General features: G+C 40.8%; 1 protein-coding gene across 7 annotated transcripts; it reads left to right on the forward strand.

Annotated features, from left to right (window-relative positions):
- Positions 1–31,245: 31,245 nt before the first annotated feature.
- ABCC4 (ATP binding cassette subfamily C member 4) lies at positions 31,246–184,164 on the forward strand. Of its 7 annotated transcripts, none has more exons than XM_030476125.1 (31): positions 31,246–31,428; positions 44,691–44,801; positions 47,024–47,144; positions 47,804–48,028; positions 52,983–53,072; positions 53,504–53,667; positions 57,171–57,296; positions 59,856–60,105; positions 61,536–61,640; positions 65,984–66,073; positions 66,420–66,611; positions 68,234–68,328; positions 68,435–68,521; positions 78,831–78,927; positions 80,031–80,246; positions 82,149–82,289; positions 83,677–83,714; positions 84,064–84,164; positions 87,451–87,597; positions 116,435–116,514; positions 135,335–135,485; positions 136,123–136,242; positions 140,875–140,985; positions 142,475–142,575; positions 144,769–144,960; positions 149,277–149,432; positions 152,743–152,832; positions 153,300–153,472; positions 159,658–159,763; positions 174,939–175,073; positions 179,894–184,164. In XM_030476125.1, the coding sequence occupies exons 1-31, from the start codon at positions 31,355–31,357 to the stop codon at positions 179,999–180,001; spliced, it is 3,993 nt and encodes a 1,330-aa protein (XP_030331985.1). In that variant the 5' UTR covers positions 31,246–31,354; the 3' UTR covers positions 180,002–184,164. The 7 variants fall into 7 exon arrangements, with proteins under 7 accessions (XP_030331985.1, XP_030331986.1, XP_030331987.1 ...); XM_030476126.1 differs by having other exon boundaries at positions 80,103–80,246; XM_030476127.1 differs by lacking the exons at positions 174,939–175,073; positions 179,894–184,164 and having other exon boundaries at positions 159,663–159,722.
- The last annotated feature ends 104,194 nt before the right edge of the window (positions 184,165–288,358 follow it).

Below are 288,358 nucleotides of genomic sequence, written 5' to 3' on the forward strand. Positions count from 1 at the left end.
GTCAAGGTACAACTTTATTGGAGCTAATTACCAGTACTTACTTACTAATTTTTAATTGTAGAAATTAATTAAAATGTTTCAATTTTTTTTCAATTAAGGTATTCCAGTTAATGCTTAATTTTTAGTTAATTGGAAACTTACAACTATTGCATCTAGCAAAATAAGTTCAGAGTCCAAACTACAGTGCTATTTAACAGATTACCATAACATTTTTGAAGGATCACACAACACTTGAAGAATAAATTTTTAGAAGGCTGTGAAATTAATTCAGCCATAACCAGCCAACATTCAAGCAGCTCTAAAACAGTAGTATCTTGGAGGCAGTGTCTATGGATGTACTTGCAGAAGAGCAAATCTAGAGCAACAATAGAACAGCAAGTGGTCCCTGAGTAGTGATGCAGCTGCCGTAGTCAGCAGAATGAACCTTGCGTAGCCCCCACTGAGAATTCTCTGGTCAGTATAGAAAATTTACTGCTTCTTATGAAACGTCTCCTCTGCATGATGAACATAGTGCAGAAACATCTGACTGAGCTGATCCACTGCTGACTGAGCTCTTGCAACATCATGCCATGAAAAATCCTCAAAGAATATAACTGATTTAATAAAATGTCACCTTTAAAGTAGTAGGCACTGACAGCACCACAGTGAAACTGCTATTCTACTTCCAGTTCCTGAATATACTATTCTACTGCTATTGTACTTCCAGTTCCTGAATATACTGTCATTACTGGTGTGGGACCTACACACAGTTTTGCAGACATTTACTGCATATCGTTCTGGTGTCCCCAACATAAGAAGGCCATGGAACTGTTGGAGCGAGTCCATGAGGATGATAAGGGGGCTGGAGCACCTCCCATAGGAAGTCAGCTAAAAAAATGGGGGCTGTTGAGCTTGGAGAAGAGAAGGCTGCGTGGTGACCTCATAGCAGCCTTCCAGTATCTGAAGGGGGCCTACAAGGATGCTGGGGAGGGACTCTTCCTTAGGGACTGTAGTAGTAGGACAAGGGGTAATGGGTTCAAACTTACACAGGGGAAGTTTAGATTAGATATAAGGAAGAAGTTCTTTACTGTGAGTGTGGTGAGGCACTGGAACAGGTTGCCCAAAGAAGTTGTGGCTGCCCCATCCCTGGCAGTGTTCAAGGCCAGGCTGGACAGGGCTAGAGCAACCTGATCTAGTGGAAGACGTCCCTGCTTGTGGCAGGGGCATTGGAACTAGATGATTTTAAGGTTCTTTCCAACCCGAACCATTCTATGATTCTATTATTCTACATGTGTGGTCCTCACTCTTTTAAGTTACCAGCTTCCAGCTTTATTCATGCCCCTCCTCATTCCCTGGTCCTTTTGGCCTCTTCTCTGAAAGAGGAGCATGTGTCTCTTCTCTTTGGTGTTGCTGTATGCCATTTGTTGACATGAGATCACCCTGGATATTGTGCATACACCATCACTTTCGACAATGACCGTAGTCTATTTTTTTTTCCCTTTGGGTGCCTCTAGTGTTGCTTCTCCCTGTTACAGCTGTGATAAACACCACACTGACCTTTGGCATCAGAGTTTTTCTGTAGACTTTTCGGACCTCAAGGAGGCGTAATCAAGGATGCTGAAATATCATTGACATTCCATGTGAAGAGCAAGAGGAGTTTTATTGAGACTGTCCAGTTGAACCATCACCTGATACTTCTGCTTTAACCAGCCTTTGGCTCAGCGCTGAGAAGTAGGACCCAGAAATATGATTATACAGAACAGATAATGACACTACAAGAAAGAATTTCTTTTCAGAGTAATTAGTAGGCTCACTTCTGACATGGCAAGGGCAAATGGAAAGCTTTTTATTAACACAGCCAGCTTGAGACACACAGAAAGTTGTTTTACTATAGAGCAACACTATAATATAGCAAGTTGTTTTAATGATGAGGACAATATTACACAGACAGGGAAGCAATTTTTTGTGAGAAGAGATTTCATTAGGTACCTCTATTTTTTTAAACCATCCCAGTGACAGTGGTATTGGCTGAGTGCTCAGAGAAGTTCAAAGACATGTTTTACATCTAATGCTGAATTCAGGCCTTGTTCTGGGCTTTCTCTGAGTGTTCTTGCTGATCCAGATAAAAACTGTGGCTCATTTGGGCTGGAAAAGCAGAGATGACTGGATGCAAACACTGTCCCATCCCTTCCTGGTCTGCTTTTTGCTGTGCGTAGCAGCATGCCTCATCAACACAGCCTGCGAGGAGCTACCCAGGCTCAGCAGGAGAGGGCTATCTGGTTGCTTCTTAGTGACCTGGGCCAAAGGCAGTGGTGCTTCCTCATTAAGACCTCGTTCTTTTAAACCTATGATGCTAGGAAGGGGTTTCACATTTCTGGTTTTAGATAAACTGCAATACAAACTCCTAAGTCACTTCCCCTTCTCACTCTTAGAGGATCATATACAAGGTCCTATTCAGTAGACATTCACTCATGAGTGTCATGCTCCTGGGACACTGAAAGTCATTTAATTTAGTGGAAAGTGCCTGTAGGCAGCACTTGAACTGTAGACTACATTTTTACAGCTTAAGGAGGACTTAGTGGTTTCTTGGCCTTTACCCTGATTCACCGCTAGTGCATGACTTTGTGAAAATTCATGGTTACAAGCACTTCACCCTGCGTTGTTTCTAGGCAGTTAGTGTGTGAGTGATAACTAAATTAAACAGATACTTAAGTGATAAGAAAGAAGTAAGCAGTCCTGTTTACAACCCTCATTTCTTCTATAAACTGTCAGGAAGCAAGTTAATCAGTCATTTAAGAAGTTCAAGGGAAAGTTGAAAGTTAACCTGTTAATGATGTTTTCCATTATACCAAAACTTCTTTTCTCTGTTACTGAACAGACAAAAGTTGGAAAACAGCTGGGTGCTTAAGCAGTGTTTAAATACAGAGCTGGAAAGGGGAAAAAATTGCTACAGGCCTTTGTTGAACCATTTTCCCAAAACTCCACAAATACCCTAGCTGATTATGTGATGTATTGCAGAGTGTTTAATTCAACACTCTGCCAGTAACATGTCATATTCCTACTGATATTCCCTTTATAAATCAGTCCAATGCCAGTTCTTAAACACAGCGGCACCTTTGCAGCAGGGCAAGAATGCCTATACAGGTAAGCTGTGGCCTCCGGTTTGTGATTTCTACTTCAGCCTATGTTAATCGTTGTAACCTACTAGCTGGAGGAGTTCCCAAGGCTGCTATGTTTGCTGATAGAGATCTGACTGCTGACAATGAACGTGTCTCTCATGAAGATACAGGCACTTAGCTAAACTGAATTAGTTGTGGGAAAATTATGGTAAAATTACAAAAAGAACTAAGTGCAAATCAATCCTGATGTTATCTGCATATGAAACAGGAGAACTCTGTAAAGGAGGTACCTAAGGTAACAGGGAGACAATGTCCCAAATAAATAACTACCAATGCCAAAGATATCCCTCCGCAGAGTGGGTGGACAATGCAAATTGATCCTGAGCACTGTGGAGGAAGTTATGAGAGGCCTAAACAAACATGGAGAAGTTGGACAAGCTGTAAAACTGAAGTTAAAGAGACTGAATATGTGATTCATGACTTCTGGAGAAGTTGAAGAAGTAAAAGCATTGTGTAAAGTGGTGAAGAAATCAAAAAGCCTGGAGACATCACTACTGAAGACATGGCAAAGGTTAAGATGTGCGGCAATATGGCTGGTCAATAATACAAACACAAAAAGGGTTCCTGAGAACTGGCAGTGAAGTATGAAGTGGTATTGCAAGTAGAATTCCAGTTGAGTGCCAATTCCTGCCAACTCTTGCAGAAGCATGCACCACCTGGATAAACAGGAAAAGGCTGAAAAGGCATCTCCTAAAGAGGAATTTCAAGGATCAATGAAATTACTGGAAATGGGAAACTTGAGGGAAAAAGACAATTGCACATTTTGCTACAGCAAAAGGACAGTATCGGGTTATGATGGTATGAAGTAGTTGTGGTTTGAGATATTTGCTGCTCACCTTGCTACTTGTGAAGTGCTGGCTGATGTACATAGAGAAGGTAATCTCAGAGTCTTATGCTCATTCCAAATTTTTGTTCAGCCTGCAGTCACAATACAATATGATTAGTTTTACATACTATAGTATAATCCTATTATTAATAGTAGAGTTACATTGCTGTAGGACAGAAAGAGAAACTTCATGTACTCATCACTAGGAGAATTGCTTTGAGAATTTATGGATACAGCAGGTAACCCAGTTCAGGATTTACACTAAATTTATACAAGCTAGGTATATGTGTTTTTAAGAACATACATGAATATGTATATTCACCTATGTATATATTTAATATCTATATAGATACAAGCTCTGCTTTATTACATTTTAAAGCATTTTATGTTAGTTCTTTAATGGGAAAGCTACTTACTCGTGTTCATTATTTTCATGAGCACTTTTTGAATATTTGCATAAGAATGGGTGGGATTTTGGACAACTGGTTCAAGACAGTGTTTGGTGGGAGAATAAAATTACACAGGATTAACCTTGTTTTCTTCATCATGTGAAAAAGAGATGGATTTTAAAATGCTGGTTTTGGATGATCTAACATTAGACTACTTAGTTTATGCTGTTGACACTGGACACCAGCAAACATATTTGGATTAAAGACATTTACTACCATTAAGTTTATAGTTATTGTTGGCACACTCTGCCTAGGCTTGCAGTAAGTGGCAGAAAGCCAAAATAGTTTCATCTTCATAAAACTATAAAACGCGAAACACTAAAATGCAGTGAGATTTAAATGGTAGGACAAGTCATAAGTTTGATCAGTGTTCAAAGCCATGGTGAAATTCAAGGTCATTGTGCTTTGCTGTGAACTTCTGAACGGACATTAAAGTGATGGGCTCAATGAAGATGTGTTTTTTATAGAGTGAACTATTCAAACCCAGCCGCTATTGGAACTAGCCTGTGCTACAGGATACTTCCAGCATTACTGGAAGTGGTAGTATTAGACATGAACAAGCACCAGGGTGCTGTGGACAGAAGAGTTCAATGCTTTGAAAGATGACAGATATGAAGAGAAATGATTGCAACACAGATGAAGAAGGAAGGAAGCTGGGAAACAGGGAAAGAGGGTAATAACAGAAATATTGTGATGTGAGTGCTACAGACACACATTAACACTGAAGAAAAACATCACAATGCTGAAAAAAAAGCATGAGTCTGGCATCCAAGTGAACTCAACCTCGAGAAAACCCACATAAGGGCCCTGAGTGCCTCCTCCCCTCCCGGAGGTTTGGCTGCCAGGGCTTGCGGCCATCTTACAAACAGTGCAGCAGAGGGCAGCCCCTTCCTGCTGGAGATGTGGGGGGGCTCTCAGCCTGCCCTCACGGTGCTGCAGGGAAGCTGTGGCAAGTGTCTCTCTCTGCCCTGTGGGATCTGCTTTTAAGATGAGGCTCCAGAGCTTTGCCCTTGCTGGAAGCCATGGGCTGCTGATCCGGTGCTGGACCCTGTCCCTGGCCTGCCAAATTGACTTCTCAGCTTGACCTTGGACCTGTCATCATTGCCAGGGACCTTCCTGGCTATCATCGGGCTGTATCTGACCCCGGTCGCTGTCACTATGGACTGCTGCTCCCCCACCTGACCCGCTCCCTGGCTGGGGCAGTGGGACAGGTCCTGCCACCACCATGGGGACCCTCCTCTGCCCCACAGTGCCCACTCTCAACACAGCCTCGAGTCCTTTGTGGCCCCTGGCTTGGCCTCCAGTACTGACCATCTCAGTGGCACCTGAAGTACTCTGCCCAGTGCTGAAGCCCCTCGGGGGCAACCCCAACTCCCCCCATGCTCCTGAGCTCTTCAGGGATTGCCTGACCTGCCCTGGACCCTATAGTGACTCCCCAGAAACATCTGCCCAGACTCACCCCACCCCAAGCCAGGGAGCTGCATGGACCATGGAAATAGCTCCATGGGGACTCCTGGCCCAGCCTGGGACCAGATGCCCCCAGCTGCTCTGCTCCTGGCTGGGGGGCAGGATGAGAAGCCATTATCCAAGTGTCTGGGCGTTAAAGGCAGAAACCATGGTAGAACTGAGGAACTGGAAATCCTGTCTATGTCTGATTATCTGTCTGTCATTATCTGATTATATGTCTGTCATTGTCTGATTGTATTAGTAGTTCTGAATAAGTGTATTTAAAAGTACATGCAAATAACCCTTCCTGAGTACTGTACTGTGTTATTGAGTAGGGACACAGAGAGAAAAAACTTAACATGAAGAATATACCTGACATAACATTGTACATTTTGAAGATAAGGTCCAACTACATCAAAGTAACTAAAATTGCAGAAAACATTTTGACATACAGTAATGTTATGAAAATTAATAATGAAAATGAGCTATTGAATGACTTTCCTAATACTGTGTTTTGCAGATCAGAAAAGGGTTTTGTGCCTTCACAGTATTCCACCTGGTAATACAGATCTCTAACATTGCAATACATAATCAGATTGCAAAATTCTCTCTACCTATCTTTAGCCTATCTCATAACTAGTGTGGCAAACATATTTCTTTGCCTTTACTAGCCTGCCATGGTACCAGCCCACCAGGGTGCTATCGCTTCACATGGGATTTAGGCAAGAAGGTAAAAATGCAGTGTTGCCTACCTGTACCAATTCAACTCACCACCTCCTTCAAGAGAGTGCCTCCACCCAGCCCACTTCCCCTCCTGGTGTGGCAGGGAAGCAACCCCTCCTCTGAGTTGCTGGCCATCTGCCAGTGTGCAGCTCTAATGACTTTTGCTATGCTGCTAATCATTCTTTCACTAAAGTCAGTAGAAATGTATCTGCTCATAAGCACGCATATGTACTCCTGTTGTCTTAAATAACTGAGATACTGAACATGATATGCAAGTTCCTGAGAGCAATGACAACCTCTCCTGCCCACATAAGCCCTTAATACTGCCTTGACTACTGTACAAAACAGACAATTATGCCTACACATCCAGGCATCAATTCGTATGACCCTGCAAGCAGAATTTGGTAGAGTTTAGCACCTTTAAGTCACTGAGAAATCATCTTCAATAAGGCCATTAACACATTTGCTTGCCACCACTGACATCCCAAATCCATGACATGCCAGACACACCTCTTCATTATTTTAACCAAGGTCTAATACCAGGATTTGGATTTGTTCTTGCAAATCCTTTGAATTGCTTCTTGGAGCAGCCCAAAGAGCTCCATTCTCGCTCCAGCTGTGTTTGCCTCAGACCATTACCTTTAGAGCAGGAAAGGACTCTTGGGGTTATATATTCTACTTTTCCTTCTCGAATCTTAGCGGTACTGCTCACCCTGCCAGAAAGCCCAAACCTAGTGTTTCATACCACACACAAAGATTAGCTTTCAGGTCTGGCTGGTCTCCAGGCTTCCCTTTAGAGAGAAGCTTATTGCAATGTTCAAGAAACCCTCCACCTCTTCAGTTTTCAGGTAGCAATGCATTGGACAGAGCCATGATGAGAGCAGATGACATTGCCCAGAGCCCACATTTGTAAAGCTGAAGAAAGCCAGTATGGTTCTGATAACTTTTCTGAATGTCTCAGCTCACTGAGCCAGTGCCATCAAGCTTGCCAGGAGCAGTGAGGTGACTACATAGATCTGTCTCACTCCTCCAAATGAACCAGGTAGAGAGCACATATGAGGAGCTGAAGGTGTGGGACAGCTCTTTGTTTTCTAGTTCGTTCCTAGCTTACCACCCACCTAGACTTAGGCCCAGCAGCTACAGCCCTTTTCTTAAATCAAGACTTGCTGTTAATTAAAAACATAACCAGGCAGCCCATCACTCTCATGGGGTGTGTGAGGTGACTCAACACACCTGACTGAGAACTGCTAACCACATTCATGTCTTCTGAATTGTCAGGAGCTGGTAAAGCATGACCATAGCTTTCCATGGGCTGAGCCCAGCTTCACCTGTCTTGTAAAAACCAGCAGATGAATGCAGTACTGAGAGCAGCCAGGAAGCTGTTCAGTGGGATCTGAGCCCTTCCTAGCTCTCTGTCACAGCAGGGCAACCACTGAAAAGGAGGGAAATTGCAATGCTGCATCTTGCTCATCACTCAGTAGCTACCTCTCATATGGATTACTGGCGCTTGATATTGCAGCATCTTAAGGCAAGAAAGAACCTTTGAAATCTTTTAATCCTTCTGTATGTCACAATATGGATTAGATTTCAACAATTTCCCCTTTTCGCTGAGGCTAGTCTGACTAAAGTCTGTCTTTGGAGAAGGCATTAGTTTCTGATTTAATGGATGAAGATGTAGACAGGAACATAGAATCATAGAATCATAGAATAGTCAGGGTTGGAAAGGACCTTAAGATCATCTAGTTCCACCCCCCCGCCATCAGCAGGGACACCTCGCACTAAACCACGTGGTCCAAGGCTCTGTCCAACCTGGCCTTGAACACCACCAGGGATGGAGCATCCACAACCTCCCTGGGCAACCCATTCCAGTGCTTCACTACCCTCACTGTAAAGAACTTCTTCCTTATATCTAATCTAAACTTCCCCTGTTTAAGTTTGAACCCATTACCCCTTGTCCTACTACTACAGTCCCTAAGGAAGAGTCCCTCCCCAGCATCCTTGTAGGCCCCCTTCAGATACTGGAAGGCTGCTATGAGGTCTCCACACAGCCTTCTCTTCTCCAGGCTGAACAGCCCCAACTCTCTCAGCCTGTCTTCATATGGGAGGTGCTCCAGCCCTCTTGTCATCCTCGTGGCCCTCCTCTGGACTTGCTCCAACAGCTCCATGTCCTTTTTATGTTGAGGACACCAGAACTGTACGCAGTACTCCAAGTGAGGTCTCACAAGAGCAGAGTAGAGGGGCAGGATCACCTCCTTCGACCTGCTGGTCACGCTTCTTTTGATGCAGCCCAGGATACGGTTGGCTTTCCGGGCTGCAAGCGCACACTGCCGGCTCATGTTAAGCTTCTCGTCAACCGACACCCCCAAGTCCTTTTCTGCAGGGCTGCTCTGAATCTCTTCTCCACCCTACCTGTAGCAGTGCCTGGGATTGCCCCGACCCAGGTGTAGGACCTTGCACTTGGCTTGGTTAAACTTCATAAGGTTGGCATCGGCCCACCTCACAAGCGTGTCAAGGTCCCTCTGGATGGCATCCCTTCCCTCCAGCGTATCAACCGAACCACACAGCTTGGTGTCGTCGGCAAACTTGCTGAGGGCGCACTCAATCCCACTGTCCATGTCGCCGACAAAGATGTTGAACAGGACCGGTCCCAACACCGATCCCTGAGGGACACCACTCGTTACAGGTTTCCAACTGGACATCGAGCCATTTACCACAACTCTTTGCGTGCGGCCATTGATCCAGTTTTTGATCCCCCGAGTGGTCCATCTATCAAATTGATGTCTCTCCAATTTAGAGACAAGGATGTCATGCGGGAAGACAAGAATGTCATGCGGGGGCACGACATGTTACTGAGCAGTTTGCTCTGAGGGCAGTTTGTTCAATATCTTAAATTCATCTTCATCATCTGATGTCTCTTCTTTTGCTTCATTAAACAGCCTTTTAATATTGGCTACTCTGGAAATGAACAAGATTGGAAGAGAGAATCTTTTGAGGTCCCTTCTGACCTGGGGTGTTCTGTGAAATAATGTTATACTGGAGTCAGGCTATAACTGACCTTCAATAAGGTTTTCATAAACTAAACACATTAAGCTCTTTCAGTCTCTTGCATTATTTTCTCGAAATTCCAGATAGTTTCTGGACCTTTTTTCTGCATCTTTTCCAAATTTTCAACATACTTGTCAAATTATGGGCACCACAATGGAAAGTTATAGTCTGGTATTGCTTGTTCCAGTGCCAACTACTTTTTATCCAAAATAGTCTGATTCACTTTATTTTCCACAATAATGCATTGGAAACTCACATTCAGTTATGACTCCTAAACACTTTCTAAAAGCATTATTTTGCAGAACTGAAAACCAAGTAATGACCATGTGCTATTTTACAAATTACTCTGTTAAAAGAAAACACCACCTATGTCAAAGAAAGGCTTGCTCATTTACTGTCCTAAATGAAAGATGGTAACAAAATTTTTAAAATACAGGAAAAGTTTTGATAACAGTAACAGACCTTGGAAATGAAGAAACAAGGTCATCTTAGCCAAATAGCTCTTGCACATGAACAGCTGTTTTGGTAGACTAAAACCAGTCCAGTTGGAAATCAAGTAGTTCTATGACCTTTCAACGTTTAAATATATTCCTCCTAAAGATTTTAAACCCTGGAATCATGCTATAAGTACCTTTTCTAGATTTACTGACCATCCCTTCCCATTCTGTGCCCTGCTTAATTCTACATAAGTAGCCAAATGTGTTGCATGGTGTTGGAAAAGCAAACCATTGTCATGGTGTTACAGTTTATAATGGGAAATATGTGACTGACCTACTTCGATTTTGTGGTACTATCTACTTCAGCAGCCAGAGCAAAACAAGCGTTTTCTTGTAAACAATGTTTTTCACACCTCTGTATCTATACTTGATCATGTCCCAGCAATGTTTGCATATTTGCCTGGGAAGTTCTCAGACTGAAAAGCCAAGCTCCAGAATACTTCAGGACAAGAATTAATGCAATTACTCTTCCAATTTCATGACAGAAGTGGTGATGTCTGAGGAAAACTTTGCTATTTCTTACAGCAGTGAGGGGTCTGACGGCTAAGAGACTAAATGAATTTCAATAGCAGGATGACAGTATTTATATGTGATAATACATTGTGCTAATGTTCATAGTTTATTGTTATTATTTCATTTGGCTTGGGAAGAAAAGGAATGGGAAACAATATCACTGGGAGGTTTTTGCTGGAATAGCTGAGAACTGATATGATGTTCAGAGGCTGAGCTTTGGCAGGAATGAACACTGTGCTCCCACGTGAAGCTGGCTTCTCAAGGGTTCAGGAGCAGAGTGCAAATGAGAAAAGCTGTGCCTTCTCCCATCTGGTCCTTGGTCCTGGGCTTGGGCATTTTCCTTTCCCTCTTCCTCTCCCCACCTACTCTCTCTGAAACATAAGCTGATGGCAGGGCAAGAAACAGAGTGGAGAGGAGAGGGAAAATAAAAGGATGGGAGGAAAGGAGGATAGGGTAGAGCAGAGGAGCACTCTGCAGTCAGTCACAGTCACTGGCTAGTGTTGATTCATTCCTGAATACGGATGTGTATTGGAATGCTCAGGGGGACAATGTCTAGGGCTGAAGCCCATGCTTAACACATAGTGGGAAAAACAACTTCTCTGTGATGTTCTGAAAGCCTATTGCCTGCATTTATTATTCCTGGGCATTCTGAACCAAACCTTGATCCTCACCCTGGGTGACTGAGCTGATTGGGGCTACAGTTTTGAGTCTGATGGAGCAGAATCATGGGGAAGAGCTTTGAAAACACTCATATTATTTGATTCAACATCACCTCCTCATCTCAATCATCTTTGCTCTTGCATGCATAGTCTTTTTGTCTTTCTTTAATGTTGAGTTCTTTACTCACAGCCAAGAGATGTTCAATCTGAAAGCTTTTTCATTTTTGAGGGAGGACTCTAAAAGAGTATCCAAAAGAGACTGTGTGTAGATGTAAGGCAAAATAAGACTATTCATATGACTTTAGTGAACATAGAACAAAAAATATTTCTTCATTTGGGCTGGCCACTACAATCTTTCTGCAAGTTCTGTATCTACTTGGCATTGCCAAACTTGTTACTTATCATTTGCTTTTTGGAATTGGCCAAATTCCAAAAAGCAAATGGTTCTGAGAGATTTGGAAGGGACTGAGTGAAAACGCCTTCAGCACCAGGTATTTTACAGCTCTGTAAGCAATGCCATGCCAAAGCCTCTACACGTGTATTCCAAATGTTTCAGTGTTTCTCCCTATGCCTTTCAACAGATTTGTAGTTGCCTCAGAAAGCAGAGGACTTTGGTTTAGACAACTATAAGCAGATGTTAACACGGTCTCTTGTTTCCTTTCAATAGCATGTACAATTCAGTAGTGGTGAAAAACATGCTCTTTGCAAAAAAAAAAAAAAAAAAAATTGTTTGATTTACCATTCTCTCCTGGTATTCATCACTGTTCCAATACAACACAATTCATCATACTAATTCTTACCAAAAAATGCATTTCTTGACAGGTACATTCCCATTGTCTAACTCCTGATTCATGATTTATAATCTTCTTAAATCACTGGTCTATTTGGGATTCGATGGAAGCAAGAGTTGTATGTTTACTGAGAAGGGCAGTCATGAAAGAATAACTACTGAATTGCCACTTCTCAGTTCTGGAAACTTAGAACATCTCATTCGGAGAAGAGAAACAAAACACATTTTAAAGTGTAGAATTCTTTGTCTACCCACCACGCTCAGCTGCATTAAGCTGCATGACACTCATACTTCACAGATCTCCTCCAAAGTTCAGCTACAAGAGCAGAGCCTCATTTGGCTGTAGCTACACCGATGTCAGTGTAACTGCCCTTCGTGTTAACACCTTCCACAAAGCTGAAGTTACTCATCTGGTTTATTTTCTTTTCATACTTTCTACCCACTTCAGGTGGTTGAATACTAACACTGATTCTTGAACATATGTAGACAGGTAATGTTTTGAAAGTTGTGCTTACAAAATGCATCTTTTTCTTCTTGAAATGAAAGCATGGAATTTGCCACTGAGTACTTTCCTCTAAGAAAGCTAAGATAAGGATGTGACTACACATACAAACAATTAAACAGAAATTAAGAGTGAAATACTCATTTGAGGAGATATATACAGCTCTAGAAAAAGAAAATATGAGGGCAGTCCATATCACTAATGTAATATGCATACCACTAATGTGATAAGTTTGCAAAAAATAAGGAATGAAAATATGGCTAGGTAAGAAACTATGTAGGTCAAAGTGCCTTAAAAGATGACCTTGCTGGGTAATGCTGGCAAAGACCACCTAACTCAATTTTGCAGAGGAACACAAATCTTGGAAATTGTATCTAAAAAGTAAATAGCTCTGATAATTCGGAATGACTGTGGTGGAATGTAACTTTTGGGAATCCAAAAAGAATATGATGCTTTGGCAACAAATCCCTTTGTGGTTTCTGTCTGTTCTTGATTAGCCTCTTTTGCTCCCTACGTCTGTTCTTTGTTGTGCCAGTTTTCCCTGTTTCTTGACAAGTCTTTTACTACGTGTCCATTCTGTAATGTAAAACCTTGGCAGACATAGATGGATGTAATCTCAAAATGTTAGCTACCTGAGCTGCTTTACTCCTCCTTGTGCCCACAAACTTTCTGGACATATATTGCAAATGTGCTTTTCCTGTTTCCTTAGTAGAGTAGAGCATATTACTTCTGACTGTCAGAGATGACAAGTTCTTCTCCAAATAGTAATTTAAACATCAGGAACCGATGTAATTTTAAACTTGGTTTTGAAATGTGTGCTTTATGGAAGATCTGGTTCTGGGGTAAAACTTGAGTGGTCACAAGATGATTCAATTTAAGATAAGGTGGGAAATTCGGTAGTTTTGCAACTAAGCTCTGATTTTGAAATTGTCCCTAAGCAACTAAGCTCTGATTTTGAAAGCAGAAGTGGTGGTGAATTCATAGGACTTATCACTAAAATCAGCTGCATTAAGTTTAGGGACTTGAATGTAGAAGAAATCTGTAACCTGCAGTTATACAAAAAAGCAGCTTCAAACCTACTGGACGAATAGGAGAAGAGTGAGTACCAGAGACTATTTTAGCCTGCTAAACTACTTCTCTGTAGTACGGAATGCAGTGGGATAACATTACGAATGCCAAAAATCAAACTGACTCACAGTTCACAGAAAACTTCAATGTAAATGACAAAAGGTCTTGAGATGTACAAAGTATCAGAGGACAAAGAAAGGAAATGTGGATCAACTGTATGGAAATGTGATGCTGGTATGAACCCAAAATGAAAGGTTGAGTCCAGTAAGGGGTGTGGGTTGTGTGCTAGTCAGCACCCAGTCAGGAGTGCCCATGCAGTTATTTGTTATGCATTGACTGAGGAGAGGTAAGTACTGTGAATACAATTTGAAGCACCAGCAGGCTGTAGAGTTCAGGCATATGTGAGATGTAACAGAGAGCACCAAAGGGTGCTCTAAAATGGTGTTTGCCTTCCTGGATTTAAGCATCCTGTTAAGGGCTACAGGAAGTGCCCCAGTGAGGCCTGGATCAGTGCTTAGTACGTACATTATACATTGGGAAGCAGGTGGCTGGCTGATGGCTTCCTTAGCTAAGATGGGGAAGAGGAATAAATGGAAAAAAGCAACAGTCAGTTCTGCAGAATAATATATTAATTAAAACAGTCAGCAAAGAAGTGTGAGTCCCATTCTTTGACTTGTGTTAATCCAAACCTGCAGCTCCTAGGTAAATCCTGCAGACTCCATGACAAGTGAATTAGGGAGCAAGTGTGCTGGAGACACACTTCAGCCTCTGCCCTAGGCAGCCACACAGCTGTCAATGCAAGATTCATGATTTCAGAAAAGACATTAGACCTAACTTTGGAGTCTAACAAGTAAGTGATGTAGTCAGATAGGGAGACACCTAACATCATCTAATTTTTCAGTTCTTGTTATATGTTATATCCAGTGTAACAGGATAAAAGGCTGAAATTGTTTTGGTGTGAGGAACCATCTAAACACGGGCTGATGTAGAAAGTCTAGGCTTGTGTTATCTATATTGCTCAAAATCAGTAACGCAGAAAAGCTTCCATCTAGTTTGTTCACCCCTCATAATTGATACCAGCACTTAGTGGGACACAAAGTCCTTCTGCAGTGCGTAAAACTTTTCGAGATTCTTCAGCGTGATATTAAAGCAAAAAATGACACAACATCTTTATAATTTCCACATGAGTGAGGAAATCAATACCTCTTGCCATACAGTGCAGAAGCAATCTGTGCAGGGTTCGCTTTGTGGATGCAGATTTGGGCTCTTTCTCCCATGGCAACGCTTCAATGCCTTTGTATTCTTCAGTTTCCAAAAGGTGCCTGCAGTGCGACCATGCTTCTGGAACTGCTTCTTTCTTCTCAGGTCCCAAGGGAGTCATTGTCACTAGGCCAGTCTTACAAATTAAAAATTCCTGCATCTCTAATGACTGGATCATCTGCAAAATCTTTTAATCTAATTTCCAAATGTTTCAAAGTGACAGAAGTCCCATTCTCTGCTGGAGAAAAGGAACAGCAGGCCTACCAGTTCCCCTGTTTCTTGAACAGTTTGAATAGGACCAGAGCTTTTAACTTCCTCAGGAGACAGTCTTAAATCTTTTGATTACCTCAGGGTTCAGAGGGAGCAAAGCCAACAGATTTGCTAAGATGTTTGATCTGACCTGTATTTGGAAACTCAGGCAGCTTAGTGTTCATGTAGACGTTATCTACTTAAAAATCTCTATCTTATGTTTTCCATGCAGTTTCAAAAGGGTGGAGTGCTTTAAATTGCAAGGCAGTAGTGCTACTCCTTATTTAAAATGCAAACAAAAAAGTGCCTTTAAAACGCCCAGTTATTCTTTAAAATTCCTTTACAATGATTTTGCTGAAAAATCTCTAATGGATTCAATTCAGGAATGCTACGAATGTGCCACAGACTGGGCCTGTGGAAGATAACATAATAGTACTTCAGAAGTTTATTGCATCTCACAAAGTGTCCTGTAGTCACTCACGAGGTTATGTACTAACATCCTAATATCGCAAGAACAAATTGATTTTTTTTCCTTGCTATTGTTCTGCAGTGATATCAAGTGGATTGCCCCAATGGGCAAGTATCATCAATCATCATTGCTCATGTTTGAAAAGCCCACAAATCTAAATATCTTAGTCATGCAGATATTTAACATTACATCATTTAAATTAATGGAGGGTCCAGGCACCTACATACCCCTGCCAGTCTCAAATCCAGGGCCGATGTCTTATATTACAGCACTGCCGGGAATGTATTCAAGGTCAAGGTCCTGTATAACCAAATGCAACAAAGAGTTGTTAACTCTTTGAACATACTGATGTCACAAGCAATAGCAGATAAAACAGAAAACAAAATTATCCAGTTCATAAAGCAGAGCTAAGTGATGTCCTCATGCTCCTCACCAGCTAGTTGGTGTGTGTTAGCCGCTGCCATTAGGCTGATGGCACTTTTAACACAACAACTACATCACATTCTCAGGTCCTGTATTTGCATGGACATGGTCCTTCTTCCCTTATTTCTTCAGCCAGTAGCAAATGGCTTGGCATAGGAATCACAGTGGGCACCAGAACTGTCCAAAGCTGGTACACAGAAACACACGAAAAAGAGAAGTCAAACGTTCCCCATACTTCATGGTCTTTGCTGTCTCCTCCCATCCACCTCTAACCAGCCTTCATCTCAGAATCCTCAAAGCTTGGCTCTGCCCTCAGACTCTCCAAGAACTGCAGCAATAATGCACTTCAGAGAGACAAGATGGCACAAGATGACCCATTCAATAGCTGTCTTAGTCCTACCTAGTTTCTGGCTATACTGGATGCACAAGAGGGAAACACCATTCAGCATACTCTGTGTCACCTAGATAGCCTAAAATTGTGCCCCCAGCACTGCTTAGTTTACAAGTACAGAAGTGGTGTTAATCTGTCAAAGGCATACCCACCAGAACAGCATTAGCAAACAAGGCTTTTGGTGTTGGCTGGGTGTCCTGCAACTCTTCTGCAGAGATGGCCCCTGAAGTCTAGCCTGCTTGCTCTGGGGGAGGGAAAAATACTTTCCAGGACTCTTCGAGATGCATGCAGGCTGCCAGACCTGGCAATGTGGAAAGGCACCATCTCTGACAGAAAACTAACTTTGCTCTTGCATGTCTGAGAAAAGAAATCTTCATGGATTTGCCCTGGAAGAATATCAAAGCCTGGTTTTGTGCCTGCAACAAACTGTGAGCTCCTTCTGCAACGAGGGTGAAAAACAGGAACAGGCCTTGAGGTGCTGCAGGGAGCTTAGATATCTTGGTTTATCCTTGGGGCTTTCTCATTAGATAGTTGTGTGTTGATCTAACCACATTAGCTGGCTGAGTTGCCTGGGCTGAGTTGGCTGGAGCTAAAAGCTATAAGCAAAAAGCCCATATAATTCAGGAGTCTACTGTGAAAATTATAGCCAGGAAGGTTTCATCTGATATTGTGGAGTCTTTCAGATCCCTGGCAGGCAAGTTCCACTATCCAATGCCAAATTTCTGAGTTTTCTAGTGATCTGAGAGTGACAACCCCTATGTTACTCTGTCTTGGGAGACCCACAGGAAGCATGAGGTTGCCTTTTGTTGAGTGCAGGTTACAAGGGTCTACATTTGCCCATGACCTTTGTGAGGAGAATGAAAATGACCTATCAGCAATGGCATCTGACTTTGCCTATGTCCCTCCAGGGGACGTGCCCTCTGCCAGCCAGTAGTATGAGCATTACTGAATCTGGAGCACCCAAAAAGAGGTATACGTGCTTCTTGCCAAAAGCCAGGGATGGAGGGAAGCACATGGCCCTCTGTAGGATAGGGTGCAGAGGCAGAAAGGTCCTGCTCCACATGAGCATTTGGGCATGCTGGGCCTGCAGGAATGGGTTCAGGCCAGTGACTCTGGCAGAGCTGCCGGGTATACCTCAGGAAATCTTTCCGGACAGTATGGAAAGCTGTTAGCCTGGAGGACTGGTGCTTGGTTTTTACCTCCTGTTTTGCTATTAGGCTCTGATGGATAAAGGCACAAGGCAGTTGTATAACATGGTCAGCAGGCGCATATGGAGCACATATATGGAGTGTGTGGTACAGGCACCGTGTGGGAGAGGTCGGGAGCGTGGTACAAGTAGGATGCTACAGGTTTGGGCCTTGTCACTGTGATAGTTTTGCAGCATACACAGTGTTCTCCTAGGGAAAACTACCTAATTGAGTAGCTCTTCCTTTTTTAAAATGGTTGTTGCAGGTGTTACTGGTGCTGCTCATCTTTCATACTATGGTTAAAGCACTTGTGCAAGAAGTGTGCATAGCAGGGATACGTGGCTTCTTATTTCTTTGCAATTAAAAAAACCACACTAAACACAAAACCACTCACATTTAAATACTCAAGATTTTGGGGTTTTTTTTTGTCTGCTGTGATATTACATATCAGACCTGTTTCTGGGCAGAAGAGGAGACCAGCTGGAGGGAGACATTTGTGTGTAGCTGTTTAGGGAAGTGGCTGCATCTATGTCTGTGTAAGAGTAAATGCAGCGCATGCTTTCGATCTTGATTGAATCCTCTGACTAATATAGGAATATAATCATAAAAATCTGCTCATGACAAAAATGAAAATTATTCCAGTGCCTGTGCAGATGTTATTGATAATGCTTTTTATGTGAAAGAACATGAACAAAGCAGACCTTTGACTTTCAAAGAGACTAAAGAAAGGAAAAACCCCAATAGTGTGCCAAATTTTAAAAAGAGAAACCCTTAAGGGAAAGAAAATAGAAATTTTGAGAGTGCAGAGTGAAAAATCAAATATTAAAAACTATGAAAAAAATCTTGTCTACCACATTCATTAGAAAAATTCTATTCTGAGTACCCTTTGTAAAATATCAAAGCTTTATATCCCAGCAACAAATAAACATAAATGAAATCAGGAGGGCTGAATTACATTATATATTGCTGCAGTTAAGTCTTGAATTACTTGCATCCTCAGCCTATAAATGCACTGATTCTAGAAGATAAAAATGCTCTTTTATAGGAGCAGAAGAGTAGCAATCTTTGAAACAGATACTGCCTAAATCAAGTAATAAACATAACATCCTTGGTTTGGAAAGCCTACTTAGGGCAGCAACTCTCAGAAGGTTTCATCCAAGAAGAGGCATGAGCCTGGCAAGAGCTAGTGGCCCCTTGAGCTGAGGGGCAGGACTGCTGAGTTATAGACCCAGCAGGGAAAATCAGGGATATCTGGCGTGTGCCATTCAATTTTAATTCAGGAAAACTCCACATGCCACATGTACCACAAGGTTTAGGAACGCTGGTTTGGAGTCAGTTTAAAAAGAACGCATGAACCTGTAGCCCTAGAGGAGCCAAGAAATGATGCCTGCTAGTCACGGAAAGGGGATGTTGATAAAAAGCCAAATAGTGATAAATTTAAATGTGGGCCCAGAGAAATGAAATGCAGTGAGAGACTGCTTCAGGCCTAATAAAATCTGAATTAAAAGTTTTGGGACTAACAAATTTTAAACTTAACTTTTTAGAGGGGATAGGTAGAGGAGGACTATCTGTATTGTTGAGTCAGTATGAAAGGAAACACAGGGAACGGGACATGCAGGGATCAACATATGCGAAATAAAAAAATAAAATATAATAATAATAGTAAAATAAAATATTATAATAATACGAAAAAAAAATTTTTTAAAGGTTCCTCAGATCATAGTTTTCTTGAAATATGTTGCAAAATGTTCAATAGTCTTTTATGGAAGACACATAATTCTGTCAAGACAATTTGTTATGGATTTGTGGAACTGTGTCAATACAAATCCAAGTTGAGATTGCAAAAGCAAAGAAAAATATTTTTTTATGTTAAATAAAATGTTTTGATTATTCTATTTGAAATTACTTGTTCAGTCTGGAATTTCTTTTAAGATCAAAAATGTAAAGTGCTCAGATTCACAGGCTGAATAAAAAGCTTTCTTCAACTTGAAATTAACCTTCACTGTGAAATTGCCACCAAATAAGAATTAGAAAAGTATCATTCACATAGGTTCATCCATGCATCTAACCACCAAAAGAGCATCCTTTTTCCACTTCTCTTACTGCTTTCACTCTCTATCTTCTGTCATTTATTATCATTTAATCATGCCACCATTCATCCAAGCAAGGGCTGAACTGTGCTAGTTGCTGCATGATTAGGTAGCAAAACCTTTAAATTAACTGTTTCACTAAAGAAACCTATTAGATTAGAGGCATAAATATAAAAGGGTTTAATCGAATATTTATCCAGTGTAGTCAACCAGGAAAAAAATGGTTGCCATGGCAGCTAAAATTTCCCTGTACAAGTGTTGGGAGCTGTGATAGCTCACTGGTCAAGCCACAAACTTGGGAGCCCCTGCTACTACAGACTTCCTCTTTGGAAGGAATGTAGGAATAGGTAGGAATGTAGCATAGATCTCTCTGTGCTTTCTTCTCTGTTCGTTCAGCTGACACCAAATTGAAGTGCGTGGGGGTTCTAAGTTGCAATCTGCTAAAGAACATGTACTTTTCCTCTGTATTGGTCCCTTGACATTAGTACACATTAGGCTCACCCTAAACATGCTTTGCAAATGATGTTTTTGGTATCATGCCCCATTGGGGAGAGAAGGATGTGCCTAGCCTAAGCATTTTGTTTTATGACCTGTAATAGTTCTCAGCTTGAAGTAAAATTCTAAACTTATGTACTGGCTATTGTAAGGCAGCATTAGCAGAAACTGAAATGCAGGCTTATATAGGCATTGATGGAATTAGGCCATTATATCACCACTGCTTTGATGTGTGATTCTTTTCCTTGTGGTAAATGCAACAAGAACTCTGTTTCCATGTTTCTTTTGTAATGTTGCCACACCTTTACAGAAAAGTATATCATGTGAAATGTCACCTAGTCCACATAAAAGTGACAACATGTGTCGCTTTATATGTGATCTGGACTCCCAGCAGCATAAATCCTTCTGAATAAGTAAGAGTTGCAGGGATGCTTAGTAATATATTTCATATTTAGACTTACCTGAGGGGTTATACAAAGAATGGGAACAGGCTTTGGAGCCTACTGGGAGCTCAGTAGGATGCTAGTTTTGTTTTCATTTCCAAAAGTCCTATTTACACCTATTTACCTGTTTGAGAGCTTTCACTCAAATTTATGTTCAGATATGCCCAGCAAAACATCTGGGTGTACTGAGTCACTCCTGCTGAATAGAAACTCTGCAGGAGGAAGTGGAGAGCACTCACCCAGTTCACCTACTTACAAATGTTCCAATGCAGAAACTACTAATGCTATGCTTCCCTTATTCTGGGTGGGCCTTCTTCCTTCAAAGAATGACCTTCCTATAAGGAAATATAATTCTTACAAAATTACTAAAGGAAAATATTTTTTAAAATTTTGCAGGTTAAATGACTCATTCAAAGGGTCATTATTTAATGTGTAGAACAAAAGCTGGCAAGACTATTCTTATTCTTTTCCTGTGATAATGTAACTCCTGAGAATGCTGCTCCTGAAGTAGAAGCACTATGCCAGTACTGAACAATTAAAGAATGAAAAGGATAGTCAATGCTCACAGGAGCTCAGCATTAAACTATGAAGTATTTGTCCAATACTCTTGCAAACACTGCATTATAAAGATTATCTGGTAGGAAAATGACTGTTCACTAAGGTTTTTTACTCTCCATTTTCCTCTGTTGAGAAGGGCAGGAAGGAAGAGCCATCTGCATAGGTGCCACTGTGGACGGCGGATTCAAAAGATCTCATCTACATTGCTAGCAGCATGGCAGGTTTATGGAAAACTAATTCAATCAGAGGCTCCTGTTAGGAAAGGATAATCACGGTGTTGCCTGCACTTAGGAGGTGGGAAGCTTTGGTGTTTCCTTTTAGTTACTGTCAAAGAGAGAGGTGGTGCTCTGACGGCTGGTCATCTCCTTTGAAGATGATCTGGAGAAGAAAGGAGCACACATGGTAGCATCGACTACACACAAATCTATCCCACCTATTCCTGCCTGGTTGCAACTGAGGGAATTTGTAAAAGAGTTTCCTCTCTGTCAGTTTGGTCTTGAATTTCAGTTGTTGTCAGGAACCGATGCATATTGGTGGCAGCTATTTGACACTTCACCATCTGCTGGTCATTTTAGTACCTGACACAACCATCCTCTTTCCCTGTCCCCCTTTCGTGGTTAACCTCACTTCTTTTATTTTTATCATGCTCAGACTTCTACCCTTCTACCTCATTTTCCTTGCTTCTCACTCTGGCACTAGTTTGGACCCACATCCTCTGCAAGCCTTGGAGAATACTTGCCCCTAGCCTTTCTTCTGTTCTTATTCTCTGTGGTTCATCTAGCAGTCCTTACTACCACAACTGTTGTTCTTATGCTGATATTTCTAACTTCATGGTTACTTCTCCTTGTGCTGTGCCTGGAACTACTGCTCCTCTTCTGAAAACATCCACAGCCTTTTTATGTCTTTCTGGTCCAGGGTATAAAGGTTGAAAGGCCATCAGAATGAAGATACAGGCAGAGGACTTGATCAGAGAAGTAAGAATTGTCTGGTAAGGATGAAGACACTGATAAAGAAAAAGATTAAGATTTAATGAATGCAAACATGGCCACAGGATTCTCAGGAATGCTTTTCAGTTTAAAAGCAAAAGGAGAAGGTGCATATGTATAAGTTTACATCTGGCCAGTTCAACTCATAGCATGAGAGTGCTCCCAAATCTCTCACCAATGCTAACCTTTTGCATATTAGCAAACACAAGTACCTCTTTCTCTTATCTCCCACAGAATAGGACACTGTGAGTTAGCTTGGTGTGATGCATCTGAGACCATGGCATTCCCCTCTCTTTTTTACATTTACCCACCTGCCTGTTCTCTCTGGACTATACCCACTCTTGGAGATGAAGTCCTTGGCCCAAAGGAAGTACCATGAAGTGCAGCATACAAGGTGCACATCCCCAAGGTAACAGAGAGTACCTGTGGTCTGTTCTCTGCTTTGTCTTCCATAAACTATTGCTAAATTCAAGTTCTCAGTTCTTGCCTTCCAAGTGCACTCTTGCTTGTTCTCAGAGATCTAAATAGATGCCTAAATGACTCAGGCAAACATCTTCCCACCACAGAGAAAACAGAATGTCCCTTTGAAAGAGCAATCTTTCCTATGTGGACGACAATATTTTCCACCTTGGTTTGTCTGAGGCTGAGCAACAAATAGTCACAGTAAGGGAGCACTAAGGAAGACCTCACTGCCTTCTGCTATAACCACAATCTGTAATGCTTCAAGCTTTTTTCTGTAACCTAAACACAGCTGTAGGCATATTAGCTTGAAGTTGCACTAAATCAAAACAGATTGAGAGCAAGAATAAACAACACTTGACAAGTTAGTCATGGTACTTAACATGTTGCTAGAAGATACCCAGACGCAACAGTGATTAAGATGTTGTAAGAATATACACACAGAAAAACATCGGGTATGTAAATATCCTTGGTGCCTGTGAGGCAATATTTATAGGCATTTGAATCATAGGTTGGAAATTAGGTTGGGATTAGGTTGGAAAAGACCCTTAAAATCATTGAGTCCAACTGTTAACCCAACAGTGCCTAGTCTACCACTAAACTATGTCCCCAGGTGGCACATCTAAACATCTTTTAAATCCCTCCAGGTACAGTGACTCCACCACTTTCCTGGGCAGCCTGTTCCAGTTCTTGGCAACCCTTTCAGGAAAGACATTTTTCCTAATACCCAGTCTAAACCTCTCCTGGCGCAACTTCAGGCCATTCCCTCTTCTCCTGTCACTTGCTACCTAGGGAAAAAGAGACTGACACTGACCTCAGTACAACCTCCATTCAGGTAGTTGTAGAGAGCAATAAGGTCTCCCCTGAGTCTCCTTTTCTCCAGACAAAACAATTTGTGGCACTTGGCCTTTAATTTATCATTTTAATGTAAACCAAATAAAGAAATTAGTACAAATACAATACAATAATTACATTACAAATCTTATGAAATTCTGGCTCACAAAATGCATGTGATTCAGAAAAATCTTTCTACATTCTTCTTATGTAGTCCACCCTTGTTTGAAATACCCCAGACATGCGTTAGGCTGCCAAGAAAGAATTAAAAAGCGCCTTGCCCAGTGGTGTGTGGTTAGGTGAGGAGGATATGCAGGCCATGCAGGCCAAGGATACGTGGACCCCAAAAGTTGCCTTTTGGGAGCTCTGCACTGGCAGATAACTGGTGCTCTGCTCAGAGCTGTGCCCAGCAGTATCAGAAACTTCTGTTTCTTCTCAAACTGTGGGTGGCCCAGGAAAGCGGGAATTCTGTGTGACCCAGACAAAAAGTGAGGCCATGGACCTACATGTGCTAGACCCTGATGGGGCAACTGAGAGCTAAGGAAGGCCTTGTGATAATAGTGTTGACAGACTGCGCTGGCCGAAGCTGAGAGAAACTATGTTTGCAGTCATTTGACATTGTTTGTGTTCTGATTTGACTGCCCATACTTCACAGTAAGTGCCTCATATCCAGGTCACAAAATATGTGACATACTTTGAAGATGGCTTTGCTGGCCTTAGCATATTTCTAGAACAGAACTGCATTTCCCATTTTCATGGGTCTCTAGCTTTCCAGTAAAGTATTGAAAACCGGGTAAAGCATCCTCTTCTTTCTCAGCAGAAAAGTGAAGAATAATTATGATTTTTTAAAAATTATTATTTCTAATTATTATTATTTTCCTGCACTCAGCATTTTGCTAGAATGCCTGGTCTCCTTCTGTTCCTTCTGTTATCTAAAGCTAACAGTACATACACACACAGTAGTATTTGACTTTGCATTGTGAGGTTTTTATTAAAGGCAGAAATCAAGTTCTCAGAGTGCAGTGTGAGTGTTTTTCTTCTCCTATTAAAACTTCTGTGAGTGCTTAATTTTGAGACCTCTAAATATTACTGCATCTAGCAGTATTCTAGTTTTTCCATCTTCATCCAGGATGCCAGATGGCATTAGGCTTTTGCTTAGTCCATTGCTGGCAGCAAATACTATAAAGGCATCTCAGAAACAGTGAAAAAAACTATATATTTTTTAGGGTCATTGTTGTTTGAAGAAAGTGTGTAGACTGAAGATCTCTAGTGTATAGATCTGAAAGTGTATAGATCTGAAGCTACCATCTGCAATTACTATTTCGAGGTTGAAAGAACTGTCTTATAACAAAAGAAATAATTTTAATTATGTCCAACATCCCATCATAGTTGGTAACTCCCAGTAGGGCAAAAGCCACACCATGCCACTCAATTTAAGCAAGCTTTTCTGCAGCTTTGTGTTACAGAAGGAAAAAAAACTCAGATCTATGTAGTAACCTATGAATTTGTCTGTGTTGTCTTCTGTCCCCTTGCTGTTGCCAAAAATAACTTTCTTAAACATAAGTTTGGGAATGCCAAATGAAATACGATGAGGATCCAGATGACCTTGACAGTGACATTTCGTTCTGAAAAGTGACTTACATGCCTTTTCTTCTGGACCTTGTAGATTATTTGCGTTATTACTAGAGGGAAAGGAATTTTTCTGGGAAGAAAGGCAGTTTTGTTTGACCATCTGTACAATGCCTATTTTTCTGATTTTAGCATAGAAGCAGAGTGGCTTCAAGAGCAACCGGAAACATCTGGGACATAATGGTGGACCTGCTGACTGTTTTGCTGTGTGGCTTGTAAATGCATGAGTGCTCATGATCTGCTTTTTCCTTCCTTCTTTACTCCTCAGGCAACGGAAACCTTCCATGATTCCATTTCTGATGTCTCTCCTCTCCCTCTTGCCTATTTAGGTTGACACCAAATAAAAGAGATCATGCGATGGAAACCATGTCGTGTAAATGAATGTGGAAAATGCAAGAGAATGCTGTAATCAAGAAAAGCCTTGAAAGAACCACAGGTTTTACTAACTCAAGTGGAAGAATATTGTTTGTTCGTTCTTAGTCACTTTTGAAAACAGAGGTTTCTAACCAAAGCCACTTGAATTCTTCATTTTTCAGTGTTGTATGTCCTAAATGTTGCTTTAGAAAATTAAGACAAAACTTGTACTCAGATCAAAAGGATCTTTTGATCCTCCAATTTTTACAGCAAGGGCACAGTATCACTGGAATCAGACCAACATGAATGGAAGTGGAAATCTACCATTCACCTCCAGGCTCTGAGAAGAGGTTTTAAAAAATAATTTCCGCTTTGTTGTGTGGAAGTCATGACAATACCCTGGCAATCTTGCCTAGTCAAATGAGTCCATGGGCACTGGCATTCACAGAAAACACAGATGTCAGGAGGTCAGCTAATCCACTTTCTACCTTTGGACTAGGTTGCCTATGTTGAGCAAACGTCATGACAGAGATTATAGAAACATAGAATCACAGAACATCTCAAGTTGGAAGAGACCCAGGAGGATCGAGTCCAACTCCCTGCTCCTCGCAGAAACAATCTAATCTGTTTTTTAAATGTCAGGGATGAGAAGTCTTCATTTCCCTAGGCCATCAGTCAGAGTCTGCACAATACTTACACAAGTTTGTTTTCTGTTTGCTGACTCACCCTTCCCTGAAACTAGTTCAATTTAATTTTCCTGTTTCTGTAATTCACTGTTGCTTGGAGATTATCCTGGGCTGTGTAGGCTAGTATTAAGCTAAAAAAGCAAGAGATCAGGATAGAAAAAAGGCAAATGAAGGGCAAGATTTTCTGCAACATACCGTTTGAAAGAAAATCTAAAGAAAAGCTTTGCTCTTCAGAAGCTATATTATCAACATTAGAGATGTGGGTTAAAAAATGGAAGACTTGAAACTGTAATGAATAGAAGCAGGAAATTTAATGTCTATTACCTCGTGAGACTAGAACAGTGAAATAAGCTCTTAGCTGCTTAGGAATATAGAAGGGAGGGCTATGTAGCTCACGACAGCAATATTGTAAAAACACATAATCTGGTGTTTTAACTAATAGCACGGGAAGCTGCTGCTGAAGGCCTGCTGCAAGCTCATCCAAATAACCCAACAGAAATATCAGTCTCTAAGTATGTTCATGAAGTATGGAGATGAAATTGTTAGGGGCAGCTGAACAGGTGGTAGGTGTGTAAATTTTAACTTTTAGTACAACATTTTCTGATACTTTTCTGTTGCATCAAATATTTAATTTAATAAAAAGTAATTGGTTTTGAATCTTAGCAGATCATCAATACAAACTATTTGTTATGGATAAATGATGTTAACATAGTTTTGTGTAAAGCAAATAAGTGGACATCCAAACATCAAAAGAACTGAACTATGAAAGTTAACAGAAATATATATATTGTGTGTGTGTGTGTGTGTGTGTGTGTGTGTGTTGACATTTAGAAAGGCAAATGTGAATGGAAATTAAAGTTTTTTTGGGGAGAACCATATTGGCCAAAATAACCTTATTGTGGTAATCAAAGATGGAGAGGACTCTGGCTTAAAACCCAGACTGACTCAGTAGTGAAGGTGAAGGGTGAGATTCATTTGTTTAAACATAGATGCCCACTGTCAATTATAAAGCATCAGAGACATGAGCGTGGGGTGGGCAGATACAACACAAATAATGGAAGACTTGAAATCTTCTGGAATGATAACTTGTGGCTGAATGGAATATCCCACCTTGTCTGAGATGGAAGAAGGCACCTATGCTTAGACACCTGAACTGCACCTTAATTTAAGGAGAATGAATAAGTCAATTAGTATAATTAAGAAACTGTGGCATGTATAAAATCGACATGGGGATGTAGAAAAAGATATGAGGAAAATAGAGATGGCTAGTGGGGTAACAAGAAGAAACAGGAAGAGCATCCGAGGAAGACTGCTGGTATCACACACTGATCACTGACTCAAATAGTAAAATTACTCACAGCTTGGTTCTGCAGCATTGACATTTGTGTTCTGCAGCTGAACAAGAATAGGCTGCTGTGTCTGTATTGCAGAAGGATGAGAAACTACTCTCCGGTGGATACGTCAGCGAGATGATGAGTCAGGCCACCGGACAGTGACAAGCTGGGCTCACAGCCAGGGGGACAGCCTGCGTGCTTGCCCATGGCATGGCAGCAAACAAGGCTGCCTGTTTGGTTTGTCAGGCAGGCATATGGTCTGCCTTTCTGCCTGGCTTCAATCGAAAAAACATTAAACTGTTGTTTAATGTTAAAAACATTAAATGTACTGTTGTAAAGCCTTTGCATTCTGCTATCATAGCTTGTCTTTGGGAAACTACTCCCTCTGATGTCTTTCAGTTTTGAATCTGACTCTGCCCCTAGTACTGCCCCAGAGACACAATGTAGTGCTCAGCAAATCTTTTATACATTCTTTTCAGGCACACTTGTGCACATGTCTTGGTTCTCTAGGTGCCTCTTTCAAGGCCCTGGGGTATGACATGGAGAAATTGTTCAGCCCTGAAATCAATGGCTGCTTGTCTAAAAGGGAAAGGTTATAGTGCATCCGTAAGAGTAAGCTTTCCTATTGCATAATGGGAATTTCCTATTACATAAACCTAGTGAGGTTCCTATTGCATAATGGGGATCAGTGGCTATATTTCACCTTAAGATCCAAGCGCTTTTTCATTCACCATCTGGGATTCAGTTGAAACTGTCCAATTATCTCTTCAGGGTTCTGAGAAAAGCAGATGTTTGTGAACTTCTGGTACTCTAGTGATAAGTGCCATAGAAAATGCACATGAAGAAACTCATCAGCCTGACTGTATTCAGAATGAGAAGAGAGTAGAGCAAAGAAGGCTTCAAGCCACACATTATACAGATGCTTATTGAGTGATTATGGTCTTTCTTGTGCAATGAATAAACAGGGAATCTTGTGTGTTTTCATGTTTGTAACATCCTCTGTGATCATAGAATTGATTTCCCTTGTTACATGTTATATATATATGCATATATATAATATGTATGCATATGTTATATGCATAACAGGTTTAACTCAGATGCCACTGCCTTAATTTGGCCATTATCCTATGTGAATAGTTGGCTTTGCTAGAGTGTTACCCATGTTGCAGATTTTCTAGGCTGCGCTTTGATTAGTTTGTTTGTATCTTGCTTTTCTTTCTCTCTAAAACAGAAAGAAGATTATTAATTTCATTATTGTGCTATTTTCCCTTCCCCTTCCTGTCCATATGCAGTCTCAGATTTTCTTGAGCATCTCAGTTGCTAATTGCTTCACATTTCTTTATTACTGCATTAGTTTCTAATGGTTATTTGCACACTTGACAGTTAGAGTTACAGATTCATTTGGCTTTCAGGATATTCTGGGTTTTGTTGAATTTTATTTTCCCCTTCCTTTTTAGTTTTTCCTTCTCCAAGATTTTGCAGAGTGTTTTGTTTTGGACTTGTAAGTAAACACTAGTATCTATTTTAAAACTAATTACTGCCAACATTTGTCGCTGATCAGGCTGGCAAAGGAAAAATGTACTTCTTAAAGTCTGTTCTTTGTCCTTTTCCTACCATTACAATCACACTGGAAAAATTTACTTTAATATTTTACTTTAATACTTTTAACTACATTTTTTAAAATAAATTGCTTGTTAATGACCAGTATTCTATTTCCTTGCCCAAACTAAGAAATGTTTGGATAATCTTTCGTTGCATATCTACTTCACAAACGTAATGCTTCATGAAGAAAAGTCAGTTTTAGATTTACATCTTCCTTTCTCCCACTGCTTGACCCAAACTTTACTGGTGGTTTTGGACTTGCACTGGGCTGTCATACCTTTTAACTCTCTTATGAGTATCAAGTTAGACAAATTTGCTTCACAGAAATCTAAACCTGCCAGATTTTGCTGATGGGTAGAGGTTTTCTTCATATGTTTTGGGAGATGATTTAAATTAATTATTCAGGTTTTGGAATACATAAGCACTCTTTCCTTAAAGTGTGTCCTTTCAAACCACTGCACTATTTCTGTAAGTTTATTTCCTTGTTTTTAATCTGAAGGATCTACAGACAGTTGTTGACAGGTGTACAACTCAGTGCTTGCAACATTCTGTGGCATGTTGTCTACACTCAAGCAGCGCATGCTGCTGCCAACCCCATCAGTGTTCACTGACAGCAAGCTTAAGCTTAATTTGTCTGACTTATTGTTATCATAACATCCTTACAAGCGTGAACTGATGCTGTTCCTTCAATAATACAGTGTGGCCCAGACTCTACCCCTCTTCTATCTCAACAACGTGCCGAGTCCAATGCCTATAAGGTAAGCAGCACTGTAAACTGTTTCACTGGCAATGCATTTTAGTGGGAAGAGACAAGGCTGGCTGCTGCTGGGGGCATGAGATGAATACACAGAACATAAGAATGGTGCCTGTCTTGGGGCTGGCTCAGCTGGGCTGGGAAGGAGTCCAGGAGCTCAGGGTTGTGATTAGTTGTACAAAGTCTAGTTGGAGGATATAGCTGTTGGTATCAGGGGTCAACACTAGGTCCAAACCTGAAATACAGGAGGTCCCTTCTGAACATCGTGAGGGTGGTCAAGCACTGGCACAGGTTGCCCAGAGAAGTTGTGGAAACCTTGGAGATCTTTAAAATCTATCTGGGCATGGTCCTGACAACCACCTTTAGACTGTCCTGCTCAAGCAGCAGGGTTGGACCAGATGACTTCCAGAGGTCCCTTCCAACCACAGCCATCCTGTGATTCTGAGACCACAGAAAAATAGCAGTATGGCAGGGATCCAATGCTGCCAATTATATTGTCATGGAGACTAAGTTATTTGTTAAAGATACATATCCCGCAGCCTCTTGCAGTTTCCTCTACTCCCTTCGGTTGTACTCCCTGTGGCAGGCCACAGTGACAGTACTGGAGAGGAGTATGGTGATCACTTGCTGAACTTTTGAGAATGGCTTCAAGGGTTTCTGTGATGTACCATCTCCTGGAATTAAATAGCTACTCTTTCCTTTGTACCACCAAGCTGTCCTAAAGGTTGTTAAATGATGAGGAGTCTTTTGTTGTTGTTTTTATTTTTATTTTTATTAACAGAATCACAGAATCGCGTAATGATTTGGGTTAGAAGGGACCTTAAAGTTCATCTGGTTCCACCACCCGCGCCATGGGCAGGGACACCTTCCACTAGACCAGGTTGCTCAAAGCCCCGTCCAACCTGGCCTTGAACACTGCAAGGGATGGAGCAATAGAAGCATCTGCAACATCTGGGAAGGAGAGGTGACAGCAAGCATTGCTGGTGATGTTCGGTCCTATTAAGTGGACTCACCCCTGACCCGAAATGTGGTTTTCTGTCCAAAAAGGTGCTTGGCGCTGTACTCATCGAGAAGATGCTTTCCATCTAGAAGGGACACACACAGAGGCGAGAAACTAGGGGGAGAACAGCAAGGTACCCCCGGCCCGAGGCCGGCCCCGCGCTGAGGTGACCCACGGCCGCCCGGCGCCGGTGCCCCCTAGGAGAGGTGCGGCCTTCATCCCCCGCCGATGGAGGCGCGGCCGGCCTGACGGGCGGTTCCCGGTGCTGCCCGGCGCCCCAGCTCTGCGCTGTGGCGGGAGCCGCGGGCGAGCCGGGCCGGCAGGAGGCGTCCTGCGGCAGGAGGGAGGGACGAGATGGGGGTGCCAGCGCTGCCGGAAACAGCGCCGGCCGGCGGCACAGCGGCGGCGGCTGCCGCGGTGAGAAGTCGCATCTGGTCCTGCGCCCTCGCCAGGGCGGGTTGGCGCGGCGGGCGGCATGGAAGCGGTGCCCCGCGAGGAGAAGCCCAACCCGCTGCGGGATGCCAACCTCTGTTCCCGGCTCTTCTTCTGGTGAGCGCACGGGCTAGGACTAGGGGGGAGGGCGGCGGCGCCACGCCGGGACTTAGCGCCGCTCGCCTCGCCTCGCCTCGCCTCGCGTGGCCGCTCGGCTGCGGGGCCCAGCCGGCGGGGATGGGGTGTAGGTGCTGAGCTCCGGGTGAGGGTAGCCCGGGAGGGTCGGGGCGCCCCGGCGGCGGGCGGGGGGGATGGGAGGTGTCGGCCGGCGCTCCCCCGCCGGCTGCCGGTAGTAACTCTGCAGCCGCGGCTCGGCGCCGGCGTGTCAGCCTTGCCGGCCGGGCAGCCGCTGGCACGCAGGTGGCTGCGGGAGCGCGGCGAGGTCTCCTGAGGTGAAGCCGGCAGCCCGCGGCGGGCGGTAATCCCCGGCGGCGGTGCGGGGACAGCGCAGCCCGCGGCCTGCCCGCCTGGGGCTGCCCCGGCGCCCCGTTGGAGCACGTGTTCGGTTCCCTCGGGAGCTGCGGGAGCGTCCTCCGCCGCCCTGCGCCTCCTCGCCCGGGTCCCACCGGCCGGGCAGGGGATGCAGGGCTGCTCCCTGGCACTGCTCCGCTTCCCCGCTTGCATAACGGATCGCGGCCAGGTATTGCTCATCTCGGTAGGGTTTGCTAATCTCGCCTTCGGTGTGGGGCTTTCCTCGCTTGAACGAGGTGGTTTCTGAGCTGAATAGCGGCGTGGGAGTTTCCCGATGTAAGGAATGGCGGGGCAGCAGCCTGGCTGCTCTCATCCCCGTTTCAGCTGCAGTCGGTTTGCTGCCTTGGCTCTTGGGAGACTTCCGGTGTCGCAGAGCGAAGGCAGGGGCTGCAAAAGTGCTCCACAAACTTTCATGGGACCAGATGACTACTAGTCCAAAGTTAGCGCTTGTGTTCTTATTAGTGGGGACCTTGGCATGGGTATGTAAAATTTCTCAAAGCAGTGAGGAATTAACAGCTCAACAGTGTAGTTGCTTTGAAATATAACAGGAAAAGAGGTGCAAAGTGAAATGAGAGAGCTTCAAGCTTGTCTGTCTTAGCAGATCCTCTTTGGAAGAGCGCAGTTACAGAGGTAGTGCTGATTCTGCTTCACCTACTGCAGCCTGAGTCAGGGCGGGCATGCTGTGTTCTGTGGTGGAGAAGGGGGAAAAAAGGGGGGCATGGCAGGTGGGGCTCTTTTTTTGGAAGCCTCTGAAAAGCAAGTGAAAACCTCTTTGATCCTGTAAGCAACTCTGAGCAGGTGCAGAAATCCCTTTTGAAAGGTAGGGAGAAGCCCTGACAAATTTTAGCTAAACAAATTTTCAGTCAAGGAGATGTCCTTAGAGGTACTCTGTGCAAAAAGAGGGGAAAAAAGGAGGCTGTATGTTTGCGCAGGGCTCTCCGTGTTCAGCATTTTGACTTCTAGTTTCTTCTTTGATGGTGGGGTGTCAGTGTTGGAAATAGCTTTGCTTGGAAACCCAGGCAGAATGGGATGGGAAGAACCTCAGTTGGCCATGTAGCATTCCAGGGCTGCTTCTATTCAGTACCCTTTCCTTTGCTGGAATCTTGTGGTGTTACTGGTAGTTTTGCCAGAAACAACCCAGCTGAATGTGAAAAAGGAAGTGTGCAGTGCTCGTAGCTAGTTTCCTGACTAATCATATCATCCTTTTTTAAGCCTTCTATATCAGTCTCTAGGTATTGCAGTGAAGAGTTCAACAGCAACAGCAAAGTACCTTAAATTTCCCAGGTTTTAGGTGAGGACCTGAAAGGTTCTTTTTGCTCCAGACATGTTTGTAGGTTCTCATTGTGTGAAGGGAAGGGTAGGTGGAAGTCTGCTTATGGGATGACAGGCCTGCTGAAAGTCCAGAGATCAACTGGGACTTCATGCTTTGCAGTCAGATGGTAGTCTATAACTTTAGGGCTTGTGCTTTGAAAAAGGGTTTAGTGGGATATGAAAAGCTTTAAAAGTTGCCCAATGTACTGGTTTCAGGCTTTCACAGCTGTATAATTCACAAGAGTGGAAAAACCCTTTTAAAATCTCTTTTACCTGTGTTGCATGTCATAATGAAAAATACCTGTATGTCCTTGATATTTACTAGGCAGAAAGCATTAGTATTTTCTTAGTGAAAATTTCAGCTGAAATGTTGTCTGCAGTGGCTTAAATTGAGTAAGCAGGGGCTGTCACTTTTCTGCAGTTTAATACGGTTTTACATAAAATCGAGGAAGTATTGAACCACCCTTCATTAGCTATAAAGCTCACTTTAGGAGTAGCTTCAAGAATTGCTCTTCCTTTCTCCAAAGCATATAGCATCCGGCAGACAGCTATGTGAGTACTGCTTCGGTGCTGCTTCATTTTAACTGCCGTCTCAAACAGGATGTTCTGAGAAGTTTTCGGCTGGAGAACTAGAAAAACAGTGCTTGAGGAGGGCCGGCCTGGGAGAAGCCACAACCACCACCATGTGATTGCTGGAGTGTGCCTGCTCTGCTCTCCCAAATCCCAGGTGTTGGCTGCATGTTGTCAATGAGGGTAGAAAGTAGGGCAGGTAGCTGGGCAGGGGTCCTTCTTGTTTTTATCTTATTTATGTTTTGCTCCAAAAGTGCAATTTCGCCATCGTAAGGAAGCACCCTCTAATTTGTTGCCAGTGGTGAAGAAGAAAAGCCAAAATTATTGCCTAGCAGAAACAGGATCAAACTCACAGGAGAAAAGAAGTCATGTTTTCATTGAATTATAAAGCCAAGGTAATGAGTGTGTAGGCTGAAGACACATTCTTCTCCCATTGTTCAAAGCTCGCCTTCTTGCTTTTGGGTTGTGACTTTGACAAGTATGAGCTTGATGAACATTAAATGCTCTAGTAGTACATTCATGGGAAAGAGGAGCATCTGGATAGTGTGTGAATATTGTTATTTTTATAATGCATCCCTTGTGTAATATTAGTCTGGTTGTCACAAGAATAAAAAACTATTTCTGACAGAAGTATGAAGATCAGGGCAGTCACAAAATATTCTTGTTTTCCCTATATCTCACTGAATTATCTGCACTAACATAGGATTATCAAGCCCATATTGTTGTTCTGGATGTTCCAGATATGACTCTGAAGGTCAGTAGTTACAGTAATAAGTTCCCATACTCACCACATGTCTTTAAGCTCTGACTGGTAGTTCAGTTATAAAGTTAGCAAAGCTGAGGCATATTTCTGGTTTACTTAATCTGTGTTTTGTTGTGCGGTGTTGGGTTGTTTTTTTTTTTGTTTGTTTTGTTTTGTTTTTTAAATTTCATTTTTTATTGCTGGCTCAGCTTGCTGCTGAGAGTGAGGGCTTTGCAGGATGGATAGCAGGATTTTCTTTCTTTTTTAGGTATGTCCAAGAAAGAGAGAATTCAGTCCAGTGTTTTTCATGTTCAGACAGCTATTCTGTTGTAGAAAGTGTTTTGAGTTCAGAAAGCCTTATACTCCGTACTTTGAGTTGAGAAGAGCTTTTTCACATATTTTTTTCTGCTGGGGGTAGTGATGGGGAGTATTAAATTAATAACTGTATTAATAAATCAATAATAAAAGTATTTCTCTTTTCTAAATGTTAACACATCTTTGAGCTTGCATGTTCATTAAGTAGCAGGTGTATTTTTATTTGCTTATAGCTTTTGCTCCCTTGCATTATCAAATATATTCTAACTGTATGGCAGTTGAATTGTTATGCACTCTGTTGTTCAGGCTTCAAGTCCACTTCAGTGGAAGGTCACAAAACATGGGCTATGATTCAGTTTATAAGACTTTTGGACTGTTAATAACATGAGAAGGAGGGCAAGCTGGAACGCCCTGGAAAGGGTATCCAGTGGTTTTGCTCAGAAAAATAAGAGAAATTAAAATCCTACTAAATTTCATACACTCATAATTTATTTTTAGTAATAATTACTTATCCATCACAGACTCGCTGTGACTATGACAAGTTCTTGGCTACTTTGGAGCACTGAATTCTGTCACCATCCTGAAGCCGGGTGCCTTTTTACATCATCCCTTGACATGTGGCAACTGCCATTAAAATGGCTGCATTAACACGTGAACTGAAAACTTGCCTCAAGGCATCCGCGCAGTTATCATCCCAAGGAACAAACGATTGGTTTGTCATTACCTGTTGGTGTCTGACAGCATTGTTCTTGGCTTACTAAGCATGTGCTTTAGGGAAAATGACAAAACCACTAAGTTGTCTTCACATCTCTGAGTTGGAGTGTAGTGGGAGTGAAAAAAATCTTTACCTTTGTTGAAGTGTGAACTGAATGAGGTAAGCACAAGCATTTGAGTCCCAAGGTTTTCGGTGATGACAGCACAGTATGTAGCTGTCTGACCAAATGCAGTCATGTCACATACCTCTCTAGTAGCACCATAAATAACTACACACTTTCATTAATGTCTTCCTCCTCTCCCTCCTCTCTCGCTCTATAGCTTAGAACCAGAAGGGCCACTGGCTGATTTAGTTGGGCTTCTGAGTAAGCCAAAGTATTGCCTGCGTTTTAGTCCTGTAATGTTGCTCTCTTCAAAAGCATATCTTGCCTTGCACTGAATGGAAGTTAGGGAAAGAATTCATTGCCTTGCTTGGAAGTTCCAGCCTGAGTCCAGCAGTGCCACCGTTAAAACTGGTCCATGTTCCTTACTGTGTCAGTGAATAGATCTGCCTGTGAGGATTTTACATGTTCTTCAGGTAGCAAATGAATATATCATTAGCATCAGGCATTGCAATTTGCCATCCCACCAGTTCCCTGAAATTGGTGATGGTGGTGACTCCGAACATATGCCACTTTGTAAAGATCTCTGAGGAAGATAGGTTTTATTTCATTTATTCATTTATTGACTTACTAGTGCAGGACAATTGTGGTAATGTAAGAAACTCTGAAGAAAGATGTAAGCATTTTCAGTATAGCTAAACAGAAAACACATTTTCAGTACCCAGACAATGAAATGGCACTTTTTCTCCTGATTGAAAAAAGACTGAGGATCATACATACAACCTTGTTTAATGATAATGTCTTGTTTGTTCATTTGTCAGATATTTAGTACCCTATAGTCAAATTTGAATCATTCAGTCTCTTGAACTACTGCATTTATTTGTGAGTTGTACTTGTTTAGTTGCAAGGTAGCTGTATTATGCAGAAGAAAATACTGTTGAAAATCATTGTTTGTGAGCTAGTGAAGTTAAATATGTGGGTAAAGAGTGCTAGATCGATTGTATTGTCGTCGACAAGTGTGTATAAATCATCATAATGTGAGCACTTGCTTTCTACAGTAAATATCTGTGCTCAGATACGCTATCAGATGACTGTTTTGAGTACACCACCAAACCTGTTTGCCTTTGCAATGCCCTAAGTAAAGCATGCTGTAGCGTTTATGACAGAAAATGTCTCTCAATTCCTGCAAAACTTCAAAATTAGGAGTATGTTGTGCTGTGTTGGTTTTTTTTTTTCTTTTTTTCCAGAAATCTTTTTTTGTCCCCACTTCTAGAAAATTCTTCAAGGCTTTAAGTAGGGTGGAGATGGAGATAACACAGATTCTGGAAGTGGAAGGTGAAAAAGACCAATTATCTGGGTTTTGGGGGTGGTTTTTTGTATCCCTGGCACCAAACCACTTGTAATACCAGTGTGAACTCACAGGTGATTTTAAATCTTCCTAGTTCCATTACTTGTCAGAAAGGAAGTTAATACAGAAATTGTTACCATTAGGTTTCAGCAGTTGCATTTTCTTTTGGAAATTGAAATCAGAAACTATAATGCTGAACAAAACTTTCTGCATAACACTGGCTTCAGGGTCTGAGCCTTTTTCTTCTTGTTGGTTGATGCTTTTTTCTATTAAACGTGTATGGAAGCTATAAGTTTTTAGGTGCATTTTTCAGATGATGAAGCAGGTGCTTACTCCAGCTAAGTTGTTGCAGCAGTAACTGCTTTTTTTTTTTTTTTTTCTCTTTCCTGACCCTGTTTGTACTTTTTCTTGCCATCTGGAATATCGGGAAGTACATTAGAGTAATCAAGTATCTCGTACCTGGGTGACGCAGGGTAGCTGAACAGCATGAAAATAGCCTGCAATAAGTGCAATTAAATACCAATTGAGTTACTGGCAGCACCGGAAAGTGGATGTTCAGCAGCTTAGCTGCTTACGCTGTCCTGTGAAAAAGCACCAGCTCGGAAAATGAGATGAAGCTGAGTATCAAAGGTTAATACAGTCTGGCATTGCAACTGGAAGCCTGAAGGGTGTTTTTGAGTTAACATGGCTTTGAAGTAATTTCATTGTATTCCTGTTTTTTCGTACTGTAAGCAATGAGAAAATCTACTGTTTAAGCTGCAGTAAGCCAGGGAGGGAAGTTGCAACAAAAACACCGTTTGAAAAACATCTCAAGAAATACCAGAACTGACTCTGTTTACTTTATTAATTGTAGGTGACTGCCTTGGTAAGGGAAGTAGGAAAAGGCAGCTTACTGAAGAGCATGGGTGAGCATATGAAATACAGATAGGTTTTAAAAAAATAATGACATGATGACTACAAACTGTTCCAATATTTATGAATTCTTGCAAAATAATACTGGAGACTGTCAGTGTGTGTCCTTCTGTCTCTACATCCCATCCCAGCCATGCTCCTCTGGACTGAGAGCAAGCACACAGCAGTGTTGGATTTGCACTGGTGGTGTAGAACTTCAAGTCATGAAGGTGGGCAGTGAACAGTACAACGAAGCAGGTACACACCCGGGGTAAGCCATGGAGGATAATCAATGTGGATTTATAATCAAAAGGTCCCATGAGGAAACCCCATTTAGTTTACAAAAAAAACCAAAACCAAAACAACAAACCAGCTCCAAAGTAGGTGATGAAAGAGAAAGAAATACGTGTTACTCTGCAGCTTAGTAGTTGAAGTAGTGCTTCCAAGCTGCTTAGAGACATGAAATCCCAGTAGAGGAATTTGAGTAAAGAAAGACTCTCCTGTGCAACTGTTGAAAAATAACTGCACATTGAATGTAAACAGATGATGCTTGTAGTGTAATGCACAAATAGGCTTAAGAGGAATGGGGAAAATCGAGTTCTTAAGCCACATCCTTAAGGAATTAGTTGATGAGAGTATAAAGGATGTGGCTTCGTCTGGGTGCTGTAAAATTACCCAGAAGTTAAACTTCTGCCTACAATTACAAATAAAGAAGGACAAAAAGAAAAGATTTTTCTAATAAGAAAAGTAGCCCGTGTAGTCTGATTTTTCTGACTTGGCCTGTGATAAAGCAAAGGCTTTTGTGAAACTGGTGAGAACAACATTTTGCACTTGTGCAGAGGAAGGTACAGTAGCGTGTAAGTGACCAACTGTGGGATACTGTTGTGTGGCTGGTCAGGGCAATGGAAGCCGGTGGGTATATGTCTGCCCGACAGGCACATCCTTTGATCTTGGGGTGGTTTTTTATTTGTGTCAGCTTTGTAATGTCATTCCAAATTTGTCATGTAATTCCAAATGTGTCTTGGCTGATGTACTGTGACAAACTTTCTGAGTTCATGAAGAACTTGCAATATATGCCTGTGTTTCTGGCCAGCTCTGCAAGCCTGCTCTGCAGTGTGAGAATGGTATTTTTTTTTGAGCATTTGCAAGCAGGACATGATATAAATCCAGAGGTGCAGCAGGTCCTGTCCCTGGGTTAATGAACCAGTTCAGCTGGACATTGCTTTTAGTTTAATGAACTTATGTGTGATGTATTTTGGCTGAAAGGAAATTCTTTTGGGATGCTAGGAAACCTAATTTAAAAGTTTTCTCATTTAGGAAGTTGTATTTCATGTATGAAACAGAGTAGCGTGACTATCCTGATTGCATAATGACCCTGCCTTTGGATAGGGCCTGATTCTCTTGCATGCTATCTTCGTGAAGAAGGGGGTGACTTGAGACCTCCCCTTGATGTCGAATTTCTCTTACAAGGGTATGGAAACACTGAGCTTTTTCTGAAGATCTTTGAATTGTTCTGAAATTCTTTTGAAGCTGCTATAATTGCAGCTGGTAAAAAATTGCACTTTCCTGAACAACTACGTAAATTGTGGCTGGTTGACTGTGTTGTAATGTTACAGGGTGTGTAATCCAGGAGTAGGGAATTGCAGGAAGTGAATGTTTATATTGTGGTCTTTGTGTATCTGCTGGTTCAGAAATGAATCACTTTCCTTTTTTATCAGTGCCCAAGGTACTGCTGTAAAGGTGAAAAGCTTTTTGGGGTCAGAGCAGTGAGTTTTGCAGTTGGCTATCTCTTGGGTTTGCACCAGGTTACAGAGGGATTTTTTAAATTTATTTTTTAATCTTTATTCCTAGTGACATCAGTATTCTGGCAGTAACAGGGACTAATTCTGGTCTTCTTTCCAGACTGATGCCTTTGATCAGCTAATCATCTTGGTAGAACAGAGGCATTCCCAGTAGAACAGAAGGTACTCAGGATTCTTCCAGATACTCACATTTTTATGTTGTAGTTCATGCTAGCAAAAATTTGGGCTAAGCTCTTCGAAAAGCATCATGTGAACCCTGTGTTTTGAAAGAGTGTCTAAAATGAGGTGATGTGTAAGAACCAAATAATCATGCAAAATTCTTAGCAAACAGGAAAATACGTGGGAAAAGAGAACACAGTGGCTAAGGGGTCTTATTTTTATTTAAGTTGAACAGCTTCTTCAGAGGGACATACAGAAATGTGGGCCTGAGGTGTGAGTCTTTCCTCTCCACCATGTTGTTTTAATTCAGGCAACAGATTGGTAGTGAGTCTATTCTATGTTCATTCTTGGGATGAGTAGTTTGCATATATATTCCCTCAATTTCTCTAGGACATCTTTAATTTTGTTTATGGTTTTAGCTTTTTTATTAAAGAATAATGCAGCTTGCATGGTTTCTGTGTAGAATAACAAATTCTACTTTTTCTGTGGGCTTTTTTGTACTCCCCTTTTCAAGATATCAGTGTTAGCTTGATGTCTGTTTGGACAAAAGAGAGACCACTCTAACAAAAAGTCTTCCTTCATGGCTAAGTTCAGGTTTCAGGGATGTTCTTTATGTAGGCCATTACCTTACTTGCCAGCTTCCTTTAACAGTCTCTTACAGCACTCTTTAATTTAACTGAGCCTTCAGGCAAGAGAAGGGCTTGGTTCGTTTGCTTGTTAGGAGTGTGTGACTCGAGTAAGAGCAGGCTGTGTGAAATAGGTTGGTCTCAATTCTGCTCTAAGTGCAGAGAATTCCACTGGGTGTAATCTGCATGTCGCATCCTGGTGGAAATTTTTACTTTAATGACTGAATATGAGCATTTGCTAAGTCTTCTGTCTGAAAGCAGACCTACCAGCGTGAAGTTCAGGGCGCATCAGTGAGATGTGAAACTTGAACTGCTCTTGCCATACAAAGAATTTGCAACGGACAAATAGAAGACCTCATTCTTGGGCTAAAAGCTCTTCAAGGATTAAGTGTAATTTGAAAAGAAAATTTTTTAACCACCTTCTAAAGATCTTCAAGTATAATCTACAGTAACACAACATGCTGTTAAAAGCTTTTGTACTCTCAAGACCTCCACAAGTAGTAGTACTCTTGAAGATGGGTATTTTGGGGGAGAGTAGTCAGAAAGCTCAACAATGGGTGATTACTCTTGCTTCTTTTTATGATTTCCCCCCCCAAGCCTACAGAAACATGTGGACTTGTGCTGAGTCTTTGCCATGTTGTAATAAATGAGTCACAAAATGAATTACTATGGTTTTCTGCATACTCTACATTGATTTTCCTTGTCTTCTTTAATGTTAACGTAAGGGTTGTAGTGCCATGTATTACTGTTTTCAAAATTACGGATTAAACTAATGGAAAAATGTGAGAAGCCCCGAATTTGCACTAGGTCTCACTGGAATTAATAGTCTGAAAACCTTCAGATTCTTGGCAGTTTTTACCCTGCGCTATTATCTCCATCTACTACCTCATTTGGAAAATCAGTCTCATGGTATGTACAGTGCTTGATTGGTGTGGAGATGAAGGGACAGAAGGGATTTGCTACAAACCATAAGAACTCAGTGGAGGTGGGTATATAATCAGTAGAGATTTTTGGGAGTCAAGGCCAAAGGATATGTTAGATGATTCTAGGAATTCTGTAGACTTGAAACCATTCTGTTATGTTTCATGCGGTTGCTTTGCACATGGTCTACACTATCGCTGTGGTCAACACTTTCTGCTGCTATTGACTGCAGTGCTGTATAAAACTGATATTGGGAGCAGACACCCTCAACAGAAGCATTGTTCCTCCTGCGGCTCAGTTGTGGGGTTTTTTACAGTTTTGAAAAGTGAAAGTAGAGGAATGGTGTTCTACAGAGTAACATTAAGAGCGTTGTTTTGTTTTTTAAAAGTGTATGTTTAAATATATTTTTAAGTGTCTTTTATTTTCCTCTGTGCTTTCTGCTACATGCCAATAATGAACAGCACTGTTCAGCACTGGTGAGGCCACAGAGTTCTGGGCTCCCCAGTACAAGAGAGACATGGACATGCTGGAGAAAGTCAAAGGATGATGCAGGGACTACAGTATCTCTCTTAAGAGGAAAGGCTGGGAGAACTGGGACTGTTCAGCCTGGAGAAGAGGAGGGTCTGGGGGATCTCATCAATGTATATAAATATCTGAAGGGAGGGTGCAAGGTGGGCAGAGGCAAGGTCTTTTCAATAGTGCCCAGAGTCAGGTTAAGAGGCAGTGGGCACAATCTGAAACATAGGAGGTTCCCTCAACATCAGGAAACACTTTTTGACTGTGAGTGTGACTGAACACTGGCACAGGTTGCCACTGGAGGTTGTGGAGCTTCCATTCTTGGTCATACTCAAAAGCTGCCTGGACATGGTCCTGGGCAAACAGCTCTAGGTGGCCCTGCTTGAGCAGGGTGGGATTGGACCAGATGACTTAGAGGGGTCCCTTCTAACCAACCCCAGCCATTTTGTGATTCTGTAATAAATATCTTATTTATGTTCCTTGTTAAACATCAGAACGATTTTTGTTTTCACCACCTTGGCAACAGTAGCTGGTGGAATCTCGTAACCATTTCCATAGATGTGAGAAGGATTTATGCCTTTATTTTTCTGAAGGGGCTGCCTCATCCTGATTCTTATGGTAAAGGAGTTGGGAAGAGAACTTGTTCTCTTCTTCTCTGTCAGACAGACCTGCGACTTGTTTATGGAGTAACTCTTTAGACTAATACTGATGTCGCAAGAGGAGGAACACTTGGTATCAGCTACATGAGTCGACTGAAGTCTGCAGATCTTTCCCATAACTGTCTGTCCTGGAGCACATAAAGCCTGTCTTGCCCAGCAGGCAGAAATTGTTTGAATGGCCTTGAGGTTATTTGCCTCATGTCTAGTTTTACCTGTGATTGGCTTTGAGAACTGTGGCTGAAGAAATATTTCTGTGGAGCAGAGTCATCTCTTCTGCTGGCTGGAGCAATTGATCTTTGAGACACTTTGTCAGGACCTGTAGGGAAGTTGTGGCAGTGATGTGGGCCCTGATGCTATTTGACCATACAGTCCAAGCAACAGACTTGTCTGACAAGTACTTTCTGTTTCTAATTGTACCTTTAACATACATTTAGGATTTAACAGCTCACATATACAAATCTTTAGTACTCACTCCAAGAGTTTAAAAAGGGCTGTTAGGCATCAAAGATGTTACTTTAAGGATAGACACTTAATCTTTGAATGAGTCACACAAACACTGTGCTAACATGCTAAGCAGTGAAGGAAAAACACTATTAAGTCCGATTTGTTATATGCAGTTATGCCATGGAGACTGTGAGAAAGGTTTTTGCACGAGTTCTATCTTCAAAGAAACTCTCTGAGCCCCCTCTTATAGGGTTCAGCCTGCCCCTCCGCCCCAAAACTAATCAACAAATTTCTTGTAAGCCAGTGTATACAAAATGTAATTGGAACATGCCTGAGCAAGAAGTGCAAAGCTAGTTGATGAGTATTCATAACCGCTGTTGTGGTTGTGAATAAAGAAATGTCCTTATTGTAAACCATCCCAGTTTTGAATTCTCACATGTAGGCCTTCCAGAAGATAATACACTTCACCTAGTGCACCAGGTGCTCTTTTAAAAACTATGTTGATGAAGTCAGGGGATAATTAAGCATCAGATACTAAACAGCAGTTACGAACTTTCACAGGCAATTGAAATTGCACAAACACCTTGCAGTGAGTGCAAGAATATGTTTTCCAAAACAGGTCTGTTCCTGACCTATTGGTTCTGATCATGTTGACCAGCTGAGAAAGTACTTGTAGGCCTGAGACCCAAAATCTGCATTTCTCCTGGAAACCAGCTATCATGGATTCAGTAGAGAGACAAACTAAGTGACAAACTGCAAGTTCCCTCACAAGTTGATCCCACTTGATGGTGGTTTTGGAGGTGTCATTCTCCTTTGCTCCATCTCATGAACAGCTTGGGCACTTTTGTGCTTTCTGCCATGCATCAGTCTGCTCTGTGGAGTGCAGCTGAAACTGTTTGGAGCTTCTTGACTTGTGTTTCAAGATTGAAGAAGGATCTAGGTGCATAAAAGCTAGTCTTACTGTTCCCTGACAGTATTATTTGATCTAACAAAATACTGCATTTTCCAACAAATCTACAGTAGCACCATTACAATTTGTTTTCAAAGTGCTCTCATAAAATACTGAGCTTTTAAAAATCTGTCCACTAAGGAAACTGAGCTGTTAGGCAGCATTTTCCTTTTTTGAACCTGCACACTGTGACTGTGTGCTTTTTGTTCATATTTCCAAACATGGCTAAGATGACTTCTAGTAATAATCCATTATTTACCCATTTTTACATGTGAGTGGTTGTCTTTAAATTACTGACATTTAATGTTTGTCAAGATGGCAGTTGAACAGCACTTAGTTTTTTCCTCATGTAAATGAATAGTCATGCTGGTTACAAAAAATGTCTTTTAATATGTATGATGATTTTATTTACAACTCTGTCAATATTTTAATAGTTGGATTAGGTTCTGTTTTTTTTTCCTAAATATATAAAGGAATGCTAATTTTCCTTAAACATAAGGAAACACTGTAAGAAAGCAGTTGCCTTAAGGCCAAGAAGGGTTGTATTGGCTGTCGAGTAGGGTGCTTTGGGGCATAAATAGCTTTAGGAAATGGGAAATATTTCCCCATTTGTGAAAGGGAGGTGACTTAATTCTTAGGTAAGAGAAAAGTGCAGTAAAATGCATGGATGTTGAGTGGCGCAGGAGAAGAGAAGGCAGGAAAGGGATAGAAGAATTAATATGTAAAGAAATTACTCTTTTGGTTTGCTGATCAGTTTATTAATAATTTGTATTTAAATAGGTGGTTGAATCCCATATTTATTATTGGCCATAAACGGAAGCTCGAAGAAGATGATATGTATAAAGTGCTGCCAGAAGATTCCTCAGAGAAGCTTGGAGAAGAATTGCAGTGGTAAGGAGAAAAATGATTGTTCTCTTTCATTGAATTTCTGCTGGGGAAAGCAAGAGTTTTATTTCTGTGCTAAAATTAAAAGAGGTTGTTGTAAAGTTTAACAAGGTCTGCTGTTAAAAATGCTGAATAACTAAGGGCAGTATTTAGAACTTGTTTACCATGGAAGCATTTTAATGTTTTTTTTCAAGTTATACATCATGAAAATGCATTAGAGTCATTCCATTATGTCGTTTATAATTAACTTGACGCTTTGCAGAATGCTTGGAAAAGAAGACTTTTCATCCACTGTTACTGCGGTAATCCTCAATAGATTAATCTGAGCCTTTTGTCCATGGGTAGAATAGCTGTGGAAACTTTTAAAATTCCTCTGTATGAAAGTGGGGAAAAATTTTAGGGTTTTTTCTTTGTTGTTTTTGGTTTTGAGCACAAACTGAATTAAGTGACAGCTGCGTGCCCTTCATGTATGTGTGTATATAAATGTAGGTATGTTGAAAATATGCCACTCTTTGGTGAAGTGGATAAAATGCCTTGGACATCTAAAAGCTTGTGTCTAGGAGGTGGTTTTAGTTTGTTATAAATACTCTTTCATGGACTGTGTACCAAGTCATGTTGTTATGGACCCAGAAGGATCTGTCTCTTTTTTAATAGTGAAATATCTTCCAAGAATAACAGTTTGTCGATTGTCTTGAACCTTGCAATAGCTAATGTTTTCGTCCTCAAATAATCTTTTGTTAAATATAATTGGAGGAAGTGGTGTCTCCTGGTGAAAGGTGGCCTCTGTATTAAGAAATTGTGGCCTGGCTGTTGCTTGCCATTAGACTGAAGGTAGAGCAAATCAACTTTCCTGATAGTTTGGTTGGGACGAGAGACTTTTCAAGAAGTAAAAAGAATCTGGGAATGAAAGGTTATGGCAGGTCTTGCATCATCCTGCTCTGGATGAGTTAGCTGAAGAAAGAGGGTAGGTGATAACCTCACAGGAGTGCAGCTTTTAACATCTCTGTAGCTGGAGAGCTTTGCCAAGTTCCGTGGCTGTGTCTTGAAGCAGTTCAAGGAGTTAGCTGTGGAGGCAGATGGACTCTTTCCAATAATTCTTACAGTAAAAGCGCACACTTTCCATGAGTCAGGAAATGGTAGAAAATACAGCATGCCAGAAGGAAAAAAAAAAAAAGTGGTTTTTAGTTCTGTAGTGTACTTGGCCAAGAAGCACACAATATAATTCATAAATAGCCACCTAAGGAAGTAGCCTTTTCTCTTGGGCGGGCAAACACGACAGAATCTACACAGTTTCAATTTTGATTCCGAAGCATTTAGACGATAACACTGTAGCCCTTCAAGAGGGTTAAAAAAAAAAAGAAGTTTTCTTATTCATACTGTATGCTTCAAACTTGTGTGCTGTGTTGCAAAATAATTTGGCTTTCACACCTTAGACTCATTTCAGCGCTCAAACTAACAAGGTCGGAGGGTCTGGCAAGAAATATTTAGCCTCCAGAAGCAAGGGGGAGTATCCTGTCTGACAGCAGAATGCTTTAAGAAGTCTGCTTAAGTTCTGATACTTTCTTGTTAAAATTGTGCTGCTTGTTACTGTCTGTGATTTTAATGTGAACAGATTGTGTCCTCCTTGTGGGCAGATATGTGGTAATGCAAAGGTCTTTGCCGCTCTGCTGCTGTAATCCTTGCCTTCACAGAGACATGTGGAGTGTTAGGTGACAAAACTGCTGCAGACAGTTCCCTTTGCTCTTGTGCCATATCTGCTTATCGTCATCGAAGCATGTGGTAGAAAAAAGAAAGATCCAGGCATGAGAAGGGGTTGTGCATCACAGCCTCCCTGGGGAAGTGCAGTGCTTATAGCACAGTAAAGACGGTCTGTGCTAACTCAGTTTAGACCATAGTCAGGAGATCATATGGTAATAGGCTCTTAACTTATCTAAGTGGCTGTCTGAACTGGGAGGAGAAGAAAAAAAGAGTTCCTCATCAGCAAGTATGTCAAAGGCGATAGTAGCCAACAGTGGTGAATTGTTTGTGGTTGTACAAGGGTGAATAGGCCTATAATACTAAGTACTGCATGTTTATGTAAATGAGAAAACATGACTATCTGTTAATTTTGTGTTGTTGTATAAAAGTGATCATGGCAATTCGGCTGTAAACCTGAAAGTATTTTATTCCAGGTAATTGTCGTGTGGTTTTACTTCTGTCCTCCATCATGTTTGTGTTTTGTTTGTCAGGTACTGGGATAAAGAGGTGCAAAAAGCAAAAAAGAGAGGAAAAATGCCACATTTAACAAAAGCCATTATTCTTTGTTACTGGAAATCCTATTTAGTTTTTGGAATTTTCACAATGATTGAGGTAAGTGGGGTGAAATGTCATACAACACACTTCTTACCTAACAGCAATGTGAAACTTGGCCTCTTAGATTGCATGATACATCCTGGTGACTTCATGCTGGGCTGTTCAGAGAACCTGTAATGTTCACATACTCTCTCAGGAAAGTAAAACTCTCTTACTCTCAGAAAAGTAAAAAAGAGCCATAGCTCTTGTAGAGAATGAAAAATTGAGTCACAACTGCAGGATTATGGATGCGGAACAAAGAGCTGATTTCAGTGCAATATTTTTGAGACGTTACAAGCCCTTGACTTGCATTGTAAGGCTTAGCAGTGTTTTATGTATCTGAGCGGGGTGCCAAATAGAAAAGGGCTTTTCTTGCTATGTGTAAATGGCTGTAAAGGACACACTGTCATCAGTGTAGTACATACTTATTTTTATAACATCAAAGTTTTTGTGGGTAATTGAGAGTTCTTTTTAAAGAGTCAGCTAAATTTTAATGTGGAACATAGTTCTTTTGAATTATGTGTTGATAAAAATTGGCATTTTTGAGCACAATAAAGACAAAATAATACGGCATGTGACTTGTGGCAATACTTGGCTCTTGTTTGCCCGGTTATAAACTTGGGTAGCATAGTATGATATCAAATTGTTAATACTTTTTTCCCTTCTTTTTCTTTCAGGAAACCCTCAAAATAATTCAACCAATATTTTTGGGAAAAATTATTAATTATTTTGAAAACTATGATCCCTCAGATGAGGTAGCTTTGAATTTTGCATATTGCTACGCAGCTGCTCTATCTGTGTGCACGCTTATTCTAGCTATAATGCACCACTTATACTTCTATCATGTACAGCGGGCTGGCATGAAGCTGAGGGTAGCTATGTGTCATATGATTTATCGGAAGGTAAGCAAACCTGTTTACAGGTATATTTGGCATTTGACAGCTATTTCATTAGAGGAGTTTAAAAATACAGTTGTTTGTTATGTTCATGCTTGAATTCCATTGAAGCTACTCATTTGTAGAAATGTAATGCATGCCCATATGTATCAGACCTTAAGTGTATATATGTGCTTTTGCTCTCTTTTTGGTCATAACGGTGTTTGAATGACAGCTTCAGTCCTCCTAGAGAAGGTGGTGAATTAAATAGCCCTAAAGACTAGGAGGAGGTGCTGATATTTGCCTGCTGTTGCTGTCAGAGAGGAGCCCTGCCATTGCTGGTGTAAGGGTTGTGTGCTGGAGTGGTCAGAGGCAGTTAGGATACAGCAGAAGAGGGGCAGAGCTGTCCCAGGGAATGCTGGCAGTTACTCAGCCCTGCAGGTTCATCCTGCGGGAGGACCTTATGCTTGGCTGTCGCCACTTGCTTCAGTACTCTCAGTTGCCTGGGAATTGCTTCACTGTACGATTGCCCCCTCCCCGCCCCGGCCCTTTTGTGGTTAATGGTGGGATTTATTTATATTGGTTTTTCAGCGGTGCTGTAGAACTGGTGAGTTGCCTCCTTTGCGGGTCAGAGAGGCTGCCCACCCTCTCTAGGCATCCATCGGTTCAGTTCAGGGACAGGCACAGTACTGCAGTACTGCTGCTGCCCCCTCTGGGCTGGAGGAGATGATATACCAATTACACCGTTAGTATCCCTTCTGCTTTGTTGTGAAGAAAGAGGGGAGTGGGCACAGGAGACGCGGTTCAGAACCATGCTGAATCCTAAAGGTAGGGTAGAGCCATTTTTTAGTATCAGTTACTGGTTTTACTGTAGGAGCACTGGAGTCCTTCATTAAAGCCAGTGAAGTGCAAGAAGGCATGTACATTTAGTAAGCTGTGGTTTCTTTGCTGTCTCTGTGTCCTGATCAAGAAATAGTTGTCTTTCACTACAGATGGAGCTGAGGCTGCTGTCAGGTGGACAGTGGAACAAGAGAAGTTACGAGTATTACTTGCAGGAAGGAGTTGAGTGACATCCAGGATGAAATGTGGGCCTCTCTGTGCTCTGTGGAGCAAGCAACCCAATTGTATATGTGTGCTTTCCTCTTCTGAAGCTGTTTGCAGTATTTAAACCATTGAGCTGAACTCCACTTCCAAGTGGGAAGTCCCTGCTGGGGATGTTGGAAGGGAAAATGCTCTATTTTTTTTAGCTTTAGTACTGCTAAAATAGTGACCTGCCAGTTCTTACCTCAGCAAAGATGTTTAATTGAAGGATCAGGACTGTAAAGTTTCTTTAGAATGTGAAGAAATTCATGCTGATTTAACCATTTAACATAGGCAAACACTTAGACTACTGGTATGGGTCATGTGAAGGGTTTGGACAAAGCAGTAAAGTGAGGAGAGTAAAATTATCCCCATTGTAAGTGGTGATTGCTTTTCATGCATATATTTATTCTCCTCCCTCTTCTGATACCTTGGAAGTTATCCTCTGGGAACTGATCTCTAACATGGCACACTGCTTTCTTGTACATAAACATCTCTAAGGTATTAATTTGCTAAACTGATTATCATAACACAGTTTGAAGTTCATGAAATATGTATATAGTGATGTTGTTTGTTGCTGTGTTGATATTAGCTTAGAAGCTTGGAAAAGAAACGTTCATAATACGCATCTTTATTTCTAGAGATGTGATTATATAGAAAATTAATCTCCCCTCATCTCATAAATGTTTACTCCTGAGGGTGGAGGCTGAAGTCACATCAGAACATTGATAAACCTTTCTAATCATTTGTCCTCGCTATCCGAGGCTTATAGATAGGTCATACTTCCTCTTTATCCTCATATAGATAGACCTTTGAAAGAATCTGGATGCTGATTTACTTTTGCAGTGTTTGTTACTTGCTGTAGTAAATACAAAGTTGGATTTGCAAGGGCGAATGGGTTGGATGAGTGAGCAATCCTTAGTGGAGAACTTATGCTCTTAATTCTTGAGTTTTAAACCCTTTTTCATTTCCTGGAAAGTTAAAATCTCATTTGCAAAACCCCTGTATTCGAACACTAAGGTGTTTTGTGATCAGTAAGAAGTATTAGTGATGCACGCAGGAAGCTTGTAACAAAAATGAAAGTGGAATCTGTCTCATGACTCACAGTCTTGTGTGTTAAAACCAAAGGCTACTTATGGGAGGCTGGTTATTTATTTGTTTATTTTTTTCCGGAAGACTTAAGTTTTAGAAGTTCTTTGAGGTTCAGAATAAACACTAAAGCAGTTTAAAGTGTGGAGTAGTTGGTTGAGACCAAAAGCTGCCAAAAAAGTGTCAGCAGTTATTTGACCAAACAGTTATATTATTCGTGTCTATGGTCAGTTTTCCCTTTTTAATGTGCTTTTGATTCTTTGGGGCAGGGAAAAATTAAAACGCTAAGATGGGAGTATGGGAGGAAAAGAATAGTTAAAGAATTGAAATTGGGCCAGTGCAATTACATCTTGGGGGTAAAAAAAAGTTTAACCTAAGACATCAAGTGTACAAACCACTCTCATTAGTTCATATAACTAAAAACCTGTTTTTCTTGAGAGAGGGTGCTTGCTGGGAAATACATTTGTACAGAAAATTTATAGACAGAAAATGAAGCAGATCTTTGTGCTGAAAACAGGCAGATAACTGGCAAATGTAAAATAAAGTTAAATTCAAACTGCAGTTGCTTTTTAAAAAACTGCAGTGTGTGGCTCTAGATTAGTATTTCTTACCTTCAGAGTGAATTTATAAATGTTATGGTCAAAGCAGTACTTAAAGCCACAGTATACTGACTTTGGCGGGGATAGAGTTAATTTTCTTCATAGCAGCTCTTAGGGTACATGGTACATGTTTCAGATGTAGTCGAAAGGGAAAGTACCAAACCAGGACTTTGGGGTAGAAATTGGTTATATCAGTAAAACTGCTGCTTTGTGTCCGATGTTTCCATTTCCTTCTGCTTACTTCGCAGTCTAGGCAGGCCCATTCAGCCAGGAAAATGTAAGGCTCATTTCACTTTAAAAAAAAAATAAATAAAAATAAAAACTAGTGCTACTTCAAAAGTAGTTTTGAAGCAGGAAGGGAAGAGAAGACTAAAATTGCATTACCACCGATGATGGGAATGGCTGTCTCTTCCCTGAGCAGACAAATCAGTCACAGATGAGCTACCTCCTTTTGGCTCAGATGCTTGCTGTCTTGGTCAAAATGAACTGGGCTAATACATTTTGAAACTGTTTTCACTGTCTGTGTCTGAAAAAGCAAGGAAGAGGTCAGAAAGGTGACTCAGGTGGTGGGTCCCAGATAGACCCAGGCCGTGGACCAGTAGCAAGACACCAGTGCAGTGTTCTCCTGGGTGGCTGAGGTGGACTCAAAATAGTAGATACATCTGTGTTGTAAAAGAGTACGTAGCAATAGGTGCTGTAAACATGCCCTGGTGGGCAACTTCTTCTAATCTACACATCATTTGAACTCCTATTATTATGGTCTACGGATATCTTAACTGCTTTTCTAGGAGCTTATCAACCTTGATCTCTGGTGTGGAGTAAACATGATAGAAAAGTGGATGTGCTGTGACAGCATTACCTGCAGGCAGCTTCACGGGGGATTTCAGATGTATGAGAGACAAGCTTAAGACAGGGAATGAAGCAATGATTTTCTCAAATAATTAAATCTTGTCTTTCATATACCCAATATCCTAGATTTATTATTGGAATCTCAGAGGAATTATTTAGTGGAGTTTTAAATGTTTCTGCCTCTTGGTTTCAATGTTAGGGTTGGGATTCTCTCTGTGATTAATAGCTTTGTAAAACAACAGTGAGGTGCAAGAAATGTAAGGCACTTGAAATAATATTTTGAATAGTACTTTGATGTCTGATGTTCTTGCACCTGATTTAAAATATTGGAAGAGAATTTTTGAAACAACTAGTGCTTTTGAGGTTAGATCATTGATCAAAAAGGAATCCTAATACTAACTTTTTGGAGAGGGAGAAGTAGATGTGCACTGCCTAAAAACGTGGAGTGTTTTTGAGGAGTGAACTATTCTGTTACAGGAAAACATGTAACATGTTTTGTACATTTTTTTCACTTGTGCTGCAAAACTGCGTTTTCTTTCCAGCAGGTAGTAGAAGGAAGCAGGGTCTGTTATCTACATCCTTGAGCTATTTCAGTTTGGATCTTTGCAGTAATGTTCAGACTGCATATTTCCAGATGTTATTTTTGGGGAGGTATTTTAGGATCACATACTATTTTCTTCTGATTAACTTATTTATTAACCTATAGAAATATTTGTGTTTTTTTGCTTTTCATAACATGTGCTAAACTTAATGTAATTCAGAAATCTTACGATTTTACAAGAGTTATTAAGAAGGGAAATTTTTAAAGGGATATTAACTCTCATTTGCAAAGACAGAAAGCACAGTTTGCAGTGTTAGCAAGAACTGATAGTGTAAAATGAATAACCTGAGGTTTTTGTCTTCTGTCACGAATCTCATTCAAAACAAAATTCTTTCAATTGGCCAAGCATTATCCTGATTTTAATTTGGTCTTCAGGTGAAATATTCTGTTCCTGTTTCGAACAGATGCTCGTAGTGTGGGGGAGAGCAATGCAAATGAAAAGTTACGGGCTCTTCTGTTTAGTTTTGATAATTTGCTATGTTGGCATTTTCCCATTTTTAGTCTCTTCAGACATGAAAATAGTTACAGCACTTCTGTTCCCACAGTCCTTCCCTAGACTGTATTTTATACTCTCTTCTTCAGAATATTTAACCTAAGCCACATGTTATCTAAGGTTCTTGAACTGTGCCCAGGTATTCTCAGGCAAAAGCTGAGATATGCCTTCAGCTTTTGCCCCGGTATTGTATTTTTATATTGAGCCTTCTGTGTATAGGTGTACTGTGCTCTATGAGCTGTGGCAATTTGACTGTTTTGACTTTTTTAGGCACTTCGTCTCAGTAATGTAGCTATGGCAAAAACTACCACTGGTCAAATAGTAAATCTTCTGTCAAATGATGTGAACAAGTTTGATCAGGTAAGAAGTATTACAAGTCTTTCCAAGGGGCTGTAGAAATTGTGGTGTTCGAGTTAAGAAGTTTTTGTTTACAACTAGTGATTGTTTGCTATGAACATTTCCTCTAGGTGTTTCTTAAACATCTTAGAAAGAGAAATACTCTCTTAAAAGATGGGAGGAAAACATACTTTTTTTCCCCTCCTTAAATATTTTCCCAAGCTCAGAGAAGTATTGGTGCATGAAGATAAAACCAAATCAATGTGGTAATTTTCTACTTTTCTGAGGTTAGGCACCTCCATGTACATTTAGGTCTCTGAAGCTGGTGCAGAATTCTCACTGGATGCCAGAGTACCTGCTGCAGGCAAAGCTGCTTCCTCAGCTTTGTGTTATTAAAGTTTAATTTTTTTAGGTAAGACCAAAAGCTAATTTTTCTTCCTTAACTGTTTGCCTAGGTAACGATTTTCTTGCACTTCTTGTGGGCTGGACCAATTCAAGCTGTAGCAGTAACAGTACTTCTCTGGATGGAGATAGGCCCATCATGTCTTGCAGGAATGGCCGTTCTGATTATTCTTCTTCCTGTCCAGACCTGCATTGGGAGGCTTTTTTCTTCCCTAAGGTAAGGTTGTAGGTATTTTGTGTCCTGGGTTTTAAAATGTGCATACTGGATGGAGGCAGAGTACTGATTCTGTCTGTGAGGGGTGTTTTTTGGTGTTGTTTTTCATCTTTCCCCATGTTTTTCATAGTCGCTAAGGCGAGAATTCTGAATTCCTGTTTAGGAACTTGAAGTGGTTATTTTTCTAGACATGCTGAAAATGTCCACTACTCATTAGGTGTCCAGTATACTAGAAGAGCTGGGCTACTTCTGCAGCTTAATTGCTGTAGATGTAGGCATAAAATTGTGTAACTCCTTGAGCTTTGCCTTCCTGCATTGATGCTTAAGGAGTAGTTACTACAAACGCAGTATCGTCAGTACTACTGTAGGTTTGATTTAATGGGGCAATACAGGAGTTGCAACAGGAAGCTTTGAAGGTTGCATGTTCAAAGATCTTGCTTTCTCTCCCCTCCAAGACAAAGATGCAGAGAGGAGAAAAGGGAAGGAACTGAGAGAGAAAGGAAGAAAAAAATTATGATGGTGGTTTTGATGTCAGCTGTGAGGTTTCTAACTGTAAGGTTCTAGGCTGTGGAGATACAAAAGGAGTTTGCATTAATTATCCATTATCTGACAAATATAGTTTGTTTTCTCTGACTTCCTCCTAAAAGAAAGACTTGCCTCAAGTGAGAATATTGAATTATCTTCAATGTTCTCATTTTCGAACTTTCTTGTGTATTCAATCATGCTCTACTTACATCATGAGTTTGTAAATGGCTTTTACATGTAGATGGGAATATGTTTGTTTTTACTGTGTACACACATGCTTAAGTAGTGTTGTTCATCTTTGTTGTGTTTTTATTCAGGGTGAATCAGTTCCTTCTAGCGCTTTGAACCAGCGAAACTTTTTTTAGCGAGTTACTGTTTTCACATTGTATTTTAAGACAAGTTTTCCAGAGGTACTGAGACTGACATTGTCATTGCATGGCTAGGTATGAGGAGAGAGCTGAGAATTACAAAAGGAGACTAACTTGTAGATTTCCTTCTATTTGTAATCACTCTGATAGTCTTCAGTTATGTGCTGTTTCTCAGATAATGAGCCATTCAGTGTTCTCTGTCAAATTCTTTGGGTTTTTTTAATGACAAAACCTGTTTGTAGAACACTTCCAATATATTCTTACATGCGCATTTTCACTGCATGTGTAACATGCATGCATAAGTATCAAGCTACTTCAGTGTTGTATTTTTTGAGTTTCAAGTTTTTGAGGTTTTGAGCTTTGAGGCAATAGTTAAAACAGTACTTAACTAGTGCCTTATCCATGGTGATAAGCATTATTATCCCCATTTTACAGATGGGAAACTGAGGCACAAAGAGATTAAGAGACTTGTCCAGGGTCAGACAACAAGGTGACAAAAATCTCGTCTTGAAGGTATGTATTTTTACAGTTAAGCAGTGGCAGTGTAATGTTGTTTGGGTTTTTCCCCCATTCATTAACAGCCACTTGTTTGGATGTAGTGCAAGGGAAAGAATGTTAACTAGAAAAACTTTTGCTTGTCTACGTGTGCATAAAAATGTGCAGTGAACAGAAGGAGTTAGTGGAAAAGCTGAAGTGGATTCCAGCTCTGTAATGATGAGTGTGTTCACATGGCAATTGCTGGGAATCTGCATAGATTGTAAACACATATGTGCACACGAGGTTATGATGCAGGCAGGAACTTCAGTGCTGTAGGAATTTGCAGAAACAGACTCGGTATCCTATAGAATGGTATGCAGTGTATTATGCAGTGTTGTTTTTACCTTCACAGGTACTAGAAATTTTACAAAATACACATGACCTAGTATATTATTTGAGAAATAGTTCAATTACTGGACTGAAGACCATTATATATATATTTACTCACAAGAACTCAATCCTTCCACTGCTTAGCCATGCAACTGTAATATTCTCATTTAAAGCCCTTTTAATTTTTCGTAAGGTAAAATCTGTCACTTGTGACAGGCATGATTAAAACTGACCATATACGCCTCATGAAAGCAAAAAGGAATTCTGCAGCTTGCTAAATTTAGAATGGTCATAAGCGTCATAAAGGGAACTTCTCAGACACTTGCAGAAATATGAACAACATATGCTAAATTTTACCTTTTGCAGTGCTGGTGAGCGTATGGGGAGGAAAGGATGAGCTCTCTCAGTCTTTGAGCAGTTGTTTTTCTTATTAGTGTCCCTTTTTGAAAAAGGGAAAGAGGATTTAGCAAAGATAATCTCGTTCCATGTCAGTACAGTTGGTGCAGACAAAACTGTCTTCCTCAGACTTAATAAGAAATCTTTATTGTATTAGGGCCAAGTTTCTACATTTCTTTTGTCAGTTTTCTTGTATAAATATTTCTTCTTGCATAAATATCCTGCTTCAGCCATCCCAATGATTATGCAATGCTAGTGCTGAGAAGTTGTTTTTTGTAAATGACGAGCAGGCGCCTGAAATTCTTTCTGCTGAAGTGTTTTAAACATTGCTATTTCTTCCAGAGCGTCAGAGAAATTTTACAGGGGGCAGGTTAAGCTGACAAAACCCAGCTCACCCCTTCTAAAGGGCTTTTAAAAAGTTTGTTATTTTATTTTTATTTTAAATACGATCTCTGACTCTTACCTTCCATTGGTAAAAGAAAAAAAGTATAAAAATAAGAAATGCAGCAGGGAAAAGTGTGCTTTGTCAAAATAAGGCCTACCTTAGCTCACTATGTGCGAAGTATGTTTGTCTACATGAGCGAATTCAGAATTGTAATAGGCTTTATTAGCATGGTTTGTGCATTCATTATGTGGCTTCTAACTTTCAATGCTTTTTCCTAATTAAAACTGTGACTTTATTATTTAATTATATATTTTTCCCGTTTGTTCATCAGTGCAAACATAATGTGGAACTAAAATAGATTATTTACTTTAGTGTTAATTGCAATTAATGCTGAAATAATATTAATTTCTTAAAGCCATATCTAGATTAGCTCTCCTAAATTATAGCTCATGTACTGTTACTAAGTAATCTTTGCTTTTGAGTTAATCTCAAAAAGACACACACAGATGCCAAGTTTCTTTAACAACATCAAAAGAGCCTTATGAGAAGGATTGTTATTCTGGCTTTTCAAAACAATTTTTAAAAGTAATTTTCTGATTTTTTTTTTTTTTTTAAGTTCTAAATTTTATAATTGTAATTTTTTTTCTTCTGAGATTTTTCTATTTTAGTACACAAATATGTAGTTCAGTGAATACCGTGTGTTTGTGCAAGTTGACATATAATTCTGAACATTAAATCAACTTAGTTCCCTGAGAACAGGGGATACCAGGATTACAGATACACCAAGTCTGTCTGCTGTGTGTCAGCTTTAAGATGCTGTTTTAGGAAGACCCTTCAGTGCAATTACAATTCTATGAATCCTCTATATAAGTTAAAGCAGAAACTTCATTAATATGAGTATGTTATGCCATTGTAAATACTCTTCTTTTAAGAATCTGAGAATTTTTACTTTGTGCTATTTACAGAAGCAAGACAGCTGCCTTAACAGATGTCAGGATTAGGACCATGAATGAAGTCATAAGTGGTATAAAGATAATAAAGATGTATGCTTGGGAAAAATCATTTGCGGAACTTGTGAATGGTTTAAGAAGGTAATCCTGGAAAGATACAGCTTGGTATATGATCAATATCTGTTTCCATTTTTTTACATGTCAATAATTGTATTGTTTTGTGCTTTAAAGTGCAGTTTACTTGAACTTCTTTGGCTTTTTTTTTAATTTTAGAACTTTCTATAGTTTTAGAGTGAAGTAATGAAAATATGATCTAATGGGGCAGAAAAAGAAAAAAACCTCTGATATTTATAAATTGTGGGGGGGGTTTTATGCTTCCTTTTATGGCTGTGTTTAAAACCAGCAACTAATAAACTGTAGTAGTTGTAATCGAACAATTTCATCCCCAGTTCTGTAAACTAATGACAAGTAACCAATAAGCAAGACATTTCCCTCCTGAGAAATATATGAAATGTGTCTTTCTGTCCTAAATGATGGCATCTGCAGGAAGTACTCTGCTTCCCTTTTTGTGTTTTGAAGTATTGCTCAAGCCATCTGAGAGGGTGGAGGGGAGAAAGACAGCAGCCCAGAAATTCCCTAGTGGTTCAACTGGCAAGGCCAGCTGAGTTGGTATCCTAAGACATTTCATTTCAGGGGTCCTCAGTATCTGATGAAAACTTATTCATAAATTCTATTTTCAATCAATATTTGTGCTTTTACTTAACAGTATGAGAGCATTCAGTACTAAAGAATAACTAGGCCAGGTGCATATTTCTCATCATTTAATTTTCATATTAAGTACTTCTCCAGTGTAAGAAGGTTGTTATCCTGCTGTAGATTCTCTGATTATTTTTTTATTTTTATTTTTTATTTTATTTTATTTTTTTTTAATATGTTTTACTGGGAATTCCTCTTTTTTAAAGGAATTTTTTTCCTTTACATCCATGTCCAGGCTTGCAAACTTGCCAATGTTCCTTGAGACATTTCTTCCCATGCACATAATAATTTCCTCCTTCAGGTATTAGGATCATGTGCTAATTGAATGTTCTTGATTGATTAAAAGTTTTCCTGTCTTGTGTGGAGCCAGAGGGGATATTTCTTTATTGAAAGCTTCCTCAGTGGGCGTATTCACATCACTAAACTTTAGATTTCCAAGTTCAACATGTCATTAGGGTTAGAGGCTTCCTTTTTAATGATGGAGAGAAAGAAGCTCTTCCAAAACACATCTTGAGCCCTCTTTCTTTTCTTTATCTGTGCTATGGAAAACTGTAGTTAAAAGTCTTCAATTCAGCCAGGTGATTTATTGCCCAGTATTTCTACAGTGTCCCTTGGCAGTTGCTAAGGTGACATCTCAGCTCCTCTGTTGCTCTTTTTTTCCTGTGGCTGTCCATATTGGTTTCCTTTGCGCCCTAAGACAGTGTAGTGTATTATATACAGCCTGCGGGTAGGCTGTAATTTATCTGATTTTTATGGAGAGTAGCACAAAGAACTTGCTGATTATTCACAGATAGCAGAGAGGATTATTAAGGATTATTAGAGGGTGGGAAAAGTGTTTCATCCAGGATTGTAGAAGTAATTGAATTAGACCCAATTCAAATAGTTTACATACAAGTGTTCTTCCACTGTACTCTGGAGATCAGAGATTGTGAGCCCTTAAGCTGAAAAAATGTCTTTGAAACTCTGAAAGTCTGTCAATTCAGCCAATTTGGCAAGTATAGTGGGAAAGTTGCTTAACTAGTTTTCCAGTAGAGCATCTTGCATCCTTCTCTCCGTTAAATGAAAACTTAATTTACTTCAAATTGTATCATCATAACTTGAGTTTCTAATCTTACTATATAGTTCCAAGTGGAAGGCAGTCAAAATGATCAAGAATTTCCCTGAGAATTGCCAGAATGTTTGGGAAGAGAAATTAGTATTGTTTCAGAATTTTGTATTCTATACTATTTTGAGCAGGTAAAGTCAGAATACATGCAGAAGGAGTAAGTTATTATGGCTCTCTTGATAAAGGAAAACTATTATTTTAATAAGAAGTTAAGCCTGGTGGCATCCACATTGTAGATAATGCAGTAACTTTTTGAGGATTGGACTTGATGAGTCATTTAGAAGTGGAAACTGCAATTTAATTGAAGTGGAAATTGAGAACGTACACATCAGCAGCTTTTCAGTTGCTGGAGGGAGTCTTATGTGTCTGTGTAGTACTTCAGTCACTCTGTAGCTTGGGTAAAGGCTGGCAGAAGAATTGGCCTTACAGACCAGTATTTTCTGAATTATGAGCCCAAATTCCTGGAGAAAACAAAGCCAGAAAGATGCAGAGCAGATTAGAATCTGAATTACATACTTGTTTGACCAAAGCAAAAAAAAGAAAAAAAAAAAAAAAAAAAGAGTATTTTGGTTTTCTGTCTCCAAAAAATAACTGTTTTCTGTAACTACTAAGATATTAAATATAATAATTTTCCTCACTCGATTTCTAAGCCTTTTAATTTGTCTTTTATTATTTACCATGTAACATACATTACAGTTCTTTACATGTGAGTTGGGGGGAGGGTTCAAGGGGAGGAGAAAGGATATAAAAATAAAATCCTGAGAGTTGTTTTCCCTCATCTGATTGTTGAGGGCAACTGTAACAAGAGAGATTGATATGACTGTATTTTGCATTTTTAGGAAGGAGATTGCCATGATTATGAAAAGCTCCTACCTGCGAGGACTGAACTTAGCCTCCTTCTTTGTGGCAAGCAAAATCACAGTGTTCATGACTTTCATGGCATATGTGCTACTTGGCAATGTTATCTCTGCAAGTCGGGTGTTTGTTGCAGTATCCCTGTATGGCGCAGTAAGGCTGACAGTAACTCTCTTCTTCCCTGCGGCTGTTGAGAGAGTATCCGAGGCAGTGGTTAGCATACGACGAATCAAGGTATGGTTATTGATTTGGATGGTATACGGATTTCTTCTCTTACTCTAATGTTGTTTTAATATCACAGACAAAACCAGCCTTGTTTTAGTTTTGCAGTTGAATTTTTAATGAAACAACCTATTCTTAGAAAACTGAACTTGTTGCTGTGTATGTGTGTGCAAAAACGTGACATGCACTCTAGGGCTGTCTGAAATGTAGGAGAAAAGTGTACTTGGAAAAAGGTGGTGTAGACATTCTTGAAGTAACAGGAACATGTGTACAGATAGCTGAAAATGTCCCTGCTCATTGCAGCGGGTTGGACTAGATGACCTTTGAAGGTCCCTTCCAACCCAAACTATTCTATGATTCTGCTTCCTCTTACTCAATGTAGGACTTCAGCAGCTATCTCATGTCTGCAAACTGTTAGCTCATTTAACTTCTTAACAAGCTAAGTTAGTTAACTTTTTAACTAAGCTAAGTTAGTTAACTTGTTAAGTCTTGGCTGCTAACATCAAGATCTTCCATCTTTTCTGAAAATATTGTCTGCTAGAGCCTATTTAAGGTCTTTGTGCTTTGTGATTTAAAACATGATAGAATTTTTCTGGTTTTGTCTTATAATTGTGTTAACTCTTACCCTTGAAAGTTTTCTCTAGAATTTACCCCTTTCCTTTCTGAATGTGTTTGAGCTATTTATAAATGAGGCATCAGGAAAGGTGTGCTAGAACTGTGGCTGTGGGACAAAAGTGCATGTTCATGCAACTTTCAAGTTGCATGAACGGTTGCATGCAAGGTTCTCTAACAGGGCTATAATGCAGACGTACAGTAGTGAAAGTGCAGTGAACCAGTTATGCAGACATAAGCAATTTAATTTTTTTTTTTTGTTAATGCCCTGGACTTTAAAAGGAGAGGTTGGGTGCTCTGCAGCTTTCTTTGTCACTTGGAGAATGCTTAATAAGAGCAGTTAACAGCTTCTTACCATGTCCTCATAGTTCTTCTGTGTGAAACAACATAAGCCTTTACCATCAAAGCAGTGCAATGCTAAGGTGTTGCAGTGAAGTTTTCACTTCTTCTTGCATGGAGAAGGGAGTCAAACAATTTTAAGATTTTTCAGCTTTTCAAGGAGAGGACAGGGTGGATTCTTGCAGTCCAGTTGCTTCAGGAATTCTGTTTTATTGAGCGGCTGGTTCTTAGAGTCCTGTAGTACTTTAATGCTATTAAATCTGTACTTTTGGGTTTTTTGGAGGGGACAGTTAGATAGCTAGAGGTACACCATCGAAGGAGTTGTGCATTGTTTTGAAAGTGCAGTTCTTTGATCAGTTTGTGGTTGGTCCCCTCCTCCATTAATGTTCGTATGCTGCTTCCAAAAACATGTGCTTGGGTTCCCTTTCCATCCTCAGTCTCACAATAGACTTTTCTCTGTTCTTTTTTCCCCTGTTTTTCTTTTATTGCAGAACTTTCTGATACTTGATGAGGTCTCACACTTCAAGCCACAACTGCACAGTAATAATGAGAATGTCATTCTTCATGTTCAGGATTTGACTTGCTATTGGGATAAGGTAAATTTACTTCTAGTAAATGTAAAGTATATTGGCGCTGGAGTCATTCTAAGTCTAAAAAAGCATTATGTCTGTGTATATGTATAGCGTGCTGATGTTTTGTATTTAATCTTTTGTATATGAGAATCCGTTTAGTGTGTTAAGCTAACTCTGTAAAATAGTACTGAAAAGACTACCAAGTGCATTTTAAAATTAGCTATTCCTGAATATTATACTTAATGAAAATGTGTGCGTTTCTTTGTGAAAATATTTCTTAACAGGGCTGTATTGTAATGGAGATACTGAAGTTGGAATTAAGCACAGTAAGGTGGGCCTTAGCACGTGGGGTTCTTTTTTTTCTGTAAACTGAATGTTGATCAGTCCATCAGTCTTGAATCAGTACAATGTTATACTGCTTACAACAGAATCGAAAGCTTTAGATACTAGACTGCATGTGTTTGTTACTCTGTATTTTAGTTGAGACTGTTCGGCTACAAATTTTTCTCTGCGTAAAATTCACCAAACCCACCAAAATGGCTAGAAAAAGGGACAACACAGAGCTGATAAATCTATTATGTATCCTTTTCTGTAAGAAAGGCAAAGGTTGACTGTTGTTTCTGTTTTAAAACTGCGATTGCTATGGTAAGCAGCAATTTGTGATGAGTTATTTTACGTCTTATGAGCTGCCAATATCCTTGCACAGGAGAGGCTTGAGTCTCCAAAACAAATGCTGGGAGCTCTAAAAATGAATTTTGTATGTAAATGTAATGCAAACATGACATGTCATGTGTTGCCCTTTATATACCTTCTTCCAATACCTGTGCTATGTCCCAAGGAAGATAAAGTGTGAAAACATGTGAGAATCTACCTAATATTGCTACTTAGCTACAAAAAAAAAGAATTGCAGTATTATTGTGCTTTACTTTCTCAGAGTTGTCTCTGTGACATAAATCTTTGAGACATTTGAACAAGTTCTTAAAAAGTAATGGATATTAAAAACTTAATGGTGAATACATTCTAATGCAAAATGGAATGTATTTCTTAGTCTCTTGTTTTCTTCTCAAACCAACACGGGTAGCACCGTTAACAATTTATAGGAAATGGTTGCATAATATGCCCATAAAACACCTTCTTTTTTTCCAAGAGTTGTTTATATTGCGTAAGGCAGGGCAGCATGACTGGAATTACTGGTTTCCTTTAGATTTTAAAAACCACTAAACCAGCAAACCACCTGCAAAACTGCTACTGTGATTTTAATTTTGTATTTAATGCAGTGTGCATGGGAGAAGAACAATTCTCCCAGAACTAGTAAGAGCTGCTCAGAAAGTTTCGCTTAAATATTCTTAGAGTGATGCAAAGTAATTTTATAGAGTTTCTCACTGGAAAGATGATGAGTTCTGAGAGAGAGGAGTTAGGAAAGGAATAATAAAACTACTCTATCCTTTGTCAAGTAAGTGACTTAGCTTGATGCCCTGGCAAGGTTTCTCAAGACTCCTTATATCTCTGTACAGCGGCATGATAATTTTTTTACTTTTAAAGATTGTGTGCTAAAAGAGATACTAAAAATAACTTCCAAAACCACAACCCATGAAACCAAAATCACTGGAAGTAAAAAAGGGATTATTAGCTAGACTTTTAGGAAAACAAGCTAACATGGTGTATTGCAGTTTATCAAAAGATAAAGAAAACCAATTAATTAACGGTCACACTCTTGTTTTACTAAGACAAGCATTATCTTGAGTCCCGCAGGCTAGTCTGATACCAGCATGGAACTAGGGATTCTTCAGTAGGGGTTTTTGCTGCTGTGTCTTGAGTTTACAGAACAGTCTGTCTGCCCAACTGAGCCGCTTCAGATTTAAAATTCAGGCATTTGAAGAGAGGCCAAATTTATCCATGGTAATTTTAGTCACTTAAAGGAGGAGCCTCAGCAGTATAGGACTTCTGTGCACCGTATGATCTCTGTATCCCTTAGGTGGGATGAATTGTTCTTTCTCTTGCCTGTAGGATATGTAAGGTCTGCCCAGGCTCATCCAAGGAGTTGCTGCCCCTCAGGGGATGATTCTTGTGTTCTGTCCTCACACTCTGTGTATGTCTGTTCCCTCGCTTGTGCTGGTGTTAATGCTTGTATTTGCGGTCGTGTGGTGAACCAGTTCAGAGGGATAATTCAATAGAAAATGAATTGCTTTTAATGTGATTTATTTTCTGATAACTGAGTCCCGTGAACAACCTGTCTGCCAGATTAGGCAAGAACAAGAGGCAGAAGAAGGGAAGTGAAAGACGTGGATAGTTGACAGGGCACAGGGGAGCTGGGATGTTTGGGATAATGAGCTGTCAGATGAACTTACTTGTAATATTAGTCTGTGCTCTAATTTAAGTGCCTCAGTTTAGTCTCTAAAAATAGGTGTGATTAATTCAGGACAAATTGCCTTTAATTATAAGGAATGCTATTTTGCAAAAAATACCCTGCCCCTTAGGTGTTTGCTTTACTACTTCTGTATAGGGTGTCTGACATCTTACAATACTACTTTACTATCTGGGTAATAGTTTCAAAACTTTTTGAAAATTTCTATAATGCTTTTGGATATTTTTGGGGCTTTTTTGGGGGGTTTTTTTGGTTGGTTTGTTTGTTTTTTCAAAAAACCTGAGCATGAGAGAAAATATATTTGCACTTTGGTGAATACAAAAGCACAACCTCAAGAGGTCCGAAGAAGGACTTGTGTCTGAAAGTTTATTTACTTTTTCCATATAGACTAATTGATTTAGTAAGAGATATTTTTCTCTTCCTACAAGCATTGCATTGAAAAAAAAAACCCCAAACCAGAAAGAAAGAATCTCGACTGCCGTAAGTTGGTAGAGTTTCCCTGACCTTAGCACTAGCTGAGCACCTGAACTCACATTCAGGATGGAGAAATCGGATTCATGGTAAAATGCTGATTGGGAGGGGAATGGAGAAAAAGAAAATAGCCCCGTTGATGCCACCTTGTGGAAATTAGTAATAGCAGCACATGCACAAGTTTGGGTTCTCAGTGTGACTCTGATCTCCTGTGAACCCTGCGGTGCTTCTGCGAGGTGGGAGCTGTGGTAGGGGACGTGCAGCTTTCACGGTGCTGCTGAACTGAGTATTTCTCCTGGCACAGATGGACACGTGTGGTAGCCCAGCTCTCCCAGCCGTCATGGTGTGGGTGGATACTGTCCCTGTGTCTCTCCCACATAATTTGAAATGAGTTGCAAGCTTCCCCTTTTCGCAGTCCTAGAACTCGGCCATGTGGCATCTTTCATGCAGGGTTAGGTGGTGGCCTCTTCAGCCTCTTGACCTGTAAGGGTGGCTGGAGATTTTAAACAGTCTGCACAAGCTGTTAAGAAGTACACTAGATATTTTCACCTGCTCTTCTTTCTTGAAACTTAAGACTGGGGTTTTGTTTGGCCCTTTAATAGAAATACTACTTCATTTTTTTTTTAAATGCATATATTTTCCTGTTTGCATTTTAGCGTCACTCATGCTTAGTGTGGTCTAAGATGCATGTAAAGGCATATCCTGTTACAAGGGTGTTTTGCTTTAATGAGAGGGAGCTGCACCAGCCCCTTAGGAATTGTGGTTTAGCATAGCTCTTAAAGACATGAGCATCCTTTCTTTCCACAAGAAAAAGGCATTTTTACAACCTTGATAGGAGATGCGCAAAATATGTTGGGAAATAAGCTCTTATCAGTAGTGTAACATAAAGGATAAGCATGCTAAAAAAGGAATATTAAACGGAATATTAAACAAACAATCCTAAGGTAGTATGTTTTCACACAAGTAGCCCACTATGTTGTCTATGAAAAGTCCCTGAGAATCCATCATATACAAGATGAAGTTACGTAAAATCAAACAGCATTTTACTGTTTTCGCTTTGGGTAGAGCCTTGACTAGAGCAAACACAGACCTGGCTTTCCTAGGGCTCCACAAGCGCTTCTACCCTCCCTTTTTCCAGCATTTCTCTAGCTACTCAGTGTTGCCAGATGTGCCCTTCTGGAGCCGTGAATGCCTGTGCGGTGGCCAGCACAGAGCTCTTGTTTCTGAGGCTGCGGCCCCAGCCTTGTGCTGAGCTGCAGCAGGGATGTGTGGGCTTTGAGGAAGCACTGGTTCTGCTGCCTTGGGGTTCCTTATTCCTTGAACCCTGTTTTATCTGCGTTACTTGTTTGTGGTGAAGGATCAGGGTCTTATGAAAATATGAATTACTGAAGAGGCAAAATGTATGTCTGAAAATATGGTGGGCATATGGGTTGCTAATTTATAGTGATTTATGTGCATTATTTTATAAAAAGCTGTTCTGATGGTGTGTATTTCATTACTGAGGAAGCCTAACTTTTTCTCAAATCCATAGAATTTAGAAAGCCCAGCACTTCAACAAGTTTCTTTTACTGTCAGACGAGGGGAATTACTGGCTGTGATTGGTCCTGTAGGAGCTGGAAAAGTAAGTCTTAATGTTTACTCCATTCTGTAGGGGTTTTATGAGTGTTAAACATGACTAGAAACTTGAAAATGTATGGTTCTTTTCTTTGTATAATAACACACTTCATTCACTTCAAGACACTGGCATTCAAGAAAGGCAGATGTCCTTCTGGGAGTGGGGAGGAGATGGTTCAGAGTTAAACAGTGCTTTGCACGTTGCTTCTAGCCTGCGTGTAAAGGGTACAAGTGCTCTTCTACTATTAGCAGTAGTTTGAGTGACAAGGTGGAATAGGCCATCGTGCCAGTAAACACCGCTCAATCTCTGTCATGCCTTTAACGCAAACTTCTTTTTTTTTGATCTTTTCCAGTCTTCACTCTTAAGTGCTGTGCTTGGTGAGCTGCCTAAAGACAAAGGTTTCATAAACGTTACTGGAAGAATTGCCTATGTTTCTCAGCAGCCTTGGGTGTTTTCTGGTACAGTAAGAAGTAATATACTGTTTGACAAGGAATATGAGAAAGAAAAATATGAAAAAGTTTTAAAAGTCTGTGCTCTTAAAAAGGTATGATTTTCTCTTGGTATGTTTTATTTTCACAAGCTTTATTTTTATCTTGGTGTTCTTTCAGACTTGTGGTACATGCTGTAATGTAGAATATATACAATTGATTATTATGAGTAGCATGTGAAATAAATCCTGTCGCTTAACAGATATGTGTGTAATTATTTTTGACAACCGTGTGAAAGCGGGTTCTTGTAATTCCTAAAACTTCCACTAGGGGGAGATGTAGCTCATGGGAAGTACGGCTACATTTGGAAAAAGCTATTCCCAATTATTTAATTTCATAATCACGTGTAGCGCTTTTTGCTGGTATTAAGGTAGGTCTGTGTGTAAATGCAGTAAAAGGTGGAGAACAAATGATCAGATTAGCACTATTCATGACTTCCTTTCTGTAAATATCCTATATGTTGTTTGGAGTTTTTAAATAAATGTAATGCATATCATATATTATGCATTGCTAACAGCTATCAAAAGAACCTTAGTGCTATATGTTGGAGAACTTGCTGACCCCTAGTAGTTCTATGGAAAAATGTTTTTGAAAGGTCTGTGTGCAAAGGAGTTTGTGACATGAGATATAGAAGAGGATTAAGCCAGATTTGTCAAGAAACACACATTTTGCTTGGCAGCTAAAATGGTTTTATGCGGCATGTTACAACATTCCTGTCAGCAGTGACACAGGTGAAAAGCAGATGGTTACTGTGATGAAAATTCTTTTGCAAGGTTTTTACACATAGTAGATAGAGTTTTAATATCTCCTGCTGAAAGTCAGTCATATGCTGTTGTCTAAACTTAAGGTTTTAGTGAGTTTAAAAGACAGCAAACTGCATTAAAAAAAAAACCCCACTTCATATTTGATGGTAGATTTGCTTTCATAGTTTTCTTTCAAATTTATGTATCTTAGAAGCTGTGAAAAAACTTTCAGAATGTGTTTTATAGCTTAATATAAAAAAACTTCTGTATTTTCTGAATAAGAAATACAATAATACGACATGCCTGTGGCAGGGGGTTTGGAACTAGATGATCTTAAGGTCCTTTCCAACACTAACCGTTCTGATTCTGTGACATGGAACACTGTATAATTTTGTTCTGTTACTAATAGTTCTAAGCCCTGTAAATAAACCAGATCAGTGTGATGAATGTTGTGGTTATTTCTCTTGTATACATTGCAGTAAGAATAAATGATGCATTGCAGTTCTTAGGGACATTGGCAAAATAATATACTGATAGTAATTAGTTCAGTTTTATTTATCATGGCAGCTAATTTTGTTCTAGTAAAAATAGCTAATTTACATGTAATAATTTTTAGTTTTATTTTCTGAATCACCAGCAAATATTCCTTTTAACACTAAAAATTAAGTAGTGCACTTCTCTCTGGCAAAGCTGTAGAAAAAGTGAACTTTTTAGATCTCACCTATTTTTCCTGCTTTTTTAATTATCTATTGCTGAAGAAACAAAGTCATAAAGTAACTATAGATATTTAGTATAAATCCTTGTATTTTAATGTGAGATGGTAAGTTCATCCTATTCATATAGGAAAATGTCATGTTGAAGCAGCTTTTTCAGTCTTTGAAGTTAAAATTATTAAGAAAAAAATAATCTTGATATCTGTTCTTTCACATTCACAGGACTTGGAATTATTAGCAGATGGGGACCTAACAGTAATAGGAGACCGTGGAGCTACACTGAGCGGGGGGCAGAAGGCCCGTGTAAATCTGGCCAGGTTAGTGCTTTTTACTGTTTCTAAAATTTACAAATTGTCAGACTGTAGTGACTAAAGTAAACAAATGCAAGACTCCACAATACTGACTTTTCTTTAAACTTTTTAGAGCTGTGTATCAAGATGCAGACATCTATCTTTTGGATGATCCACTGAGTGCAGTAGATGCTGAAGTTGGAAGACATCTGTTTGAAAAGTATGTTACTGCTTCATTTTAATTTACAATGCAACTGTTACCTTCTAATTCCTTATAGAAAACCTTGAGAAATTCCTTATAGAAATTCCTTATAGAAAACCATTTTTGGGGAGATGGATCTCTTCACAAAACTTAATGCATTCACTTTCTGCATTTATTTTTCCTCTATTTTATGTATTTGGAAGATGTATAGGTTTTGTTCCTCTGTGTGTCTTTCATTTTCTCTTTATTTTTAAAAGCCCCGTAAAAGTCTATTTTGCAGATACAATTAGAATTATTCTTAAGGGAATATATGCCATATTCTTGAGGAAAATGTCAGATTTCATACATGAATATAGGAGTTTATGAATATTAGTACTGAATGAAGAATAATATGGGGTGGGATTTTAAATCACTTCTTAGTTTGCAGCTTTATTTGCATAGAAATAAGCACTTAATTCAAGTGGCTAAAGAAAAGGCCAGAACAATCTTAGGTTCTTGAGCAATTTTTTATTTTGGTTATTGAGTGGTTGGTACTTCTTTCGGGTAGGTGAAACAGGGAACTGTGACCTGCAAAGTAGACTGTGGGTAGCAAAAATAGGGGAAAAGAGAATGTATAAGCTTGCTATACATGAAAGACAGATACTGGACCTTCCTCCATTCCTGGAGAAACAGGATAGTGTTCATTAAAAGTCAGGTTCCCTTCTCAATAAATTTCCTCTTCTCTGTCTCTTCTTTCAAACTGCCTAATCTATGGCACATAGTGGGTATGAGAATAATCCAGTTATTCACAGCCAGTCCTTGCCCTTCATAGCCTGCGGCTCTTGGTATCAAAAGGTATAATCTGGAATTTATTACAAGTAGAAAGAAAAACTTGCATTGGCTGAATTCAGTGGAGTTTGGTTGAAGCCTTAAATGAGAGCATTTTCTTGAGCATACTTACCTCCTTTGATGCTCCAAATACATGAATTAATTTGGTTTTACTGTTGTTCCCTCCTCTCCACCCCTAGAGAATCATAAAAACTTGTCTTGCAGAAATGGTTGTAGAATTTGCACAGACTAGCATTGCATTCGCGTTCTTTTTCCCTATGCAGGGAAGCTTTTAGTATCTAAATTTGAGAATTGTACATCCTATTGATGTTTGCAGTTTCAAATCTGGAGATCCCTCTGAAACCCCATCCACATCTTATTTTATTTTACTGATTTCTTCAAATGGCTACTGTTTGTTTCCATTAGCCAGTATGGAGTAAGAATTCTGTGATGCATAGGCTTCGTGTTCTCTATTCTGTGCAGGATCATTTTCACCTGCCACAATTGATAGATGGAGTTCATTACTTCTGTAGTTCATATACTCTATCAAATTCCTTTAATGCCCATTGAAGCTATCTTAGGCTTTCGCTGCTGCTTGTCTGTTTCTGCACAAGATTGCTCTACAACTCCAGCATCTGACTGTATCAGTGCCTGAGTTCTGAAAGCGCACCCACCTGAGCTGTTAACCTGTCTCTCACTTAAGTCTTAAGGTCTTTTCACCTTAAAGAGGAAAACAGGAAAGTACAGTAGTGGCTTGCAAAGGAGGTCGGGTTGCCTCTTCAATATGTTTTGTGTGAGCTGTGACATTGGGAGGATCTACATCCTACTGCAAAACTGGAAGTCTGGATTTTTGTATGTGCAAAACCATTGCTCTGCAAACAGTGTATGCTTTGCTGATAAATGTGTGGAGATGAAGAGGAATAAGGAGATTATCTTGGAGAACTTGAAAATCAGAAAACTAGCTGGGTTGCTTCTTTCACTTTTGCTTACTTTTCCTCTCCAACTTTAGATCAGTTTGAGTGAAACAGATAAAAGCATTTTGTGGAGAAGATGGACTGGGTGGAGTAGTAGTGGCAAGGAAAACTGAGCAATCCCTCCCTGTTCAATATCTTAAGGGAGGGCTTTTTTACAAACAGATGTTGTCTTCTGAGACCTTCGTGGGAGCTTCAAAAGGTGCTGTGGGTGGTGGGGAGAGTGTTATGTAGCTGGCTTTGAAAAGCAGGGCAGGGCATGTTCTTTAATGCTTCCTGAATAGTGCTAGACATGTGGAGAAGAGAGAGAGAACTTGAGCAAGAATGATTTCTTAGAACATGGTGCTGAGGAATGTCCGAGACACCACTTCATGCAAGCTTCCCCCAGGAGTCCAAACCACGAGGCATAAAACAATGGACAAGATGGAAGAAACGGGGGATTGTTTAATGAGAATCTGAAGTGGATATTGTTCAGTTCACTCTTTATTTTTTTGGGTTTTTTTTCCCTTTTACTTTTATATTAATGTTTGATTTTTTTTAGAAGTGTCTAGTCTGTGTGTTTACATCAAAGATAGGTATGTTCCTAGTAGTTCCCCGAGGCTATGGTCTATGGATGGCTGGTTCATTGCATGTGCTGCTTCTCCCCGTTCTGTTCAGCTACTGTGGTAAACATTTTACAATATATGAATACTTTTCAAATGGGAAAGAATGCGAGAGCACAGCTCCAGTAGGAAAGCAGTCCGTGATACTTTTAAGGGATTGTGTCTCGTAAGAATTTGTTCATAATATAGACAAGTTGTTCCATGGATGATGAAGCAGATAAAGCCAGCTTTCCAATGAATTCCTCTCTCCTGGTCAGATTCCGTGGGGCCTAGTAAGATATAAACTGGAGATAACCTATTTTTGAGGTTTTTTTAGCCTCTTTTCTTGTGAGTTCTCTTGATAGTTAACAGTAGGCATGCTTCAGCCTTTGCCCAGTGGAGAGGCACCAGTATAGTTCTATGTTTTTGTATATATTTGTGTGTATATGAAAATATGCAAATATGTACCTGTAAATAAAAATAGCCTTTCATTAACTTTTAAGCAATGTGCTATTTTGAGATTTCTAATTTTGAAATGAGGGACAGTCATACAGATACAGAAGCACTTTACTTTGTATGACAAAGTTTGGCATAACCTGTGTTGTTCTAAGAAAATCATTCAGTTGTGCTTGGTTAGCAAGCATAGAAGTAGAAACAGCATAGTAGAAGTAGGTGTGGGTTTTTCTGCTTCTGGCAAACCAAGAAATTTCCTGCTCTCCCTGTGCATCTTTGTAAACATATTTATATTAATTATATGGTTTCACATAACTTTTGGATAGAAATTAAATTGTGACCCATTATCAGTGATACTGACTCAAAAATGGTGTTTTTAAGAGTGAGATTTGTATTCTATCACTCTGTGGAGTCCGATGCTCTTCTCTAGTTACTGTTCTTGTATCTTCTCCAGTGACAGGAGCTGTGTGGCAGTCTTAGCTGATGATCAGCCTGATTTCTTTCTGTTCCTCCTCTGTGCTTGTGAGTGTAGACAAAGTTGCAGGACAGTTTGGGAATCTTTTAAAATCACACCTACAGTTGTGATGATACTTCAGAGTGGTCAGAACTGGTGTGTCATTCCTACTCTCAAACAGGATTCTGCAAATTTATACTTCCTTTTAAGCAGGAGGCTGTTTTGAATGTATGGTCATTTTGCTTTTCTTTCTCAATCTTGGCTCTGGAACCAGATAAAAGCTGCAGAAGAAATCACTGCATTTATCAGAGCACAGTAATCAACATCTGTTCAGATGGAGCACCTTAGTACTAGGTGGTGGCTTCCCATAGGAACTCAAGGGACATGTAACTGGGGCATGGGTCATGGGGTAACCGTTGAGGCTGACTGGAGAGTCACCTGGCAAGTTGACCAGGTGCCCTGGAATATAAAGTCTCTCTCCATTGCCATCTGAGGTAACCGAGCATTTCTCTGCAGGAAAGGGAAGGGAGCAGGCATGGTTTTGTAGCAACAGTGTCCTTCATAATTGCAGTAAAAGGTGAGGAAGAGTTGAACTGACGGCACAGGAGAGTAGCAAGTGCTATCATGAGAAGTTCATGGCTTAAGAGATACTGAGGTTCCTCAGTGTGCTCTTTCCTAAGCCGCAGAAATGCTCGAGGGGAGGAGGAAAATTAAGTAGGGAAAATGAGTAAAAGAATTTTTTAAAATTTTTTTTCATTGGATAACACAGATCTCAATATTTACTTTGTCTGTTTAAAGTAATTTGATTTTTGGAACTCTTAGGAGTCCGTGAATGCTTCCAGTCTTGTATCTCAAAGAGGGGTATGCTTGTAGATCATAGAATCATGCAATATTTTGGGTTGGCAGGGACCTTAAAGATCATCTAGTTCCAACCCCCCTGCCATGGGCAAGGACACCTTCCACTAAACCAGGTTGCTCAAAGCCAACCTGTCCTTGAATACTTCCAGGGATGGGGCATCTAATGTAAAGCTGCATCTCTAATCATGTTGCTCTTTTTTAATGTTGGAACTTTGAAGAAAAAGTACTGTTACAGTGGTGTAGGTAATTGAAAGAAAGCAGAGCTTATCAGTCCTGTAAAACTAGCAGATAAAAGCTAGCATGTCTCGTTTCTGTAGAGGGATTACAGACACAATCAGTGTGTTAAAGGAACCAAGCAAAAGTAACCCTGGCATGTACTTGCTAGTGCTGTGTTTAAAGCTGTGTTTACACAGCTAGTGCTGTGTTAAAGAGCACACTTTGTCCTCTGATGACAAGTGTACAGGGGAGTTGGTGTGTAAAATTAAGGATTTTACTCTGTTCCCTTTCAGGTAGGATCTCTCTAAATCAAGGGTGTCTCTAAGGCTTCCCACTTTGTGTTTCCCACCTGGTCCATGCCCATTATGCCTGTTGATACCACTGCACTGGTTACAGCCCTAATGAGAAGTATTGGGCAAACTTGCATGCCCTGTACATCTCTTTTTTTGTATTACAGGTGTGTTGCTCTTAAATACATATTAGTCATACCTTTACATTTGTATGATACAATTGAAATTCCATGAGCTTTGTTGTGTATATTGTAGGGAATTAGTATGTTGTAGTAATGTTGCTTTTGGTTTGGGGGGGTTGGGCTTTTTGTTGTTGGCTTTTTTGGGTTTGGTTTTTGGTTGTGGTTTGTTTGGGGTTTTTTTGTTATGTTTTTTTTGTGGGGGTTTTTTGTTGTTAGTGGTTTTTGTTGGTTGTTCCCCCCCCCCCCCGAAAGTGAAAAGCATAATTGTGATCACTGCACATTGTGTTTAACAAAACCTAAAATTTTAGGTTTTATCTCACAGAAGTGTTTTGAGGTTGTGTGGTTTTCTTGTTTGGTTGTGTTTTTTTGTTTTGTTTTAAATCCCACAAAATAAAAAAAACCCCAAGCCCCACTTGTAGAACCCCAGTGTAGTTGTGCGCTTTAATGGTGTGTGGGTGCAGTTGCAAAACAGAATTATGAATACTAAACCAGAAATGGGCTCAAGAGGGAGATATGCACATTCCTGTAGGAAAAGTTCACAAAGAGCTACTTAAACACCAAGATCTCGGTTTCAAAAAGTCCCTAATACATGGACTCTGGAAGCTGGAAACGTATACCAAAGGAAGCATCACTGTATATTTACATATATACAGCCATCCACTGCTGCCTGGTCTCTGGGACAGGGTAATGGATTTTGTGGACCAGTTGTCCTATATGTTAGCCTGGGGGAGGCAGGGCCTTGTCATGAGATGGAGTTAAATGGTTAGCAAGCATAGAAATAGAAACAGCATACTAGAAGTAGGTTTTTTTGTCTCTAGCAAATGTATCACACTTTTTTTTTTTTTGGTAAGCTTTGAAAGGTACAAAACCAACTGAGAGATTCTTTTCCCTAAGCCTCTTAAATTTAAAGGGAGAGGAGAGGGAAGGAAATGTAGTAAGTAAATTAATATAACAAAGGCTTTATGCCTGTGAGCACTTCTGTGTGCTTTAATTTCATTTCAGTGGTTATTTCTATTGAAATAAAGTTAGCTAAAGTTAAACTGGTATGTGAACTTCCAAAAAGGAGAGCGAAAAAGAATGGCAAGGAAGAAAGTAGAATCATTAAAGAGGAGACAGTTTGCAGAGGTGAAAGAAAGCTGGTTCTTGGAGATAAAAACTTAAAAAAGATTAAAGAACAACTTGCCTCAAATAAGAGAAAACCTGATAGGGAAGGAAGAACAAATGAGGATTCGTATGCAGGAAAATGCCAAGACACTGCCTTTGCGTAGAGGAGTGCTGTGTTCTTGGAGGCCCCTTTCCGAGAAAGTGTCTTCTGCTGCATGCTCTGAAGTACCAAAGCTCAAGCTAATTTATATTTTTTCTAATTATATAGAAGTTTGCTGTCAAAGAGCAATGGGTTTTTTTAAATGGGTGATAGTGCAACATGCAGAAAACCCCATGCAACATCTGCCAGGAACACTTGTAAGTTTGAATTGTTTCCTGGGGAAGAGGATGCAACTTTCATCGTCCCTTCATCCCCCTTTTTCTTTTACTGAAGAGGCTGAAGAACCTTTGGGTCTTCTCTGTCTGGATCTCATCTGGCTGTGTGCACACGTGTGTGTGTGTGTTTGTGTATTTAATAAATGTGGCAATGGCGACTACAATTTGTGCAGTAATTTGTCCTGTTGTCATGCATTAAATGGGCTGACGGTCTAACAGTATGCCTCTCAAGAGTAACAGAGAAGCACAAAGAAGGTGAACTTTGTGGGGTTTTAGACAGCAAGTAAAAAGGTGGTGGCAGTCTGGGCATACTCCAGCAGATGTTGGAACCCTGGGACCAGGTATGTAGCCTGCCAAGGCGGGCTTTCCCTGGATTCTTTGTATCAGTGAGGGAGGGAGACACTGTCAGATGGTGTTTCACCTGCAACTGGGTGCTTCATCTAAAATTGATGGTTGGTTTTCTTCAGCTACACAGAGCAGTATTTCTAAAAGTAGATGTATGATGAAACTAAGCCTTAGTGAACCAGTTAAAAACAGAAATACTTACGGACTGTTCTGTTTTGTGGTTTTGTGTTTTTTTTTTTCTTTCTCAGTTCTAAGACAATACCAGGTTCTAGTAGAATTCATTGAATTCTCTGGGTTTTATGCCGGTACTTTTATCACGTTCAGTTTTGCCGAACCTTTCTTTGAAGTCTGACTTCGGTCATGTACGGCAGCCAAGGCACCGTACAAACTTAATGCTCACTGTAAATTGCAGAATGGATGTTGTCAAGTGGGAGGTAGGATATTTAGAAAAAGTAAATAATTAAAAAGGTTTCAAACATAAAATTCAAGTAATTCAATGTTTTGAAACAGACGTTAAGTATCTACTTACTATTTTACTAGTTTTGCAGCTTCTGTGCTTCACGATGATACGGTATTTTAAATGGCAAAATTTTCTAGTGAGCTGTCTGAGCAGTGAGTTGTTTAACTTGGTAATAGATCTACGTATACACTCTTTGTTGCGATTTTTCCTCCCTTTGCTCATGCCAGTGAATTGTGACAACAATTTTTCTACTCCCCTGTTATCAACACACTATTCAGCTAGCTTCTTTCTACCCAGATAGACATGAAATCGAGAGGTGTTGTGTTTTTTTTTTTAAAAGTCTCACTTGAGTGAACTGATGTATCAGTGGAAGTAGAAATTTCCACAGAGGTCATTTTTGCCTTCTCTCCCAAGATCAGGATCATGCAGGATGCTGTGCTGACAGCTCTCGCAGTTCTGAGTGGTTTGCTCTGATGCTGTGATAACCCACTCTTTTTCTTTTCTATCCCCCTCTCCAAATGCACACTTAAAGTGCAGTGTACTCACTGGGACTCAGGATCGAGATTTAAAGGTTTTCAGCCATCAGATTTTCTAGTGGCTAGCTTGTCCTATAAGCTGTTAGACATACATCTGGCACACAGAAAATTCAGTGATGAAAATGGTATATAGGCTTTGGGACTATGTAAGAGAAAGATCTCTTCACGGTGAATACCTGATATATTCTGCTTTGGCAGCCTTCCTGCTAGGCCTTTCCTGTAGCCCCTCTGATCTTTGACCAGTTCTCTGGATAGGTTTTGTTGAAGATTGTTTTGTTGCGTGTCTTTAGCTGGTGCTATAGTTGCCATGTGGCTTGTTTCAGTGACTGCGCAGAGGGTGGACAGTAAGCACACCAGAATAATACTCCCTCAAAGAGCTTGGTGTATAAATAGTTGCAACTGCTGAAATAGTTATGCTGCTGCATATACCTTGATTAATTGTTATATTGGCCACCTGAGAATGACATCATGGTTTTTATAATTTCTTCTTTAATGCTGCATAGCAAGTGTATAACTTTCTCACGAAGAGTGTTGCCTTTAACTTCGTTTTACCATGCAGTTTATTTGGAACATTATAATATACTTTCTGCATGTAATTATGCTGCCTAGTACTAGTATTAACCACTTTATAGTACTTTACTTCCTACAGTCTTTGTAGGAGTGATAAAATAGATGTTAAAAGCTGTGTGGGGAGTTAATTGGATGTACAAAATGAATGAATGAAACACAGTAAGCAATATGATATCACTGCTGTTAAGATCATGTTCTTTCTCTGCCTTGCTCCCCTTACTGCTTGTTTGCATTTCTGCATTGAATTTCTGCTATTGGATTGCTGTGGTTTTCCTTTTGGTGTTTTTAGAGAACACCAAAACGGAGAAGATTTGGGAGTGGGAGTTTGCTTTTCAGTTGTGGTGAGTGCCACCCTCCTGTGTTATGTTAGCAAATGGGAGTTAGCATGTTAGCAAAAATAAGCCGACAGGACACATCTGTTTTAAAAAACATGTGACTCAAAGGAGCCTGTGCAGTTTAGAAGGTTCTGCTTTGAGCAGGCTGCAGCCTGGCCCTTCAGGCTTCATTCCTGATTGGCTGAATACTGATCAAGGATGCTACTGAGGTGTGTGTTCCCACTTGGTTTTGTCTAGAAGTCTAGCTCATGGGCCCCAATACGTCTGAGCAGTATGAGCAACAGCAGATTGAGTTGAGACAACTGGGAGATGATCTTCAAAAAGGCACTCCTGATCCAAATGGAAAATGCTGAGGTGTAAGCTTTCACTGGACAGTTCAGTTCCACACAATATCACTTTTCCTTGTTTTCTGAAGAGAGCAAGTAGTTTAGAAAGGGAGACAAATCTCTCGAAGGGTTCTGTGGGGATGAAGGCAATGATGATAGGTGTGGATATCAATTGTATCTGTGCTGTCCTTGTTGTACATGAAGAGTGTGCTTGCAGACCTCTGCACTTGTAAACCATTGCTCCACTGCTATGTTTTTGGGTTGGGTTTGTTTTTTTTTGGCTCTGGGAACCTTTCAAAGCTCTGCTGAAAAGATACCAGGTATCTTTTCTGCTAAAACTGTATGGGATTGAACTACGCTTGCCAACTGGTTTTGGCGTGCCCAGTCCCTTCTTCGTTCCTCTTTCCAAATCCCATACTTCTGGAGAAGCCTCTAGGCTAAGCAGGTGAGGTACTTGAGAAGGGAGATAAGCCCTTATTCCATGGGAGAAGGTCAGAGATGGTTGAAGGATCTTGCTCCTCTTCCTCAATACATACCTGGGTATAGCTCGAATCAGTAGTACTGTATCACAGAATCATAGAATAGTTAGGGTTGGAAAGGACCTTAAGATCATCTAGTTCCAACCCCCCTGCCATGGGCAGGGACACCTCGCACTAAACCACGTGGTCCAAGGCTCTGTCCAGCCTGGCCTTGAACACCGCCAGGGATGGAGCATCCACAACCTCCCTGGGCAATCCATTCCAGTGCTTCACCACCCTCACTGTAAAGAACTTCTTCTTTATATCTAATCTAAACTTCCCCTGTTTAAGTTTGAACCCATTACCCCTTGTCCTACCACTACAGTCCCTAAGGAAGAGTCCCTCCCCAGCATCCTTACAGGCCCCCTTCAGATACTGGAAGGCTGCTATGAGGTCTCCACGCAGCCTTCTCTTCTCCAGGCTGAACAGCCCCAACTCTCTCAGCCTGTCTTCATACGGGAGGTGCTCCAGCCCCCTTATCATCCTCGCAGCCCTCCTCTGTGTACTCCAGAACTCTCAGTGGCTCGCTGTTAGAGCTGCTCTGAAAGCTCATCTCAAATAAGTTACTTTTATTTGCTGTATTTTTCCGTAACTGTCCACAGTGTGTTACCCTGCTTTCTCTTTCCATTAGTTTAATTTTTGTTAAATACCCTCTTTGCAATTCAGCTTATGACATGTACATTTATTAGGAGGATGTTTAAGACAATTTTAATGAAATTTCTGTAAGGTATTTCCTCCTCTTTCATCTAGACCATATGATTTTTTTTTCCTACCTTGAAAACTTACAAAGTTAAATAAGGAACATGTTTGTTAAGTGTAACTTTTACAAATCTCATATACATGGGCATATTTTTTTCTTATTTTAAACACTGTAAAATTGAAGTCAGATATAGTCAAAATGTTTTAGGAAACTTCATTTTTAATTAGTTTTTCCATTTCTTTGCAGATGTATTTGTCAGGCCTTACATCAGAAGATCTCTGTGTTAGTCACTCACCAGTTACAATACCTCCGTGCTGCAAATCAGATTCTAATTCTAAAAGATGTAAGTGGTTTCAGTGTCTATACTGTTATATCTCACATGCTTTCTAATTACCCTTTTTAATCTAAGAATGAAAAAAACCCCCAATGGTTAAAGATTTTTACTTTTAGTTTGTAAATACATTTCCCGTCTACTAATGATCATAAATGTTCTTAAATATTTGTAATTAAGTGGATTTTTCTTAGAATACCTTCCCTGAGAAATGTTTCTGAATTCTCATACAAATATGTAATCTTATATACTGATTTTTATCTTACATATGTATAATATATTGTGAGAGAATCGCTTATTTTGAGGGCATGTTAATGCTTTGCTTTATTCTTGTTTCTTTACACTTCTATGTGAAATAAGAACTATGTTGATTTTGCAACCAGTCCCTTTTTTAAATTAAGGCTGAGAAATGGTCATAGATACCTTTTGAGAATGAGCAGAGAACTGTTTCCTTCCGAACTTTGTTGTACCAGATGTTCGCAGGTAGAGGGGAAATGCAAGAGCTTTAGCTGGGGTTCTTTTCTTTTTTAAGTTTGGGTAGTGAAGTGTGTGAAATTACTTCTGATGGATCACAGTGTTGCAAAAAAGGACACTAGCAGTCTTTTTCCTCCCATTAAAATCTCTTTAAAAGTTACAGTAGCTTTCTGGAAATGAGTATGTGGTAGAGCTGTAGGAAGTGTGGAAATGGCCTGTGTTGCTCCTTGTAGATCTGTGAGGAGCAGAAAATTAAGCTGCTGTTTCCTCCTAGCCTGGATTAATATAAAAAGACTGATGGTTACGTATGTAGCTCAACAGGTTGTCCTAAAGCTGCATGGCTGTTTCCTGCAGCTTCTCCAAGGAGGTAATTCTGACCTGGCTGTAGCTGGGACTTCTGTCATCCTGTTTATATGCTCCTTGGCCTGGTTAGCTGCCAGAAAGGGACTGGTTTAGGGGATGAAGAGCTTGTTTCTGTGCTTCTAAATGAGAAACTGGTAGGTAGAGGCTTCAGCTCAGTTACTGCAGCAGGATGCGTGCTCAGCAACTGCAGAACCCCAAAGGTAGCAAGGCTAGATAGGAAAAATTGTCCTTTATGGAAAGTGTATAATGAAGATAATCAAAGCTTATATTAATTGTAGGGTAAAATGGTGGGGAAAGGTACCTATTCAGAGTTCCTGAGATCTGGCATCGACTTTGCTTCCCTTTTGAAAAAAGATGAAGAGGTAGAACAGCCATCGGTTCCAGGAACCCCCAACCTGAAGTCTGCCCGGAGCCGAACCTTCTCGGAGTCCTCTGTCTGGTCCCAGGATTCTTCTGTCCACTCACAGAAAGACGGAGCAGTGGAACAACAACCTGTGAGTGCTCAAAGGATAGGCATATCTCAATTCTTGTTTGGCTGGTTTTTAACTTAAACTTCAATAAGGGCTTTTCCTGCTGCATTTGAATTTCAGGAGTTGTTGGGTTGCATTAGCAAGTGAGAGCTTGCCATGGTGGATCTGCCCAGCACTGTGTGTGGCTGGCAGTCCTGTCACCTGGGCTGCAGAGGGCAGGCATCCCACAGCTCTGCGCTGTTCTGTTCAAACCCAGCAGAGTGACATCGTTCAGGTTCAGCATCAGCTCTGCTGGATGTCCAAAGACACCACGTTGTGCTTCCTTCATCCTGTCCTCTGGAAGCAGTGCTTTAAAATACCACTGTATTGGGTGGGTTCTGTGTGTTTGCACTGTGCAGAACTCAAATTAACACTTCCCATGAAATCCTGAGCTCTGGAAAGTGGTGGCTTTATACAAAGTCTACATTTGCACGGCTGGCATTAACATACCCACGTGATCTTGAGCTGGCCCTCAGGGGGTAGCCTTGGGACACCCCTGCATTGCTCTCCCAGCCTTTCTGGTGGTGAAAACAGAACGCTTTGTATGGTGCTAGCTTGAATTCCAGGTGCCTTGTTATCTCCCATGCTGCACAGTGCAACAGCAGCCATAATGTTTCTGTACCAGAGCTGGCCTTCTGCTGCTGTGTTTGCATTCACATAAAACAGCACAGGAGCTCTGTAACCCTGCTGGGCTTGTGCTAGCACTGCATCCATGGAACAAATGGAACAAGCAATCCCTGTGTCCCTGACACCTTTATGCTGTGGGTACATATTATTTCTTTTCTATAATGAAAAGCAGTGAGATTAGACAAAAACAACAACAGAAGGGGATGCTACAGACTTTGTGTTACCTTTTTTGAGGAATGTTTTTATGCCCAAAAGCAGTAAACTCACCTGGCATTATTAATGTCCCAGTAGTGACTCCACTATTAAATCCACAAAGTGTACCACACTTTTTAGCAGCATTGGAGCTGTTGGATGGGGATGGGGGCTGGAGAAACAAGTAACTGAGATAGGCATCTCTTCTTTTATGGGTGAGTAGGTGGGATTTCTCCTTTCGCATATGAATCAGGTGTGTAAATACCACTACTCTTGTAGAGCTAAGTCTGCTGACATCAAAATCAAGTGTTATGTGTCCACTGAACTGGCGCTAGTTTTTCTATCACATGTACTGTAAAAAAAAAAGAAAAAAAGAATTTTCTTAATTTGAATAATTCTTTTACCTTCTTTATGCCTGTCTCATTTTTTCCTTTTGTGTCTTTCAGTGTCCCCCATCTATTGTTTGCTTATTATGATTTGTCATTTTACTTGTTTTCCCTATTAACAGATGCTTTGTTGATACTTGCAAGGAGGTGATTAAAACTTTATGGGTAATTTGTTTACTCTGGGCATATGTTGATTGATTTTACTGCACACTTGAAGAAGAGTATTTAAATGATTTTCTGAAAAGGAAAGGTTACACACACTTGCATTCTGAAAACAGAATCTTTCCCAAATCAACGCCTTAGCGTCCAGTGCTGTTATGACTGAAGGTAGTAAAGAAATAGAAATACCATAAGAAAATAAATACCTGGTTTAGCAGTCAGTTGGTGTAAATATTTCTGGCTGTAAACGAAGCCACGTTATGTTCTGTGAGGCAATGCAAAATAAAATCCTCACAGTGTCTTTTGCAGAGTAGATTTTTCAGTATTACTGAGACTAATCTTTTTTGTCAAAGCTATAGTTCCGATATTTAAAGTTTTTGTATGCGTAATCACTTTATCTCCTTATTTAATTGTTTGCTAATTCTGAACCATGATGTTCCAAGTGGCTGAGTCTGAATCTCTAAGTGCAAGGTTGATGGTTTTTATTCTGAGGTGGTTTGGGTTGTTTTGTTTTGTTTTTCAGGCTGAAAATGCACTGGCTGGAGTGCCAGAGGAGAGTCGCTCTGAGGGAAAAATAACCTTTAAGATTTACAGAAAATATTTTACTGCGGGAGCAAACTACTTTGTGATCTTTATACTTATAGTATTCAATATTTTGGCACAGGTAAGTTGCCAGGAGCCACAAATAGTATTAAACGTATTTGGGGTTTGCTTTTTTCTCTCTCTTCCCTCCCCCCCCCCCCCCCCCCCCCGCCCTTTAACATAGTGTATTCTTGTTAGTGTGATCTTTCATCTAAGACATTTGGGAGCATGGTATTCTTCAATGATTTTGTAGCGTATTTGATCAAATTTTATGTATCAGCATGGAGTTTTGGTACAGCATTGAGAGGTCTTGCACTGATCATTATTTCAACTGTTCTAATACTTGAATAATTCTTTTAATGGCAGCATGCCACAGAAATTATAAGCCAGTCTAATTTTTGAGAACAAAATTACAAGATGTATAAAGTAGTGTTTAATAAACCTGAACATTCAGTGTGTTTCCAGTAAAGAGATTTACTGGATATGGGAGGACAGTCTGACGGAAGCGTTAGAAGAAAAGCTTGTCTGCTGATAGCTGCAGGTTATGAGAAGGGCTAGAATGAGGGTCACTGTTTACCAGAACAAGAAGGATGAGGAAGAGGATAAGCAAATCTTGTGTGTAATACAGACTGTAGCAGGTATGTAAAAGAATTTTTAAAAAAGGAAAATGATTTTGAAACTTACTGAAAGAAGCTGTGAGCTGAGGAAGCTGTGAGAAGATAGCTTATTGCCTTTTTCTCTGTGTCCTGCTGAGAAAGCTTAAAATAATTTCATGGAAATGATTGGTCTTGGCTGTAAAATATATTCTATATATTTAGATGTGTTACTTCCTTTTTGCTTGTCTGTGATTTGAGCCTGTTGGAAAGATAGCTGAGCAAGATCAAATCTCTGCAGTAGACCTCCCAGTACTTTAAATTCACGTGAACAGAGGTGTATTTTGAGATAAATAACCCTGTTACAAGTTTATAGTCACCTCTCGGCACAAAAGGAAGGTGGCAGTAGGAGTTTTTCCCTCCCTCTCTTCTCGCATCCTCCTTCAACCCTCTTTCTGGTAATTACCTCCTGTAAACACAAATTTCTGGACTGGTAACATCAGAAACTTTGTTAATCAAAAAGCATTTTGGAATATCTCTAGTGGTAAATTTAGGAACTGAAAAAAATTAGTTCTTTAATGTGCAATTAACATACATTAGGAAGAGCTACTATATTTTGTTTGCTTAAGTGTAATGCCTTCTCTTAGTTTGCTATCATGTAAGGTAATTTAAGGTAACTTGTTTCTTTGTAGAGGGATCTAATGCACCTTCTAATGTGCTTTGCAAATCGCTGCTGGTCTTGAAAGACTGGATGGCATGCTTTCCTGAATATGTGATGTTTTCCCAGAGAACATAAAAGAATAGCAAGGAAATTGAATTTTCTAATGTTTTTTTCATTTTGTAAAATGATTCTTGTATTTGCTTCTTTTACTCAAGGTGGCATATGTGCTCCAGGACTGGTGGCTTTCTTACTGGTAAGTTGATGAAAAGAACTGGTCAGTCAAATGCTGTTTGTCTAATAAAAATCAGTGTTGTATAGATGGTGTGTGTGTGTGTATGGAACCTGTTTAAGGCAACTTCAGAGTACGCTTGATCTTTTTATGATCCTCACTCATTTTGCGCGGGGGAAAAAAAATTAAACTTCATGCTGAAGTGTAGCGTGTGATTGCTTCTACTCATGGTGTGATGCATGACAGCATCTGCACATGGGAACTTTTGAACTCAAGATTTCAGCAGAGTTGAATCTAGAAACAGTTAAAGGTACTCATGAATATTTGCATCCTGTGATTTGATGATTGTTATCTTCTGTATGCATTTCCACAGGGCAAATCATCAAGAAAAGTTGAATGTCACAACAAATGGAAATAATGGAGTAAATGAGACTGAACATCTAGACCTTAACTTTTATTTGGGAATTTATGCAGGTAATCTTATATGCATGTTTGTGTGTCTGAAGAACTATTTATTATCTGACCTATCATAACAGTTTCGAGAGGTGCGAAGCAATGGCAGTGTGGGGAAGTGTGATTTCTAGCAGTAACTGAGTAATGCCTTAACAGATCAGGAGCCTGAGTCTTGCTTCCTGACTAAATTGGAATAAATAAAAGAAAAATAAAACAGAAGAAATAGGTTGAATGCAGACTCTTAATTTGCTTTGTCTGGATCGTGGGAAGTAAACTAAGAATTGAGCATTCAAAAAGTCAGTCACCGTAAGATTGTGGTTGTTGTCTATACTAATAGGTCATTCGAGCTAAATCTTCAGTCATTATATGGATGGGCAAGAGGGATTAGAAATGGATCTCCATTCTGTGCTGTTCTAAAACGTGGCATGGCTACATTTCTTCTGTCATGCCATGGCGAAAGAACCAGTTTTAAAAAAGCATTCTAGATGGGTATGCAAAGCAGGATGTTAAAAAACATTTCAATATATTCCATGAGGTAGCCATATGCTTCTGAATATCCAGACAAGGGCATTGATCCTTGCATGCAGGCATCCAAACATCTTGAAATACTACTCTGAAATGTAGTAAACATTGGCATAGAAAAAATTATGTGTAGGGAAATATGCTGTCAGACATTGCCGTTTAGCACTTCTGGTGATGTACAGTTTTGTATGGCATGGTAATTTCTTGATGGAGATGTAAATAATAGATCTAAAAAAACAGGTGGAATACCAGAAGAATATGCATTGAATGTATTCAGAAACATTTGTCATGGTAGAGAGATAGGGTAGGTGGAGGATATTTTTGTTTGGTTTTGAGTTTTTTGGGGGGAATCGATGTGATCTAAGTGCTTGACAGAAAACATTGTGCTTGACCTGGGAAGCAACAATTAAGGAGCCAGATAAACTTGGCTCTTATTTTCTCTGTGTAAAGTCTTATTTCATGAGCTGTTCCAGAGGACTGCACAGTATGAATAAGTGTGGCAGACTTGGCTTTCTCTGAACATATAACTTGAAACACATATGGAGAATTTTATCCTTTAAGGCGAGTGTTGTTCTAGATAGCAGAACAGCAAAAGTTACCTTTATATTGCAATGTTCAGATGGCTTAATGACATATTTGCAATAGTTGAACAGATAGCATTGACTTACCAACCCAAAGTTGTAAGTGAATTTGATAAAGTTATGAAAAGATAGTACATTTCCTATCAAGTACGTCATAATCTATCTTACTTTTTTCTATAACCTCTGGAGCTGTATAAAATAATTTAGTATTTTTATTTCTGATTATCAGTGTTTGGAAAAAGAAAAATGTCACAATGGTTAGATTAGCTATTAGGAAGAAATTCTTCACTGTGAGGGTGGTGAGACACTGGCACAGGCTGCCCAGAGATGCTGTGGCTGCCCCATCCCTGGCAGTGTTCAAGGCTAGTTTGGACGGGGCTTTGAGCATCCTGGTCTAGTGGAAGGTGTCCCGGCCTGTGGAAGGGGGGTTGGAACTAGATGGTCTTCAAGTTCCTTTCCAAATCATTCTATGATTCTATGGTTATGTAGTTCCTTAGTTCCTTATAGAACATTCTATAGTTCCTTCCAAGTCCTCGTTGTTTCTAAAAGACAAAGATTTAAAAGAATAAAGTCTCTGTTAATGGGAAGCCCTGTTGGTCAGAACTGAGGTACCAACTCCCCACCTTTTCTATAAAGTGAGCATGCAGAGTCCTTGTCTTTCTCATACTGAGGTGTTAAGCTTGTAAATGGAGAAAACAAAAACCTTCAGCATGAGACAGACTGGATTAAGGACTTGAAAATAGGTCTTATTCCTCCCCCTTTTCCCCAGCCGCTAGGTCTTTTCAAGTGATTTGTTTGGTGACAGTCATGCCAGCAGCTTCCAATGGCTTCCAGGCCTGAGTGAAGTTGTTACAGAAATGTGGGCTTCCCAGGACATGCTCCCTCTCCTCCCATTGCTTCCACAGACTGCCGTTAGGTAGGAGCTCTGCCACAGCCTCCTGCTTAGTACCTTTTCTGCTCCTTTTTTGGATGACTCAGCTTTTCTGTTGGGTACATGTAGTTACTCTTGGAAAAGTTGTTTTCTTCTACGTGGCTCAGAATGCAGCATTCAGGACAAGGCAAACAAGGTCTCGTCCAAGCCATGTGCTTTTTACTTAAAAACTGTGCTGTGCAGAACATGGACAATAAACTGCAAGCAGACAAATGAAATATTGATAACTTTTCTTGTATCCTGGGAGGATACAGCAGTAAGCAGAATGGAATAACGGATTGCCTTAACCACGTCATATAATTTAAAACCTCAGTCTTTCCCGCTGTTACTATAGCTGTACCTGAATTGCATCCAGTTTTAACCTGTCCTGAGAATAGGCAATGTTTTGTGTTGATAGTTAGGGTCTAACATCAGGGTGTCCTCAAGGCCTGAGCATCTGGGCTTGTGGTGGCTATGCTTAGTTTCTGGAGCAGATCACCTGAAGCCTGGAAGCACTGCCAAATGTAAGGTTAACACCTACACTGTTCGCCTTCATTGGCTGAGAATTTGGGCAGCCACATTGGAGATTACACACAGCAAACAGGGCAGCAGCGATCTCATCATTCTTTGTTTCCATCTCTTGCCCTGTAGCACCCCTGTCTTGTAAGTGGAGATGTGCGTAGAAGAAAGACAAACAGTCTGCAGACCAATTCCCTAGAAGGGCTCTATTTCACATGGTGTAAGGGATGCATCTTATACTGTGCTAAGGAAATACACATTATTTAAATGACTTGATGTGGTTTACAAGGGGAAGAATGGCATGAGTGGTTTGGGCTGATTGAGAATAACTCAATGTTGTCTCTGAATACCCATGTATATATTACTTGGTTAATACCTGCTGGAAAATGTTGAATCTTCACAGTGACCTCTGCAAGCCACAATTATACACGGCACTGTGAAAAGAATTTCTTAGCAGAGCTCTTATGCAGAAGGTTTTAAAACAGATTTATTTCATGGTCTAATAGACATTTCCTACATTTCTATAAAGTACCAATTCTTTCAAACTGAAAAAGAGAAATTGTTTCAATCAATGATGTGATAGTAACCGAAGCTAGGGACAAATATAAGATATATGTGTTCTCTGTTCGGTCTGAGTCCCTAGGCTTAAGTGTGGATTCTTGCTATATACAGAAGTTGTCAAAATTTGGTTTTACTTCAGGGTTTTTTTAAATTCTTTTCCTTGTGAAAGATCTACATCTTTATGCATGCTCTGTCCATGTTTTTTTAATTTCAGGTTTAACGATGGCTACAATACTGTTTGGCATAATAAGAAGTCTTCTGGTGTTTCAGGTTCTTGTTAATTCTGGTCAGACCTTGCACAACAAAATGTTTCAATCCATTTTGAGAGCTCCTGTCTTGTTCTTTGACAGAAATCCTATAGGTAAGTATAATAGTAAAAAATCCCTGAACATTTAATGTACCTCTTTGATACATTAACTATACTGTTTCTGGGCAATTATTTTCTTATACTATTTTTACACATTCGTGGATTGTTTTTTTTTTTTTACTTCTTTTACTTAAAATCTTTAAATTTAACAGTGTGGTCTTTTTAAAAGTCAGAATGTTGGCTGCTTGCTGGTGGTTGATCTTACCTCTTCAGATGCAGCCTACAGAAAAATGTATTACCTCTGGCTTTGGTGTTGTACATTGACCTGCTAGTTGCATTGCTGCTCTGATTGAGTTACACGGACGTGTCTTCCATATGCTGAATGTATATGCGTGTGTGGGGAGGCCTTTCTTGTTTTTTTCCTTCAAAGCCTGACCCCAACATTATTTCCCCTTTTAAAAAATAGTTGCAAGCATGTGTGCTAATTCAGTTTATAGAAACTGTGTAGCTTCCAGAATGCACAGAAACATGAAACATGCAAGTTAAAACTGTAATCCAGATCCTTATGTTCTTCAAAAGAAACAAGAGAGAAGCTGGAGCAGACTGAAGAGAGTGGGGAGGTGGGGTGGTACTGATTTACTAGCTAGTCGTACGTGAGAAACAGAAATCTGGTGGTTTACACTCCCTTGAAGAAAAGGAACATAGGCTTGTTCTCATAGTTCCAGAAGCCATTGAATGATCGTAAGATCATACAGTGTTTAATGATTGTAAGATGATATAGGGATGGCTTTATCGTTCAAAGAAATTAGTAGTATTTTCAGGGAAAAAGTACTCATGGAGAAAAGATTCATGTCTGTAATATGATGAATGAAACATGTACGATTTACCCTTAAAAAAACCTTGAAGAATCTACACCTGCAGAAGTTTAAAGCTGTGTTACATGGTCTACTTGTACTGTGCGTCTGATGCAATGTAAATTCAAGGCCACTGCAAAGCATTAGAAGTGAAGCCATAAGCTCAGGAGACAGGTTAGTGAAGAGCTAGTGAGAGCACATGCATCAGAAGAAATCGTGGTACTGATGGCATTTGTTGTCAGATAGGCAGGGATTTTCCTCTTCTCTCCTTTTTTTTGTGGGTGCATGTGCAGCATATGCCGTAACTGTATTTTTGAGGGAATACATCATCACCTTGTAAGAATGCCCATAAATCTGGCTCATCATAACAAACTAAGAATTGCAGAGTAAACATCAGGGGCAATGTGGAGTAATAAATAGTAGCTTGCTTTGTAACATACTGTGAAGCTCAAATTAGCAGTGCTTTCTGAAAGTAACATTCATAAAACCTGCCTGTCGCTGGTATTCATATGCTGTTGTCACTTACAGATGTGTGTTTCTGTTTATCAGCAGATATGTTATAATACAAGATTAACTTCAGTGTGCATATATTTGTTGCCCTTCATCTTTCTTTTGATCATGGTAGCATGCAAAGGTACTGCTGTTCTGATCTATACATCTTTTGAAAAAGGGAAAAAGAAAAGGGAAAAGATGACATGTGAGATCATGGTCTTGTTCAGCACTGCAGCATGTAGCAGTTTTGAAATTCTGGTTTTAATATCTGTGTTTCATTGCCTGAATTACACATGGTTTTACTGTGCATTTATCTTTTCGAACTTCAGATGCTATTTTCTTTTTCATTGGGGTGAGATTTTTTTAAGTAGAAGTATTTTTTTTTTTCCCTGTCTTTATTTGATATGCCTTAGTATGAACGACGTACGAAAAAGAAACTGAAATTATTAAAGACTCTTTTTTTCTTGGGTTGTGTTTGTAATAGCCAAGCCAAAATATTAGTTGTTATATCCCATGTTTAGCAAAGCTGGCATGGCAGTATCAGATCATTTAAGCATCCAGTGTGTTCTCAATATTTGCATGAGGTCTCTCAGACATTAGCAGAAGCAGTTGCTGAACTGACTTCTGCTGTTTTATTTACCCCAAAGTAATCAGCAATTAAAAAATGCCACGGCCAGTATTTTGAACACACAGTGTTCCATGTTCCAAAGTTGAGGAAGGAAACTTAAATAAATAGACATCCCAAGCTCTCAATAGTTCTTAATGGGGAAACAGACTAATGAGCAGCATCAGGGAGTCGACATTAGGAAATGGAAATACGTGGTGAATCATGACATGTCTGTCAGCTCCCCACAGTGCAGATCCAATCAGTCGTGGTGAATAAATGAGATGACTTATTTCTAAAAAAATTATGCTTTGTGAATCAGTTTAGGCATGAGCCCAAGATCTCTCTTAACAGATTACATTAGCAATATATAGGGAGGAGAGGGTTGTAAAAGGAATAGTAACGAGCATTTTGCCCACATTATAGAAGAATTTGAATGTATTTTTGGAACCTGGATTACAGAGAAGAGGACTGTGTGGACCCCTCTCATTTCTCCCTTCCCACCCTAAAATATTTGTATGTCCACAGATTTCAGCTTTCTATACTTTGGCACAGGTCTAGAAATAATTAGGTGTTACAACTCTGTTTTGCATTGGAAGAACCTTATTAATAAATGACTGTCTCTTAAGCACTTAACCCTATAGATCTGATAATCCTAAGTGACTAAAGCTTACTGTGTCATCCAGCATTCAAAAAGAATGATCAGATATTTATGACTGAAATTCAAATTTATCAGCAGACATCTACACTGTGTCACTTAAATGGCTGTAGTGAAAGCTAGATGGGAAATTACAGATGAAGTGGTTGTATTTTGGCTTTATCATATCTGACTTGTCTGCGTTTGTGACAGAACTTGTTTATTTTTTGGAGCGAAGAATCTGACTCTCTTAAAACTTCCTTTGCTCTTCTATCCATATCCCAGTAAGAGAATTGCATGCATATCAAGGTATCTGTAAGGAGGAAAACGTGGCCGTTTTCTACTTCATAGTGAATGCTTTATGTATTCCTTTTCATGTGTCACTTGCAGCAATAAAGGAGTTGATTCCTGTGCATGTCTAGCACAAGAGGGCAGCATGATCTGTTTTATCCCAGTCTAACATTACAACAGCTTGTTAGAAGGATAAAAAAATTTATCTGTTGTGTTTTTAGAGGTGATATTTGAGAAGTGAATTTTCAACCTCTCCATCGAGCAATAGTAATGTGGTTCTGTTCAGTTGTCCGCTATCTGCATGTATAATATTTTCTCTTGATCTTTTTACATAGTAAGCTTTTCAGCTTCATGATGTTGAGTTCGGGAACTTTGTTGGCTTTGCAATTAGGGTTACCTGATTTTTGGCCAGCATAGAGTCTGATGCTTTGGTCCTGTCAAGGAGACCTTCTCCCGTTATTATTGCTTTTAATTTCTTTTTCAAGATGTTGTAACATTTCAAAACAAATTTGATAGAAAGCTAGATAAAAGGGACCAGGACTGCAGCAGCAATGACTTGAATTGGGAGTTCCCTCTTTTGAAATTAGTTTCTTATTGATAGTTTAGGAGATCCTAGTTTTGACAAGCTTCAGGATTTGATTCAAGATTACTTGCTTAGCTTCTAAATGAATTGTTCTTTTCTGGGATTTGGAGACAGATTTCTTAGAGAAGGGATGCTAATGTGTAACTGCATCACTTTCAGTAATGGTAGTTTTAGTGGAGATTGTGTGTAATTTTGAATTGCATTGAGTTTAGGAAACTGATCCCTGCTGCTGCTGTGCTGCTAGGTGCTGTGAGAGTGAATGAATGAGATGCATTAATTTGTTCAGTTAAAATAGGAATCTCTTCCCCCTCCAGAGATCTGTCTAAAATTCAAATTGAACCAGAACCACTACAGAAATGCATATGAAAATCTAACTTCTCTTTTTTTGTATCTCTCCAAACTCTTGGTTCTGACAGTTCATAGAAGGAGGAGATATATTTTGGCAGACATGACAGCATTTCTGGCCTTCCTGGAAACAGAAAGCACTGAATTGTGTCATGGTTGTCCTCTATCTGTTAAAGTAGCAGATTTTTTTGTTTTTCCCCACAAATGCTTTGTGGAAGCATTAAATAAATATTGATCTCTTTGGGTGTTTACCTAGATTTTGAGATTTGACCAGGTCATAAGGAGAAATATTTTCCTGTTTTGGCAGCCAGTAATGACATGCTGAACTGATAGCTAATAGCAGCACATAAAAGCAAACTCCAAATACTAAAAGATAAAAATGTGAAAGAAAGCTGTTGTTATAATGAAGAGTTTGTTTTTCTTTAAGGCATAAGGATTTTAATTATGGTGTTCATAAATCAAGTGTTGAAATGCCTCTAATTTGACAGAGAAAGTTTCTTTATAGGATTAAAAGCATGTTCATCAATGCACAAGTGCCTATCTGCATTTCATCTGACAGAAGCATCAAATGGGCGATGTTGTTAAAGTGTTTAAAACGTATAATATTTGCAACAAATATGATATTTCAGCAGTCTGAAAATTACAATGCTGATAATGAGGTTGTTAAATTATACTCTATCAGTTGGATAGTGAAACTGCTCTAGTTAGTGTACATTAATGTATGCTTGTTCACACAAGTGATTCTGCTGAACAAGTAGCATGTTTAAACAAGAAATACTGGTCTTAAACCCTGTGATTTACAGTAGGTGGTGTTTTGGCATATCATGCAGTTAACAAGGCAAAGCTTCATGTTAAAATATTTCGTTTGTAGTCTCATTCATCACTGATATAAATATTCAGTAGCGATGCCAGAAAATGTATTGTATTCCTATTTGACTCAATGACTCAATTGCTTGCCTTTTTTTTTCTTTTTCTGAAACAAGATCTGTGCTCTGTTTCTGATGAAGTTTTCAGATATTTCCTTGTGGTCAAGATGAATTCTGCAGGACTGTGGAAAACTATACCAGCTCTTTTGACAGCTTTCATGTTCTCTTAAGCTAATACAAGAAAATATGTTGTCCTTAAAGCAGCAGAGGCTTTGTTTTTGGCTCTCTGTGCCAAGCTCTAAAGCACATTCACGTGTGTGCAGGTTTGTTAGTTTGTGTTGAAAAGAAGTCCCTATAGGACAGCCTTTTGTTATAAAATAAAAACACACATTCTCTCTTCCGTGTTGGTAATCACTTGCATTTGTTGTTATTAAGATGGCAACACAATAGATTCCATCAATCATCAAGATCCTTAACAACTGCACAACGTTGTAAATATTATGTTTGGGTGTTTGAGTGGAACAGCTCGTCACTGAAGTAGGTGTGGTAATTAAAACCTGTTAGGTTGCCACATGCGTTAAAAAAAAAAAACACCCCAAACAAAACCAGCTTTAATGTTTTTTCATGTAACAATGGCGATATGTACCTTAAACCTTATCAGGGTGTGATTATTAAATGATATTTTGTGGGAGTTGCTCATTTACTGTTCATATTATCATGGCTTTTGTTAAGAGTTTAAATAGTCTTATGCTTCCACGTGTTTTATCACCATTATAATTCTGTCAGGAACCTTATAAAGTTGATTGCTATAGGAGTAGTCTTTAAAGTTAGTAAATAGTACTCCAGAGTTATGTTTACGTTTATTAACTATTAGCATAACTCAATTCAACTCTATCCTATTTTTCTCTGCAATAACAATGGAATGAAACTTGGCCGTGAACTGATGAGACAAGCCTATTACATTTTCAGTTCACCGAGTCAGTGCTCACTCTATTTACGCTTAATACGTGAGATAAAATTAAAAGGTTTACGGAAAGGCTGTTTGTAGGAGGGGATAGGATATTATTTGATAGGGAAATAGCGCGAAGCTTGTACTGACAACCACTTCCAAGTGCAGCCTCCTGCTTTCCCCGCACAAGATTTCACATCCCTTGACAGAGATTTTCTATCTCCTTCACATTAAGATCCCCTGGTGGGGAAAACGGCCTGCTGTGAAACTCATTTCTGACCATATGCTGACCTGCCCAGATACTGCAAAGTCTAGTTTATTCATTTGCTAAAGCCGCTGCAGAGAGAGCTGCTCTCACCCCACCTCAGCCAAGCAAAAGGGAGGCACAGAGGAGTTGACCAAGACAGAGAAAACTGATTAAAAGTACGGGCTTTAGAAGATTGCACAGAGGCTGTTCAGAGAGGCATATCCTTCCTTCAAGTGTAGAGGGAAAGTAAAAATGGAGTTATGTTTTAGTCTCGCATAGGTGGCAGACTTATTTTGGTGAGATTTGTGGAGGAAGGAGGAAGGAAATGTTGGTTGGAGACATTGAAAACAGAGGGAGAGACTGCAATAATATAAATGGAAAAACTGCAAGGGGCTTAAAAGAGGGCCTAGCTGAGGTGATGCAGCTGCAAATAAGCTTTTGGAGATAATCCAAAATGGAAGAGTTTTTTGGTTTTGATAATAACTGTTTTAAATATATAGGGTTGGGGGGTCTTCTGCTGTTTTTAATCTGCTTAAAAATTACTGTATGCTTTAGTGACTGTTGTGCATAGTTGAGGGTTGGAGGCACCACATGGATAGGACCTCCTCTCTTCCTGTTCATGGATTCCTGTTCTGAGTGGAAAATGAGCATTTTTGAGAAATGCGGAAAAACTTAATCAAAATCCCACTTTTATTCCACCTTGGAACAAGGCAGAAGCATTTCTACAAGAAATATTTTGGGGAAGAGCAGGGCAGGGGCAATGAATAGCCAGGTGGTGAGAGCATGTATGTGGAACATGGGGAAGGCAGCCCACATCTTCTCCCTCTCTAATTTATATGGGCTTTGAACATGTGGCTCCCGCATCCCAGGTGAAAGCCTTACACATCAGGCTCTTGGCTCCTTTGGGCCCTTCCCTGTGCCATAACCTTTCATTGCTGTCTCTTCTGGACACACAGACACAGTTAGACCATTGGTGTTTGCAGAAAAAACTGCCCATTTTGGTGGTTTTGTGGGGTTTTTTTTAGTCTGAATGGCTGTAAATGAAAACAAAATGAATACTATCACAGTGCAAACTCATTTCATTAGCACTGTTCTGCTTTATACTGCACAGAAATCTTTCTCCCAGATGATCCTAGGTAATTTGTACTGCAGCATCTGGGTGAATTAATTAGTCTTTTTATTTTATTTATTTTTTTAATTTTCATTTTTTTTTTTAGATTGCCAGCATCTTGCAGATTATGCAACAACTGAAGATTAGTTTGGGGCTGTGGTGATCTTGGAGAATGTTTGGAAACAAAAGGCACTTCTCGATCCAAAATTAAAATTTTAGTGTAGAAAAGAATGGATGTTGTATGTGAGTCTGCCTGTTCTGGCAATCCAGAATGAAAACCAAAATAATAGAAATCAACAGTTAGGGAAGTGGAGGTATTGAATGGAGCTCGACTTCAGTGTTCCGCTCAGTTTAAAAAATACAAACTCTCTTGGGTTAATTACTAAGTTATTTGTGAATAGTACAACATTACTTGCTTGCTTCCACCCTGTTTTCCCCAGGTGTTCTGGTTTGGGTTTTTCTTGTCAGAATCAGTAGTTATTTTGGTAAATGCTTTCAGGTTTTGATTTCTGCTGTCATTTTATGCAAGACAGTGTTACATTTGGAGGAGGCAGCATTATGACAAACTGCATATGTTGACAGCTACCAGTTTTAAGAGAGCTTTACGAAGTGCTTTAAAATAGCATCAAGCATATAAAGAACGCTTTTCTTTACTAGTTACTGGACAATAGTCCTGTAATTTTAGTAGGAGTATGTAATAGACGTTAATTATTACTTGTGGCAATACCAGCCTTGAGGTAGGTAGCTTGAAACTGGAAACTGCAGGTTCGTGGAGGTTTGTTTTAATGATCATTTAAATGATATTGTTGAGAGCGTTTGCCACAGCTTTTGATTGCAGCTTGAACAGAGTGTTTAATTGTGGTGGTCCCCAGTGGCAGGTTGTGGAGTGAGGAGGTTTCTGAAATGTCTGGGGAAGCTGAGGCTGCTTTAGCTGTTAGTCACCTAATGCTGGATAGAAAATTGTATTACAGAGCCAGCATGCAAAGCAAGCTGACTGGTGTATGGGAGAAGGGTGTCAAAGTCTTCATTCGCCACTGTTTGGTTTGGAGTAGCAGTGTATTGTATACCAAGAAGGTGGTTTTGGTTTTGATGGACTTTTCACTGCTATAAAAAACTCATGAACAACTACTTGCCTGCTTGTTTTCTAGTTGTAGCATCCCCTCATCCTTCCTTATTTGCTAGTTAAAAACAGAACATAGGATTCACTAATACTCCTCAAATCTTGAGCTTTTATTACATGCTACTTTTGCAACATTTATGACATTCATAAGTTCAAAGGAAGTTTAAGCTCCTCATAAGTTCATGGGTTTTGTGTTCTCCGCCATGGTCCTTGTCAGTTTTCACTCACTGTGTACCTGAATTTATCTTCTGCTTTCTGGGTTTGGGAATGCTACTTTTCCATTTCTCCCAACCCCTTTACCCTGTCTTCTGCACACATCCTGCCCTTTTTCAAGCATAAATCTTCAATTGCCTGTGTTAATATTGGGGCACAGAGTGCAGAATAATCTGAAAGTTCATGGAAAACTGAGAAGGTGAAGATCTGGATCATAGAAATCACTGCTGGCAATTATAAGGTATAATAGATGGAGGATAGATGGCTTAACTCTTTTCTTCCTCAGTTGTGTTTTTATCAGATGTCATGAGATCTCTGTGTGTGTGTGTGTGTGGTAAACCTGTTTTTTCTCAATGAAGTTATTGTCTGTTTAATATGCAAATGATGCAATGCAGAATATTGCTAATTCGTGCGTAGGCAACAAAAGCCCTCTGCTTTGTGGTAAGCTTTCCTTCATTGGGAATACATGTTCCTTTGTCCCTGCATGTATTAATTTCACAGCATAATTTCATGTTCTTCAGCTTGCATGTTCACAACCCAAAATAGATACAGACCCAATTCAGTCTAAATTTTCAGATAGATTTCCTACATCTGTTTTTAAGATGTCATGAGTAATTTCTCATACAGGAATACTGTTCCTGCCCCATCCTTTCTAGGACATGCCCAGAGGACAGTAAGTGATTAGATGCTGAGGCATTTGCTCTGTGTTGTTTTTTTTTCCCCCTCTCTCCTTTTTAATGTGAACATTTAAAGCTGTAAATAAACTTTATACTATCTCATTCATCTCTTCTTCCACTGCACTTATTTTATGTTTATAATCTGTCATGCTAGTGTTTAGAGAGAAGGTGGTGAGTGTCTGTCTTCACTTAGCAAGATTTGGTTTAGAATGTGAAATGTTTTATATGCAGTGATCTTCTCATTACATTGGATAATGAGCAGTTTCAGAAGTACCATTGCTGTCTATCACTGATGTTTGCTTTCTCTTCCCTCTCACTGAAATAGGGGAATATATCCTTGATGCTAGGCAACTTAATGAAAAATCTTCTATTTTTGTTATGATCTGTAAACATGAGTAAATCTGTGCATTGCCTAATGAGATAGGAGCTGAACTTTCTTTCAGTTTACAGAAGGAGAAATTAAAAGCAAACTCAAGTGCTGGGGTTCCCAGGCCTGTTCAGATCAGATTTGCTGTATGGCACTTACTTGATTAAGTTATTGTAAAGTATGAAGTGCAAACGGCATCTTTGTTATAGTAAGATTATCCTTTCAGTAATAGAGTCTAAGGGTTCAGTGAGTAAAATAAACCATTTTCTGGCATAAAATAATAGAACTCCTTCAAATCCATTATTGTTTCTATTTTGTAGCCATTTAGAATTCCACTTTGAAGAGTATGTATATTAAGGAATGGCCAAGCAAAGAAGGGTATTCACAAAGGTTAACATTAGCCTGGGTTTACCAGGTACATGATAAGAGAGGAAGGCTCTTCCAGGGCATTACTGAGAGCACAATGTTAGGCTTTTGCTCTTAAGTTTCATTGGAGAAGACCTGTCTTTCCTACCAGCTACAGTGTGGAAGTTCAGGGTACCTAGCTGTTCATGTAATTAAGCATGGGTATCTTAAAATCTTTAGTATTCTGAATTTACCACTATATTAAAGAGGAATGAACCATGGTTTTAATACATATTTTTACATATACAAAAACACACACGCATATAGCAGAAGATCAGGTTTGAGACCATCAAAGGAACCTGAAGATGGACAAGTCCATGGGACCTGATGAGATGCATCCATGCTCCTGAGGGAAGTGGTGGATGAAGTGGCTAAGCCACTGTCCATCATATTTGAGAAGTGATGAAGTCCAGTGAAGAAACATAACCCTCATTTTTTAAAAAGGGAAAGAAGTAAGACCTGGGTAACTACAGGCCAGTCAGTGCCACCTTGTTGCCTGGCAAGATCATGGAGCAGATCCTCCTAGAAACTGTGCTAAGGCACATAGAAAATAAGGAGGTGATTGGTGACGGCCAACATGGCTTCACTAAACACAAATCATGCCTGACAAATTTGGTGGCCTTATATGTCAGGGTTACAGCTGTGGTAGACAAGGGAAGACTGACAGATGCCATCTACCAGGACTTGTGCAAGGCATTTGACACTGTCCTGCATGATATCCGTGTCTGGAGAGGCATGGATTTGATGGGTGGACCACTTGGTGGGTAAGGAATCTGTTGGATGGTTGCACTTAAAGAGTTGTGGTCAAAGGCTTGACATCCAAATGGAGACCAGTGACAAGTGGTGTTCCTCAGAGGTTGGTATTGGGACCAGTGCTGTCTTTGTCTGTGACATGGACAGTGAGATGGAGTGTGCCCTCAGCAAGTCTGCCAACAACAACAAGCTGAGCAGTACGGTCAACACGCTGGAGGGAACGGATGCGATCCACAGGGACCTTGGCAGGCTTGAGGAGTGGGCCTGTGTGAACCTCATGAACTTCAGCAAGGCTAAGTGCAAGGTCCTGAGTGTGGGTCACAGCAATCCCATGCACAGGTACAGGCTGGACAGAGAGTGGATTGAGAGCAGCCCTGAGCAGAGGGACTCGGGGATGTTGGTTGATGAGAAGCTCGTCATGACCAGGCAGCATGCACTTGCAGCCTAGAAAGACAACCGCATGCTGGGCTGCATCAAAGAAATTGTGACCAGCAGGTTGAGGGAGGGGATTCTCCACCGCTGCTCTGCTCTGGCGAGATCCCACCTGCAGTCCTGTGTCCAGCTCTGGAGCCCCAAACATAAGGATGTGGACCTGTTGGAGCAAGTGTAGAGGAGGGCCATGAAGATGATCAGAGGGCTAGAGCACCTCTCCGATGAAGACAAGCTGAGAGATCTGGTGGTGTTCAGCCTGGAGAAGAGCAGACTCCAGGGACACCTTACAGCAGCCTTCCAGTACCTGAAGGAGCCTACAAGAAATCTGGAGAGGGACTTTTTACAAGGACATATAGTGATAGGACAATGGGTAATGACTTTAAACTAAAGGAGGGTAGATTTAGATTAGATACTGGAAAGAAGTTCTTTACTGTGAGGGTGCTGAGACACTGGCATAGGGTGCCCAGAGCAGCTGTGGCTGCCCCATCCCTGGCAGTGTTCAAGGCCAGGTTGGACGGGGCTCTGAGCAACCTGGTCTAGTGGGAGGTGTTCCTGCCTGTGGCAGGGGCATTAGAAATAGATGATCTTTTAGGTCCCTTCCAACCCAAACCATCCTATGTATTATTCTTTTATTCTTTTATTCTTTTCTATTCTATGATATAAAAATATATACTAAAATACATATATATATTTGTAAACTCAATATGCTTTGCCAGCTGTTAGTATAATGCTGCTTTCTTTTTTCCGTTCCTTCATTCCCCAGTCTTCTCTTAGAAGAACAATTCTGCCGCCCCCCAGTCTCAACAACTGGCTAGAACTAAACAACTACTGTTAGCCTTCCAGAATATTTCTGGTATTTCCTGACTAAAAAATGGTAAAAGGGTTTAAGGAAGAGTTAGTAAGCAGTTACCTTTAGTGAGCTAATGTTCCTCTACCCTTGGAGAAAAAAGTACTTGATGCTTATTTAGGACAAAAAATATCTGCGGAAACCTCTGCAGGTTGAAAGCACCAGAACTGTGAAATATAGATGGTTTTAGCTTTAGAATCTTTTTTTCTATTGAACTGACAACATAGAGGGAACATTTTGTCCCCAGTATTTTCAACAGAAAACTAGTTTCAGTAGACTTATTCTAATATTAAGAAATCTTATCTAAGAAGTGCTTTGAAAATAAAACCAAATTGCAGACAAAAAAAGTGCCTTGAGCTTTTTTGTAAAGCTGACAAGTTTTAATATTCCAAATATCTAGTGACAATGATCTTTTTTCATAATCAAGCTTCAAGTATGGTTTAATATTGAATTCAAAGCCATTCACTAAATGGCACTTACATTTAAGCTCCTAAAAATCCCCAACAGAAAAATGGGAAAAACAGTCCAAACTTTTTTTTTTTTTTTAATGGAGATAAGAAAAAATAAACTCTGCTGCACCTCAGTTTAATAACCAGTGTTGCTCAGTCACTACCGAAGGCTTAAGAAGCAGTGTTTAGAAGTGATTGTTCAGAAATAAGTGTTTCTCAAAGATTATGAGGGCTTATACAGATGATTTTGTTCATCTGCTGAGTGTTTGAGTTTAGAAATGTCCTATCATCTGACACTTTCCAGAAATGTTTGCTTAAAAACCAGAAACATTCCTGTGAAAAAACAGAATTTCATTAATTGTTTTCCCATCTTAGCCATGCAATAAAGCATATTATTATGTACTTTCAATAGAGACATGAACAGTTTGTGAAATGCAAAATCCCAAGTTTCTGAAGTGATCTGTTTTCAGCTTAAAATATAGTGCTGTGAGCACTGCTTAATTTGCTAATACCTTTGCACTCTGCTTCTGTTGTTTGTGCTTCTCATGAGATACAAGTCGTTCAAATGCTTCCTGACTGCTTTTTATTAATTGTAAAGTAGGCATGGAGGAGATTTGTATAGAAATCTTAGGTATTTTTCAATTAAATGGGCAGAAGAAGAACAAGTTAGTATTACAGTTCCTGGAAAAACAGAAAAATATATTCTATCTTTGACTCCATGAAGAGGAAATACAAGAATATTACCACAGCCAGTGACCTCCAGCACTAGAATAGAGTAGAATTTGCCGACTTCTTTGGGTTGTATCTGAATTACTACAAAGTAAATGTGATTACTTTTAGCATGCAAGAAAAAGGCTTAAAAGGCCCTTTGCACCCCTTATGTTTGGTGTACAGCAGTGATTAATACTTGTCTTCCATGTCATCTTTAAAGGGATGGTGGTTCCTCATAATGGAGTTTTACCATCAGGATAGAGAAAGTATGCTGTTGGTGCAAGAGGAAGTGTGATGGATAACGTTTGCTTCTTAGACCAAGCTCGCTTCTTGCTATGTGCCTTTCTGCTGTAATACCAAAGCAATTCAGAGAGGAAGCAGAGGAAGGCAGGCAGTTATTTTAATTAGTGACTCTAGACTACCGTCAAAGGCTCAGATACTTCGATCTAATTCAGTCTTCTGATTTTCTGTTGATTCTTTCCAATGCTTCAGATTTACTCAGACAAAAGCCTCTTTCTTCACAATTGTCAAATTTCATTGAATCTCAAGTCTTAGTGATAGAGCTTAATTGTCAGCAAAATAAGTCTTGGTTTCTGTAAATTGTTTGATCCTCAGTTGGTTTAGAAGTGACAATATACTTTCTTTTACAGGGTTTAGATATTGTTTCCATGTGGCATATGGAGCAAAGCTGGACCTACTAAAGAAATTATTTCAGTTGTTTTCTGTCAGGAGGGCTTAGACAAAGAGCTTAGTCTCAGATCCTTTAAAGTTCAAGCATCTGCCACTAGGGGCAAAAATTATTTTCCTGTAGGCATTCATCTTTTATTGTAGATTTACTGTGCTGCTTCACTTGGTTGATAATCTAATTTAAACCTCAGAGATGAGTCATACCTCCTCAATGGGATTCACAGCTATCTTAAATTCTCTGATGTCAGAACTTTTCAGTTCTTCCAGGATCTCTTTTCTGAACTTAATGGTCCTTTGGGTGTCTGAATGCACTAAGGAGGAACAAATGTGACGCATGCAAGTAGTGACACTTCAGTGGTACGGTTTTACAGCATACCTCAGGGTTTTTTTCAATATTTATTTGGGTTTCTAGTTCAGGTAATTTGTGATGTCTTGACTTAGTTTAGGTTCTGATTGTACATGGATCATATGCTGTAGTAGAGACTTTTGTTTTGTAGGACCAGCATTTTCTATACCAACTGTGATATGACAGCTTTCCAGAAAAACACATTTCAGTCTCCTTTCTTTGGAAAAACCAACCAACCAACAACCAACCAACCCCCCAACTGTCCAGAGGGTTCTGCAAGACATTAGGGTGATCCAAACACTTAAGCTTGTTCGTGATGTCTTCCTGAAAGTATGACCGCTGTATGGCTGACCACTAAGAACTTCAGGGATTGAACGTTCGCAGTTGGAATGTGAATTGCTATTTAAGGACTTCCTCTTCAGAGTCAGTCAAGGACAAAACAGACATACAAAAAGTTAAGAGGCGTTGTAAATACCATTCAGCTGTGATGAAAAGTTTATTGGATGCTTTTCATATGCATTTGAAAGTTAAGCTAAATTTTGAATACCATCAGAGCCAACATTTGTTCTCTAAATATTATAATTAAATATCTACAATGCTAACTTGTTACTAATTAATACTCAGTAATATTAATAGTGGTTGGGCTATTGACACAATTTTGCCTTCTATGGGTTTTTTTTGATTGAAGTTATACTTTTGGTTTGTGTGTTTTAACAGGGTACCCACAAATTGATCCAGAATCAAGTTCTGTGCTCAGGTTGTTCTGCAAAGAGGGAAGGAAAACCACAATTTTCCCTCATTTGATTTCATTATTATATGTGTATTTTTCCATTTTAATCCTGAATCCTGTCTTATCAGAGATTTGGTTAATGCCTTTTTTCATGCACAATAATGGCAAAGCAGTTGTTTTGAAATAGCCTTTCCCAAAGCATCTGGGATCAGATTATGATCCATGATTATTTGCAAAATTTGGAGTGTTTATTCCAAAATATCAATTGTGCTTTAGAACCATGAGAGGATTTTATAGATGTCTATGTATTGGATACGGATACCTGAAAGATAGGTATTTTTGTCATGGGCTTGGCATTGCTCTTCTAGTTGTCCAGTTCCTTGCAGTCCTGGAACTTCTTTCATTCTAATGTGCCTGATGTAGTTTTAGCAGAGAAGCTGCTGGTTAGAAAAAAAAAACAAAACCAAACAAAACCAATCAAACAACACCCTCCCCCCCAAAAAAAACCAAAACCAACCAACCAAAAAAGTCAAAAAACCCCAATCCCCCCAAAAAACCCCCCAAAAACCTCAAAAACGACAAAACCAAAAAAACCCCAAAACCAAACCCAAAATTGTGTTGAAAAATGGATGTCAGAGAAAAAAATGAATGCACAAAATGGTGAACTAATGAGACTTAAAGATGGACGTGTTTATTTTGAAGGAAGAAAGGAAACTTACTGAGAATTCCTCTACCTGAAACTAACAGCTCTTGTGAAGTCTTGAGACCCTGTGTGAATGAAATTAAGCAAACTAATTAGAGTATATATACTTCTCTAAAGACTAACTGGAGACCCAACTGGCTGTTGCCCCTGCAGTTCTGTAGTTAGTGGAGTGAAATATGCTCCTATAAGAGCAGTTTAAAGCAAGGAGTAACTAAAATCCTCTGAATTGTTCTCTAAAGGCATGTCTCAATATATAGTAAGTCTTGCCTCATCTGTCTTAAGTATAATCTTGTGAACAACTTGTATCAAATACTTAAGGCTATGCAGTATGTCCTGGGTGCACTTTGCCATCTCCCATCAGGTGACAGTGGCCTTTTGGCTTGCACGGTTTTAATCTGGGAAATATTTCAGAATGTGATCTCTCATTTGCTGTAAGGCTTTCCCACGTTTTTCAGTATAAAACACCCTTCCTGTGGCCTTTATGGCTCATGTGTAGTTACTGTAATTCCCCTGTGTGGCTCTTCTTGTATCTCTGTGTTTCCAAAACATTAATTCAGACACTCTTCTAGTTTAAGTTTTGCAGCCACCTTTTATTCACCTTCTGTTCTCACTTGCTTTGTCCCAAACTCTTGAACGCTTCCCAGCCTATGCCTCGCAATGTAAGGCTTCATATCTTGATTGTGTGTGCAATGACATTCTCTCCTCTTTTTCAAGTGTGCTTATTTGTATCTAGAACTTGTGCGGTTCCATGGTGAAAGGGAATGAAAGAAGCAATGTCGAACGAAGAGGGAGGAGAGGAAACAGGGAACGGATATGCAGTGAATGAATCAGAGGGTGAAGGAGAGGGCACGTGCAAGCAGCCAGTTTGCACAGGGCAAAAATTCAAGTCAGTATGTACAAAGCTCTCTCGATATCCAAACATCCCAAGTTTGGCAACTTCTGTGACTGTTTCTGCAAGCTAGCCTTTTGGCAGTTCTTTTCTTGCAACTCCTCCCGTGGGCCAGGTGGAGAAGAGGCTTTTTCTTATCTTATGACCCTAGTATACTTTGAGGTAGTCTACCAGAAGGTGTTGAAAGGAGTGTGGCTTCATTTGAGCATTAGCCCTTTTCCTATGCAAAGCTTTTACTATTTCTGCACCTGGTAACCGGAGCTGTTGGCACATTCCTGTGTTTTTTCCTCCCTCCATCATCATTTTGCCGCTTTATCTTTCATGCTTACATCTTTGTAACTTCCTGCTCTCTGTTCAGCAAAATTCATCCACAAGCTGGCTCTTCCTCATCTTAAAATCATCTCTCAAGATACGCCAGTATCACTGTAACCACAGTATAACTATACACTGTCAGTAGTTAGACATATGGGTGGAGAAACTCATTAATTCTGTGACCTCTTTGTTTTCCTGTACTCAAAAAAAAAAAGGCAAAAAGGCACACATCTTGTCCTGCAACTTTCTGTTCCAACTTACTGCTATGTCTTCCTTTGGCTCATTGTTCCTTTTATAGTCAGTTGTGCTGGTTTCTCTTAACTGACACAACAAACACTTCAGGGCAGAGCATGCTGCTAGCTACGTGATGGTACAGCGTGCATCCTAGTGAGGCTCTGCCTCACACTTCAGATATATTAATCCTCTTTGGGGTGTTTCTGTCATGAAAATAACAAATAGCAGTGTTCTCAGGAGTACCTGGTTGTGGGCACCACTTTTCTATTTTTGCCTATTTATTTATTTAGGAGTTCATAGTGCTGGACAGCTGTAAATCAGAGCTTCACAGTGAAGTCTGTCTTTGAATTGAACAAAGACAAAATAGATTGTAAATTGTATTCACTTTTGCTTGAATCATTGTTCAGTGAAGTCGTTTTTCTCTACTGGCTCTGTGTGAAATTTTTTTTTCGTGGTTACAGAAAAGCGAAGAAATGTTGCTGTTAACATACTTATGTTTATCATTCTAAGCTTCTTTCTTATTATTTAAAAGCCATGAAAATTAGGAAGTTATAGGGCTATGAGAGATTTTTCTCTCATTTTAAGCAGTGTTTATGTAATCATATGTTTTTAAAATAATTTGACATCTAGCATTCAGCTGTCAAATGTAGGGGGATGAATTTAAGGTATATTTCTACATGAACATTAAAGGTTCTTTAGTTTCCATTTATACACTATGAGAGCTTTAGTATGGCCAGCAGCTACTTACTCCTCATTTGCAGCTACTTACTTCTAGTATGTTTTTCCTTTTTTGTTTTTGAGTTGAAGCTTTCTAATAATTGACCAGTAGAGGGGGTACAGTAAAGTCAGATGCAGTGCAATAATAACTTTAAAAAATGCTTAGCATTTAATCATTTAATTATTAAAATTTCTTTCTTTTAATGTACTGAATGTAATACACAGTAGAGAAGAGGTCATATTTTGGTTGTTTTTCTCATTTAAATGTATATTTTACTCCATGTTTCTACTTCAGTGTTGATAATTATAGTTTAAGCTGTAAAGAAGTTTACATTATAGTAGTATTTTTTCCCCAGAAGCTGATGGCCCAAAGAAATGCATTGTCAGACTATATCTAGATTCTTTTGGACAGCTTTCCTTGCTAGAAGATAATGCTTGGGATGTGGTTGCCTTCAGCTTTTCTGAGACAAAGGATTGTTAGTTGTTTCTGAAGTGAGATTTGCAAGTGGAATTTGGGCCAATCACAAAATCAAAGAGGAGGTGAAGTTATCTACCGTTATACCCTACAGCCTGCTCCACAGGAAAGGATCCATTCCGTGCCCTAGATCAGGCAAAAAAAAATCAAGAAAAAGGGGGGGATTTGAATCCAGCTGTAGTTACTCCCATGCTGGTTGCCGTAGCCTTCAGGCACACTCTCGTTTGCCTTCTTCTGGTGCCGTACTTACTCACTGATTCATCCAGAGGGCGAGCAGCAGAGACTGAATGAGGCCTACTGCAGAATTGCCTCTAGTAGAGCAATTGACACCCTCGCTGGAGAGGTGGGTGACCTGCGTTCAGTGCATGCTCAGTGACTGGTAAAAATAACACGTTGCCTTGCATCTCTGCCCAGCCTTCACCTCTGATGTAACTGTCCTGGCCCATGGGCTTGGCTGAACCTTTGTAAACAGGACAGCAGGTTTCCCAATATCTCCTTCCTTTGTGGTTTTGTGAATGGTACATAAGTTGTGAATCCAGTAGTTTCCAAATTTTCTGGGTCTTTGCTTTAACATGTGGTTTAAAATGTCCCAAATGGAAGCAAAATTTTTAATTTCACAGGGATGTGTCTTTTTTTTCACATACAGCAGATTTTCCAAGCAAATGCTTTGATTATTTGCACAGCAAACTAAGAGACGCAGTTCTAATTTTCTGATATTTATACTAGAATTTCTTTTGAGTTCAGTAGTAATGACATTTTGTATGGGACAGGAAAAATCCCCTCTAAAAATTTTTCAGTGTCATCCATTGGAAATTCTGGGTAGCTAAACCTGTGTTGATGCAGCAGCTTTTTATAGTATGAGTAGTTAAGAAGGAAAAGGTATTCCAGAAATCATTCTATGGGTACATAATGAATGAACTTTAGAGAGAATCTCTCCTTGCCAAACAATTCACATTTTCCAGAAGAGGAGAGAAAGAAAAAGAAACTGAAGTTAAAGAAAAACGAGTGATTGAACCAAAGGAGCATGCCAAGCAGAAGACAGGGGTTTTCAAAGTCAGATGAAGACATGAAATGCTTCTGCTGTTTGAGCTGCCCAGAGGCTTTATCCTCAGAATGGATGGGCTTAGGTAGAGGCCAGAAGTCTTGGCTTGGCTTTCACAGCAACAGTCTGTATAGAATTCCTTTCCATGGTTTCAGAAAAGAAAGAAAATGGATGGACTACGTCAGAATCATGCTCTTCAGCATGTGGGAGGGGATCTGAATATATATGATCAGTAAAATACAGAATAATAGTTGTTTTCTGAATAACTGTTTCAGCCAGATAGCAGTTTCAACTGAAGAGCTCAGGAGGCAAAGCTTCATATTCAGTAATGTTCTGTTTGGTTATTTTCGTCTTAGAGTGGAGTGATGATTGAGTCTTTCTAACTTCAAAATAAGGAAGGTTAGAAAAACGTTAGAAAGAAAATTAAGATTATTATTCAGTGGAATTACTTGGTGAATAATCTTTAGGAGATGGACTGATAAGAAAATCAACAAATATGAGTGGATTTGCAAGAGCTATGTGATATTTCCCACACACATAATATTTTCTGAAATACGGTGTTTAAAGGTTATTTTGAATCTAGTATTGATAGTATTAGTAGCACAGGAAAACTTTTGCTGTTGGAAAAACCTTATGAGAAAGGTGACATATATTTCTATTTTTGTTTTAATCCTTGTATTAATGTAAAATTATGTATACCCCCAAATCTGAAAGTAGCTCTAAAAGCTGCTTTTCTCCTCTCATGTAATTCCAGCAACAGAATACTCTTCAGGTATTTCAGCCCATCCTGATTTGTAGTGTTCAGTTTAATTCATTGTAAGCCCCCCCTCCAGCAAAACAACACTTGGGACATATTTCCAATCCAAATTGGATTTATAGCAGAAAGGAGAACTAGACTGCACAAATGCTCTTTCAGAAGTGGGTGTGTTTGTGGTTAAACAGTTTAGCAAAGAATGAAATTCATAATCTTGCTAGTAAAAAGCCAATATAAGACTATATTTCTCATATACTATTCCAGGTTTCTATTATAGTGATGCTTTGTATTGTGGTGAGGAGTTGAAGTAGGTAACTTTACATCTGGAATAGAAATAGAAGGTGGTGTAAGTCAACAGAAAATTCTGTACATAGGGTACAACTTTACAACTTTCTAAAGGCCAGTTGATAAGAAATTGCAAGTGGTTACTATTTTTTTATTTATTTCTTTCCCCTTCAGAAGAGGGAAGGGAGCCAGTGTGAACTCTTCATGTACCTCCTCCTCTGTATAAATACTTCTTTTTTTTGGTTCAGTTGGACTATGTGCCTTAAAATATCTTATTGCTTATGTTGTATATACAGTAGAAATTAAGCTGTGCTGTATTTCAGCAGTACATTAGAGTTGGTGGCTTGGATTTAGTTTTTTGTTTGTTTCAGTAGTGTAGATTGTATTCATTAAGCTCAGGATAATTTAAAATAGCTCCAGCGAATAAAAATGAATTTAAAAAGAAGCAGAAAGGATAAGCAGAGGTTAACTTCTGGAATTGTTAGAGCTTTGTTCTGGCATCTTTATCACAGAATTATGTATTAAAGGTTTAATACTACTAATGCAGAAGGTATTTCAAGATTTTTCATGAAAGCAGTTTGAGAAAGAAGGAAAGTTATACTTCTTTTTTTTTTTTTTTCCCCTCTCAATCAAGATGTTTTTCTTTGTGTGCTTCAGTTTGTAACAAAGACTTTATATATTCTTTCTACATTGTATCGTAAATGAGGAGATAAACTTTGGCTGGTGGTAAGTGATGTTAATACATACACCCTTTTGAGCACACCCAGGGAAAAAAAAGACCAATCAACTGTACCACGTAATTTAGCAAAGAGATAAGTCAGCTTGCATGGAGCATTGTCCTATTTTGATTTTCTACAAGCAGGGTAATTCTAATCATTAAAATAAGTGTCATTAAAATATGTGTGTTTCTAGTGGGCTGTAAAGTTCAAGAAACAACTGTACAGTTAGGATCAGTGTGTTTGTACTAGGTAATGTAGACATCTACATCAGCAGCAAAAATAGAAATTAATTTCCAAAGAAGCCTTTTCTCAATTCTTATCTTTGTCAGAGTTACCCTTCTTTCTTTAAATCCTACACTTAAAAATAAGATCAAACACAGTGTTCACATTTTCTTCTCATTCCCTAACTGTTTTCCTGTTTGACAGCATTCATGTAAAAAGTCCTTTTCAAGTAGTAAATTAATTTGGATAGAAGGCATCCCACGTGAATTCATTACGTGCTGGCAGTTTAGATAAATGGATATTATGATCTCAGCATATTTTTGACCAGCACCACTGTGCCCATTTGCAAATGTCTAAGAAAGTGATAATATTCCTGTCAGTTTCAGGCTGCTAAAGAAAAAAAACGGGGTAGATTTTCTTATTTATATTTATAGGATGCCTGTGGGGAAGACAGTAATGCTGTATATGGCAGTTTGTGTGGACATGTGGTGCTAAACATATATTAAAAAAAGATAACAGACCTATTGACGTTTCTTTGTAGAAATATGGAAGAAAAGCCAGAATAGATCAGTAATTGACAGCTATGCAGGAGATGCATTTCCAGATTTCTTTCTGAATAAATATTTCACAAACTTACAATTCCTTTCAAAGTCAGTAATCCATCTTTAATTATTTTGTTGATTTCATAGTTGTATTTTACAAAGTTGATGTAATGTCTGCTTCCTGCCAACATTTGATATGGACAATCCACTTTGTCGCTGCTTTGATGAAATAGAAGGCTGCTTGTAGTTGCAGCACTTTTTCCTTTTTTCTTTTTTTTTTTTCAGCATATGTGTGTGAACTGAGCACAGCTGAAGACTTATCAGTCACTGAATGCCATAGCTTAACAGCACGATATGTGGGGAGCTGTTGATTTATACCACTGGGAGAATGGGAAACATATTCAGTGTAATTAAATTGATGGGCATGTAAATGTTCCCTGTTCTGTGCAGCTATTTCTTTTATTCCTACCTTTTACTATCACATATACGCTTCTGAGCATTATTTTACTACCATGTGTGCATTTAAAATGTCTTCAGTTTAATAAGCTGTAATTCAGACTGTTAAAGTACACGCCCCATCCCTGGAAGTGTTCAAGCCCAGGTTGGATGGGGCTTTGGGCAACCATGGCAGGGGGTTATAACTGGGTCATCTTTAAGGTCCCTTCCAACCCAAACCATTCTATGATTCTATTTTATTCTGTGATTTATCTCTTTCGAGTAAGTTGATGCCTCTACATATGTGCAAAGTAAGGTGTGGTCTGATGGAGCACAGTGATGGCACCCTGCTGTGGTGGCCACCCTGGCGCTGGTGCTCTGCCTCCATCGTGCAGGTTGTGCCTCGGTGCATGGTGTCGGCAGAGTGTGGTGCCCTCGGAGCCTCTCCTCCTTGCCGAGTAAAGTAGGTGGCCGTGAAATGTATGCCTCCAACTAACATAGAGCCCTCTAAATTAGAAGAGCATCTCTGTGGCATGACTGCCTTCAAGCAAGTCTGCAATCCCAGTTGGGGTTGGTTACATGTATGACTAACTACCTTCTTGAATTGATTCCTAGGAGTACAAGTAGCTTTCAAACAGGTTTCTGTGAGTTTGCAGCAAGCGGTGGGAGATCACAGAATTGTTAGGGTTGGAAGGCACCCCTGAATATCATATAGTCCACCCTCTGTCAAGGCAGGGCCACCTAGAGCAGGTGACACAGAAACATGTCCAGGTGGATTTTGAATGTCTCCAGAGAGGGCGATTCCACAACCGTCCTGGGCAGCCAGTGCCAGAGCTCTGCAACCCTCAACATAAAGAAGTTCTTCCTCATGCTGAGGTGAAACTTCTTGTGTTTTAGTTTATGGCCACTGCTCTTTGTCCTGTCACTGGGCACCACTGAAAAGAGTCTGGCACCATCCTCCTGGCACCCACATTTGAGTGGTGCATTAATAAGATAATAGTATTTAATTTGTTACCTTTTCTTCATGAAGGCTGGGGAGTGTTCCTGGCTTCACTGTTGCAGAGTAGGTAGAGAGATTTGGAACATTTCCTCCCTAGTAAATGCAATGTACTTGTGAAAATTGATATTTAGGCTAATTGCCATGGAGGAGTTTAGGTTACTATGCAAAGCAGTATTTATTAATAACATTTGTGTATGGAACTAAAGTGCGGTGCAATTAGAATTCTCTGCGTTGAGGATTAGCCTTATCTCAGAGGTGAAAAAAACTCCAAGAGCATGTACTCATGCACACAGAAGTGGCAAAAGCTTTCTATCCCTAGAAGGTACTTCTATCAAACCATTTTTCTTTTCCAAAGAGGCGAATCGGAGAACTAGAGAAGTAGCAACGAAGTATTTCTGCAATGTGTGATGAAGCAAGTGGGTACAAAGGCTTTGTAAACTCTTTGCAAGGTATATAAAATCAATCTGCCCACTCTATTGTGTTACAGAGAAGTAGTTCGGTGAATGCACTGGCAGACAAAGTATACTAGAAATGCCAAATACATTTAGAAATAATGTACTGCTGCTCTTAGGGTCCTTGGAATTTAGGTTGCACAACACCGAATGCTATGGGTGGCATTCGGCTGTTCCAGTGGAGGATCTTAGTTTCTTGTTTAAAAAAAAAGAACAAACCCAAACCTTTTCTTTTCTGGTGTTTACATTCTAAGTGTTGGTTCAGTTTGGATTATATTTCTTTCATTGTGAAATGTGTATAAACATTTTAAATAGGTGTGGCACACTCTCAAGTGTTTTCATTATTTGGATGATAGGTTTGAACATCTATTCCAAAGTATCAGTAGGCACCTGCAGAAGCAAAGTGAGTATATAGCACCTGAACACATTCTGATTCATGCAATTAAAGCAGTTTACAAAGTGGGGCAGAAAAGAATATCACATACTGAAGTTTGATGTCTTTTTCATGGAGAACAAAAGAGGTTTGATTCTTTCACTTCAAGTTTAGCCTAACCATTGTGTAGTGGAGGAGGTTTAATGAATCATTGTTTAACTTTGATACTGCCAAGTATTTGACCATTAAATAGTCTGAAATGTGTACATAGCACTTTGGTGACAGGCCCTTATTTAACTGTGATTAATTGGCATTGAATAGTTATTTAATTACTTCGGAAGAAATCTAACAACAGTGTGTGTTCTGATTAAGTTATTTGATGTAAAAACAAACACAGAATTGTTGAAGAGAGCACGTTCCCTTTTGCAGCTTGCTACTGACGCTGCACACCACATGGAAGCCTGAGTGATTAAAAAGGCAGATACTATTCACGAGTTCGGATGCTGTTGTAACATTGGCATGCTTAGTTCTTGGTTTCTTAAAAGACTGTTTTGGTAGTGCTTTCTTGAAATATCCTTTGCCTTACAAGTTTTAGTATTTTCTTCTTGCTTTTGAAACCCAAAGTGAAACTTGCTGGGATAAGTAAAGGGTGCAAGTATTAAGTGAGCTTGAAGAGTTTTGTAAATTGAAAATACTGGACTAGATCTAAGAATTATTGTCTTTTGGTATGTATCCATATCACAGAAATGCTCACTTAAGGAATTTGGAGGGGTTTGAAGTATGAACTATTGTGGGAAGGTGATGTTGATAGTCTGTAAGTTTCGGAGAGAGGGATATTAGAAGTTCTGGAAAGGAAAATATTTTTTGTGATGGGGGGACGAGTTGTGCAGGTGTAGGTGTAATGGTTTCTTTAATCTGAAGAACCATTCCCAAAAGTTAGGTTTGCAAATCCTAGTAGAAACTGTAGTCATAACTGTGAGCATTTTGAGTCCTGACTCAAAATGGCTACTTGAACTTTCCTATCTGGAATGTTTCTCTTGCTTGCATATTTAATAATGCATAAGCAAGCCACTGATTTTACTGTGCTTCCAGTAAGTGGAAACAGTTGTTTCTTCATACCTTGCGAAATTTACTTGTAGACATCCTTACAAATGTAGCAATCACTCTGGGTGCAATGTCACAATGGCTTTGAACTGGACTGTTGCAGATATTTCCAAAGCATAGCACCTCTACTTGGAGCTGTGCTCTCTGGTATATGGTGAGGGAACTTGCTTGCTTTAGTAGGTTACCATAGCTTGCTTCTGCATAGGACAAATGCTGAATAAAATGCCAGTTCAGTTATACCTATATGAACAGGATCTGAAATACATCTCTGTCTACAGTTACTGGGGTAATATCATTGAAAACCAGCAACAGAAAAAGTAGGGCTGAGGCTTGTTGCTCTGTCACTTGCTTTAGCAATAGAAAAGCATTAATGGTCACCGGATTAATGTTACAATATGGAGATGTGAACCTCTTAGCAAGAAGCAAGGTATTTTTCTAGGATTCATGACTTCAGGTGTCATTTTCCAGAATTACTATGTGCAAACACTAAATAGATCATAAGTAACTTTTTTCAGTGACTTGAAAAGTAAAAAAAAAAAAAAGAAGTTCTGCTAGCAGAAATGCACCTGAATGTTTATTTGTGAAGCAGCACATCCCTACTGTTTAAATTGCTTTAGTTGTATCAGGTGGAGTGTAAAAGGCTCTAGTTTTCAAGGTTTGTCTTTTTCATATATTATTTCTTTTGCTCACTCATATTTTAGTCCATATCATTTTACAGAATTACTGTATTTACATTTTAAAGAGGATTAGCCAGACTAAAAGATGTTTTCATGTTTTATTGATAACGTCAGATTAATTTTCACTTTCCTAGTGGCAGCTCACAGCTCTGTCAAAACAGAGTCTATAGAAACACTGCTATACTGAATTTCATAAGGCGATTGCCAAAAATACAGTTTTGGCAATTAATTAGCAGCTTGATTACCAATCGGAATTGGAGTAGTTGGTGGCTAGTGGAAACACTAGACTAGAGGACTACTGAGGCCAGCTCAGGTGAGCTTTGTGACCGTGTTCCTCATGGAACTTCGCTGGAAGAGATGTTGCTGTGGAGGGAAATATTGCTGCAGTCACTCTTGGTGTGTAGCGTGAAAGCAAGTATTCTGCAGCTCTCATTTACATCTGTGCCAGCTTTTCACCCCTGAAAGTACAAGGGCAGATTTGTATCATGCTTGCAGCCTAAAGCTCTTGCTGCAACGCAAACTTTCTCAGGAAATGGTCGGAGGTTGTCACAGCCTTCTGCTAAGCTCTTCTCCTTGATACCCAGTCATAGGATGTGTGGGAATGGTTCAAAGCTGAACCAGGGGAGATTTAAACTGGACATTAGGAAGTATTTCTTTACTGAGAAGGTGATCAAACACTGGAACAGGCTTCCTAGAGAGGTGGTCGATGCCCCAAGCCTGTCAGTGTTTAAGAGGCGTTTGGATAAACTTTGGTCAGCCCTGAATTGGTCAGGCAGTTGGACTAGGTGATTGCGGTAGGTCCCGTCCAACTGAAATGTCCTGTCCTGTCCTGTCCACAGTTGCTGAAAAACCCGAACCAAAACCCAGACTCAAAATCTGCAGATTCCTCCTTGAGCAACTTTACCAGGTGATTCTTCAATAGAAATCTCAGAGGAAGGAAATGAGAGCTGAATTCCAAGATACTGCTGGAACCGAAACAACCCAAGAGTTAAATCTCTTTTGACAGCAAGCAGCATTACCTTGACTTTGTAATGGCTTCTCTAGCCCTTAAGGCCTTGTCTGTACTGTACAAAATGAGAGTAAGCACAGTGTGCTTTTCCAGGAACAAGTTTGGATGTGCTCTCCCACCTGTGGGATGAGGGTGGTTGTAAAGGCATTACTTGATCCCTGGAGGTGCTGACATTGACCTGGCTTGTGCTATGGCCATGGAATGTAGCCAGCCTGAGTGACATTGCTGCCTTCCCGCGGTGTTGCAGATAGTTTGCACAATAGCTTCTTGTATCAGTCTGAAAACACTGCAAATAAAACTTATTTGGGGTTAAGAGACGAAGGGAGATTCTAAGGCGGAAGTAAGGTGGGATTTGCTCACTATGGGAATAATCTTTTGCCCTTGCCTACAGCCTGTCATTGGTGGGTCTCAGAGCATTTCACACTGGGGCTCAGCACTGTTATCTTTCTTGCCTTGCTCTTGACTCTGTAAAACAAAGTGAAGTCACTCAGGCAAGTAACTATTCTATGATCCATGGTATAGATTACTAATACTTTGAGCCCAGTCCAATGTGCCATTTTGCTTCCCTCCTGGACAAGTTGCTCAGGAAAGTCCTGTCAGAAGGAAGCATTTAACCTCTTTGAATGATCTTCTTTTTTTCACAGTGAACTCTTGGTTCATTTGAAGATAACCTGGAATGGGATATTTAGGGATATTAAGAAGTCTTAGCTTACAGCATGCATGCCATATGTACTAGATCACTTGTCCACAGCCAGTCAAGGAAATCAGAGGAAAGGGAAACTTCAAAAAAAATTGCCTTGGAGTTCCTTCTGATGTATCTACCCCAACATGAAATAAGTGAAAGGGGACATCCACAGCTGCCATTCCCAGTAGAAACACATGAAAGAGATTTTGCTGTCTTGTGCTGCTATATACTCTTCCTCTTCCTTATGCAGAGCCTAAAAAATATGGATTAATTGCACTGTTGTCTGCCTTAAGTAACTGCCTTTGGTATTAAAGTACTGCAAAATAAGCTGTTAGTCATCAGTATCTCTCTTTGGAGCCATGTCCCAGGCCTGAGCAGAGCATGTTTTGCATATTGCTTGGTGTGGAACGGAAATTCCCTTAAAAGAAGAAATCAGTATTACGCAACAAAATCCATAATTCCGAGGCAGCTGTGAACAGAAAACTAGAACGATGGTTGCTACAGAAGTTACTTCAGTATCTCTTATCTCTGAATTACGTCTCCAACGCACTCCTTGGAAACTTCAAACTTAACTGCTTTCAGTTTAATGAGCTCCTTTGAAAAGAAAAAGAAAAGTCTTTTGTTGCCCATGCAGTGAATGTGTTTGTACCAGTTAGAAGTAATAACTGAATCAAGATATATGTAGATAAAAAAAGCAATGTGAATGCATGTACGGGCATTACACACCTTAGAAAGGCCAGATTCCCATCCTTAACTTAGTTTCTTTCCTGGTGAGTAGAGATATCGATTAATAGAGAAAGATACTAATCCACTTACAGGTGGCAGCATTGTGACTTTAATTATTACAGAACTCTCGCTGTAACTGAATTTTTCACTGAAGTAGAACTTGGGAAAATAAAGAAGCATAAATGCTTCACTGGCAGCAGATTAAAAATTGTTTTATTAGCTTTAATAAAGATCAGTATTGTCAAGGTTTTGAATAAGTATAAATGTAAGGCTGCATTAAATCTGTCTTAAATTTCATTTCAGAAATGCCTGCAATTTGAACCCACGTGTAATGGTGGAGGGGTGGGAACAGAAATACTAAAAAGGATCAGTTAGATCAACTACGATCTATCTGGGACATGCATGCACTAGTGAGTTTCAGGATAGGAGCAGATTCTGGGTGATGTTACTTGATGAAACTTGCATTAAGTTGTCTGAACTGTAAATCTTTATTTGCGCATGCTGAGCATATAAAACATTTGCTAAATTCTATTAAACTATTCTCTTCAAAGCCCATTTTAATTTTTTCCTAGCATTTTAAGCACAGAGTTTATATTTGGGTAAAAGGCATTTGTAAAAAAGTATTCGTCAAAATACATTGCAGTGGTTGTAAAAGAGTCCCTTCATGGTGGTTTCAGAAATTGTCTTTTTATCTTTAGATTCCAGCTGTTTCCTTTTAACTGTTACTAAAATGGTAAAACGTGGTGTGTTTGAGATATTTTGATCTTTTCAGGAATTATATTTACTTTCTTCTTTTTCTTCTCCAACCCTGTTTCTATAGGAAGAATCTTAAATCGTTTCTCCAAAGATATTGGCCACCTGGATGACTTGCTTCCATTGACATTTTTGGACTTCGTGCAGGTAATTCTGTTGCTACTGTCAAAGACTTCTGCACTGCATTCTGAATTTAGATTCGTGTATGCTTTGGTGAAGATCAGCTATTTGTCACAGATGTAGCTGAGTTGAAAGAAAGTACTTGTTTGTGAAAGAAAGGTGCGGTTGGAATTTAATGTGTCGGTAAAAAGCTAACATGAGTAATAACTGGCAGGTAGGAGTGGCTATACACAGCTTGCTATTATGTCAGGATTTCAGTTCATAGTAGCTACATGCTTGGTAAATTGCTCCTGATTTGCCTCCAAGCAACCTGGCAAGCTTATTGCTGTTATAAGAAATATGTCCATAGTAAAGAAACAATCAACTTGCATGAAAAGATAGCACAGATTAACCTAATTAAATGTCTGCTTCCACAAAGAATCAAATGCTTACCACACCATTTTGGATTAAAATAGGTGTGGCTATTTACAAAGGAAAGATTAGTAGTAATAGGGTGAATATAATAACCTTAATAGGAACAAGTGAAATAAGTTGCTGCAGACAAGAAAGATGGACAAAGCACTCAGATTTTGGTGATGATGAAAGGATAAAGGATTATATATGACATCAAGGTAATTTTTCTGTTGCAGTTGCTATTTAATCCTCCTTGTAAAAAAAATGTGGAAGGATAAAGCTGAAAAAAAAAAATTGAGCGTACTGTATGAAAATAACATGAATCACACACAATCATGGGGAGAAAGCAGTGACTTAGATCCACTTAGTGGATCAGACCTGTCATGCTCAAGTCAGAAAGGTTTCTTAAGGTGCTATTGCTAACTTCTCTTTGTCTGTTAGAGATAACTTACTCAGGATCTAAACCTTATTTTGACTTCTTTAAAAATAAACCAAAGACATTGTGGGTTAAGCAGTGTAATCATGTCAATGCTGAACTCTTGAAAATAGGAAAGAAAAAAAATATGTTCCAAGGAGTGAGTTAAAAACACTTCTAAAGATAAAGTCTTTTCCAAGTTTAGTTAAGTTGTTAAAGTTGTGCGTTTATTTTTCAAAGCGTTACAGTGCTGCATGTCATTTTTGGGGAAGAAAGGAAGGTGATGTGTTTTACCTTTCAATTAAAGTCATTGGGGTTTTTTATGAGTTAGAGAGTTGTTTATTGTGAATATCAAGATTTTGAGTTCATGGGCTTTTAGGGCCCTGACAAACTCTCTCCAAAAAGTACAATATAAACATCTTTCTATAATATACCACTTGTTTTCTACTGGTTATACAGATTGAACATTTTCTTCAGTCTCTGTCGTATTAGACAGAATATTTTACTTTATTTCAGGTCTCTTGGGACAATACTTATGTGCCTTTCTTTTTTGGCCAGAAGCTCAGGCTGTCCTGCAATCCTTATCCTCTTCTCTTAGCATAGGATTTACATCCACAAAGTCAAAACCATCTCTTTTGCATAGTATTCCTTGGCTGTTACACCAAGCAATGCGGAGGGGTTTGTCCCCTTTACGGCAGACTGCACTGTGTATGTTCATACTACTCATGGCCAGAGCATCCTTTGGCTGCTGTGGTTTTGAGATAAAATGATTAACCCTTTCCCTTAGTTGTGTGCATTTTCAGTAAAGTCAGAGTTGTGTTGCAGCCCACTTGCATGGTGTTTTCTTAGCAAGAAACTGAGTGGGTGTTCTGCATGCCCTGGCATGTGGTTTGAAGGCATGTGGGGTTGTCTGAGGATGCAGAATTTGCTGGGAAAATATTAGAGAAGTCTGCATAAGCAGAGGGAGACAAAGTTGGTGTGGTCTTGTCCATACTTCCTTTTGGGAGGAGACCCTGAAGCAAACTGTCTTGAGAATTACCCTCTTTTCTAAGAAAAGAAAACTAAGGGAGGAGCTGACATGTATGCACAGCACATACAAATCATCTACTAGCAGATTGGAAAACTGAGTTATTTGACCAGTGTATAGATGTTTTAGGCGGTATATGCTTACCAAAACTTAACTAGTTTGGGACAAAAGAATGAAGGCTGTTGCTCTCAATGTGACTGTTTTCTTCTTTCAGGCTCCTACTGTAATCTGCATTTTTGTAAACATTTTCCCTCATCTTGATTAGTTTTCGCATTTCTTTTAAATCAGCTTTTGAATTATTTCTCAATTCCAAACTTTGAATTCTGAGCAAGAAGTTTTCCTTTTTAAAAAAATGAAGTAGATGTCACATGTCCAGTACACTATTAAAAAGATACTGTGCTTCAAAGCTTACCTGTTTGGCATCAGAAAAGAAAATGTAGGAACTTACTGTTGACTAATAATGCGCTGCTATCCATAAGACAAAAGCACTTCCTTTTTGGCAGGTTTCCTCAAACTTACTGTTCTTGATCAGCAGGCTTGTTGGTTAGTGGATGTCTTTTGAAATTCAATAGCAAAGATATATTTATTTCTGAAGAAGCATAGATTTTTACGAAGGATAACTGTTATCAATTACGATAGAGATCTTTTGTCACTTGTTTTGTTTGCAGGTGTCTTTTATAAGACTTTATAATCCCTTCATGAAGAAATATTTTCTCTTTTCTAAAAACAGTATTAGCTAAATATAAAAGCTCTGATCCCAGCCATTGTTGCTGATTCTTTGAGAGACATTTCCCAACATTCATTGTTTAAATGGTTGTCAGGAGAAATCAAGTGAAACTTAATAAACAATGAAGTAACTGGTTCATCTTACTTTGTGTGTAGAAGCTTTTCTTGAGCGGATTTGCATTGAAGAAGTGGTCGTTTTTCTGAGTTACTGCTAAGATCATTGTGAAGCATTCCACCCTTTTACCATATTGGCAAGTGAGTGTATAATTTCTGCACAGATAAATGCAGTGTGGTTGGACACCCAAAACCTACAAGATGAGCCCATTTAAATACCTACAAATAAATAAATAAAATCTACTAGTTTTGAAATTTTGTAATTGCACTGAACAGAGATTTTAAGGCAATGCTAAAAATTGATAATGTTCTTTTTAGAGTGCCTAATAAGATTTATACACTGCACTGCAGTCATAATGAGCATGATGAGTCTAGACAGCTATACTGCATGAAAATTAATTCCTTGAACTAAAAGAGTTGAATTTTTTGCATCTTCCATTGAGTCAATGAAGAAGAAACAGTTAGTTTTCTTCAAGACAGGAGATAGTTATTGTACACTTACTTGTTACAGCAAAAATAAAAGGTATGTGGCAAGCACAAAAATCGGTGATAGAACTTGTGTATTCTGTAAACCTGTCTAGAGTTTGCAAAACTGTTGCTTCGCAATAACTCCTGAAGTAGCAACTCTCACTGCCTTTAAAGTTGAATGCCATCCTTTCTTTCTTGGCTCTTAAATGCACCAAAATATAGCACACCTACTTTGAAGAGACTGGGGGCAGGAGGGGCAGTCCTCACTAGAAGAAGGCAGTCATTTTTTTCTTCTTAACTTACGAATTTCAACAGTATATATAACATGTCATGTTAGTGCAGTTGACTGTCTTTTCGTAGAAATTACTGCTGCAGCCACAAGATTTATAAATAAAAAATAAGTCTCTTTTATGACAACACATTTATGGCTATGTTCGACTACATGGCTGTTGAACAGAACTCTGTGGGTAGATGTGAAGTATAGAAACTGAAAAGAAACCAAAGCTGGGCATTTCAGCTGGGATTATCATCTGTAGTTGTACGCTTACAGTACAGTTCAAAGTCATTGAAATAAAAAATGGGCTTTACAGTCTGCAGCCTAAGCCTGAGCCTCATCTACTGTAATGGAGTGTGGCTAGCTGTAAAGTTCTATACCAGATCTCCTAAAAAACAGAACAAAAAGCAATGCTATGTTCACTTAGTTTACTAAATACAGCATTCAATATGTTTGTAAATCAGGTAGTAATTAATGTTTGTGGGTTGATTCAGATAGTCAGAAAGCTGAATGAACTTGTTTGGTGAAGATGGTGTTTGGGTTTCTTTGTGAACTAACATATTTTTAGTTACTTGTCATAGTACTGTTAGCCTCAGTTCTGCATCTTCCTTGCTTTTTTCTGAGTTAAAGATTTTTGGCAGGTGTTTTCCAACTAAGTTACCATCTCCTCAGGTGAAGGGTCACTTGTGTGAAGGCCATCACAGTGCTTTAAAACTTTCTAAGAGGACTTAAAAATCAGCTTCATGTAGATATGTGTGCTTTATTTGTGTATTTGTTAGTTTAAAAAGAGGGCAGGCCTGACAGCAGCCTCAAAGAGCTACCCAAATAATTGCAGAAATGCTCTCTTTACTTGTTACAAACTTGATCATCCTATGAGTAAGTCCAAAGGGAGTTAAGAAAGTCAGGGGCCATTTAAGACAACTGGGATTTTGTTACTCAATTTTCTTAGGCTTCTCTGAGAATACCAGCTGATTTACTCAGTGTTATAACCAACTGTTATAACCAACAGTGTTATAACCAACTGTCCTGCCTTAAGCTCTGTGGGAGTACAAGGTTCTGTTGATGTGGACTTCACTGGTAGGTGTGGGGCTTGTAGTTTAAAATATCCTGGTTAAAATGCATAGCAATGTCTAGCTCAAAGCAGCACTAATAAAACACACTATATAAATTTAGGAAAAGGTCAGCTGAAGAATAGAATAAAAGAATTTAACAGGGAAGTATTAGGAATTAGGAATCCAATATCCTTAATAGTATTTTACGTACATTAGCCTGGGTGTTCCTAAGTGGCCAGTATTTTGGATGCCCTATTTTTGAGAACTCATCACAATGAGGTTTGTTTTCAGTCCCTGAATCTCACTTTGACTTGAGATAGATCTGCAGAGGCTTAACATCTTTAAATAGTGGTCTTGGGTGATGCAGGATGAGTACCCAAATTGATAAAACTGCTGGTTGAAAATTATATGTGTAAACTGATTGAATATATAGGACACTGAAATATATTTCAGACTTTCTTTTGGTTTTGTTAATTATGATAAATTTTAAAGGGATGGTTTTCTCTCTAGTTTCTTGTCCTTTTAGTTCTTCAGTGATATTATTACTTGTTAACAGAGTTGATTTTCTGCTTTTGTTTCCAGTGAATTTGAGTAACTTAATGTGATGGCCCCTTCATTTTGATTTCTTACCCTATGCTGGATTGAGGGGGGGAAAAATCATGATCTGTTTTGTTTCTGGAGAACACTGTGAACATGTGAACTATCTTGAAAAAGGGCAATGATTTATTGAGGAAAACTGAATTGCAAAACCTTTTTCCTCCCCAAAATCAACAGCTTGACTGAGCTTAAATAACTGACTTTTCATATCCTTTCATCACACACAAAGGCCTAATCCTGAGACTACTTGAGCCACCAATGTAGGCTGCGGCTGAGACCACCACTGAATGTGCCATTCCCTTCTCACTACACACAAAACACATTGACTCCAGCTTTATGAAGTGAAAATGCTGAAGAAAAGGAAAATGTGAAGGAGGTGTCCACAGTCGTTTCTTTTTTCAAGGGAAAAAAAAAAAAAAAGAAAGCTAAAAAAATAAAGCTGCTGCATCTGGATATTAGGAACAAAAAGTGCCTCAGACTGGAATAATAGCTTGGGTCACTTGCTTTCGTATGTGCACAAGAGTGGAACTGCCGTCCCTTGTTTCAGTACCACTGACCCCTGCATTTTATTGTGTGAAGATGTCAGGGAAAGTGTGTAGAAGGAATTCCAGGATCTTTTAGTTTAACAATGACATTGTTATTTTGTGATTTCTGTGAGAGGTGGGATTCTGGGGGGTTTGTTGTGTTGTTTTTTCCACTTTAGCCTGGTTTTGTATGTATGCATGCATGTGTGAGTTTTAAGAGAGATTTTTATTCATTTAATAGTAGCTTGTTCTGTGTGTTTGCATGAGTGCATCTAAAACATGATCATAAATATGCTGTCAAAAAATAACAGCTGTAAGATCTGTGTGGGATCTGTGTTAAATGTCAGCATATTCTCTTTAGCCTGCTACATAGAACAGACCTGTATCTTGGAGACACCTTTTGGCTTCCCTTCTGCTGAATCCTGGTAGTTTTGTTTGATGGTTAGATCACAAGATTATGCAGCTGTGCTGAGGTTTAAATAATAATAATTAAAAAAAAAAAAAAAAAAAAAAGAAAGATTAAAAAAAACCCCTAACAGTTGCCTGGTGGCGTTTGACTACTGAAAACTCATGGAACTTTTTGTAGAACTGATGTCCTAACTGCACATTCCTGAGATGCATGCGACAGTGCATTTTGCTAGTGCATAATGAGAGACCAGTTAAAACGTAAAGACAATGCAGTATATATTTTTCATCGGTTACTTTTGAACTCTAATTTCAAAAAAGGTTAAAATTGTGATAAAAACTAATTTTTAGTATAGTCATTTGATATTCTATATGTGCTTTCAGCTTAGCAATTTTCTTTGACATAAAAAGGGGTTATACATGTTGTTGTTAAAAACAAATGAACAAAGAAAAAACTGTCCATCCTGCCTTCCTGATCGTCATCATCATCCTTCTCCCCCTTCCCTCTCTTTCCCCTCTCCCCCCCAAAAAAGGGGGGTGAGAGTTTGAGGAGGAAAAGGAGGCTTGGTTTGCACTTGTGTCTCCCAGACCAATGTTAATGCCAACTGTCTCTGAATGCCTTGATTGTTAAATCCCAGTAGCCAATTAGTCTGTTGATGGTGACCAGCGGTGGAGATAATCTATGGCAAAGCTATTGCTGGTCTTTATGCTGTACCTGTCATGAATTCCTTTGAATGTAAGCATCAGTGTCTCGCATCATATGGACTGCGTATTTACTCAGATTGATGGTATGTGCATGGGATAAAACATGTAATGTCTAGAGTCGCTGCTGATAGTTGGATTCCTGTTTATACACAGACCTTCGTTTTCTAGGGAAGGCTAAAGGTCTGTTCTTACTATAGCAGTCATATATAATCAAGCTCAATCCTTTCCCTCAGCCCATTTTTTTCCCCTATTTATGTTTGTGTGTAGAATTTTTATAAGGACAGGTATGCATGTCATTCTCCACATATTAATGTCAAGGCAATGAATATCATTGCAGTAACAAAAATTAAATGTGTGGGAACATGATGTAACTCTCTTCAGTTTTGTATTTTCTTAATATTAATAAGATTTTAAGATGTAACCCCTTATCTAATGTGGGAAAGCAGATAAAGTAATACTGGAAAACAATGATTTTATTACCTTTTGTCATCTTGCTTCCTTATGTTTCCTTTACCACTTTTCTGCTTTTCATGTTTTTCTTGACTATTTTCCTTTTAGTTTTCATACTTCTCCATTTATATGGTAAATGCAGATAATACTTTTGCTATTGGGCTATTCCTTCTGTTTTCTCAATGACATGTGGAATACTGGTGTTTTGAATATAGTACTTGGGGAAAAATAAAGCTAGCTTTCACCTAGTGGAATTCTATCTTTTCTATTTATTTTTCTAGAGCACATGAGCATTGTAAGGTGCAACCTTCCTTGTCATTTCTCTAACATTTTAAGCAGATTGTGGCTTAGTGGTAGGAAGACAAAAACGTAGTTGTTCTTGCGGTAGTTTGGTATGTTGGATTGAAACCTGTAAATACAAAATTTCTGTCAGGTTTCAGTAGTCTCTTCTTCAAATTGGCTTCTCTGTTTTCTTTTTCAGATTACTCTCAAGACATTTTCAGCTACTAGAAAGCAGGATAGTTGTGTGGAGGTCCAGTGATGTGCCTCCATTCTGTGTGGTTTGGATATTTCTTCCCTTTGGTTAAGGTGGAGAGGTTCCAGAGAGAGACTCCATTTGCCTGGGGCTCTTTGTATCTGTTGGAAGATATTTTCTTGTTGCCTTTCCTATTCTGAAAGAGGGCAAAGAAATACTCTGATGTCAGTGAACTTAGGTTCTGCAGTTTTCTCCTTTTCTTTTTGGTCCATGTCTCTATATTATATCACTTCTGCTTTTGGTGCCAAAGTGGGAATTTTCTTTACTATTATTATTGTATTTATAGGTATTTACCTGACTTTTTAAGCATTATTGCAGCCTTTCACATCTGTAGCTCACACTGATGATTATTTTTAAGACTTCTGAAGATCATTAACATTTCTAACACTTCACAGTAACTAGAAATCTTTTAATTCTGCTGTCAGTCATAAGAGTGTAACAATCCTGTTCCAAATGGTGATAAGTACAAATCTAGATTGCCTTAAACTACTGATATATTATAGATAGGGCAGTGTATGCTTACAAATTAGGATTTCACTGTTCGGCAAAAGGACTTTTGGAGATTTCACTTTTGATTCAAGAAGGAAGGAAAAACTTCGAAGTTATTTGAATTACTAAGCCATATAGCTGGGGTGGGGGGTGTGTGCGTGTGTGTGTGTGTGTTAAATCATTATGCATATTTATGCCCAAAACAAACATGTGGAACAAGGAATTATTGTTAGCAAAAAAAAAGACTGCATCTCATAGGAATGTGCTGCCAGGATTATGTGTGCATCTCATGCAGAACGTAAGAACTTTTTTCTTGCTGAAGCCGATACCATGGCTGTCTGGTGAACTCTGCAGCTCATTTGAAAACTCGAGATGAGGCACTGGAACAGGCTGCCCAAGGAAGTTGTGAATGCCCCATCCCTGGCAGTGTTCAAGGCCAGGTTGGACGGGGCTCTGAGCAGCCTGGTCTAGTGGAAGGTGTCCCCCACATTGTAGGGGGGTTGGAACTACATGATCCTTAAGGTCCTTTCCAACCCAAAACATCCTGTGATTCTATGACTTTTTTCTTCAAAAGTCAGAGGCTGCAGTATGGGCAATTTTATACAGCAAAAGATGAGAGTTCAGCTGGGAACCGAATGTCACATGTCTTTGGGAAGCTTATACCTGCATTACAGGATGGTTTTGTATAATTTTAAAAAAATGATTCACTTTGGTTGCATTCTTGAAATAGTAAAAATTTGTGTGTTAAGAAAGGAAGGATCTTTCACAAGCTCGATAATAACTGTTCCTGCAGTGTGGAAGAACAGGATGCTGAGTGATTGCATTTTCTTCCACAATTATATCCCTAAATCTTTTTTTCTTTCTGCTTTTCTTAATTGGGTTTTGAAATCAGTCTAATGTTTAAATAAGCAGAGCTCTCTTACTATGAAAGTAACTCATATGCTAAAATAATGGGTTTAGATTTTCCCTTCTAAATGTGCTTGCTTTGGTACCTGAGGCAGTTGTCCGTCCTCCTCTTAAACATAACATAATACTGGGAAAATATCATAATACGAGAAAAATAATTTTTCATTTTTCTCACTGGTAGAAAGTCTGGATTTCGGGGTCAGACCTGGTATCAGTTACTTACTTTGGTAAGTGTGTCTTTGATGGTTCGTGTAAAGAAACTTGTGGAAAGTCTTCCTGATGGTACATGGAGCAAATTTGTAACAAATTACCAATGACCATGCACTTGCCATGGTAAATAATGTTTGTTCTCCACCAAGGGAAGTTTCTTTTTACTTCTCGAGGTGCCACTGGGCTCGGTACCTGCAGAGAATGACTGAACAGGGTGAAACCTGACGGTGGTGGTGAGAGGCTGGTGCTGGTTAGTTAAAATACAACTGCTGAAAGCATCAGGCCACTGTTAAGCTTTCTGGAGCCCAATGATCACTGAGCAGAATGTAGTACTGAAGAATTATGAGTCAAGAGTTTATTTTGACTAGGAAAGTAGTATTTTATAGCCGTATCAGAGTGGCAAACCTCTGGGGAGGTTAGGAAAAAAACCCCAGAGACAGACTAAAAAGCATTTTTTGCATATCTGCTATGAAAGAGTATGATCAGAAAAGAACAGAAGGTAGTTTTATTTTTCAGGGTAGCTGGTGCTATTCTTTTATTTTTCATAGTTTTTATTTAACTGGGGCAGAAGGACCGCTGTGGAACTTACAGAAATATAAGCAGTACTTCATTCCACCTAAAAATAAATATATGAATAGTGTATTTTAAATAGCAAGAACAAACACTAAAATCCTTAAAAGCTTGTAATTGCTGTAAGACTGAAGAGCTGCATTATTGAAGAGCTGATACTGTTTTTAACAGAAGAGCTCACAGTTCAAATGTAGAACAAAGCTTTTTTTTAAGACTCAGAATTGACTTCTGGCAAAGCAATTAGACTTGACTGAGCAGAAAAGGTTATGCAGTTGAAAATGAGGTATTCTTGAGGAGGATACAGGGCTGCTCTGGTATTATGGCCATGGAGGACTAGAGGCCTGGGGAAAGTACATATAGCTCAAAGACAGAGTTTGCAAAGCTGCGACATATGGGGCAGCAGAACCTGTGGTAAGCAAAATTTTGCCAAACATTTGGAAAAACTGGGAAAAAATGTACACAGCATGAATGAAAAGGTAAAGATACCATCATTAGCTACGGGGAATCTGTCACAGGAACAGTGGGTAGTATTTTAGCAAAGAAGTGAATAGACTGGACCGTAAGAACACTAAATAATGCCATACAGGGAATTAGTCTAGGCCAGTGGTATTTCTCCAGCAGTAGCAATAGAACATGCTGTTTGGGGAGAGCATGAGAACCTAGCTGCTTTCTATGGTCCATTACCTGTTTAGTACTCCAGCCTTCAGTTTTGTACTGGGGGTGTCAAAAGACCTATCCCTTTCCAGTCCTTTTACTATCCATTTTTAGCATCATTATTTATCAGCTTGTAAATTCTACCTCCTGCAATCTAATAGCCTGAAACCAGAGAGATATTTGTTGATTTTTGTTTATTTTGTTCAATGGCTATGTGCCCCCCTTCCATGGGGGGGAGGGGGGGGGGGGCCAAGACGAAATAAGAATTACCACTGAGAGAAAAACTGCTTTTAGAAGGATTGTAAGTGGGATAAGACTAAGGACAATATTGGTGAATTGGCATCTGCTGATAAAGTGCTAAGCATATGAGCAAAGAACAGAGAAGAAAGTAAACCATTTGTAGTAGTACTAAAGAGAAAAGTACCCATCATCGAATCCAGTGTTTTGATTTCATCAGAGTCTGTGCTCAGTGGGGATGTCTTAGGCTTATGTAGCTGGGGAAAAGACTTCTAAGAGGTAGGAGGGGAGCAGAAATTGCCAAGCCATTCTTTATTTTCCTTTAAAACTATCAGTTATTTGGCAGCAGGGATTGATAGAGGAGGAAAAAAAATGCATTGCTCTGGGAATCTTGAAGCAAGTGGAACAGCCAACAAAGTGGCCACACTTTGCAATGGTGGGGGGTATTGGAGTCACAAACCTGCTAAATTACTATAATGGAAAGGGATGCTTTCTGCTACCTGAGAAGAAGTAAATTCTGGGAGGGCTGGGTGGTGCCAGATGTTTTTCTATACTGTTTCAGGCAGGGTCTGGCAAAAGTTGCTCAGAAAGCAAAGCATGTGTGTGTGCATGTTCTACACTCTCTGATTGATGCTGTTTCCTCAAGCTACCATGTAAAATTGTGCTTGGCATCTGACGTGTTCCACAGGAAGATATAGCATCTTTGTCATGGTACAAAGAGCACTATGTTTTATGTGAATAGTTTGCATGTGTGTGCCTTTTTCCCTTGGGTAAAGAACAGTGTAAGAATATAGCTATAAGAATATAGGGACTGCAGACATTCACAGGAAATGACAACAAACTTAGCAGTGCTGAACAACAAAATTATTAACTTTTTACATAATTTATATAGGGAGATCAGAATAAAGGTATAACTAACTTCCTACAACTTTAAGAAGAGGAACTCTCACTTTTATATAGATCTGCATTGCAAAGTTGGGCCTTGCTGCCCAAATCACTGAGAACACTTTTGTGCAGAAGTGACTAGTGGGCACAAGGTGCAACAGAAGAAAAGCATTTGAGAAAATCAAATTAAAGGTCCTCTTCAAGTTTTTACTGCTCATAAATAGAAAAATACATTGTCCACAGACATCCATGAGACAGTTGGCACTGTCCTTTTTTGTGTGACAGTATTGGTTTCCATGTACAGTGGGTATATGAACAGGAGCGGCAAGTAGAGATGCATAAGTAGAGGCCATAGCTTTGGTTCTGTTAAAAGCTTGGTTTTTCATGGAAAATCTATATTAGCTGCAAGTAACTTACTACTGTGGCCAAAGGGCCTTGGCAACTAATTTCTTACATGAGTGAAGATAATTCATTATAAAAAGGAAAATAACCTCTATATGATGTAGGAATGTAATGCAGAGTTTTAAAGAGCAAGTATTTTGAGTGTCAGGCAGAATAATGAAGTCCTGGGCTTGATTTCTAAAGCATCAATATCTGGAAGTCTCAGACAACATACAGGCTGTGAGTTTTGAGAACTGCTATTGGGATTGAGACCTGCATAAGCTAGTTAAGCTTCTTGGCCCAGGGTGCCCAGGAGGCCTATTTCTAGCCCATGTTGTAGACTTAAGAGATTATTGATGATAGGATGCTGTTTAAATACAACAGAATAGTGGCGGCGCCAATGTATTAAAGAAAACACCCTTTTTATTATAAGGTCACTTGTTAAAGAACAATTGGACACAGTTCGCCACAAACTCAAACAAGTATTAAGGCTTCTCACTTAATGCCAGAACGCATGCCAAGTCAATGAATGAGCATGTTGGTGGCACTGAAAACATTTGCCCTGAGGAACTAAGTATATGCTTGTTCGCTTGGAAAAACAATGATCCAGAAAGACTATCTTAAAGAGACAAGATCAAATAGAAGGTACTGGCATTAAGGATGTGATTGGGAATTTCAAATGCATTTCTGTGATACATCTGAGAGATGCATTCAGGCCATTTGCAGTGACATATAGATTTAGTTAGGTAACCTCTTGTCGACTAATTGCAAATAGCAGGATGCAGAGGAGAGGGTGTCTCACAGAAGATAAGACAAGCTTGCTGGTTTTGAAGCTTTTAGAGCTGGCAGCATTTAGTTCTTCCTTTTTTTCTTTCACTCAGTTTATCTGAAATTACAGTTTTCATTTCTTTCACAGCTGTGCCTTTTTTTCCTCTTTCAGTGCATTGGTTGTCTTGTCTTTGCACTCCCAATTTTCTTGTGGATGCACATTTTCATAAAGCTGAATTAACACTGACTGAGAGCTGCCATTCCTGTCAAAGATTGCTGTCACTGGCTGCTTCAGAAAAGGACGACATCTGAGATGTCTTTTAAATATTGGAGTTATGCGCAACATTTTTTCTCTAGTACTCCTAAGTCTTCATTGCTTTTTCTCTCAAGCCAAATCTGTTCCTGACAGTTTGAGGCAAGCAATAGTATAAACAGCCATATGTCCTTTTTTTTAACCAGTTCCAAAAGAAAACCCATAAATTTCATTAAAAAGGTAGTTTAAAGACAAGACTACACGTCTCAGCCACTTTAAGTGAGTAAAATGAAGTAGAGCTGTTCATGTCCGAGGATTGCGGTACAAAGGTAAATGGTTTCTATTTGGATGTTTGCTGGCTTTTTTGTAATCAAGGACAAAAACATCAAAAAATGTCTTGTGTGGTTCAGTATGCTGCTCTGGATGCAGCTGGCCTGACTGAAATGTTTATCACTCTGATCTGCTCACTGCAATTAAGCTCCTCCCCAGGGAAGCTTGTCCTCTGGTGTGCCAGTGTAACCAGCAGCCTGTGCAGTTGTGCTTTAACAGAGCTGCAAGACTGTCAGTCCAAACAGTCCGGTTTGCAGAAGCATGTTAGAAAATACAATAAAGTGTTCAAGGAAAAAGAGAATGTCAGAACTGGATTAGGGATTGATTGTGCATGCAGTTATTTGGCACAGCCAACGAGGAAATAGTTTTAGTCAGGGGGAGGGGAGGAGGAGAAAGGGTGATGCCAAGCAAGTATGAACAGAGTGGGGTTTTGTAGTTTCTTGACCTGGCTTTGCTTCAGACAGCACAGCCTGAATGAGAGTGCCCTAAGTTAATGCAGTTAAGGTTGCAAACTGGAAATCCAGGGTGTGTGCTGTTGCTATTATTAAATCCATATGGCTTCATGGCAGTGTCCATGGGCTAATGTAATACGTGGGAGTGCATGTTGGGGTTCAAGGAGTAGGAGCTGGGAGTGGGGCAGGATTGGTGTATTTGGCTTCTGATTAAATATTGGTAAAACCAGTCATGGAACACTGCAGTTCTTGGGTGGGATTTGACTGCAGATTCAGTCATCAAAATTCAGGTATCTCCTTGTTGGGCTTTAGATCCTTACTTTGCTGTAGTCAGAGGACATCTGCTCAATATAGTTAGTGGACTCTAGGAAATAGTCAGCCATAAGGTCACCAGGTATCCACTTAAAGTATAGATGAATCACTTTCTAAACTAAACTAGGACAGGAGTTTCACTATGTAGGTCACATATAGACTCCCATATTCAGGTTTCTGAGTCTCAAATCCCATCCCTTGGGCTCCACTTGTTCGTTAGAGATACTACCAGGTCACTGGCTGCAAGTCCAGAATGGCGTGGTTCCTATGGTAGTAGGTCCTATATCATAGCTGTCAAACCCATGTGGATGACAAAGCACACCAGGAACTTACACAGACACACAACTGTGTCATACCCTTTATGTGTATATTGTATAAGAGATGCTGAAATACACTGAAAGGTCTATTTAAAAAACAAACAGACAAAAAAACCCACAAAACTTCTTTTTTAGTTATGGAAGAAGATGGAAGACCTCAAGGATCTGACACCATGAAGCTCATTAGAGAAAAGACAGAGGGCTGTTTCCTGGGTACTTTCATGAGGACATAAAGGACTCTCAAGTACCCACTGGAACAAAGTGTCAGCAGACCTGAGGGGTTTGAAGTGGGGTTGTACATGAAGGCCAGGTGCCTTTTTCAAAGACTTACTTAAGCCAAACTTGAAATATTGAGTTCAGGGTATAACTGATGCGGAGGGGCGGTGATCTATGGGATGGAAGAGTAGAAACTCTTAGGAGACATCTTGAACTCTAAATCTTGCTTTTGCATTTTTCTGCTGTCAACTTTATTAAATGACTTCAAATGTCTTACAATTTGTCCTAAGATTTTTAACGTTATATAAATGTTAGTTTCTGCAAACAAAGGGAAGGGCTTATAGCTTGTGATACATGTAAGATTGTCATAAATGTATAGCTTACAGCTTTTACTTTCCATGTTTTTCCAGGTTTTTGGTTTTGGTTGGTTTTTTGTTTTTTTTTTCCTTGCTGTTTCTTTAATTTGCATTAAATGGTTTTCAGTTGTGTGGTTGTGGTACAGGAATACCTTGTTCTTCCTAGATCAAGACCTGTTTGAGATAGAAACTCCAGGATATCACTAAGTGCTTATAAGAATGAGGAATATGTAGGTCATCAGAAGATAAAGGCAAAACACATGTTTCGCAACTGAATGTGCTGATCAGAGCATTCACTTCCCCAGAGGGTTATAGGAGGGTATACTTGCTCCAGTAAGACAGGAGATTTCTTGAGGAAAATTAAGCCACTGTGAATAGAGTCACTGACCAAAGCATGAGGGAAATCTCTTGGCATTTTTTCCAGCAAGAGGATGACTCCAACAGAAACAGCACGTGTTTTTTTGTACTCTAGGGTATGTGCAGTCTGTGAGTGGGAGATGATAGTTTCTCCAGGGAAACGAAACCAAATTTGAAGGTGGACAATCTGGCTCCATTGGGAAGCAAATCAAGTTTCTCCATCCAGGTCTTTTCAGTCTCGGTAGTGTGTGCATCTGTTGTCTTTTGTGTAAGGTGGCCTTGGTTCCAATACTGTGCAGATAGCTATCAAATGTAATTAATTGGCTCCTTTTTAAAAAAACTTTGGCTGTTATTTTCTGCACAGTCATTACAGAAGACTTGTAAATGTGGAAATTAAGAAATACAGTAAAAGGTGCTGGTTTTGTTGGCCATATTTCTGTTATGTAGGGAATTTTTGCCTGCTTAGCCTTTGGATGCAATTTTTAATTGTAAGCTGATTCTGCTAAGCAAGGTCTAGATGCCCAGTCCTGAGTATTTCTTGCTGTGCAAACTGAATACCTAGCTCACTGCTTGTCTCCAGAGAGAAGAGCAGTCAGACTACTCATGTTATCATTATCATCAGCCTGCTGATTACCTCGGGTCCTCCAGCTTGCACACAGGGAATCTGCTGGCAGCCAGGGCAGTCTCCAGCTGAAGAGGTTAGCTGTCTCTTGTGAAACTCGGGAGCTAGAACCTTTGCCTTACCTCACGCAGTAACTACATGATTACAGTCTGCAAATGGTTGTGTCTGGCTTTCAGACTACTTCATTAAGAGTTAATTTGTATGCACGTTTGGTTTTCCAAAAAAACAACACACATGACTGATCCACCCTATCATAAATTTTTATAATGATAAGGTGGTGCGGGCTCATCTAAAATTCCTTCCAAAGGCGGTGTCAGATTTTTACTTTAGTCATCCTAACCATCTTTTCCTTCCCTGCATTTTCACTGTAGCGAGGCTTTGTTTACATGAGCTGGATCCTAATAGTTCTACTCCCACTCCCACCCCCACCAGCTCTTTGCAACATATTGTAGATTATCATCACTAAAAGTTCAGTTTGGCTTCTTTATTTTTTATTAAGAAACATTTATTCTCCTTGGAAGTCTTTTCCTTATAGCAGCTTTCCTCAAGGCTGCTTCAGGTTTGCGGCTGATGGTATGAGGAGTCAGAAGTACTTCAGAAACCACTTTTTTGTGACTGTCTAGGATGTAATGGAGGGAGAAGGGGAAGGCAGCAGGCATATAAATCTGACTGGGGAGTAAGTCGTCAGAAGGAAGGAGTGGACTTTGATCGCCATTTGCCAATGAGGATGGAAGTGAGGGAGCCTTTAGAAATTAGCTAGTGTGTGGATGGCTGACAGGCTTGACAGAGACAATGAGCAGTTAGGGAAAACTGCGATCTAGACAGGAGAAAATTTGGAGGAGGTCAGGAATCATTATTTCCTTTCTCCTCATCCCACAATAAAAATTAAATGTTTACAGGGTTTTAAGGAACGCGGGAGAAGTAGAAGGTAGAGAAGGGCTGATGGCAGCACTGGTGAGGAGTCAGGGTGCTTTGTTTTGCTTTGTGCTGACATAAGCATGTGCATAATTGATCCAAGTGAAATACCGTGCGCTCTTGCTGCTACTTTACCTCCTCATTATGAAATCTAGGTAAAATGTTCACAATCTACTGCACGTATCTAGAAGGTCAGACAACATAATGCCATCAACACCTTAACCCAGATGAGCAGTGTAGTGGTAATGCAGCTTCCTTAGGAGCTCCTACCCCATACCTACTCTATAGCTGCTTTCCATAATAGATTTATGAGACTCTATAATGTGCGTTCAGGATCTATGAGATGCAAGGCTTTACACTGATAAATCCTCTGTCATGAGCTAAGATCTTGCCTAGAGCTGAAGACTAAATTGTGCCAACTCATGCAGTCGTAATGTGTAAGGTGTGTGGGTTTACTGTTTGGTCAGGTGAAATTAGGGTAAAGTCAAAGCAGCCTCAAGAAGAAAAAAAGGAAACAGATGTAGGGGAAAGAGTTGTGCTCTGTTTTGGCTTTAGAACAGGTGTTGGGGAGTGGCTACCAGAAGCGCAACAGGAAATGCAGTGTTTCATAGGCTCTTCCATTGAAAGTGTGTGGAAGTTCCGGTAGCTCTCTGGTATCTGACCTTAGCTGACATATAGCTTCACTTTTCCAACTCAATGCACAGAAAAAGGAATGGAAGCCTTTTTGCTGTAAGACATGCATTCTCAGGACCCAGTGGCCACTAATGAATTTTTGGGATCTAAACAACAGACGACCACAAAATTCAGCTGGAAGTTACTTGTACCTCATATAGGATGATGAAGGTGGCGGCTCCTCTACAGTCCATAAAATTAAGACCCTTTAGAAAATATTGTCATTTCTAAGGAATTTGTTAATGAAAATCATTGAGGATCTTAGTGTTGAGCTAACATTTCAGTTGTCTGGTTTTTGTATGGGATGGGGTTTTTTTGTGTATGGTGGGTTTTTCCCCTCCCCTCTATTTTTAAGGGGCAAAAGGGCGCACCCTGATTTCAGTGTGCCATACATACATACATACACAGCTGGTGTTCTGAAAGAAATTTGTGTGCAGATGATGCTTTTCGTAGTGTATTTAAACTGGGATGTGAGGGATGTGAAGTGGTCTATGAGGAATGGGAGATTTAATTCAGGAAGCTGGGCCAGGATCCACTGTCCTAAGCCACAAAGATTCATTCCACATTGTATCTAGTTTTCTAAAAGTAAATTCAGGTTTACCCCAGCCTGAATCTCATACTCTGAAGGACACCTGGCAAAACTAGCCTCTTGTGACACTCCTTGCAGTGTTTAACATTGTCTTCTTACTTGTAACATTTCCCAATGCAGGCATTTGGGGTGAAAAAGTTCTCTTTCTCTGATACTGGGTTTTCTTTCTAAATGGGACATAGGTGTTTGTAGGAAAAAGTTACAAGTCTGTGTTGAAAGCTTTTCCAACTGCCAAGTCTTTCAACTGAAAGTCAGTCTTTCAACAGTTTCTTTTTACCTGGAGTGAAAAGCATATCCCTGATTCACCAGATAGCTTGGGTCCATTAAAGATTAGTTGCCCATTAATCCTCTATTACTTTCTTACAGCAGTAACAGAATAGTCCACAAAGACACACACTAATGTTCAGTCAACCAGTTTTGTAAAGACATTTCTTTAAGAATAATATAGAAGAAAACCATGAACTGCACAATTAGTCAAATTTGGTATTACTGTAAATTCTTCAAGTTGCTTAAAATAGATGTCGCTTATATGTTATATAATTTATCTGCTCTTAAATTTGGTAGTTATGTTTAAATATTTAAGTGTTTCAATAGTGTTAAATAGTTTTATACTTGTTCTAAATTAAGTTCGTCTGGCAAGAGTTTTTTATTTTGTTTCTATTGTGCTGCAGACTCTTCTACAGATTTTTGGTGTGGTGGCTGTGGCTGTGGCAGTGATTCCTTGGATACTCATCCCCTTAATTCCACTATTTATTCTTTTCATTTTTCTTCGACGATATTTCTTAGACACTTCAAGAGATATTAAACGTCTAGAATCCACAAGTATGTAGTTTGGCGGGACATAATGTTAGCTTGAAGCCTGCTTATTATTATGTGAAATGCTAGTATTTTATAGACAATCCATCAAAGTTTTTTTTTCTTTTGCTGTGCAAATAACTGCCTTATTGCTTTGGTTCTCAACTAGTGAATTACATGCTTGGCTCCTGTTTTGCATAATGATAAACCTTGGGTATGTCAGTTTTACTATCTGTAAGTAAAGCTAGTTCAGAACATGCTAAGTTGCTGGTCTTGGGACCTTGCATGCACATACTAATGGTGTTTCTGACCTAATCTGGCTCTTGTGCCTGACTGTAGCTTGACTATGATATGGAATATTAAGCATTATGAATAACAAACATGGGTGCCTCATATCATTAATAAAGCTCAAAGAATTTCTTCAGTGACAGCTATTGTTAAAAACGTAAGACATTTTTGTATAAATGAATCTGCCTGGCTGTGACTGATTCTAATGGAGTAAGAGGACTTTGGTTAAAGGTACTACGTATTTATTCCAAGAGGATGCAGTACAGTAACTTGTATGGTTAAATATAAAGTAGTAGGATTAAAGATTAGTGTGGTACAAAAAGAATTAAATGTTGTCCTTCAGCTATTGCTAAGTTATTCTCATTTCCCTTTGTAGCTAGAAGTCCAGTGTTCTCCCACTTGTCATCATCCCTCCAGGGACTTTGGACTATTCGGGCTTTGAAAGCAGAGGAAAGATTTCAAAAATTATTTGATGCACACCAAGACCTCCACTCAGGTTTGTGATGAATTGACATGAAAAATCAAATACTTTGCTCTCTAGGAGGGAAATATCTTATGCCCTCAGCGACATGTATATAATGTGCGTTAAACTCAGTAGGAGCTGTGCGTTTGTCTCTCTAGGGTAAAATTTCTCTATTAGAACAAAAACATTGCTATCTGTCTAGATTTTGAGAGTTTACTTTGGGCTGTAATATGATTTGAGATAGCCACGCATATGTTTTAACAATGTCTAAGATAAACATTTTAAAGTATGCCTGATAAGAATATTTAAAGAATAATTTTTGACGTTTTCTTGGATTCCATCTTGGGGGTGGGGTGAGGAACAAGCTCTATTGTGAAGCATTTAACGTTAAGTAGTGTGCTAGGAGTAGGCAGAGATGAGTAGTATAAATCATCTTGGAAAAGTTTCATAAATCTCACTTCTTTTTTACTTTGAGCAGGTTTCAGGGCTCAAATCTAATATATGGTATTAACATGACCAGAAGGTGTAAAATATTAGTATTCTGCAAGCATAAGTACTACAATTCAGGTTTGCATTGTGATTCTTTGCCTTCTGTGAATCAAATGTTCTCTATTACAGTGTTTTTCAAGATGCAGCAGAATACAAGTTTGCAATTGTATGCTTGTTAAGTAAGATCTTAACATAAGACATACAAATATGTTCTGTGGCTTTTTTTAAATTTAGAGACTTCTGAGGTTTCAGGCCAGACCAGTTGATCTTTTCTGAAGCACAGCGTATCACAGGCTGTAGAATCGTGCACACTAACCTCTGTGTAGAGCCCAGTAACTTGTGACTGGCGAAATGTATCTTCCAGGGAGGCACCTCTAGCTTTGCATTTCCCATTTCTTATTATCTTCAAGTCACTAGTTATCTGACCAAATCAATGTTACAGCAGCTGATAGCAAGGGAACACAAAGCTGTTTCTTAAGCTTTTTAGTAAAAGACATCTTTAGTTGATAAACTGCATACAAAAGCTTCACTACAGAAAGAGGACTGTAACCTTTAAAAGAAATATTTTCTTGTATTTTAGGGTCAGATCTAAGGAACACAAACACACTATTTTCTAGTCGATTTTATGCATTTCTCTAATAAAACTGTCAGTATTGCTCCTCCTGGGCCGTTCAGGAACCTGCTTTTGAGATCAAGCTTCAGTGCTTACAGTTGCACTCTTTTGTCTACCTACTCGCTTCATCTTGGTGTCTTTTCCACCAGAGTATTTGGGGTATAGCAGCTTGCTTAGCATGCATGTAGTTTTTCATCCTTGGAGGGAATATGAGCCATCAGTGTGCCTGGATAGAAAAGGCAGCCAGCAACATCTGGGCTGTATTAACAGGACCACAGCCAGTGGAAGGAGGAAAGTGATTATCCCCTTCAGCACTTGTTAGCCCACATCTGGAATACTGCATCCAGTTTTGGACCCCCAGATGCATGAGACACTCTAACAAACTGGAATGAGTTCAGTGGAGGGACCACTAAGATGGTCATGGACTAACAGGAGACATCTCCCTGTGAGGAGAGGCTGAGGAAACTGGGTTTGTTCAACACGCAGAAGACAAGGCTTACAGAGGATTTAATAGCTGCCATCCAGTACCTACAAGGAGAAGATAATCAGGCTCTTCATAGTGGTACATGGTGGGAGGAGCAAGAAGATGTAACGAGAGATTTAATCTGGATAAAAGGGAAAACTTTTCACTCTGAGGGTTCCGCAAGCAGGGGAACAGGTTGCCCAGAGACATTGTGCAGGCTCCATCCATTTGGATTTTCAAGACTCAAACTGCATAAAGAATGAAGCAACATGGTCTGAGAGCTGACCGTGCTTTTGAGCAGCAGGTTCAACTGGAGACCTTCTGAGATTGCTTCCACCCTGAATGATTCTTTGATACTAAATGTGTGCGAGCAGTAGCCAGTAGAAGAGGATACCTTTCATACTAGCTCACAAAGTTGGAGCCCCGGGTTCTTATATCTCCTAAAGAGTTTTCTGCATCGCAGAAGTCTCTCCCAGCAGCAGTGTTTTGTTTAGTGCTTTTGGCTGGAGTGGTATCCTCCTCTCCATTTAGGGTTGAGCCTGGGAAACAGGACACTTGCTTTGAATGCTTTTTCAGGGATGCCTGTGAATTTGATATTAAATAACTTTAGATAAAAAACGTCTAAAAGGTATACTGAGGTTTGATAAAACTAAGTTTCCTTCCCATCAGTGCAATATCTCTATAAGCAAGCTCACGAGTTGTCAGAAGTTACACCGTGAGTTTTTGTTAGTCCCCATGATTGCCATATTCCTTCCTGCATGCCCAACGACCCCAGTTACATGGGGAGGTTGAAGAATAACCCATCTCAAGCTGGCAGTTTGGTACACCTTCCTGGCCAGAGGGATCAGTGGAGCAAAACCTTGGAGCTGAAAAACCTACAACCCAAGTGTCCTATTTCTTGGTCTTACAAGTACATTGTTGCACCAAAAATGACCTTTCATGTCACCAGGAAGCTGCCATAGACTGTTTCCAGGGACACTCGGCTCCTGGGTTTCAGAGAGGTGCCTAAATTATCATGGTAAATGCGATTTGTGGAACTAGGTTTGTGAATTAGTGTGTTGCTCTCTTCTGCATATGTCATTCTGTGTGCTCGGGTGTATGACTGTCCATTAGGCCATATAAAATGTCTTGTTTAATGAAACATCCTAAATGTGTGGTTAGGCATATGCCATCAGAGTTGGTGTAAATTTGACTAAGAGGTTACCAACTCTGGACCTTACCTGTCTCTTGTCATGCTCTCTTTCCCTGAGCTGCCTTCCAGAACTTACATTAAGTTCTATTGGCTGATTTGATCAGTCCACTATCTGTTTATCCAAAACAATCTGTCTTAAAACCAGACTTACCTCCTCCGTTTCTGTGTAAAAGGAAGATTATTTTACTTTGAATCTTTCCCAGCACTGGGCTAAGAAACATTGGGAGAGTTGAAATAGCACTGATCCTTAGCATGGCCTGTGACAAGCAATCGTAGAATCATAGAGTGGCTTGGGTTTGAAGGGACCTTAAAGACCATCTAGTTCCAACCCCCTGCCATGGGCAAGGACACCTCCCCACTAGACCAGGTTGCTCCAAGCCCCATCCAGCCTGGCCTTGAAGACTGCCAGGGATGGGGCAGGCACAACTTCTCTGGACAACCTGTGCCAGTGCCTCACCACCCTCATAGTGAAGAACTTCCTCCTAATATCTGATCTAAATCTCCCCTCTGCTAGTTTAAAGCCATTACCCCTTGTCTTATCACTACATGCCCTTGTAAAAAGTCATCTCCAGATTCTTACAGGCCCCCTTTAGGTACTGGAAGGCTGCTAGAAGGTGTCCCTGGAGCCTCCTCTTCTCCAGGCTGAACAACTGCAACTCTCTTAGTCTGTCTCTATAGGAGAGGTGCTCCAGCCTGCTGATCATCTTCATGGCCTTCCTCTGGACTTGCTCCAATGGGTCCACATCCTTCTTGTGGTGTTGGCCCCAGAGCTGAACACCGTACTGCAGGCGGACTGGATGCAGCCTGGTCATTTTGCCATTTGGCTTTTTGTCGACCAACACCCGAAGTCCTTCTCCTCAGGGCTGCTCTTAATCCATTCTCGCCCAGCCTGTATTTGGGATTGCCCTGACCTGGGTGCAGGACCTTTCACTTGGCCTTGTTGAACCTCATGAGGTTCACACTGGCCTTTCTCTCAAGCATGTCAACGTCCCTTCACTCCAGTGTGCCAACCACACCATACAGCTTGTATCATTGGGAAACTTGCTGAGGGTGGTCTCAGTCCTACTGTCCATGTCACTGACATGGACAATGAAGAAAGGGTTGGAATGGTGGGTTGGAATGGTAACCTTCTGCTCTGTCTTAATAGCAGCTGGAACAATTCATCTGACTGCAGCCTAAGCAATAAATAATGCCATGTTTTGTTATGGCTACTTGACTTCTGGTTTTGGCCCTGAATTCAAACATTTTGTCTTCTGTATTGCAATGTCTTTTCTTGCTGTCTCCTGTATCTTGTACTGTAGCATATCTGAGATGGAATTTAGCACCAAATTTGGACACCTGGATGTGAGTGCCCAGTGGAGATGTCCACCTGTGAGCTTCCCTGAGAGTGGATACATGCATTTAGTCACTTGCCTAGCTCTGTAGCTCCTCTGGCTATATAGAGTAGCTCTTACAGGAGCTTAACCAGCTGCAGCTGCCTTCTAAACACTTGGTTCTGACAGTTGTGATATGTTTTACCTAAAAGCCTGTAGACTGTAGTCCAGCTACAGCAAATGTAGTTGTACTTCTGCTTTTGTATAAGGTTCCTGAGTCCATGAGAGTTTAAAAAAAGGCTTCCATTTTAAATAAACGGACCATACTTCAGGCCATTAGGTTTTTTTCCCTCTTACTGTATGTTCTACTAGCTGTGGTAGCTATTGTGGTTGCTAATAGTGTGAAAACTAGATTGGACCATTTCAGGAAAACCGGACAATATTCCGATCACCATCAGTCCATATAGACATGGACTTGAAGATGGCGATGTTGGGGGCTTTTTAACAGCTTGTATTAACATTAATTTAATGATAATTGTACAGCTTAGTTTTCTAATAATCCACTGTTTTTATGTCTGTGTAAAATACACTTTAGAGGCCTGGTTTCTATTTTTGACGACCTCGAGGTGGTTTGCTGTACGTCTGGATGCCATCTGTGCCATTTTTGTTATAGTGGTTGCTTTTGGTTCCCTGGTTCTCGCCAAAAGTAAGTACAGATGGTAGAAAAAGTTCACCCCAGTAATTACCATGTATAGTAATGTCTAATTCTTTTTCATAAATTGCTGTTTCTAATTGTTTAAGGACCGTAATTAAGTTAAATGTTTCTTTCTAGATCATGATCTCTTCCTCAGTCTAGGGCATTGGGGCTGTATCTCCTTTCCTGCAAATACTGGAGGCAGTTCAGACATATTCCTGGCTTAGGCATGCATCTACCATCATCCCCAAATGTGCAAACAAACTTGCAGATCTGTAGTCTTCACTTCTGAGGTTCTGGTTTTCAGAGCAATAACAACAAATAGATCTTTTTCTTTTTCCCCACCTTTGCTTTTTTTGGGAGGGCCTACACAGCTTTGCTTTACGTACTGAAACACCCACAGAGTTGCTTCTTAACAACTTTCTTCCTTTCTACACATGGCACAGTAGGCCAAAAGGCAAGCTAAAATTCCTAGGGATACTCTTATAATATCTTGGATCAGCAGGATAGGCCAGTTCCAGAAAGAAAATCGCCTCGTAATAATACATTTTATGTTCACTGTCACTCGTGAACTGTCATTAGTGTATGCATCATCCAGAATGTAATTGGGCTAGATGTACTAGAATGAGATAGTCATCTAAAATATGAAGGAAGAAGTAATTATCTTGGACATGAAAATTAGTGCTAATTTGCTGGTTTTGTTTCTTTTCTTCTTCCTTTGGATAAGTTCTGTAAATGCATGTGTGTTTTAAAATTTGAACACTCTGTGCTGCTCAACACTGAACATTTTAAACTAGGTTTGATGTTATTAGAATGCAAAAAGACAAGTCAGAACAATGGTCCCGAATCTTTCTCTGCCTCTGAATAAGAAGTAGCTCTCTTGAAGTCAATAGGGCTATGCCAGGATAAAGTTCAAGTAAGTCAGAGGACAATTCTGATTAATATTGGGCCAGGCAGAATTCATTTATTTTGTGAGAGTAGACCCGCTGAACACAATGAATGCTTATATAATCAAGAGAAGAAATATTCTATCCTCTTATTTTATCTGATCACTTACAAGAGTGCAAAGTGATGTAAAAATGTTCATAACTTTGAAATCATTTTACACTAATTTTTTGCTTAAGTTTAGGGGCTGATCTAATTCTCTTAGAAAAAAAAAGTGAAAAGTTACTAATGCTCAGCCAGACAGGGAGGACTGTAACAAGCTGTGTAAATATGGTCTTGAGACTGAACCTCAGTTTTTAAATAAAATGGCAAGCCAAGGAGAATTGTGACAATCTTTTCAAATACAGACAATTTCCAAAACATACCTAAAAAAATGCAGGAAGTAGCTGTTCTGCCTGGAGCTACTCATTGCGCAGATGGCAAGTATGGTGTAACCAAACAGAATTCTGGCTGTGATATTTCCACCATGTAAGTAACCTCATGAAAGTGAAGTTAACTAGGATTTTGTATAATTACCGGTGTACTTATTTGATTCTCTTCTTTCTTTGTTGTGCAGCTTTGAATGCAGGGCAGGTTGGTTTGGCGCTATCCTATGCAATCACCCTCATGGGAACATTCCAGTGGGGTGTTAGACAAAGTGCTGAAGTTGAAAACCTGGTAACGTTTATTTCTTCCTTTTCACCTCTTGGTTCCTTTTCATGGTTGTGACATGAGGCCTTAAGGATGGGATTCTTCTAAATTGTCTTAGGACATTAATACCTTAGCAAGCAATTGAAGCACCACTTACAGTCCATAAAGAAAAATATCCTCTGCGAGGATATAATTTGTCTGGCTGACTTTGAATGTCTGTTGAGATGAACTGTGCCCAGTGAGTGTCCCTCTCTATTCATAGTAAGGGAGGCTTTATAATCTCCCTTTACAACAGAAGAAAGGAGACTGTTTAGATAGTGTAGACAATTGCATTACAACTTGCTAAAATTACAAGAAATAAATCCCTCTCTGTGAATAAGATTTTAAATTTAATTTTCTTTTAGATTTGGGGGTTTAAATTTATTAAAAATTTATTTATATCCCTCATGGCATTTTAGGCTCCTGTTAATTCATTGTAAAGGCTTGTATCTTCTTAATTTGTTGTGAGTTAACAAATACTTGAAAGTGTTTATATTCTGCTGAGCAGGTTGTGCTTTCCAAACTTTTATCAAGTAAAATGCCTTCCACCAATTTACACTATTTACTAGCATGTTTTAGCTGCCTATTTACTTTTTTAAATTAATATATAAAAAGACTAAAAAGAGAACATACTAAGCATAAACCAGGGGGGTTTTGTGTTGCTTTGACAATTTAAGGTTACTTGTAATTATTATTTGCTGACCATAGTCTAGGAAATACATGTAGTCCTTTTGTAGAAGTTAAGAAGCCATGTTTAATAACAGATAAAATTAATAATAATGATAGATTAGTATTTTTTGTCATCTAGCACATTGCCTCATCAGAACATTTTTCAGATATGAATAAACTAGTGGTGACAGACTTTGTTGAGAAATGGGAAGAAAGCTTTCGGGTTTTTTCTTACCAGATTTGAAGTTTTGGAAGTGTAAATCTCTGGGACTCTCTTATGTGGTGAGTTACTCTCTTGGAAGCTGTGATTCAGAAACACTTTGAAGGAGAAAGGCTTGCCATTCACTAAGCAGACTTTGATGTGGAATGCTAATCATTATATGGAGCTGTGATTAGCATCAACTTCTTTCGCAGGTGGACATACACCAAAAACCCCTTGTTATTAAAGTCTGGTTACATTTGGGGGAGGCAGGAACACTTCCTCCCTCTTCTACTCTGTCATTCCTTCCTTATGTGCTTTTCCTTGGAGCTTATTTTGTAATATGGAAAGGGTAGATGGCAACAAGGTCAGGGAACTTGCTGCCTGGTGACCTCTGCCCTTAAAGCCACTCCAGGCAAGATACGCCTACTGGATATCTTTTCTTTTTTTTTTCAGTATCCATCTGTGGGTGGATACCATTAAAGACAATTAGTTGTATTGAGAAGATGCATGGATGAGGATGCACGTCAGAGCCTAAACAGAACTTTTACTATTTGCCCAAGGGGAAAAAAAAGTCTAGATAGCTCAACTTCTGTTTCACTTCCTTTCTGTAAGATTAGAGGCATCAGCAAATATTGTAGTTTCTTTCGTATCTGGCATAAAATACATAGGAGAACAAGTTTTATTGCATATAAGTCACAATATGGTGAGAGCCGTCTTCGATTGTGGAGTTGCTTGTGTGACAAATATTTAAAAGATTTTCTAGGGGTGAGCACAGTGGTAATGATGAAGACAAAAATGGGATGATGAAGCCAGTAACTTGATGCTAGTAGCTATTGTGCATCTGCCTGTAGCTCATATGGCAGTTACATTTCTAGCCTTTGTTTTCCCAACACACAATAAAATAGTGTCATCTGTCAAGACTGACAGATAACTCTCATAGCTTGAATTTCTTAATACTTATGCATGTACTTAGATTTGTAATTAGTCCCACTGGTTAGAAATGAATGCTTATGTATGGATTTATGTATCAGGATAGATCTGGGTCTGTAGGAGGCTATAAGATGCATTCTTTCCACTTTTTTTAGTTGTATAAAGTAAGCATTGGATGGTACCAAATACTCTTATCTGTGATCAAAAGAAAAACTCTGTAATAATTTGCATTGAATCTTTATAGTAAAAAATACACACAAACATATTTATATGCATGTAATATTTGCAATATGTGCAATGAGCTGAAACTTGTGTAATATATGAATATATGAAATATATTACATAATTTATGAAAAATATGTCTTCTTTCCTCCCCTTAGATGGTATCAGCAGAAAGAGTAATGGAATACACAGAACTTGAAAAAGAAGCTCCTTGGGAAACCAACAAGCATCCACCACCTGAATGGCCAAGCCAAGGAATGATAGCATTTGAAAATGTTAACTTCACTTACAGTCTGGATGGACCTTTGGTGTTAAGACATTTGTCTGTTTTAATTAAACCAAAAGAAAAGGTATGTATATGGCTGGCTGTAGGCATTCACAGAAATTAAGCAAAAATGATAAGCTGACGCGAGGCTGTGTGATAAAAATTCATTGTAAAATACGTGGATGTTAGGAAATTATTAAGTGTTCTTTTAAAGAATAAGCCTTAATCATATTTAAAAACAAAAGTTGGAGCCTATTTATTTCCTGTAAATGTAGCATGCATGCATCTGGGAACATGACATTTCTGTCTGTAAAAAAAAAAGGTTAAGCATATTTGATAATATTCTAAAAAATTTGGGTTTCATGGGGAAGTGGCAAACATTCGAAACACTGACTAAGCCCGAAATGTTTCTTCAAATCCAAAGTAAACGGAGCTGCATTAGGAAATTGTGGATTCAGTAGAGGGAACATAAATGGAACGAAGGATGTCAGCAGACAAAGGTGAGCAGAGACAATTGAAAATAAGGAATGTACATGCTCTTGCACAGAGCCCCAGATGGAAGAGAGAAGAAAGAAACATAAATCAGTTGTATAACTTTAAAATTGAGGGCTTTATTTCAGTTCCTTTTGGCTACCAATCCAATTAACTGTTGCCATTAATTAGATTGGTAGCCAAAAGAAACATAGAAATAAAACTCTTCTTCCTCTGCAAATTTGACTCTTCCTCCCCAATTTTGACACTATCCCAATTCAAAGAGCGCTACAGGGAAGGTCTCCCCCACAGATAAAATTAAATTAGAGCCTTGCAGTGTTAATTCGTGCTTTGCTACATTTCAAACGCACATGTACTTTTTTGATTAGGATATCTTCCCTAGGAGGCTGGTTCAGCTCTCTACAATCATTGCCCTGGCCTCATTTGTAACATGCTTTTCCATTCAGTCCCAAACCTGTTTCATTCTTCAAGTGGACCTTTTTAATAACATGCATGTTACAAGAGTTCAACCCAACTTTGCTGCATGGAGATGATCTCATGGAATTAGGTATGGGTGAGTTAAAAGTGGTGTTTAAGAAGAAGAGCAAAAAGAATGTTTATCTGCTCTCTGCTTTTATTGCCTATAGGCCATCTCTAGCTGATACGTATCACTCCAATGTAATGGCAGACAATAAAATTTAAATTTTTTAGTGAGAGACAGAAATGAAGTAAAATAAAAAACGAAAGCAAGAAATATTAGCAATGTATGACTCAGTCCTTAGTGAGGGCAGAAGGGGGAGGGATGATGGGGGCTGTTTATTTTTGCTGAGTGGTTATACTGTGGTTTTGTCACCCTGAACTGAATTATCCAGCTTGAAACTATTGCTAAGAACTTCATGTTTGTTTTCTGTGATGTTCTGCACAATACTGCAGTAGACTGCCACTGTGTAAAATAAGTCTCCCAACCATCTGTGCTCTTTATATTGGTTTTAATTATGGAGAAGCATCTCTTCAGAACCAGGTTTCCAGATGCTGTAGGGATTCTGCTCATGTGCCTGTCAGTGAGAGCTCTTATGCATGTTCAGACCCCTGGCTCATACAGACTTCTGGTGGCTGCAGTGCCACTGGCAGGATGAATGAGTTTAAGCTTCTGTGGTGCTTGTACTTGTACCCATCCAGTGCCTAGTTTGGGAAGCCGTAGGTACAGTAAGAATGGAGGAAATGATTACTGGCAGATCACTTGTGGGTTAGGATCTCTTTTGTCTCAGTGTTCAGTATTTCCCTACAGTCAAAGCAGGCTAGGAATGATCCTCTGTTTTACCTGTCTTTGCTGGTGTAGCATAGTCTGCCAGAGACAGACTGGGGAGCGCTCACATAAGGAGCACTGCCAGCAGCTGGCTGTGATTAACCTCTTCAGCTACTATTGCTGCAGCAGGAAGAGGTTAGCCCTTAGGTTTTAAACACGACTATCTTAGTTTCAGGGTGCTTATGAGTGCTTATGGACTAATACGTTGTTAAATGCACCTTGTCCTGACAGATCCTAAATCTGAGGGTCTGCCTCCATGAAAAATTTAGGAGGGTGAGGGTCCAGATTTACGTCATGGCAGCTGTTCGTGTAAATACTCTCAATAGCATAGCACGAAAGGGAGGTTGCCTGAGGGATAACAAAGACACGGGCAGTTTCAGCAGAGTAGCTGACGTGCTGTAAATCTCACTCCCTTTTTTTGTGCAGCTCTACTTTGAAGTACAAGTGACGCTTGAGTAATGATAAGCCCAGCATAGCAGGTGTACTCCTGGGCCTGCACATGGTTTACAGCGGCCAACAAAATCCTGGCCATGTGATTCCTGTTAAGTGGCTGGGACTTCCATTTCCAGACCATTGCTGTATTTGCACTGGCTATGAACACAGGCCTCTGAAGAATACAATGTATTGAAAAATAAATAAATGTGTCTAGTGAGAGCTGTTTGACATTCATGTCAATTATCAGCAGCCTGTAGTCAATTGGACCAAAAATACATGGATTCCTCTAAATACTGAAGAGCATAGTCCTTTCATTTGATGCCAAACTGAAAGTGGGATTTTGACAATATGCAGAGCAGCTGCATTTTTATTTTAAGTATCAAATGTATTTTTTATGTTTTTTTCTTCATATCCTTAATACAATACTTTATATTACTGACATTTATAGAGGAACAATTGAACTTTTGTTTTCACAACTGTGGGTGTCTGTGTTCTCCATTCAGCATTTTCTTTGTGAGCTGTAGTGTATCTGTTCAGAACTATTTTTCCTTTGTTTCACTGATAGAATTTAGAATGCTAGACATTTTATCATTTATTGTAGCAGATTTGCTTAAATTAGGCTGTATCTTTAATAATAAGCACTGTATAAATGTTAATTAGTTTATATACAATAGTAAAATAATGAATTGTTGGATGAAATTGTCGAATTGGAAAATGGAAGTATAAAATGCCTTTTGGATTATGCAGTATAAGTTCCTCCTTGCAGTATACTTTTTATAGCGTTTTGTGAATTTTTGATGAAATGTAGGCACTGCTGCTTTGTCTGAGCTACGTGTCTCTGACTGTTAGAAAGTTTCTCCTCACTGTTCTGTGTAGTTTCCTGTGCTTAATTTCATTCCAGCAGTCATACATCTGAGTCTCAAGGCAGTGGGTAATTGCCCTCTGGTGTCTGTATGTATACTCATGAAGGTCTTCACGTTTTTTCCTCCCTTCTGCACCCCAGTCACTTCACCAGGCTATATTGTACATGTTTAATCCTCATAAATCCTTCCTCATCAAATCAGTATCTTCAACCCATATTCATTTTATGTTGCACTTCTCTGAACTCTTTCCAGTGTGTTGATTTCTTTCCGGAAATGTAGTGATTAGAAGTGAGTGCAGGAAGTAACAAATCCTGCCAGATCAGGTCTGTGTAAAGAGTTACACTCATCACCTTCTCTGGTACAATTGATTGTTATACATTGTTTTCTCTAAGAATCCTTTACCTGAAGACAACATTTAAAAAGAAAAGTTTGCTGTTCAAGTAGTATTTAATCACCACTAATTATATGTCTCCTTTCATTTATTAATGGGCCTTCTTTTTCCCAAGGGTTGGTTTCATATGAAATATTTGTAGGTCTCAATCCTTTGTTCATTAAAGTTAGCAATCCCATATTTTGCATTGTCTAAACCTCTTTTTTCTGAAAACCATTATTTTTTCAGATTGCATACAGCTTCTGATTTTAATTTAGGAACATACAGAAGCCTGAATCACTGTGAATTTATTATTCACTGTTCCTTCTGTTTGGAAAGGAATTGCAGCTTGCTCAGATGGCCTTGTAGCTTCAATACTTGCGTCTTCTCTGTTGAAGCTGTCTGAAGCATGAATACAGTTTACAGTCATGCTAGTTTTGGCTTTAGAGTTTGGCTGCTTTAAAGTAATTCACCTTAATCATGCTAACCAAAATCAGTCTTAGTTATTTAAATTGGAGTTACTGCTCATACGTTGTTCCCAAAGTGCTTTATGGGAGTCAGTCCTTTTTTGGGTTGAAAAGTAGATGTATGCCTGGCATTATTTGCCTAACATCACCCAGAAAACCAGGTTTAGTATAAAAACTAGCAGCCTTGAATAACATTGCTGTATATACCGAGTCACTTTATCTTGTTTACACAATAAAACACCACACATTAAGGGAAGACCTTTCACCTTTTACTGTGATCCAAGAAATTGTTGGGTATCCAAATGTCACCTGAATCCAGACTGATTTTGTGGGGAGGTTTTTAACTCTTGAAAACAAATGTTAATTATAAAGAAGTTTTATTTGGTGCTTGTTCTACTATAAATCCTGTGATGTAAGACTGTTTCTTGACATATCAATTTATCCTGAAAAGCTCATGGTTTAATTGCACAAGCTTGGCTTGCTCTGTAGGTTGGAATAGTGGGAAGAACTGGAGCTGGGAAAAGCTCCCTGATAGCAGCCCTCTTTCGCTTGGCGGAACCCGAAGGAAGGATTTGGATTGATAAGTACTTGACATCAGAGCTAGGACTCCATGACTTGCGGAAGAAAATTTCAATTATACCTCAGGTAAGAGAGTGACTTGGTCTATCATAAGCATTTCCACCGCAGTATTTAAAATGCTTCGCTGGGATATGTTCCTGTATGCAGTAGACATAGAAACTTCAGTGAGGCATTATTCTTACTTGAGTAAGGTTTTGATTATTTTAAGAGAAACAGAATCAGTTTGGGGGATTCTGTTCTGCGGCATTTTCTTCCTAGTTTTGGCCCCTGTCTGTTCCTCTGAGATACTTGTGCATAGGTCTTAGCAGCATGCTGTCCTGTAGTCTGGGGAAAAGCAGAAAAAGTCTGACAAGAATATACCAATCTTCAGCAGTCCTCTAAAGTCACTTGATCCTTTGGCAGCAGTTCCTGCTTGATGTGTTGCTTGAAGCTTCCTTACTAAGGGACTCTGAGGGACATCTGATAAAAATGGTAATGGACTGTGGTTCTAAGCTTCTCTTACCTGCTGCTTTTTTTAATTTTCCTTTCCCAAGAATAGGAGTCAGAGAACAGAAACAGGTATGCTATTATCAAAACAGAGGTACTCCCTCAGCAATTGGATTGTTGCCTAATGCAGGATGTCTTTTGTTTCTGCGTGCTGAAGGCTTTGTTATTACATAGTGGAGGTACTCACTGGAACTAGTCATCTTTTGTATATAAAGAGGACTTTATGTGGATTTAAGTTCTATTTTTTTGTTTGTGTGCAGTGTTCTTTTCTCCTGAAAGCAGATGGTCATCAGTTCATTCAAGGTCTACAGCTTTTTTAAAACCTTGCCCATAACTATTGCAGGTGATTTCTACATTCAGAAGAATTCAACCCAGTTGAACAAAATAGAGTACTGAGACAGGAAAACTGCTGGTTTCTACATGTTGAGTGATACAGATGCTCAAAGTTCACTGCATTTAATTATACATGTTGGGGTTGGGTTGTTTTGTTTGGTTTTTTTTATATATTGGTCTGTTGCTGTGGCTGTAAACCTATTTTAATCCAGTTGAATTCTGTGACTTTATCAAGTTTATATACATGGTAGGGTTTTCATTATGGTCCCAAAGGGTTTTAAGTGTCTGAAGGCTAGCAGGTAGCATTTCTTTTCCACGAAAGGAAAGACTTGTTTCCACTAAAAATACGCAAATCTATGAAGTGGTGGTAATAATAAGAAGAGGAGGGTTTGAAATAAGGTTTATGCTGTAAATTTATACTGTAAATAAGGTTTATACTGTAGTAAACTGAGTGATAGGTATTGTCCTGTACTGCATTAATAGTAGTGTCAATGGTAGAAATAGTAATGTAACATCAGGTAGTTATTTTGCACCACATGCCTTCATAATTATGTAGGAAGCTAAGAAACCAGAGGGAGAGATGCTTATTAAAATTATAACATCAAACAAGCTAAACAGAACCATTCCTAGAGAGTGATGAGGCAAGACTGAAGTTTTCTTATATGTTAAGTTTAAATACCTACCTGGAGAAATAAAAATGTGCTTAGGCTTCTAATTGCTTGCTTGGATGGAGCTCTGTGAAGGCTGTGTTTGTAAATCTTTCCTATGCAAATGTTGTCTGCCTCCCTGACTGCAAGCGTTTTTACAACAATTATTTACAGGTTTGTCTTATTACTTTCCTCTCATAAATGAGTCTATTTTAAATAATAATCTGTGTCAGAAATGATAATTAAAAAATATCCTTATCTTCTATTGCACTGTGTCTGTTGTTAGGACTTTTATAATAGTTATGAACTATTTATAAATTCAGCCTCTTACTTTGCCAACCTATAAAAATGGATTGAAAAGGAAAATAAATGTAATAATACCTTCAGAACACACCAAGTGGTGTATTACAATATGTATTGTTAAACAAATTACTTCCTAGGTGTTTTTGAAGAAAAAAATCCTTTAACCTGTTAATGTTTTTTTAAATCCTTTCTTCATTCAATAGGCTTTTAGTGACATGTTGCTAATGCAACAGATACCATTAAATAATTGGCATGCTACGTCAAGAAGTGCACATGTTCTTTTACATTGCTTGTGGCATGTTCTGTCTTTGTTAATCCTTTTACACCACTCAGAATGGTTTAGAAATGAAGACACAATGAAAGGGTTAAGGTCTAAATTCTGTTCCGATTTGCTGCAGCCCTTTGGAGCTGGGCATCACTAGGGTTAGATGGGGCGTAAGTCACAACAGAGGTTAATCTCAGAGTAAGCTGCAGTTATCCAATGTAAGTTAGACTTTATTTCCTTGAGGAGGTGAAAAAGAAAACATTTTGCATAAGATCTCTCCAGTTTAAAGAAGACTGACAACATGATGTATGGTCTCCATTTATGATCAGCACTATTACAGCATTTGACTTACTGTCTTTATGTGTAGTATCAAGAGGAGTTTAGCTCTAAAGTAGTGTCAGTGCATGACTCTCAGGTCTGGCAACTCACATTTGTGAATATTGATCTGTTGCTTAAGGAGTTCTGCACCAAAAGTTGTCTTCCTGCTTCTCAAACACTACATTTTCCAGTGTGAATTAATTTCTGCCAGTTTGATTAATGATCTGTTATTGGTCTGATTGGGAACTGAAGTAGAACAAAACTTGCTTCAACCACAGGTAAACCCACGTTGGTACCTGAATAGGAGAAGGTACTCATTTGACTCCCTGGTGTATTTTGAGTGAGAGTTTTGCCCAGCAGTGCTGCAGTTCTAAGTAAGTTTGCTTTGATGCTGTGGCAGTATAGATTAACTTCTATGTGTATAGGTTTAAAAGTTGTATTGAAATGGTGAAAGCTCAATTCGTCTTAGGCTCTGGTGGTAAAATTGAAGGCCGTTTATGGTATGAAATGAAAAAACCACCCACAACCAACTAGGGAAGGAAAACCAGAAAGGCATTGTGAGCTCTTTGATTCCTCTCTGGTTTATGTACTTCAAAAACAAATTTTCAAAACTGCCCAAATGTAATTTAGGAATGTGAGCTCATTGACAGTGGTAGTTGCTAGTTTTCATTAACAATACCAGGAGGGATAGCAGTGATTTCATGTAATATATATATAGCTTGTGGCATCAAAACAGTGGCATGTAAATGCCCATTCGAGTGCCGACGTAACTGTGTACAGCAATTTGCAAACAGACCTGTCCTGTTTGGTAAATTATCTTCATACAGACTGGTTGAACACTTGCCTCCCCCTCCTCCTTTAAGCAGGCTATTGTGAAATACTCCTTTGCATTTCATAAAAGATAGTTGCTTGCTGGATATTTCTGTGCTATTGTTGATATAGGTTAGTTCTGATTATTATTAAATTACCTATTGCAATATAAAACCTGGGTTTGTAATGGAATGCTAATTTTACTGGGTTTTAGGAGCCTGTTTTATTCACTGGAACTATGAGGAAAAACTTAGATCCTTTCAACGAATACACCGATGAAGAGCTGTGGAGTGCCTTGGAAGAGGTGACTTACTAAATCTAATAATGTACATCTGATTTTACAAGCCATATAACACTGCAGTGCTAGTCTGCATTTGTTTTTAGATGTTTTCATCAGGTTTGATAAGGGCATAGCTGATGGGAAAAGGTAGACCGTTGTGTGTGCGCTTGCGTGTGTGTGTTTGTGCATGTTTGTGTAGACGTGTGTATTGTTATGTAAGCCTTTTATGAAAAAATTATCCTTTGGGATGATGCTTTGGTTACATTTTGATTCATATCTTACTTTTAATGAACATTAATAGATTCTTAACAATGTGCTTTAATGTTTTTAGAATTCTAATAGCTGACACACTGTGTAATCCAAGTTGGCACTTACTCATTTTGTGTCTGAATATAAAAGGTAAACCCTGCATACTTATTGTTGTGTCATCAGACACAATGGCTGATTTAAAAGAGAGTTACTCATCCTACAGTATGTTGACATGTCAACAGGTACAACTGAAAGAGGCTGTGGAAGATCTACCTAATAAAATGGAGACACAGCTGGCAGAATCTGGGTCTAATTTTAGTGTTGGTCAGAGACAGCTGGTGTGTCTTGCCAGAGCGGTTCTAAAAAAAAATCGGATCCTTATCATCGATGAAGCAACAGCAAATGTGGACCCAAGGTAAAAACAAAATCTGTCATGTTAAGATGGGCTGTTTTTCTTCTTCTAATATGATCATCTGTACTGTAGAGGTGAACTTAAATGCTTTGTATTTCTTGTAGTTTGTATTGCTATTTTATGTTTTTAATGATAGCATCATAATTGTCTATTCAAAATGAGGCAGTTTAGCTTTGCCTACAGAGCAGATGATATAAACTAAGTCCTCAAAATATGCCTAATTTCAGTGCATTCTACAGAGTATGGAAATTAATATTCAAGGTTTATTTGTCCTGCAGCTATAGACAAGAACACAAGAACCTCCTTGGAAATGCACATCAGTAACATCAGAATAGCCATAAAACAAGTTGAGTTCTGTTGATTTCTCAAAGAAATGTCTCTTGGAAATAAAGAAGTAAAAATTAATTAATTAATTAATTACTCTCACCACCACCACCTCACCCCCCCAAAAAAAAACCCCAACAAAAACACAACAAAAAATAGGTGAAAAATGTCTGTAAGCAAAACCAGGTACTTCTGGTTGTGAGATGCTATCCCTTCGGATGGCTCATATGCTGGTTTAATAAGTTACAGATAAAATAGGGGCGAGGAGGGGAAGGTAAGCTGTCCTAAACACCAGAGGAATTGCAAAGCAGATTTGGAGATGTTTAAAGCTACAGGAGGGACTCATTCATCATTCATTATTTTGTCTTGTATAACTCAGGCCAGCAGAACTTTCCTGAATTCATTCTTGTTTGAACTAGAGTTGTACTTCTAGAAGAACATCCGACCTCAATAGAAAAAAAAATCAATGACAACCCTTGTTAAATTGTTCCAATAGCTAAGTACCCCCACTGTTAATTTTTGAAACATTTGAAACACTGGTGGAAATATTTTGGAAACAATGCTGCAAACGTACTGCATCAATTAGTCTGAGCTGAATATATAGTTCCAACAAACTATGGCTTGAGGGAGAACTCAAAGTCCAAAGAGGACAATAACACAGCAAGTCCCTCAAACAGATGCATTAAGGATTTTGTATGTCATCTGGGCGTGACTCATTTTTCTAACATCTTCTTGAGGGAGAAGTGGTGCCACTAGGGTAGCTTTGCAGTTCAGCTGACAGTGTATTTCTAAAACCTTTAGAGAAGTGCATTCCCTTCCCAGAGGTTCTCTATTCCTTTTGATTTTTTCTTTTTTTTTTTTTCTTTCCTTCTCTTTGGACTATAAGTTTATTTTTGACTGAGCTCTGATAGATTAACTGTGATTAATCATAGCTGTGGAAATTTAATACCATCTTACTCATCCTCCCTATTTTGGCATCTCGTGTGTGTTCTCAACTTGCACTATCCATTTAATTGATCTTGATTAATGTGTGCTGCAATATATATTATAATAAGGTAAATGTTTGTTTGTATCAACTCTAGGCATAACAATACAAATAATAACTTGGAACTTCTTCTTTGAATTCAGTTTGCATTACAGTCATTATTACCTTTTCCTTAATGTGTTGCTGTAACTAGAGCCAAGTATTTTTCAGCTGTGCAATCTGATAGGACGCTCATGAGGAAATGCTGATGTGGGTTGCTTAACTGAGCAGTCAGGGAGGCATTTTTGGCATGTAAGGAAAACTTGCTTCTCTTCTGATGCACAACCCCCATTCCTGGCACCCTTGTCTCTGGCCTGGCGGTAAGCGCACATTGTATCAAGCACCTGGGATAGGAAACCATGGGGAGCTGCCGCCGGCTCTGGAGATATAATTTCTTTTTTTGTTGTTTTTCTGGCTCTTGATCTCTTTGCCTCAAGTGCTGATGCAACTGTGTCCCTTCTCCAGTTCAGCCTAGAAGCACATGTGAGAAAGGCAGGGTTTGGGGTGGGAGGAGGAGAAGGAAGGGTGAGGTGACATGAGGCGAGGTGACATGAGGCAGTGGATATGACAGCAGGGTGAGAGTTCATCCTTCTCCCTCCTTCTTACATCTTCCAGCTCCCATACGTACCCTTATTTTCCCTCTTGCTCCTCATAGCTACCAGCTGCTCTGCAGCAGGGGTGTCAGCGCTGTCGTGAGGGAAGGGAGGAGCTTGCCATAAAGAAGGTTGCCCTAAGTCAGACTACTTGCATGTTTTACGTGATGACTGACAGACGTTTAATTTGATCTTATCTTCCTGGTCCTGAAGCTGTCATTCTCACCCTGAAGAATGGAGTAATTTTAAAGCAGTTGAACCATTCTGAAAAGCTGTATGAAATATGGAGCAGAAGAGCTGAAAATCTTTCGGTAGTCGCTTTAGGGATGCATTGAAACAAAATCCTTAGTAACTGAGACTTTTTTAAATACTGAGTAAGTTGAACTTGCAAAGCTTTCTGCACACTGGTTCAATATGATGCGTTAGCTCATATTTTTACTGCTTATAAAAGACAAAACTGCTTGGGAGCACTCCACTGCCACATTTTTACATTGGTTGTTCATTAAGTCTGGTAAAAACAGCCACTGCACGTAGTTCTGTTCATTAATCGCCTTAAATCAGCTTAACCTTTCGTTACATCTAACTGCTGTCTGTAGCTGTTTCTCTTTTGGAGAAATTATCTAAAGCCACTCAGGAATTGTGTAGCGTGAGATACGCTTCCAGGACAATCCCAAGCGGACATTAGACTGAAGATAATGACTTATCCAGTGTACCTTTCAGCAGCTTGGTTGCTTCTCATTCAGGTTGTATTTATTCTTGCTCTTTAGATAGTTTTCTTTTTACACAGTCAACTAATTCAGGTTAAACCAGATCTTGGATTGCTGTGAAACTTGGTGTTAGGATCCTCAACCCATGATGCCAGTGGGACAGCCATACCACCATTTTGTGTTTTCTTATTGGACTGCTCCTTGCGATGGGGAGCGTTGTGGTTCCCATTTTCATGTAATCAGATTAGGGTTGAGCTTTTGTCGTCCAGCAGCCCTGGTTTTGGTATTCAGGTTGCATCTTTGGTTTCTAATGTGCCTGAAAGATGATGGGGTTTGATCCACTGAGGTGGGTCATGGAATCACTTGGCACTTGCCTGGCCACTTTCTCAGTGTGGTAGATTCCACAAAGAGTCTATTTATGCCCTGAAAAAAGGACAGCAATGCTGCTTCCTTTAGCAATTTTCTAGAGGGTACATGGCTCTAGATATAGTCTCTGCATTCTGTCAGCATGTAATTCTGTACACAGGTCCTTTAGTCTTAGATTTTCTTGCCTCTCCTACCTTCTTCCCAAGATTCTCCTGGAGGTTACTGATGATGCTTCTGCCTGCCACCCCAAAAAAAACTGTACTACAAGATCTACCACAAACTGTAGAGAGGATCTGATCGAGTCCCTGTCAGTGGACATGCCTACATGAGATTTCATACTATGGTATTTAAAGATAGGTCTGTTTCTGATTACTTTGTAGTCTCATTTTTGCAACATTTGTCACACCCACAATATGGCCAGCAGTTTCTTGTTACGGAAAAGCTTATATTCAAGAAATACCTGTTTAAAATAATAGTTTGATAGTATCTATCTGAGAATGAGAAATAGGTTTTATTGTAAATGTAGGAAGAGGTGGTGCTCTAAGGAATGCATTTAATAAAGGGAGATACAATAAATGAATGCAGAGGATGGGGATGTTCAAGGATGAGGCATTCTTCTCAGATAACAATAGGAATAACCTGAGAGTTACAAACCATTTTGAGCCCTATAAAAAGTTGTTTTCAAAATCCCTGAGCAAGCTGTGATTCTCTGTGCTCCATAGTAGCTCTGCATGAAACCTCACCTTGAGCTTGACTATAAGGAAAGAAAAAGGCTTTCTTCACATAGTTCTAAGGAGCATTGAGACTTTTGTTTCTGTTTTGCCATTCTAACCATTACAGAGAACACATCCTGCTATCTATATAAGCCTCTCCCCTACTGAGTGTTTTCATGTATGGCCATGATTTTTTTCTTTTGAAAGGGAGAGTAGTCAAGTCATTGAGACATTGCTGAGAAGATAGCAAAACCAGATACATGCATTAACACTGAAAGCGGTGGTATTCCTGTGATGTGGGACATTAATGATGAAGGACTTCTTCTCTCAAGGAAACTGTTAAAACAGAAGGCTAAAGAGCATGGCTCTGTCCTGACTTCTCTTGTCTCCTTCCTTGACTGCATGCTGTCCTTTGTTCAAGAAGAGATGTTGAGGAACACCTGCTTCCCTCCATGTTCTTCATCTGCTTTTAGGAAGTAGGAGCAGAAGGACTAAGCCTTCTCAGACTGTGACCCAGGACCTAGTTCTCTTAAGCTCATGACAGAGCTTAAATGTTTCTGGCCCCAGATGAAGATGACAGTCAACATGCGTGGGAACTGTTACTTAACTGTTTATGTCTTCCTTCTCTATGATCATTCTGTCATCTGCAGGCATCTGTCTGTTCCTTTGTCATGCTGATTGCTTAAACTTTGTTTGTAACGGAAGTTATGTTCAGTCCTTCAGAGCATGAGCTTGTGCTTTCTACTGTGGAAACTTAGAGGTTAATCCATTCTTCTAAGTCATCCTGTTCTTCTGAAGTTGCTTTATCCGCCTTGTATTGTTAGTGCCTCCTGACATGGTGACATCAGAACAATTATTTTTGCTTAATTTATGAAGTAATACTAAATACTTATCATGTGCAGACAGATTCAGTGTAGCAAATATTGTACTTCTGTCTAAATAATTTGTCAGAGGACAACATGTATTGCATGAATCTTTGTTGTATTTTATTTTATTTTTCCAGTTACTTTTAACAATTTGAAGAAGTGAGGCTTTGTAAGCAACTGGTTGAAGCGAATATGGCTGCCTAAATATACCAGCTTATGCAGATATCTTCTTTGTCTTTTTTTAACCCTATCTACGGCATTTATTATTCTCCAGTCATTATATATAAAAGTACCATTTAATGTTTTAATAGAAATCCTGGAAATCAGAACCTCCAAGACTTCTAGGCTGGAGCATCCTTGGTCCAGCTAACCCCAGTATATTTTGAGTTCTTTGTGTCTCCCTTCTATCGGACACGAATTTTAATTTCTTTACCTTTTTCTCCATTGCTGTCACTCACTGTTTTTTTGAATGCTAGTGGGCAATATGTGGGTATTCACATGGCCTGGCTTTGTGCCTGGTTTGGAAGCCAAGGCTTCCTGTGCAATGTGGGCTGCCTCTAGAGGGCATTCATTACCTGATGGCTCCCTAATTCAAGTACTCCTTCCAGCCATGCCTTTCCCCTTTTATTGACTAAAGAGAGGACTATATAGATTTCCACATTTAACCCTGACTGGTATGCTGACTGGTATGCTCTATGTTAGGTGGTGTCAATGCTTCTTTTGTACTCAAGTTAGTTACTTGAATACTCTCCACTTTTCTGAGTATTGCACCTCTTTTAACTTAACGCTTATTTATACAGCTAAAGAACCTTAGTGTTTTGTGTATCTTCGTGTTCTCGGCTTTATTTGTGACAATTAGCACTTTAACCTTATGCTTCAGTGTCTGTGCTCTAGCTTAGTTTTCATTCTTTACAAGTCTTATGTTTCCTTCTGATATTCTTTTCTTAGGTGGTTAATTCATATAGTAGGTTGAGGCTCTTAACTTGAAAGCTTTTATTGCTTTCCTTGTATTGTGCATTCCAGTTAACACTTTTGATTAATGGAGTATACCAGGTTTTCTTTCTTCTGTATTCAGGTTCTTGAGCTACTCCCATCCTACTTTAGTTTACCAACCACCTTTTTTACATAACCCCCTTTTGCAGTTGAAATCAAGAACCTTCATTATAGGCTGTCTTGTGTTCGTTCTTCAGTTGATTTATTGCAATGAAGGATATTTACTTTCACCAACTTTTCTTCACTGCTTATGCAAACTAATGCTTGAAGGATCGTGTAGAAATCTCTAGGAATATCTGACAGCAGAATTTTTCTCTTTCTGTAATCAAAGCCTGAGAAATTAGTCTCCTGAAATGAAATCTATTACTCTACTTGAAAGAAGAAACTTTTTTCTCTCAGGTATTTAGAGGATAAATTTTTGGAGTATGTTTCATGATATACCCCCATGTTATCTAACATAATGAGAGGAGGAAGTACTATAACGACCTCCTAAGCATATTTCCTGCTATAGTCATGTTCGATGAAGTCATAAAACCTGCCTGCCATTCAGTTGTCCATGCAAACATCTTATTTTTGTCTGCATTGCTCTTGCTGTGTTTCAGAACAGATGAGTTCATTCAGAAGACGATCCGTGGAAAGTTTGCTCACTGCACAGTGCTGACCATTGCACACCGCTTGAACACCATTATTGACAGTGATAGGATTATGGTAAGACAGTTAACTGCTTAGATTTTTTCTTTTTTTCCTTTTTCTTTTCCCTGAAGAATAGTGTTATTGACTCTTTCTTCTTAATTTTTGTCCAAAAGTGGGCAAAATTGTTCTTTAGACTTATCCTAGTTAACGTAGTTACCCTAGTTACTGTGATTGGCAACTCATAAAACCATAGAAGTAATGACCTGAAAAGACTTCTTACATTGCCTGGCCCTGTGGTTTCCTACCTGTGAGGCATGAACCCATTGCAGGTGAGGCGCAGCAGCAGACGTGAGCCAGCCATAAACTTTGCCAGCACTAGGAGGCTGTGAAGACACACCCAAGAGGCTCTGGACAGAGTCAGCTGGATTCTGTCAGGTTTATTAATTCAGTCTCAGTGGGCTGAGGGAGGCAGTGACAATAGTTAATGGTGTGGGATGTATGAGGAGGAAGTGGTAGAGGTTCTGAGGCAGGAGACATGGAGGTAAGGAGGCAGCAGCTGCCCTCGGGCAAGGGTGGTGGTGGGAGAAGTGGAACTAGACTGGTGAGGTAACGAACAGGGCCAGCTTTCTAAAGCAAGGTTCAAACAGAAAAGATGAAGCACCACCAATGCAACAGCCTCTGCCATCTTTGTTTCCAACAGAACAGCAATAGACTTTGCCACTATGAAATACCTTCTCTGCCATTTTGTCTGCCCCACAGTGCATTGCACACGCATAGAAATTAGGAAATACTTGCAGATTATTTTAATAAAGGCAGTGGTCTTCCCTAGGCTCTCAGGAGACCAGGCTGGTCTGTGTCCTTGAAATGATGTGCAGCCTGCAGTTTTGCAATTTTCTGCAGTAGGAACAGGAGCCCTTTGCAAGCATTTTCTTCACACCCAGTTAATGAAGTAGGTGACAGTGGGCAAACCGTGTTCATGACTGGAACTCAAATTTAACTGGGCTTCAAACAGAAATTACCCTTCACCTCTCAGTGGTAACTTTAAAAAATTACTTTCTTCAACTTTTGCTTTGTGAAAATGAAGCATGTTAATTCTTTCAATTTTTTTACTGGATGCTCAAAACATTTTAAAATCTGTGATTGAGTTACAATGGTTGCCTGAAGTCCACAAAATGAAACAATTTGACCTATTGAGGTGAGTGGTGTTCTGAGCAGCAGAATAGATTGTGAACCGAGTGATTACAGTTTACTTACAAAGAGAGAAACCAGCAGAACTGCCATAAGTAGTCATATAACTGCAAGCATTTAGCTTATAATAAATAAATATTTTCTTCACTGGTGAATACCTCCCCACAGGTCTAATGGATATGTTGGTGTTTTCTACAACTAAGTGAACAAAAGATTTGTGAGGAAACAACTGTGACCTAATTAATAGCTCTGTGTGTTTGTTAGCTGTCCAAAGGGATTTCTGTGGGTTTTGGTTCATTAACTACCATTAACATGTTATGCACAGAATGCTTTTTCCATGAAGATGTTTTCATGGGTTTACCTTTAATACACAGTTGTAATGAAAACTAAATGTTTTGTTTACTTTTTTGCCAAAAATCATTGGAACAAAGCGTAGAAATTGCCCTTCTCCCCAAATTGCTCAGTATTATTAGCAAATATATAGCTACGCTACTGCATTTTTAAAGTCTGTACATTATTCTTAACATAATGTGGTTTCAGTTTAGCTACTCTTCAGTTTTCTAGTTTCCTAAAAGTGCATTTATGTTCATACATTGTCTAATACAGTCTTTTTTGAATGCCTTTGACTTCTTTAGAGCATTAAAGAAAAGATTTGTAAGATTATGTGCCTTTTAGTCCGCAGTCATTAGTAACTCTTAAATATTTTTCACCTTTTCACATTGCTCCACTTTGATCTTACAGATATCTGTAATTTTGGAGGGAAAAAGGAGGGTGATAAGGGAGAAAGGAGTGAAAAGAGCTAGTGATACTGTGTCTGGACAAATCAGAAATATGATCACATATTTAGAGTGATCAGTTATGGCACGTGTGCTTTTGTTACACTTTTAATTACTTGAGTTTACTCAGGCGTGTAACTCCTAGTGGGAATATAGCAGAATTTTGGAAGAATAAGAAAAATACATGTTAAAAATTGCAAGGAAAAAGAATAGAAGACTTAACTATTAAGGAGTGCCTTAACAATAAAAAGAGCATTCATGGAAAAAGTAATCATTTACTTAAGTATCACAAAAATTGAGAAGACTCAGCTGAAGAAAGCTTTCAGTGTATTTTAAAATTTGGTTAGTCAATAATGTGTTTTAGTAATTCACAAATTTAACTTGATGCAGGTTCTTTTTTAAAAGTGCACAAACCGAAGTGTGTTGTTCTTCCATTACTCGGTATTATTAAAAACCCTGGGTTTGTTTCTTCTTCAGCTGAGACCTTTAGTGCAATAATGCCTTCATTATATATTATTATTCATTATAAGCCATCCCAAATCTCTGTTGTTTGCTATCATGGTAAGTTTGTTAGGAAGCTAGGGAAGAAGAACAAAGATGGAGCCTGGCAGTTGGAATATTAACAATTGTCTTTTGACAAATAATGAGTAAAGTTATTTTTCAAATACATTTTGAATGGACTTGTTTGACTCTCTTAGCCCAATCTCAGAAGTCCAAGCCCATTCCTGAATAAGCATACATAAGCTGAACATAAACTAGGGTTTCCTTCCCTTCCCTTCCCATAAAATGAGATTGAAAGGAACCTCAGGAGGTCGCTAGTCTAACCTTCTGCTCAAAGCAAGGTCAGCACTAATTTCAGATCAGGTTGTTCGGGGCTTTTTCCAGTTGGGTCTTGAAGGCATTGAAAGTTGGAGATTCCACAGTGTCTTTGGGCAGTCTGCCCCAGTGCTTAATTTTTTGCCATGAAATCTGGGGTTTTTTCCTTCTATCCAGTTGAAGCCTCCCTTCAGTTTATGGCAGTTGCTTCTCATTTTCCACTGTGTATTTCACTAAAGACCCTGCTTTTGTCGTGTCAGTAACTTCCTTGTAGGCATGGGAAGATTGCTGTTTAAGTCCCCTGAAGCCATCTGTTCTCCAGGGTGAAAAAGCCCTGCTCTGTCAGCCTCTCCTCATAGGTCAAGTGCTCCAGTCCACTGTCCACACTGGTGACACTATTTCAAACTTGCTTCAGTTTACCCTCATCTTTCTTGTATTGAGGCGTCAAAACTGGTCACCATATTCCAGCTCTGATCTGGTGAGCACTAAATAAAGCAATTTCCTTGATCTGACCTCCTGTTTGCATGTGGCAGACTGCTTCACTCTTGTTAACATAGCCAACACCAGGACCCCACCTCCTTTTCAGCACAGCGGATGCCCAGGCAGTTAATCCCCAACTAGTGCTGATGCAGGGGGTCAGTCAATTCCAGATTCAGGACTTTGCCTCTGTCTGCCGTTGTCGAGTGTCATGAAGTTCATGCTGACTTATTCTTTTAGCCTGTCTAGGTAAGAATAGCTTTGAATGTCGTGGAATCATAGAATGGTTACGGTTGGAAAGGACCTTTAAGATCATATAGTTCCAACCCTTTGCCATGGGCAGGGATGCCTCACACTAGACGATGTGACATGTCAACCCTATCTTAAGCGTCTTGACTGTAATCTCAGGTTTGGTGTTGTCCAGAAGTTTTTGATTTAATTCAATTTAATTGCTGGTTAAAACAGAACTTTCCAAAAAGAAATTATTCACCTTTATGTTTAATCCAAACATTAAAAAAAAAAAAAAAAAAAAAAAAAAACCCAAAAAACTAAACAGAACAGAAAATAATTTTGAGAAAGTCATGAGAAAATGTCAAGTTGGATGAGTATGGAAATAGGAACTGAACATGAACTGTTGCATGTCTGCTCACACCCATCGTAATAACTGGTTCTATTTTAAAAGAGAAGAAAAGCCTACTGGAAGAGGAAAAAAAGAACAGAATACATTTTATACAACTGTAGACAAATCTGGCCTCAGGAGTTGTTTTAATTCTCGTTTGTTCCATTCCCAAAACCATACCTCTGGTTTCATAATCCAGGTCACGCCTTAAGAGTATTTCCATTATATCTATCTTAGTGATAAACACATTTTATCAGAACTTCAAAAGCTTAAAATCATTGAGGGAAGAGCTGTATTGTGTAACGTGATACTCTCTAACCCAATCACCTCAATGAGTAATACTACATTGCACTTGCATAGGACCTTTCATCTGGAAATTGTAACGCTCTTTATAAACATTAATTAATTAAACTTCAAACACCTGGATGAGATAGGGAAGCATCCATACAATCTTTGGAACCAAAGTTGGAAAGACTTGTTAAGTCAGACCATCAAATAATACTACCATAAAATTATAATCCAGCGGTTTTCAAACTCCTTCCCTCCTCCCCCATCTTCCCTCTGTGCTGCTCCAGCGTCTCATAGGACATCTTCTCATTCCTTTTTCATTAGTTTGAGAACTCAGGTTGTAACTCCTCCCATAAGGTGCTAGCAGGACCCGTTTTTAGCTCTTTGGCACAAGCAGCCACCCTGCTCCCTAGCAGAAGGGGAGGATGGTATAAATGCTGAAGATGCCTCTTTTGTGATGGCAAATCCTGGCAGAACCTCATCTCAGGCTTGCATTGCTGGCACCTCATTCCGTGTAGGTTCCCCACCACCACAACAGCTGCTTCTCTGTCCTGTCCTCACCTTAGAGGGCAAGGGCCTTTTACATAAATTGCATTTGCAGCCAGGAGGCACCACTCCCAAGAGTTCTAGTGGTATCATAAAATCCCCATCACCCACTCTTCCCCCTCCTATCTGCTTCCTTCTCCAGCTTGAGAAATACTTCTTAGAAACTGCAAGGGGAAACAGGGAGAAACAGAAGCATACAGAAGTTGAGGCTCATCCAGGGACATAGTGGATCAGTAGCAAATTAAGTATATGCATCTGGCAAGAGCCTGATGGCAGTTGTTTGCTCCATATGCTATGCCATGGTATTTCTATAGGAAAGCCACAGAGCAGTCAAAACTTGTGCGTTTTCCAATGACAAGGATGTTTCTCCACAGAGACTTTTCATATCAGTGCAGTACTTCTTTGAAATGGAAACTCTTTATGCAAGCAGAACTTGATCTAGTAATTAAAAACTGACTTTCAAATAGGAAGTTTTTGATGAAGAGAATCACGGGAAGAGATTTGATTTATTTATGGGAAAACCTGTTGTGGTTACATTCTAAAATGAGTAGTATTCAGGGTAACAACACAAAGTACTTCACAGCCAGACTTGAGTTGTTTTTTTGGTCAATAGAAAATGACTTCCCACATCTTTCCGGTAAGCCTCCCTCGTTCAGTTGTTCTCATGTTTCTGACATAATGTTTACCGTGGTGGAACATCTAAGCCTCATAAATCAGGCACCGTGTTTCATGCGCTGTAGACATCTAACTTCAGCAGGGCAATCAGTCCACCAAGAGTACGTGTAAACATCTTGAAAGCAAATCGAAAAGTCTGGGGAGAGATCCAGGCAGTTTGCATGGTGAAAGGGGAGTCACCTACAGCTAGACAGAAAATGCTATGCAGTACACAGGGTCTGAGTGCTTGCTTGTCTCTACGTGGAGTTCTGGTATCTGACCCAGTATTTCACCTTACTATCCATCCATCCATTTGGAGATGGGGCAATGGTGTTATCAGATCCCTAAGCAAACACGATAGTGATGACAATGCTGCCCTTGCGTAGCACGGGGATGACAGCATTCTTCCAGGGATTGCGGAAATATGTGTTCTACATCGTCTTCTGCCTGAGGAGGCCTGGATGCAATGCTCCCTGTTCCCTGGAAGGTGCCGTACCCACCAGTGTACACACAGCAGTCAGGTTAAGGCCAGTCTCCACCCTTCCTTTTGAAGCCTTGTGCTGCCAGAAATGCAAGAGTCATGGAGCTAGAGGGAGAATAAGTGTGAGGAAGTCCGAATGCAGCCCAGTGAGAAGCAGAGCTCTTGAAGGAGTGGGAAGCCCCAGGTGACCTACTGAAACATTCATGTGAGCTTTTGCTGCTGTGGCCCAGCTTCAGATGGAGTTGTGGAGAATGTAGGAAGGTGGTGGTAGTGCACTTAAATTAGTAATACAGACTTAAAGCTGTAAGTGCTGTGGTCTACTGGCTCTTCCTGTGGTAGCTTTTTTTTTTTTGCCACTTACTTAAATATTGCTGCTGAAAAGTAAATGTATTTTACAGTAAATCTTACACATTCTGTTTAGAGGGGATTATGTAAGTCGCAACATACAGTTGTTGACCAGTTCTTTGTGAAAACTGTGTGTGTTGCTTTTAGTGTTGACTCTCTCAAGTATGTATGTGTAGGACTGTTTTCTTGATGGAGAGCTACCTGTTGACAGATACAGGCCGTCAGGTGCATAAGATAGCTAAGAGAGGTCAGTTGACAAGACCATAAATTTTTCTGGAACCTGAAACGTTGTGAAGAGTAGAAGTAATTAGGTCTACATTCAGAACTGTTGTTCAGACCTTCAAAACTCTGAAGCAGAAGAACTGCAAGGGTATAAAATGGGTTGGTTTTTTTTTTGTTCTGTAACACAGAGCTGAAAGGGTTTTTGACCTTGTATTAGCCCAGTGTTCAGGGTGTAGTAAAATATTACTGTATATTATACTTGCGCTATTGAAGTCTGTTCTGTTAAAAGAATTTAAAGGAACTTAATGGATTGTAGTAGCTTGAATCATAGAATCGTAAAATGGTTAGGATTGGAAAGGACCTTAAGATCATCTAGTTCCAACCCCCCTGCCATGGGCAGGGACACCTCACACTAGACCGTGTCACCCAAGGCTCTGTCCAACCTGGCCTTGAACACTGCCAGGGATGGAGCATTCCCAGCTTCCTTGGGCAACCTGTTCCCATACCTCACCACCCCACAGTAAAGAACTTTATCCCTATATCCAACCTGAACGTCCCTTGTTTAAGTTTGAACTCATCACCCCTTGTCCTATCGCTGCAGTCCCTGATGACTAGTCCCTCTCTGGCATCCAAATGAAAGCCAAATTTCTGAAACTAGGTACCTAATTCTTCACCTAATTCTTCCTTCTTCCTAAAGTACCTGTTGATCTGAAACCAGTAATCCATGGTAAAGTAGATAGATACATTCATATTTGTACACCTGCTGTCATTATTCAGAAGGAACAAACACCAATAAAATTCCTTTTTTGACTAAGCTTCTGTCTTGAAAATATGGTCTAGGGAATATTAGAACTAAATTTATTTCTTTTTATTCAACCTGAATATCACACCTGCCCAGGTATCTCTACAATGAGTCAAAATCACAATGAGCTTGAAAAGACGCTAGGATTGTTGATTCTCTTTGCCAGTTTTAAGCCACATCTCTCCAAAACATTGGCACCTTTGAGTTCTTAAAAGCTGCTCCCATCTGAAGAGGGCTGCCCAACAAGATTCTTCTTTTGCCTAAATAAAACAACTGATTATTGCAGTAGTACTTCAGCTGGGAGCATTCAAATGAAGAGCTGGATTTGAATTACTGCAGGAAGTGAAGCCAATGTTTGATGAACCTTTATCTCTCATTCTGTCAGGCATTAGTGTGTGAATGTGTTTCCATCAGTATAAGGACAGGACAGTAAGACATGGACCTGCTTGAGTGAGTCCGGAGGAGAGCCGCAGAGTTGCTCAGAGGGCTGGAGCACCTCTGCTATGAAGACAGGCTGAGAGAGTTGGGCTTGTTCAGCCTGGAGAAGAGAAGGCTCCGGGGAGGCCCTAGAGCAGCTTCCAGCACGCAAAGGGGGCCTACAGGAAGTCTGCAGAGGGACTTTCTGCAAGGGCCTGTGGGGATAGGACAAGAGGGAATGGCTTTAAACTGACAGAGGGTAGATTTAGATTAGATATTAGGAAGAAATCCTTCCCTGTGAGGGTGCTGAGGTGCTGGCACAGGTTGCCCAGAGAAGCTGTGGCTGCCCCATCCCTGGCAGTGTTCAAGGCCAGGTTGGACACAGGGGCTTGGAGCAACCTGGTCTAGTGGGAGGTGTCCCTGCCCATGGCAGGGGGGTTGGAACTAGATGATCTTTAAGGTCCCTTCCAGCCCAAACCATTGTACTAACACATCTGTGAAGAATGATTTTTTTTCTCTCTCAGAAATACTATATTATTGTTTAAAAACAAATTAGCACAGGACTTGCTGGTGGTTGATGCTTTGAACAGAGAGCTTCTGATAAGGTGAAACCATGTGCATGGCAGCTGAGCCACAAGTTCACTGACATCCAAAGCTGATAAAACAAGAGACATGCCCAGTCATCTGCAACAATATTCCTTAACCTCTTGAAAAGTATAATATCCTTGTAGCTTATCTAACTTTGTAAGACCCTCAAAAGCCTTATTAGAGAGTAGGATTTCTGAAACCAAAGTGTATCTTTTATCACATCGGAGCCACATTTGAGCCATTCTGCAATCCCAATTGAGAAATGTGGCTTTACTCTGATGGAAACAGTCATTACTGATTGACCAAGGGAGAGTTTTGTCAGCATTTACTGCTGTTGGTAAGAGCTGGCACAAGGTCCTTTTATACTCTCTAAGGCAAAGGTTGAACTTGCACTGGTATATCAGATGTTTTGAGGTGAGGAAACTGAACAACACAAGAGATATCTGCATTGGCTGGCTAACAGGCTTCTTCCCTCCAACAAGATACAGGAGGACTTACTATCAAATGATTATCAATCAGTGGAGTAAGACTCATTACTACATATATAATTGATACTTTTCCCCACAACATTCCAGCCAGCTTACAGTGGCATGCTGTCAGATGGAGAAAAAGAAGGTAGAATTTCAAGCCCCTGGAAGAAAAGTAAAGATAACTCATATGTGAAACAATTTTTCAGGCAGTGTTGCATCCTCGATTTTCCCTGAGTTACATCTCAAGAATAATTTCAGTTTAAAGAAATTCTCTATTTCTGGTTACAGAACAAAATGACTGAGGTTCCCCCTATGAAGCAGGCGAAGGTGAGCAGGGGGTACATGGCAAATCCCAGGGACCAGTGACAGATTTGGCATTGTTACAACAAAGTTAAGCTCTGCTGAGATGAGATGTTTGGAAAGACTGAAAATAATCATTCAGATTATAAGAAGGTAAATGCCCAAGTGTGCTCTGCTTTGTTTGTACATGTGATGTATGAAAAGTGCATTATTTGGCATCAAATTTGTCTGGAATCACTGGTAGAGTAATTTGTATAGGAACCCTGAAGAAGCTTGGGCAATGCTTAGATTAAACCTGAGGAATAAAAAGAAACAAAACAAAAAAACAGAAGACAGCCAAACAAAGCCCCACCACTGAAAAAGAAAAAAAAAAAGGGGGGGGGGAGGGACACCTTTAAAATGATTCTTGAGTTATGTTTGCAGCCTTTTCAGTGTTCTTCAATGTTCACACACCTGTTTAGATAGGTGAATATTTATAAATGATTCTTCAGAGAAGTATGTACGTGTTTCTGATCTGTTTTGACAAACCATGATGAGATGGAAGACACAGAAGAGACATGCTTGTATCTGAGCTCAATGCCAACTGGAGCACAGGCTGTCGACTCTTTCCCACAAATATGTATTGTCTTGGGTAAATATATTATAATATGATGTAACCAGAAGCATCTCCCAAATATTCTCCTCTTCCCAGGACTTTATTGGAGATCATCTTGATGTATGCTCTCTGAGGAAAACGTTGTTCAAAGTTGTATCCTAGCAGAGTTTTGAACTTTAATAATAATTTTGCTGTTTGGTGACGTCTTCTCCAAGTCTAAATTAAATCAGATGTATTCCCTAGGAGATAATTTGCTTGGATTATTTTCCTTTTGAATAGGAAATAAAAACATTTATGATCAACTCTTAAATGTCCTGTTTTTCCTCTGGCTTTATGGTGAAGATGAACGTGAATAGGAATACTAGTCATTCCTCAGTAATAATTGAAATAAATTCCCATGCCCCCCTCCTCTCTTGCTGGACACTTCCAACCTTGGACTGCTTTTTTTTTTTTCTCAGAATGTTTTATAACTATTGTTCTCTTGGTTTGTCTGCTTTTGTTGCTGAAAGTTAGAAAATGCAGGATTTAGAACTTCCTTTTTTGTGTCTATGGATAGCCATAAATACATGGTATTTGTAACAGAATTTTTAAGGGTACATGTTCTTTCTGTGGCTAATGACATCTATTTAGCTTATATTAATCCACAAGACTTTAAATTCACTTACAAAATGAATGTGTGCTTTGCCAAAGTCCTGTGCAACAGAACCATATAGATTAGTTGCAGGAATCATCAGGGAGAAAGGGTGCTGCTTCTGAAGTCTCTACTGGAAACTGGACTATCTTGATGTAGTATCCTCGTCATTCATTGTCTCGTTTCTCTCTTTGTGAAATGGATCTCTGATTTCTTTTTCACCATTTTATGTTTTCCTTTTTGTCTTCCCTCCCTTGCTTTTTTGTCATGGTTGATACATTAAACTATGAGGCTGTGGAATGAAATACTGCAAGGTTTGGGGTGGTGAAGGAGGAAGCCTAGGCAGTGTGGAGGTAGACCCTGGTAAAGTAGGCATGAGGCAAAATGGACAACTATTTTATAGTTGCCAAATCTTACGCAAATTTAGTTCAGCAACAGTTTTCTGGCATAGGCAAATAGTCTTTCTGTGCTAGCTAGAGTTAACATAAACACATTTAAATGGCTAATACTCCATTTTCACGTTTGCCTTTGCAGGTTAGACAAATTCAAATGCTGCTTTTCTGTTTCTCTGTCCTTCCCTGCCATGTTTTTAATCTCGGTCCTTCTATGGCATTTTGTGCCTCCATGTCAAACAGAGTGCTGTTCAAAACTCTGTTGCCTTCTACCCAGCGTGGTGCTTATCCTTCTGAAAAGATCACAGCTGGGGTAAGCAGGCACTGCCCCAGCCTATTCAACCAGGGTGAAACATTAGGTGGAGTGGAATTAGGTGACAGGAGAGGATTTTGCTCAAGAACATAGTATCTGAGCCCTTTTTGAGCTTAAGATGTAAGAATAGTTCTGCTTGAGTAAGGATAATGTGGATAGCTGTAAGTAAAGAGCAGTTTCACCTCACGCAAGGACGTGAGCAATTTCCATTGAATAAGAATTTTTCTGCGTGCCTTCTCCCCCCCCCCCGCCCTAGTTTTGCCAGTTTTGTAAATTTTGTACTGTTGGAGTTACACTTCGACTTGAGAAAATCCTGTTGAAGTCATAAGGATGTGGCTACAAAGGCAACAACAGTTCAGGCGAGGTAAAAGAAGCTGCCACTGCAAGACAGTGGCAGATCTGGCCCTGGTTTATGTATGACTGACTACTTTGGCTTTATATAGCTTTTTTTGTGTTTGTTTTTATTTTAGTCTGGGCTGTCTAAGTATTTCACAGGCAGTTAACTCCCACAGAATGATTACGAGTCTTTATTTAGTGTGTTTTATAAAGAGCCAGACCGAGGAGCTGGAAAGTTGAGTGATTTGTCCAAAATCCCCCTGTCAGTATGTGTGTTAAAGCCTATAACGAAATCCCAGTCTGATTCAGAGTCACGTGCTCCTGCGTGTGTCCTCCATAATCACCCTGCCGATCTGATTTCACCAGCTACAAGCTTCTCTGGCTTTTCTGTATCAAGTTCCACTGGTACAACTGCCTTGGAACGCATCTGGGTTCAATTCGGTCATATTGTGCAGTGATAAGGATTGCATGCGGGTTGATCGGAAAATATGTGGCTGGTAAACAGCAGATTCCACCTTTCCTGAATGATTAGCTGTCTTTTTGAAGTCCTAATGATTTTAATTTGGCTTGGAGTCAGTGAGTAAGAGTATGCAAAGCCTTAGCCAAAGTACCCATTTATTTATTTAAATTTTATCAGCACATACTTCTTCAAAGAAGAGTACCTATCTCTTTGTCTAAGCGCTTTTTAATAAATGTATAAGTATATAAACGTATAACTATCAAGTAAATCAGCTTGCATTTTTCCATTGTCTCATAGATGACAGCAGTTAATAGAAACAGTGTTTTTCCTTGGTGAGTAGGGTTTATGGATTATTCCTGACTTGTTGGAATGATGTTGTCTGTTCAGTTTCATTCTTTATTTTTTCATTTCAGATTTAAAAAAAAAAAAAAAGGAACACAGTTTGTTTTCCCCGTGTTTTGGTTTGTCTATTTTCGTAACACAAGTTTGGTTTTATTCACCAAGAAAGGATGTTATAGATTCACGATTTGTTTAAAATGTGAATGGAATTTTTCTAGCCCAAAATCACTTGTTCTATCTGTTCATCTTCTGGACTTGCCTGTTTAAAACTTCTCAAGGAAAAATAAATTTTCCTTTTTTTCCCTAGGTTCTCTGGAGCAGAAAGATTGTCCCTGTTTGTGGTTGTTTCAGATATTTGCAAAATGGATGTTAAAATTCTAATACCACAGTAATATAAATTTTAAAAAACCCTTTGCTTTTGCTATTGTAGTTCCTTATTTGTGAGAGACACATTTAATGCAGATGCTTTTTTGTTTTCTTTCTTAAGGAGTGGTTACATAATCTAATGCTACACTGAAAAATACTTATTCAGGGCACCAGAAACATCCTGTTCTTATGTTGAACTGTATATGGTAAATTAATTTATTGCATTTTTGAGGAAGCTGTCCTTAACTGTGACATACTGGAGTGTTTAAAAGATTGCGATTAAAGTTGCCATTAATCCTTGAATGTTCAGATTAAATAGGATAGGAGTAAGTACACTGAAAAATGAACATGTGTGCAAGTATACCTTTGCAGGTGAAATACTGCATCTATTGTGTATTGTGAGACACTGGCACAGGTTGCCCAGAGAAGCTGTGGCTGCCCCATCCCTGGCAGTGTTCAAGGCCAGGTTGGACGGGGCTTTGAGCAACCTGGTCAAGTGGAAGGTGTCCCTGCCCATGGCAGGGAGTTGGAACTAGATGAGCTTTAAAGTCCCTGCCAACACAAACCATTCTGTGATTCTATGATGATATTTTCAAATTTTTCCGTGAGCACTTTCTTCAGCTATATACCAAACAGTCCTGGAAATGGTTTGCAAAGAAAATCATAGTATAAGTTGGGTGCTCTAAGATAGGAGCTTTTAAAAATAGAAAATAACTCCTCATAGGTTTCTGTGCATACAATTTATAAAATGAGATGTAATTATGCTGCTGTTGTTGGTTGAGTTATTTTCCATTCAAATGCTATGTACTGAAGTGAACTGGAAGAGAAGGAGTGGGGGCCTTTCCCCCGGTGCTGGGTCCCGGGTGTCAAATTTGAGTCGAATGCGATCGTGCGTGTGATTTTTCACACCAGTGCAAGCAAAGAGATAGGTTCAGCTGTCCTGCTTCACTGCAGGTTTTGTCGTTAATGGGGGTCCAGGCCACCTGGAGATCCCCTTGGCCATGGGGATGTTTTGCTTCAAGGACTTGCACAGGCAAAGTGCAAGATTGATAGTTTCCTCACAAGGCTTTGAATTTGTCTCCAAGCTTATTGGAGTTCTTCTTTCAAACAGACGTTTGAAGATGATTTTTGTTATTTTAGAAGTTGTCTTCATAATACCTTTTATTCGCTTCTTTCCTGAAATCAACAGCTCCAGTTTTTTAGATCTTTTTTTTTCTTACAAGTATGTACACCACGATTATGGCTGGGGTTATGAGTCCTTGAAGTCCCTCTCTTGTGGCAGTATCTTTTTCAATAGCGTGCCATGTGTATTCAGTTTTTTATTTCTAGAAGAAAAAAAAATACATTCTGAATTATATTGTTTTCTCACATAAATCTTTTTTTTTTTTTTTTCTATTTTTTACACGGCTGCACCAGCACGTGGACTAAAGTACTGAACTTGTAGACTGATACCCAAATCTCTTTCTTGAGTCAATACCATTAATTTATAAGCCAGTTAAGTATCTGAGTGCATTGCATTTGTCAATATTGACTTTTTCCTGCTATTATGTTTCTTATTCTCTTAGGTTAGTTAAGTGTATCTGAATCTCCTCTGGTCTAGACTTACCTGCACATTTTTGTGTCATTTGCAGGTTTGTCGCTTTTCTGATAACTCCTTTTTCTGATGACTAACACATACGTAGCTACCACGTATGCCAGAACAATGTGGTTTCCACCAGTTCCTGCCTGTTCAGCTTTCCACAAAGAAAAATGCAGTTTATTTCTAATCTCCGTTTTCTGTCCAGATTCTTGAGAAATTTTTATCCCTTGTAACACAGCTGTTTAGTTACACCAGATACCTTTCTGAAAATCCGTATAAACCATTTCTCCTTTAGTTTTCTTGTGGTGCATTAAGAATTACATCAGATTTCTGAGATACAATTTACGTTTCCTAAAACTGCGGAGAATAAATTCTACCTGTGATCTGTGTGTCGTCTTGTGTTTTAATGATTATTTAAACTAAATTGCTCTCTTACCTCAAAATATATATGCTAGTCTAAAAGTTCCCTGAATGAATCCTGTAAGGCTTTTCAACATGTAAGTGCAATATTCACTACCATGCAGTCCTTAAATAGAGTCACTATTGTAAGAATATTTTCTTAGCGGTTCAGTCAGTTTATTCTTAATTTTTTCTAATATTTTTGACTGTATATATTCCCTGTGGCTTACTGACTTAATGCCTTTTTAGTTTCTCTGTTGGTTTTTCCCTTCTCCCTTCCTCTCTTTTGGGTACCTATGTCCTTGGTGGCATCTCATCTTTTTTTATGTAGAAAGAATAGGTTCAGGGTAAGTTTCTTTCTAATATGTAGTTGGCAAAAACTGATGCAATAAATTGTTTATCTTTTCAGCAACACCCTCATTTTCTTTAATTACATCTTCACCTCCTCTAATCCAAAAGACCTATTTATTCTTCCTTAACCGTCTTGGTGGTTATTGCGTGGTTTTTACCCACAGGTGTTTACTTCAGAGCCGATTTTGGGCCTTTGTTTCTTTCTTACACAATGAATCTTATAATCTGCTTTGTTGGCTTCACAAACATTGTATTTCCATATTCTGCATAACTTTGCATTGGATTCCTATAGGTGGAATGGCTGTAGGGCACTCTAAAATTGTACAACAGGTCTATAAACTGAGAAAGTGCTGTGCTAGTTTGAAGAGGACATATTTCATTTTCAGGATGCAAAATTCACCTTAGCACTTAAAGTGCATACATTCCCCCCTTGCTTGTAGTCTCTAACATTTGGTTTTGAATTTCTTATGTTAATACATTGGTTTCTTCTGATTTAATAGGTTTTAGATGCAGGAAGACTGAAAGAATATGGTGAACCTTACATTTTGCTCCAAGAACAAGATGGCTTGTTTTACAAAATGGTGCAACAAGTGGGCAAGACTGAAGCGGCTTCTCTGATTGAAACAGCAAAACGGGTAATTTTAGAAGAAGGGATAATTAAGTTTGTCTCTGCAGATTGTTTATCTCAAGTTAGTATGTTCGGTGTTATGATAAGCTTTGCACCAAAGAATGTCAGCTTTGAAAGGCAAAGCCATCATTTTCCATGCTTTTTTTCGTGGGATGTACACAGACTTCCAAATGATAAGTGTATTTATATACCCTGAGTTTACAGTCTGTTTGCATTTCTTGCATCCTTCTGTATGTACACAAAACAGTAAGTGTAAATAATATATGACATACTCACCTGTGCTGGGCATTGACCTTAGAAAAACTTGCCCTAAAAACATGTTAGGACTGCAGAGTCCAGTGTTTATCTGTTATTTCCATATTGTTTGAAAGGGCCCATCAAATTTTAATTTGAGGTTCAGTATGTGCATTATATTGTGGCCTCTGGAGGTGGGAACACGTTCTTACTTCTCTGCTTTCTCTGACATTGGTCTTGTACCCTTGCTCTTTGTGCACATAGGATGAGCAGAGCTCAATTAAGAAACAGCTGTGAATGTTTTGTTGCCTCCTTGTTCCCTACAAGGCTCTGTGCCTGATTTACTGCTTACTATTCAAATCCTACTCTTGAGTACAGAATTATTAATGTAATTGTGAGCATTCCTCTGGCAATCAAAGTGTTTAAGAAACATCAATGGATTAACTTTCATAATATGCCTTTGAGGTCTCGTATCATCTCCACTTTTCAGATGGAAAGCTGAAGCAGAGATAAGATGATAAAAAAATGACCCGTGATTGATTGATTGATGACTAGCTCTTGGCTTGATTTCTTTTTTTCTTGCTAATTTGCCACACAGGATGTCCAGAGCAAGGTTTTACTTTTCAGTGTCAATGAAATTTCAGAACTGCTTTAGTCGAGACTGGCAGTGCTCAGTTTGGCAGTGACTGGCTCCATAGTCTTGTAACTTTACTTTCAGCATGCAAGTGAGGCATGTAGCAACCTAAGAGAGCCTTTTCAAGAGAAGAGGCAAAGGCTTACCTCTAGTCCTTATGCTTTCCTCTCCTCAAGTCGCTGGATGTGTGGAGCAGAGCTAGTGGAACACAAACTCAAAACTGTTTGAGGAGACCAATGGACGGAAAGCAACACATAAAGACAGGAAATAAAATACCAGGTGTCTGGCTGTTTCCTAGTAAAAATAGTTACACTTCCAGTAAGCTGGAGGAAAATGAAAAATGGTGCTGTCAGGAAGGCTGTGTGCTTGTGTCTGGATTCTATTTTACTGGACTTTTTGAAGATTAGGGAAGAGATTTCTGTGCCTGTTCATATTCTTGGAAATTTTTTAGAGCTGCTGAAACCTTTTTTTTTTTTTTTTGAGAGTTTTTCAAGTGAAGCTTTGTGGCTAAGAGCGTACACTACAAATTAATGTGCGACACTAATTGCAGAACTGAGGAAACAGCTTTGTCCTTAACTAGGCTGTCTAATGAGTCCTGCTGTCCTCCTCCATTGCTGCAGTGTAGCTTCTTAGATTTTATTCTTAGAAAAGAATGAGTTAGTCATGTTTTTTATGGTATGTGTATGGCAATTTAGACCTTATATAAATGGTGTTTAAAAGGATAACTTCGAATTCATTGACCAGTGTTTGTCTGTGAAGGGCAGCTTCCTAAGACTTGATCCACAGACTGGCAAGAGGTGAGGCTGTCCAGCTGTCATCTGCAGAGATTTAGCCATGTCATGCTGTCTCTTCTTCCTTCCCTGCAGCCTTTCTCAATTGCACAATTGCATTCAAAGATAATTCAAAATATATAAAAATAATTGCCTGATGTTACTCGCCCATGTAGTCATCTGCAGTTCCCACATCAATGTTATGTGATTTTGTACAGGAAGGGAAGAGATCCAGGAACCAGTCTCTGCTGAAATGTGGTTTGATGAAAAGGTTTGCTAACTCCCAGGCTAGAAGGCAGATACAAGCTTTAGCATCTGCCAAGAATGCAAAGCATGGTTCTTATCCACACTCAGCCCAAAAATATGGGAATCAAGAGACTATATCTCCAGTCAGCAGCTACCCAGAAGCACAGACAGTTCTTTCTGTTTGAAGGACTTGGACATTATTTTGAGGTTTTTGTTATTGCTGTCCCTTGTGCTTCATGCATACTTTCAGAGAAGTTGCTTAGTCAGAAGAGCTAATTCCAATGGCTTTTCTTTTTACACTAGTAAGTCTGTTACATGTATTGCTTTTGGTCTCATACATTCCTCCTGTGGTTACTAAGAACTGTTTTTATGAAGAACAGCTTTTTTCTGTTGTTGAAAAACAGCATGTTGCACATAAAAAGAAATGGTAATATGACATATATACATATTTTTCAAAAGGCATTGCAGTGGGTTGCTAAGTATAATGGTTTGGAATGTGGCCATGCTTTGGCAATGATTATTTGATTTATTGCATTTTGAGCCTGGATCTTGCGCAGAATGAACTTGTACCAAGAGCTTCTTTCAGTAAGGTGAGACTTTAAATGCATTTTCCGGAACAGTATGGATTCTGCGTTTATCCTTGAAGTACAAATGAAGGGGGGCTGCACATCTTAAACTGGAAGACTGACTTAGACATGTTCGAAGAAACCTAATTTTCAAAAAAAATCTTGCGGGCATCTTAGCCAAGCATTGCAAGATCGAGCTGTTGCTGGAACCTCAGCTCAGGCTTCTGAGTTGATCCAACGCTGCTATTTGTATGTCTTTCTTGGTCACTCAGTATCCCCATTTTTTGTGCAACTGTCAAAGAAAGCAACGCAGGCACAATTCAAATTGGAGACTGCCAAGTTACGTATTAACTAGCCTGTGAGCCTGACTGCAGTGGAGTTGCGCTTGGCATAATGAGACCATGTTTCTATCTGATGAGTTTACAAGAAGCTGTTAACAAAAAATCCCATGGGAAAGTGAGAAACAGCCATCAAACAGTTAAAAAGGAAAAGAACCGTGCTCAATTATTCAGGTAAACAAAAGTTGGTGTGTTCTCTGTGCTCTTGGCAGCATTGAGAGAGGCTTTTCCGCAAGCTTCAGTGGCATCAGGATAGGGCTGGTTTTCTGTCAATCAGTTTTTTGAGTACTTTGAGGGAAAAATAAGGGTTATTTTATTTTATTTTAAAGCTATGACAGATGTGTAAATATTAAAATACTAGGTGTTATCTCACCTCAGTGATTACTTTTAAAAAGGTTGCAGCTCTGTTGGTGGTGGAAGAGACTTGTATAAAGGCTTGGGCATTTAATATCTTGAGGGATTGGGCTCAGGGGAGGAATTGCAATGAGACAGTTGAAAAGCAGCTGCCGTTTCATTACATCTCTAGTAATATGTGCCAAGGTTTTCTATTAACTTTCCATTAAAAAAAAAAAAAATCCCATTCAAAAGCTGCACTAAAAGTATGCCAAAGTTTTATGTTTTAAACCAGGAACAGGATGGGAATACACAACTGAGGCTGCCGTCTCTGCAGTGTGTGTGCGGGCAGGCGCCTGATTAACTTTCTTCAGTTGCATCCGATCGTGGCTGGTTACTGAGGAATGAATGCCTTTTAACAGGACTTCCAGTTCCTTTGTTGATTCAAATCAGACCTTAATATTCTTTGAGAGTTGTAATGATGCATATATCCTGCACTAGCGCGTGTGCACAAAAGGCGACAGTGGTATTTACAAGAATGTGTTTATAGAATGACTTTTTTTTATCCCACGTGTCTTAGACATGTATTCATACATATGAAAAGGACATTATTATCAAACTAACTGAACTTTGTTGACAACACTCTCAACTATAAATTGGAGAAATGTTTCATAAGCCATAGTCAAAGCAGTCTGACTGTGAGACCTAACTCGTGACATGTGTCAGCTTCAGAAAGATAGTGTATTTTCTGTTTTTAAAGACTCAAACAAAACTTTTCACATTCCTCTTTGAAAAAATTGCATTTGAAGTCCTTTTTCACCCAAACATATTTTTAGATAAGAGCACAGAAGTCTTGACATTATTTCATTTTGTTATGCGCATCTGTCAAGGAACAGAGATATGATACAGCTACTAAAAACTGATGATTGTGGAACAGTGAAACTTGACAGCATTTCATTTCCTTTATGTTCTGATTATACATTTATCAGGAAACCTCTATCTCTTCTAGTTGAGCTAGAAATTGGTAGAATTCAGGAACTCAAAGGCTTGGCAAAGAACTGTCCTATTATTTGGTATCATCTTACATTTTAGAGAAGTTGCTTGGTTGAGTCATTGTTAAAGCTTTTGCTTCTTCTTTCATTATTGTGGTTCACTATCCAGAGATCACATTTCTATAGGCCCTATAACTGCTCTGCAGCACAAATTAAACGCTGGGATATTTCATACATATAGCTTGAAGTTTCAATGGTTGTCAATCATAGTTTGTAAAATATAGGGATTACAACCTGATATTAACATCCAAATCCATTGTGTTCATTTTATGTGTGAAAATGAGAAACCCTTGTGCAGACGCAAGATTTCACAGCTTCTTTGTCATCCTGTTTTTAATTTATCTCCATGTTTTGAGCTAGTAAAATGATTTTACTTATCAGTTTAATGTAAAGTGATAAAACGTATCTATTCATCTGAATTACCAGAATTGGAGCAGATCTACAGGTTGTGTGGGATTTTTCTCACGCTTTGTTATAATGGAAGATCATATAACAATTTTACTAATTTTCCAGTGACGCAGAGTTACTGAATGCCACTAACCTGAAGTTCCTGATGGGATTCCTTAAGGACATGCATTTATCTTCAGAAATTTTATTTGAAATTAAAAATGTGTTTGATGCATAGTTACTCACAGGATCTGATATTCTTCCTAGGTGTACTTCAGCAAGAATTACCCTGAAGTTGTTCAGAACGGTCAGCTTACCACGGACTCCTCCTTGGATCCTTCCTCAGGATTATGCATAACCGAAACTGCACTGTGATTCCTGATACCCAAAACTGTTTTCCATAGAATGTAAACCTTAGATCATCTAAACTCAGTGACAGTGTTTGCAAGTGTCAGCGGGAGAGGAAAGGGAGGGGGGGCGATTCTTTGCACTGGACATCCTTCCTATTTAATACTGAGAAGAACATTTTTACTTTCCCTCTTTAATTTCAGTGCAATATGTTTTCCTTTCCAACTAATTCTGTTTGTATTGCTAAGGAAATTAGGCAGACTCAGTTTTTATTTGAAAGTTACGTGGCAGAGATCTCTTTTATTTAAACAGGTGCAGGACACCTGACAAGTCTAGGGTGTGTATTTGGAGCTTACTAAAAAATTGGAATGTGTCCTTTTTCTCTTTCAGAAATATTTTGAGAGCAAACAAAACTAAATATTTTCAGTGTCATTTTAGCATGACAGCTATGTCTAAACAGCAGATTCGGTAGTGTACAACTCAGTTGTCTAGTGCAGCTGTCCTTCTACCTGTCATAAGTAGCTATGCAGGTTGGTAGAAAAAGGATTGAAAAAGCCAAAAATACTTTTTCCTTTTGATAGCAAAAATTACTTTATACTTATTTTTTGATAAATGATTCAAATAATGCTGTTCAAGATGAATGTAAATACTAAGTTTTATTTTGCTAAAATCCAAATGCTGAAAAATCAAATCTCAATCTTCCATACTTTAGAAGAAAATCACCACATTTGCACTGAAACGATATTTAAATAATTTAACATACATTCCTCTTTTTATCCGGGTTATCAAAGAAAAAAAGGTATTAAAATAACTTGAGGAAATGTTTGAATGACATGTCATTATACCTAAATACCGTGTAGTACAAAGTTATCTTCAACACAACACATTGAAATGTATACATTATTTGCATTTATTGTGCCTTAATATTTGTGCCTTCAAGCCAAAGCTGTAACTGCAGGGTACACAACAAATTCATTAACTGTATGTTAAAAATATGTAACCTTAGTATATTTAAAGTTTTGCATCAGGGGTTCTGTTGAACTCGAGCTGTTTGAAGTTACCATCCTACCAGAAGAGGTAGGAAAGTACAACCTGTAGTTTTGAATGGCTGTTGCTGATAGCGAGAGGAATGCAGTGGGAGAGGGAGGTTCGGTATTCATAAGTTACATCCTGATTCAGCAAACAAAGGCACTCTTCCCATGTTTAAAAAGAAGAAAGAAAAAAAACAGCAAGTGTTGTGCTGCTTCAGATTTTTTCATGTTTAGTGAGATACCTACTCTTTGAGGCCCAGTAGAAAATAAATCTGTTCATCTTAACTGTGTAAAGGGCACAGAAGAGACTGAAAGGCAGCAGTTCTCTTTGGGACATGGAAAATACTGTGCTTTTTAAAACATACTGGAGATGCTTGCTATTATGTTTGTAAGACAAATGTTATTTACTCGGTGTTCTCCCAGTGGTCTGAAAGTAAGGCAAACACGAATGTTTCTCATTTCAAGCAGTTCTACCAGCAAGTAACTGATTCAAATACAAAATTACTCTCTTTGTTGAGAAGTAAATTGAGGCCAAAGCCTCTGTGCCTCAGCACAAGGGCTCATTTAGAAGGATGTCCTGCTCAGGAGTCAGCCCAGTGGCAAAAGGCAGAATCCTCGTTCCCCTGTGGTGAGGCTTGCTGTCCCACTGTGAAATCCAGGGAGAGAGGGGAAGACCACTTACTACCTGCAGTGCCACCAGTCAGCTTCCACTCATGGGTGGGGGAAACAAACATCTGGCATCTGGTTTGGCTGTTAACATCCTCTTCTGTTAGCAGGAAGTTACAAAATGAAAGGCTCTTGTCCCTAGTCTTGGCAAGTTCTAACACTTCTTCTGCGTTGTGTAGTGCCTTATCCTACAGTAAATCCCACTGAGATCAGTGGAACTGAACTTCATGCAGTGATGTGCACCATGAGGCTTGTACTACATCTGGTGCTAAAGAGCAGATGGTCAGGGACAGCTACATGTCCCCAGAGCCATATAGCACAGATTGTCTCATGTAAGCAGTGCTTATGGCTTATCCTTCTCAGAGCACACCAGCCACATCCGCTTTTTTTGTATAACTTGGCCCTTGGTCTTCTCCAGGTTCATGCTGTCCACTTAATAGGCTTATCTAGTGTGTTTCGTCGTCGTTTCCTTTTAGATTCAAGTAGTCTGACATAGGGATAGAGCTATTCTGCAGCTCAGTAGAGTGATGTTTGTATTGCAGAGGTATGTGAAGATGTAGAGAAGTGTTTTGAATGCATAAAGTCACATAGGATAATGCTGGGAGACTGTGTAGCATGAAGAAAGTTTAACCTTGCATGGTCTTGTCTGTAACTGCCCTTTTGGAAGGATCCATGGTGTGAACCCTGTCCAAACTGTGCTCGAGCTTTGCCGAGGAGAGACCTGGCTGGAGTGGTCCGAAAGAGAGCTAGGGTGGGCTGACCACTAAGGTAGTGTAGATGCTTAATAGAGTCTGGTGCTTGAGCTCATTTGTTTACCTTTTTTATTGAGCAGTGTGGACATATCCAGAGTCTAATTGCGTTTTGCAGTAATGAATTATTTTTATTCTAAGTAGTTACTTCTAACAAGAGAGTAAGTATGATGTATAATACGTTGAGACTTTTAAATATTCTAAGAGAACAGTACGTTCTCCTGACTATATACCTTGAGTTTATATTTTTTTATCAGAACCAAGGAGATATGCATGCGTAAACCAAGGGTATAATTACAGTTTTAGTTCATTTCAGCTCTGAAATGAATCTATGGTAAGTTATATTTCAGGGCAGAGCTCCAAAACGCTGGCTGCTGCAGACTCACTGGTATGAGACCCTGACAGATCTAGCTATCAGTCTCTAAGCTAGAATTAATTTCATCCTGTAGCTTTTTGAATGTGCACAAAAATGTTAGGTATCTCTGAAAATTCTGATTCTGCTCCTTCACATGTCTTGGCAGGACATTACTAGCTGTAGGTATCAAATATCAATATAAGAGAAAACAAAATCACACTTGAAACCCATAAATTGCTGGGTAGAACAACCGATGGTGAGTCATTCGTGTCTGTCATTGGCATGATACCATCTTTTTAGTTTAACAAAAATATTTTAATCAGGAAATTGTTTTGTAGGTTCTTTGTTGGGTTTGTTGTTGATAGTTGCTTTGTTCAGGTGACCCTTGGGTCACCTTTTAAAGAAAAGTTCAAATAGTTCTGAATTTCTACTTTGACAATTTTCATGTTTTATTTGAAAATGGCAAAGCTGATTACTATAAACTACATTCCTTCCTGGGAATCTTGGAAAAAGAACTCAGTCTTCTGAGTTATTCAAGCCTTTAAAATACTTTTTCACCATGAGGTGCCTTAAAGTATTCCAGAGTCTTATTTCTAATAAATATCATTTTATACAGTAATACTGAGAATCATCAGTTACAAAACTTGTTTATTTGGTGTCAAAGACTAGGAACAGCCTCTACTTGTGATCTCAAGAATTACTCTTCAGACATTCATTTTGGTGCATCTTTTCTCCACCTGTCCTCAAAAGACCACTGGGAGAGTCAAAACCAACACAGTTCTCAAGGATAGGTTATCTTATGTTTTGTGTATTTTAAGGGCAAAATTCTCTTTAGTGAACTGAACCAGCACTCATTTGCCAGAGAGGCTGGTCTTCTGCAATGCTGTTTATACTGCCCTTTGGAAGAGGGAGGACCTTCTTCTGACCAATATCAGTAATGCTGGCTGCTTAAGTGATGTTGACTGTTTCTTTTAACCTTCCCAATACACATTTAAAATAGGATTGCAGAAAGAATCAGAAGGGGACAAGAGATCCAAATATCACAGAAACTCCTGAAAATGCTGCTCTTTGTGTTGTCTTGACACTTTGAAATATCTCACTTTAAAGTTTGCCTCTTTGGAAGGGGTGGGGGGAGAAAAAGTTGAAATCACTTATTTCCTGTGGTGGTGATGAGCATCTGACACTTTAGCAGAAGAATGTGGCTTTCCATTGTATATGTTTTACATTGTGTAACAGCACACTGCTTTTTCATCATTTTAACTCGGGTTTTGTGTTGGTTTGGTTTTTGCATTTGTGTAATAATTTGATTTTGGTATTGCTATGGAATGATTTCTTTTGTTGACGTCCACATGACAACTCCTGTCCTACAATAAAAGGCATTTCTCAGAAGCGTGCAGAGTCTGTCATCATTGCGAATGTGTGGCTGGAGGCAGAAACACCGGGCTGAGCTCAGTCAGATCATGACTGAAATCTCCAAGCACTTCTTGGTGGTGTCACCAACCCCAAGAGCTGACAATCCTCCATTTGGAGGTAAAACACAGAGTAACATGTTCCAGCTTGGTTTACCAGGCATTTGCAGTCTGAAATCTCTTGGATCACAATAGCAAGCTTTTTGCTTCAATGACAAGGGCTGAAAACTAATCCAAATAGAGTTTTAAAAATTGCAGTGGAAGAACCGCTGCAGTTGCACAAGTGCAGATCGGGTACAGCCTCTGCCTCAAGCAGCTGGCAAGTGCAATGGGCTGGACAAACAAAAGGTGGAAGGTTAATGGACACAGCAGTGAAGTGGGTTATTAGCACAACTCCAAAAACTGATGCCATCTCTCAGTCCTGTACTTCTGTGTGGTGAGTTTGTTGCTTAATTTAACAAGGCACTCTTAAAATTGCTCATTTCTGCATGAAGTTTCCCCCTCTGTCTACCAACTCGCAGGCTTTTCCATCTACTACTCTGATGCAGGTTTTTAGTACACCTCAACGTGAGAAAGAACTTCTTTACGTTGAGGGTTGCAGAGCTCTGGCACAGGCTGCCCAGGAGGGTTGTGGAGTCTCCCTCTCTGGAGACATTCAAAACCCACCTGGACATGTTCCTGTGTAACCTGCTCTAGGTGACCCTGCCTTGGCAGAGGGTTGCACTATATGATCTCCAGGGGTCACTTCCAACCCTAATGATTCTGTGATTCTGTGAATCGTGCGTTTGTCAATAATCTCCCAGTGCAGCAAATTCAAGGACTTGATGCAACGTGAACTTTCACCTGCCCTTTTATAACGTGATGCTGGAATGTGTTAAAAATGTCTCATGTTTCTACCAAAAGTCTGCCTCACGACCACCATGCAGCTGTCTTAATTGCCTGTAAGTGAATTTGGCTTAGGTTGTCACAGCATGAGTCACTTGCAGTAAGCGTGATATCCTCCTAGAGCATGCACTTGCCGAAGTCGTGTGCCCCTGTGTTCATACAAGTAGCTCTTAGAAATGGGTGAGGTAGAGTTCTCTGTTTGCCAGTCGGAGAGCTGCTGATAAACAGCAAAGCCAACAGTACATTTTATGAATTTACCCACAAAACAAGCATGAATTTCATAAACTCAGTGTATAAGGCTGGTTTGTGGATTTGGAGCAATATTGATGTAGAAAAAACTAGGACCATACTCTGACCTCTGAAATCAGGTTTCCACTATCTGCACCTTGGCACCACTTATCTCCCAGAATTGCCTGGAATCAATAGCCTCATCCATTTTGAGATGCAAAATTCCCTGTGGATCTCAGCCACAGGTCCAGCACGTGCTCAAAAGTACAATAACCTTGAGAAGAAACTGGAGATAGTCCCAGTGCTGTTCAGGAGCCAGGGCACATCCTACTCTTAAGCTAGCAGAGGGGCTCAGTTCAGGCTCCTTGGATCATACCTGCTTTCTTCAAACAGATGAACTAAAAGCTGCACCAGAGCCCTTGTCCCTCTTCTTCGTGGGATACCATGGTATTTTAGAGCATGCATTCAGGAAGCAGAGATAGGGGTTGCAGGCTTTCCTTAGCCTGAGCCACTTGGGTCTTTGTCTTCTGCATCACCAAAACATAATATTCGGGATGGTTTTGATAGGCGCATTCACCATGAGCAAAAGATGTGTGGGGTTGTTTCCTTCAGGACAAAGGAAACCTCAGGTGCAGGTCCCATTTCCGGGGAGTATTTATGCATTTTATTCAACGATTATCAGCAGAAACCCTAAGAGAAGCTGGGGATTCTACTCCAGGGCCTTGCGTCAGCATAGCTTGGGTCTCACTGGGCAGCAGGGTCCATGTGCTTGTGTTCACCCCTGCTGTCCCATCCCAGCTGGGTAGCGGTGGCTGAGATCATCACTCCTGCAGTACACAGGCCTGCTGTTTTCTGTCAGTGCTTTACCTGCTGGGCAGCCCTACAAAAGCAAATGCACTTCTCCTGCCTCCCCAAGGATGCTGTTGTCCACAGCGCTCTCACTGCTGTGTCGACTTCTGCTCTGGATGGGATGCTCTCTGTACCTGGCTATTCCTACTGCATCTGCTCCTCGTGCAATATATGGGCAGTGAGTCTCCCTATAGACTAAGGTTTTCCTTGGAATCAATAAAGCTTCTAACAGGATTGCTCTGAAATACTAGCTGAAGCTTCTGCATTGACTGTACCTGCAGAATAAACTCCCAGTTTATGCCATTTAAATCACTGTGTTGCAGCCAAGGGGATGTGTATCACCAGGTCACCAACATCCAAATTTGATGCCTGAAGTATGGCTGTGTCAGGCACATGAGGCTTACAAAGGAGCTAAGACCTTTTTCTTCCTTCGCCCCCTCCCATTTTTTTTCTTTTTTTACCCTTTTTTCTTCTTCTGGTTTTTTTTTTTCCTTTTTTGCCTTTTGTTTTAGTTTTGGAGACTTGCTGTGGGGAATTAAAGTGGGGTGGGACTGTGAAAAATAGTTCCTTTTATTTAATTCCAGTAAGCTTTGTACCTCACAATGGAAGCACAGATAGCAAATAAAGGAAGGAGTTATTTATCCTGAGAGTAGCCTGAAGAAAATCATGCCAGTTGATATTCTTCATGGAGCTCTGGCTTTTGCAGGAAAGGCCCATAATTACCTTGTAGTATTAAATGGAGTTGGGTGGGAAACGCAGCCTCAGATTTATTAGTCAAAGTTTCATTGTCAACAAGAGCTTGCTCTTGAATATTGCAGGCCTGGATTTTCTTTTTAACATAAATGCCAGGCATGAATAGGGCCAGCGAGTGCTGTCAAACTGTTTCTTGAAAACATTGCCGGGATACCAAAAAAGAGGATTTCTCCCCTCTCCCTGCCCAGCTGAGAGGAATGTTCTTCATTCTGTACCGGCAAGAAGACGGCATTGTACCAAGAATATGGACCGCTCTGTGTTTTGGTTGATTTAACATGTATGCACTTTTGCAGAGTAGTGATTTCCGCGAGTGGAGTTATGCAAGTAATTCACTGTGAGTCATTCATGCAGTGAATTAAGTGCCTCTTCCCACAACCAGGTCGTCTCCTGACAATCATGCTTTTTTTTTTTTTTTCCTTTTTGTGTGTGTGCGAGGAATTACTCAACAAATCCTTTTGCAACTACTTTCAAGCATTCTGTGTAGGTCACACATTTGTGTGTGTGGTTAATGTTTATTGATCTTTTTGAGTCGTTTTCATAATAGAGCAGAGGAACTACATACTATTTATTGTCTCTCTATTGGTTGGTGCAAATGTTCATACCTACAAATGTAAAGTTTGGTTTGGGGCACTCGTTTGTTCATTTCTGTGAGTATCCACATCACTAAAGCTAGATTTACCTGAATGGCATGTCACATCATGCATACGCATCAACACAGAAGGGAAGAGAATCTGCATTTTTCAAATAGTTTCATGGAAAAGTCTCTGCTACCACTTCCAGCAGTGACTGACAGAGACCACCACAGCCTGGGGAGAACAGGAAGGTGCCTCTGCACACACCAAGACAACATAGAGAGCAATGAGTTGCCTGCAGTCTGCTGGGACGGAACAGTGCTGGAAGGAGTCTCCCTGCACTGGTTTTACTTGCTTAGGTTCGTTGTGCATTTCTGTGCTTGTAAGAAGTTGCAACAGATGCTGTGCAGAACCAGTTCTCGTTGCTGAAAGCAGAAAGTGAAAGGCCAAGTGTTGCCGGTAAGCAGGAGCAGATGTTTATACTGTGCCAGGCATGGCTGAAGCCTGTTTCCCTCAGGTGTTGTCCCTATGAGTGCACTGTATGACTCTGCCTTTGCCTGTTTTGAGTAATCAGGCTTAGTTTGGAAGAGGAGGAGCCCTCCAAAAAGGAGAAACTTCTAGGGAGAGCTTCCTAGAGTGTGAAGGAAGCAACAGCGAGGCTCTCCTTGGAGGTCTCTGCCTCGCAGACAAGAATCATAGACTCATAGAATAGTTTGGGTCAGAAGGCACTTTCAAAGGTCATCTAGTCCAACTCCCCTGCAATGAGCAGGGACATCTTCAACTGGATCAGGTTGCCTGGAACCACATCCAGCCTGGCCTTGAATGTCTCCAGGAATGGTGCATCCACCACCTCTCTGGGCAACCTGTGCCAGTGTTTTACCACCCTCATTGTAAAAACCTTCTTCCTCACATCCAGCCCGAATCTCCCCTCTGTTAGTTTTAAACCAGTACCTCTCATCCTACCAAGTTGCTCTTTTCTCTTCCAAGGTGCGTGCTGGAGTGATGGCCAGGAAGCTCCTGGGTGCTCTGCAAGGAAGGTGTGACAGCTCACAGTGCTTAGGAGGACCTCCTAATGGCTTTGTGAACTGGCTAATGGGAATGTCTTTGCTGCAGCCTAACGAATGCGAGTGCAATGATTACTTAACAGAGAGACGTGTAGATCTCTGGGAGATGATTTTGCTGGGCTGCAAAGGAATGGGCAATAAACCAGTCGGAGCTGCTGATGCTGTTGTCACAGATTTACCAGAAAGGCTGCTTTTCCTTCCAGCTTTTTTTTTTTTTCTTTTTTTTTGTTTCATTTTGTTCTCAAGAAGCAATTATTGGTTCATCCTTTCGCTGGAACTGATACTGGGGCAAGCTTCTAGCAGATATTGCTGTGTGTAATGTGCCTTTTTGTGACTTCTCCTTGGTGGATGAGAGCTGCCAAGCTCACATGATATTTAAGCCCTGTTACTGTAACTGTGGCTACTGTTCTTGGGAGCTGTTCAGGGCTTTCATTTGTCCATCCTGAGGGGACTGTAATAAAGACTGGCCCCTGCTGTTAAATTGTGTGCATAATTCCTTTTTTCTTTTTTTTTTTTTTTTTATTTTTCCTTGACTGGGAAAGTTGACCTTACACTGGGAGAAATATCAGCTGTGCTAAAGTTTTGACACCTAATAATACCATAACTGAGTAAATCAAGCTGAGTGCATCCCTCTTCTCTGATCCATTGCCTTGAAGTTGAGGAAAGCGCTTGATTTCCCACTTTGATTTATCTGGATGGCCCTTAATCCCGAATTTTAGCGAGGAGCTGATTTATTGTCTAACATCAGGGAGGGGACGTTAATTCCCTGTCTGCCATCCAGTATGCCCGTTTGGAAAGAAAGAAACCTCCTCTGCTGTAGGTAGGATCAAAACCAAAAGGTATAAACTGAACTGAAATCTGTGTGTTCAGGCAACTTTACTGGAAAACCCAACTCTGCTGCCACTTAACTCTGTATTTGCCTGGAAACACTAGAAACACCTGACTCCGTACCTTGGAGCTTACCCAGATACCACACTCCATGGGTCTCCGGAGCTGCCAAGACCAGGCAGCAGGGTGCCTCCTGCCCACCTGGCATGAAGAAAATGGATACTTTACTTATTTAGGGGCTTAGAGGGCTCTGGCAGCCACAGCCGGCACCTCCTCACGCAATGCCGTGGCAGCTCCAGCTCCAAAGGGTGGCACATGTGTGGGCATCTGCAGAGCAAGTGGGAGCGGGGCAAAGGAGGACCCTGCCTGCGGCCACCTGGGGAGGTGTCCTTAGGGGCAAGGGTGCTCAGGGGGCCTGCAGGCGAAGACCCTTGCTAGTACCACCTTGCTAGAAGCCTTTCCTGGAGTCATGGTGCCAATGAGAGAGGAGGAGGTTGGGTGCCGTAACCCGCCGTCAGCGTGCAAGCCCCCTTGGGCAGCAAACATCAGGGGAGCGAGCAGGGAGCCCAGGGCTCACTGCTCCCTGGTGACAGCCTCAGGGAGCTGTCAGGGTTTCGGCACCAGGCACACGCTCCCTCCTCGCTCGCTCCCTCCCCGCCCTCCTCCCTCCTCTGAGTCCGGAATTCCTCGCTGCAGAGCGTGGCAGTTTCAAAGCAGGGGTGGAGAAGGATCCTCCGCCCAAGGTAGCCTCCAGCCTGGTTGTTGGGCCGCTCTCATGGGGCGTGGGAGATGTGGGTTTGGGCCCCTCGGGCTGAGGCGGGAAAGGAACCCAGGCCTCCTACTTCCTCAGCATATACTTTGAATACCAAGGCATTATATAATAAAAGCTATCACCACCTTTTCTTCTTCCTGCTTTGTTTTTGAAAGACTGATCTGTGTAGAGTCTTTTGAAAGAAAGGGCGTAGGTACCAATCTCCAGGAGAAGATTTCAGACAATGCATCCCAAGCAGACAGGATTGCCTCACTCCAGCCTCAAGAGGCTTTTAGTGCAAGAGAGGACTGCAGATACACCCTTGTCCTCCACTTCTTTTCCTATTGCTTGAATGTAAGCAGCTTTGTGCTCCCTTCAAGAAGGTCCCACTGTGTCCTGCCAGCTCTCAAGTTCAACTCTGAAGCACCCAGCTTTCGCCATCAACCACATAGGGAGTGCAGCTCACAAGATGCTGGAGGCCAGATCACCTAAAAGTCAGGGATTTCAGCACCCAAACTTCTCCTGAATTTAACCTTAATTTCTCTAGTTAAATCAGCTTGTCAAATGCAGATGGAATGACTTGCCTCTTTCTTTGAAAAAATACTGGGGGTTGAAGCTAGGTAAAGTAGGATGTGCTTATATAAGTGCATAAGCAGGTAAGGCAATTTTTGTTGCTTTGAAAACTTTAGAAGACTTTAGACTAGAAATAAACCTCCACAAGTAGTCTTAATCATTACACTCTGTGAAGACTCATTTGAAATCGTCTGGGCAATCAATTCTGATGTAGCTCTTTGGCTGGAAAAGCCCAAACAGACCCAGATGTCTCTTTGATGCAGAATCATACAAAAATTCAAGTTTCAATTGCTGTGATCAAGCAAAATGTCCCCTGCCCTAACTGAGGGGGAAGAAGTCTCTGCTTCCCAAAGCATAAATGTGTTGCACATGGTGCCTATTAATCACTGGAGTCAAGGCTGGATCACCATCAACTTTTATAACTTGCACTCAGTGGTGAGATTATATAAATCCATATATATGTCTCCATATATCCATATATCTCTCATGATATTTGAAAAGTCATGGCTGTCAGGTAAAGTCCCTGGTGACTGGAAAAATGGAAACATTGCACCCATTTTTAAAAGGGTAGAAAGGAGGACCCTGGGAGACTCAACAAGGTGCAGGGTCCTGCACCTGGGTCAGGGCAGCCCCTGGTATGAGTACAGGCTGGGCAGAGAAGGGATTCAGAGCAGCCCTGTGGAGAGGGACTTGGGGGTACTGCTGAAAGAGAAGCTCAACATGAGCCAGCAGTGTGCACTCACAGCTCAGAAAGCCAACCGTATCCTGGGCTGCATCAAAAGAAGCGTGACCAGCAGGTCAAAGGAGGTGATCCTGCCCCTCTACTCTGCTCTTGTGAGACCCCACCTGCAGTGCTGTGTTCAGCTCTGAGGCCCCCAATGCAAGAGGAACATGGACCTGCTGGAGCAAGCCCAGAGGAGGCCACAAAGATGATCAAAGGGCTGGAGCACCTCTCCTGTGAAGACAGGCTGAGAGAGTTGGGGTTGTTCAGCCTGGAGAAGGCTCCAGGGACACCTTAGAGCAACTGCAGGTACCTAAAGGGGACTTATAATAAAGCTGGGGACAAACTTTTTACGGGGGCCTGTTGTGATAGGATAATACGTAATGGTTTTAAACTAAAAGATTAAAGATTTAGACTAGGTATAGGGAAGAAATTTTTTACAATGGGGGTGGTGAGACACTGGCACAGGTTGCCCAGAGAAGCTGTGGCTGCCCCGTCCCTGGCAGTGTTCAAGGCCAGGTTGGATGGGGCTTGGAGCAACCTGGTCTAGTGGAAAGTGTCCCTGCCCATGGCAGGGGGGTTGGAACTAGATGAGCTTTAAAAGTCCCTTCCAGCACAAATCATTCTGTGATTCTATGAAATAAAGCTTGTGAAAACGCAGTTTTGCAACCTTGAAAATTTCACGTCTAACCTGTTTTTAAAGCATTCCATCTATGAAAATCTATTCTTTCCCCCTTATTTTCTAGGCAGAAACCTCACTCCAGAGGGGAGGAGGCCAGCTCAACAGTAGGGTCTTCATGGAAGATTAAAGTTTTTGTCTTACTGCAGCAGATATTGCAGATGAAAGGAGATCAGGCAACAATATGAAGAAAGGATGTCACTCTCCCTGCCATACTTCTGTCAAAAGAAGTCCCCAGAGAAGTGCAAAGACCCCCCCAGACCCCCTTAATCTGATCAAGTTCATTTTCAGCCACGCTGGTTCCCATCTCTCTTCTCTGCAGGCATTTTTCAGTGTTGATCACTACTACATGATAGACGCCAGCTCTGGCAGAGAGGATTGAGGCTTTCTTCACCCTTGGAGACAGACACTATTCCAGCTTTCAAGAATGCTGAAAGTCATTAGACAGAAACCTTTCCCAGGATGTCCTGAAAGGCTAATGTACATTTGAGAAAATCCAACCACAGTAGAAATGGCCAGTTACACTGAGCCTGGACTGACAGCCCAAATATGATGCTTCACAGACCCTCAGGTAGTTTTTGCCAGGTGCTGTGATGAGAGGCTGCTCTGATACCATCAGGAGATGCTCATCGCAGTGAAATAAAAGAAAGAAGGTATTATAGAGGATCATTTCAATACCTGACACTCTTACACTTGGCTAATTGTATTTGTTCATTAAGATAAGGATCAGCATTCAGCTTCTCCTACATTTAGGTCAGCCTTCCAGTACATTTGCACTTGCAAGGGAGAGCTGCTTTAATGAGGGATAATGAAACTTGCTACACATTGCATCATGACTTCTGTGTTAATATCATTTACACATGATAAAATGCAAATAGTATTGACCGTCAATGCACAATCATGCTTAATCCTCTAAGCCCACACATACACATGTGCTAAAACTAATCTCCCTAACAGTAAACAAAATATACATCTGTGCCTCTCCATCCTCCTGAGAACGTTCATTTTGCCTAAACTACAAGGTGCACCTGCTCTACCCACGCAGCCAAGCAAATAGGTTGCCAGTGGCTCAAAAGGGCTCTGACTCCTGTCCTCATTCCCTGCTTGCAGTTCACAGAGACATGACAGTGCCATGAGACCTTACTGTAAACAACCCTATGTTAGACAGACCCAGAATGCTCTGTTTTACAGGGGTTTGGAGGGCATTTCTAATGCATAACTCCAGTTCTCTCTCCCAATGCACTTTGGGTGTTCAAGGCGTGCTTGTCCATCTTCTGTAGGCACTCTGTGTTTTGAAATGGGCAGCTCAGCCAAATGGTAGCCAGTAGACATGCATAAACTCTTCTTCATTCTTTAAGCTTCTTTAAGTTGCAAGAGGGTAGATTTAGATTCAATATTAGGAAGAAATTCTTCACTGTGAGGGTGGCGAGACACTGGAACAGGTTGTCCAGAGAAGTTGTTGCCCCACCTCTGGCAGTGTTCAAGGCCAGGCTGGACGGGGCTTGGAGCAAACTGCTCTAGCGGAAGGTGTCCCTGCCCAGACAAGATATTAAGCTGAAGCTGGATCAGTTAGCGACTAGCCATCTTCAGTGAATAAATGTTCCCTGGAGGTTAAATGGGCCCACATGTATTTTAAGAAATGCAGATTAAGCACATAGCGAAAGTTAAATGTATATAATTGTAATTCTGTTGTGGGAAGCTCAGTTCACATCAGAATAACTGAACCCCTTTCACGTATCTTAATACCATGCGGATGTTCATCTTTCTGAGAGTAAATAATCTCCAGGTTGCACTGCTTTTTGAGAGTGCTGTCTCTGAACTGTATGATTTTAGAGACTTTCTGCATCTCTGATTCCCTGAGAGGTGCAATCATTTTTTAATCAACTTTTCTTACTCTTTGAATGTAAAGAAACTCGTATTAGTTTAGCACTGCTGACGAATTGTCTTTGGAAATTTCCCCCCAGCCTTTTGAAATGCAGGGTTGCAGCAACTATTTGCTATTTCTCAGTGCTATCGGCAAAACCCTGCCCTGGGTTTTAATGATCCAGAAAAATGCAATAGGCAGCAGTTGTCTGGAGAAACCATGGAGCTGTGTAGAACATGATCTCTGGGGAGGCGTCCCACTGGTGAGGAAACCCTGAGGAGCAGCTGAACAAGCTCAGTGTCTTTGGAAGGTGCTTTTCCCCTTTGATTACATATGCTCTTATTTCAAGACGGCTGCTTCATGAAGCTAGTAAGATTTATCTTCACGATGCCTACCAGCTTATTCTCACCATGGACAAGCAAAGACCTAGCAGATGGGGTTTGCTCTCTGGAGAAGTGTCCCAGCCTTTGGCACTAGCTAAGCCTGGTGCGCACAAAGTTGACCAGAGAGTGCTCAGTGCTGAACGTGAATGTGTCCTTTAGACACTTCTTAGCCCATTCAAGGAATATATTCCTGTGCCTACTTGTAATCATATTATATTCCCACAACAGCCATAAAGTGAAAACTGTTTTTATTTAATATCTGTGAAAACAGATATTATTCATCATTTATTGCATTTTCAGTACCTTAGGAGCTGGAAAGAGGAGTGCGTGCCAACAGTGTGCATTAGAAAGCAGAGGCTGTATGTACACCCAAGGTAAAGAAGTGCACAAGTGCAGGGGAAGCATTTCCTCTGAACAGATCGAGGTGCCCTCTGCCTGTTTGAGTCAAGGACCTGAAGGGACATGGCCTCCTCATAGCAGCCAAATGCAGTTCTTCCCAGCTGGACAGCGTACTCAATTTGAGGATTATGCATGTTAGATCCTTGCTGTGATACCTTCACTTAGAGAAAGCCTTGGCTCCATTCACTCCTGTGAATTGAAACTTGGGTGAATCAGCCTCCCTCAGACCATGCAGGTGATTCACGTGCTAGGAATCCAGCCTCTTCTTACTGCAGAACAACCAACGTAAGCTCCAGAAGTGGAGTTGCCTTTAGTATCAGCTCTGCAAGCGTTTTCTTACGTGAGCTGCATGGGTGAAATCATGGCCCTTTTGAACCCTGGCTGGTGGGAGTGTGTCCTGGATTACTCCGGCCAACAGGATTTGTAAGAATGAAGCTGTGGACATAGCGGGTGAGCCTGTGCTCCTAAAAACAGGATGTGGAGGTTTTGTCTATACCAGTAAGTTAGAGGATTTGAGCTCTGTGCTGCAACCGAGCATGCTTTGAAGTGGGTGTACCCCTTGGCATGGCTCTGGCCCGTGGTGGCTAACACCCTCCTAGGCAGCACAGGGTATAGCACTGATCAGGCTCTGCTCTTCAGGGCCCGTACGGATAAGACCAGGCGTTTTGGAGGGAACAGTGTTTACCCATACATCTGCAAGTCCTGCGTGACACAGAAAGGCTTTGCCATGCTGGTGCTAGAAACTTCTTTCACAGCCAGTAGTGTGTGCGTGAACATACACTGGACTGGGAGGTACTGATATGTGATACATACATGCACGCATGTACCTACATACACACATGCATGCGTGCACTGCAATTTATGCAATACGCAATTTTTGTGCTATAGTCACCTATATTATAGACTAAGAACCGTGGCATGTTTTTCTCTTTCTTTTTTTGGAGAAGGTAGGCCAACCCACCCTAATTTTAATGGGTCTCCCTTTCTGAGCATCAACACAACACTGTCGTGAGCTGGTTTTTCTCCCCCAAGGATGATGGCACTGGGGTGAATAATCATAGTGCTACAGTCCCTCTACATTTTATTTCTGACCAGAGAAGGGTTGCTAAAGCCTAGCTTCAACTTCTCTCCCATCATCGTACCATCATCTCCCAGGCACCCAGTTTTGTTACCTCCCTTTTGTGTAATTCTCTGTACTCCTCTCCAGCAAAGACTCACTTACAGACAAAGAATGCTAACGTGCTATTTGCCGAAATTCTCATGGATGAGAAAATTAACACCACCCCCCGCCTTTTTTGTTGTTGCCATGGTCACAGGAAAGGAATTAAAGCATCAAAGCCTTCCATTTCCTGATGATGGATTAAGGAAATTATTAATTTGTCTTATAAAAAGGCAGGTTCTGTCTCTGCAATTAATGTTAGAGGGCCCTCCATGAGGGGAATTTCAGCCTCCTGGGCGGAGAAGGCTAAAGCATCTGCTTATGCACCAGCTTAGATAGATGGGGCTGCTATGGGGGTCTGTGTTGTACCTCCTGCCTTCATTAAGTCACTGCAGATAGGATTTGGCTGCCTAGGCAGTGGTTTCTTTGGGGCACAGGATTAAAAATTCAAGCTCCCCTATAAATTAAGCTCTCTCATTTACCCATTTTTTTATGTTCCATCCATGAACTCTCAGGATTTTTCATTGCAGGATGAGGAAGAGAAAACTTAAGGAAAAAAATGTACTTACACGTAACTGTCTTTGATGTGTCCCTACTCTTCCCTTGCCCTGCTTTTCTGGCTCCCTGGTGCCCAGTGTCTACCTACTGATGAGGCAGCTGTTTATATGGGAGCTCTTTACAAAGGTTGGCTCTACAGTGGGATGCCTTCCCCCAGGGCTGCCTTTGCTTGCAGGACACAATGGGGAGGAAAATATATTGCTCTGTCTGCTTCTGTTATAGAAAACTCTTTTCCTTCACCTTTTTTCTACCATTTCCTTTCTTTTTCCTCCTAAAAAATTGCAGAAAGTATGGGTTTGATTCTCAGTGTTTGCCTTTGAAATTAGGAGAGGAGAAAAAGGCAGCACCAAAACACAGAGACTTTGATCTTGAGACTCATCAAAGCCCACTTGGCTCCACAGAGAGTCTCGTTGTCCCAGGCTTCATTTCAGCAGACTCCCTGGGCAGAAAGGTGCTTCTCCAACCTTCCACTGCTGGCAGTGGTGTTGTCTGATGACAGAATGCAGCACGCAATGCAGACTCTTTTAAATTCATCCTTTCATATTTCTTCTTGGTGCGTTCAGGTAATTTGGCCCGTTTATTTACCTGAGCCCTTTTTCTTTTCCTGAAAGGGGATGTCTTAATGCTTCCCATTGAAACCTATGGAAGTAAATTGTTACAAGGGAATACCTGGTGAGCTACTGCCAGCTGGGGTAAAGGGAGGCCGAGCAGTGCTTGTGATATGGAGCTAACCTCGTGGCTCATCCTTTTGATATGGTGTCTCTCAGGTGCTGTGCTTTGCCTACCTTGCCGCAGGAAATGCAGGAACTTGTTTGTCACTTTTCCCTATGCTGAAAGGGCACAAAGGAGGAATGGATCTTTTCTCTGAATGGTAAGCTCCCCTTTGCCTTTGATCTGCTTTCCTCTCTGAATGAAAAAAAAACCAAACAAAGCCAGGACTACTTCTTGGAAAAGCTGAATGCAATTTGGAAACTCAACAGGAGTTTGCATACTCGCCATATTTCTATGAATAATGCAGTGCTGTGCTCCTAGTGGCCACATTCAGACCACACTCAACCCTGATATCTTTCTTGAAGACACTGCCGCAGTCAGGAAGGCTCCTTCAGTTGATTGAAAGATATGAAACGCTTGTTTCTGGGCTTGATGGGTCTGTAATTAAGATCTTTAAAATCAATGTTGTAACTCCACTAAGGACGTTTCTCTGGCACTAAACATGCCAAATGACCTACCGTTCTCAGACACTGAGCTATAGTCTTTAAGGTCTTGGTTGCTGGAGACAAAACCCATATTTAGCTCTATATTTGTGCAATGATCCTGATCATATTGGTGTTATAATAACACTTTGGCATGCAAATAGGCTGATTTGTAAACAACAGAAACCTACGAAGTCTAAAAAAGTTGAATGTTCCATCATGTGTACCCTGGTTGTATTTATACATTAGTTAAGCCCACCTGGAAGTGTTCCATAGTGTATCAATGCCATTTATTTTTCTTTTGGTCAACAATGGGTACGCAATATGCAAGGTTTAAAATGGTCCTCAAAAGAATTTATGTTCTCCACAGATGGCCTTTGAGGACTCGGAAACACTGATGCCATCTTCTGTGCCATGCCTTTTCTCTCCAGCTCTGTTGAGTAGTTGACTTGGTAGCCCAGGTGGCACCTCAACACCTCCACGGCCCTTGATACTGAGCTCTTTTTGGCCAGCCTACAGCAAGTATGAATCGTGCTATCCATCCTGTCAATCTTTAATTTCTCCATATTCCTTACCAGAAGGTCATAATGCTCACCATAATCTCTCCTTAAGCTGTTGTGAGTGACCAGACGCTGGTGGCCATGAGCAGATAATATTTCATGTTCAACATCAAGAGCATGGGGAGAGAAAGGTTTATCTACCAAAGGAGAGGAAAGAAGGACAAGGAGAAGTCATGCAAAATCCCTTTACCTAGACCACAGCTTACCTTCTATCAAGAGGAGAAATTAAATTTACATGTAAATCCATTTAAATTGAAATGATCACTTTCTAATTCAGAGAAAGCTGAAAGAAAAAAACTCACAAATCTCATCTGTCTTATTATTTCTTTCCTCCCAGACTCTAGAGAGACTCAAGATAGGGGGAAGTTTGCAAATGTCTTCTGACCCATGACTGTCCTGCTGTGAGCATACTAGAAATTGTTTGGTTACACAAAAAGGAAGGCAGGTTACATGGGAAAACACAGCTGGTATATTGAGAAAGGATGATTTTTTTATTTTGTAGAGACAACCAATGGAAAATTTGTTCTAAAGCCCACAGAAAACACCAAAAAAAAAAAAAAAAAGAGTTGTAGCCTGATAAAATGGATTAAATATATTGGAGGGGGAAAATGCAATTTCATGCTCAATTTACTACCAAGAAGTCAGCTGGCAAAATAATGGCAAAACCTATAAAACTCTGCAGAAAGACCTGCTGTGGCACATGGGATGCCACTACTGAGAAATACAGGGCTTTTAGCAGCAAAGCCAACAGGAGAGTGAACCTGGTGCCTCTCCTGTGCCATGGCAGCATGAAGGACATTATCAGAAGCTGCTGGAGGTACCTGAGCAGGGACGATGATGGAGGCAGAGCGTTTTGTTGTGGCAATGATACTGCTGTGCCTGTGGAAACTCAATGGGGCTGGTGGGAGGGTTCTGGCCCCATGCTAAGACAGAAGGTGTGTGGCATAAAACAGAATAATAGAGTCATAGACTCATAGGATAATTTGGATTGGAAGGGACCTACAAAGGTCATCTAGTCCAACTCCCCTGCAATGAACAGGGACATCTTCAACTAGATCAGGTTGTCCAGAAACACATCCAGCCTGGCCTTGAATGTCTCCAGGAATGGTGCATTCACCACCTCTGGGTAACCTGTGCCAGTGTTTTACCACCCTCATTGTAAAACATTTCTTCCTCACATCCAGCCTGAATCTCCTCTCTTTTAGTTAAAACCAGTACCCCTCACCCAGCAGCAACAGGTGCTGCTAAAAAGTCTCTCCCGATCTTTCTTATAGGCCCCTTTTAAGAACTGAAAGGACACAATAAGGTCTCCCTGGAGCCTTCTCTCCTCCAGGCTGAACTTCCCCAACTCTCTCAGCCTTTCCTCACAGGAGAGGTGCTCTAGCCCTCTGATCATTTTTGTGGCCCTTCTCTGGACCCTCTCCAACAGGTCCATGTCTTTCCCGTACTGAGGACTCCAGAGCTGGACACAGTACTCCAGGTGGGGTCTCACCAGAGCAGAGTAGAGGGGCAAAATAATTGCTGTGCTGAGCAGTAGACAGAGGAGTCCAAAGCAGGCAGAAACTTGTCACTGTGCAAGGAGACCTCCCCTCACCCACCTGCACACAGATTTAAAGGTGAGTGTTTGAGAAGGTGTAATAGGAAAGGGCACCTCTGGAGAGACTGCTGCTTAGGGAAGGGTAAAGAAAAATCACTCCTGAAGGATGGGAGACTAAATAAAAATATGCATGCTGCGGACACAGATAGTGCTGCAGACTGTGCGACTGGGATAGCCAGTTTAGAAATATTCACCTTGCGCAAGATGGATAGAAATATAATCTGATTAACACCCTGGGTAGTGGGGAGAGACTGAAGATGAAGCTGGATATAGGATCATCATCACACAGTGGCTGTCATCCTGCTTTGGCAGTATTAAAAAATCCCACAGTGGCATTGCACTAATGCAGACGCTGGTGTCACTGAAGATTTAGAACTTCAGAAAGATGGAAAAAGCCAGGACTGGGGCTGGGTGTCTGTGTACTACCAGGAAGGGGATGTCCAGCACTGCAAGAGCAGAAAAAGCCAGTGAAATTTAGCTAGTCTGAAGCTGGAGTATCATAGAATCATAGAATCGACTAGGTTGGAAAAGACCTTTAAGATCACTGAGTCCAAACATCACCCCAGGAGTACTGCTGCCCTGCCTCTGCCCAGTACCTAAATATATGGCCCAGGTCAGGCCAGGTGCATTCCTATACTGAGATGTCTCTTGGAGGAGTTTTGCCACCCCAGGCACCTTTGGTGGGGCAACGGCTTGCGCCTGCGCCTCTCCACAGATCTCAGCCAGACGCCTCAAGTTAGGCGGGATGACTAGGGATCCAGCTATGTGAAACATTCAAGGAGAGGATAGCTGGATCCTGGGGAATGTGAGTCACCATTTCATATTTGGCACCCTGAGTCCCACCACAAGAGCGTGCTTCAGCACATAGCAGAGAAGCTTTCATGTCTCGGGTTGTGGCAGAGGGTTGCAAAAGACTGTCACGGATATTATCTCAATAGCAATTCCTGGCCACACCAAAGTGGTTGGGTTTTTTAAAATGGTTATGGTAATAGTTTACCAGGTTACTAATTAGTCTATTAATTTTGAAATGGTTCAGAACAAGGTTGAAAAATGATGATTCATATGTATTGTTTGTCAAGAAAGATTTCAGAGAGGACAACTACTTATTACAAGAATATCATGTTATGAAATCAACAGAAGAAGAAAAAATAAAAACCCACAGAAAAGAATAAAAAACCTGAGGAACACTATTCATTTACCAGGAAAGGAAAAAACAGACCACATTATACGTTTAGTAAATTAATATGAATGATATGAAAATAAAATGTATCTGTCACATTCTCTAAGTGTTGTAAGAAGAAATAAACTTACGTCTCTCATCTTCTGTTCTTACCATCAATTACATTTCTTTTGTTTCCTGGTGCATGATTATACACAACTGCCTTTAAAAAAAGGGTCATCTCCCTTGTTCATTAGTCTCTAATCCTAGTCGTACGCTCAGGTGTAATGCCATTTCTCAGTCAGATTTCTCAGTTATTAGAATCCTCCCTCAGAGGCAAATTCACTGACAGACTCCAGGAATTAGAACAATGGGAACAATTCCACTTGGTCTCAATAAAGTGTAGCCTGTTGATGCTGCAAAGCTGAACATGAGGCTCTTTTAACACCTCCTGTTGTACTTTTATGATATTAAGAGCTCCTTTTTGTGATCACTGGAAAACATACTATTATTTAGTATAAATATTAGTGTTTATTATTGTGTAATACTAAATGTACTATATACAAACATATATAATAAAATATAATAATAATACTTTTGTGAGCAGACTTTCTAATACAGAGGAAAGGCATACAAACATGGCTTCTCAGGCCTTGCAAATGCAGCTTTTTTATAGCTTCAGAAAATTTTCAGAACAAGGGGGGACAGTTTGTTCCTGATTTCCAAAGGGCCTCCATCCTGGCAGCAAGACAATGTAAAGAGAGAAAAGTACCTGCCTGAAGTTTTGTGGGTTGGCCAGTCACTGACCACCATTGCAACCTCTCTGAGAAGAGCCGAGCAGCACTTTCCCAGTCTGCGACAGGCTTGCGTGCAGTCTGGCCCTTCTCCTTCTGCTGGAAAAGGAGCTCAGCAGCCGCTAACCCCATGGCATTTACCCAGGTCCTTCCTCGAGGTACCCATACGGCTGCCCTTTAACCACCACCAGGCTCTGTATTCACTATGCTAAGTGCTACTGACTGCATCTCCCGTTCGTATTGCTCCTGTTGCTAAAAGATGCCTGCTGTGCCTCCGTGCAGAGCTGCTGGGGCAGGCACCCTCCCCAGCTGGAAAACCTGACTCCCAGCCCAGGTTTCCCTGCCTGGTAAGTGCACTCTAATTTACATTCCTCCCGAGTTAGTAAGCTCGAGCTTAGCCCTGAATCTTTCTTGAGAGTTCTGGACTGATTCATTTTCCCCCTGAAGAAGCTCCTCATAAACTCTGGCTCACCCCACATACATACATTTCATTTTAATTAAAAAATACCTTGCTGGCATGACAAGCTATGCAAGTTTTGCTAAAATATTAAATAATAATAAAAAAAAGACCTCAGAACCCTCAGGTCTCTGTCACAGAGAGATACAATACATCAAACATCTGTCCAGAACAGAACTGAGGATAGTCATAGCATTTGGAGGTTTAACTTCTTTCCATTTATCATCGTGACGCGTTTCGGATTTGGAGGCAAGTTGCTTTGCAGCACGATCATAGGCCACCTTTTTCTTTTTCTTTTCTCCCACAGCTGTGCAAAGGTTTTCCTCAAGATTTTTATAATGGAAAGTCTTTTACCACTTTTAATTTTTAATTTTTTTTTCCTTTAAGAGTATCTCCTCCTCACATTTCCACCTCTTTTGGGCACAGAAATAGGATGCGTTTCTCCATTTCAATTCCTCCCCTATCACATTAGTTGCTCGGTGATTTCTTTTCAGTTCTGCACTGTGCTTTGCCTCTTCCAATTTCCACTCCTAGTTTACAGTCATTGATTCTTTATATGCTGAGGATCTGCTCCAGGCTGGCACATTTCACCCTGTGAAGCTATCCATTAGTCTCAAAGAGCTATTTAAAACTCATCAGCAAGTCCATCTTTGGGGCTTTAATATATCTGTGACAGTGAGCTATATAGTATTGCTGTAGGGTTAGGCCTGGGGATGGAAACATGCGTTTGCTCTGCATACTCCAGAGTCCCAGGCTCCCTATCCCAGTGCTGGGGGAGGATGTATAATTAGCAGAAACTTGTGTGAAGTATTGAGAGCTGTGTAAGCAAGCCCATAGAAATGCAGAGCAATGAGGTGGAGAGTAGGTACCACCTCTGGTATGTGGTCAGGCAACTCCAGCTGCCGGGGTTCTTCACCAGCATCTTTTTGTGGTGTTGAGAGAGAGCAAGTGAGAGCAAGCAGTCAGGGAAAGCCCATTCTGGCAGTGTTCAAGGCCAGGCTGGATGGGGCTTTGAGCAACCTGGTCTAGTGGAAGGTGTCCCTGCCCATGGGAACTCCAACCCAAATCATTCTGTGCTTCTATGAAAGGCATACTGTAATGTAAACCAGCACAGGGACACTGCTGAACGGCTGCTACAGAGGTGTATTAAGAGGGTGCTCCATCTCTATGATTAGCCCTGATGTTGTAACCCCTATCTGAAGATATTACCAGGACAATCTTGGTGTTGTGCTGTGCAAGCACATCAGCTGCAGCCCACAATCCACAGTCTGAGCATTTGGGCACCCAGCAGAGGAACAAGGGATCTGGGTGAGAATTCCTAGTTATCTACTTCTGCTGCCAAGAGAGTACCTTAATCACAAAGTGCTGGGTGCACCTTGGAGTATCTTCCCACCTTCTTGGTTAAGGCAAGTTACCATCCAGAAAAGCTGTCAAACTATGAGAGACCAGGGAGATGGTGGACAAATGCTAGAAGGAGTGTATGCAATGCCACTGTGCAAGTCATTGGTTTGTTCAGGTGTTGGAGTCCTAGTTTTGTTATCCAGCCGATGGTGGATCATCAGCTGTGGTGAACCAGAGCTCAGCTTGGCTGGCCATGTATTGCAGCTGCTGGTGTGGTGGAAATTCAGGGCTGAAACCAGGAGCAGCACAGTCAGGTCAGCGCAACATTGTGCTGGAGCAACTCAGTTGCCCCTCTCAGTCTGGCTCAATCACTGTGCCTTGCTGACAGAGCTATACCACTTTCAACTCCACCACTACCTTATCTGCTGCTCACATAAGGATCTCCCCACTGTGCTTCAGCTCAAAGCTTAGACATTCATGGAGGTGTCCCCGGGGAATTTATTTTGGTACCAGGGTACATGTTAATATAACTTCCTATCATCCAAATGAATGTTTTAATCTGGTTTGGAAGGTCTCTTGCAGTGACAGTCTTCTGGAGTGCATTTGTTGGCCACATATATTCCTTTGCTCTTCATCCATGCACTTGATTTCAAGAGCAAGCCACCTGCATGGCAGAGGCATGCCACCTGCATGGCAGAGGCATTCCACCTCCAAGCCATGTTGCTGAGGTTTCCAAAAGTGTGGTCTAGTAGATTTAATATTTATTGTTATTTGTATAGCATTTAATACTTATTTCTTGCCTGTGTAGCAATAAACATGTTGAAGCATTCAGTAGCTGAACTAAACAAAGTCCAGATAGACAGCATTAACTGCATACAAAGAAGGGGAAAGGCAGCAAGGCAATGTCACCAAGCCATGACATTTGTCACATCTTTGTAGTGAAAAGACAGAAACCACATATGCTGGTGGTCTTAGGCGCTGCTGTCTGAGATTGAGGCCAGCACTGTAAATGGTGAAGAAGGTAAGAAACTGTATTGTGGAGAATTACAGTGTTAATTATTCTTTAGGGAAGTTTTCCTCTTAACTCTCATTAATGAGTTACTGGGCTGTATGGGACTGATTATTGGTGCGGCCATGACCTTCTTGCCTTCCCTCTTCTGTCATCTTAGAATCATAGAATGGTTTGGGTTAGAAGGGACCTTAAAGGTTATCCAGTTCCAACCCCCCTGCCACAGGCAGAGACACCTTCCACTAGACCAGGTTGCTCAAAGCCCTGTCTAACCTGGCCTTGAACACTGCCAGGGATGGGGCAGCCACATTGTTCCAATGTCTTAGCACTCTCATAGTAAAAGGTCTTGGGACCTGAGTTTAGCATCCTGTAGACCCTCAGCCCCCTCCAATGCCCTCAGCCGTAAGTACTCATCCAGAGTCTTTTGGGTGCCTATAGAGGAGGTGGGAGGTCCCTGTGAGGTCAATACCGTACAGCAGAGCAAGTAGCCACCAATGAGCCGGCCACAGGCGTAAGCCTTTATGGATGCGTTCAGCCCGTGCTGCTGAAGAAAGCCTCCATACCAGCCTGCCCAGTATTTCTGTTCAAGGCAGTGTCCGCCTTGACTCCTCCTCAGAGGCCTCTGTAACCACAAGACATGGACATAATGCAAACCACTTTTTTAGGCAGTTTCCTCTACCACTAGCCTCCTGGTGTTGGAACGTATCCTGGTTTTTATTCTAACTAATGTACCATGACTCTCAATATTTATGCCATCCATATAAATACTAGCCCATTTTAAATCCTCTTTTTCCAGCCTCAGTGGTATCTGTGGCTTAAGGTCCCACACATTAATTATGCTCTGTGTAATGAAGTATTTCCTTTAGCAGCTCCCTAATTCATACAGCATAAAATGTCTACTAGGTAGCATTTCATTTACCTTGCCCGCATTTCCTATTATTCATTTCTTCTCAAAACTTGCATCCCAGTTTTGCAGGCAAGCATTCATCCTCTCCCTTCTTGCCTATTTTGAAGCCAAGGGTCAGCCCTGAACACATACATTTCAGTATGTGCTTCTAGGTTACAGTTTCAACATTATTTCCTAAATAGTTCTGAAACCATCTAAGCACAACTTGCTTCCAAGTTCCCTGGGCTCCTGTTCCACTCCCCTCTGCCACAGGCCTTTTCCTCCACCTCCCTCAGGGGTTTCCCGTGCTCAGCCCAGGCAGAAAGGCGCCATTTTTTGTCTTCTGAGATGGCCCAATTCCTTCACAACCAACAATGCTTTTGAGACACAAAGTTTCTGGAGAAACTGCAAGTAAAACCAGGGGTCTCTCAGGAAGCAGGGGTGAAGCAAGGGCACCCTTGTCAAGGATTTGGGGGGTTGCTGAGTGGTGGCTTCCCCTCTCTTTACAATCTTTGGGGTTTAGGCTATGACAGAGTTTCACAGCTTGTTTCATTGCATGATTAGGCAAAGCTTTTTAAGAAAACAGTTGGAAACACATGCTCCTCACTTTCTCTAAGGCAAGCACAAGGAATTTGCCCCATTTTCCACTTTACGCTCCTGTTCTAAGAAGGAAAAGTTTACACTATTATCAGTGAAGTGGCAAGTAATGAGAAGTACTGATGAATTTTTTAGACCCAGAAGAGTTTTGGTGCTGTACTCATGGTAAGATTCTCCATTGCGTTGCATGGGCTTGGCTGGCAGAAAGACAGTGTGACAGATGCGGGAGTTCAGCTGGCTGTATAAACCCTCACAAAAACATAGGCTGGCGCTGTTTTCTTCTATGGTGTGATTTTCATTCTTTTACCTTTAAATGTCTGTAGGTGTTTCCAATTAAATAAATTTTGCAGAGACTTAGGATAGCCGTAAAATGTGCTAGCTCTGCAGATATTTAAGCTGTGAGGTTCCCATCCAGATGGGATTTTTAAAAATGAAACTTTGTGCAACTGTCAGTGCAGAATAGTTGTTTTTTTTTCCTGGGTTTTCTTAATGCCGAGAAGTTTGAGTGTGCGACTCTGTGTGTGTACATGTGCATCTGTGGTCTCCGCTGATTCAAAACTAGACTACTGAGAATGCCTTATAGATTAAAGTTCATGGAGAGGGTTTCTTGGAACAGAAAATTAGGAATTCTTTATCTTCAGAATTTCATTTTATGTATAAGCACAGTTTTAACAGCTTCACCCCCACCTGTAAATAAATAAATACATAAACAAGCAAATGCTGGGGTTTAGTGTGCTGGGAGGCATGTACTGAAGCTGGATTTGTGTGGCTGAGGCTCCACACACCAAGCTGAACATAATTGCCTCTAGTTCCTGTGCACAACATCTAATTTGTGGATTTAAAAGTCCGTAAGTGCTCATTGCCATGATGGATCATAACAGCTTTTGAGGCAGTTTGCAGCCTCAATGAATAAAAGATATTCATTTAAAACTACTCTGCATACATGCATTTTTCTCCAATTGTGACAGACCATCAGTACTGACCACTGTAATGAAAGGGATCCATTACAGACACTCTCATGTTCCCAGAAGAGAAATCTTGTAAGACAAATAAAGGGAGCTAGGTGCGCGCACACACACATTTTTCCTATTACACTGATAGTCTTCAGCTGAAACAAGACAAGAACAAGGTAGCCTGGTGCCTCTTTTAGGCTGAGAGGTTACAGTGTGGGAGCCTTAACCTAAACCAGTACTGCCCGTCATCTTCATCAAACCTGTTTTACGCTGTGTGAGGCAGACACACTGAGGGCTTTCATAAGCCTGCTCTTAATCACTACCTATGTGTCTAGGTATTGCAGATGGTAGAAACTTCCATCAGGGGTCCCTGGCTAGCAGATCATCTTTATACATCATGCGAGTGATACATGGGAATTCCGAGAAGCCTGAGGAAGGAGTTTGAGCTTTTTCATTCTATATATGGCAAATCTGGGGCCACATGGGGACATGGGCCTTTGTCCACAGTGCACATATGTCTGTCCAGGGAGCCCCTGCATGGATATCCCGACCGCACCATAGAGCCGAGACTCCTTGGCGTGATCCCACCTGTGCATCCAGAGCATAAAAGCACCACCTAGAAACACAAAGAAGCACAAACCGGTGGCTAGGTCTAGACTTTGGCCAAGTTGCTAAAATCATGGCTGCTGGATGCTATAAAAATCACAGGACTGGGTCTGGAAGCGGCACATGGGAGGTGTCAGGGAGTTGCTTTCCCCGTGTTTCATTTTAAGGCTGCTGCTGGTGAGCACTCCCTGTGTGCAAGGGGCTTTGCTCAGAGGATCTTGGCTGCGTCTTGCTAGACAAGCTTTGGTAAGTCAGATGAAGAACAGATACACCTGGAAAGCACAAATCTAATCACTTCATGTTTGAAGACTCTGAAGCACAGCAGCTGGTAAGGTGAGGAAAGGGCTCCTGAGGAGGCACAAAATCCAAGTGACAAAAAGCCAAGCCCTGCTCCGAGGAGGATCTGCCTTCTACTGCGCATGGGCACAAAACACCCTGGAGAGATGGAGTAACTTGAGGGGACAGTTTAGCAATGTTCTGCTTTCTGCCAGAAAAACAGGTCTTCTTCTAGGCTGGCGAAAGCTGCTCACAGCCCTCTGCTTGTCTGCGTGGGGATCCTTTCTGCATAACGTGTTACAAGGGGAAGGGAGAACGCCAATTTCCATTCACAATGATTACTTCAGCTTTTAATAAACACCCAGGGTATGTGTACAAAGTAGATTCAATTTATGTAGCACGTGTTCAATGTATGATAGGTTACTGTGACACCTGTAACAGAAAGAAGGCACGTACAGCATATTTGTAGTACGTGTTGCACAGCTCAACATTTGTCTCCCGTAGATACATATGGTATTATCTATACACTTATCACGTGTATGTGTGCTTACATACTTACAGATCTATATTTTTCTATAGAAAAAAGATCATTTTTTAAGTTTCTCTATCATAGATATATAGTACATACAGATCAGAGGATTGTTTTGATAATTTTACAGGGGTTTTTTGATTAAATGAGAAAAATGTAAATTTCCTGGGGCCTGAGACGCCTAAATACGATTTTCAGAGTGATTTAGGAAGAGATCTCCCCTCATGCAAATGAATTTTGTACTGACTTTTCTGACCTGAACCTGATTCTTTTTTTGTATATATATATATGTGTAAGATTTAAGTATTTGAGTGTTGCAAAATGCTTGTTTATGGTCTCTTTCTGTCTGAATGCAATGATTTGAATTTTTGTGGCACACAGACACCAGCTCTAGTGGGAGCCTAGATGCCAGCCCCACTTCTAGAAGAATGAAAAAAAGACACACTTGGCAACCATGGTATAAAACTTCTCAAAATTCCCACAAACCTTAAGTGTCGGGTGCCTGTGATTCTGCGAAAGTGTTTGTGATGGGAGAACAAGGCTGTGTAAGAGCCGTGTACTGTTAGACAGGCTTGCAGTGCATGCAGGCTTCCAGTGTGTCTGCGTTTCCACAAAATACTTTCTGTGTGGTATAGTTTTTTTCAATCATGCTTTGGGTCATAAGACATCGGTTAATGCATCCTTTCCCAAACAAGTGCCAGCAAAACCTTTATACTCTGCCCCAACAGAGGCTATTCTGTATATGGTACCTTTTATTAAAGAAATATTTTGGAACACTCGCAGAGAGTTTTTAATAATGTTATTGGCACTCCAGCCTTCTGCCTCTAAAGCCAGATGACTTGGGGCTCTGTAAACATCAGCAACACTTTCTTCAAGTTGGTAGCCTTATTGACTTCAACTCTGCACAGTACCTGTAGCAAAACCAAGAGTGCAACTCAACCACATGAATAGGGTTTGGATTTTTTCCACTTTAAAACCTTTCACCATACATCATACTGTCATTTTATGTTACAAGAAAGCTCAGGAATTTCCAGGATGACAAGCGAGCATCCTGCAGGAAAGCTAAAATTCCCCCCTCACTTGGTGGAAACCTCTCCACTCTCCATTTACCACACAGAAAATCTTCAAGCTGGTCCCAAGCAAAACTCGTGTTGAGCCTTGGCTATTGCACTGCTGGAGTAGTCAGAAGGCCTAACACAAGGATTTGGCCCAATAGCCTTGGGCAAGTTTCAGTAGCTTTCTGTATAGGATTCCCAGTCTAATGCCTGCTGCAGCCAGGAGCTGCATGCCAGCTGGTGGCAGAAGACAGAGGTAGTGGTTACTTCTTCGGCTAGCTGAGGACATAAAGTACTGTAGACCTTTAACCACTTGCAGAATCAGGGAGTTGGTAGGAAAGGAGGGAATTTTTACCTGGTGAGTCAAATTCAAAAAGAAAAAGAAAAAAAAAAAATAAACAGCAGCTGCTGTGAGCTTGGGAATAGGAAGAGCAGAGGAGTGTATAAGGACAGAAAATGCAGGTGACTATGTCTGGAAGGCATAAAAACATAATTGAATATGCAGCTTTGCAATTTATCACATACCGATCATCTTTGCCTGTGTTGTGCACAAGTGTGTGCAAACAGACAGGAGGATGCTGAGGGCATGTGGATACACGCGGACCCATGAGCACACAGCAGGGCCACAGGGAAGCTGCTGTGGTACCTTGAGTACCACCACCGCCACCACCGCCTCTCTGGAGCTGGAGGCACTCCTGGGTGGTTTTACACCAGCACAGTGACAGAGCAGTGCGCTTTCCTGAGGCAGCGAGGGAGCTGGCCCCCAAGCAAGGGAGGTTTCCCCTCCCAAGCAAGGGAGCTTTTTCCTCCTAAGGGAGAGACCACAGTGGGTGCTGGCTTTTTCTTATTGTGGGGTGCAGGCAGTGCCATCCCCTATTGCCTCCAGGCTCCTTCCATGCAGCACCCAAGAGGCAGAGCTCATCCTTTCCCTTACTCAACATGCTGCTGCTGTGGAGAAAATAGATGTTTCCAACCCCTCCAACCTGGCAGGGCTCCTGGCAGCTGCACAACTCCAATCAAAAGCAGTGGGGCTGTGCAGATTTGGGGGTGTCTGTGGAAGGAGGGCAGGGCAACCAGCAACTTCAGGCAGGTGCCATGGAAAAAGCCCCCAGTCCCCACATGCTTTTGCCTGATCTGTTTTGCAGGGGAAGGGCTAAGACCAGGACTGGGAATGGGGGCCACCTCCAGGCTTCTTGTTGTGGCTGTCCATGATGCTGTGAGTTAGCAAGAGACATGTTTTGGGGTGCACTCCTTCACCCCTTCTGCATGCTGCACTGTGAAGGAGAGAGCATTCTGCTTCTCGTGTTCTACACCCCACACCCCTCCTCCTGCATCCTGCATCCTGCGTGGGACCCAGTGGAGGGAGGAGGGAGATCCATGCCCAGTGGCAAGGGGTGCACTGCCTTGGTGCTGGGAAAACTAGAAGGGTCCTGAGCCCCTTTAACAACAGGCTGCCCTGCGTACTCAGCTCAGTCACAACAAAAGGCACGGTCACCAGTGTTGAGGGAAGGATGTCGTGGCAGCGCTGGCTCCCAGCTTCATGCCAGCTCTGAGGAAAACAACTTTGAGCATGCGGATGGGGCAGCATCCCAGGGCGAAGCCTGCCTGGCCCAGCGAGCCCGGGAGAGGGACATACTGTCTTTGGAGGCCAGGCTGTAAACAAGCACCTGACCATGCATCTGGCCTGAGTCAGCCCCTGCCTTCCCTCCCTGCTGCCAAGGAAATTTGGGAGGCAAAGTCCCTCCCCAGGCTGCCAGTCCCTTTGTTGGGAGCTGGGAAGAAAATCCATCAAAGTTGAGGAGGAGGAAAGGTGTGCCGAAAACTGAATTGCAAAGTAGGAAGGCAATTTCGGCTGAACCAAAGTGTCCTGAATTCCTTACTTGGGAAAATAAAAATCACAGTGTGAATCTGCAGCCTAAGAGCTTTCCTAAAAGTGTCAATAATTTCCATATACAAAGAATTTCTTTTAGCCTGGGATTTCAATGTGAAGTGATTCGACTACGGTAAGTAGGACCACTTTATTGCTGTTCACAAATTCACATGCATTTACTCTGCTGAAAATTTGATATAGGGCATTTTTTGTATTCCCATTTATCGCTTGCCAAGAAATAATTAAGAATAGGAGCTAGAAGATTAATTTTAAATAAAAAATCTTCCCAAATGAAAATGTCAGGTCATAAAAATTCCTTTTAAATCGTAACAGCATATAAATCTTTGAAATTAACCATGTAATTACAATGTCTATCAACTTTTACCTTGAGCTTTGAGCCTCTCTTTTTAATCTCCCATTCTTTTTTAACGAATAGCTATTTTGAAATTAAAAAGTACTGTTCATTACACATGCCCCACTATAATAGGGTTTTTATCATATTTGCTCTATTTAAAAATACTTGCTACTTTGTAATTATTCACACGCCGATCCCTTCCTATATTGAGTAGAAAATAAAAAATGAAATAGAAGTCAAAGGTGCTTTAGAGCTGAATGATTTACACAATTCATTAAGGACGGTGATTTTTCAGTTAGCATCAGATTAAATGGTTACTTACTCTCAAATAGCCCTTGGGGAGTTGAATTGCTGGGTAGCAAACAGATTAAAGTTTGCATTGAAAGAAAAATTGAATTCAGAGGTAATCAATAGCATAATAGGGGCAGTGAGTGGTGCCTGCTGCCTGAAATGAAATTACCATATTTTTAATCTTAATTTTCCACTCTGTTTATCTGACAGTGTGGATGTGCAATCCAAACAGATAATGAGAGAGTGGGATATTGACACTGCTGTCCTCTGGAGTGCTTGTTTTCAGTGATTAAATGCTGTGATCTGTGATTACTTTGTGCAGGGATGTCAGAGCTGCTGGCCAGGACTATGGGAGGGACACTAGCTCAGCAGCTGTAGCTCTCTGGTCTCTCAGGTCCTAATGTCTGAAATTCATTTTCTGCCAGCTATATGGTGGGGGGGGGTGGAAATTGCCTGTTTATGTATATACTTCTGCTGCACAAATTACAATAATTAATCCCATTACTATTGTTGTCCTGATTCAGAAACATTTAATTAGATCAATATGTAGTGCTGACAGAGTTACCCTCGCTGTAAGTGCTATATTAACGAGCCACCGAACTTGCGAGGGATAGTAAGACATGAGTTATTATACAAAGCATGACTAGCAAAGTTGGGACGTAAAGTGAATTATCTTTGTTGCTGAAGAAGACGGATAATGGAAAGCGTGATTGTATCAGAGATCCAGCAAAGCCAGTTGGTGCAGATATATGGAAATCTGAAATGTAAATAATACCCATTGTAAGTATAACATCCGCAGTCTTTTAAAATGCAAATGTAATGATAGAGATGTTTTTGTAAAAAACATAGAAGGATTTGAGAACAAAGCATGATTTTAAAATTGTAATACATTAACATAGCTAAGACAACCAGAACACATTGAAATATAATGATGCAACCTCCTCTTGATAAACATTCTCAAAGATTTCATAATTCCATGGAATATGAAATCTCAAAATATTCCTGGTGTTTGTGGCTTAACCCAAACACAGCGTCAACCATTTGCATTTTGATTAGAACCAGCAAGATGGTATGTGCAGTATCAGGGCCTGATCCTGCCTGAGAATTGGATTACTAGCATGTAGCAACGTTATTTGTGTCCCTCAGCCTTGCAGGGATCAGGCCCTGAAAACAGAATTTAGGAAGCTTTTAAGCGTGTGCACATGTGCCTGTGTGATGGATGGGTGGGTTACTTGAACCAGAGTATGTGAGGCCTTGGTGGTGTATTTATCGGTGACAACTATCATGTTCTCTGGAGAATAAGCATCTCTCTATAATACAATTTCCACATTTGATTACAGTCTGAATTGGACTTTGTGCTTTTCTAACATCACCACTGGGAGACTTTTCTTGTGCATCTCTCCAAACCTTTGTATCAAGGATTACTTTGGCCTCATAGGAGAGATTAGCATTTTAACCAGTCATTAGCTATTTAAAATAGCTGTTTCGCTATTTTTAGGTATTTTCAGGTTTTGGTCTGGGGACTTGTTTTTGTTTGGTCGGTTTCTGATTGGGTTTTTGTTTGCTTCTTTTTAGTTTTATCTTTTACTACAATACACATAGAAGGCAAGGCTTTATTTTACAAGCACTGGGTTCTCGCAGCTACTGTTGTTACTGTCTGCAAGATTTTGCTCCTCCTGAGAATTAGGTGCAATATAAAGAGCTTAAGGACTCCTGAGCAATAAGACCCTCCCTCTCTGTGAGTATCTGCATCTTCATGGGGGTCATGTTTCTTGATCTCTAGCTTGGCAGAGGGCAAGGAGGGTACACCTCACAGCACAGTTCAAAAACACCCCAAAGTCAGATCCTTCTTTCCTTGCATGTACGCATGCATGCATGCACCAGATGAATAGCAGATTGATTTACAGGGATGAAAGCTGTGGTCCACAAGCATCCTCAAACTTTTCCCCTCCATAGTAATTTCTACAAGTTGGAGCAGGGATATAATGCATAGCTGTTGCCTGATCAGGTGTTCTTCACTAGACATGGCTCTCTTTGCCCTTCCTCTTAAAACTAAATCAAACAGATCTAATAACATGCTGATTCACTCTTCATTTTAACTTCCCCTCTTTGAACACAGTTTGGATGCTCAGACGGAAACAACACAAAAGAGCTTCTTCACCTAGAGAAACCAAATCTTGGGAGCTCTGTAAGATCAAATCCCTGAAGGTTCAGAGAAAGCCCTGTGATACTTACACGGAGCAAAAATAGTAAAACTGCTACTACAAGAATTAATAAAGAAAGTGGAAATTGCCACAGAAACACCACCCCCCCCACACTTAAAAATTTAAACATGGCAAACAAAAGGAATACCTGTAGAGATAAAATACATTTCTAACTGAAATTGGTGTAATGAGATTTCCTCCATTGCCTTCCTTAAAGAAGCACTCTTGTGCAAGAGTACATTTTAGGGAACTTGTTCTTACTCCAGAGAAGCTGTAGTAAAAAAGGACTTCCAGTATCTGAAGGGAGTCTAAAAGGATGCTGGGGAGGGACTCTTCGTTAGGGACTGTAGTGGTAGGACAAGGGGTAATGGGTTCAAACTTAAACAGGGGAAGTTTAGATTAGATATAAGGAAGAAGTTCTTTACAGTGAGGGTGGTGAAGCACTGGAATGGGTTGCCCAGGGAGGTTGTGGATGCTCCATCCCTGGTGGTGTTCTAGGCCAGGTTGGACAGAGCCTTGGGTGACATGGTTTAGGGCGAGGTGTCCCTGCCCATGGCAGGGGGGTTGGAACTAGATGATCTTAAGGTCCTTTCCAACCCTAACTATTCTATGATTCTATGATTCTATGACTTCAGAGGGAAATGAAAAATGATGATAAGTAAAAAAATACTTCAGACATGGCTATCGTCCTGTATCCTCACCCCCCCCAGATATGGGGGCTAGATTACACACTGTGTAATGCCCAAAGGTACAGATCTGGAATATCCCAATTTAGTTCCTACACATGGTAAGAGTTTAGAATTTGATACAAAGAAATATAATACAGCAGAATGTAGTTCAATGCATGCTAACAGAGAAATCTGCAATTATTTGTTAATGCCTGTTAGTATTTTTCTTCTAAGAAGTAAGTCATGATTGGTCATGTATCTTGCATGGTGCTATTCTTCTTCTCTTACTTAATGTTTACACGGATGAAGGCTCTGATGCAGTACTACTGAAATTGATGGAAATTTTACCACTGACTTCTGTGGGAGCAAGACCAGGATCAAAATGCATGTGGAGATTTCTCCAGTCTTAATTCCCTGTTAATGACTGACCCAAAAAGAGGATGGGTGAGACTATGACAGTACCATGAAAGCAATTGCTTTTTTAAGGAAGGGCACTCTTTTATTCTTTCCCCCCCCTTTTTCTGATTTCAAACCTTGCTGATGGCTCAAATGAGGTAATTATACAAGTATTTCTAGTATGAATAGTCATGCATGCTGAATTATAATGCCTTTTCCAATGAATAGTTAAATATATGATCTTGAAATTCGCTTTTTTTGCGAATACTTATGTCAGTAAAATTAAAATACACTGCAGTGCTTGGAGAGTGAGAGTAAAAGAGGTGTGAGTATGGCAGAAGCAATTCCAGTCTGATCAAACATTCATGACAGTATGCACCCACCTTTAGTAAGAAAACAGTATCCAAAATATTCACATAATTATAACCCGTGCTTTCAGCAGACATTGAAGATGACATTATTCTCATATTAATCTTTGAACAGTGCTTTGAGGTGATGCTTTGTCACCTCCATATGGTCAATGACATGAGTTCCCCTCAGAATTGCCAATATCTCACTGAGTCACTTGCTTTACCATATTTCTTTGAAACTGTTTTCTCCTGAAATCACCATATCTGCTGTGTTTGTCACATCCATTAATATAAAATGCAATGAATTGATATTAGCAATATTTTTTAAAATTGCTAAGAAGTCTTGACATGAGAAACTCCTTTGATTCATGATGTGAGTTTCAGATTTGCTCTCCTTATTCTGCAAACTATTTTAGATAAAGATGACATAGGAAGATAGGTGTTTTCCACAGTTATGGAGAGTTTACAAACCCGCTGAAGTTGAGGAGCTTTTTTGGGGCTAGTGAAGTAAGAGACTATCTAGAAGAGATGTCAGTGGAAGAAGCAATATGGTTGCATTTGTTTCCCCTGTATTAACACCCAGCTACCATTTGAGGAAAATTATAAACTCAGATGTGAGTAACACTTAGTCCTTTAGCTTTCTTTAATAAAGGGAGGTCTATAGTTGTAACTGCTCTTTGCATTGTGCTATCTGTGCGTTCATCAAACTCCTTATCACTACTTTAAAGTGTCGGTCTCTGAGACTTGGCAATATTGCTAATAAACACCCATTGAAATGGAAAGTGGCTAAAAAACTGTTTGAACTTCTTTCCTGTCTTCTGACTACAGAGGTATAGTCCAAGCGAACGCTGGGGTTTATAAGAGCACAAAAGCTTTCTTCTGCCCATGTACCTGCAGTCACCACTTTAAGTATATTGAGCTTCAGAGCACACAAAGGAGAGGCAGAAAATCCAAACCAATCTCTTCCCTTTCACTTCTTAAATCCTGACATGCTCCATCACCTCTTCAAAATAGTAAGCTGCCCTTCCCCAAAATGGAGAAAAGAAACAAACTCAAATGCAAAACAATGAAGAAGGGATAATCTGATCTTTAAATAAGGAGACATGTTGCTTGGGGCTTAAGCAGGGTAAAGTTTCACAATGATGTCACCTTCTTCTGAGAACATGACCCCCATGAGAGGTGAAGGGTGAAATATAAATACCACTAATCCATTGTGTTTGTATATCTCTTAAATATGTGCCAAGTTTGGCATGGCTGAGTCCACCAACTGTCTGGCAAACTAGGAAGTCTTCACTACAGGTTTTGAATGGACAGTATTCACAGAAATCAAATGGCTGCTCTTCTTCTGACTGAAGAACAGCTGATTGATGCATTTTCTTTAAAAAAAGACCTTTTTTGGTCTCATTTCTGGCAAAACTTAAGTTTGATTTTCACATACAAAACCAGAGAAGACATTGCTTTTCGCACAGACAGCAACATCCTCCACGTGTAGTGGTTTCCATAGTCCTAAGTTAAAAATCATGTGTATGAAGTTCATTGTTTGTTGGTTTGTTTGTTTTAAGTATCTGCTCCAATCCAAACAGGAATACATTCAGGGAAGTCCTGTGCAATAGAGGGTCTTGGAGTGGATGACACAATGGTCTCTCCTTGCCTGGTTGTCTGTGTGTTGGTAAGGTGAAAGAGAGCTACAACAGTACAGATTTGTATTCTTAGGAGACATTCATTAAATATACTGAGACTAGAAAAGCTTTAAGCTTTTTAAGGATATCTGTGGATAACCTTTGTTGTTGGAATATCCTTGGAGAGACCCCTATGTTAGTGTAGTGGGAACAGAAGTGGAAACTGATTGAGAAACCACTGTCCAAGCTCTTTCTATTGTCCGTGTGAAGCCTGTTTGCTTTTAAGACCAGCCACATATGAAGAACAAACATAGGTTGCATTTTAAGAATATTTCTATTTAAAAGTACAAGTGCTTCTGGGTTTAAAATCTGGTAAGAGGACCAGAAGCTGCTGCCCCATCTCACAGAACTGGAGAGAGATAAGTGCTTTTCCACTTGGACCAGGGAATTCATTTAATCCAGCATTCCTCTGCGGACAAGTTTACTGAGGAGGACACAGAGAGAAAGAGGATGAAGGAAAAACAACCTTCGGCAAAGATGCGATACCCCAGGAGGCACGGCTTTTCCATGCAAGGGTAGATTCTGCAAAATCCTTTTCTGTTAACTTGAGAAATGCTTTTTTGCCCCACTCCCACCTGGCCAGGTCTGCAGGCATTTTTGTTTCTCTCCCACTTGTTCTCTCTTTTTTACCTCATGAAAAAAAGTTTCTTGTTTTCGTTGGTAAGGGCTTTCACAACCTGATGTCATCCATCCTTTCATGTCTATTTTAAGTAGGTCCCCACTAATTTTGACTGGGCAAAATATTCCCCTTTTCAATGTCAAAGTTGTGCACAGGTACTCTTGGACTTTTTCTAGTGCCTGGGAAGAGTTTCCTGTGATGATCTCAAGATTATCAATCAACGCTGATTCCTTTTACTGCTCCAGGTTCTGCATTTTCCTTGGAGCAAAGACACTTCCAGTTTCTGTAGAGTGCAGTACTCATTATGAGCAAATCCTAACCCAAGGCTGAGGCTCCTGGTTGGTCAGATAGATAGCACCAATTCATTAATACATAAGGAAGGAAAGGATAAGTATTTGCACATCATATTGATCTGGTTCCCACATTTGGCATGAAGATTGAAGATTGAAGCTTCTGAAGAGCAGGAGCTCTGGGTAATGTCACGTAGCAACTCACTCAGGTGCCTGAACATGCGCCTAGCATCATTTTAGATGTCTAAAAACGTCAAAGACATCCATGTGGGCTGGGAGGTATGACACAAGACCGACAGGACCTGCTGTGGAGAGGCCATGGAGGCCAGGTAAGATACGCCAAAGCAGCTGATGTGACCCTCTCATTAGGCTGTGAACCCCACCAGAGCAACCCTCCATGAGCAATGTTAGAGGTCCATGTCAGGCTGGAGTGTGTCAGTGCATGGGTGCTCCTCCGCAGAGGCCGGAAAGTCTGCCAGCAAACAACAAAAGTACTTGAGGAACTTTAAAGTTTCAGCCTAACTTTTATTCAACTGTTAATTAAGCCACTGGCTGCGTCTAGACTGTGGGACCTGGGAGTGTTGCCAAATGCCTGTACACAGCGTGTACCCACCCTGCTGCACCCTGGCTCCAGCCTGGGGTGTGATGCCCATGTTTGACACCCGTGACGCCCAGCACCAGCAGGAGCCCCAGCACACGCTCATCAGTGCTGAATCAGACCACTGCTCTGGGGATCCTCACAGTGCACAGCCAAAGGTTAGTTAGGACACGGCCTCTGTCATCAAAGTAGAAGATGACTTAATTTTCCAAATAGTTTTATAGACCCCTCAAATGATAGGTTGAAAATGTTCAAAACCAGTCTTCTAGCCATGCTAATGAAATGCTAACCAAGCAACACAGCCAAGTCCCACTAGCTTTGAGAAATTAAGCAGGCAGCTAAACTCAGCCTCATGGTAAAGTTAAGTGGTGTTTAGTGACTCTGGACAGACACCAAGTTTCTGCATTAGCAGAAGGTAAAGCCAAATTTTGTTGCTCTGTGTGCTGAACAAAAGATATGGATCAAGCCATCAAACACAAGAGCTTCTCATTAGACAAAATGCAGAAGTTGGGTCACTACTTCAAAGTCAACAATTTTCATTGTTGACTCAAGCTGCAGATCTAACTTGATACAAAAATTGTATTTTCAGTCTTGTTTTGGATTAATACACATTTAACGATATTTCCTGGAATGGCCTCAGTACCTGAGGTACAATCTAGATAACTTCATGGTGTGGGGTTCACTCTGTACATGTACTAATACTGTGAGGAGGAGAAAGAAAATATCTCCCAGGAAGCAGTGGGAAATACAAGAACTGGAAGCAGGATTCAACAGCAGTCTGAGGACAAGGACAGAGTAAGCAGCACAAGTGAAGAAACTTGTATTGCTTGAGTAAATCAACTCCTGCTTACTTCACATCACAGCACTTCTGCAAGGTTCGTGGGTAGTTCTCAATTTAGAAATGGGTGGCAAAAAAAGTGCAGGTTCATGTCATCAGAGTCACTTTCCCCCTGAAATGTATGTGCCAGCTAGAGGTGGCATTTACCCAGATATCGGTGAGAAACAGGAGAAGCAGTTTGAGAAGAGATTCATCTCATCATAAGCGATACACCTAAATGGACTTTTCCCTAAAAAGCTTGCATTTTTCTCCCTTGACTGAGGTGAAACCTCAGAGCAGTCGTGTCATGCACAGCCATCTAAAGTTTGGGAAAGAGAAAGGCAGTGCAGATGTTCCCTGCCAGGCATAAGGAAGCTGTCCATAAGCCTCTGCAGTTTCTCCTTATGGTCAGGTCTACCAAGTGAGGACAAGCCATGTACTACACCAAGATGTCTGCTTCCTGAGGACATAGAAACAGACACACTCCAGCTGAGACCTTTGTTTTAGCAGCAGGTCCAGACCCTCTGTTTGTTTTGAGGAACAGAGACTGCCATGTGGTCAGAAAGCCACTGAGATAGCAGGGACAAGAGCACATCCAGTCATGTTTGTGGTTATTGGTGTGATAACATCAGCCTGGGGCTGTGCAGGGCAGCATCCAAAGGAGACCAAATCAGCAACATAACCAGAAGTCACTCCAAGTGCAAGCCATCTGCCCCTGTTCTGGGGTAGGCAAGAAAGTGGCGGTCTCTAAGAATTGTCACCTAATTTAAACAGAGGAGATATAGGTTAGATGTAAGGAAGAAATTCTTTACAAGGGTGGTGAGGCACTGGCACAGGTTGCCCAGAGAAGCTGTGGCTGCCCCATCCCTGGCAGAGTTCAAGGCCAGGTTGGATGGGGCTTGGAGCACCCTGGTCTAGTGGAAGGTGTCCCTGCCCATACTGTGGCAGGCAGGTTGGAACTAGATGATCTGTAAGTCATAGAATCATAGAATCATAGAATCGTAAGGGTTGGAAAGGACCTTAAGATCATCTAGTTCCAACCCCCCTGCCATGGGCAGGGACACCTTGCCCTAAACCACGTGATCCAAGGCTCTGTCCAACCTGGCCTAGAACACCACCAGGGATGGAGCATCCACAACCTCCCTGGGCAACCCATTCCAGTGCTTCACCACCCTCACTGTAAAGAACTTCTTCCTTATATCTAGTCTAAACTTCCCCTGTTTAAGTTTGAACCCATTACCCCTTGTCCTACCACTACAGTCCCTAAGGAAGAGTCCCTCCCCAGCATCCTTGTAGACCCCCTTCAGATACTGGAAGGCTGCTATGAGGTCTCCACTCAGCCTTCTCTTCTCCAGGCTGAACAGCCCCAACTCTCTCAGCCTGTCTTCATACAGGAGGTGCTCCAGCCCTCTTGTCATCCTCGTGGCCCTCCTCTGGACTCGCTCCAACAGCTCCATGTCCTTTTTATGTTGAGGACACCAGAACTGTATGCAGTACTCCAAGTGAGATCTCACAAGAGCAGAGTAGAGGGGCAGGATCACCTCCTTTGACCTGCTGGTCATGCTTCTTTTGATGCAGCCCAGGATACAGTTGGCTTTCTGGGCTGCAAGCGCACACTGCCGGCTCATGTTAAGCTTCTCGTCAACCAACACCCCCAAGTCCTTCTCTGCAGGGCTGCTCTGAATCTCTTCTCCACCCAACCTGTAGCAGTGCCTGGGATTGCCCCGACCCAGGTGTAGGACCTTACACTTGGCTTGGTTAAATTTCATAAGGTTATCATCGGCCCACCTCACAAGCATGTCAAGGTCCCTCTGGATGGCATCCCTTCCCTCCAGTGTTATCAACCGAACCACAGAGCTTGGTGTCATTGGCAAACTTGCTGAGGGTGCACTCAATCCCACTGTCCATGTCACCAACAAAGATGTTGAACAGGACCGGTCCCAACACCAATCCCTGAGGGACACCACTCGTTACAGGTTTCCAACTGGACATCGAGCCATTTATCACAACTCTTTGCGTGCGGCCATCCAGCCAGTTTTTTATCCACCGAGTGGTCCATCTATCAAATTGATGTCTCTCCAATTTAGAGACAAGGATGTCATGCAGGACAGTGTCAAATGCTTTGCACAAGTCCAGGTAGATGACGTCAACTGCTCTGCCCCTGTCCATCAGTTCCGTGGCTCCATCATAGAAGGCCACCAAATTGGTCAGGCAGGATTTGCCCTTAGTGAAGCCATGTTGGCTGTCACCAACCACCTCCTTGTTTTTCATGTGCCTTAGCATGTTTTCCAGGAGAAACTGTTCCAAGATTTTGCCAGGCACAGAGGTGAGACTGACTGGTCTGGAGTTCCCTGGGTCTTCCACCTTCCCCTTCTTGAAAATGGGGGTTATATTACCCTTCCTCCAGTCATCGGGAACTTCACCTGACTGCCACGATTTTTCGAATATGATGGACAGATTTTTCGAATATGACGGACAGTCCTTTCAAACCCAAACCATTCTATGATTCTGTGATTCTATTTCTAGTACTGAAGAGTAGCGGTACTTCAGAGATGGACCCGTTTTAGACATCAAAGCAGAAAGCAAATTCCCTCACTGCTCGTACAGCTGTTTTACAAAAAACCTTGTACAATAAAGAATTACTGGCAAGACAGACTTTTTTGCCAGGAGTAAAAACTTGCTATCAATCTAAGAAAAACAATTTGGAACTGAGACACCTGCCATAATATTATTTTTATTTGATGCTGTATTTCATTTGAGCTGGACTTGAAAAGGACATATGTGCTTGTGTGTGTTAGAAAAACGGTAGATTTAACTGTGGAAAGTGGAGTCAGTGGTCATGAAAACTTTTACCATGTGGCAAGTATATAATCTCCCTGTAACACCAGACCATAACATATAATGTATAGCTGGGAACTGAGTAGAAAGGAGAAAATCAGTCATTTGCAAGTAGTCCCTTGTGCCTTACCTTTATTACAGAAAGGCTTTGCATACAGTCTGTCTTGCCAGGTTTTAGTGTGCCACTCTGCAAATGAAAGGGAGAAGAATTGCATAGGCAGAGGCTTCCTGGACAGAGTTTATAATTTCTCTCCCTGTTAATGATGAGTCCTGTGAAAAAGAAAATAATTCACACACTGTGGGGCACATAACCTACTGTGTATATAGGTTAGCAGTGATATAAAGCCCTGACAATGCTGGTAGATGAGTTATAACAACGAACTGGGATGGCTGCAGGTCTTACAGGTATCACTCACATTTGGATCAATACATAACAGCAATTCACATGCATTTGCCAGACCAGGATCTTTAAAATTTTACTGACTATGGTTGTATAGCTATTCAGGATAATTCTTCCTAGGTGCTAGCAGTGGTTGTAAATATTTATATTTATATTATGGTGGTGTCCAAAGGAACCATAGGAGAGCATTATGCATAGAACTGTATAAAAAAGAAAAGATATAATCTCTTCCCTGTGGAGTTAACCATCTAGAGGGCACAAATAAAGGGTAGAAGAATGGGAATAAAATGTACATGCAAATGAGTATAGCAATGAATTGGGGCAGCTTTGTGAGTTGTAAGATTTTTTTTTTATTATTCTTTTAAGGAAGCGATAAAGATACACAATGGTTGCTATCAAGTCACTCGGAAACGCCAGGGCACTGGAATTCATTTCTGTTTCAGAAAAGTGGGTTTATTAAAACTTTCTACTTATTTCTGATTTTTTTTGAAGAGAAAGGGGAAAAAATCGTAAAACAAGAAATCTGGAAAGGGACTTTTTACAAGGGCATGTAGTGAGAGGACAAGAGGGAATGGCTTTAAGCTGACAGTGGAGAGATTTAGATTAGACATTAGGAAAAAATTCTTCACTATGAGGGTGGTGAGACACTGGAACAGGTTGCCCAGAGAAGCTGTGGCTGCCCCATCCCTGGCAGTGTCCAAGGTCAGGTTGAATGGGGCTTTGAGTGACCTGGTCTAGTGGGAGGTGTCCCTGCCTATGGCAGGAGATTGGAACTGGATGATCTTTAAGGTCTCTTCCAACCCAAACCATTCTATGATTCTATGATAAATCACAGCAATTTCTGCTTCTTCAGATGTGTAAACATTGGACTATCTATAATATGCCAAGGAATGAGCCATAATTTTCAAGTCATGTGCATATACGTTCAAGCCATATGAGATAGAGATCCAGATGCTGGTCACTGTCACACCAGGTTTTAGTACAGGGCCTACATGGAGAGCGCATCAGCTGCATCCTCTGGGAGGGACATCCCTCCCTCTCCTCTCCTCTCCTCTCCTCTCCTCTCCTCTCCTCTCCTCTCCTCTCCTCTCCTCTCCTCTCCTCTCCTCTCCTCTCCTCTCCTCTCCTCTCCTCTCCTCTCCTCTCCTCTCCTCTCCTCTCCTCTCCTCTCCTCTCCTCTCCTCTCCTCTCCTCTCCTCTCCTCTCCTCTCCTCTCCTCTCCTCTCCTCTCTCCTTTCCTCTCCTCTCCTCTCCTCTCCTCTCCTCTCTCCTTTCCTCTCCTCTTCCCTCCCCTCCCTTCCCCTCCCCTCCCCTCCCCTCCTCTCCTCTCCTCTCCTCTCCTCTCCTCTCCTCTCCTCTCCTCTCCTCTCCTCTCCTCTCCTCTCCTCTCCTCTCCTGTCCTCCCCTTCCCTCCCCTCCTCTCCTCACAGGGCTGCCTGGAAAGCAAACCTCTCACAAGTGTGCATACACACCTGATGATCCATTCCTGCCCCTTAAAGAAAAAGAAGTTAAAAAATCAGGGTGAAGTTATGCCTCTCCCCTTTCCAAGCCCTGGTGGAAGAGGGGGAGAAGGAGGGTCACCCTGCCTTTGGGGAGGTTGTAGAGCTGATGGCCATCGCTCCTGGCCTGCCACCACTGTGGTGTTACTGTGCAGCTGAGGGGGATGAGCAGGGATGGGGGCTGCCCCTGCTCCAAAGCCATCCCTACTGCCCACGGGAGCAGCTCTGGTGATGGGCAAGCCCCAGCAGGAAAGAAGAGCATTCATATTTGGTATTTAGCTCCTGAGTTTAGCTTCCTGAATTGTTGATTGTTTACCAGTTAAAGTGGAGTTCTTGGGGTGCATATTAGCAAAGAAGGAATTAATTAGGCAACTTCTGTAATCCTGTCAACACTTCTCTGGCTTGCTAGCACAAGCTGAGGCATTTTCACATTTTATTCTTCTTTATTCTAAGCATTTTCCAGGTAACAGGAAAAGTAAAGGAGATGACAACCTTTTAAAACTGCCTCCCCATAACTTATCTTGACAGTGAAATAAAACTGTTTTTTCTCACATTTTCCTGGCACAACCCCTTCACGCTTTTTTTTCTTCATTTCAGGGCATCCTGTAATCCTGGAGCTGATCTAAAGAGGCTTTGCTTTGCACATATCTGTGTCTTATAAAACATATTCTCCATTAGTCTCCAGGAAATAAGATGTCCTAAGACACTGGAGCAAAGCAGGGCTTCAAGCAAAGCAGTAACGTTTTCATTGTTTAACTTAAATAATGAAGGCTTTGTTTTGTTCTGTTTTTTATTTTTAAATGCTGGAAGTGAAATATAGTAGTGATGTTTGAGTTATGAACAATGTCACTTATTCTTTTTTTTCTTAAGAGTCAATATAGTGATGTTGTGGGCTACAGTGCTCTTAGCTGTGGGTAATAATGATTGGCTAGATTTTGGGCATAAATAGGTAAAAAAAAGGATGACCAAGAACACTAATGCTTTTTTTGTGTGCTACTTTCTGGAAAATTTGATTCTTGTGATTGTAGTTTGTCCTTTTCCTACATCACAGGAGTAAGAGTTAATTAAAGAAACACAAAGCATGCACAAGCATAATATAAAGTTGGCAACTTAAATTTACATAACTTAAATTCTTCATTTGGGAGACATAAATAAAGACAAAAATTCCCTCCAGGAATTCATCAAACCAAAGTTCTTTGGATTTTGTCTTTTCAACATTACAGACAAAATCTTCATTGCCCAAAAGCAGAAGAAAACTTGAAAGACTATAGCTTCAGGAAGAGGAAGAAGGAGGTTTAAGTATCTGAGACATATTAGAAATTCATTCTAAAATTAGAGGGACAGACATTGTTACCTATTCTGACCCTAAATCATTTTGTCTGAATGTCTGTTTCTTTGGGAAGGCTGCAGAGGGCTGGTCCTTTGGAGAAGGCTGTGTGATAACTGCCAGTGGCTCCAGCTAAATGACCCGACAGGGACAGTCTTCTTTTGGAGAAGTCAGGTTAGAAATGGGGCTCCTCATCATTCCTGCTCTGGGTGGTTTTTGTTTCTCTGGTTTTGCTGCTGTTTCTGCTAATGGCATAAACCCCATCTCCCTCCTCTGCAACAGATTTTCATTATATCTGGCTTTAGTACTATGTTTTTTAAGTTCCTTTTCTTCCTGTAGTTTCTTGTTTAATCTGTACACACAAGCAGAAACCCCTCCTCACAGCTGAAAGTATTACACTGAACCAAAGAGCTTTCTGTTTCCCAGCTCAGAAATAAAATACAGGTGTGTCTGCAAGTGTCAAGTGGGGAAAAAAAAAAAAAAAGACAAAAGCAAAAACCAAAATCAAACCCCCAAATCACAACAAAATAACATAGAAATGGCAAAAACAATAGCAGCATTAGAAAGGTTTGTTTATTCATATGATAATGGGCAGCTTTAATGTGAACTTTTTACGTAGTTGAGCCAGTGAGATCAATTTAATCCGGGTGGGTTATTCTTCTTTTAGTGTAAAAGACCATTGATTCCTTCTATTGGCTCACTGAGGGAGCTCTTCGGCATAGTGGCACACTGAGGAAGCTGGTTGAAAGCCACTGAAATCAGCAGGAGCCTTTTAATTGACTCTGAATCAGGCCCCAACACTGTACATAACTGCTCTCCTTTTGCAAAACTTTCTGTTTCTGGAAGACAATTGGATTACCTAAATAAAACTCAGTTTTACCATTCAAATTTTCTGTGCGGATCAACTCTTTATGGAGAAAATATTTTGCTTGCACTACATCTTCTTTGTGTTTACATTCTGTAAGTGTTGCCGTTTACAATCGCTTCATCATCCTTTGTTCAGGTGACTAATTATAATAAAATGTATTTCATGCATAAAACAGTACGAGACTCGTTTTTATACATTTCATTTAATTACTTTTTACTGTGACAAATCGCATTGTTAGAAATGTACTAACAGATGGGGTGGATTTTAAAGTCAGTATAAATTATTACTCCTTAATTTTCGCAAGTGTTGAAGAATTTAATTGTCTCCATTCAAATTTTTGGCTTAACTCCTGTGGTTTGACTTGTTAGGATTCCAGACATGCAACACAAGGAGCAGGGAATTTCTGGACTGTGCAGTGTCTTTTGGGGGGGGGGGGGGGGGCGGGGGGGAGAAGAAGAAAAATAAAAAAGAAAAAAAAAAAAGAAAAGAAAAAAAATCCTAAGGAGGAAAGGAAGTTAAGTTGAAAGGAAGTTAAGACAAAAGGGAAGTCTGAACAGAAGTGCTCAAAATGGCCCATCCCAGAGCAAGGGTTAGGATGTCGAAGGGCTCTTGTTGAATGGCCCTGCTTGTTAGGGGCAGCAGAAGCAGGACTCTCTTGTGTTGCCCACTTACCATCTGCAATGAAATAAAGGCTCTGAGTGTGACCCCAGTCCAGGAGTTGGGGGAAACTCATTCAAGTATATAACAGAGCTTGGGTAGCTCTAGTCAGCAGTGAAACACTGTTTCAGGGTGCATTTTTTTCCTTTTTCTCTTTTTGCTTTTCTCTTTCTTCTTTTCTTTTCTTTCTTTTCTTTCTTTTTCTTTTCTTTTCTTTTCTTTTCTTTTCTTTTCTTTTCTTTTCTTTTCTTTTCTTTTCTTTTCTTTCTTTCTTTCTTCTTTTCTTTTCTTTTCTTTTCTTTTCTTTTCTTTTCTTTTCTTTTTCTTTTCTTTTCTTTTCTTTTTTTCTTTTCCTTTTCTTTTTCCTTTTCTTTTTCCTTTTTTCTCTTTTCTTCTCTCTTCTCTTCTTCCCTTCCTTCTTCCCTTCTCTTCTCTTCTCTTCTCTTCTCTTCTCTTCCTTCTCTTCTCTTCTCTTCTCTTCTCTTCTCTTCTCTTCTCTTCTCTTCCCTTCCCTTCCCTTCCCTTCCTTCCCTTCCCTTCCCTTCCTTTCTCTTCCTTTTCCTTTCCTTTCCCTTCCTATCCCTTCCTCTCCCTTCCCTTCTTTTCTCTCCCTTCCCTTCCCTTTCCCTTCCCTTCCCTTCCCTTCCCTCCCTTCCCTTCCCTTCCCTTCCCTTCCCTTCCCTTCCCTTCCCTTCCCTTTCTTTCCTTTCTCTTCCTTTCCCTTCCTTTCCCTTTCCTTCCTTTCTCTTCCCTTCCCTTCCCTTCCCTTCCCTTCCCTTCCTTCCCTTCCCTTCCCTTCCCTCCTTCCCTCTCCATTTTCTCTCTTTTTCCTTTCCATTTTCTCTCCTCTCCTATCCTCTCCTATCCTCTCCTTTCACCCATTGCTCAAAACCTGTCACCATTCTTCTCAAATTCTCCCCCCACATCCTTTGATATATATTACTCCAAATCCTGCTCCTGATGCTCCTGGAAGAGCCATCACCAACAAATCTCTGTTTATGACCTTTTCACAATTCCTTTTCTCCACACTTTGTTTCACCACAGTTGTTTTGCAAACTCTGCCTGTTTACACCCCATGCTGTGTTTATGACTGGTAGTAAGTTTTCTAAACATAGGTGTAGAGTGTCCCACCTGGCCTTGGGCTATACTGAAAGGGTGTGAGTCGTATCAGCAAGCTCTATGCAGCTGTCTTGGGTACAGTTAGATGTCTAAAATTACCCCGAAATTTGTGTTTGGTCAGCCAGTTACTGCCCCATGTGAATGAGCATTAGCTGCCTTTAGTGACTGAAAAACTGTACCACGTGGCCACCTCTCATCTGAAGCTCCTTGTGGTGCTCATGATGGTCTCCATGCTGCCCAAGCTTAACCCACCTGAATAGCTCACTTCTCAAGGCAATGACAGGGCTCTTTGAGAGAAGTCTCCTTGATCAAGCAATGATCATAAAAATTTGTCAGTGGGAAACAGAGAAATGGGTAGGTTTCACAGGGGAACAGATTGAGCATGACTGACCCAACTGCCTCATGTCCCATCAGCCCCTGGAGTGGCGCCTTGCAACAATATTGGCTTTTCTGACAGGCTTGGCACACTCATTCCCCTTTTGGATCCACAATTTCCTTCTAGTACTCCTCAGATGTCTCCTCATGCCCTCACCTGAACAAAGGCTTGTGCCCACATTCTTGAGGGAGTGGAGGACTATGCTGTGCTCCAAAAGAAGTAGAGATATTATTTACATTGGCACTTGCTGTTTTCAGTGCCACTAACATCTGCCCACAAAGCTTCATTCATACGTAGAGCACACACGATACAAAGCAAGCATACAGGTGTGTGGAATATATTCCACTATGTGTGCTATTCTACTTCTGAAGATAAAAACCACATTAAATTAATGAGTAATGTCATCAAGTCCTAGCAAGTGATTAAGCTCATAGATCTGTGGCCGTAACGCTGCAGTGTTGACTAGCAGGCTGTTGTTTTTTCCATGCCTGCCAGTTTTGAACTGGTATTAGAGAATTTGGAAACTCTGGATTTAGAGTTTGGTTTTGAAAGATCAGCTGATTCAGAGATTAGGAAGCATTAGTACAGCTTCTGTACCCATTATCTCATGATTTAAATGTTCTCTGTTTTACATCAGCTAATGATTTAAGTACTATTAGATATCTTTGTATGACATCCAATATGAAATTATCAACTAGCTTAGTGTAACACTGGTCCCATCAATCAAACTCCCTATTCCTCCCAGAGCATTGTTAATGAAATGTTAGTAAGAAAGCCCACAGACCCTAGTATAGAATTAGAATTAAGGGGGTGAAAGGTGACATTTCATTACTCAATTTTCCGTCTTGGAGTCTCATTTCATTTCAACAAAGAGTCTGGAAGGGACATTTGCTCAGAAAAATGTTTTATCACTCCTATGATATCTGTCCTAACTATAATTTGTGTTTAAGCTGATTTGCTGATAATATAGCAACATTCATTGGACAAGAAAGGCATCTTTTAAAAATATACCTGATTCTGAAGCTTGACATGGTTCCTTTGAGGAAGGATCCTGGTAAGTCCTTGTGTCCTTGTATTCTTTGTGGTGAGATGGGTGCCAACTCAAAAAGCAGTATTTTTAGTAGCAAACTCTGTTGTTATAATGCAGCTAAATACAGAAGTTGTTCCTCATGGTTTGCCTGACTGATTTGTGGGTGAGGGTGAAAATGTGTGGATATGAAGATAAAACGTTGTCACATGCAGGACCACAGAGTTGCTCCCAGGCCTTTCAGCGGAGTCTTCATTAAAAGATAACTTACCAGTAAATTAGAAACAAAACCGGCATCACTGCACACTCGTAAGAGGGGGCTTAACAAAAGGAAGTGAGCAGCATGGCAGTGACCTAAACTATTTAGTCATCTTCCTCTCCAATGGCTGAAGCCTCCACAGAGACAGTGGAGATCTGCTGAAGTGGAAACTGATCAAGCAAAAAGGAGAGACCTTTGGAGAGGGATAGAAAGAGGAGCGGGGGTGCAGGAAGGCCCTCAGCAATCTAAGAAGCAGTCAGGCAAGAAGGGGCCCGTGTTTGTTTTGTGGAGTTACGTTTTGTGAAGTTAATAGTAAAGGCAAACCCCAGAAAAGGTGCAAAGTTGGAAAGCAAGCCTGTCTGCACGTCTTCTCTTCAAAGCAGAGCAGAGACTCCAGCTACTTGGGGAGCCACCATTCTTTGAAGCAATTTTGAGGTGAAAATTTCAGCCCTTTATGAAAATGGTTAAAGCTTTTCTAATTCCCCTTTAATTTGGGAGTACTCAGAAAGGTCTCAGCATTTTTGCAGCTAGTGGGCAAGCTCTTTGACATTCTTTAATGAGCTCTTTGCTTCTGCTGAGAGATCACGATTGAATTTTTGTTAATATACCTGGAAGAGGGACATTAATTCATTCTGAGGAAAAGGTGATCATGGAATCATAAAATGGTAAAGATTGGAAGGGACCTTAAAGCTCATCTAGTTCCTACCTCCCTGCCATGGGCAGGGACACCTTCCACTAGACCAGGGTGCTCCAAGCTCTGTCCAACCTGGCCTTGAACACTGCCATGGATGGGGCAGACACAGCTTCTCTGGGCAACCTGTGCCAGTGCCTCATCACCCTCACAGGGAATAACTTCTTCCTATTATCTAATGTAAATCTACCCTCTGTCAGTTTAAAGCCATTCCCTCTTGTCCTCTCACTACACGCCCTTGTAAAGTCTCTCTCTAGCTTTCTTGTAGGCCCCCTTTAGGTACCGGAAAGCTGCAGTGATATTTAACCTGTTCTTATAATTATCACCTAAAGTTCATAAACCCTCAGCTGGGAATAGTTTCTTTTAAGACTGTCTGAGCTAACCACAAAGTCTTTTTCAATATCAGGCACAAGCTCCGTTCAATGCTGCACAAAAAGCTCAAGTCTCCACTCTACTGCATTGTCCCAGTGCTGTACTACGGCACAGGAAACCTCATCCAGGCAGCTGTAGTGGAAAGGCTTGAGATTGCTGTTATTCTCTGAAGTTTTATGTGGTATTAAATAGGCAAAAAATCTGTCCTTCTGCTTGTGAAGAAGAGGGACACCATAATAGGTTCAGACTTTTGTGTGGAGGAGTCGAAATGTGGCACCAAAGTCTGAAAAGGGTTTAATTAACAGCTTGGTTTTGCCAGACTTTTCTAGTGAAGAACTAACTTAGCTTATGGACTATAACTCCAAAAAAGAACTATTGATATGTTAATTGTATATGATTATGAATGGTTATTTATGGCATTGGATCTCTCTGCTAAACCAATTATGCTCTATTTGTGAGATTTGCATTATACTGCATCCATGGCATTTAATTAAACTTCTATTTCTCTTCTTTCTTTTTGTTTCTTTTTGTTTTTCTTTTCCAGCCTTAAATGTATGATAAACTACACTAGTCACTCAGTGGTTAAAGCTGAAATCAGCTATTCATTCAATCATCCTCACACACATCCTACTTGGTTTGTTCTGCCCAGAAAATCTTAGCTGTGTCCCCTTAAACATGAACTACCAACTTACCAGCTCAAGCTCCATGAATTTTTATAATCATATTTTATATATTTCTAGAACTAGATGAATCAGTCACTCTGACTCTAAAGGTGAAAATAATCTTCTCTATTTTAATGTATGTTTACATATATTTATATAAATATAAAGGGAATGTTTAAAAACAGCGTAATGGCACAGCATGCTATAATCTGAGTGTTTCTTTTGGTCTCCTTCTGCCAGTTAATAAACAGCATATAAAGTTAGCTGCATAACCAATGCTCTAATTCAGAACATATCAAAAGGTTTGTGTGGGTGAGGTAAATTGGGCTGATAGTGAGTCAGGAGCTGGCTGGATCCCTCATTTGTTCATTCAGAGAATTTTTAACGTAGAACTAATTTTCAAGTAGTTGAATTTTTGTAAAGAAAATGAAATCCTTAAGGGGGCAATTTAGCTGGAATCCTCTGAAACACAGTTCAACATGGATTGCCTTTTCACAGCCGTTTCATGTGGAAAAGGATCTTAGGTTTTCATTCCCTTGACACCTGCTTTCTCTTTCTTTTTTGAAAGTGTATTACAGTGCACCTATTGAAAGAACTGATAGTGGTTAGCGGAGAAGGGGATTAAATCATGATATAGGATATACTTCTTTGTTACTCAAAACTTGCTTTGCTTCCTACTCACAGTGTCAGTGCCAAAAATGTTGGTTTGGGGCTTTTTGTAGCTGAAGTGTCCAGAAGTGGGAGTAAAAAGATACATATCCATCCTCCCTGCAGCCCCTCATGTGCACTGGTTCCTGGATTACTGGGGCAGGGTGCTGAGAAATCAAGAATATAGGAGCTGACCCTCCAGTCCACATACATATATATATATACATATGTGTGTGTGTGCATGCATACATACATATATATAACTCCACTGCTCAGGCAGTGGCAAACAATATAGAGCCAGTTCTTCAGTTTCAGAACGTAATAATATCCTCTTCCTGGCCACAATGCTAGTCATCACAGCCTTTTGCCAAATAACAGGCCTAAGTGGCCTGGAGGTCTTTCTGTGGACACTATTCCAGATTCAGTTTCCCAAATAACATTTTGAAACATGCCAGTGCTAAAATATTTTCAGTCTTACTCAGAAAAACTCTCACTAACAAAATTCGACTCTCGGACCTCTGTTCTTAGGGAACCCGAGTCCCTTCTGTCTCAGCTGAAGTCTTGACAGAAACAAGTTTTAACATCCTTCTTGCATCTTAAGCGCATGATTCAAAAGGTTAAAAACACAAAGCAGCAACAATTCGAAACTATTTTCTATTATGTGTGATCATAGGAATGGTAGAACATAGTTGGAATAATTGTATCAGAAGGGAATCTATTTAATTAGGTTCCTTCTACTGTTACAAATTAGCAAACAAAGTAGGACCACTGCAAGAGCATTTATTTAGCCTGATTGTTGGGGCAAGTACGAAAGTGTTTATCATCATGACATTACTAAGGGAGCCATTGCTAGAATCTAGTTTGAGATAGCTGAGGGAAAAAAACGTAGCTCTTATTTCAATTGGGACAATCTGGAAATACCCAAATCTTCTATTGTTTGAAGGGCTTATTTTACGACACAGAACCTATAGTTACTGCACCCCAAAAGTTCTTTTTTATGATTAGCTGAAGCACAGACAAATCATGAAAAGACAATTGTACACTTTCTTGTGTTGCTTTATGGGCTCTAAGTGCCTACAAAAAAGGATTCCTTATGCTTTAATTTCTCTTTATTTTTTTGACTGTAAAGACCCATGGGGTAAATGCCAGTCCCACAATCCTGCAGTTATATGGTTACTGTCAGCCTGCTCAAATGATGCTTCCTGTTCATTAGGCGTCCTTTCATCTGACAACAATGTACTGGCTTTGCTGCAATTCTTAGTCAACGCCCATCTCTTCAATAGCCTGTGAATAGTATTAAATAGTGTTTATGCTAGCTATTGTTGCCTTTTGTGTGGTTTGTCTAATTCACAGAGAAAAGTCTCCTTTTGTGGTCTAAGGCTGGCTACGTCATGGCACGCCATGTGCCTTCTGATGGGATCCATTCCTGCTGAGTGATAACATTACAGGCCTGAACTCCTTTGCAATACAATCCAGCATTCTTAACACAGTCAATACACTCACAGGCAATCTAGTTTACTCTTTATATTAAGAGATTTAGGGAGACAAAGCTCATCTAAATACCTGCTCGTGAAACAAATAAGATGAATTCAACCGATTTGAGAATTTATCCCCAGCTCTCACACCACTGCACAATGAGCACTGAAATCAAAAATTAAAAGAAAAAAATACTGAAGCTGTGCAAGGAATGCCCAGATATCCCAGGTAGTCATTCTGCATACACACACACACAGAGCGCATTTTAGCAAATAAGGTGGCATTGTTGTTCCTAGTTATTGTTCAAGATGAGGCTTAATACTCGAGTCAAAGCGGCTGCTTTTCTTTGCTTAAACTACTCACAAAAGAGAAAGGATATTGTATGGATGATTACATTATCCCGTAGCTCAGGAGCCTTTGCAGGGCAGGTATGTTGCTGTGCTTTGAAAGGGCTTTTGATGTAAGCAGATCATTAGAGGCTCAATGTGTAACTGATCCTTAGCTGTCTCTGGCTTTTGGTGTGTATGGGTTATTCTTGTCTAACCGTATGCTCTCTGTTCTAGATATCTAAAATCTTATTGTTCTCCTTCCCTCCCTTCCTCCCTCAATCCCTCCCTCTAACCTTGTCACAGCACAGCCAGAGTTGGTTTCTAGCTTGCCTTGGGAAGCATACAAATACATACATATGCAACTGGAAAGTGAGGCTTACACTGCTGAACAGTGCTATTTGTTTGTCCCAGGAGTTGTTATCCTCAATGCGTCACACTTTGAACAAGATCAGGAGTAGCTTCTAAAAAAATATGGCAATGAAAAGAATGCACACAAATAGTAATTATTACTCTGTAGCTGCTCAAGGTATAATACCCTCCATGGCCAGAAGCAAGCAGGGAGGCAGGGGACAGGGTGGGGCTGGGAGTAGGTGGAGGCTGAACTTTGTTGTCTGTGCATCATAAGAGAGCATTGCAGATTGCCCTCCTGATCAGCATAACAAAGCAGGTCCATCATACCTGCTCTTCTCTGAGGTATTATGGGCCAGATCCACAAAGGCATTCAGGACTGTAAAGCTCCTGGCAAACAAGAGGTGCTGGTGTGAAAAACCACAGACAACTTGCAGATAGACTTCTCCACCTGAAGTGGCCACTTTTTAGAGTCAGTTGGAAGAGACTACTTACTTCATCCTCATGTTCACCTCTGATATCGTTCTACATCTAGGACCCTACAAGTCCTTATTTCTTGCCATTACTAATAGAAAGTGGGATAACCAGCCCAGAAGTGGACACTGTAGACATCTATCAGAAGTTTGGAAAGATGAATCCCATCCACATGTATTTCAGTGCCTGTGTGGATCTGGAGCTCCAGGTTCTGTGGTCCTCCTGGGCCTCGTAGATGGTTTTTCCAGATAGATAGCATAGAAAAGACATGAAGTCCTTATTAATTCTTGGGGTTTTTTTAAAGCTTCTGAGTGCCTCCAAGCTACACAGAAGGCAGTCATTCTTTCCATTTTAGTGTGAAAAATGAATAAAAAAAATCTGCCTGTCATAACAACATGAAAGCATTTCCTGAATTACAGCCCTGACTTCTGAATGAGGGTGTTTGCCTGAAATGAGTCAGTGCAAGTGGAAAAGCATGTTGCCAAAAACCAAGGAGGAACCTGGCAGTCTGGAGCAGTTGCTAGGTAAGGGCTTTTTCCCCTGTATGCAGATCACCTTCCTACGGAAACAAGTGGAGCAAATGTTCACCCAGTCAGTCAATGAAAGAGAGCTTATGCCCTGCACAAATGCGTTACCTTATTTTGCTCCTGAGAATGAATGAGGTGGGCTTTGACTAAAGCTTTCAGCGGAAGGCATTGGAAATGAACTAAGGTTGTCAGGAAAGCTCATTGATTTTGCAGGACCCATCCAAGTTGTACATTATAGTTAGGAGGAAGAGCACTCCCCTTTCAAAAGACAATTTTTCAATGTACTGCCCATGTTTGTGCTTTTGTGCAAGCAATAATGGTTTCATAAATGTTTTACGTGATCAGCATTTAAAAATACCTGGGAAGTTGGCAATTCTGACTAGATTTTACAGATACCAATATTTTTTTTGCCATTAATACTTTTTTCCTTTCAGCTTACGTTCCCAGATTGATTTCCAATAGTTAAAATTTAAACAATAAAGTTTTTTTAGTTTTCAAGTCTGCAAATAGGACAGACAATGTATGCAACCTCCTCATTGATTGAGTCTTCTGTTTTATAGATTCGCTCTCTTGAAAGTATCATTAAACACCAGAGAAAAAATGATTTGTTGCCATTGATTACATGACATACTGCTCTGACATACACAGTTTTTATATCTAAGTTATTAATTATGTTGTTAATGTAATTTGCAGACCGTGAGATAAATCATTCAGCTTCTGACTGGATATTACTGGATATGTTGCATATATAAATACACCCTTCTGTGGGAAGGGAACTGTTACCAAGAATAATAGATTAGAAGGCAACTAGTTTGCCTTATAAATCATTATGAGCTAAGGAAAACTTCCTCTGCCCATTTATTTTATTACCTTGCAAATACTAAGTTTCTCACCATCTCTGTCATTTATGTTCTGCAGCAGTACACATAAACACTTCATTTCAGTAATACAGAGCAAAGTCTTGCAGTTGTTCTGTTCGTACTCTATCCTCATTCTCTCAAGGATTTCACAGTTTAAGGTTAATAAGCTACAGGGCATAGAAATCAAAGCTCAATTTTGGTCTTCCTAAAGGCTTTTTTCTCCTCTTCTGGTGGTGGATACTTCATGCTAGCTTAATTCTCTGTGACTTTCTTTTCCCAGCAATGATTGCCAAGAAATTAATTATGACAGCCAGTGTCATGAATGTGTGCCACAGTAGTCTGCTGTGACTAGCGATGGACTCATGTGCTGCAAAGTGGAGGTATCTGCATTTGTACCAACAAATTGTTTTTAAAAGTTCCATCTGTTTTGTACTTAATTTCCACAGGTCTAGCTCTTTCCTTAGTTTCAGATGGGTTTAACAGCAACTATTCAGTGGTTACCCTGGGAGCACACTGCAGATTATGCATGCTTGCCTGACATTTGACAGATGCCCTTAGAAGACTCAGTTTCCTTTTCATAGATGCCGAGGGGTTGAGGAGGGTGGAGGGCTAGAAACATTTTTGAAGTGAGTGACATATGTTTAAATGTCAAGGTGGTCTTACTGAATCGCTAAATACAACCCTTGTACATTGAAACAGGAACTAGGTGGGAAATGTCCTTTTTAGTTAGAGCTAAGAATTCACATCTTTTCATATTCTTGAACCCAGAGATGACATCGTCCTTCATTTGGAGAGGAAGCTGAATGCCGAAGATTAAATTTTGTTACTAGTATATACTAAGACTCCTTTGAAAGTCTCTCCACATGTGAATAGTGAATAAAACATGGTTTTTAACAGGTATTGCCAAAAGCGCAAAACTTAAGGAGGTAAACTTTCTCCCCTCCCTGCTCAGCTCTGTCCACCCAGAGTTTGACATTGAGTGTCGGCACAGTAATGAGGAGCAGAGCCACAATTACAGCTGGGATATGGTCTGAGTGTAAAGAAAAAAAGTATCCATCTTACCTCTTAAAAGAACAGAAAATTCTGCAGGCTGGGAGGAGCCCAAACCCCTTTGTTTGCTTTAGCAGCTTTTTTAGTTCAGGAAATATTCAGCATCTCTATAACAGGGCTTGGTAAAAAGGAGTTCAATATCACGGTTGAAATTTAGCCCACAGTCATTCCCAAATAGAAACAGCAAGGTGGCCTTGAAGAAGGGAGATACTCCTGGTTTCAGAACTGGGCATACATCCTGGAGGAGTCCTGCCTGCAGAAGGAGACACACATGCACACCTCTTCCCCTTCCTTTGCCCTGGGGCCCACCAAGAGGAAAGTTGTGTGCTCAAACTACATGCAAGTCTACATTCAAATGTGTCTTCAGATCTCAGTGCAGATGGCTAGGGAACCGAGGCCAGGAGCATGCTCATATGCATTTCAGCAGGAAAATTTGTAGACCTTAAAAGTTGGTAGGGTGTTCTGGAAAATGGCTGGCTTAAATGTAGCCATTACTGGGTCTCCAGATCCCTTTCAAAATCAACAGAAGAATTCCTCTTGTCAATGTTGATGCAGGCGTGAACCCCTCCAGCAGACATTAATGGTTTTAATGAATCCATTATTTGAACTATTGTATATTCATTTTATGCTCATACAGAACTTGCAGTATCAGTCAGAGTAAGGAATGGGGCAGGCAGCCGTGGTTCAAGGTTCAGAGCCCAGCAGTCTTTATCAATCTCAGACCTGATTTGTCCTGAGAAGATATTGCCAATTATGTCATGGAGGCTGGAGGTAGATAGATATCTCCTAGGGAGGAAAAAAATGGCCAACATCATTTTGACTTGTCATCTAAATCGAATTTGAACTCAGCTCTCTAGAGAAACACGTCCACTGCATTAAACAACTGGGGGAATTAATGCTCTCATCGATCCTGCTCATCATTACAGACGTGTGTGCTTGCATCTGCATCTGACTTCTTCATCTTAAAGAGTCAAAAATGTGGCCCTGAAAGTGCAGAAGGTGCTGGTCTCTCCAGCTGTGCAAAACAGTGCCAGCCCTGCTGCTGGTCTTACAGTGCCTCTGGGTTCATAGTGATGTGAATAAGTGGAAGCAGAGGTTGGTGATGGATAAGACGCAGAGGCAATTTCCCCTTATTAGCTTCAGTGTCTCCTTTTGAACACAAGTAGGAGGAGGAAAATTTAAAAAACAGTGTCAGTTAATGTTGATGAACAAGCTTAAAATTCAAGTTTGTGTTATAAAATACATTTCAGCAGATTTATGGTTTGCTATACTTTTGCATGATACAAAATTTCTAGGAAGAGTGTCTGTAATGTGGAAATAGTTTCTATCTATCAGATGATAGCTGCATGTTTTGCAGGGGCCACAGCTATAGTACAGTACAAGCTACAGTCAAATATTCATTAGTTGCGCCTGGACTTCCCTACTCAGACAATCTGGAATAAAGGCCCTTAATTGATATATGTTGCATTTACTCCCAGAAGAATCTTTTTTTTATTATTATTATTTTCTCAAAAGTTTTTTTAAAGATCATTTAAAGATAGAGGATGGAACACACAAGTCTTCAGGGAGATCACATTTTTATTCTTGCTGCTTTGAAATTTTAAAAGGTTTTTTAAAAGGTCTCTATGATTATCTGGCCAAACAAATACATAGATATGTAAAAGATTTAGCTGCTAAAGACAACTTCTTTCTGTTTTCTTTCTGTTTTATTTTGCTCTCCTTATACAGAATAGCACTATTTTTTTAAGAGGATTAAAGTAGACATTGATTAAAATGTATGAAAAAATTTGTTCCAGAAAACTGAGAGCAAGCTTTTTACGATAACAGTTTATACACACAATTGCCTTTCTGACTGATAAGGAGGGCAGAAGGTGGATGAGCAGGGAGGAAGGAACAGCATCCCAGGAGTGATGACAAAAGGTGCTGGAAGGATCCCAGATATCAGCACAATGTAGGAAGGGGGTGGAGGACAGCATGCAAATGTTCTTTGCTGTGTGCAGCTTGTGTGAGGGCCTTGATGGATGTAGAGAATTAGGCTAAGCGAACACAATACTGACAAGATGTAAAAAAGGGAGGTAAGTCATCAAGAAAGCCCAGGAGACTGAGGAAAAGAGACAGTATCACAGAATCATAGAAGCATGGAATCACAGAATGGTTTGGATTGGAAAGGACCTTAAAGATCATCCAGTTCCAACTCCCCGCCACAGGCAGGGACACTTTTCAATAGACCAGGTTGCTCCAAGCTCCATCCAACCTGGCCTTGTACACCTCCAGGGATGGTGCACCCACAGCTCCTCTGGGCAATCTGTTCCAGTGTCTCACACCCTCACAGTAAAGAATTTCTTCCTATTATCTAACGTAAATCTACTCTCTTGCAGCTTAAAGCCATTCCCCCTTGTTCTGTCACTACATGCCCTTGTAAATAGTTCCTCTCCAGATTTCTTGTAGGACCCCTTTAGGTACTGGAAAGCTGCTCTAAGGTCTCCCCTGAGCCAGGATGAACAAACCCAACTCTCTCAGCCTGTCTTCAAAGGAGAGGTGCTCCAGCCCTTTGATCATCTTTGTGGTCCTCCTCTGGACTTGCTCCAGCAGGTCCATGTCCTTCTTATGTTTGGGGCCCCAGAGCTGAATACAGATCCAGGTGGGAAAGAGGAGCAGAGGGAGAGAATCACCTCTCTCAAGGTGACCCTGTTAGCCACACGCCTTTTGATGCAGCCCAGCATGCAATTGGCTTTCTAGGCTGCAAGGACACTCTGCTGGGTCATGTTGAGCTTCTCATTAACCAACAGCCCCACGTCCTTCTCCTCAGGGCTGCTCTCAATCCAGTCTCCACCCAACCTGTAGCTGTGCCTCTGATTGGCCCGGCCCAGGTGTAGGACCTTGCACTTGACTTGGTTGAACTTCATGAGGTTGGCATTGTCCCCTCTTTCAAGCGTGTCAAGATCCCTCTGGATGGCATCCCTTCCCTCCAGTGTGTCAACCACACATTGGCAAACTTGTCCATGTCGCTGACAAAGATGTTAAACAGTGTCAGTCCCAACACCAACCCCTGAGGAACACCACTCATCACTGGTCTCCACACGGACATTGAGCTGTTGACTGCAACTCTTTGAGTGCAACCATCCAGCCAACTCCTTCTCCACCAAGTGGTCCATCTGTAAAATCCATGTATCTCCAATTAAGAGATGGATATCATAGAATCATAGAATAGTTAGGGTTGGAAAGGACCTTAAGACCATCTAGTTCCAACCCCCCTGCCATGGGCAGGGACACCTCACACTAAACCATCTCACCCAAGACTCCATCCACCCTGGCCTTGAACACTGCCAGGGATGGAGCATTCACAACTTCCTTGGGCAACTCATTCCAGTGCCTTACCACCCTCACAGTAAAGATCTTCTTCCTTATATCTAACCGAAACTCCCTGTGTTCAAGTTTGAACCCATATCATACGGGAGAGTGTCAAATGCTTTGCAAAAGTCCAGGTAGGTGGCGTCAGTTGCTCTTCCTTTGTCCACCATGGCTGTAAGCCTGATGTAGAAGGCCACCAAGTTGGTCAGGCATAATTTGCCCTTAATGAAGCCATGCTGCCTGTTACCAGTCACCTCCTTATTTTCCATGTGGGTTAGTGTAGTTTCCAGAAGGATCTCCTCCATAATCTTGCCAGGCAACAAAGTGAAACTGACTGACCTGTTTTTCCCTTTTTAAACACGGGGGTTATATTTTCCCTTTTCTAGTCAGTGGGAACTTCACTGAACTGCCACGATTTTTCAAATATGATAGGTAGTGTCTTAGCCACTTCACCTGCCAGTTTCCTCAGGATCCTCAGATGCATCTCATCGGGTCCCATGGATGTGTGCACATTCAGGTTCCCTAGATGTTCTTCTACAGTGGCTGGTTCTTCATTCTTTCAGTTACCTTTGCCTTCTGCAACTTTAGCAGTGTGATTGGAGCACTTGCCAGTGAAGATCAGGCAAAAACATAGTTGAGCATCTCAGCCTTCTTCAGATGAGGAAAGACTGAGATAGCTGGGTTTGTTCAGCCTTGAGAAAAGAAGGCTCAAGGGAGACCTTGTCACCATGTTCCAGTATTTAAAGGGTGGCTACAAAGAAGGTGGAGTCCCTTTTTACAAGGAGTCACATGGAAAAGATGGAGGCTAAAGGGTACAAGTTACTCCCAAGGAAATTCCAGTTGGACACTAGAGGAAAATTTTTCGCAATGAGAACAATCAAACACTGGAATAATCTCTGCAGGGAAGTGAGGATTCCCCAGAGTTGGACACTTTAAAGACACATCTAGTCTAGGCTGTGTTTGCCAAGAAAGGTTGGACCAGATGATCCTTGGGGTACCTTCCAGCTGGCTGGAACAGCAGGAATTCTTTTGTGCTGCTCTTCAGGTGCTCTCCTGACCTGCAGTCCTTCTCCAGGCTCTTGGTATCTCTTGTTGGCTCTGGCATCGAACTGGTAAGAGTGGGATGGATTGAGGTTCCCCGCCCCAGCAACTTTCGTTTAAAGCCCTCTTCACCAGCTTGGCAAGCCTGTGACCAAAGGTGCTCTTCCCCTCCTCTGACAGATGGGCCCATCAGCCCCCAGTAGATCATTAAGTCCAGTATCATTTAAGACCACTGTTGTTTAAGTCCATCTTAAAACTGGTTAAGTTGTTTATTTCTGTTCTTTCTCCTTACTAGATGATTGCAGATCTTCACTCTCATCCTGCAAAACTTACTTTGAACATTCAGGGTAAATCTATTCACAAGCTATTTTCTAATACACCTTGAATAACAGCTAAGAAATTAAATTAACCTTCAAACCTCCCGTAGCCTTCTCTTCTTCCCTTGCCATGCACTTCTCACTGAGGAAGTTGCGAGGCAAACATAGTGTTGTCTGTTAATAAAATGCACATAGATGAAAGACATAAAATTAACATATCACAACATTAAAATATCACAAATTCTATTCAGTCTTCTGTTCTAGTAGCCTCCCTGTCAGTTATTAATTTGACCTTTGCAAATACTCTTTGCAGTATGTCACATGGTTATGTATCAGTGATGCCTTCAAAACTGCACACAAATCTCCAAAATACTAAAACAGCCTTATAGTGTAAAGTCAAGTGTTCAGCCCCTGGTAATGCAATTTAAAGTGTAATGGTCTCCATAGGCTTAGAGAATAGTTTTGCCTAAGGTTGCATGGCAAGAGCGGAGTGCAGCTGGAGCAGGACCCAGTTTACATGACTTGTAAGTTCCTCACCTCTAGAGACACCTTCTATCTTCTTGACACTTATTGCTACGTTCTCTTTCACGACTGATTTATAACCTCAAGCTTGTCTGTGTTAATGTTTGTCAATTTTAGGTCTTTAAAATTGCAAGTCAAAAAAGGGATAGGGAATATTTTTAAGAACTGCATATCTATCTCACTCTTTCTAGACTTTCCTGTCCACAAAACAGACCATTAATATTTCAGCTAAGAGAAAGAAACTGGCAGAAGTAAAATTTGCTCTTTTTTTAACACCCGGACATGCAGAAAGAGGAAGAAACTCCAGCTTCAGTAGTTTATGCCATCTACTGTCTGCTAGGCCAGCAAACTCAATCTGTGGGTGCTATTTGTGACTCTGCCAGTGTGTTCAGCCTGGGAGATACAGGCAAAATGGATGTTTGTTTGGCATACCTGTGCTGAAAAGCAACGATCCATCCCTGGCAGTGTTCAAGGCCAGGTTGGATGGGACTTTGGGAGACCTGGTCTAGTAGGAGATGTCCCTGACCATGACGGGGTTAGAACTAGATGATCTTTAAGGTCTCTTCCAACCCTAACCGTTCTGTGATTCTGTGATACAGAGTGGGTGACTCTTGGGTGTGTCAAAACAGAGACAAAATTGTAGATTTTGTTCCCTGTAATCTGATGTCAACTAGTACACAAACACCAACAATGACTTAGATCAGTTCAACGATTTGCTGCCTCTCAAACAAGCCACCATAAATGACATGGGGTGTACTCCCAGCCTGCAACAGGGACAAGGAAAGGCGTTCCTGTGAAAACCTCAGCAAAAGCAAACTCCTTAACAAGCAGCTTATTAAGCCCCAGTAAATCAATCCCGTTCTAGCATCTGCCCTTAGCACTGCCATCGGACAGCTCTTTACAGCACAAGGAAAGGCTCTGCCAAGTCCCCAGGATCCATAAAATGAGTGCGAAAGGCAGCTTCACTTTTCACCTTGCAAATCACTCCCAGCACATGCATCGTTCTCTTTTTGTGTTTCACCTAAATCCAAGGACCTGGGGTATTTAGGCACCTAAAGCTGTAGATAGGCATCTGCAGGCACTGATGTGCCTCTCCAGATCTGCCCAGAGGCCTGCTGCCTAGATGCTGTTACTGGTTTTCTGAACCACATCCCTCTTTGCCAGCACATTAGCCCATTTATCTTCATTTAAAAAAATGTTGCAGAGCAGTTAGCAGCTCCATGAGGAACTGTTGACATCGCTAATGTTTACGGATTAGAAAATGTTAGTTCCGTGCAAATTATACTTAATTACTGTTGTAGGATAATAATTATTTTTCATTAATAGAATCCTAAATCTTTTAAAGCCTTAAAGACTGTATATCTCATTATGTTACACAGTACAAAACCAGTGAAACCCTTTCATTAATTCATTAATGATTAGTTAGAAAAGCAATGTGACAGATTATTATACATGCTACCAAGTACTATTAGTACACTCATATACACAGCTTAATTTAGAACTTTAATATTAGAGTTTTAGTTCGTCAACCATGGAAATTGAGTAGAAAATGACTATGAAGATAAATTTTCATTTAATACTTTTTCTTCAACTGTATTTTCTACAATGTACTCCTTTTTACAATTCAAACAATAAGAAAAAAATGTCTTTAAGATGGAAAACTACTTTTTTTATTTTTAAAGCTAGGTATCATTTAGTTAATGGACTTCCAGTCAGGCAAAATGTTAAAATCAGCAGTGCCATACCTTTTGAAAGTGGTGAACCCTCTCTCAACCCAGTTGAGACACCACACAGAAGCACTTCAGCAACTAAATTGAGCCTTTACTTCTGGACTTCACCACTCTCCCAGTGTACAAATGCCGGGAAAATCAAGTTAAAGTTAAAGGAAATTAACAAACATCATCTTATTAAAGAGAATGAGAGAGAGCACGAGTCTTGTTCTCTACGCACTTATGTCTCAAGTGGAGACAAGGGGGTACACCTGGTATATAATGTGTGATAGTACAGCAATCTGGGATGGGGTCAGGCAAATAGCACCCTAAAAGCTTCTTTATCATCCCTTGTGACTTTACCCCTCAGATCTACACCTCATTCACAGACAGCTGACTCTTTGGGTAGTAAAGCTGGGACCATGTGCTAGGTGGTGAGCACTTCCTGAGTCAGGATCTACTGTTACTCTCATGTGCATGACCACACCATTCAGGTGGCTCTGGTGATACCTGTTGGCAAAGAAGATGTTTCGAAGGACATTCTGGAGTAACTTCTGCTTGGTGGACAGGGCTCTTTTTCTACTCTTAAAATGGAAAGATCACACAGACCAACTCCTCTGCATAAATACATTATGGGAAAATGCACTGTAACAACCCTTGGAGGATACCTGTCAGCCACCAGGCATTTTCTTCCTTTCCTATCCCTGCATGGTGTTGGGTGGTCTTTGGTGTTTGCAGGACTTTACTCAGTTGTATCTATACTAAATAGAGAGCTCCAACCTTCAAGAAAACTTAGTCAAAATAAAGGCTTTCTGTTCCACAGGAAATTCCAACCTTTTGAAATGTGCTTGAATCCTTTGATCACACTACAATATCAAGTCATGGAACTATTATTACACCTCTGCCAATTAAAAAAAAATATTAAAAAAAGTTCTTTTTAAAATATTTGTTCCATTCAAATTTTTGAAGTCAAATTGTAATATAGAAAATCCCTGAAAAAATGAAATCAGAGCTTGGTGACTTCAACAAGCTGAAGTCAAAGTTTCAACACTTTCATTTAGAAAACATTGTTGATGTGTGATTGCAAAACTTTTGATATTTTCCTGAGTGTACTGTTCAGAAAGTTCTTTCATCAGAAATGTTTTGTACTTGTGAAGTTATTCAGAGCAAATAGTTTCACATGCTCTAATGAGCTGTATTTGAAGACAGAAGACATGCATTTAACCAACAATGTTTTTTCTCCACCCCATGCTCAACAGAATGCAAAATAAATTCCATTATTTGCTTCATTTGCATCTTTTGGGGACTGTAATATATGGTGAACCTTATTAGTGCTTTACACTGACATCTCTCTGTGGAAGAAGGACTCAGATGTTAGTCTCACCACAGGGTGTAAACTATCTCTGACCTTCTGAAAAGAGAGTCCCAGACTGTGGCTGGGAACACCAGGAGCGGGGATGTCCCTGCGGGCCAGCCAGTGTTTGGGAATCCTTTTTAATGCACATTGTAAATCCTGAAGACGTACAGAAAACTTCAGTTTCTGTGATGCTTTCTAAACCACAGGCATATATTTAAAGCATTTATAAAGGGGAAAAAAAGCCAAACAAACCCTAGGAATAATCCAGTTCCTGTCATCTCTCTTGATTTTTCACTTAGTAGACTTCTTTATGGATTAAAAAACTTTTTTTCTTCTTCTTCTTGTAAAGAGTGTTCATTGAAGCTTGGCCAATAGATGGTATCACCCTTTCCAAAGTCTATGCTATGGGAGGCCTATGGAAGCATATCTGCTCAAGGCATTCATGCAAATTATTACTTACTGCCCTATATGCTCATAAATTAATAGCTTCTCTGTGGATGAAAAACAGAAATTAGACAACCATTAAGGTTGAACAATGTATAAAGAATATTAAATATTAATATATGAAATGAAAAAATATTGCAAGAGATATGAATAGATATGCCAGGAGCATAACAAGCCAAACCTAGGAATGTAAATAATAAAAACATGTTTTCAGCTAGATATTCTGGATGGTTTAGTATTCAAATTAAAGTTTGTTTTCCCATTCAATAAAAACAAAACAAAAACTATTTACCGTTGTTGCCTTATTTGCATGAGAGTTCATTTTCCTCCTGTGAACAGAAACAGATCTTAACCAGAAGGGAATCAGGATGGAAAGGCCACTTTCTAATCGGTGTCTTTTTCAAGGAGCATTTCAGTGAGGTGTGGATGGCAGCTCAGCAAGTTCAAGAGCAAGAATACCCCTTACAATTTTAAGTGTTACTTGAATGAATAATTGTGAAGCTAGCTTGTGCATTTTAATGACTTGTGTCGGCAGCAACGATAAAATTGAAATGGAAATTGGATGAAGAGTTTACTTAGTAGTAGGATAAGGTTGCCTGTTGCTAAAGTATTGCAGCTGACTGCACGTGTGACTTGTCTCTGGCAATGATGACTCTCATCAGAGCCCCACTGGAGCTACAGGACCTATCATTTCACATGGTGAAGCAGCTGTAAAAAATCATGTTAAAAAGACCTGATTTCTTTGTGGATCCAAGTCCATTTTTTAAATCTATTACACTCTGTCCAGCTTCAGCTTATTTCTGCTAATTCTGAATTATATACTTCTACTCTGTGTCCCTGTGAGAACTATTGCAAAGGCACTCTGTGTGGATTTTGACCTTGACTGTAGATTGCATCAGCCAGACCAGTCCTTGATTCAGCCTCCTATTAGGTCCCTAAGAGTGACAAGTGCTCCCATTACATTGTGCAAATATAACTTTTAGTGAAACACTGGATGGAGCACGCCTTTGCTCCCATAGACTCAATTTTACACAGTTTCATTTAACCATTATGGTGTTCATTTCCAAGAGCTCAGGCAGGACTGTATCACAGGGTGCTTTCCAAGAACTCTACATCCACTCCTGCCTAAATCCTCAGTGCAAATCCCACCAAGATACAAGAGCACCTCACTTTTAAATTGTGTACATACAGTTGTATGAGCTTTGCTCTAGTAAGGGTACTGAATCATGGCTGTTGCCATGTGGTGGGTTGTTTTGTGGGGTTCATGGAAATGAGAAGACAGTAGGAAGGAATCTAGTATATTTGAAAGCTGACCACATTTTAGTGCTGGTAGGAAAAACATTTCAAAATGACTGCTGTATTTCTATAAAACACAGTAAGCACACAAAGCAGGATACCAATCCTTCTAAAGGCACAGGAGAGTAAAGTCTACCTGCCATAGCGCTTGAGGCTATGTCCAACATTAAGAAAATCCAAAATAACATTGTGCAACTGTACTATCAGACATAAGGTCAATCAGGTTCAGCTCCAAAGGAGGTGGCATCTGTTACCTACCTCATGTTTTAGTAAATAGTCTGTTTTTTATGTGACAAGTGCAAACACAGATACAAATTAATGGGAAAAGAAAAGCCCCAATTGTCCATTTGTGTCACATTGCAAACTGCTGGGTGAAAAACAGCCCAGCATCATTTAATCATCCTGTTTTCCCTATCCTTTTTCACTCATTACATTCATTACTGGTCACAAAAGACTGCTCACAAAACAGCTAGTGATTTTAATTTAATGCATCCTTTCTAAAACCTGCAGGGAAATTAAAGGAGGGAGCAACCTGGGGAGGGCTGGGGAGCAGGAGGGGGAAATGGGGCTTGGCACATCTGAAGCTTTAAATGCTAATAGTCAAACATTTCCCAAATAGATCTGAGCTGACCCTAAACGCATTGGGAAGGCTTAACTCATTAGTTTGCAAATTGAGTCAAATTGACACAAGGAGTTTCCTTGCAGTGCTTTTAAATCTCTGATGGAAGCTGGTGAGTGACCTCTCAATCTGACAGGCCAACAGTTGCCAAACCATCTCAATATCACAAAATCCAATAAAACAAACTACCCAGGCAGATCACCAGGGGCTGGTGCAGGATTTTTTCCCCACATTATGCAAAAGGTTGTTGTCATCACCTCCACCTAAATTTACGGTCAGTACTGGTTTACAAAAGGATAACTGAGAGCAGCAACCAACAAATCCAATCAGGACAGGGTGTAATATTTGGGAAGCATGACTATATTTGGTTGGGGCTGTAGAAAGCCCACAGCTCACCTGGGGGGCATTGCTCTTCCAAACAGCACCTTTCCAAATTGTTCCATGCTAGCCAGTACAGGCACTTTGCTAGTAGGCTTACTCGTTTCCTCATCTGATGAAATCAATAGAAAGGCTCCCATTGACGTTAATTAGCAGGGTGAGAAGAGAGAAATACGCACCATGAGGGAGGCTGACAGGGGCTGTGCTGCATGAGCATGACCTGGGGGCAAGGCGCAGCTCACCCCAGAGGAATGGGATTTACCTCCTGAGCAAGGAGTTCACACTGGGGTGTCTGCCCAAGAGCTGAGTGCCTATGCTGGCAAAGCCAGAGGAGCCATTGCTCTGCTCAGACAGAGATGCCTGGCTCCCCCTGAGCTCCCTCAACCCCAGATCTCCAGCAGCTGCCATGGGAGCCTCAGCATTCAGCTCACCCCAGGCTCCCACATGCTTTTTTGCCTGAACCCAGACATCCTGAGTGGCTTTCTGCTTTGCCAGCTATTTGCCTCCTCTTGTAGAAGGGTGCTGCAATCACCAGCTGCTTGCTTCTGGCCAGAAATGATGTAGGAGGAAAAGTCCTGATCCCACAGACAAGGTCCAAAAGACCTTGATGGCTCCACTATCTATGAATGGGAAAACCTCTTGGTGGCTTGAGCAGATTGTCAAGGATGCATCACAACTTCTACTTATTTTCAGAAATATCACAGCGACCGGGGGGGGGGGGAGATTACAAAACTCCACAAAAGTTGTTTAAATATGAGTTTGACAAGGCAGATTTGTCCAAAGCATACAGAGTAAAAGTCCTCCAACACACTGCTGTATGCATCTTCCTTAGGATGCAGGCCAAAGTCTATTGGTCTTGACTCGACTTCCAAGTCACTTGGCTTGGAAATTGGTCTCAGTGCTGATTTTTCTCTTTTTCATATTCAAAGCGTGGTTCTGGTATTTTACTCAAGGCTCTCCAGAAGATTTCCTCTGTATTCTCACACTTTCTACTCCCTTCTGCTAGAAACACGTCTGCTGTGATGCCCTAGTCAAGTAACTCATGAGTTACCAGGTAAATGCTCACTTGTGGCAACAATCAAGGAATGAAGGCAAACAGCCTTGGGAGACCGATTATGCCATGTGGTTCTTTTGACAGACCATGTCCTAAAGTGCAGCCTGTTGAATGCAAAAGGGAAAAATATGTCCTTAGAAATACTTCTCTGTATCCTAGCGCTAAGGATATGGATATGGGAACTAATTACTGCTGGCTAGTAAAGTGTGAATGTGACTCAAAGCTGGCTCACTTCAATTGCTCCTCTGTCCACAGTAAATTCTCCCTCTCTAGGCTGCCTGTTTACCCCTCATTTACTTGCTGAGGAGGAATCTCTCCTGCATGTATCCCACAGTAAGAACTAGAGCACTGGCAGTTATTGCAGGGCAGCTGACTTACGCTAAGTTTACATCTCCTCCTCCCTCAGAGTAACTTGTTTGTATGACTATCCCGTAAACCTAGAAAATTAATTTCGCAGCCAAAATAGCAGTGAGCTAGGTCTAATAAAGGACTTTAGCACTTCCACACCTAACTGTCTGCCCAGTGAGGAGATTAGAGCCCAGCTTAGGAGTCCAAAATCTTGGCGCAGTGTTGCCATCACATCCAACAGTAGGTACCAAAGCTTGTCTTGTAGGTAGCTCATGGGTGACCACAAATAATTGCTTCGGTGCTGTAGCATGAACTGTGTCCCATTTAGCTTGACTATTTACCCAACAGAATTATACTGCAATGTGACCTGGTTTTGTTATCCTGGTTGAACTTCTTGTTTCCTCCTAAAAATTAATTTTGATAAATAACTGTACACAATTTGCTTTTTTTTGGAGTGGGGGGGAGAGAGGAAAAGGCCATGGGAAATTAGATGGTGAACTTCAGTCTGCTCTTCCTCATTACTTATTTGCTCTCCTTTGACTTTTATTAATCAGTATTATACTTCTGATTGTTCTCCTTTTATTTCTGTTGTGTTGAAGAACTTTCGGTCACCTCTTATGTCCCTTGCTAATTGAAATGTATTTTGTGTCTTAGCTTTTTTGATTTTATCTCTTCCACATAACCCGCAGTTTGGTGGGAGAGTTTTAACAAGGGGGTTTCCAAGAGGTTTTGCAGATTCTCCTGACAATGCAGCAAACCATTGTGTTATAAACACATCCAGGACTGCCTGAGGATTGTGGGTTACTGTGTTCCTCATGCTAATTACCCTCTATAGGGAGGGAGTGTGCAGAAACATTGTGAAAACCTTGTCTTCTCTTCCTTCAGCTCTGTGTTCCATTCTCACATCCTTGGCATCAGGCTTTTTGCCACTTCTCAGTATCTCATTGCACAGTCCTTTTTGTCTGTCTCCTCTCTCGCAATGAATGCAGCGTCTGTTTTCTTAACCTCCCTTCCTTGCTGAAACACCTGAGGCCTCCTCTCGTACTTGTTGCTCTGCTCTGCTCTGTTTCTCCTGCTCTGATGCCCATCTTGTAAAACAGCACCTGGTATAAACACACCATTTCTGGTGTGGTCGTACACTTTCTCAGCTGCTGCCAGGTGAGAACTTTATTTCCAAGTTCAAATCTGCTCCGCTCTCATTTTGGAATGTGTTCAATGGTGCAGCAGCTCCATCAGGATCCTTATCCTACTCATCCAAGAAAAATCGTCTTGTCTATGCAAACATGCTCGGTCATCATTTGCTGCAACAAGGTACCCTTTGCACACAGCTATTTCTATTGGCCTTTTTAGACTCTAGGCATGTCAGGATGAGAACTATTCACCCAGTCTTTCTGCAATAGCACCACTCACATTATGGCTGCTGCCCTAAGATATAATAATAACTGTTAATCTGCTGAGTGCCTGAACCAGAAGAGCTTTCTTACTTGTATGGCTGAGAGAAGCTCTCTCAAGGTTGAAAAACCCACTTCTCCACAGGGATAAAATGAAACCTGTGGGAAGAAGCATTTGTATGAGCTTTTAAAATTTTAGATCTCTGAGATAAATCAAGGGCCCAGCCCTGAACTCTCTTTTTGAGATAATCTCCAACTAATTTGACAAGAGAGTAACCCATACCACGGTCTCCAGATGAATCCCCATCTAGTCTTTAATGGCTCCTTCGTTGGCATTGCCCAGCCACCAGGTACAGCAATGTGCCCAAGTGGTAGCCTGGTGCCATTCTAACTGAGATCTGGTCATTTCTCCCCATGCTACCCTTCTCCTTTCCCCCTCTATGGCTCTGGGAAAGGGCCTTCACAGCACCCAATGCAGCAAAGAGCCAACAGAGCTGGGGTGAGTTGATGCCTGGAGCCTTTATTTAAAGGAGGATGAACACAAATGCCCCCACTGCAGAATACATTTTTGGCTCCTTGGCCCACATTGCAGGGTCTAGGATCACATGGGTTTGGTTTCTGCCTTGCTAGAGTGTGGTCAACTTCATAGAGATTTTGAATGGTGGAGTTTGGAGGTGAAATACCCTGCTGAATCATGACAGGGATACCTGATTTTTAATTGTTTGGAAATTGCAAATATAGCAAGCAAGAACACCTTCGGTATCTCATTGTTTGTTACAGGTGTTTAAAAATCAACAAGATTTTAAAAAAATCTGTACACATTTAACATCTGTTACCTCTTTTCTAACCCTTTAAATCCCTGAATTTACTCCAAAGTTGTTTAAACTGTTATCAACCTCTTTTGAGGGCTCTACATCTTAATCACGACTAGATGGCAAATATTTGATGATACAGTAGGCATTTGTCAAATACTTAGGACTCAAATGATAATACCAAAATAGAGGTTTCATATGATTACAGAGACTAAGGGATTAGAAATCAGATTTAAATGGGTCCAAGGGGCAAATTCAAAGACTTCAAACATCTTTTTAAAAACAAGATGCCGCAGTTTGAAAAAAAAAAAAACCTAAATGAATTTGCTGATGATCTCTCCTCCAGAAAAATTCTATCACTTCATCAAGCTTATTTATTTATTTAAACTGCCTTTGAAGCTCTTTTATTTCAAGGGGAAAAAAAAAAATTTCAACTGCATACATTACACAAGGGGAAAAAATAACACCCATGTAAAACCTCAGTGGGAATTTTCTCTTTTTCTGTTTCATGAGGAGTAAACATTTCCCCAGAACTGCTTTTGAGTTCTGTGCTAAGTTGAGCCTCCAGGTAAATCCTCCTGAGAGGGAATAAAGCGCTGAGAAATGACACACAATGACAAGGTGGGGATTTGATCTCTGTGTTGAGGAAGTGAGCTTGAGGTGCATCTGGTGGAGCATCCACAGGATGACTGATTCTCAGCAGCAGCTAGTCCCAGTGGAGGTCCAGTACTCAGTGCGATTGCTCACGTATGGCTGAACAGTGTTATCCAAAGTGTCCAGCATGTCCAACATGTCCCTCCAGGGCTGGCAGGTACACAGCACCTCAGGGAGACCTGTGACATGGCATAGCCATGGCTGCCTAGCTAGTGCCAGGTTAGAGTTACACACTTGATCTCCCCTCAGCAGGATCATCAAGCTAAGGCACTGTGCTGATGTGACCATACCACTGCCATTGCTAGAGCTGCTCTCTGTGGAGCTGGCTTGAGCACCCCTGTGCCATGCCGAAGGATGCACTGTGGACTCACCAAATTGGGGAATCACTGTTCCAGGCCAGCACATCTTCTCCTCATCTCCTTTTTCTCCAAGATGAGATAAGGTTGGGTCTGAACTTCTGGGATGCTCATTATCTCCAAGAGCTGCTAAGCACATTTAGGATCAGGTTCTGCAACAGTTTTAAGCTTCCTTCTTTTAGGGTTTTTTTTAATCCTGAGTTAGATTTTGGCTAGTTTCCCACCTGGAGTTAGCTCACTAAAGGTTCGAATAATCACTGGTGCCAGAAGAAGGGAGGGGAAAGGAATTCACAGCCCAGAGTCAGGAGGGAGGGTGGATCACCTCATCCTGAGCCACCCTGCAGCAGCACCTTCTGAAGATGAACATTGCTTTATTTTGTTTATGACACTGATCCTTAAACAAGCCCATCACCAAACATAGCCAGCTACGATGTAAGCTCCACTGTTCATCTCCTACAAAGGACCCCAAATAGGGAGAAATTGCTGACATAGGGGCAGAGACCCTACCACTGCTTTATTCCTTTGGGAGGAGGGTTAGTGACTGAACAAGAGCAAAACCAATGTCTTCAGGGATTTGCGGACAGGATGCAATGGGAGGCAGGAGGCCAAGACAGGGAGACTAGTGCTAGAGATGCTAAGCCTGTAAGTAACGTGCTGGGCCTCAGCACTGATGGCTACTCTTCCTCCTTGCTCCAAGTTTCACTGTGTTGCTGTTAGCTCCAAAACAGTATCAGTGAGCAACCCTCATGGATCCCAGATCCAACAGAAATCCTGCAGAGGGATGGGGGAACCGAGGAGTGTGATTAGCATGCCAGGAGATAGAGAACATTTCCAGGTGGATTTCTGCTTGGACTGAGACTAGAGGCGAGTACAGCCTTGACCTGTCTTCCTACTATGCTTTTTTCCACCCCAAAAGCCTGGTAATGTAATCCTCACTTGAAGGGATTCAAATACTAAATGGCTACTACTCATTAGGACTTGGGGGGGTGTCTCTCCTTTTCTGTTTTCATCTCCCTGCACAATACCTTTAAATGGAGAGTCATCACATAATAAATACCAAGAACACAAGAAATACACTGCCTGTAGATGAAATTGCATTTAGTTCAACAGTGATCTGAAAGAGTATATTTAAATTACATTTTACCAACATTGAAACTTCTGTCTTACAAAGGGTAAAACCAGTCTTTGCTAGGTGTGTGCTCTGAATGGGAAAGTCAGGAGTTTATGGATTAGAGAGGTTCTTTTGCTAATGCTTTGACTGATGCTTAGAAGAAAAATCTTGCCAACAAAAGACAGGCTGTGTCTTTCATTACTGCTCACGCATCTTCCATCGTCTCCAAACAAACTCAGCTCAGGTGTCTTAAGCTCCTATAAACTTCACAGGCAAAGTTTAAGAAACAAGATGAATTCAAAAGAGTTTGTGTTGTCAGCTACAAGAGTAGAAAAAAAATGTTATCGGCTGTTTAAGCACTGCTGACTAATGTATATTCAAAAGCAAATCAACACAGTCGCACCCACTCTTCAAGCATCAAGGAAACCAGATGAGACCAGTGTCTCAGAGATATGGTGTCAAAAGATTTGGGTTTGTTTTTTTTAGGCGGTGGATGGCAGGGGAGAATCGCATTAAAATGTAATGTTTGTCAATGGCAGTGATAAAAAAAGAAAACTTCCCTGGCCGTTGCTGGCTGCCGCATGCAGCAATCTGAATACATTGGTAATGTGAGGGACTGATTAGTCCTGTAAGGCTGCCTACAGGTTAGCAGGCCTCATTTCAAATCTCTGACAGCAATATGTGTCGTTTCATGCTTCATCCTCATTCCCCATGTTCAACACAAACCGGGGTCACTCTATATATGGAAATCACTGTCTTCAGGGCAAAAAAATTAAAAAAGGTGAGATTGGCGCTTTAACCTCACTGGCCTCAGAAAATATGTTTTAGTCTGATACATTATACTAGTAGGAATTATTTATCAAGAAGATACAAGCTCGATATTTCAGAAATAATGAGATGTTCTGGTTTTGCAGCTGAAATTTTATGGTCCAGAGAGCATCAGCTATGAATCCAGAGAATGAAGTAAACTCGCAATGAATGATACACAGCATGCAGCTGAAATAAAATGGCTGTGCAAAGGGTAATATGAAAGTTATAACACAGTGCAAAGCTCACTATGTCTAAAGAGCCTTTGTTGCCAGAGACAGATGTTTTGAAGACACTGCAGGCACGAGATGCTCACAGCATTTATTGAGGGAAGTTTTGCCCAGGAAAGGAATTGCCTGATGAGAAACTTTAGTGATTAGCCCTCAAATCCTGCAGCTTAGAAGACCTACTGAAGAACTCATGGCAAGATAATTCAATATCAAAAATGCAGTATTCAAGTACTGACCAGGTAGGCTGCAGCAAAGACTGGAGATTCTCTCCTAGTATGGGGTGGATTTTCCCTCATACCTTCATTTCGGTAGAACAAAAGCAGGTATATAAATCCATAAGTGTCATTTTACACCACTTGTTCCCTAGCAGAAGTCCATGATTTGAGTGAGATGGTGAGGGAGCTATGTCTGACCTCAATGTACTTTTCTCTGACTTTATTTAGTTTGCTTTCTTGTCTGATCAAACAAGCTGAGCAAAGAAGTTCCATTTGGTGTTTTATTAGTCCTGGGTTAGGGTTCAGCAGGGGTATTTAAATGTCAGGCACAGAATCAGTTACCACATGCATACTGCCATCCAAAGTAATTAATTTGTTTGACATGGCTTGTGGGGATTATAAACTCCATGTGACCTAATGAGGACAGGAGCACAGCCACGAGGAGCAGTAGTCAGCTCTCACAGCTTCTCACATCCCTACAAGACCAACATGCAGTTGCTCTACAGCTACCAAAGATAACAGGGCTCAGACCAGGGACCTGCCCCCTGGCAGTGACACAGAGTCCTGTCATTGCATCCCCCATCCCTCTCCCACACCTGCTTCCCTGTCTACCGGCACAGGCTGGTGGCAGTTTATGATCTTCTTTCTAGTGTTTTATAACTGTAAAACTTCCAAAAAAGAACCATAAAGTTTCATAGGGTGAGACCTACCACTGTTCAAGTCAGTTTTAACCTGACAGTGCTGGGGAGCTGATCTGAAAAATGAGAAGGGATATCAAGGGGCCTACAAGAAAGCTGGAGAGGGATTTTTACAAAGGCATATAGCAATACGACAAGGGAGAATGGCTTGAAACTGAGAGAGGGGAGATTTAAACTAGGTATTAGGAAGAACACTGGCACAGGTTGCCCAGGGAAGCTGTGGCTGCCCCATCCCTGGAGGTGTTCAAGGCCAGGTTGGATGGGGCTTTGAGCATGCTGGTCTAGTGGAAGGTGTTCCTGCCTGTGGCAGGGGGTTTGGAACTAGATGATCTTTAAGGTCCCTTCTGATCATTCTATGATCATACGAAAAACTTGGATCATTGCAGCCTACAGCCTGGTGACCTTAGAAAGATACGCAGTGAGTGTCTCCTTCTTTTCCCATTTCAGGCTGTTAAAAATCATTTCCAAGCATCTTCTTAGTGTAGGAAAATGCTTTTCCTTCCTCTGGAGATAGGGGAATAAGTCAGTATCTGAGCACCTGGGTCTGTCTCAGCCCCCAGTGGTTTTAGGCTACTGAGTCTGCACCGCACATGCTAGTTAACACCCAGGAGCAAGGCTACCCACACAGCACATCCCTCTCCCAGCAGCAGGGTTTGCCTCATGGACATCAGAGAGAGGTTCACCACAGGTATTTGGGAAGAGGATGGTGAGGAGAGGGTGATGATGGAGAAGGTGATGAACATCAATGCTGCCTTAAACCCAGACTTCATCTAGATTGCTATCATCAGCCACCAAAACCAGAAAGTTTAGTAAGAAGGAACAAACCAAGCAAGGAACAATAAATCAAATACTTTATATTGTTTGTGCTACAAAACATGTTCAGTCTGTCAATTTTAACTGGTCTAACTCACCAGTTAAAATTGGGTGTCCTTTGCTGACATGGGACAGGCCCATGATACAGCACTGACAAGGAGCTGGGCATTCCGTTATGTAGAAGCAATGATGTTACTTTGGGCACCATGAAGTGTCCCGCTGGCCTCCATCCATGTCTCCAGAAGAGCATGGGTCTCTAGTCTTGTGTTGTCTTCTTCAGACAGTGCAGAAATGTGGGATACCCAGTGTATGTCACAGCCATTGAATCCTTCACTTGAGAAAGCATGTGCTATGGCTAACCCTCTTCTATTTTCAGGCAGTTTTATTCAGCATAACCATTTAGCAGCTCTGAAGTCTGTGTAAAGGTCATAAGACTGCACAAAACAGACCCAGGCCAATGTAAATGTGATGTGTATTCTAAGCTGTCTAGTTACGGTCCACATCCTGCACAGATCTGAGCTATTGCTACAGCAGCCTATACCCAGACCATTCCCAAACGAGTTTCTAGCCTCTGTCATCAATTTCTGAACTCCTGCCTTTAGACCCACTCAACATCTACAGTGCCTCCAAGCCAGATTCCTCTTCACAGAACCCTGAAAATCAGAGCAGTAAGGTCTGGGTGTGCAAGGGCAGCTTTTCCAAGAGGGTACAGGGTCGTGGGGATGAGACCTTTCAAAAATTGAGGCATTTTTTAAGTTTAGTTGCTCTGCATGTATAACCAGAAGAACACAGCTCCTTGGAGCTGTTCTGGAAGATCTTCTCATCAACATGGAGCTTAGAGTGAGAGATACTAATGAATAATAAGAAAGAGCAGAACTTAGTTCAATATCAAATTATTCCAAAGTATAATTCAATGCTGCTTCATGTGATTTCATCCAGGGTAAAACATCAAGAAAACCATCTCCACTTTGTTTACACTGACAATAAACTTATAGCAAGCAGCTATGTAAATCTTAGGTGCCTGCTGAAACTCTAAGTCTGTAAGGTGGGTTCAGGACACACTCTTGAATACCAGTTAAGAAGAACCTGCAACTCTTATTGCTCAATGGCTATGATGAGCTCTGGTTTATCCTGTATAAATTAATGGGTTGAATAGGCCAATATAAGGCAACATGAGGAAGTTTATCACAGAGGAAAAGCCACTGTAGGCCTCTGAATAATGGCAATGCACCGAATCACCCACCAGCTACTTCAGCTCTGGACTGAAGTTTTGTTACTTCTCTGTCTTTCACACCAATGACTTCTTTGAAGAATGGGCATTCTTCTCAAAGAAGGGTTTCAGCTCTGTGGGTGACTTGGACCTGAAAGACCTGGTATAAAGTAGCCTAATGCAATGAAAATAAAGCATCTGTTGTCCTGGGTTTGCTTCTGGATTTCTTATTTGTAAACATGTATCTTCAGTTTACAGGTGGAACCACTTCCTGAGTAAACAGATATAATTCAGGTGCTCAGTCTCTGCATCACTTGTGATTGTGTATACAGCCAGGATGCTGGTTGTGCAAGGAAATTAAGTATCTAAAATTTAAGTATTTAAAAATGATATCTCCGTTTCAGGTTCATCTGACCTCGTTTTAGGCACCCAACATTTCACCCAAGTCAGGAATCCAAATGCCATGGCTTTTTTAATGCAGTCAAAGCAGAGGAGGAAAGACTTCCAGAGAGGAGATTCAGCCTGTTTAGCATCCTAGCCTGGCTGTCTCCATGTGATGGGTGACCTTACGTGATTTGAGTGTGCGTCCCCTCCTCTCTGCTCAGCCTGACGGTGACTGACTTTCCACAACTGACTGCAGCATGGCCTGTTTGCTTTACACAAGGATTCTGCTTGTTGTTCAAGCCCATCCGGCATTGAGAAATCCAGCACTTAGATGATACCACCTCTAAGTATAAACGGAACAACCACACGGCTCTAAAAAGAAATTATTTAGTATTATTGTCACATGCTTGTCCAGCTACAGTTGATGGCAATATTCTTATTGCTGGCAAGTATGCTGGGGTTTGGCCCTAAGAGTTGACACAAAGAAGCACAAAGTTGATTTTGACACTGAAAGAAGGGGAAAAAAAAAAAATGTACGAAATTGCAGCAAGAGGAAGGAAAAAAGAAGAAGAGTTCATCTGAAGGTGACTGTTTCAGAGCTGTTGGTTGTTCTTTGGATCAGAGTCATATATTAGTTAATATGATTGATTTTACTTGTTCTTTATTTTTTCTTTTTTTTTTTTCTTATTTTGAGTCTGGAATCTGTGTAACATCTCTGCAGAAAAAAAATGAATTTTTGAAAGGCTGATTTTCTGCAATTAGTTTCTGATTTTTCAAATTTGTCCTTCACTCCAAGGCTTTTGAGCCTCCATCAAGCAGCATTTTTGAGAGACTATGGGAAAAAAAATCCTTACAAAACAAAAACAGTATTTTCAGAATTCCACTCTACTGCTTTCAGACTATTTCCATCAACCCTCTTATTCATTTTGATTTATTTCCATCCATAAGCAGACTAACGCTTTTCTATGCTTTTATTGTTCTTCAAGAATAGGCCTTCTATTGGAGAAAAATAATGTCTCTACGACCACCACTTTGCTCAATGCAGATCTTCATTAATCTGCAGCCACAGTACAGGCTTTTAGCAGCAAGCACTTTTGATGGGAATTGAATTTGATACTGCATTATGGTTGTAGGGCTTCTCACAATAGACTGTGTTCTTTTCTGTGTCTGTGCACAATCAGAGAGACCCAATTAAATAATTTGGTGCAATAATGGAGAACAAAAGAGTATGAGGGCTTAAAGTGAGGGCTTCAGCATTTGTATTCTCCCTTTTCTGTATCATGTTAATTAATTTGCCTGAAAACCAAAAGAAAGAACATAATGTGAAAAGCATAGCTCATCTACAACATGGAGGCACTTTAAATGCAGATACCATACCAAATCAACATGTAACAAAGCAACATTCTTTGCATTTCCATAAGAAAAAAATAAAATAAAGTTTCCAGCCAATGTTGAGTGGTTCCTGGTTGTGGCCACTGGAAATAACAGTAGCTATTTGAGGGGAAAAACCCCAAGTTTTAAGGGTGGGATAATGCTTTGTGCCCCTGTGATAACATCTACAAATAAATATGCAGTTTTGAAGCCTAATTGGTGGGTAGAAAATGACTGGACCCAACAGAGACAGAGATCTCAATCTTTCTGGGCCTTTAACTATTTTTATCTACTGGGCTCGATTACAGTCTATCCTTCCCATAAAATAGCTCAAATCAGACGCTTACAGCCTCTGCTCCTCTGTTTGATATAGAAATTCCAACAGTATTTCAGTGGGCACTAGGGCAGTCTCTGCCTCACCGTCATTCCAGTCTGCAACTGTGTATATCCAGCAGAAAAGATCCATTTACCCCCTGCTGGAATAAATACTGTGGCCCAGTGGTCAGGCAGTCCTTATTCACTCCTTGGAGCCTGGAAGTTGAGGTCAGTGAGCTGAGATTGTCTACAGCTCAGATGACAGGAGCTATGCTGCACTCTGCAGTGCTATCTCCTCCCTTGTCCCCGCTAAAGGCGAACCACCGAGATCTGTAAATCTGGCAGTTAAATGTTTTCCCTGTAACAAATCATTTATGCTATTAATTGTTTGAAGTCCTAAAAGATGCAAACCCAAGGCTTATTCTATTGTCTCTTGTTCATTAGCAAGCGGAAAAAGAATATTTGCAGAGCTGTGATCCAATTGTATTTGTTATTATTACCTGTTAAACACTACTTTAGGGATATTAGAAGGAACAATTTACCTAAAGGTTATGAATCTTATTTCACAGTATATTAATAAAAAGCATCACATCTGCGTAAAAATATGATCACAAATTGGGACTTCAATCTGGTTTAGAAATTTACACAATTATGTCTTTTTAAAATAGAAAGGTATATGTCTTCGCTAGCTACAGCTAGCTTCATTCTAGCTGGAAAAGCTAGAAAGCTTCCTAGTATCAGCCCTGTTGTATTCCCCCACCTCTACAGAAAACCGTTTAGTTTTGGGTTTGAGCTATACAGCAGCTTCATGACTGCAGCTGTCAGGCTACCTGCATATCACACATCCTATTAGAAGTACTGCAAATGATCACCACATCACCTCTCATGAAGGTGTATTACGTACCTTTGTCGCTACAGTGCCCTACTTCCCAGCAGAGATGTCTTTTTGTATCAACGTTCCTCCTGAATATTACTTGTGTTGACAAGTTACTAGAATGAAACCCAGGTGGGAGGATCTGGAGGAATCATAAATGGCTAAGATGTCTGTGGCTTTTAATAATTGCAATTACCTGTGCATTTACAAACAACATTTTGTTTTGGGGTTTTTTTTTGTTTTTTTTGTTTTTTGTTTTTTTTTTTTTTACAAGCTAAGGGTCTTATCTTCCTCCCTTCTCCTTAAACTTGTTAAATATACCACAACAACAGCATGCTGCTTTGTTAATCGCCGTTCATTCTCAAGATCAACTTTGCTGGGAAACACCACCACCAGCAATCCTGGATCAGCATGGGAGGCTGCAGCCCTACTTATCAGCCTGTTTGTGTGCACTATCATGACAAGTGCTGTTCATTTCACTAGGTCTTCAGTCCATAATTAAAATATATGAGGCTTACAGTTGTTCTGTTTCTACTTCCAGCACGGAGACATGAAAACAGAATGTCCTCCTTGGATCTTAGCAAGTTACTTCTGATTGAACATTTGAAAAAAAAAAAAATGGAGAGAGAGAAAAAAAAAAGGCATTTCTTCATATTCTCAGTTAATTCAGTCTAAAAGTGTCACACTTATTCAGCAGCAGTTAAAATAGGCTGTGATGAGAGCATGACAATTTCCAGCTAAACTAGAGGATAATTAGAAATGCCCCGTAGCAGGCAAGTCAGTGCTTCAATTTATTTGCTGTTTATTACCAAGTCCCTGCCCCTTGGGTGTAATGACTGTAAAGCAGCACCTGCAGCTTCCCAGTGTTTGATTTAGTGCTGTAAATGGTGCTCGGAGAGTAGATTAAGCTGGAATGTGATCAAACCTTATTTGCAATCCGATTATACAAACTGCTCCTTGCACTGACCAGATTGAAGTAATTTCCCTATAGAAACGTTACACTCACTTTGGTGTAAAAATGATTAACATTTGCTGACTGTAGGTCAGCCTTTCACTTCCAGTGTAATTCTTTATCAGGCAGGATGCCCATCTTTTTCTTGTGTTTGCCACATTTGTGTGCCACGCAGTATTTAACCAATGGATATAATCAAACCCCTTTTTTTTAGGTCTTGTTGATGAATGATTGTAATAAATAAGCACTCCAGCATAAGCAGATTAAACCATTTTTTTCCCCGTTTGATTGTTCAGCTGTATTGACATGCTTAATGATCTAACTGAGAGTGGCTACAGAATGAAGGAATTTCCATATTTTACTGAAAACAGCTATTGAGGTATTTATAAACAAACAGCAGAGTACACATGTGGTACTTTAACTTCAGCACTGGGCAGGATTGCTGGGCACCCACATCAATCCAAGAACTAACCTACATTTCTTTCAAAAAGTGCCTAAATACTGACTGCCACTACTAATCCTTCACTCCTAAATAATCAGCAACATAAGGCTTCTTGCTTCCCAGTAGCCTTTCTGGGTTGGTTGTTTTTGGTTTTTTTTTGCACCATATCAGGAATTCTGGATGTGAAAACTGTTTCTCAGACAATTAGCCTCTGGTAATGAAATGCAACCAAATATATTCTGCACACTGAAAGCAAACACTTGGCTCTCCACATATTTCTCTGACAATCAAAGAAATATTTTAGCCTGAAATGCATTATCAAGCTTGACTCAAACACCAGCAATAACATGTTTTGTTGTATAACATTTTAAAGCTGATTTTCTACAGACATTTTAGCTGTAACCCTTTAGAGACCACAGTCCTGAAGGTTTCACGCATCACCACATTCACATGCAGTCCCCTGAGCTGAGAGATGGGAGAATATGGCTCCTGCCCTGCTCAACAGCCTTCGGAAAGAGATTCCTGCAGCAGTTTGCAGTATGTACTAGGTACAGTCATGCAGGGTGCATACATACCATCCAGGAATCCCCAAAGAAGCTGCTGTCAAATATTTCACTGTCAAATAGCCATGCTCACCTGGTGACAGCCAGCAATTCGCTCCCACTTGGCTACCATGCAAAGGCAGTGCTGAGGCAGCGCTGTGTTTGTCCCAGCACAGTTCGGAGGGGCCATGTATAGGTTTCTCTGACATATATATCTTCTGGCTGTTTTTTATGATACCTGAAAGATGAAGAATGAAGTCATGCCAAAAATATCCATTGAACTTCAGCTTTTTTAAGCTTCCTGTACAACAAGTGTTGAGGAAATTAACATCTGCAAGACAGTGGGCTGAGTTATGGGTTTACTTATATGCCTTTAATTTTACCCTTTGATTGGAAAGAGAGAAAATAGGGTCTTGATGGATCTCTTCGTCAAAGTCAATTTTATCCCAGTCCTGCTGGAACGAAGTCAGATCCTTCCACACATTGCAGAGGACATCAGATAAGCCTGTTACCCTGCAAACAAGAGCTTTTTTGAAGATCACCGCAATCACCCAGAACAGAACACAAGAGCTGAGTTTCCTGAGAACAACTGGTCACAACAAGCAATTTGTAATACAGCTTTTCTTTGGTTTTACAGCAGCAATTCACTTTCCTTTGGACAGAGCTACAGACATCCACTGACAGGATGCATGCCATATAGACGTGTGGAGATGCTGCACCATCCCCACTTGGTTCATAAAGATAGCTCTTCACCATGAAGCTGAGGAGAAACATTTTGATGTCCCTGGTAGGAAGTTACATGGCTTACTGTTTCACAAATGAAGCTCCTTTGCTCCTGGCCCTGTGCAATGTCAAAAAGAATTAATGAATAGTTGCTTTTGCGTTCTTACAGGGGCCAAACCAGAGACCTGATGACACTCTGATTCACCAAGTCTTACTAAATGAGCAGGCACCGTAAAGCTCGTCCACATGGATAGCAAGACTGAGGTGACAGGTCTTTTGCATAGAGCAGCACAAAGGGACCAGTATCAGGGTAGGCAGAAAACAGCTCAGTATTTAACTGCCTGTAGCAACAATATGGAACTATGTGACATACAATTTCTTGTAGCTCAAATAGATTGGAAAAAATGTATTTTAAGAGACTCCTGCAGACCATTTATAGGTTGAATGACTCCCTAAGCATAGGAGATATGTTTTTTGGTTTTGCTGTTTCTTTATCTTAATTCTTTCACTGATGTTTTTTTTCAGTTAATAAAACAATATAGAGCTTTTTTTGCTTGGTTGGTTTTTTTTACCATGATACATATGACATTTTGAGTTAATATCGAAGGGAAGTTTAGACCGATTTGAAAATGATCATGCTGAGAGCTCTTTGATGTCAATAGGAATTTGTATGTCTGTGTGGGGATGGAAAGTAAGAGTCCAAGCATCTGCACCCGTCAGCCTTCACCTTGGGGAAAATGGGAATTCTGTTTCAGTAGGAAAAGATCTGACAAGGTACCTCAGAAACTATCCCCAGTGCTGGCAAACTATTCTTTTTTTTTTTTTTTAAAGTGAGCGAAGGAAAAGGTGGGCCATCCTTGGGAATGTTAGGTTTTTTGAAGTTTGACATTTATTATGGAAAAATCTTGTGCTCAAGTAGCATGGCAATCCAAACTGCCATGTTAGATTTTCCTGTTGTGCTTTTCCCCATGTTGCTCTGGCTGTCTCCCAATGTCCTGCTCTTGCACTCGTTTTCTATGTGCTTTTTCTTTATTTATTTAGGCCAGCAGAAGAGATTTTGCAGCACTAACAACAATCCCCAGGGCCTGGTTACGGCTGAGGAAAAGCTTGTCTTTAATTTGTACCTACCTTTCTGAGGGGGTTTGGGAAAGCCTCCAGAGGTTGTGTCAGGGGGAGGGAGCTGCTTTTCCCAAGGGACTGCCTCTTCCATTAGCCTCTTGCTCACTTCTGCAGCCAGCAAAGGTGGGAAGGGAATAGACAGCCGAACATCCCCTGCAATGATTTCAAATAAGGCGACAGTCTGTTGTTCTTTTGGTGGTGAGCAGAATACACCGAGTTATGTGTTCAACATATAGGCTGGCTATTTGTACATCAGTTGTCGTTATGTCTGCGGTCATTATCTCGCCACTGCCTCTGTTTTTTCCAAGCTAATTGGAGGTTGCCCTGCGTTTACAGTGGAGCATACAGTGAGCACTGAGGTATTTAAACACTTCAGATAAATGAAGATGAATGTCCTGGTGAATGTTTTCAGGTGTGGCTGGAGGCTGAGGAGACCTAGGATCGCTCTGGGGATGTGCTAGTCTTCTATGTTCCAAAAATTGGTTGTACCTGAAGCTATTCATATCAGGCACCTTGAAAGTAATTTGGCAGACCAAATTACATCTTACTTCGCAAAACTGAAAGTTCTTATTAGTTATTAGACACCACTGGGCTTTACTGTCCCTGATGGAACCTCCATTCCCCTGCCTGTCGGGATGGTGTGGCTGGCCCTGGGGACCCTGCAGCACCCTGCTCCTTGTCCCTCCTGATGGAGTAGGTCCATTCCTCCATGGCAGGGCCATGGGTAGGTGTCCCAGGGAAACTCCGTCCCACGTGTGCTCTCAGAACCTCAACAACAGCAACAGCTAACACAGAACTTTTGCTGGTGGCAAACAGTGATTTCACATCCTCTTCTTTTAGATTCTGGTGTCTGAATCTGCTGCTTTGGATGGTTAGGAAGCCCAGGTAAGGACAAAAATGTATGGTTTCACATGCGCAGACCTGCCTACAAAACCTGTGCTGTTTCAGACTGGTCATGCTTACCCAGGCATCCTCACTGGCTCCCAAACCATGCTGTGCATTTTGGCATGCACAAAACACAGAGAGATTCTCATAATGTGAAAGCAGGAGGTAGGCACTGCCAAATTCATTTCTGATTTTTATTTAAGCCAAGATTTGGACCCAGATGGAAAGAGTTCTTGAAATACAACCAAAATGAATAACACATACATTGGAAATATACTGTGTGTCTTACATGCATTGAGGTCTATGTTATTTGACTGAGAAGGTCACTAGTTGTATTTTGACACTTGTCCTTTCCTCTCATAGCCAGCATTTGGATACTTACAGCTACACATGGCCATGGCTGATGAGTAGTCACCTGCTCCTATGACAAAAATTAAAGCACTTTAAAGTGTGATGGAAATGTCACAGCCACTGAAAACTCAAACGTTGCAATCCCTCTGTCACTCAACTCATATAAACAAGCAGTTTTCCATCATTACTGCTACCCTTGGTTGAGTCCAAGGGCTGGTTGAGAGGTGGTTATCAGTTGCTAATATAGTATTTAGAGTTGCAACCTGATATAGATTAGTTGCAGAGGGGCATACAGAGGTTCGGTCTCACTGCGGACTCCAATGGGAACATCAAGAGAATGAAAAGCCACCTTTTAATTCACCGCTAACCCAGAGAATCTGGCCCTCTGCATCTGCTCTTAGCTTTATATACTAAAGCCTCTCCTTCCCTCCTATGGCAAAAACTAGAGTACAGCAGTGGTCCTAGGAAGTCATTTGCTTTTGCTTTCCTTTAAATCCAGGACTCAGCTTTCCAGCTCTGTGAACCCCAGGACTTAGAGGAAGAGGGAACACCTGACCTGGGGTGCAGATGGGCCTTCAAGGAAGGCTAATGTACTTCTTCCTCACCTTCCTCCCTTTTTCCTAGGGCAGGCTCAGGCTGCTACATGCACCCAGCAGTGCAAAAAGCAGAAAAGATTAATCTTGAAGGAAATAAATTATTGCAGAAATGACATTAGATCAGCACCATCAGAAGCTAATTGCTGGCCTCATTAGGCAACATCATTAATACTCTGGGCTGAATGGGATATCCTGCCGTCCTGGTTTTGGCTGGGATAGAGTTAATATTCTTCCTAGTAGTTGGTGCAGTGCTGTGTTTTGGCTTTAGCCCTAGAGGAACACTGATAATACACCAATGTTTAAGTTGTTGCTAAGTAATGCTTACTCCAATCAAGGACTTTTCAGTTTCATGCTCTGCCAGTTAGGAGAGGCATGCAAAGTTGGGAGGAAGCAGACAGGACACCTGACCCAAACCAGCCAAAAGGGTATTCCATACGACAGCACATCATGCCCAGTATATAAACTGGGGGGAGTCACTGGGAAGGCCCAGATCACCGCTCGGGTTGGGCTGAGTGTCAGTCAGCGGGGTGGTGAGAAATTGTATTGTGCATCACTTGTCTTTCTTGGGTTTTATTCCTCTCTCTCCTTTTGTTACCTCCCGTTTCATCATCATCATTATTATTATTTACTTTATTTCAATTATTAAACTGTTCTTATCTCAGCCCATGGGTTTTACCTTTTTCTGATTCTATCCCACCAGGTAGAGGGGGTTGTGAGTTAATGGTTGCACGGTACTTAGTTGCTGGCTGGGGTTAAACCACAACACCTGCAAAACAAAATGGGTGGCATGGTGCAGAAGTCTGATAAAAGATGCAATAGAAAATGCCATGGTGGGAGCTGGGGGGATTACAAGAAATTCTGTTGCCAGCTTGGAGATTCCCGTTTGGAAGAAAGTGAGGAGGGGAAAGACTTGGGTATGAAAGACTGAGCTGCCAGTTGTGAAGCAGCCAAGGAAAAAGCAGAGGAAAAAAAGCCAAAAAAAGAATAAAACTCAAAGGCACCAGCCAAGGTATTGCCTGTAAATGCAGGGAAATACTAAAGCCAGAACAGTGAGGGAAGAGGTGCCAAACTGGGATGAATAAGCCCATGATGCTGCAGCTGCTGCCATGGCTGCCATGCAGGCAGTGGTGCTGCTGGTCGCCTGGAGTGTGGGCAGAGGGGCTGGGGAGAGGGGGGCACCAGCGGGCAGGAACAAGTACAGAGGAGGGCTCCTTGGATAACTGGGAAAAAGGAGATTGTCTCTTAAAAGAAGATATTGCAAGTATTGTCGCTTGGCCTAGCAAATCAAAGCTGAAGCAGGATACAGTTGCTCTCTACAACAGGGGAGTAATGCTCAGGGCAGGAGAAGAGCAATTTGAAGGACAATGTAGCACAAGAACAGATAGAGTTGAGCTGATCCTTGCGAAATTTCAGCTGAAAGTCAAAGGATTTTGAGAGTCACGAAGTTCTGGAATAGCAATTGGATGCAGAAAAATGAGACACTTCTTAAGAAGGAGCAGAATAGCTTTATGAAACATGAACTGATGATTGCGGCAGAGAAAGCTCCTGTGCCCCTTATTTTCCAAGGGACCCTGGCATGTAGAGTGGGGTCTTTGCAGCCCATTCTTTCCCCCCTTGAAACACATTAGCCCAATCACATGATGGCGAGTGCCTGAGGGTCCCTGCCCAAGCAGGGGAACAGCAGGTGCCCATAAGAGGGCAAATGAAACATGATACTTGCTAAGGGCCATCCTCCAGCTAGAAGCAAAGGAAGGGAGAGTGGAGTTTCTTAGTTTGCTTGGCTTTCTGAAGTTTTTGTTGTTTGTTTCATTTTTAGCAAGGTTTCCAAACTTAAACAAAGGACATTTAGGTTAGATATAAGGAAGAAGTTCTTTACTGTGAGGGTGGTGAGGCAATGGAACAGGCTGCCCAAGGAAGTTGTGAATGCTCCATCTCTGGCAGTGTTCAAGGGCAGGTTGGACAGAGCCTTGAGCAACCTGGTCTAGTGGAAGGTGGATTGGAATTAGATGATTTTAAGGTCCTTTCCAACCCAAATCATTCTATGGTTCTGCGGTTCTATAAGATGGTCTCTGTGCTGTAACCACAATGTGGAGTTTTAAGTAAGCAGTGTGCAATCACAGATTTCCATGTAGCAAACTCAAGAGAAGCAACCAACATTAATTATGTTTTAGAGTACTAGAAAGCCTCCATAACTGAGGCAGACATGAACTGCAGGCTTATGGATGCTTCCACCACCTAACTATTCTCCTGCACTGCCAAAGTCCTGTTCCAGCATGCACGGCACATAACTGGGGAAACACGGTCTGGGAGTGGCCGGTTCTTCCGATGTTTCCAGGTGGTAGTTAGCAATCTGGAGGCGCTTCCAGGATGACACAGTGTTAACGACACAAGAGTGAAAGACAGGTGGTACCATCATAAGAAATATAAGAAAAGTTGGAGCACAAGATTCATTTGTAGTAGCTACAATGCTAAATTATTACTTGCCCAGCCCATTTGAGCTTTTAAACGGAAGCTAGAACATTTTACTCTACACTTCCAAAAAATTACATCTTTTGAGCTCAGCAAGGCAAGTTCATAGAGACTAATACAATCCTTGTCTGGATGAGCTTACAGGTTAAGAAACTGTTCTTAAACCAGATAATTATCATCAGCAAATTTCTCAGTAGCATTAATGCATGTTGTCTGATCTCTAACCTAGTGCACTCAGACATGTCACTACAACCTTTCAAAAGCTTCAAATAGCTTTTAACACAATCTCAATATGTTTCTAATAACTGTCATTGTATGTTTTCCCCATCAGAACACTGAAATGGCTTCATGGTGGAAAACACATAGAGTATCATCCCCATCGTAAGAAGGAGGTCACCCTTGAGCACTAAGGTGGGTGATAATAAGCCAGTGCCAGCCCCTGCACTACCTAGTAGGAGGCTATCTTGCAGTATAAATTTAGGCAATTGGAGTAGCCCCCGTCCAGCTGCCTCTTCCAGTGTCCAGTAATCCTAGTTGTACCTGCCAGCACTATGAAGGTATCTCAGATACCTTATGGCAGGTTCAAAGGACAGTAAAGGTTTATGTCTCTGCAGTGACATCTCAGTCATGATCTCGTTTGACTGGAACAGAGACCTGAAATACCCAGCTTACATTAGACATCAACACTGTAGACTTTTAAATCTGAATGTCAGTGATCTGGAGCTGAATTTCAGTTTAGATATCTGTAGTTAGTTGAGATGAAGGGATTGACCAGGGCTACCTTCTACATGCAGAACTGTCAAGATGATTGCCTTCAAATCTTCTTTAAAAATGCAAAATTGGATGAAAAAGGATAAATGTGTTAAATTTTGGGGTTGGGTTTTTTTTGGTTTGGGTTTTTTTGTTGGTTTGGTTTTTTTTTTAGAAAAACAAATACCAATTTGGGATTGGATTGGTGCTTGGCCAACCTGTTCCCTTTCCTCTCTAACTCATAATATTGTTATCTGAAATCAACTATGATGTATGCTTTTTCAAATCCTGATTTATGAATTTCACGGTTTGAAGCAAGTATGACAACTCTGGCTTGTATTCAGAAATGAGATACTGTAAGATTTCTGGTCTGTGGGGTTATTTGTTAGAGGATTGTTGATTTCAGTGCAATTCGTATTTGATAGGTGTCTAGAGTACAAATGCTAAGTGGTAACTTGATTGTTTTATCCCTCCTGTTGAACTGGTTCAGGTGATAATTCAGTTGTCTTGACCTTTGTCCTGGGTTCAGCTATAGCAGTCATTTTTCTCCTGCTTAGTAGCTGGTGCAGTGCTGTGTTTTTTAACTTTCAGCCTGGGAACAATGCTGATAACACCGATGTTTTTAGTTGTTGCTAAGTAATGTTTATTCCAACCAAGGACTTTCTCAGTCTCATGCTTTGCCAGGGAGGAGGGGAAGCCGGGAGGAAGCAGAGACAGGACACCTGACCCAAACTGGCCAAAGGGGTATTCCATACCACAGCACGTCATGCCCAGTATATAAACCGGGGGGAGTTACCCGGAAGGCCCAGATCACTGCTCGGGTCGGGCTGGGTATCGGTCGGCGGGTGGTGAGCAATTGTATCCTCTCCCCTTGTTATTTTCACTAATCGTTATTATCATTGGTGGTAGCAGTAGTGGTTTTGTGTTATACCTTAGTTGCGGGACTGCTCTTATCTCAACCCGTGGGAGTTGCATTCTTCCCATTCTCCTCCCCATCCCTCCGGGAGCGGGGGGAGGAAGAAGGGGGGGGGGGGGGAGTGAGCGAGCGGCTGTGTGGTTCTGAGTTACCGGCTGGGCTCAAACCACGACAGTTCTTTTTGGCGCCCAACGTGGGGCTCGAAAGGTTGAGATAACGACAGATCTGACCAGAGTATGTTTAATCATATTTGTGATAAGCATTCATTGTTACTACTCGTCACAATGGTGATTATTTGGCTCTCAGACGTGTTGCGCTTGATCTCACAGTTTCAGCATGTTGTACCTTAGTTACAGCCACTATTTGCTGTTTTAGCATTTATCGGCTGGGGGGCCTGGGCTAAGGTTCTTGTTTCACTGTACTTCATGGTAATGACTTGTAATACAATAGACTCATTGATCATGAAACTGGTCTGGTTTGTGCTTCCAGCGTGGCCATCACCACTATACATTGGGAGGTATATAATGAAATATTTTAGCAATTACATATCTTTTTTTTTCTCCTCGGGGGGTAAACTTACGAAGGAAGCATTCTCTTTCACCCCCCGTTCCCCCACCAGCCTATTTGCAACAGCAATTGAGAGTTCTGAAGGTTTTAGATGGCCTTTGAGTACCCTTGAAACCTGCCTGCTGATTGTGCTGGGGATCAGCATGTTGACAAACATACGGAGTGTGTTTTACCCACGGCCATCCCGTCGTAGGAACATCCTATTTCGTTTAATGTCAAAAATTCAGCAGTATCAGGTTCGAATCTGGTCTAGGGTTAGACGACAATATAGGAGGACCACCAGGAGATTTTCCCTGAGGCTGGACAGTTATGAGTGGCAGGGTGTGTGGGATAGTATGGGCAAGTACCTAGGCCAGTGGGCCCCTCCAGTGCTTTGGAACTTCACCACTGAACAAGTGCAACATCCGGAAAAACTAGTAAAACACTTAAACGAGGTGTGCTGTCGTCCTGGTTATACCAGAGAGGGACAAATTTTGGCAACGTGCTGGGGCTTGGCCTATGCCTACAGAGCCCTGCTCAACACTATCCAGCACCTTCAAAGGGAAAAAAATGTCTCTGGATCTGATGGCAAAGCAACAGACAACGCAGCTATGCCAACTACAAGCACAGCAGCTACTCAGACCCTGACCACAACAGTCAACACAGCTACTCCAAGTACAGCAGCTACATCAACCCCAGTGACAAGCACAACAGCTACTCAAACCCTGACCACAACAGACAACGCAACTACTCCAACTTCAAATACAGCAGTTACACCAACCCCAGTGACAAGCACAACAGCTACTCAAACCCCGACAGCAACAGACAATGTGGCTACTCCAAGCACCGCAGCCACACCAACCCCAGTGACAAGCACAGTAGCTACTCAAACCCCGACAGCAACAGACAATATAGCTACTCCAAGCACCACAGCTACACCAACCCCAGTGACATGCACAGTAGCTATTCAAACCCCGACAGCAACAGACAATATGGCTACTCCAAGCACTGCAGCTACACCAACCCCAGTGACAAGCACAGTAGCTACTCAAACCCCGACAGCAACAGATAATGCAGCTGTTGGTGTTACTCAACTCCCAAGCACAACAGCTGCACCAACCCCAGCAATAGACATTGCAACCACTCCAATCCTAGTGGCAGACACTGCAGCCACTCCAACCACAGTGACAAACACTGCAGCTAAACCAAATGTCCAGTTTGTGACAATGTCTGTTGCCCCTGTAAGCAAAAGCAGACGAAAGGCACAAAGAGCAACCCGCGAAGCGAAGAAAGATGAAGACCCAGTGCCATTACTATATGCAACAGCACCTGAACAAGAGTTACTACTACGTGGGTCAGAGGAAGAGGAAGAAGAAGAAGAGGTCACTTCTCGACCCCGGACCTCAACCGAACCATGGAATATGCGAAAAGATTTCACCCGTCTTCCAGGGGAACACACTGTCACCTGGTTGCTCCGGTGCTGGGACAATGGGGCCGACGGTCATGAACTAGAAGGTAGGGAAGCCAAGCAGCTGGGATCACTTGCTAAGGAAGGAGGAATTGACAAAGCGATTGCAAGAGAGAAGCGAGCCCTCAGTCTTTGGAGGCGGCTCCTGGCAGCTGTGAAGGAAAGGTTTCCCTACAAAGACGATATTAAGAATTGCTCAGCCAACTGGACCACGATAGAGAAAGGCATCCAGTCCCTGAGGGAATCAGCCATTATAGAGATGATCTATCGTAGGCCGGATTCCAGGAACACATCCGTAGACCCAGATGAAGTCGAATGTACACGACCCATGTGGCGGAAACTTACACGGAGTGCGCCATCATCATATGCCCACACATTGGCATCAATGACCTGGAATGACGGAGTATCACCAACAGTGGATTTCCTGATTCGTCAACTCCGAGAGTTCAAAGACAATCTCACCCCTTCCACCATTTCAGCTGTGGAAAAACTGTCCCAGGAGTTCAAACAATTGAGAGACGATTTATCCGATCTATCCAGCTCCCCACGCGTACCAACCCATGTCTCAGCTATCAACAGAAGGCGCCCTACTGCTCGAGAAAGAAAATATACGAGGTACACGCCACGGGCCACCCTATGGTTTTACTTGCGGGATCATGGAGAAGACATGAGAAAGTGGGATGGAAAACCTACTTCAGCTCTGGAGCAACGGGTGCGTGAACTGAAGAGGAGAACAATGGTCAAGGATGATCCTCCCAGGAAAGCTGCTGCTCCAGTCTCTGGCGAGCAGTTTCCCAGATGGAGCGAAAGAGCTGATTTTACTCCAGCTCCTGTGATAAGGAATACTAATCCCTTTCTACAAGACAGAAGTGGAGAATTTTGTGATCACTATTAGAGGGGCCCTGCCTCCAGCCAGGTGGAGGAGAGGGATAATCGGGTTTACTGGACTGTGTGGATCAGATGGCCTGGCACATCAGTCCCATAGAAGTATAAGGCTCTAGTAGATACCGGTGCACAGTGTACTCTGATGCCATCAAGGTATCAAGGGGTGAAACCCATTTCTATTTCTGGAGTGACAGGAGGATCCCAAGCGTTAACTATGCTGGAAGCTGAAATCAGCCTGACTGGGAGGAAGTGGCAAAAGCACCCCATTGTAACTGGTCCAGGGGCTCCATGCATCCTTGGCATAGACTATCTCAGGAGAGGGTATTTCAAAGACCCAAAAGGGTATAGATGGGCTTTTGGTATCGCTGCCTTGGAGACAGAGGAAATTAAGCAGCTGTCCACCTTACCCGGTCTCTCAGAGGATCCTTCTGTTGTGGGGTTGCTGAAGGTCGAAGAACAACAAGTGCCAATTGCGACTACAACAGTGCACCGGCGGCAATATCGCACCAACCGAGACTCCTTGATTCCCATCCATAAGCTGATCCGCAGACTGGAGAGCCAAGGAGTGATCAGCAGGACCCGCTCACCCTTTAATAGCCCCATATGGCCAGTGCAAAAGTCTAATGGAGAGTGGAGATTAACAGTAGACTATCGTGGCCTGAACGAAGTCACACCACCATTGAGTGCTGCCGTACCGGACATGTTAGAACTTCAGTATGAACTGGAGTCAAAGGCAGCCAAGTGGTATGCCACAACTGACATTGCCAATGCATTTTTCTCAATCCCTTTGGCAGCAGAATGCAGGCCACAGTTTGCTTTCACTTGGAGGGGCGTCCAGTACACTTGGAACCGACTGCCCCAGGGGTGGAAACACAGCCCTACCATCTGCCATGGATTGATCCAGACTGCACTGGAACAGGGGCAAGCTCCAGAACACCTGCAATACATTGATGACATCATCGTGTGGGGTGATACAGCGGAAGAAGTTTTTGAGAAAGGGAGGAAAATAATCCAAATCCTGCTGAAGGCCGGTTTTGCCATAAAACGGAATAAGGTCAAGGGACCTGCACAGGAGATTCAATTTTTGGGAATAAAATGGCAAGATGGACGCCGCCAGATCCCCACAGACGTGATCAACAAGATAACAGCAATGTCTCCACCAACTAACAAGAAAGAAACACAAGCTTTCTTAGGTGTTGTGGGGTTCTGGAGAATGCACATCCCAAATTACAGTCTGATTGTAAGCCCTCTCTACCACGTGACCCGGAAGAAGAATGATTTCAAATGGGGGCCTGAGCAACAACAAGCCTTTGAACAAATTAAACGAGAAATAGTTCATGCAGTAGCCCTTGGACCAGTCCGGGCCGGGCCAGATGTGAAAAATGTGCTCTATACCGCAGCTGGGGAGAATGGTCCTACCTGGAGCCTCTGGCAGAAAGCTCCAGGGGAGACTTGAGGTCGACCTCTTGGCTTTTGGAGTCGGGGATATAAAGGATCCGAGGCCAGCTATACTCCCACTGAAAAAGAGATACTGGCAGCCTATGAAGGGGTTCGAGCTGCCTCAGAAGTGATTGGAACTGAAGCGCAGCTCCTCCTGGCACCCCGGTTGCCTGTGCTGGGCTGGATGTTCAAAGGCAGGGTCTCCTCTACACATCATGCAACTGATGCTACATGGAGTAAGTGGGCCGCACTAATTACACAACGAGCTCGAATAGGAAATCCCAGTCGTCCAGGAATTCTAGAAGTCATCATGGACTGGCCAGAGGGCAAAGATTTTGGGATGTCACCAGAAGAGGAGGTGATGCGTGCTGAAGAGGCCCCACCACATAATGAACTGTCAGAGAGTGAAAAGCAATATGCCTTGTTTACTGATGGGTCCTGCCGTATTGTGGGAAAGCATCGGAGATGGAAGGCAGCTGTGTGGAGTCCCCTGCAACAAGTTGCAGAAACTGCTGAGGGAGAGGGTGAATCGAGTCAATTTGCAGAGGTGAAAGCCATCCAGCTGGCCTTGGACATTGCTGAACGAGAAAAATGGCCAGTACTTTATCTCTATACTGACTCATGGATGGTGGCAAATGCCCTGTGGGGGTGGTTGCAGCAATGGAAGCAGAGCAACTGGCAACGCAGAAGTAAACCCATCTGGGCTGCTGCATTGTGGCAAGATATCGCTGCTCGGGTGCAGAACCTGGTGGTGAAGGTACGCCACGTAGATGCTCATGTACCCAAGAGTCGGGCCACTGAGGAACACCAGAATAACCAGCAAGTGGATAAAGCTGCTAAGATTAAAGTGGCTCAGATGGACTTGGATTGGCAACATAAGGGTGAATTATTTTTAGCCCGGTGGGCCCATGACACCTCAGGCCATCAAGGCAGAGATGCAACATATAGATGGGCTCGTGATCGAGGGGTGGACTTAACGATGGACACTATTGCCCAGGTTATTCACGAATGTGAAACATGTGCTGCAATTAAGCAAGCCAAGCGGTTAAAGCCTCTCTGGTATGGAGGACGATGGCTGAAGTACAAATATGGGGAGGCCTGGCAGATTGACTATATCACACTCCCACCAACCCGCCAGGGCAAGCGCTATGTGCTTACCATGGTGGAAGCAACCACCGGCTGGCTGGAAACATACGCTGTGTCCCATGCCACTGCCCGGAACACTATCCTGGGCCTTGAGAAACAAGTCTTATGGCGACACGGCACCCCAGAGAGAATTGAGTCAGACAATGGGACTCATTTCCGGAACAACCTCATAGACACTTGGGCCAAAGAGCATGGCATTGAGTGGGTATACCACATCCCCTACCATGTACCAGCCTCTGGGAAAATCGAACGGTACAATGGGCTGTTAAAAACTACACTGAGAGCAATGGGTGGTGGGACTTTCAAACACTGGGATACACATTTACCAAAAGCCACCTGGTTGGTCAACAGTAGGGGATCTGCCAACAGGGCTGGCCCAGCCCAATCAGAACTTTTACGTACTGTAGAGGGGGATAAAGTTCCTGTGGTGCACATAAAGAATTTGTTGGGGAAGACAGTCTGGGTTATTCCTGCTTCAGGTAAAGGCAAACCCACTCGTGGGGTTGCTTTTGCTCAGGGACCTGGATATACTTGGTGGGTAATGCGGGAAGATGGGGAAGTCCGATGTGTACCTCAAGGGGATTTGATTTTGGGGGAAAACAGCCAATGAACTCAATTGTACGCTGTTGCCTGCTCTATAACACTCTTATAGCCCACCAGCTAGATATCTTCAGGTCACCAGCCATTGACCCTGACTTCCCTCCAATCATCACCTCAACAAAGAATGAATTTTGAGGAAACCAGACGAGCTCAGCAGTGACCAGATGAGTTTGGCGGTATCATCAGCAGGCAACAACCCAACACTATGTACCGTCCCTCCTGCCCTGAAAGACTATTACAAGAGATGGAGCCTGACATCATGGACTGGATGAGTTCAGCAATTTTACAGGGATTGGTCCATGGACTAGGGAACGATATCTTTCTCTGTGTGTGGGTGTGGGTGTATATATATGTGTATATATGGGACAGGGGTGATGGTGTGCTGAGAGATGTGGGATCTGAGCATGACGTGAATGGTATGGAATAAGGGGTGGATACTGTCCTGGGTTCAGCTATAGCAGTCATTTTTCTCCTGCTTAGTAGCTGGTGCAGTGCTGTGTTTTTTAACTTTCAGCCTGGGAACAACGCTGATAACACTGATGTTTTTAGTTGTTGCTAAGTAATGTTTATTCCAACCAAGGACTTTCTCAGTCTCATGCTTTGCCAGGGAGGAGGGGAAGCCGGGAGGAAGCAGAGACAGGACATCTGACCCAAACTGGCCAAAGGGGTATTCCATACCACAGCATGTCATGCCCAGTATATAAACCGGGGGGAGTTACCCGGAAGGCCCAGATCACTGCTCGGGTCGGGCTGGGTATCGGTCGGCGGGTGGTGAGCAATTGTATCCTCTCCCCTTGTTATTTTCACTAATCGTTATTATCATTGGTGGTAGCAGTAGTGGTTTTGTGTTATACCTTAGTTGCGGGACTGCTCTTATCTCAACCCGTGGGAGTTGCATTCTTCCCATTCTCCTCCCCATCCCTCCGGGAGCGGGGGGAGGAAGAAGGGGGGGGGGGGAGTGAGCGAGCGGCTGTGTGGTTCTGAGTTACCGGCTGGGCTCAAACCACGACAACCTTTCACTGCCTATGATTAAGACACCTGAATGAGTCTAGATAGGGACACATCTTGCACTCTAATGCCATGGACATGGTCTGTGGCATTACAAGTGATAAACAAAAGAGGCACACACAGTACATTCCATTGATCGAATACAGTGTCTAGATATTTGCAATGCCATGGCTTACTGCAGAACATTGCTTCCTTAGATCCCTGGGCACTGACACCACCATGTATCACTCATCAGTATTTCCTTGTTTCTCCTCTAAATTGCCTATCTTCTTACAAGCAAGAGTGAGAAAAAGTAGGAAGGAAATAAAACACTGAAAACAGGAACAATGAAGGTGATAAAAAAAATACAGGAACATAGGACAGGTAGGGACCTGTCATTCATTGTCTGGGGTTCTCCTATGAAAGTGTGATTTAGTCATCTGCTATCACAAGCACACAGGCCACATAATCTATTTAATAAGCCACAGAGCTCCATCTCAGGTGCTGTTAGCATTTTGCCCACCTTCCTCCAAATAAGAGGTTGATCCAAACCCTCTGCCTTCTGACAGCAGAGAACCCTCTTTCCCAGGCAAAGTTTACCCATGGCCAGTTTACATCTATTTGTTCTTTTGCCAGCATTCCCTTTAGGTGAAGCAACTCTACTCTGTAAATATGTCAGAGAGGTAAACATCAACAGTGGAAATCAATCACATCTTATTATTATAAGCAGCTAATGAAGCCAGACTCTTCTAGATCCTTATGTGAGAACAGATTCACTTTTCTTACTAATGATTCTGACTGTGTGGGATTGAACTTTCAGGATTTCTTTGCCTAAAACCATACATTCAAAATGAGGTGTTATCAAAGTCCTGTACAGTGGTACAGATGCCTTTTTTCCCCACTGCTGGGAATACCTTGGCTTACTTGACACTGTTAGTGGGTGAGTTGGTATTGGAATCTGCAGCCAACCTAAAGATTTGGAAAACCTCTAGCTTAAATTATCTGCAACTCTTTCTTGTCTGGGGTTCTCCTACAAAAGTGCTATTTGCAAGTGTGGCTCCCATTGAAACTCTCTTTTTTTGCATTATTTTCATAGAATTGTAGAATCATAGAATGGTTTGGGTTGGAAAGGACCTTAAGATCACCTAGTTCCAAGCACACTGCCATGGGCAGGGACACCTTTCGCTAGACCAGGTTGCTCAAAGCCCCATTCGACCTGGCCTGGAACACTGCCAGAGATAAAGCATTCACAACTTCCTTGGGCAGCCTGTTCCTGTGCCTCACCACCCTCACAGTAAAGAACTTCCTAGTATCTAATCTAAATCTCCTCAAATTAAATGAGTTCAAGTTTGAACCCATTACACCTATTTTGACTGTCTTCCTGCCGATTATGCCTCCATTACCAGGTCCCATAAAGCACCCATAATTTAGCTGAAGGGTTTTTGCAGGCAATCTAATAAAGAACCAACTACTAACGCAGACAAGACACACTATGAAACATGTCACACCTGCTGTATCATCAGCAAATGTTTCTGAAACTGAAGAGTCATCTGCTTTACACCATGTAAAAGTCGGGATAACTTACAAGAAAAGATGGTGTTTTATTAAAGACCTATAAATGTTATAGATAAATATTCTGTCTTTACCATTATTTCCTTACTCCACACTTGACTCTGCTTATTAATTATTTTAAAAAAATGAAAGCAGCCCTTCATATAAGTGGAAATTCGAATAGAGTCTCTTTTCTAAAGTGCAGTCCTGTCATTTCACACCTCCTCTGTGAGTGACCCTTAAAACTCTAATGAAAATACTGAATATATATATAGATACAGGCCATGGACTTGAGGTACTGTCAAAGCAAAGTTATAGAAATCCATTATGCAAAGAGGCAAATTATGTCTTTTTCTGCTTCTCAGTAGCAGCATCTTGAACTAAAAGGGAAAGATAACCCAGCTAAAAATATAGATAGCTCAGCAAAACAGTAACTACCCTTCATAATAAAACACATCTTACCAATATTGGTTTTGGTTTTTTATAGATTTTTTCCATATCAAGAGACACAAGTTTCTTCATTTACAGATGTATAGATTGCCAACACAACAAACCACTTATTTTTTCTCTCATTGGTGGGGCTGTCCTGGATAATAACAGCATTCTCCCAAGCTCTGTAAATGAAATTAGGGTGTTAAAGGACTTTATATAAATACATTTGGAAAAATAGCTAGATCTTGTCAAGATGCAGACACATGCAAAAAAGATTGTAATGTTCTTGAGGATCACTATCCTTGGTAAATACAAATTTAAGGAAACTGACTAAAAGACATAGTTTGGGCTAGTAAAACCTGTAATGCTTCCATTCACAAAACTAAAACAAGTGTCTTACCATAATTATCTTGCCACCTGTATTCCCCAGGAGGACACAATTGTTTTCCCTTCATCTCAGATGTTATCTTATCAAAGAGAAATGGAATGAATGGGCCAACCAGGTTATTTTATTAAGATGGTGTGTATCAAATGAAATGGAATTTCCTCACTGAATAATGGGCATAAGGAAATGTGTTAGAGCATACTTACAAATAGCTGCAGGTCACCTTTAATTTGGGCATATATGGACTTTTCATGCTCCTTGTTATAACTGTAAAATTTTCCTGACATTGTAAATTGTAAAACTGTAAAATTTTCCTGACATTCCTTAATTGTAATGAAAATACATGAGGGAAATACAATAGCATGTAACTAGCCTGTTATGGCCAGTTTATATGTGTTCCTTAATGGAACATATATAAAAATCCAAAGTAAAATTCCCCTCACCGGTCATATAACGGGCCACACCCCTTGATCAAAAAAAAACCCTACAAACAAAAATCCATCACGGCAGTGCAAACATCCTATTTGCATCATCACACACAGGAGTCATTTGGCTTCACATACCATTTGTAGTAAAGCTGCTCGTAGGCTCCTAGGCCACATACCTGGATCTCCTTGTATTCTCTCCTGTTGCTGCAGCATTTGTCACCAAAAGCTTCGTAGTGGGGAGACAGCTGAGCCTCCCTATGCATTCATTAGCTGTTAGCGTTCTCCACTCTTCCCAGCTGGGGAGGTGCTCATTTTTAGTGAATAAAGACAAGTTTCTTCTCCCTGTATGTGGCTATATATTATAACGGGAAGTTAATTATTTGGCTTCTCAGTGTATTTTTTTTTTTTTTAATGCTGGGCATATATATGTTTTCTGATAAATTTGCATGGGACAGTACAGAAATGGGTTCTACCCGACGCAAGTTCTCAAACTACAATCCATGAACATTAAAAGTACATTCTCTTAAGGGTATACATTTAATGTTCCTAATTGTCAAAATGTTTGCCCTGTGACACTTTATTAGTAAATATCTGAGCACCAACATATTCCACATGAAATTCCAGCTCCTTTGTGGTTTGCCTCCATAGCTAACCTCTAAAAAGGTAGACTAGATTATGCTTCTTATAGGTTTCATTTAAACCAAAGGGATAATGGTGTAGGACAGAGGATAGCGGAAAAGAGATAGGGGAATTTAGCTGGACTATGGCTGAATATGGAATAGTTTGACTTCTATGAAATGAATAGCCACCATTCAGGCACAGATTTCATGGTACAATTGACTACATTGAGGTTAGATGACATATCACCAGGTTTTTTGAGTGTTACAAACCCTTGACTGTGGCATTGTTGTGGTCTTATTCATGGTATTCTTATTTCTCCCTTTCCAAACACCAATAACACCATCGCATAGCACAGCAACAGGCAAAGCAAAATTGTCACACTGGACCTGCCCTAAGCTTCACCCTGTCCAGCGCAGATCTCTGGCAACAGCAGGCACTCTAAACTCCAAAGACATGTGAACAAATCGCCAGTGAACAAATACAGAATATAGACCCTTGCATTAAGTCTCATTCCCTCCTTTAATAGTTAAAGATGGGTTTAAGATCCAAAGCATGACATTTAAGTTAATTAAGGATTAAAAAATAGTGGAAGTGCAAGCTCTGGATATTCCTTATGTTTCTTGGAGAACGCCCAGGACATGAATACTTGGACTGGTCTGATCCCAGGGCCACTCATATGAGGGACGGTCTTTCTGTTTCTGTCCATGGGCTCAGGATCAGCTTCAACATTAATGTTTTGGACATATAGAGCCAGTGTGCAAGCAAGGGGGATAGACTGCAAGCTGTGTTCTGTTTCTGTGTGTGCCCTTGTGAGAGTGCCTTATTTAGAGGTGTGTTTCAAGTCTAAATTAATGCAGCTGACCAATGATTTAAGGAGGCATAAGTGATGAAAAAGGGAAATTTATTAGTATGTACATATTCAAATCCCTTCTCTGGGTTGGATTCATAATCAGAAGTGCCTGGACAACTACTGTGGTTTCATTCATCTATGCGAGGTATTTACAGTATATTTACAGTAACCATTTATAGTTCATGAGTTTTTTTCTTTGTAAACTTTAATTTAATAACTCCTAATATCCTCAGTCGCTTTCACACAGTGTGCTTACGGAACTAAAGCCTTCTATTTCCTTCTGAATAGAAACCACTCCTGCCCAGACCTTGTGCAGCTAGGGGTTTGAGTGCAGTAGACAATTTCAAAGACTGCTCTTTCTATTTAACAATCAGTGCATTAGGCTAAAATATTCACACAGATGCACTAGCAATTGAAAGGGTGTGCACTGTAGTGACAAGGTCCTTCTGTTACCTGGAACTGTAGAATGATGAATGAGCATTACTGGAATATTCTTTTGGCCTTTAGGTTTACCTTGATCTTCTCACAGAATGCAAATTGACATTATACCCACATTTCTATAGTATTTATTACTGTGGTCATGATGTGAGGGCTTTTTTCAATATGAATAGTGTAAAAGGGGAAACATATTACTGCAAAGAGGCATTATTGTGCTGGGAATGTATAAACAGCTGAGAAGAATAGAGCGACATGCTCATAATGGAAACTGAAAGCTCTTCATTTTGTCCTGATTGTCTACCCTTCCTTTTTAAACAACCTTCCTTTTTCCTAGCTATCAATACAAAGTTCTTTTTGGTAAAATGAAGTGCATTCATGCTGCCTGAAAGAAGCTTTTAAAGTTGATCTGTGCCCACACAAAAGGGACGCAGTGTTTGAGCACATCAAGTTGAGGAAGCAAACTTGGTCAATGTTCATTACTCATGGCTTGACACTCTGAGCCTCCATATCATTTTGTAAAGAATCAGATAAACTTTCCTTGTGATAAACAACTGAAATAATTTTTCTTAGCTGTCAAGTCCTTTTCTCCCGTTTTCAGCCTGTTCTCACACTCTTCCCAGCTCGTAAAAGCAACTGAGCACAGCTCTTTGGACTGATAAATGGGCTCCTTTCAATTGGTGGCAGGCTTCAGGAAAAAGAGATAATCCTGGATAATGTGGACACAGTTTTCATTTCATGTCACCCAATTAAACTGCAATTATCCAGAGTGCAACAGCAGAAAAACTGGAAAGAATGGTTGGAGAATGAGGAGCCCTGGCTCCCTGGGACTCTTTATACTACACACATTAGCCTAGATTTGTTCTATTCTGATAATAAAGTGCCAGTCTAAGCACTTAGCAGCACACAGTGAGAGACAGACCAGCTGCAACCTGTAGCTCAGAATGAAATACTATTGCAAGTGCTCTGGGAAACATCAGTTTGATCCGAAGTAACTTTCTGGGAGATTATTTGCATCAAGAATCCAGAGCCCTGTGCTGTGGTTAATTATATCCAGAGAAATATGGTCAGGAGGTGTTCTGAACAATGCAGCAAGGTTCAGATTACAGGTAAAACAAGGACAAAAAAAGCTTTTTCTTAACATGGCTCACAGTAGCACTGCAAGCCAAAATAAAGCAGATATCAACCATTTTATTATGAAGGCGTGCTGCAGTAACATATCTTATCTCTTCAGCATTTTGGCTGAGATCTAGGGCAGGATGAATTTAATATGTTAATATGTCTTATTAAGTTACCGCTCTTGCAGTAAAATAAACTGGATAATCTAACAGATCTGTTTTATCTCTAATTACCATGATCTTGGTAAACTGCAATTAAATAAACAGATGGAGGTTTCAAGCTTGTGGCCTGGTGCATGGGAACATTTTAGTAGTTGAAATGCATGTATTTGTTATTATTGCTTTATTTCACTTACCCAGTACTGTGAGTGCATGGTGTTTGTGCTGTAGACATGGGCTGTAAGTACGAGGGTGATATCTAAAGTGTCTCCTACAACTAAAAATCTTTGTTCCTGGAAGTCTCTACTCTTGTAGAGTAGATTGTTTTATTTGGTTTACTCCTATGTGAAGGACCAGGCAGAGCTACCCCAGCCTGTGAGACAAGCTAGGCAATTTAGCCTACATTCCCTTTTGTGAGAGGTAAGATGGGCTTTAGGGTGTTAGATCACAATACATTATGAATACACAGAGAACCACTTCTGCTTGGGGTCCCTTCACATGCTGGAAAGCAGCAGCAGAATGGAAAACCACCATCTCCAGTGGCAACACCTGAGGCTGTGTGCAAGTTCCTGTACCTGGTGGTGTATCTCAGCCAAGTCTCCCACAGGGGCCACCAGCCTTGGTGCAGTTAATCAGATGCATCTGCCCTATATAACAGGCAACAAGGGGACAGCAATTCCTTGGTCAGACTCAGACCTCTGCACTATGACTGTGGAAGACTCTTGGGTATCACTTAAGCCTTCATCAGGCACCAGACTTTATGGTTTTGTGTAAGTTGATATGAAGTAATAAACTATTTTTGCAATATTTTTTTGTTAGCAAGCCAAGTAACAGAAAAACATGCAATACTTTTGCAGGAAGGACAAGGCAAAATCTCAAGGTTCCTGAATGGAGCACAGCTATTTCATAAGCAGATAGCTTTTGGACTGGAAATACTCTGTTTTACCTGAATTTTTCAGTTTGGCCCTATATCCAGGTATTTATCAAATGGAAAAATGCATTTCCCCATCCCACCTGGGAAAACCCCAGGTACAGAAAGATTTGGATTCTTAAGAGATGTTAATAAAATTGGGATTTCCCTGTTTCCAAAACAATACCATGCCTCCCACGCTCTTTATTCCATCTCTTCGCATTCCTACCTGAAGCAGATTCTGAGCTGCTTTGAAGATTGCTTTTCTGTTTAAAACTTGAAAGCTACCTTGTTCCTCGTGGAGCCTATTTAAATAGCAAAAAGCTGCACCTTGATGTGAGCAGGAGCTGCAGAGTGGAAAGCGAGGCTGTGGAAGGGGTATGGGCACTCACACCCACAGCTGGTATTAATGAAGCAATTCGGGTCCTCTGTGAAAGGGAGGGGGATTTATACCAATAGACATACACATTCTAAAGTGTGGCAACTTTCTTTTAACTATTTTGTGGTCTCAAGGAGCTGTAAACCTGTAGGAGCTGTCCTAAGGGCAGTCAGAAGAGCCCTAACTGGTAATTTACTGGCAGCAACAGAGGTAGCATGATTTTAAGGAACAAATGCATTTTCCTTTTGGAAGCTCCCTCCCAGCGACAAGGTCAGTTCACCAGTGATGTGTTTCCTCTGAGAAGCTGGATTAGAAGCTGACACCCGTTTTTCAAAGCCAATCCTAACACTTCAAAGATGAGTAAGGCTGAAGAAGCCTGGGGAACCTACAGAAAGTGCCAAAGACTGATACGCATATGTAGGTAAAGAAAGGTGATTGTATTTGATTTAGGGAACAAAGGTTGGGCAACAAAGCAAACTAAATCAATCTCTGATGGTTTTAAGAAGAAGGTGGTCAAGTGCTTGAACAATGTTAATCACTTGTCATGGCTACGATCTGTCCCGGTAAGAGTGTCAAGACATTGATCTTACTAAGTGACATTTATCTGTGTAAAAAACAGAAATTAGGTCCTTCATATAACACAGTATAGTACATAAGTCTGTTAGCAGAGTGCAGAGAGTGTACAGAGTGTATTAATATTGTGCATTACCAGCATGTAGTGCAATGTAATGGGGAGTGACGTTGTATAGTCTTGTTATACTGCGTATGCCAAGCAGTGTACCCATAAAGAAGGTCCCTTCCCAAGCAGATCTGCAGTCCAAATAGGCGATGGACACAAACTCAAGCCCAGTACCTTGACCTGCTGGGCACAGAACCTGGTCTTTCCAGCTCTTAGCTGTTACCTCCCAGGAACTAGACAGTGCTGGGTAGATCTGCATATCAGTCACATAACTGTTTTATCATCTATTTTCTTATCTTGGAAATACAACAAGAATGTAAGAATAACCAAGCCAGCTACTGACTTCATTTACATCTAGGGAGAAAGGGGAGTCACACCTTTATAAACGTCTTTGTTTCCTCATTTTTTTCTCCAAAGAGAAATGCTATCACATACTAATCTTCAGGAGAGGTTACTATATGGCGTTTGTAAATCCCTTTGAAAACATAAGTAAGCTATATAAAGACATATATAAAAAAATATATACAATGTTTTAAAACATCATTGTGAATGATTTTTCATTCCAGTGTGGAAAAAAATACACTCATGCATTATAAGAGACTGAGTTTTAAAGAACTGTAATCTCCATGCAATCCTTCTCTCCATTTCTAGCTACTTGCGAATTGTTAGGAAGAAACAGAAACTCTGGGTTGGCTGCAATTTACTTTCTGGTCTACTGTGCCCCATAAAGTTGTTCTGGGAGGAGAAATATTAACTCAGGAGGATGTAGCTTTACCAAAATATCAACGTGTACTTTTTGTAAGAAAGAGCTTCGTTAGCTGATGGCATTTTATTTGACTACCAGCAGTCATTGTTCTCCTCAGAAAGGAGCAGTGTCAGATAATTTTACCCCCTGCTTTCTCTTTGGTTGCACAGTGGCCAGAAACAGGAATTAGAGACCCCCAAACCAAGCGGAGGCCAAGGCTCTGAATGGAGCAGCTCTGTCTGACTCTCATGCTAATGAGATCAGGAAGGGAGGAAATGTTGAACTCCAACCCTGGGCTGCCAAGCAGCTCACCCCTGCCTCCGTGGAGGGCAGAGCCAGCTGGGGGTAGGGAGGATCCCGAGGTACGGAGGGGATAAGGATGCTACTCAGCTGGGCTGGAAAGGGAGCAAGAGTTTCGCTTATCTTAATAGCTCCTTTTGTTCAGTATTCACAGTAGCAGCCCTTATTTGCAAACTTGAATGAGTATAACGCACTCGGAGCTCTCGCACAGGTGCTAGGCACTAGTGGTTTTTCTCTCTGCCTGCACAATGACTGCTTATTTTTCCAGGGCTGCAGGAAGGAACTGGGAAGACTCATTCAGACAAAAGTGCTGGCTGCACATTTGGTCAAAATGCTGACTGGCTTTTGTTGCTGTGTACGTGGTGCTATCCGTGAGCCTGGCAATGATGACCTAGAAGGTGATCTGACAATGAATGTTTCTTTTGGAGAATGTGTCAACTATTGTAGCAGCTCATCACATTTGTAATGAGACTAACTGGTTCCAACAGATAATTGCCTGGCAGTCCTTCTTGATAGCTGGTTAGATAAACAGTGATTTTCTTCCCTACCTTAAAAAACTTAAGAAGGAAGACAAAAACAGGGCCTTGAGCATCTGCAGGGATAAAGTAAAACAAGAGTAAATCACAGTAAGATGAAGAACTTCAGAAAAGTAGACACACACTCATTGAGCCATTTTTCTGAGAAGTTATACCCAGTGAGGAACTGTCTTACTGAATTTAAATGGGTTTATACCACCTTGATGTAACTTCGCTGACTTGCTTTCTTTGAGAATCCGCCATTGGACTGTTTTAGTCTTCAGTAAAGGTTGCCTGCCAAATATGATGCTTCCTTTCCTTTCCTTTCCTTTCCTTTCCTTTCCTTTCCTTTCCTTTCCTTTCCTTTCCTTTCCTTTCCTTTCCTTTCCTTTCCTTTCCTTTCCTTTCCTCTCCTCTCCTCTCCTCTCCTCTCCTCTCCTCTCCTCTCCTCTCCTCTCCTCTCCTCTCCTCTCCTCTCCTTTCCTTTCCTTTCCTTTCCTTTCCTTTTTTTTTCTTTTTTATCCAGTCATGGTTTACAGCTTGCCCAAATCCACAAGCAGAGGTGACTGATGTTGCTATATGGTGGCTATTGGATGTAGTACCGTCCAGTTTGCGGATAACATCCTTTTTTTCTCAGAGCTCTGCATCCCTCCAAGTTTGTTAGATACCGAGGGACCATGAAACTTAGTAGGCTGAATATCTGAGAATGAAGAGACTTATGAAATGCCTGTAAAGTACTTACCTTTTCAAATGGGCTAAAATGCATGTGGGTTAACAGTTTGAGGAACCTCAGAGCATATGGCTTTGTAATATACTGCTGCTTCTGCACAAGCTTTTTTCTCTCTTTCTGTGTTAACCTTCTCTGCAGCTTAGGAGACAGAGCAATCCATCGCATGTGATTCAGGATGAAGTTAATTAGTCCACCATTAGAATACTTGAAAATAAGTCCAC

This window comes from Strigops habroptila, chromosome 2 (genome assembly GCF_004027225.2).
Source record: "Strigops habroptila isolate Jane chromosome 2, bStrHab1.2.pri, whole genome shotgun sequence".
Taxonomy (NCBI): domain Eukaryota; kingdom Metazoa; phylum Chordata; class Aves; order Psittaciformes; family Psittacidae; genus Strigops; species Strigops habroptila.

Bases quoted from the DNA above. Each gene is read 5' to 3' on its own strand.
- ABCC4 (XM_030476125.1), top strand. From the start codon at position 31,355: ATGGAAGCGGTGCCCCGCGAGGAGAAGCCCAACCCGCTGCGGGATGCC. The intron at 82,290-83,676 runs GTAAGTTGCCAG...CTTTTACTCAAG, and splicing joins TATTCAATATTTTGGCACAG to GTGGCATATGTGCTCCAGGA. The intron at 159,764-174,938 runs GTAAGACAGTTA...CTGATTTAATAG, and splicing joins TTGACAGTGATAGGATTATG to GTTTTAGATGCAGGAAGACT.